Source organism: Melanerpes formicivorus, unplaced genomic scaffold, assembly GCF_026170545.1.
Source record: "Melanerpes formicivorus ecotype bairdi unplaced genomic scaffold, bMelFor1.0.p_v2 SCAF_42, whole genome shotgun sequence".
Lineage (NCBI taxonomy): Eukaryota > Metazoa > Chordata > Aves > Piciformes > Picidae > Melanerpes > Melanerpes formicivorus.
In genome coordinates, this window is record NW_027142394.1 from 3,241,381 (window position 1) to 3,529,738 (window position 288,358).

At 45.9% G+C, this 288,358-nt stretch overlaps 4 protein-coding genes and 1 long non-coding RNA gene across 10 annotated transcripts in view; 1 reads left to right on the forward strand and 4 right to left on the reverse strand.

Annotated features, from left to right (window-relative positions):
• The window catches only part of MEP1B (meprin A subunit beta), a 27,103-nt gene extending 9,709 nt beyond the window's left edge, over positions 1-17,394 (forward strand). Inside the window, exons 7-15 of the mRNA XM_068158758.1 lie at positions 1,840-2,018; positions 4,128-4,346; positions 6,337-6,489; positions 7,242-7,457; positions 9,005-9,469; positions 11,596-11,778; positions 12,262-12,574; positions 14,549-14,750; positions 16,730-17,394. Coding sequence (XP_068014859.1) covers positions 1,840-2,018; positions 4,128-4,346; positions 6,337-6,489; positions 7,242-7,457; positions 9,005-9,469; positions 11,596-11,778; positions 12,262-12,574; positions 14,549-14,750; positions 16,730-16,750 — 1,951 coding nt within the window. The 3' untranslated portion in view covers positions 16,751-17,394. The remainder of the gene's footprint in view (positions 1-1,839; positions 2,019-4,127; positions 4,347-6,336; positions 6,490-7,241; positions 7,458-9,004; positions 9,470-11,595; positions 11,779-12,261; positions 12,575-14,548; positions 14,751-16,729) is intronic.
• Positions 3,543-11,101, reverse strand: LOC137451344 (uncharacterized). Its single transcript, XR_010989790.1, has 3 exons — positions 10,562-11,101; positions 7,547-7,632; positions 3,543-3,632 (listed from the first exon to the last, which is right to left on the reverse strand). It is a non-coding gene; the product is annotated as an uncharacterized lncRNA (long non-coding RNA).
• Positions 17,395-36,845: 19,451 nt separating the features above from the next.
• Positions 36,846-148,696, reverse strand: GAREM1 (GRB2 associated regulator of MAPK1 subtype 1). Of its 3 annotated transcripts, none has more exons than XM_068158760.1 (6): positions 148,269-148,696; positions 121,712-121,852; positions 61,632-61,762; positions 51,417-52,595; positions 45,191-45,357; positions 36,846-40,992 (listed from the first exon to the last, which is right to left on the reverse strand). In XM_068158760.1, exons 1-6 carry the CDS (start codon positions 148,387-148,389, stop codon positions 40,083-40,085), a joined length of 2,649 nt encoding a protein of 882 aa, XP_068014861.1. In that variant the 5' UTR covers positions 148,390-148,696; the 3' UTR covers positions 36,846-40,082. The 3 variants fall into 3 exon arrangements, with proteins under 3 accessions (XP_068014861.1, XP_068014860.1, XP_068014862.1); XM_068158759.1 differs by having other exon boundaries at positions 36,846-40,995; XM_068158761.1 differs by lacking the exons at positions 61,632-61,762; positions 148,269-148,696 and having other exon boundaries at positions 36,846-40,995; positions 121,712-121,799.
• A 5,123-nt stretch (positions 148,697-153,819) lies between these two features.
• Positions 153,820-194,521, reverse strand: LOC137451346 (ras-related protein Rab-10-like). The gene is made up of 6 exons (XM_068158762.1): positions 194,319-194,521; positions 183,948-184,008; positions 182,690-182,828; positions 172,498-172,587; positions 166,625-166,726; positions 153,820-154,203 (listed from the first exon to the last, which is right to left on the reverse strand). The coding sequence occupies exons 1-6, from the start codon at positions 194,482-194,484 to the stop codon at positions 154,129-154,131; spliced, it is 633 nt and encodes a 210-aa protein (XP_068014863.1). The 5' UTR covers positions 194,485-194,521; the 3' UTR covers positions 153,820-154,128.
• Positions 194,522-218,020: 23,499 nt separating this feature from the next.
• The window catches only part of KLHL14 (kelch like family member 14), a 107,440-nt gene continuing 37,102 nt past the window's right edge, over positions 218,021-288,358 (reverse strand). Inside the window, exons 1-11 of one of the 4 annotated variants that reach the window (XR_010989791.1) lie at positions 281,937-281,967; positions 280,826-280,916; positions 278,178-279,160; positions 261,931-262,052; positions 237,264-237,353; positions 232,833-232,911; positions 225,417-225,607; positions 224,643-224,801; positions 221,403-221,560; positions 220,530-220,723; positions 218,021-220,087 (exon numbers count right to left, since the gene is read on the reverse strand). Coding sequence is in view for 3 of the 4 variants with exons in the window: in XM_068158763.1 (XP_068014864.1) it covers positions 220,583-220,723; positions 221,403-221,560; positions 224,643-224,801; positions 225,417-225,607; positions 232,833-232,911; positions 237,264-237,353; positions 261,931-262,052; positions 278,178-279,160; positions 280,826-280,916; positions 281,937-281,965 (2,043 nt within the window). In the remaining variant the exon portion in view is untranslated. Of the gene's footprint in view, positions 220,724-221,402; positions 221,561-224,642; positions 224,802-225,416; positions 225,608-232,832; positions 232,912-237,263; positions 237,354-261,930; positions 262,053-278,177; positions 279,161-280,202; positions 280,444-280,825; positions 280,917-281,936; positions 281,968-288,358 lie in introns of those variants that run through there. The other 3 variants (XM_068158763.1, XM_068158764.1, XM_068158765.1) reach the window with 3 other exon arrangements.

Consider the following 288,358-nt stretch of genomic DNA (forward strand, 5'->3'; position numbering starts at 1 on the left):
CAGCCCTAAAAGATGTCTAAATGGAGACTAAGGGAGCACAGTATTTTCCTGTGCTGAAGACTCATCTTTTGGAGCCAAATGGAAAACTCATGTAGCTTAGTTTTTTTTAGTCCTTCATCACATAAACTATGCAATGAATTTGCTAATAATTGTGCCTGGAAAAGAACCACAGTCTTTAGCCTATGGCAAGTAAGAGGCCTCTGCACCATGTTTCATTTCTATGTCCATTAAAAAGAGATGTCACAGTGATGAAGAAGACAAGTCCCTCTGGCTGGATACTGTGTCTTACCCTCACTGCCTGGTGTGTTGCTGTGCACTATGCAGCAGATGTGGCTCTGAAACTGCTGCTTTGGTATGAGGTGGGTCCAGAACTGTGGTTCTTGGGTGGTTGTAGCCATGTAAGGGTTGGTCTCTTCTCCCAGGCAACCAGCACCAGAACAAGAGGACACAGTCTCAAGCTGCACCAGGGGAGGTTTAGGCTGGATGTTAGGAAGAAGTTCTTCACAGAAAGAGAGATTGACCATTGGAATGTGCTGCCCAGGGAGGTGGAGGAGTCACCATCACTGGATGTGTTTAAGAAGAGGCTGGACAGAGTGCTTGGTGCTATGGTTGATTTAGGTAGTGTTGGGTGATAGGTTGGACTTGATGACCTTGAGGGTCTTTTCCAACCTGGTTACCTGGTTAATTCTGTATGCTGTAAATGTCCTGACTTCTGCAGAACACACAGACCCACAAAAAGGAGCTGCACAATCAATATGGGGACATGATCAGCAGAAGCCTGTGAAATTATGGATGCCACACGTGCATCTTCCTAGGTCTGATGCTGTGATTTGGATGAGTAATCAATAGCCAAGGCCTGTGCTCTTCTGTGGAAAGAGAAATGCTGGGAATAAGTTGCACTAATAAGTTGCAGGGCTCCAAAGTGTGTGGTGTGCTTGTGGTTTTACATTTCTGGGGTGACAGGACTCAAATTCTACAGCATATTTCGTGCCTGATTAATTTTATGGACCTCACTGGGCAAGCGTTGATTTACTTGCTGCATAAAACATCCATTTAAATGAAACTCTCTGTGCTTGCTACTTTTGGGACATGGGGTGCCATTTTATTGGCTTGTGCAGATAGTTCTCTGAAGTTTTTTATCCTGCAGTAAAAACTCCCAGCACAGCTGCAGTTCTGCTCTTTCTCATGAGCATGTGTCAGCAGCAAGTGCTCCAGTGCAGCAGCTCACAGAGGGCTGGGAAGAAAGGAGCTTTTGCAAAGCAGTGTTAGATGCACCACCTTTACAAAGGCAAAAGCAGCTGTGTAGGGCCAAACCCTGCCTGACAGCCACAGCCCCTCACAAAGCAAAAGGCCAAAACAGCAAAGAGAGCAGCAGCTGCAGTGGGAGAGGTGAGAACGTGTATGAACCTGGTCCCTCACCATCAGGACAGGCTCAAGGTGTGCTCACAGTCACGTACTGTGCTCCAGCTAAAAACTGCTAATCTGCAGTAACTTAATTGCACTAAATTATGTGTCCATAGTCTTTGATGTTTCCTGGAGTACCAAGGAATTCCTCATCAGCTTTCTCCTGTCACAGCTAGCTCAGCGTTTTTTCTGTTAAAGAAAACCCATCAAAACCAGCAGAGGCAGAGCTGGGGAGGTGTTTCTTTATCAAAACAGGGCTACGTGTGAGAGGAAAGGATCTGGTAAGGAACAGATCAATGAAGAAGCTCTGTCTGGAGCAACATGTAACCTCAACACTCGAGCCAAAAATGTAGCTACTGAACAGACTGATTTTGGGGCTGGCATGGCATGGGGACGCTGTGTCTCAGAGAGTACTCTCGTGTGTTTCAATGCTAGATGCTGGTCCTACGTGGGAAACCGCCAACAGGGGCTACAGCAGATCTCCATTGGGGACAACTGTGACAGGATTGCAACAATCCAGCACGAGTTCCTGCATGCCCTGGGATTCTGGCATGAGCAGTCACGGTCTGACCGGGATGACTATGTGTCCATCATCTGGGACAGGATTCAGACTGGTCAGTCTCTCCCATGCCTTTCTTTTCAGGCTCTGGTGTTAGTGGGTTTAGCTGTGGAACATCCCTTCCAGCCACCCTTCAATGGTCACACAGTTCTCTTACCTGGACTTATTTTTCAAAGCAAGTGTATAAATAAATTTTAGATATAAAAAAAGATAGATAAATGAGCAAGTAAAGACAAAAAAAATCTGGGGTAGAAAGCCTTGTTTGTCATTGCTGTGGTTTTTCCCCTCATGCCACAGCAGTCCCCACAACCCTAACTAGAGGTCTGAGTCGTGTTGTGCAGCAGAAAAGCAGAAGTGAATAATTGAGTTTGGTTAAATGAATACTCTGCTACCAGCAGCACTACTCTGGGGCCCTTGGCAAAACAAAAGTAATTGGAAAAAACCAAAATGCCACACTGAGAAAAACAGCGTGAGTGAAGCCAGTAGAAAATCTCCAGTGAAAACTCTGGTTGTCCTCTTTGTCCCTGGCCACTACACCTGGTTTGGGCAGCAGAGCTGAGACAGCAGAGTGTACAGAGAGGGTCTGCAGACAAGAGAGACCCCTTTCAGCATCCACATCACACAAGTGGTTACTTCAGTGATGCCCCTTCTGAATGTGAGTGTACCTGGTGTATTTGGCAGATGCCTGAGAGCTGGCACTGGGTGCCTTGGGATCTGCTCAGTCTCTGCCTCTTCAGCTTGCCATCATCCTCTGTGACTTTCATGCAATTCAGATACCAAGTTGTATACACAGAATTGATGCTTTCCTAACAGGTACTCACAGAAGACTGAAAACAATAGATAATGATTAAATATAATGCATTCTTATTTAATCATGATCAATAGTCTGGTGCATATGCAAGTGTATTTTACAGACAATTACTTGGACTGTGTTATTTGATTTCCATTGTGTTTTGCTGACTCTTCAATGTTGCTTGTTTGAAACTGCTGCAGCTTTTTTACCCTGACCAGAATACAGTTACTAATGTTACCTTCCTTGGGTAGTTAGGAGTATTTTTTTTGCTCATACTCCAGAAAATAACTGCAAAGGTAAGTTCTGAAAGATTACCTGATGACAACTTGTTTATTGTGAGCTAAACAGACCGGCAGCTAAACAGCAGAGAAGACAGATTGGAAACAGAGAAGCATTACAGTTGCAAATTGCATTAATCTGAGCACTGAAACAGTATCTCCACTTTTGGGGATACTCCACAAGCCCATTAAAGTTCACAGGTGGTTTCAGGGGGGAAAAGCTCTCTGGTAAGGGAGGAGGGGGGCAGCCTCTTCTTCTTGATGACTGGCAACAGAACTAGAGGAAATGGTTACAGGCTGCACCAGGGGAGGTTCAGAATGGATATTAGGAGATATTTCTTCGCTGAGGGGGTTCCCAGGCATTGGAAATCAATCCACAACAAATGGTCTGCCCAGGGCAGTGGTGGAGTCACCATCCCTAGGGGTGTTCAAGCGCCATGTGGCCCTGGTGCTTAGGGACATGGTTTAGTGCTGACCCTTCAGTGCTGGGCTGAAGTTTGGACTGGATGATCTGCGAGGTGTCTTCCAACCAGACATATTCTGTGGTAGCAGAAATTGTCCTACATCCAGCAGAAATCATCATGCTATGTTCCAGTGGCTAGAAGAGGAAAGTAAATAACTCTAGGCAAGAAATAAAATAGTTTTAGGCTACAAAAAAAATCCTTGAGGATGTGATGGATTCCTTGGCACTCTAAGTGTGAAGATCAGAATTTAGAATAAACTCAAAGAGTCAATGCTTAGAATTTAGAATAAACCAAACCAGGTTGGAAGAGACCTTCAAGATCATCGCGTCCAACCCATCGACCAATCCAACCCACCCAAACAGCTAACCCATGGCACCAAGCACCCCATCAAGTCTCCTCCTGAACACCTCCAATGATGGTGACTCCACCACCTCCCCAGGCAGCCCATTCCAATGGGCAATCACTCTCTCTGTATAGAACTTCTTCCTAATATCCAACCTGAACCTCCCCTGGTGCAGCCTGAGACTGTGTCCTCTTGTTCTGGTACTGGCTGCCTGGGAGAAGAGACCATCAAAACCTGTTCCTCTTGGGCAGCAAGCAATCTCCCTTTTCATTTCTTCCCCATTCAGGTAAAGATCACAATTTTGCAAAATACGATGACTCAACCTCAGACTCCCTGAACGTTCCCTATGACTACACCTCTGTGATGCACTACAGCCAAAGCGCCTTCCAGAACGGGACCGAGCCCACCATTGTCACCAACATACCAGACTTCATGGATGTCATAGGACAGAGGATGGATTTCAGTGATTATGACCTCCAGAAGCTGAACAGGCTGTACAACTGCAGTAAGTGCCTCCATGTCTTTTAATATTTGATTGGTTGTGTTGCTTCTGGCATTTGAAATCAATGAGGGTGATGCATGCACGCTGAGCTCACCCAGGCACCAGTGAAAGAGCTGCTAACGTTATCTGGAGAAGTGAATTGGGTTAAACCCACCCAAAATAATGGTGCAGCTACAAATATCGCAGCCCTCCTGCAGAAACACTGCTGTGCAGCAGTTTTGTGTGCAATTTTATCTGACCTTTAGTTGGAAAACAGCTTCACTCAGCAGCTGAGTTTTGTTCATCCCTTGGGTGGTTGCTTTAAACCTGCACTTCTGTTCCCATTAATTCCATCCTGAAATTTTCTATGTGATGAGATATTCACTGCTCCCAAATGTTGGGGTTTTTTTTCCATTCCAGCTCAGCACTTTGGAAAACAAAGTTTGCTTGTAGCAGTGAAAATAAGCACTCCAGCTGATACACTGCTGAACTTCTACCAGCATCTCTGGCCATGCTTGGGCTGGCCCAGTAAGGCAGAGGAATGAATGGGAAGGCTCAGGACCTTTTGGCTGTGTGAAGATTGGTGGGTTGGGGATGGTAGTAGTGTTCCTATGATAAATTTAAGCTGTATCTAAAGGGTGGAGGTAAAAGAATGAAGCTGGGCTCTTTTCAGCGGTGCCCAGTGATAGGATAAGGGGCAACAGGCACAAATCAGAACCCAGAAGGTCTCACCTGAACATCAGGGGGAAATTTACAATGAGGGTGATGGATCACTGGAGCAGGCTGCCCAGAGAAGTTGTGGAGTCTCCTTTTCTGGAGACTTTCCAAACCAACCTGGACATGTACCTGTGCAACCTGCTCTAGGTGAGTGTGCTTTAGCAGGGTGGTTGGACTAGATGATCTCCAGAGGTCCCTTTCAACTCCAACCATTCTGTGATTCTGTAATAAGAAGCTGACATGCTCCTGTGCTTACTAAGTGCCCAGAGTGGTCCTGAGGACATCTTATTAATGTCAGTGTTAATGGTCAGCTGCTTTGAATTCCTGAGCATTACACTGTGCATGTTAATGCTATCGAAACCACTGATTGCTGGGGTCAGAGTGGCTGGAGAGTGGCCAGGCACAAAGGGACCTGGGGGTCCTGATTGATAGTAGGCTGAACATGAACCAGCAGTGTGCCCAGGGGGCCAAGAAGGCCAGTGGCATCCTGGCCTGGATCAGGAGCAGTGTGGCCAGCAGGAGCAGGGAAGTCATTGAGCCCTGTGCTCAGCAGCGGTTAGGCCACACCTTGAGTCCTGCGTCCAGTTCTGAGCTCAGTTTAGGAAAGATGTTGAGTTGCTGGAAGGTGTCCAGAGAAGGGCAACACAGCTGGGGAGGGGTCTGGAGCACAGCCCTGTGAGGAGAGGCTGAGGGAGCTGGAGTTGTTTAGCCTGGAGAAGAGGAGGCTCAGGGGAGACCTTCTTGCTGTTTACAACTACCTGAAGGGAGGTTGTAGCCAGGTAGGGGTTGGTCTCTTCTCCCAGGCAACCAGCACCAGAACAAGAGGACACAGTCTCAAGCTGTGCCAGGGGAGGTTTAGGCTGGATGTTAGGAAGAAGTTCTTCACAGAAAGAGAGATTGGCCATGGGAATGTGCTGCCCAGGGAGGTGGTGGAGTCATCATCACTGGAGGTGTTTAGGAAGCGACTGGATGGGATGCTTGGTGCCATGGTTTAGTTGATTAGATGGTGTTGGGTGATAGGCTGGACTTGATGATCTCAAAGGTCTTTTCCAACCTGGTTAATTCTATTCTATTCTATTCTATTCTATTCTATTCTATTCTATTCTATTCTATTCTATTCTATTCTATTCTGTTCTGTTCTGTTCTGTTCTGTTCTGTTCTGTTCCATTCCGTTGTTTTGTGCTTGCATTTAGTCTTTCTCTGCTGCTGGCTTTGGAGCCCGGGCAATCAACTGTGTGTTGTATAATGGAGACTCAAAACTTGGTGGATCTTTACTTTTATTTTTCTGCTGTTCCAGCCTCCTCCCTCAGTTTCATGGACACATGCAGTTTTGAACTTGAAAATGTGTGTGGCATGATTCAAAGTCCAGATGATAACAGTGACTGGCAGCGTTTGTCTCGTGTTCCTGCTGGGCCAACTACTGATCACACTAATATGGGGGAATGTGAAGGTATGAGAATAAAACCCTGTCCTTATCTCTCTGGGAGGGATTTTCTGCAGAGGCATGGGAGCTGCCTTGGATCTTGGCCTTGCTCTCTGTTTATTTGTTGACAAGAATTATTTTTTAACCAAGCAACATAAATGTATGTGCTTGGGGACATCATGTGGCCTGCTAGATTTTCTGCTTATCTGAGGAGATTCGGTGTCCTTATCTCTGTGGAGCTGTTTCCTTGTCTAAGTGTCACATCCTGACAGGAGAACTTCATAGAATATTCTAACCTGTGGTTCAGGCACACCAGAAAGGCTGCTAATTTTCTGAATAATTGCTCTGTAAGTCTTTGGAAAGGATTGGGAGTTAGAAATGAATGTATGTTATCAGGAGAATAATTAATTGAGAGTGTAGCCAGTTGTTTCTGAGCCTGTCAGAGAAAACGTCATGGGTTCAGGAGCTTAAATCAGTCCTCCAGAGAGAATCAAGTGTGAATTACCGGCACTGGGTAAAGAGTAAAAGGCAGTGCTTTTGGGTACAAATTGCTAGGGACAGGCAAATGAGGGAAAAAAGTTGCAAGGAGAATGTTTTGGGCTCTGGAGAATGTGAACAGGTCCTTAGTCTGAAGATCTCTAGAGGATCTGCCATACCCTCACCCTGACTCAATCACGTCTTCCTGCTTCATCACATCACAGCGTTAATACAGCTGCACCAGGAAAAGCCTTTCCCCCCCCCCCCCTCTCTGCCATTCATTTCTCATTGACTTTTGACAGATTCTGGCTACTTCATGCATTTCAACACCAGTGCTGGAGCAGAGGGGAGCACAGCTCTCCTGGAGAGCCGTATTCTGTATCCCAAAAGGGGCTTCCAGTGCTTGCAGTTCTATTTCTACCACAGCGGTCAGGAAAGCGACCGGCTGTTCGTTTGGGTCAGGGAGTACACTTCAGCCCATCCAAATGGCACTTTGAGACTCATTGAAGAGATAAAAGGTAAGGAATAAAATTGCATTTTGTTTTTATCTATACTCACTATCCTTTTCAAAGTACTGGGAGAGAAATATTGTGGCCAAGTGACTCACCTCCTAGCGTTAGTCTTTGGCTTCTCTATGTAATTGATTCTCTTCTCATGAAATTGCAGTTGATGGATCCTCAGTCAGCTGCTTTCCTGTAACGTGATCAATTACCACAGATTACAAACTCTTGCATTATCATTACAGTTTCTTCACCAAAATAGCTCAAATTCCATGAGTAGTCACTTCAGATGCTCCTGAATTGCTGGTATCGATAGCAAGCAATGAAGCTGGCAATTACAGTAAATGACAATGAATAAGAAAGGAGTAATAAAAAAATGGGAAGTGTAAATGCTCTAAAATATCTACCATACCAATTTTAAAAAGGTTAAATAACCTGTAAGGCAGTTTTTTTCTAAACCAAGGTTTGGAAAGACTTAACTGAAACACATGGGCCACAGACCATGACTCAAGTTGTAGCTTGAAGAAAATTCAGTTGTGGGGTTTTGGGAGCCTATAGCCAATAGAATGAGCTGGGGATGGACAAGATCTCTTTAAACTAGAACTGTCAAATTCACCTCATGACTAAATTATTTTCTCCAATATTTAACTGTTATTTGATCTTCCACCGAAAAAGTAACACCTGCAGGATAAATGTTCCAACATCTCTGTGCCAGTGGAGCAGAGATGTTCTTACACAGCGCTGGTGTTGGGTCTGTAGACCTGTGCAGTGTTTGGCTGTCCTGCTTATTGAGGAATCCTTGCTGCTGCAAGCACTTTGGCCACTACAACCCCATGCAGCGCTACAGGCTGGGGTCAGAGTGGCTGGAGAGAAGCCAGGCAGAAAGGGACCTGGGGGTAGTGATTGACAGCTGGCTGAACATGAGCCAGAGTGTGCCCAGGTGGTCAAGAAGGCAAATGGCATCCTGGCCTGAATCAAGAATAGTGTGGCCAGCAGGAGCAGGGAGGGCATTGTGCCCTGTGCTCAGCACTGGTTAAGCCACACCTTGAGTCCTGTGTACAGTTCTGGGTCCATCAATTTAAGAAGGACATCGAGACACTTGAATGTGTCCAGAGAAGGACAACAAGGCTGGGGAGAGGCCTCAAGCACAAGCCATGTGAGGAGAGGCTGAGGGAGCTGGGGTTGTTTAGCCTGGAGAAGAGAAGGCTCAGGGGAGATCTTACTGCTGTTTACAACTATATGAAGGGTGGTTGTAGCCAGGAGGGGGTTGATCTGTTCTCCCAGGCAAGCAGCACCAGAACAAGAGGACTAAGTCTCAAGCTGTGCCAGGGGAGGTTTAGGCTGGAGGTGGGGAGAAAGTTCTTCCCAGAGAGAGTTGTTAGCTGTTGGCATGTGCTGCCAACATAGGTGGTGGGGTCACTGTCCTTGGACATGTTCAAGAGGGGATTAGATGTGGCACTGGGTGCCATGGTTTAGTAGTCATGAGGTGTGTGGTGATAGGTTGGACTTGATGATCTTTGAGGTCTTTTCCAACCTTATTGATTCTATGGTGCTCTGTTTTTCAGGTTCACCTGCAGATTACTGGCAGCTCCATCACGTTTCCTTGAACGTCACAAGTAAATTCCGGGTTGTGTTTGAAGGTGTGAAAGGAAGTGGCTTATCAAACGGAGGCCTCTCCATTGATGACATCAACTTGTCTGAAACTGAGTGTCCCCACCACGTCTGGCACATCAGAAATTTCACACATCTCCTCAACACAAGTCCAGCAGGGGAAGAGGGAAGAATATACAGCCCCCCTTTTTATTCTAGTCAAGGATATGCTTTTCAGGTCAACTTGTATGTAAATGGGACTGATGACAGCCCATTTAATTTGGCAATATATTTGCACCTGATTTCTGGAGCAAATGATGATCATCTGCAATGGCCCTGTGTATGGCAGCAAGGTACCATGATCCTGCTTGACCAGCATCCTGATATTCGTCAAAGGATGTCAAACCAAAGGAGTATAACAACAGACCCCCAGCTATTAGGTGAGTTAAAATCAGAGGTGCTACTCAGTACATTTAAACATAGCCAAAAGATAAGGAGTCAGATTTTTCTCCTTGTGCAAATTAGTGCAGTTTGTTTAGCTTCTGGAATGTTTCATTTGATTGCAGCAACGAGAAACTGACCCACAGGCAAGAAAAAAATTGGACATACAAGTAGGTTAAGCTGGGACCTTGGACCTCAGATTTGATTTGCATAACAAACAGGTGGATGATCCACTCCTAAAATGTCTTTCCTATGCTTGGTGAAGATTCATTAATGTCTGCTTTATGAGAACTGAAGTTTTACAGAAGGCTTGACCAGCAAACCACTGAATTAGCAAGGCACACAGTTCAGGGCAGATAAAAGAGCAGCTATTAACCAAATCCCCACCCTCCACATAAAAGGTGTAGTGGTGTCAGCACAAATCACCACATGGACAAAGTACTGATTCATGTTACATAATCTGTACACATTCAAGGTGACAGAAGATAAGGAGCAGTTGTCCACAATACCTTGGAAAGGAGGCAGCTGAGAGGGAGATGTAGCTCTGAGATATGGTAGGAATCTCTATACAAAGAGATATTAAAGAAACACATCCCCAAGCCCCTCCCATCCCCTCCAAATTCATCATTGGATAAAGATTGGACTTAAGGCAAAATAAACTTTCTTCACCAGTGCAAGGGGTTTGCCAAAACGAACCCCCCTCACCACTGCTTTCAAACAATGGAAGTGAAGGAAGAAGGCACCAAAAGAAATCAAATTTTCAGTATTAGTTTAAAGATTTTATTACTTAGACTCATTTTCCTATGGCATTGTCTCTATGTGGACAAAACCAAACCAACAACAACAACAAAACACACCCAAACAAGCAAAACCGAAAGAACCCCAACCCAGGCAGTCTAGACAGACTAGATTTCCTCCCTGTAAATGAGAGCTGCACCATGCCAAGTGCTCCAGAGATGGCTGATGTTCTCCCTGTCCTCTTTGCTGTCATGGTCACAGGGCTCAGCCCTTCTCCTTCCCTGACCCTGTGGACTTGCAGCCTGTTTGCACTCTACTCCTTCTCCTTTGTTTGCTCATATATTGCTACTCACCCCAGATTCCCAGAAGAAGCCTTGGAACTCCTTTCTCTAACCAGCAGAGATGCTGAAGCAGGCATTTTCTTCTCCCTCTATCACTTACTTTCATAGACAATCAGGCTCAGCTTTGAGATGCAGAACACAGTTTGATGGAGGAGTCATCAGTGGCCTGTGACCATTCAGGTTGTCCAAGTACCCCTTGCTCCACATCCACATCAGGAGTTGCTCTTTTTAGAGAAGCACTGTGTTAATTCCTTTCACAGTGAAGTCATGTGCTGTTCCTCTTCATGTGCTGCTGTTCATCTTCATGTGCTGCTCATCTTCATGTGCTGCTCATCTTCTTGCCCACTTCAAGTATAAGCCAACAGGTTTTCAACTCTCTCTCCAGTAATATCCTCTCCAGCAGGTTCTTTCTCAACACCTCAGGCTAAACCAAATGCTTGAAGAGCTCCTTTGTCTTCTGCATCTCATCAGTGTGGACTCAAGAAAACAATCTGCAAATATTGTAGGCAGGTTCAGCATAGTTCCTATTCCCTGAGTTTCAGATGAGTTATTGTTTTCTCCTACAAGAAAGCTGGGGAGAGACTTTCTAGGATGTCAGGTAATGATGGGACTGGGGGGAATGGAGCAAGACTAGAAGTGGGTAGACTCAGATTGGATGTTAGGAAAAAGTTCTTCCCCATGAGGGTGGTGAGACACTGGAACAGGTTGTCCAGGGAGGTGGTGGAAGCCTCATCCCTGGAGGTTTTGAAGGCCAGGCTGGATGTGGCTGTGAGCAACCTGATCTAAGTGTGAGGGGTCCCTGCCCATGGCAGGGGGGTTTGAACTAGATGATCCTTGAGGTCCCTTCCAACCCTGACAATTCTATGATTCTATATTCATGATATCCACAAGCAGCTAAGCAGGAGCAGGCAAAGCGTGTCTTGATTGTTGGGAGGGGCCTCAGAAGTACTTTGCAGCAGAGGTTATCTGAGAAGGAAGGGACACTATTGAGAAGGAAATCCAGAGTGCTCCCATACTCACATTCACTTAATTATTTTTCTTTCCAGATTCCTCATCAAAATATTTTTGGGGTAGGCCAGATGAAGTGGGATCCACAGCAACTTTCCCCAATGGAACTACTTTCATGAGAGGTCCAGGGAGTGGAACAAGTGCATTTTTAACCCATCAGAGACTTAGAAGTCGTGACTTTATTAAAGAAGACAGTATTTACATTCTTCTAACAATGGAAGGTAGGTAACCACAGCTGCTGTGCTTTGCAATACAATACACACAGAATGTCACAATGCTGACTGGATCACTAGAGCTGCAGAATAAATACACATGAAGTACTTTGCACATGAGCAGTGCAGGAGCTACACCTGTATCTAAAGTCAAAACCTATGTTTGAATGAATGTATGGAGAGGTTCCTGCACTGTACAGTTCATTTATGTATGGAAAGGAATATAAGACAATGCTAAGGTGGATAAAATAATGCTGATTCTGTGCAAATTACTTAGAGTACTTTGAATAAATTTGTCTGGTTGTGAAAGAATCTAGAGGACACTTCCAAAATAAACCATGCTCCTTAAAGGTGAAAAACCCCTACCTGTTTATCCATTATACATGGACAGCCTCTTTGCTCTTTACAGTTAGAACTTAGCATTAGAATGAGGGGGGGGAGTGGTGGGGGGAAATGAAGTAAAGCTCCAATGTTTGTGTTTTTGTTGTGCAGATATATCTCATCTACTATCAACTCAGCCAAGTGTTTCACCAACTGTTGTTACAAACACATCCAGTGCCACCACCAAGCCCACCACCACCACTACTGAGCCTAGCACTACTACCATCAAGACTGCCACCACTAAGCCTGTCACCACCACCACCACCACCACTACAACTACCACCACCACCACCACCACTACCACCACCACCACCACCGTCAAGCCAACTGATGAGCCAGAGGTGGAGGGTCCAGATGTCTGTCCAGAAAACCCCTGTGAAAATGATGGTGTCTGCGTTATTGTAGACAGAACACCAGTGTGCAGGTGACTGCCTGTATTCACTCTCTGATGAGAGGATGAGGAATGCAAGCTTCTAGTAGCACACACCTTTGTTCCTAATGAAAGACAAACTATAGCTGATTAGGGCAAATATTTCCATCTGCTCCTGTGAGACTAATCTTGTGATCGGTTTGGGCAACAAAGCTCCTAACCTCAGCATTGGACCAGCATAAAATCATTAAGGTTGGAAAAGACCTCTAAGATCATCAAGCCCAACCATCAGCCCAACACTACCATGTTCCCCAAGCTGTGGTACTCTGCTTGACTTCCCTCTAAGTTGTATTTCAAATGTGTCTATCATTTTCAGTGATCTGTTAGTCCAAAGTTATAAAATGAGCTGTGCATCTTCCTGAAAGTCCCTACAGCAAGCTTTAGAAGACTTAAACATAAATGCAGTTGCAACAGAAGAGCATTTCCATCAGGAGAAAAGATGTCTCATTCTTCCCAGGCAGGAAGCAGCACAGCCATCATTTCAGAATTTGATTCAGAAATGTCATGCAGTACAAATTACAGCCAGGAGTTACCAAAGGGTAGTTGCTTGCACTTGAAAGCAGCCAGGAAGGCTGAGGACTAAGAAGGTTGTTTGCCCTGCAAGAGAAACAAGTTTTCTTTGATTCTCTGTGGGTGCATTTCGCTAAGCCACCTGGCTGATGAGGGCTGTTCCAGCTCTCAGATGAGCTCTAATGCTGAAGATAGGAACTTTGTGTGATGCTTTGCCAGGGCAGGTAGGCTGGGGGAGTGCTGTGAGGCACACAGCTAAAGGCCAAGAGGGACAGGAGTCAGGATGACTCATTAAGTATGTCTCCCCATTTAGAAACCTTTTAAAAACCAATCCATGTGCAACCCATCAGAAGCAGGGCAGGAATGAGTAAATGTCAAGAAGCAATTCCAAGAAGAGAGAAAACAAAGTTTTACTGAATATTATGGCTGATGCCAAATGTATGGAAAGACAACATCTATTTTCTGACACCTCTGGATGGTTTGAAGGTCTAGTGCCTGTCTGACCTACTTTCTGTCCTCGGGAAGTGTGTGACAGCAGTTGGTCTCAGCTCCAATTTTCTGCTGGGAAAGGAGGGGGGATTGTGATATGTAGCTGTTTAAGCTGGATCACATGAAGCCCCCTGACAATCAGCATCCTCCAGTGCACTGCAAACAGACTCATTGGCAGGGCTGAATGTGTAGTTCTGAATAAAGGGCTTAGGCAGGAACGAGAAAAGCAGTAACAGTAGGAACAACCAGGGTTAGCAAGACAGGGGCAGGTGTCCACTCAACAGCACTGCACATCTATTTTTTTCCCAGTCAGGTAACTGGGACCTTCATATGCTCACTGCACAATGTTTCAGAGCTGACAGTGATGCTGGATAAGGTGAAGGAGTCAAAGCTTGGAGCTTGTTGTTAGTCCTAATATCAGATGACAGCCAGGACATGAATTAATTTTTTCTTACCTTCTTTGGAGGAGGGCTGAGATAGTTCATACAAACTCTTTAAAATTGAAACTAAGCCTCTTCGGGCAATGTAAAGGGTGAAGGGAATGTGGTAGGAAACTCTTCAGCAGGATCAGTCTGGAAGTAGGGGATCCCTGCACCTAAGTCTTGGTCCAGCTGCTATCTGGTCAGCAATGCTGTGAGAGTCCAGCCCATGGTCCCCACCTCATGGGTTTATCTCATGGGTTCAAATTATTGCACAAGGTGAGCTGAGAGTTAAAAAAGCAATGACTTTGTGAGGAAACAAGTGGATGAAGTTTTCTGGAGGGTGGTAAATGCAGCTGGATTGGCTAAAAATAGCAGTGTAAAGGTTCTGGACCAGTTGCTGTAGGGAGCTCATTCAACTCCTTCCTGTAAAGGCTGTTTAAAATTGACTGAATGAAGCAGGCAGAAGGGCTTTGTGTAAAAGCTGAGCATGACAAAAGGCAGAACTGCATCAGAACATGAAGGTAACGTTTGTTCTTTTACTTTCTAGATGTCCAGCAGGTGACAGCTGGTGGTACATGGGTGAAAAGTGTGAAAAGAAAGGCTCAACTCAAGAAAACACTGTGATAGCTGTTTCTTCAACCATAGCTGTGTTTGTTGTCATGCTCATTGTCACTATCACAACTGCAGTGTGCCTCAGAAAGAAATACAGGAAAGAAAAAGGACCTGGGGAGACACTAGCTATAGAAGAGGTAAGTATTTTGCTTCTTCCAACAACTATCTCTATACACACAGGTACATGTACATACACACACTATACACACAGGTACCTGTACATAGACACACTACACACACAGGTACATGTACATACACGCACTACACACACAGGTACATGTATATACACACACTGCACACACTATACACACATGTACATGTACATACATACACTACACACACAGCTACATGTACATACACACACTGCACACACTATACACACAGGTACATGTACATACACACACTATACACACAGGTACCTGTACATATACACACTATACACACAGGTACATGTACATACACACACTATACACACTATACACACAGGTACATGTGTATACACACACTGTACACACAGGTACATGTACATACACACACTATACACACTATACACACAGGTACATGTACATACACACACTATACACACTATACACACAGGTACATGTACATACACACGCTATACACACAGGTACATGTACATACGCACACTATACACACTATACACACAGGTACATGTGTATACACACACTGTACACACAGGTACATGTACATACACACACTATACACACTATACACACAGGTACATGTACATACACACACTATACACACAGGTACATGTACATACACACACTATACACACTATACACACAGGTACATGTACATACACACACTATACACACAGGTACCTGTACATACACACACTATACACACAGGTACATGTATATAAACACACTATACACACTATACACACAGGTACATGTACATACACACGCTATACACACAGGTACATGTACATACGCACACTATACACACTATACACACAGGTACACGTATATACACACACTATACACACAGGTACATGTACATACACACACTACACACACTATACACACAGGTCCATGTACATACACACACTATACACACAGATACATGTACATACATACACCATACACACAGGTACCTGTATATATACACACTATACACACAGGTCCATGTACATACACACACTATACACACAGGTCCATGTACATACATACACCATACACACAGGTACCTGTATGTATGCACACTATACACACAGGTCCATGTACATACACACACTATACACACAGGTACATGTACATACATACACCATACACACAGGTACCTGTATATATGCACACTATACACACAGGTACATACACTATACACAGAGGTACATATACATACTCACACTATGCACACATGTACATATATATATACACACTACACACACTATACACACAGGTACATGTACATACATACACTATACACACACTATACTCCTGGGTACGTGCACATACTCTATACACATGGGTACATGTATATACACACACTATACATGTGGGTACATGTATATACACACACTAAAAAGTAAAGTAATCAGTCAGAAGTATATTGGAAGTTGTCACATTTTTGAAGTCTGAAGTCTCCAGCTTAGGAATTAAAGAGGTCATTTATCTGAACACCAAAAAGTCACTTCATTCAAACCTTGCTCTCTTCCACTACTGCTACTCCAGAGAAGGAGATTTCACCACCTCTCTGGGCAGCCTGCTCCAGTGCTTTGTCACACTCACAGTAAAGAAGTTTCTCCTCATGCTGAGGTGGAACCTTCTGTGTTCCAGCTTGTAACCATTGCTCATTGTCCATACATTAATAAGATAGACTAGACGGATAGGATAGGATAGGATAGGATAGGATAGGATAGGATAGGATAGGATAGGATAGGATAGGATAGGATAGGATAGGATAGGATAGGATAGAATTAGCCAGGTTGGAAGAGACCTTTGAGATCATCAAGTCCAACCTATCATCCAACACTATCTAATCAGCTAAACCAAGATGATCCCCCTTCAGCCTTCTCTCCTCGAGACTAAACCTCCCCAGTTCCCTTCCCTACACACTTTTAAAGTGCAGGTTTATTTCTCCCCCCACCCAGGTTAATAAAACATCCTTCTGAAGACAATGCCAGCAAGCATCAAGGGCACAAGATGAACATCACTGGAGAACCACAACTGGGTCATCATTCTTTCTGTTATTTTTATCTCAAGCATCATGATAAAGGTTTGTAAAGCCTGGCAAATAATTCCTCATCTGGATAAAGTACTGTGCTAAAGTCAGTGAAGTGTCTGACAGTGTTGTGTATTGCCATGCAGTGGAGATAAAAGGAAGGCTGTTGTGTGCCGTGCCTGCCCTGCCCTTTAGGTCCACCTGAACATGAAGAATAGATGTTGACCTTCATCTTGACTTCCAATCAGCACAGCAGAGTCTAGGTTTGCTATCTCCTCATGACATGGATGTCTATAATAAAAAGGAGCTGGACCCTGTAATTGCAGGGCACCCAGCAGTTCTGAGTCCTGCAACAGCTGCCAGTGAGTAGTGAGGGTTCATGGAGTGTGGGAGCCTCTGGTTCATAAGGTGATTTGGTTGTAGTTTGCTCACTATAAAAGAAATAACAGGTAATAAAGAAAGTGATAAATTAACCACACAGACACACAAACATTAATGAGGAAGTCACACCAGAGACAATAATGAGGATGCAGAATGCTTCAGCTCCTGATTGATGGTCCATTAAAGGAATTACTCAGGCAGAGCCTTCAAGAATGTCAACCCCAACATCAATTTTTAACTGATAGCAAGGGGGAAACATGATTAACATGAGTATTATGGGAAACATGAGGCTGCTGGGGATATGGGCTGTCAGAAGAGGCTTGTGGACTTGTGTGAAAATGACTATGGAATGAATTGTCCAAAAATCAAAGGATCCAGATAAAATGGGAATGATGGTGCTGGATCAGAGAGGAACAGTGCCAGCAACTGGAGAGAGCACCCTGCAAAAGAGAGCTGGGTGCCATTAACCAGAAGAGACCACAGGTCTTAGGGCTGGTAGGTGTAGGTGCTAGCACACAGAGGGGCTGGAGTGCAAGAGTCTGTGTGACAGTGAATAGAGGGACTGTGGGTCATGGGGCTTGTAGGTCTAAACACCAGCTAAACTGGAGGGACTGGAGTGTGTATTGTATGTGTGTTGAAAGGTCCAAGTGCCAGAAACTGGAGAATAGCCATTCAGGGTGTCAGCAACTGGATGGATTGGGTTGTCTGTGGGAGTGCAAAACATCTAAGTACTGGCAAGGGGAGAGACCTGGGGGTGTTTAGAGATCTTCAGTGACTTGATCCTCTCTGTGTGGATGAAAATTCACTAGCAAACTTCAAGCTGGATTAACTGGTGAGTTGGAGGAAACGTTTCCACATCTGGAGGACTCACTCTGACACAGTGGTTGAGGTAAGGGAGCCTACCCACGGTCCAGGAATAGCTACCAGGAAGACTGAGAGCCCCTGCTGATATTCAAGGGATCTGTGATTGTGGGAGTGCTTGTGTGCTGAGTCTGTGAGGGGTGCAGATGTTTACTAGCAAACATCACATTGCTGTTAAGGAAAAGGTGACTTGCACACCAATTGCACATCCCTATGTTCATGGATATCAAACAGGTTTGGTGGCTGTACCAGCACAGAAGGGGGCTGTGAATGTGGATGTGTGGTCTGTCCAGAGAACCTCTATCTCTATTCTGATTGACTGGAAGAGGGGAAAAGACTGGAACTGTCTGCACTTGTGGGAACTTGGCTAGCATTATAAGTGGTGTCTGTGTGTCTCAGATGATACACACTCAACCTTACTACAGGCCAGATCTGTAAGCAGGAAGAGAAGCAGCTGCATCCTGGACTTGGGATGGAGAGATCACCTGGGACCATTTCTGACTGGGCACATCAGCTGAGGAAGAGGGACCGATGGATTTGACAAGGAGGGCTGCAGTTCAGTGGGATTTGGGGAACAGAGTAGGCATGGAAATAGGAGATGGACCAGAGGAAGTGAAGTGTGCTTCCCTGAGGACACTCTGCAGAGGAAGATGGCAGTCACCATGGGCACAGATCATCACACTTGCAGCGTTTGGCAGGAGGGCTGCAGGAGACAGTAACAGAAATGTCAGGTCACACCAGATGGCTGGTAGACTGTTGCATGAATATGTTCACTTTTAAAGGTCAGCAGCTACTTTAATTCCCTGGAATGGATGCTGATGATCATAACATTTGTTGTGCAATTTACCCTAACGCTGGGCAACGGCGGTTCAAAGGTATGGAGACGTGATGAAGGAAGTAGCCTTCCTCTGACTGCCGCTGCAAGGCACAAAGCAACAACTGTGTGCGCTTCTGTACCACCACTACACATGGAGTCCTCCTCTGATTAATATTCTCTGAAATGCAGTTATATTTAAAGCATTCAGAGCTGGTTTTATTAGCTTTTGTTGGAGCTCAAAGATTCATGAAAACAGCCAGACAAAATTAAGAAAGATTTGTCAGAGCTAACAAACACCCTGGATAGGAAGATACCCCACTATAGCTGGCTTAAAATAACTTTCCTATTTTGACATGTCTTCATCAGCAGCTTTCATGCAAATAATCCCCCAAATGTGCCTTCCTTTAAGATATGCACATAGATTTACATGGAGTTAAGAAGACACAAATGAAGCTGCTCAGAAATTCAGGCCTGGCTGAAATACTTTTAAAAAGAGTGAGCATTTCGGATGTAAACTACCAGATTGGTGACTGCAGAGAGCAGTTCTGTATTTCTATTATGTCTTTTAAAGATATATTCCTTGAAATGGCCATGGTTTACTTGATTAGATGGTGTTGGTTGATAGGTTGGACTTGATGATCTCAAAGGTCTTTTCCAACCTGGTTAATTCTATTCTATTCTAGTCTAGTCCAGTCCAGTCCAGTCCAGTCTGTTCCATTCTAGTCTATTTCATTCTAGGGCCATGAGGATGATTAGAGGGATGGAGCACCTCTCCTATGAGGACAGACTGAAGGAGTTGGGGCTGTTCAGTCTGGAGAAAAGAAGGCTCCAAGGTGACCTTATTGTGGCCTTCCAGTATCTGAAGGGGGCTACAAGAAAGCTGGGGAGGGACTTCTCAGGATCTCAGGTAGTGATAGGACTAGGGGGAATGGAATGAAGCTGGAGGTGGGGAGATTCAGACTGGACATGAGGAAGAAGTTCCTCACCATGAGAGTGGTGAAGCCCTGGAATGGGTTGTCCAGGGAGGTGGTTGAGGCTCCATCCCTGGAGGTGTTTAAGCCCAGGCTGGATGAGGCTCTGGCCAGCCTGATCTAGTGTGGGGTGTCCCTGCCCGTGGCAGGGGGGTTGGAACTAGATGATCCTTGTGGTCCCTTCCAAGCCTGACTGATTCTATTATTCCATTCCATTCCATTCCATTCCATTCCATTCCATTCCATTCCATTCAATTTTATTCCATTCCATTCCATTCAATTTTATTCCATTCCATTCCATTCCATTCCATTCCATTCCATTCCATTCCATTCCATTCCATTCCATTCCATATACTTATCTGTGCTTCCATCAGAAGAGATCTTAATACACAGAGCAATGCATTTTGCCAGATACAAATTCTACAGGGTATATCCTGAAATGCTAAACTTCCAGGGGATAAAACCCCCCTTCAGCTTCTGCTTATTCCTTTCACTCAGTGATCAGTGAAGAGCACAACTGAAAGCTGACTCTCCCAGTCTGCACAACTCACTTTTCAGTGGTGTGCAGATTCTGGAGATCCAAAAGAGGCTGAGGTTTTGTTTATGTCATTAACTGACCTAAAAAATACTCAAGAGGAAAATACTTTGTGGTTGTTGTTTTATAAATAACACAGGAGAGCCACTCAGGAAGTCCCTCAGGGTTCAATATTGCACTCTCTTGGCCACCACAAAAGTCCTACACCTAGCTCAAGCTCCTGAACAAACACATGTTTTTTTCCTCACATGCTGCAGCACAACTGATTTACACTGATGGCATTTTTAATGTGAAGAAAGGAGGTGAGAGATTAAAACTACACCCCTGGTTTAAGAAATGAAACATTTGAGCTGAAGTTCTCTTTATGAGCAGTTGCTTAGCCTGGATTTGGAATCTAACTGGGTAAGGTTGCAATGCCTCTGTAGTGGTCACCTCTTGTACAACCAGCAGTGGAGGTTCACCAGCCCAGGTCCTGCACTTTCCTCTGGAGATGACTTCCCTGCTTTAGAGAGACTTTCCCTACTTGGTTACTACAACTGCACCTATGATTTTTAATGAAACAAATGCACTTCTTCAAAATTGAGCTAACACATTTATAGCTAGTACAGATATTCACCCCAGATCAGGTACTGCCTTGGTCAGACAGAGAGCCATGAATGGGCTTCCAGCCTGGGTGTTTGCTTTACTTTTTCCTAAAGCAGATTTATTCCCTCAAAGCTTTATTAAAACCCTTTAATGTAAACTCTGTGTGAAATCACTGAGATACTGAGAAGAAATAAACCACACCAGCGCTGAAGCTCCACCAAGTTCCACTTCTCTCTCTCATCCTTCTCACACGGTGTGGATTCAGGTTAGAATTCGGAACAAGGATTTCATAGAATCATTTTGGTTGGAAGAGACCTTTAAAATCATCAGGTCAAACCACTCCCTGCCAAGTCTGGTGCTAAACCATGCCCCTGAGCACCACATCTCTGCCTCTTTTTAATCCCTCAAGGGATGGGGATTCAACAGCCTCCTTGGGCAGCCTGTTTGAGAAGCCCTTTCAGCGAGGAAGTTTCTTCTAATACTCAATCTAAACCTCCCTTGGTGCAGCTTCAGGCTCTTTCCTCTCATCCTAGCACTTGTCACTAGGGAGAAGAGACCAACTTGTCACGATCTTGTCACAAGAATGTCACAATCTTCCCAGGTACCCTCACTTTGTGTGTGCCCTGGAGCTGCAAGTACCCACCCTGGCTGCACATTCCACTCTCTGCAGTTCAGGACTGGTGTAGATAGCCCATTGCCCGTTATTGGGTACCCACACTGCCCAGATCAAGGGCTGGAGCCATGGACTTTGACTCCTCAGACTGACTCCTCTGTTCCTCATTCCAATGTAGGTCTCTGCTTGTACTCAGTGGCTGCCCCCTCCGCAAAAACCCAGGCTCCAGTGGATGTTGCCTTCTCTGCGCCTCCTTTTCTGGGCTCCAGACTAGCTGTACAGCTGGACCCAGCAGAGTATGTGCACCTTGTGTGTGGAGCTGTGTGCATGACTCATTCCCCACTGCTGACTCTATCAGGAGTCACAGCGGAGCCTTAACAAGAAAATAAACAAATAAAAGAACGGCAATCTTCAAGTCAGTGCCTCAGGTGTGGGGTTCAAAACCAAACAAATAAACAAGGTAGGCTGGTCTAGCTTCTTATCAGTCTCCAAGAATCTCAGCATTGCAAAAAATCTGTTAGTCATGGCACCTAATATCTATGCTAAGCAGTACACACAGATCCTGCTCCTGACAGGGCAAACTAGACCAATTTCACTGCCATTTGCATCAGACAGCTCAGTTTGCTCACTCCAGCTTCTGCACAAGTAGCAAAATCACTGAATCAGAATGTCTCACAGTCTGGCTGGCACTGCATTGTCTAAAGGCAGACACCAGCTCTCCTGCTGCAGCCAAGCACCTCAGGTGTCTCATCCCACCCACACCAGGCAGGCATGGTTCCAGGGTGCTTGGCAGGAGTCATGAGCTGGCATCTTTAGGGGTAGATCAGGACATAGAATTAGAATATATCTATATCTATATGTATATAAAATACTTCCACACCCCCCCAGCTCTCCTTTTCCAGTGTTATTGGAGCTCAGGGGCTTTTGCTAAGACACAGATGCCATACGTCAAAGTATCACAGAGTCACAGAATGCCAGGTTGGAAGGGACCCCAAGGATCATTTAGTTCAACCTCTCTAGGTAACAGGAGAGTTGAAATGAGCTGGTCCAGCACTCTGTCAAGCTGAGTTTTAAAACTGCCTAATGTAGGGGAATCCATCATGCTTTTGTCACCAGGAAATATTTGTCAGAGCAAGCTGGAGGCAAGGAGGGAAACAGGAAATGAAAGTATCCACCAGCTCAGGTGGTAAAGAAACAGCTCTGCAAGCGCTCAGGACAACTGCAGGTTTGCCCAGGATAAAAGAATAATGATCCTGCTTAATCCTTAGTGTCTGTGACTGGGAGAAATGGAAAGAGAAGTGCTGGCTGCCACAGCTGCAGTGTGCAGAGCCTCTTTAGGCAGCTCTCTCCCTCAGGAAGGTCTGGGAAGCTGGCAGCCAGGGTGATGTGGAGGCTGCAGTGGCACAAATGTCACACAAGACATACTTTACTGGAAGCTGGAAGTCTGAAACTTGGAAGCATAACCTCTTCCATGGCCTCTGCTGGGCACAAGGCCAGTGCTGGTACCCTGTGGTCCTGGCTTTGCTGTCCCTAGGAGAGAGCTCATCCCTGCATGGGCTGCTTCTGGGGGCAATGAATAAGAGTGGTTCTTGCCTTGAGGAACTGGTGGAGACCAACTGTCTGTTTCACAGAGCCACTGAAGAAACAGATATAAATATTTGTTCTCCCTTGGGAGGGAATTCTCCACCCCACACCCCATCCCTTCTGCCAGTGCTGTGCCCCACGCTGGCTCTCCTGGCCAGCTCCCCATGCAGTCACGGGGTGGGAATGAATGTACAGCAAGCTGGCTGCCATCAAACCTCCCCCCTAGCTCCACCTCTGCCCATAACAGACCTGCAGAGCACTGGCAGGCAATCACCTTCCCCCAGGAGTGAATCTATGGAGCAAATCTGAATTTCTGAGAAACACAAGCAGTGACAGACACATTGTGGTTCCAGACACCTCAAGGGGATTTCTCAAATGAGAAGTGGGGAAAGGAGCAATGGAGGTTTATTTCCCCTTTTTTCCTCACAGGATTATTTACCTTTTCCCTCCCCAGGGTTCAAACAAACAAGCCACTCCACCCTTCATGCCAGCAGTCACCAAACTGCTTTCATTTACTCCACAGTCATGCCCAAGTGCCTAGGTTAGATGGTGCCCCTTGCACCACTTGCTGCCACTTGCTGTGATTTATAATCCATCTTGCACAAACCACTTCTCAGGCAGGTCAGCTCACTCTCAGCCTGGCTGTGCCTGGGCTAACCTGCATGTTTGCTTTCTCACTTGTTTCCCACAGCATCTCAATGACCTGGTGGACTAGGACAGGATGGGCTACAAATTATCTTTTGTTTTCCATTCCATAAATGTTCTTCAGCTATAAAACACTTTGCCTTTTTTTTATTAGGTGACATCAAAACCATTTCAAGGCTTCTTTACCAAGGAAATGGCCTCAAGTTGCACCAGGGGAGGTTTAGATTGGGCATCAGGAATGATTTCTTTACTGCAAGGGTGGTCAAGCATTGGAACAGGCTGCCCAGGGAGGTGGTGGAGTCACCATCCCTGGAGGAGTTCAAAGGAAGTGTAGACATGGCACTTCAGGACACGGTTTAATGGCCATGGTGTTGGGTCAGCAGCTGGACCTGATGATGTTAGAGGTCTTTTCCAACCTAAACAATTCTATGGTTCTATGAAAAACCCCCATGGGCTGGGGTGCAGGAGCTCAGGCACGTGGGTGCTTGCAGCTGGGTGCACAGGGCCCACTGCACAACAGGAGGGATTTAGAGCTCAGAAGAGGGAAAGTTTGATATCTTAGGAAATGCAAGGCTGAGCAGCAGTTTCTTAATCAGCAGTTCCAGCTGCTCTCAACTGCCTTCCTGGCAGCCCCCTGCTGATGGTGGAAGTGTCTTAGGGAAAGCACAGCACTTTGCTGCGTTTCAGCTGTAGGGAAAAAGCCTTCTGCATCCTGGTTTTAGAGCACTGCAAGAAAATTAAAGATCCTAATAAACAGAAGAGAGATCCTGACCCTTCTTTACTATCAGTTCACTCAGCATATATGTGGGTGCTTAATTTGTGCTGAATAACTTGTGCAGTGTCTGGGAGTGCTTGGCTTCATAGAACCATAGAGTGGTTTGGGTTGGAAAGGACCTCTCAAGGTCATCTAGTCCAAGCTCCTCTGCAGTGAGCAGGGGCATCCTCCACTAGACCAGGTTGCCCAGAGCCCTGTAAAGCCTGACCTTGAATATCTGGAGGGATGGGGCCTCAACTACCTCCCTGGGGTGCTGAAAGTACTTGAAGTTTAAGTACCTGATGGTGGACTCAGAATAGTTTTTGCACACCCCTCCCAAAAATCACTGTGTAAGGGTTTGGATCGTGTCAGCTGGAGCCACCCAGAAGCAGGATTGCCCCTGTCAAAGGTCTTTTCTCAGCTGCAGCAGAGTTTATTTGTCATCAAACCTCAATCTTCAGTTGTGTTTAACAACAAAGGGTAATTGGCCACTGGAATGTGCTGCCCAGGGAGGTGGTGGAGTCACCATCCCTGGAGGCGTTCAAAAAAGGATTGGATGTGGTACTTGAAGCCATGGTTTAGTTAGTCAGGAGGTGTTGGGTGATAGGTTGGACTTGATGATCTCTGAGGTCTTTTCCAACCTTATTGATACTATGATACTATGATTCTAACAGGACAACCCCATGCAAATGCACAGGTGTGCAGTACCAAACTTTAATGGAAGGGGCAATGTTGTGGGTCCCAGCAGAGCCCAAACTTCTCTCCATGGCTGTGCAAATGAAGTGAAGGGAGAAGCAGCAGCATGGTCACCTTCTTCAGATTAAAGGTCTGCAGGATGCAGGTCCAGACCTCTCTGAGCTTGGCCTCAAGGATAGCCATTAAATATTTGCTGGTGATGTCAGGGGCTAATTGTTCCAGTAAACTGGAACCTTCATTCTTTCAGGTTCTGCCAAAAATCAATTTGAATTATATAGATGCTCCTGTAGTTACAAAGTAGTTTTACAATTAATTGCCCAAATACTGGGAAATGGGAAACCAGTTTCCTCAGTTTATTAGAGAGAGAGAGTTAAATTTGGACTGTTGGGAGGCTTAAGTAAGAGCACAGAGCAAATCACTGTCAAATCAGGCTGAGAAAAGGCAACCCATCAGTACCTGTTTGTGGATCTGATGTTTTGCTGTCCTGATGTTGTTGGTCACTCCAGCAGTCACGAGCAGGGACACATTCCACCACCTCCCTGGGCAGCCTGTTCCAATGCCTGACCACACTTGCAGTAAAGGACTCATTCCTGGTGTCCAATGTGAACCTCCTCTGGTGCAACTTAAGGCCACTTCTTCTTGTCCTATCACTTGTTACTAGGGAGAAGAGAATGAACACCCACCTCACTCCAACCTCCTTTCAGGAAGCTTAGAGAGCAGGTGTGTGAGTTGCCCTCTTGAGGAGAGAGAACAGAAAACAGGGAAGAATTGAAAACTGGAAAGAATTTCAAACAGAAAATAATTTAAAAGAGAGAGAAATGAAACCAGAAAGAATCACCAAAGGATTTTTGGTTTAGGTTCATCTGCTTTTAGAGCAAGTTATGGAATATTGGGTTGAAGCTGTGTAGAGAAGTAAAGGGCTTGATGTCTGCAAGCAAGCTGACACCTCTGCCAGGAGCTGCTGTGCAGCAAGCAAAGCATTGCCAGGCTAATGTAACTTAATTATGGGCACTGAAAACAAAATGTTTAAGCAATGAAGTCACAACTGAACAGCCACCATGCCTACAAGTGACAGCAGCAGCAGAGTTCCATCAAGTTGAGCGATAAACTGAAGCCCATTCCTGAAAGCAGTGGGTGTCTCGCCCCAGCAAGCAGTGCAGGATTAGACTCGATTGCACATCGTGCTGGCACGAGTTAGAAACATAGAACAGATGTCAAGTAAATAGGGAAGTGTGGGACAAAACAGAAATAATTGTAAAAATGTGCCCAAGGATAAAATAAATTGATCATGAGACACTAACAAACATTCTTGTATAAGACAAAATGAGTCTTTGTACTGGCTTGGCTGTTATTTTCTTGCTAATATTGCATAACAGAGCTGCACTGGCAGGATGGGGGGGGGCAGGGGGAGGGTAATAAAATAACTTATCAATGCACTATTAACTCTACATGCTCTTACCTAATAATAAGATATTGATGTCTCCTTTAATGCGTGTCCCATTGTGGAGAGCTTCCTCATTACCCTGCAGTAGCATACACAAAATGGCTTTTTTAATATACTCATGGCCATGAATGTTTGGTGCTAAAGACTTCTTTAAATGGTCAAAGATGTCCTATTTAAGAAACAGCAAACACTTACACTGCACATTACCAACATCAGAATGGAATCTCATTATCCATTAGCCTGTATTAGTGCAATTTGTAACTCGCTTTGGGTTGAGCTTTGCAGAATTTCTTGATCTTTGCCACACCATCAGCTGGGAATGTGGGTGCTAGTTCTTTGCTCATCAGTTTGATATCATCAGCCAGCTTTCTTGTCCTGGGTATTTTCCTCTGGCTTCAGCCCAATGTCATGAGATTAACTATTGAAGAGGTGAACTATGAAATGCACCCTGGACTATTGCTTTCACAACAGAAAAAGAATCAAACACAAACAAATGATTTGATTTATCTATGTTGTTGTGGCTTAACAAGCAAGAAAAATCACAGTAAAAGAAGATTCAGTGAAGCTCCAACATCAGAATTCAGAAGAACTGGAACTGCATCATGCAGGTTTATAGTGCTGGGATTCAATTTCCTTCTAGCCCTACAAAACAAAGGGGTGAGAGAGGTATCTGTGTGGTGTGGAGCAGTATGGTGTGGCATTATGGAACCATGGAATTGTTTTGACTGGAAGAGACCTCTAAGATCATCAAGTCCAACCATTAACCCAGCACTGCCAGATCGCCCCTGAACTACGGCCCTCAGCACCACATCTACATGGCTTTGAAAGCCCTCCTATCAAAGAACATGCTCTGGCATTAGGGTTACCTTTGAGGAAAAGGAGAAGGACAACCAGAACAAGAGGACACGGTCTCAAGCTGCGCCAGGGGAGGTTCAGACTGGATGTTAGGGAGAAATTCTACACAGAGAAAGTGATTGCCCATTGGAATGGGCTGCCCAGGGAAGTGGTGGAGTCACCATCATTGGAGGTGTTTAGGAGGAGAGTTGATAGGGTGCTTGGTTGCATGGTTTAGTTGATTAGGTGGTGTTGGATGATGGGTTGGACACAGTGATCTTGAAGGTCTCTTCCAACCTGGTTTATTCCATTCCATTCCATTCCATTCCATTCCATTCCATTCCATTCCATTCCAGTCTATTCTATAACCTCCTTTGTGCTTTGTTATGAAAAGCCTCCTCAAACAATTGGGCTTCTAGAGGAACACAATCAAAACCTTGCAAACCCCAGAGGTGAGATAAAACAACCATCTCAGAAACCTGAATTTTAAACTAGAAAGCAGGGAAACATCATCTTCCCTTCTGCTCTATGGACCTGCCTGTCTTTGGGAACTTCACAGGCTTTGTAGGACAGAGCTGGTGAGACAGCAGATACTTCAAAAGGGCCATGGCAAAATACCTGGTGGAAGGAAGAGTGGCAGTGGTACAAACTACCCAGAGAAAGAAATGTTTGCAGCACAAAATCGGTGTGCAAGCAAGGCAAGCACCCCAGGACATGGTGGTGTCTCTGAGGCACAGGGACCTGCATTGGAACTAAATAAAAAATGAATCCAGTTCCAGTTGAGACTGCCTCTGGAGGCTCCTAACAAGCCTCTGTGTTTTGCTGAGCCTGTTTTGGTTCTTGAAGTCAGGCAGAGCTCTCCCAGCTGCCCAGCTTACCTCTGCCAAGGCAAGCTGTGGATCCACTGCAGCCACCCACAAAGAGGAGCAGTGAGACAGTTCAGGGAGCTTCAGCTGTCACTAGGATGGGTCCAGGGCCAGATAGCAGGAGGAAATGTAGCAAGGAGAAGATGCAGACAGGTGGAAGCGTTTGTCCTAGGCTCCACGAGCAGTATAGGAGATGGGGAGCATGGGGAGCAGCAGACAGCAGCTACAGGTGAGGCAGTTCTGGTTGAAGAGACCTCCAAGATCATCAAATCCAACCAATCACCCAACCCTAACTAATCAACTGGACCATGGCACTAAGTGCCTCATCCAGTTTGTTCTTAAACACCTTCAGGGACATCAACCCCACCACCTCCCTGGGCAGCCCATTCCCATGGGCAATCTCTCTAAGATCAAGCCTAAACTTCCCCCTGCACAGCTTGAGACTGTGCCCTCTTGTTCTGTTGCCGGTTGCCTGGGAGAAGAGACCAACCTGGTCTACCTTGAGGTAAAACAAGGGCACAGGGCTCTGAAGAGACATCCACCTGGAGATGGCCAGTCTGCCCTGAGGGGCATTGACTCTCCACCACAGCCATGTGCCCAGGACCAGCCCAGGCAGCGTTCCCCAAGCCAGCCCAGCGGCAGCAGCAGCAGGGCAGGGTGAAGCTGCTGCGTTAACACGAAGCGCTTTAGAAAAGCCAACAAGCAGAGCGTATTGCCTCTGTACAGCTGAGAGAGAAAACACAGCCCGAGCTACAACAAAGCTTAAATCCAAAATAATTACATTTTTGTCACAATTCCTTCCACACAGCCCAAGCTACCAAGGCAGTGAGCTGCCAGCACCCGGGGAGAGACATGATTTGCTCCAGAGCTCCCTTCAATCCCAGCGCAAACTGTTCCCAGTGTTTGAAACAGGGAGCGACTAAATCTTTTAATGCTCTCTGAAAAGCAATCAGCTCACCCAACGCATCACTCAGCAGCCTCCAATATAAAATAATTAAACCATGACCCGCTGCTGCAGTAATCTTACTTTAAAATCCTAAATTCCTTTACATTTGGAGGGATCTGATGGCACTGACTCCAGTCAGACACACAGAGGCAGGGCAAAGAGCGCAGGAGCTTCTCCCGGCTCAGCTGAACACTCCTCTTCCACTCCCTGAGCAGAGGCAGCTTAACTGTCTGAAGATTCGTTGTTGCAGCAAAAAACTATCCAGGAGATGCAGCTAAATCCCAAATTCATTTCGTTTCCAGCCAAGTTCTCTTTTGATGCAGGTCACTAGAAGCTGATCTTTCATCTCTGGTTTTCATACAGGAAAATGCAAACAAACAAACAAAAAAAAGGAATGAAAAAAACAGGGGAAAAACTTCAGCTCAAGCAGCATTTATCAGCCTAAAGGGAATGAAATCAAATGGAAAATTGCATAAAGAAACCCAGTTAAAACAATCCCATTAAAAAGCCTTTTACCTGTGTGAAGGTATTCTTTGATTCTCTCGGAGGAGAAGGAAAACCTTAGTGTTCAGCAGACTTAAAAGGGAGCCTGCATCGCCCTTTCCCCATTTCCCTGTGCTGGAGCTGTCAGGCTGTCTCCAGGGACAGATCTTGCTTCCTGTCTGTCAGGCAAGTTCACTTGCTTGTTCTCACTTGCTGGGAAAAGTCGTGTTTTCAGTGTTGTAGGAGCACTTCAGCTGCACAGCAAGCAGCAAAGGAGCAGCAAATGAGTTTTTATTCATGCAGGTTTTGCTAGTTCCATGCATATACACACACAAGTGCATGCACACACCTGCAGCCAGCAACACCACACAGCTTTAGCCAGACCCCAGCTAAGCAGAGGCTGGGCTGCTTTATGTAGGATCACAGAATGTTAGGGTTTGGAAGGGACCTCCAGAGATCACCAAGTCCAATCTCCCTGCCAAAGCAGAATCATCCAGGGCAGGCTACACAGGAATGCATCCAGGTCGATTCTGAAAGTCTCCAGAGAAGGAGACTCCACAACCTCTCTGGGCAGCCTGATCCAGTGCTCTGTCACCCTCAGAGCAAAGAAGTTTTCCCTCGTGTTGAGGGGTAACCGTCTCTGTTCTATCTTGTACCTGCTGTTCTTTGTCCTAGCACTGGGCACCATCAAAAAGAGCCTGGCACCTTCATCTTGACCCCCCACCCCTCAGATATTTATAGACATTGGTAAGATCCCCTCTCAGCCTTCTCTTCTCAAGGTTAACTCTCAATCTTTCTTCACAGGAGAGACATTCAAGAGCCTTAGTCATCCTTGTAGGTCTCCATTGGACTCTCTCCAGCAGATCCCTGTCTCCCTTGAATGGGGGAGCCCCAAACTGGGCACAGTATTGCAGGTTTGGTCTCACCAGGGCAGAGCAGAGTGGGAGGAGAACCTCTCTAGCTCTGCTGCACACACTTTTGTTGATGCACCCCAGGATACCATTGGCCCACATGGCCACAAGGGCACATTGCTGTCCCGTGGATAATTTGCTGTGCAAAGAACTCCAAGGTCTTTCTCGGTGGAGCTGCCTGCCCGGAGGATGTCTCCTAGTCTGTACCAGTGCCTGGTGCTGTTCCTCCCCAGATGCAGGACTCTGCACTCGTCCTCATCAAATTTCATGGGGTCTCCATGTTCTCCAGCCTGTCCAGACATTGTTGGACGGCAGCACATCCTCCCAGCACAGCAACAACCTCCTATTGTGATGCTGTGACTTCTAAAGAGCTCCCATCTGAAATAGCTTATGGGAAGTATTTAAACATGAAGAAACAACAAAGCCTTCTAGAAGGACACATTTAAAATGATTTCACAAATATTTCAGCATAACTGAAGGAATTATAACGTTTTTTTTTTTAACCTCCCCAAAATTCCAACTCCTCCATTAAATCAATTAAAAATGCATTTATGAGCTTGGCTTATGGCAGAATTGAGAGCAATAAGCTGCGGCTGTTATGGAGAAGAGCTCTCTGGGAAGGGTTTTTCTGATGTATAACACAGGCCTAAGGGGCTTAATAATGCCTTGGGTCAATTTCTTTTTTGCTGATGAACATCATCTTAGTCTCTTGGCTGGATTCCCCTCTGACTTCTAAAGATCCTGTTTCATTTCAGGGCAAATTTTATCTGAGAAATAAATGCAGAAACCCACGCAGCACAGCTGGCTTCACACAGAAATGCTGAGGTTTGAGGCCCAAGACATTTGTTTTGTTCCTTGGTATTGGGCATGTTTTCTTTGGATCCCTGTGAAGGAGTGGGTGCAAACTACATCTGGGAGGAGATTTTTCACCCAGTCAGAAACAAGCATCCCCCAAAAGCCAGGTGCTCTGCAGGTTGTTGAGTGGATCCCAAGCTCTGAGAGTACCAACAGAAAGTTGTAAGCCCTCAGAAAAGTGTGCAAGAACAAAAATATAGCAGAGGCAGAGTCATTGCAGCATGCTGATACAGCTTTAGTGGCGCTACTGGGGTCTTTAAATGCATCTGTTCCCAAAAATCTTGATTTTTCTTACTGCTGCTGAATGAAATCCAGCCTAAGCTGCAGGTAGAAATGGACATTTTAGCACGAAGCTTGAAAACTCCATAGTGAAGACAGTGACTTTTAAACACAAAATACCACTTCTCTGTCTGAAAGCCCTTGAGATAGAAATGATTTGAGACAGGGAAAGCAGCCCCAAGACACATCGCTGTGTGCCCTGACCCCATTCCCTTGGCATGATCTTCACTCCAGGCTGCTGCCAGAGGGGTGATGCCCAGCTGCAGCCTGGGCTGGGCTGAGGCTGGCTTCTGCTGTCTGTTGTCCTTTGTGTTAGGAGATGAAAGGCATGGTGTGACAGAGAGGTCTATCCTCCCTCCTTCAGAAACTGCCTTCTCAGCTCTGCTTTTCCACAGTTCAAAAGTGAGACTTTGAAAAAGATTTCAAAGCTGCATCTTGTATATGGAAATGGATGGCTCCAGGCAGGGTCATGATGAGCCCTGAGATTTCAAGCTTAAGACTAAGAACCTGCAGCCTAAATATAACTCCTTTTACTTCAGCTTTCTCTGTGTTTTCTCTTTGAAGCCATCAATAGGAACAAGATTATAGCAGTTCTCATGGATCATCTAGATAGTTTTACTTTAGGTAGGTATTTCAACTGTCTTGTGAAAACACTGGGCTAAGGAAATATGAAGAGAAAGCATTTGGGTAAGCTGCAAAAAGCTAGCAGCTAGAATTTGGTATCACATGTAAGTGATGTTACACATGCTCAGGAAACAGCTCTGTTACAGCTAGACAGTAGCTGAAAATGTCTCAGTAACCCCCAGAGTGGGCTAGTAACCAAACCATTTTCAAGGCATTAGGAGCAGAAATATCATGCCATGCACTGGGCTTGGGGGTGGGTTCATTTCACTCATGAAGAATCAGGGAAGAAGAATGAAAGGTTCTGGGCTCCTCAGTTTGAGAAGGACACTGAGACACTTGAATGTGTCCAGAGAAGGGCAATGAGGCTGGGGAGAGCAGTTGAGCACAAGCCGTACAGAAGAGGCTGAGGGAGCTGGGATTGTTTAGCCTGGAGAAGAGGAGGCTCAGGGGAGAAATTATTGCTGTCTACAACTACCTGAAGGGAGACTGTAGCCAGGAGGAGGTTGGTCTCTTCTCCAAAGCAACCAGCACCAGAACAAGAGGACACAGTCTCAAGCTGCACCAGGGGAAGTTCAGACTGGAGATGAGGAGAAAGTTCTCCTCAGAGAGAGCTGTTAGCCATTGAAATGTGCTGCCCAGGGCGGTGGTGGAGTCACCATCCCTGGAGGTGTCCAAGAGGGGATTGGATATGGCACTTGGTGCCATGTTTTCAGTCATGAGGTCTGTGGTGACAGGTTGGACTTGATGATCTTTGAGGTCTCTTCCAACCTTGGTGATTCTGTGTGATTCTATTAGCTTTGTGGTCCTCAAAAGAGTTCTCACTGCCCAACAGCAGTAGGGTATTTTACAAATGTTAGCTATGTGTTTATACATGTAGATAACAGCCTATCTGATTCCTTCAGTGTTTGTAGGCATGGTGGAAGCCAAGACCAAGTTCATCTGCAATGAAAGGTCAACAGTTAAAGCTCTCAGAGAAAGCAGGGTGCAGACAGCAGGAAAAGGATGAGCCGTCTTGCCTGGACATACCAGTCTGGTACTACCCACCCCCTGAAGCCACCACAGCGCTGCACAGCAAAAGGCACCTGGCTGGTCTCTGGGAGCCAAAAGGTAGCAGAAAAGGGTGGCAAAACTAAAGGATAGGATGGGTTGGGTTTGTAGGTCAAGCTGGAAAACCTAGATTTGCACTGCTGGTGTTTAGGATGGTTTTTAGCTGTCACACACTTCTCCCGGTTGCAGAGCTGCTGTTACAGAAATAAGATTAGCCATGGTATCTGCAGTTCTTCAGGGCTCTGCCAGACCTTCTGCCAGTACTTAGAGTGTTGAACCATTAGTTTCCTCCTGCTTTCTGTTTGCACTAATCTACTGGAAAGCCAGCCCTGGAGACCTGCCTCGTAGACCCCTATATTCATTAAGAGTAATTGTTGATGCTGTCTAATGGAATAGCAACAGCACAATTAAAACAGCTCCTTTCCATGGCAGAGCTTCTACGGGATTGGCAGGGTCCTGATGAGATCCCTGAGCCCATCTATCACCCTCTGCAAGCCCTACAGCTGGTTTCATCTTTCCCGGCTGTGTGCCAGTCTGACACTGTGTGGCATTTGCAAGTACTACAGCAGCCACCGCCAGGCAGAGCAGGACACGTCCCTCCACTGTGCTGCCAGCTCCTTAGACTTGGCACCTTAAACATGTTGTCTCCTTCCTCCCTATTTTCTTTCCTTTTATTCTTCTTCCTACCCCAGATTCCCAGTGAGGAATGGTTTTCATTTAAACCAAGCATGTTTGGCACCAGATTTCTTTTGTCCCGCCCAGGATTCAAGGGCATTTTGAGGTCTCGTTGAGCAATAAATAAAGAGTTGGGTTGTAGTTCTGCACTGACATTGTGGTGGCCTGATTACCCATCTTGAGCTTTCCACCTTTGGAATGTGATGGCAAGAATGAGGAGAAGACTTTGCTTCCCAGAGCCGCTCTTTGGGTCAGCCTTTCATTTTGACAAGTGAAAATGAAAAGCCAATGCTTCAGCCTGGGAAAGGAGAAACACTGGGTCCAGGCAACTGAATAAGAATGCTGTCAACTTCCAACAAAAGAATGATCTTCACTGAGCATGAGGCAAGAGAAGAAGAAATAAATACACAGAATACCAGTAATGATCAGCCCTAATGGCTGCTGTCCAACCCATAGGGGCAGAGGCAGGGGTTAGCAAGAGGTGCCAAGGGAACCCCTAAAAATCATGCTGCCACAGGAGCAAGGCTGCTAGGGAGATGGTCCAGCAGCACCAAAGGCCTGAGTAAAATCACCCAGAGCAACTGCCCAAGCAGCCCAGCTTTTCCATTCGCTCTGCAATGGCAAATCCCATCAGCTTCTCAAGGCATGGGCCAAAGGGAGAACAGGAGAGCTTCACCCAGGTGTGCAGCTCTTGGTCACCCTGTGCACAGCAGCAAGTGGTTGCATGTGACATGTGTATCTGGTGACATAAAGAATGTTTATAGCTGAGCAACAGAGCGTAGTGCAGAGTGCCCCAAGCCAGTGATGACCTGAGCTAGCAGCGTCTACTGCAGCCAAGGACTTCCGCCATTAGTCACCAACAACCGGACAACCAACAGGACACCAGGCACTCTGGGTCCCAAATCCCACAGCAACTTCACACAAGGACAGGAGCCCCAGCAAATGGAGAACAGGCACATACACCCCCACCAGATCCACAGGGGCCAAATTAGTGAATGTATCACACCAAGATGAGCAGAACATCTCTAAGGATTGAGCTTTTACTTCCCAAAGAGAAGAGAGCTGCGTCTTCAGGTCTCTCCCATCTTACTCTTACTTGCAGGTAGCCATGGTGACAAGAGTCAGACAGGACATTGGTCAGGCTCAGTGACTCCTGCAATGCACCTGAACAGAAAATGCCTGCCTTAGAGCAGCACTACCCTGACAGGGAGATGGCCACATTCTCACTTGGGCTATAGCCCAGCCCTTCCCTTCTTAAATACTTACCCACAGACCCTTTCACTCAGCCTGGAAGCAACTGACCAGAGCATCAAAGCACTAACTATTTTCCCTCTCTTTCAGCACAAATGAGCCCTGCAAAGGAGATTTTTCTCAATTGGTGAAAGCAAACCTGCTTCTCTCCATGTCACACCCAACCTCTGATGCACATCCTGACCCCAGACATGCTTTTCCCCTCTCCCATATGTGAGGCTTGGAGGCAAGCAAACATCATCTGTCTCAAATCCAGTGGCAACCACTGTGGCAGATTCTGCCCTGCTCTATGTCTCTCAATGGGTCCCTCCATCCATAAAACCCTCCACAATTTCTGTGCCAACAAAGCTCCAGCTCAAGGGGAATTTGGCTCAACAGCAACTTACCTGCATGGTTGCTTGTAGGCATGGAGGGTTTTAGAGCTGACCCTTCCCTTCATTGCCAGTACTGGAGGGCACACAGAGAGGTGACCTAGAGCACAACATTGCTTTGTCTCCAATCTTCTCCCCACTCAATACACTCTTCAGAGACATTTTGCAGAGCAGAAACACTTGTGCTTGAGAGCACATCCAAATGATGATGGAATAAATTTTGCTAAACCAAAGCTAATAGGGAAAAGGAGGGCTGGGGAAAAAAATCATGTTTTAGGTGAATGTCTGTTGGAGACAGGAGAGCTGTCTGGCAACAGATTCTTTGGGGAACACAGCTCGATTCTCCTGCTGAAGGGGATGAAGTGAAATTACAAGGCAGGGAGAAGTAATGTGTCTTGAGAGGTTGAATGCAAAAGCCTGATTGCTCCTCTCAATTATCCCACTCTCACTTGGTGAATTCACTGTTTGAGAAGTGCTTATTGGTGAATTATACCGAGATGAGGGAGGAGATAAATCCGGGAAATCACCAAAGTGAAACCCGACCACTGCATCCAATACCTGCAACATGCCCTGTGAGGAGAGGCTGAGAGCCCTGGGGCTCTGTAGTCTGGAGAAGACTGAGAGGGGATTTGATACATGTTTATAGATATCTGAGGGCTGGGGGTCAAGAGGGAGGGGACAGGCTCTGCTCAGTTGCTCCCTGCAATAGGACAAGGAGAAATGGACATAAACTACAGCACAGGAGGTTGCACCTCAACACGAGGAGGAACGTCTCCACTGTGAGGGTCACAGAGCACTGGAACAGGCTCTCCAGAGAGGTGGTGGAGTCTCCTTCTCTGGAGACTTTCAAGAGCCATCTGGATGCATTCCTGTGCGACCTGTGCTGGATTCTACGGTCCTGCTCTGGCAGGGCTGGACTCAAAGGTCTCTGGAGGTCCCTTCCAAGCCTTGACAACGTCCCCGTGAGGCCGCGAGCCCAACCGAATCAGCGCAACAAGACCCTGCAGGCCTTTGGAATTATCATGAAAATAGTGTCTTTAATATACAGTTTATATACTTACAATACACTGTTTAAATTTTGTTCATGTACATTACAGGGATATTCATTTGCACCTGGTTTAAATAATCATCATCTGCCTTCAGCCTTTTTACACAAAAGCCCAAACCAGCACAGGGTTCCACACAAACCATGCTTCGTTTTGTAACGGAAATGTACTAAGCCAACGTTTTGGGGCTTTCTTTTCCCCCCCTCCCTTCCCCCCTTTTTTTTCCCCCCTCTTTTATTCCCCTCCCCTACTCCCCCATCCCCACTCCCAATGTTACTTTGTTTTTGACCTACCCGAAGTGAAACTAAAGAGCTAAGAACTAACAGATAGTTTCGATACAATTCAGAAGATTGTCCAAGTCGAAGAGAATCACTCTGCAGATTTCCACGCTGACAGTTGGGTGGCTGTGCACAGAAACGGTAAAGCCTGAAGAACTCCTGGACTATTTGGAGCTTAGGATGTAACAAACAAAGAGTCATTTATTGCTAGGTCTTCACAAGGGGTCTGCATTTCCCTACTGCCCTGTTGCCCTTAATACGGAGAACACAAAGGATGATCTCTCACTTTTAAGATTTCATTCATACCCTCTGCTCGGACATGGGAAAGCTGCAATTCCAGAGCATCAAAAAGAGGAGCCAGGAGGGCCAGGCTATGCCTACAGCTGGTGGTCACCTTTTCAGCAGTCTGGTGCTCCCCTCATTACCTGGCCCACAGGCAGGACTTGCTGACCTGTGTAGCAGGCAAGGCACCTTGCCAGGCAGCATGCTTTATGTAGTGGGGAGACACTGAAGAAGTTGATCCAAGAAGAAAGCACAGGAGAAAACACTTCAAGTATTCACAGACAGGTCTGAAACACAGTGGGGTTTGAGAGAGCATTGCTCCTTCTCTTGAAGCTGCTGTGGAACAAAACCCATTGAAATGGCAAGAAAAATGGTTGCATTGGAAAAAAATATCTCTTCCAAGTGTAGCTTCTAGCTGCAAGGAACACTTCAAAATGCCTTTTCCTTCTAATTTTGGAAAGACCAAACGTTTTGTGTTTCTAAATTTCCAGCTGTAGGGGATTTTTATGACACAGCAAGGAGGCAAACATGCACTCGGAGCTGGTTGCAACACAGCTCTGGTCAGCCAGCCAGGCAGCAATACAAAGAACCTTAATCCTAGGCACGAGTGCTTAAAGGAAACCAGAGCTTCCCCTCAAGTTTCCTCCCCTGGCCAATTCCATGGCCACCTCCAGAAAACCTCTCATGCCAGAATCCAGCTCTCACTGCTGAAGGCAATGACATGAAATTTGCCCAGGCAATAGAAAACTCCATTGTAAATAAATTCTTTTACTGAATCAGTCTGGTTGAGAGCACAGGCATTCCTGACCCTGCTCTGTATTTTCTCTTGATGCTCCCACCATGGGCCCTACAATGGAGAGATTCTTCACCCTTCAAAAGCCAAGGAAGGCAGGTGATGGTGTTACCTTGGCTAGGACTCTGCTCAGCAGCAGGGGATTCTGAAGCTGCCCTGGCATCCCTGGCTCTGGCCACTGGAGGATCCTGGGGTAGCACACTCGCTGATGGACACCACAGGCTCTCCTTGAAGACCTCCACAAATCCTTGCATTCAGTACCACAAAGGCAGAGGGACCTGGGGTTATTTAGACACACTTTGGAAGTCCTCACAATTGACTTTCAAAGGTTAATCCTATTTCTAACTTTCTGAACAGTTAAGTTAGAAAGGTCTCCATGGGCAGCCTAATGCCTCCTTCTCACCTCTTTGCTCCCTTTTGATTGCTCCTTCCTTGTCACATCTACTGCCTGAGTTTTTGCAGCTGGGCAACTGATCTAGCACACTAACTGATGATACTGCAGTCCCTTTCACTGCCACACACCCTCTCCTGGCTCACTCCAAACCAGACAGGTGAGCTTAAACACCACAAGCATTTCCTGTAGCATGGCCCAAAGCCTCACTTGGCCCCTCCTCACCAGTGTGCCATCTGCTGCTTGTGTTCCTTCCCACCTCACTAATGCTTTATTTCAAAGGCATCCTACAGGAGCCCTACCACCTTCCCACACAGATCACAGAATCACCAAGGTTGGAAGAGACCTCAAAAATCATCAAATCCAGCCTGTCACCACAGATCTTATGACTGAACCATGGCACCAAGTGCCAAGTCCAATCCCCAATCTGACAGCAGGAACAGGAGAGCACACAGAGCATGTTTTCAGGTGACTGTAACAGCAGCAGAAGAGACATGAGGGGTTGTCTTTTGCCAATGTGCTGGGTTGACATTTCCCCCCCAACATTAACTTTGCCAGACCAGACACAGAGCAAGGCTACAGCAAGGGCTGTGCTAGCAGGATCTGCTGAGAGAAGAGCCTGTGCACTGAATTGCCTTTCCCATGACAAAGCCGCACAACCAGAAGTCACATTCCTTGCTCCAGCCACCCGACTACAAAAGCAACTTTTGAAACCTACAGGTCATAAACTTTTAATTGGCTAGGGCAGGGTGGCTCAGTAGGAAAACGCCCCTTCTCCCTCCCCTCTAGGCAATGAGCTAGGCAAGACTCTTGTTTTAAAGACATTTAACTCTTTTTGCTCAAAGTAGCGTGGCGAACATCGCCGCGTTACAGGTAGTCAGGAAGATACTGTTAACAAAAATATGCTGCCAGAAGAGTGTGTTAGTGGCACTTCACAGCAATTCTGAACACTCTCAGATGTAGTGTCAAAATGACATGTTTTTGTCTGTCTGAACATGCTTGTGTTAGTAGAAAGAAGGGAGTCACAGCATGTTGCCAACCATTATCTGAACAGAAATAATCCCGTAAGAAATACACGTTGTTGGTTTTTTGCTTTGCAGTTAGCACAAAACTGTAAACTGGGTTGGTGTGTGTCTTTCAGCATCAAATTGCTCAGTAATAAATACAAGTCTCAGTCTTAACAGAGAGTAAAAGTTCCCTTAGTGTCCAGTTTTTAGCAGCTGTTGAACGTTCAGGGATGCGCAAGGCACACCTCTGCGGATTCTCTACCTTTTACTGTCGACATACAAAACCAAAATAACAAGAAGAATATCCATTCACCACTCAAAAATGTTTATCTGCATAGTAAGGATTTTTTCTACTACTATTTACAGGAAGGGCTTTTAGTGCAAAAACCAGGAAGTGATGGATTAGCTGAAGTGCACCGAGCACATCTCGTACAGTTCCACCAATAAGCAGTTGGCATCACATCTTGGGCCGCCAGCCATTAATGAACTGCAGGATTTTCTTCACCTGCAGTTTGCTTAGCTTAAAGTCTTCTGACAGGATTTCTTCTGTAAGCTGAACCAGTAAATTGCCATCAATCTTCTCTGTAACAAAAAATGATATGACATCTTCTGACAGACCAATAAACCTCAGAGACTTAGACACTTCCTCTATCGAGAGTCCTGAAAGGTCCGTGGGTGGCTGCCAGGGAGAGCCATCCCCGCAAGACCTCGGTGCTAACTGGAGGTGGAGGGGAGATGAGAAAGGATAAGACACAGAGAATGCATCCTGCATGCCCTTTTTCATGAGACACTGATCTTCCAGGAGGTCTGGAGAACTAGTCTTTGACTCCTCCTCAGCACCATCTATTTTCAGCGGCAAGGGACTCGTGTCTGTAACTGTCTTCTCTTCGGCTGACTTCGGCGCCCGAGGAGGTAAGGCAGGACACGAATGGCTCTGCTTCGTGCTGCTGACTCCAAGAGTTTTTTCATCAGTGCAGTCTAGAGAGTAACTTGCTGACTTTGGACAGCTGGAGATGGTGTTTGTGAACTCTGCCGGGGTCAGCGGGGAGTACCCTGCCGGCAGCTCACACCCATCGAAGTCAAAAGTCAAAGGTGCTGGACAGTTTCTCTTTGGCGTACCTGGAGTCTTCTGCCTGGGGTAACTGTAGCTCCTGCTTGGATCGAGCAGGAAGTCACTCCTGTTCAGGCCTTCAGCAGTTCCTGACAAGTGGTTTGGCCAAGATAACCTGGAAGGCAGAGCTTCACTTGAGGGGCTTCCCAAAGGCATGGTGCTCTCGGGCTCTTTGGACTCGGGTTTCATCATGTTGCAAGGGTAGCAGGACACAGGTGTGCTGTCAGCTGGGTCGGGGCTGTCGCTCTCCGTGACACTGCTTGAGGAGCAAAGCAGAAAGGATGTTGTTAGTACAAAGAACCCTCCCAAACTCTGGCATTTGAATAAATTAATACATCATCTGACAGAGTCAGAGGGTGGCTGTCACAAGGACAGACTCTTTTTTCCCCCTCTGGCAGTATTTTTCAGATTTGAATTAACAACACATTTGAATATTACATTGACATTTTACTCCTCCTACAAGCTTGACAAGATGCTGATATACCCCAAAGCCTCATGTCTGTTTTTTTCAAGCCTGTAAAAAAAGTGGATGTCTCAATTCAGTTCTGTGTCATCTCCTGAATGCTCAGCCTTTCCTCTGTCAAATTCCTGAGGGACACCGCCGTGGAACAGGAACAGCTTCACACATTCTAGAAGATGTTCTGAGCCTGTATTTTGTATTTATATACCACAGATGTGTCGTGGTGTGAAAAAGCTTACAACAGGGGCAGGCAACCATTGCACCAGACAGGAGCTTGGCTGATGTAAGACACTGCACCAGTGAACACTGAAATAACACAGAATGAGTGAATGCTTACTGCCAAAGGAAGAGTTCCACCGGGAAGGACAAACAGACCTAGGTGTATACACAATCAGAGAATTGTTTCAGTTGGAAAAGACCACTAAGATGGTCCAACCATCAACCCAACACCACCATGCCCACTAAACCACGTCCCAAAGTGCCATGTTTACACACATCTTTTGAACTCCTCCAGAGATGGTGACTCCACCACCTCCCTGGGCAGCCTGTTCCAATGCCTGACCACTCTTGCAGCAAAGAAATTGTTCCTAATATCTAACCTAAACCTCCCATGGTGCAACTTGAGGCCTTCTCCCAGGCAACCAGCACCAGAACAAGAGGACACAGTCTCAAGCTGCGCCAGGGGAGGTTTAGGCTCGAGGTGAGGAGGAAGTTCTTCACCGAGCGAGTCATTCGTCATTGGAACGGGTTGCCCAGGGAGGTGGTTGAGGCATCGACCCTGGAGGCGTTCAAGGGGAGATTGGACGTGGCACTTGGTGCCATGGTCTAGGCATGGGGTCTGTGTTGATAGGTTGGACTCGATGATCCTCGAGGTCCTTTCCAACCTAAGTGATACTGTGATACTATTAGTTGATACTAGGTTGAAATATCTTTAAGCTTAGCCCACAGTGATTTGTTTATGTATCCAGACCCTTACAAAACAATGAGGAGAAACACTTGCTTTTCAAAGGCACCTAGAGAATCACAGAATCATAGAATCAATAAGGTTGGAAAAGACCTCAGAGATCATCAAGTCCAATCTGTCACCCAACACCTCATGACTACTAAACCATGGCACCAAGTGCCATGTCCAATCCCCTCTTGAACACCTCCAGGGATGGTGACTCCACCATCTCCCCGGGCAGCACATTCCAATGGCTAACAACTGCCTCTGTGAAGAACTTTCTCCTCACCTCAAGCCTAAACCTCCCCTGGCGCAATTTGAGAGTTATCCTGACGTACTTCCAGGTGGCAAACCAAGCTCAGCCTCTCCAAGGGAACTGATAGTTTATATCCAGGTGTTCCCCAAGAGACACAGATGCCAAAAACATGCAATCTGTTACCAAAACTAAATGTTTGCCACTTTTATGCCACTTTCTAGAAGAAAGTGTGAAAGACTGGGTTGATCTATAGACTTCTGGCCAATTAAGACAGGACACCAGACAAACAGTTATCAGACTTATAAAGCCCTTAACACAGCAGATAGAAACTAACATAGGGAGGTGGTGGAGTCACCACCACTGGAGGTGTTTAGGAAGAGACTGGATGGGGTGCTTGGTGCCATGGTTTGGTTGATCAGATGGTGTTGGGTGATAGGTTGGACTTGATGATCCCGAAGGTCTTTTCCAACCTGCTTAGTTCTGTTTTAATCACTCACTTCTCTCTCCTGAAGCTATCTCCTCAAGAAGGAACCTCGGTAGTTGGTCTGTGAACTACTCAAGGAGGGCAGCAGCTTCCAACAGAAACAGCACAGTTTGGAGTGGTTTGACACAAAGTTAGCTCCCTATGTGCTTGCAGGGAGTCAGAGAGGAAGCCAGCCTGGACTTGTCCAGCTCAAACACAAAGCACAGATACATAAAGCAGCTCTAATCTATACCACTGGGAAATTAGTTGAATGATTTAAAAGCTGAACAGAATTATTGAAAACTTGATTAACATTTTCAAAGTGCTTCCTTATCCACTCCCCACTAAAGTTAACTCATGGGGATTTGGTGCCAAAGCGTGCAAGAGACACCTCAAATAAAGCTGAAGTCAGGCATTTCTACAGACAGATAAGGAGAAATCATAGTCAGTTGATTTGTGCTGAAAATATTGGCTGCAACCCCTCATGATCCAGAAAATAAGATCATTGATAAAAATGGCAAGGGTTGAAGAGCAAGTTTCACCAGGAATCTGGTTGCTCCACACCTTGCCAACTTTCTAGCAGCTTCCTCTGCAGCTCTAGGGTCAATTCTACCAAAATGGAGCTGCCAGGAGATGAATTTCATGCAAATATTGTGAAGCTCAAGGCAAATAAAACCACCTGCACTCCTGAGAAACTTCACTGCTCATTGATTTCCTGGTTCCTTGGGAGGCAGAATGCATTCTTAGCTACAAAGAGAAAGCAGCAGTTGCTGGGCCCCAAATGCTGGGAGGTCTCATGCTCAGCCTCCTGTGGAGAAGACCTTGACGGATTACCCAACAGGCTTCATAAAAAGCAAACAAGCAGCCTTGATCTAGAGTGATTATTGCCAGATACACAACACTAAGCTGCAGATATGCAGCTTGGCTCGGAAAGACCTTTCCAGCACAAGTTATTATAGCAGTTGCATCCAGGCTGAAGTGATTTCAGTGGTGCTTCAGATCAGTTTGCAATACGTGGGCAGGTTGTACCCCGTCCTTGAAGAGACACCAAAAATAACAGCAAGAAGACACTCAAGGTGAAAAGTAGGTGAGAGTTCAGAAGGTGTGTACACTTTCTACAGCTCAGGGAAGAGCACTGCACTGCTAGGAAAAGGTATGCAGTCACATCATTCATGCTTTACTGACAGCTTTTGACTGGCCTGAATGGGTTTTCCAGCTTGTAGTTTGCACTTGTGCTGAAGTATCACAGAATCATTGAACTGTTGAAGTTGGAAGAGATCTTTGAGATCATCAAGTCTAACCCCTCACCTAGAGCTCACAATCCCACCACTACTGCTAGGCTACCACCACAAACCCATTTCCCTAGCACCCTGTCCACACAGCTTTTAAATACCTCCAGGGATGGTGACTCCCTGGGCAGCCTGTTCCAATGCCTGGTAACCCTTTCTGTGAATAGGTATTTCCCAATATCCAACCTGAACCTCCCTTGGCTCAACTTGAGGCTGTTTCCTCTTGTCCTGAATAGAATCATAGAATCAACAAGGTTGGAAAAGACCTCAAAGATCATCAAGTCCAACCTATCACCCAAGACCTCATGACTACTAAACGATGACACCAAGTGCCACGTCCAATCCCCTCTTGAACACCTCCAGGGATGGTGACTCCACCACCTCCCTGGGCAGCACATTCCAATGGCTAACAGCTCTCTCTGTGAAGAACTTCATCCTCACCTCGAACCTAAACTTTCCCTGGCACAGCTTGAGAGTAAGTTTGATCCTGAAGCTGTTTGGTCCCATTTGCTATACTTCACTTTGCACTCAATGGTGTTCGCTGGCCTCTCTGCTCTCCATCATGCTCCCACCCTGTAGGTTGCCATATAGTTGGCACAACACATTTCTGGATTACCATGTCCCTTTTGTGTCCACACTTGTAGGAGATGGCTGCACTGCATGCCTGTAGCACTGAAATCCTGCCTGAAAAATGGCTTTGAGATGTTATGGTTTGAAGATTCCAGCCTTTCAGGAATTAAACAGAACTGTATGGGATTTGCCATTCAGCCAGCCAGTGACATCTGACAGTGAGATTACCTGCAGCAGTATGTGCACATAGTTTAACAGAAATTGCTCTGTCTCCTACAACTCAATTTCTGCTGGAGCTGTGCTTCCTCTCAAACCTTTAAAAATAACTTGACAGGTTAAGCCCATTTCACAAAGAGTCAGCCAGCTCTGACACAGTACTAGGTCCTCATACACAAGTGCCTTCAAAGAGGACACTGCTAAATTTAACTTTCTCAGAAGGTGCTAGAAGGGGTTCTCCCAGCTCAAACACATACATGTTGTGCAGTCCTGAAGAGTAGTAGGACAGAGTAGGGCTAGGAGAGCGGGTCTGCTGGCGTGCAGGTTTGACTGTGCGAGGAGGGATGGAAGGACTGGTGGAGGACGGCTTGGAACTCCGTGGTGGGACAGGAGGAGCATTCAGGAGCCTGCATTCCTCTTTTACCTGTACAAAAGAAGGACATACAAAGTGAGCAGTGAGAAAATCTGGGCGACAGCACTCTCAGCCAGATGAAACACATCTGGTTCTGCCTTATTCTGTGGAAGGAAATAATTAAAAAGGGAGGAGAAGAGAAACGTGATGCTAAGTATATACATTTGCAACAGTATGTGGCTGTCATAAAGAGATCCAAAAGAAAGCCCTGCTACCAGTAGAGCTACCAGCAACTTTCTTTAGGCTCCTTTTGAGCAGCTTAATATCCACTCCTTTGAAAAGCAGCAGCAATCCCATGATGTACAAGAACCTTCCAGTAACATGCAAAATGTGGCAGGCTGGGCCAGATCACTTTACATTTTGTAAGGGGCAATTCATTAGGGCTTGAGCTTCATTAGTGCTGTTTGTTTAGATGCAATAAACCAAGCTTACGTAATGAGAAGATCTCAGCAGACTTTGATGTTTCCTGACTTACTTCACCAGTGATACTCAGCCATCCAGCTCTAGGATAATTCCCAGCCTTCCTCCCCCGGGAACAGCACATGTTTACCAGATGTGGGGATTCAAACCTGGAGCTTCAGTCCTTCTGGAGCTGCCAAAGCATCCCGGAGAAGGCTGACCACAAAAGGTACAAGTTGAAAGGTAGGAAGAGCCTGTTCAAATAGCACACCTGGCCAAGAGCTCTGGTGTTTGCAAGCAGCCATCTTTGCAGCCTAGAACACATGACTGTAGTAGCACTGCTTATCTGAAATTGACTTTGGTCTGCCCAGGTAGGAGTGAAATACCAGGATCTATCCCCATAGAAACAATGATGGAATTAAGACCTTAATCTCATCAGTACATATTTGAGATAGTAGCTTTATTAAGGAGAGCTGGAGGCAAGCAAGGCCACTGAGAACCAGGCTGCCAGTGAGGATTTTAAAGGACTCACCACCTTTGTTTAGAATAAACTTTATTTAGAATAAACCTTTATTTAGAATAAACCAAACCAGGTTGGAAGAGACCTTCAAGATCATCGTGTCCAACCCATCAACCGATCCAACCCACCCAAACAGCTAACCCATGGCACCAAGCACCCCATCAAGTCTCCTCCTGAACACCTCCAGTGATGGTGACTCCACCACCTCCTTGGGCAGTCCATTCCAATGGGCAATCACTCTCTCTGTGTAAAACTTCCTCCTGACCTCCAGCCTGAACTTCCCCTGGTGCAGCCTGAGACTGTGTCCTCTTGTTCTGGTACTGGCTGCCTGGGAGAAGAGACCATCGTCTGCCTGTCTACAATCTCCCTTCAGGTGGTTATAGAGAGTGATAAGGTCACCCCTGAGTCTCCTCTTCTCCAGGCTGAGCAACCCCAGCTCCCTCAGTCTTTCCTCATAGGGCTTGTGTTCCAAACCCCTCACCAACTTTGTTGCTCTCCCCCTGGGCAAGAGGAGACCTCTCTATGCTCTCCTTGTCTGACACAGTCTTAGCTATAGCAGAAAAGGGAAATTCTCTTTGTGTTTGGAAGTTATATTTAAAATCTAACAACACTGCAGAGCTAAAAGTTATCTTAGCAGCTCTGCAACACATAATTAGCAATTAAAGTGACTTAATTTATTTAAAACCAAAATAAATGTGGAACCTTTTGCAATTCAACTTCAGTGCTTTCAAAACACAAGAAACCATTTAGTACTTTTGTGAAATGGAAAAATGGGGACTAGGACACTGCAGCACATTTCCCCCCCCCCCCCCCCTTAATTCAAAACAAGTCAAAATTACAGGAAATGCCCAACAGCATCAAACACTGAAATAAATCTTGCTCTAAGGGTTCTTATTTGCTCTTTCAAGAAAAAAAATATATAATCAATTTTATTCATGTTTGTTATTGAACTCAGGCATGAAAACCTTCGGCCATTTCAGTGTTGTGCCCCAAGGATGCCTAAGGATTTAATTATTTCCCCCCTCCCCACCCAAGTCAGGCTAGGCAAAGTGAATCCTGTGTGTCATTGAACAGATACCCATTTTGAATAGAATAGAATAAACCAGGTTGGAAGAGACCTTTGAGATCATTGCATCCAACTTATCATCCAACACCACCTAATCAACTAAACCATGCAACCAAGCACCCTATCAAGTCTCCTCCGAAACACCTCCAATGATGGGGACTCCACCACCTCCCTGGGCAGCACATTCCAATGGGCAATCACTCTCTCTGTGTAGAATGTCTTCCTAATCTCCAGCCAAAACCTCCCCTGGGGCAGTTTGAGACTGTGTCCTCTTGCTCTGGTGCTGCTTGCCTGGGAGAAGAGACCAGCCCCCACCTGTCTACAACCTCCCTTCAGGTACTTGTAGACAGCAATAAGGTCTCCCCTGAGCCTCCTCTTCTCCAGGCTAAGCAATCCCAGCTCTCTCAGCCTCTCCTTACAGGGCTGTGCTCCAGACCCCTCCCCAACTTTGTTGCCCTTCTATGGACACCTTCCAGCAAGTCAACCTCCTTCCTAAACTGAGGGGCGCAGAACTGGACACAAGGTGTGGCGTAACCAGTGCCGTGTACAGGGGCAAGTGAGAAAGGCCACTCAGGGCAGCTCGTGGAGCACAGCACATGGTCAAGGGGTTAAAGGGATTCATCCCTGGGCATTCAGAGGTGCTGGTGTAACAAGCTCCACCAAGCTCCCTTGCTGACCTAGATTGCAGATCAGAATGAGGCCACAATACCAGTTTGCAGTCCCAGTTGGTCCCTGTCACAAGACAGCTGCCACACAGAGCCCTTGGGAAACCCAGCAGAGGAAGGAAAAAAAATAGAGATTTTCTAGATTAAACTGACAAGAGCAAGGGGGAACTTCAGGAGAGCCACTCTCACTAGGTCCAAGTGAACAGTAATAAAATAACCATGGGAGAGGATGGGAACAGCCAGCATGCAGCATGATGACCACCTTGGTGGCTGCTGCTGTAAGTAAGCAATACTCCTGTGCCCAGCAGCACTCGAGGCCAGACACACAGACAGGGCATCTGCACTGCACACCACAGGACTTTGATTCATCACTGTCTGAGCCCTCCTGCCTCCAACACTCCTCCCACGACCCAGGAATGGTGACCCCTTCCTGATGGCATGAGGCGGAGTTTAAGACCTCTGCTCCTTTTCCTTGGTACCAGCCCAAGCTCTGCCAGAACCCTCCAGGCCCTGGGGTGGCACTTCTAGATCTGGGCATCACAGGTGCCCTTCACAGTGATCACTTCTGAGGTCACCTGAATAAAACCCACCCCATCAGGAGCATGACCATGAGCATAACTCAAACTGGTCCAGTGCCTCTTGCCAGCAGGAGACTGAACTTCCAGCACACTCCATCAGGGACATGCTTTAAATCAATCAGGAAAGCAGCCTCTCAATTTATGCAAATTAGTGTTTGGGGACTGAAGCAATTTCTAATTTACAGGCCTTAAATCAGAGCTCACTTCTGCCCTCCCTTATGCCTCCATGCTACACTGACTCTGTGAAAGGTGTTTTAGAAAATACACACTACATCAGAATGCTTCATCCTGCCAGAGAGAAGAAAACCAGAAGAGCTTCTGAAATACCCAAGTGTCCTTACGGCTTCTGGAAATAGCTCCTGTACACACATCTTAAATTCAGTGCATGCAAAAATACAATTGCCAGCCAACCTTTATAGAAAAATGCTATGGAATATCATTCTAGAGGGAGTGATGACTAAAGCACATGTTCAGCAGCAGCTCCTGAGATGTATTTATTCTATAAATAGCCTACACAGAAACCGTGCAAACACCTCCTTGGCCCCAGCCCACTGATGAATTCAGTAGGTCACTGATACTCATACCAAAGCTGTTCCAGGAAGCCACAACACCACCCAAGTCTAAATTGTCATCATCTATGGAGATGCAGGGGTTTTGTTTTGTTCTTCTGTGGGGTTAAACTCCCTGCCCACCTCTAAATGCAAGCTAATACCGTTAGCAGAAATGATTTCTCCTACGTGGCTGGAAAGCAACGCTGAAACTGCTGACAGCATTCACACAATACCTCAGTGATGGCATAACAAAGTTGCATGCTTTCCAAAATGGCCTTAGAAGACAACACAAGCATCTACCCCAAACACCACCCTGCTGCCCCAGAAGGGAGTCACTATGCCACACGGTTTCCCCAGGTGTGAGGCTCCACACTGATGCTGCGCAGGTGCTTCACAGCTCTCCTAGCATCGCATCAATCGCACCTCAGGCATGACCTGGAAGACTGGGCAGCCTCCAGCCAGGAGGTCAGCCTTAGTCTGCTGCATGGGCAGCCTTCCTCCCCCACTGTCCCCTCCCCACCACTGGCTCTGGTGCTCACTTGACCCTGTGCTGAAGCAGTTCAGCTTGCAGAAATCAGCAGGAAACTAATCATTCTCCAGATCCAGGACCTGGCTGCCTGCCCAGGCACAGGAGTGCCAGAGCCTGCACAAAAGAGGAGCCAGGACCATGTGGCTGGGAAAGGAGGAGGAGGAGGGTGGGGCCAGCCCCACGCCGGTTTACATCAGCGTAAGCTGCCAGGGAACCTCATCCTGATACGGTGCTGCCGGGCACCCGTCCAAGAGTCTGGACAGCGCGTCGGCGCGCACCTGACCTCGGAAGCGGCGAAGTGCTCTCGGGTTCCCGCACTGAGACAGGACATGTAAACACCGTGCTGCAAGACATAATGCCCTGACTTCCCTTCCCTTGCCTTGCTGAAGCTGCTGTTGCTGGGGTTTGGGAAGTGTTGGCGGCTCGGTCACAGGGCTGCAGTTGTGCCTTTCATGTCTGCGCTGGAGCTCTCCTCCCTGCATCCCCCCAGCAGCTGCACAGCCTGGCCAGGGGAATCTCCACAGCAATCCACTGCAGGCTAATCCAGCACAAAGAAACACAACTCAGCTTTCCAGTGACCTGGCTCATGATGGAAAGGCTGCAGCCCACACTGCTGGACTGTTTGACGGCAAAGGAAGGGGATGGGATCTCCAGGGTTTGCTGCAGTTTGGTTTTAGATTAGTCTCAGTTTACTGTGCAGCCATGCTCTTAAAATTGCCATTAGTCTGCAAATGGAACAGTATTTTCTTTATTAAACTGCAGCAAACCCCTGCAAAAGTAGTTCATTAAATCATAATATCTGTCAAGTTTCCTGTGACCCAAGTACAGATCATTCACATTTTGCTGAAGGTTCCTAGCCACTCTTTCCTGGGGGAAGTCTTTTTTTCCCTTCATGCCTTTTAAAAAGCAAACATCTAGCACTATGTTAAGGGACCATGTAATGGTTGGATTTTCCATGCAGACCACATAAGCTCCTGTTGACCAAACATATTTGCATTTTTGCTTCTGACATCTCCTTGACATTTCAGGTTTGGAGAAGTGAGTTCTCCCAGGAGTTTTCATTAGAAACCCTAAGACAGGAAATGTGCTCTGTTTAAAACTGAGTCCTTCTAAAGGGCTCACTTGTCAGCTCTGCAGAGCTCCTATTAAGCAGGTTTGCTTTCAACAAGCAGCACAGAGCAATTAGTCCAGGACTAGCCTGATAAAGTTTCCTAGAGGTCACTGACACTTCATGTTCTCCCAAATCTGCCATGGACTCATAACAGAGAAGACAATCCCTCATTAAGCAACACTTCAAGCCCATGAAAGTTCTAACTGTCCTCATCATCAGGGCCTGTTAATTGAAGACAGACACACACTAAGGTGATCTGAGGCACTTCAAGTAGGGTCAAGCCCCACAATCTGTGGCCACAGAAAGCATGAGAAAACATGGAGGCCATGTGCAGAGGTGATGTGGAAAGCCAGGGAAGGAAGTGACCTACCAATTCTTAGACCTTGCTTGTGGGAAGAAAACACCCCAATAACTATCACCTGAAGGTACCAGAATAAAGCTACTAGATCAGTTATATAAAGTATATGCTACTTATTTTTAGGACATGACTTACACTTGGTAGGCAACCAGCTGAAGCTGCACATCTCACAGGGTCTCAGTGTTTCCTTGCCCTCCATGTGTCCCCCCTCCCAAGCCTTCCCTGACAAAGTCCCCAAGAGAACTCTGCCCAGCTAAAATCACAAATGAATTGACATAAATAAGCCTGACTTACTGCTTCTGATTTGGGAGGCACTGGAGGTGGAGGTAGGGAAACATCTGAAGACTTCGTGGTTGCTCCAACAGTCGCAGGCACGGGAAGAGACGCGGGACCACACTTTGATCGGAAAGAGCCTCTGTAGTTGTCACATTTGCTCTTCTCACTCAGCGAGCGAGTGAGAGGCTGCTCTCCAGCCTTCCCAGACCCTTGGTCCAACCACAGCTCCTCGTAAGGAAGTTCTGGCTTGGCAGGCAGGAACATCGATTCCTCACTAACTTCGGGGAAAAGGTAATCGCTGCCGCTGTCGCCGGACTCCTGGTACTGCAGAGCGTCGTGAGAGAAGAGGGCCCACTCGTTGCACAGGTCCCTGCAGCCGTGGAGGTTCACCTCACTGTTGCCGTGCAGGTTGTTGCCGTAGACGCAGACGGAGAGGCGGTGGAAGGACTGGGTGAGCTCGTCCCGTGCGTAGCTGAGGGAGCTGGGCACGTGGCTGTGCCCCGGGCACCGACTCTTCTTCGGGCTCTTGCACTCCTCGTTCCAGTCGGCCTTCACGTCTCGCACGGCGCGGGAGTACTCATCTATGTCGAACTGCTCCTGGCAAACGTTAAACCAGTGCTGGATGAGGGTTTCATGCCACAGCTCCCCCTTCACCAGGCTGTCGGGGAGGGTGAATTTTGGGAGCATCAAGTGCAAGGGAAAATGCATGGGGATGATTTTGTTGCCGCGAAGCACGCAGCAAACCACCACAGTCTTGGTTTGGATGTTGACAAACTTGTACCTGTGCCCCTCGCGGATGAAGTGCAGGTCGTAAGGGTTCCGTGGCGTGGGGCTGGGCACGGTCACGTTCACAGGCAGCCTGGTTTTTTCCACGATGTTGCGAATCGTGTGCTCCCCTTCCTGCATCTGCACCTCCAGCGGGCTGCGGGTGCTGAACTTGCCCTTACACTGGAAAGGGAGGCTGATGCTTTCGTTGGTCCTGTGGTTCATGCAGATGAGGCAGGGCATCTTGCCTCTGCCCAGCTTGCTGATCGAATTGAGCTTCCCGATTTTCTTGAAGATGGTGTTGAGGCGTGACTTCTCCTTCGAAGATTTTGCATACAGGATTTCTGCTTGCCCCATCAGCGTGAGCTCATCCCCAGTGCTAAGGGTAATGTTGTAAACCTCAGTGTCTTCGTTGCATTCACCTGAAGCCACCTGCAAAATAATAATAATAATAATAATAATAACAATAATAATAATAGTAGTAGTAGTAATAATAATAGTAATAATAATATCTGCTTTTTCCCCACTGAGGATAATACTTCAAATCACACACAGAATCACAGACTCGCCAGGGTTGGAAGAGACCTCAAAGATCATCAAGTCCAACCTGTCACCACAGACCTCATGACTAAACCATGGCACCAAGTACCATGTTCAATCCCCTCTTGAATACCTCCAGGGATGGTGACTCCACAATGATATCAAAATCTATTGAGACTGAACTGCTGTTCAGCCTGGAGAAGAGAAGGCTCTGGGAAGACCTAACAATGACCTTCCAGTACCTGAAGGAGGTTTGTAAGAAGGATGGAGAGAGACTGCTTACAAAGGCCTGTAGTGATAGGACAAGGGGCAATAGCTTCAAACTAGAAAGAGCAGATTTAGATTGGATGTTAGGAACCATCTCTTTAACATGAGGGTAGTGGAACACTGGAACAGGTTGCCCAGGGAGGTGGTGGAGTCACCATCCCAAGTAACCTTTTTTAATTGTTCTGCACATTCCTGCACCTTACTTGAGGGGAACCAGCCACCTGAAACTGCCAAAGAAGGCATGAGAACAAACACACTGGACTTTTAAAGAAAGGACAAATCCACATATCCCAGCAATTGAAGTAGCCACTTGTGTCACACAGCTGGGACACATCAGGTCTGCATTCCCTTGGGGATCTTTTTCCCACCCTCTTGTTTTCACTGTTTGCTAGAATATATCGGCCAGGCTCTTGAGGGAAGCCAACTTTTTTCACCCTCTTCAGCTCCCCAAGGAGCAGAAAAAGTGATGTCATCATTATGGTGAAGCACATCCCTTTGATATAATCTCTTCCAGGCTAGGAACAATGACAGATGACATTTATTCCCTGAAGGAAAAGTCAAGAGTATTAGTCTGTCCTATATGTCTAGCTCCCCCCTCTGCTTTGCTCTCCTAGCCATAGACTTCCTTCCTCATTTTTTGATCATAATTGCAATTTAAGAGATTAAACAACATATGCACAGCCATGTGCGTGCTTTTCTAGTATGGAAATTGTACTGGAAGGGAAAAAAAAAAGGCAAAACAGATGTCCAAGGCTCATTTGTTCTTGAAGTTATTTCCTTAAGACTGGAATAGCTCTTTGTAGACAAGACTGCTCTGCTTCATATTGGAGTGGTTTAACGTAGAAAGTCCTCTGCAGAGACCTAACAGAACCCACCCAGCTCTTCCTCAGTAGCAGCAGATACCTACTCACACAGGAAGGTACAGCAGATAAACAGTAATTGGCCTGTTACAGACGATTTCATTTGGCAACACTGAACATGCTAAAAAGAACCCTACAAAAGAAAGCATCTGCTAAAATTGTATATCCCTTCCTCACCCCTGCAACCCCTACACAACTTCACAGAGCTGTGCGAACTTCAAATTCCAAGCCTCAGACTGGAGCACCATCACACAACAGCCCCTGCATGAAATCAAGGCTGTAATTCCAACCAGTTAATAACTGGGGAGGCTGTGAACAACGCTTCCTCCTCCTGTACAGGGTGTTCTGCAATTCACCCACGTTTGTCAAGCTGTGATTACCTTCTGCAAGCCTTGCAGAGCAGAGGCAGAGGCAGCCCCGCCGAGGTGTGCCGCCTTAGCACTTCAGCCTGCAGGCTTCCGGAGAGGAAGTCGTTCAAGCCCTCAATTATCTAAACAAACACTAATTGGTCTAATCCAGGAAACTAGCAGGATTTATGGTAGGCAATACTCATTCACAGTTCACACTGCTGGCCAGAAAACATTTTGAAACACCTCGACATGAAAGCAAAATGCTTGTGTTTGCTGCTGATAACAACGGCGGGATGCTCATTGCTGGTTTCTCCTCAAAACCGCTGCTGAGTGCTGCTTTTGAGCTGTGGCCATGGAACCCTGCCTTTGAGGGAGCTGATAAGGGCTGAGGACACACACACGGGGCTCTGTGCAGGTACTGTTCAAGCCCTCTCTTCTCTCTCTGCGGGGATCTGGTCTGTAAGAAAATGAGTTTCTAGCACCAGCAAGTCCCTAGTTCCCTCAATAGCTCCTCATAAGGCTTGTTCTTTAGATCCTTCCCCTTCAGGGAACTGGAGTTGTTTAGTATGGAGGAGGCTCAGGAAAGACCTCATTGCTCTCTGTAACTCCCTGAAAAGAGGTTGTAGTGAAGTGGGAGTTGGTCTCTCCTCCCTAGTATCAAGCAATAGGAAGAAAGGAAATGGCCTCAAGTTGCACCATGGGAGGTTTAGGTGGGATATTAGGAAAAATGTCTTTGCTGCCAGAGTGGTCATTGGAACAGGCTGCCCAGGGAGGTGTTGGAGTTCAAAAAACACATGGACATGGCACCTGGGGACATAGTTTAGCAGGCATGGCGCTGTCAGGTTGGCAGCTGAACTTGATGACCTGAGAGGTCTTTTCCAGCCTTAAGGATCTTGTGATTCTAGGTCCTAACAAAAGGCTTCTGCACTGCCAGGTATTTTAGCTGGAGATGCTGTGGTTACAGCTTTCTGTCACTTCCTGCAGGACACCAGCCGGACCAAGGGAGCTGTCACAGCCTACGGGGCTGTGGGAGCTCTTGCCTGGCCAACTCGCAGCTCCCTGGTGATTCACAACAAACAAGTCACTGCAGAAGGAAATGGTGGGTCAGATGTGAAACCACAGAGGTAACTCACTGGCTGAGCTTCACAAGCAAGGTCTCATAAAGCAGCTGCTTATTTATGGCACCCATTTCAAGCAGTCAAATAGCAAATGGACTTTTTGATGCAAGGGGCATGGTTAAAGACAAAATTATACTCAATTAAAACATCTGGAAAACATTCTTCCTTCTTAAAAAAAATGTAACTAATATAGTTGCCTCAATGTTACTGTGCTGGAACTAAAAAGGAAATCGTGCCACAGCCCCAGTTTGGCACATTCTGCACTCTTTCCTTCTGAACAAAAATCCAAAGTAGCAGCTGCTGTCCGAAATTGTAATTAAAAACTGAAAAAGGGAAATGAAAAGTCTTAATTCTGCACAGCTCTATTCTTCCCCACTAAACTCTGCTGTGGGTTCAATCAAGAGAAGCATAGCCAGCAGGTTGAGGGAGGGGATTCTCCCCCCTCTACTCTGCTCTGGTGAGACCCCACCTGGAGTATTGCATCCAGTTCTGGAGCCCCTATTACAGGAAGGATCTGGAGGTGCTGGAAGGTGTCCAGAGAAGGGCCATGAGGATGAGCAGAGGGCTGGAGATCCTCTCCTGTGTGGACAGACTGAGGAAGCTAGGGCTGTTCAGTCTAGAGAAGAGAAGGTTCTGAGGAGACATAATTGTGGCCTTCCAGTATCTGCAGAGGGCTACAAGAAAGCTGGGGAGGGACTTTTTAGGGTGTCAGGGAGTGATAGGACTGGGGGAAATGGAACAAAAATAGAAATGGGTAGATTCAGATTGGATGTTAGGAAGAAGTTCTTCACTGTGAGGGTGGTGAGACACTGGAAGAGGTTGCCCAGGGAGGTGGTGGAAGTCTCAGGCCTGGAGGTGTTTGCAGCCAGGCAGGATGTGGCTGTGAGCAACCTGCTGTAGTGTGAGGCGTCCCTGCCCGTGGCAGGGGGGTTGGAACTGGCTGATCTTTGAGGTTGCTTCTAATTCTAACAATTCTGTGATTCTATGTGAAAGCTGCTGGTACACTTCAGCAGGCTAAGGTTAAAATTGAAGTTCTTCAAGTCAAGAAGACTAACTCCTCTCTTCTCGTGTTAGGTTAACTCCTTCATGACCGCATGGTATTTAGCATTATAAAGCATATATGGCAGGCAAAACTATTCCAGGACATTAGCAACCATTCTATACCAGATATCTCATTTATATATCTCAATATGTATCATACACATAACAATGCACAGTTTTGGGTTCACAGATTACACAGGTAAATGAGCTTTACTTGGTCCTTGTAGCAGTGAGCTGTGCAAAACAAACTTGCTCTGTCTTGTTCACTTGAATATTTCACTTTACCACTAGCCACAAAACTTACAAAAATGTCAACAAAGCACAGGACATTGGGGGGACTTGCAGAATCCCCCAGGCTGGGCATGATTCTCCTTGTTCCTCAAAGCAGGTGTGGTTACAACAGGCTGCCCAGGGCCATGTCCAGGTCAATTTTCAGTTTCTCCAGAGATGGAGAATCCACATCTTCTCTGGGCAATCTCTTTCCGTGTTCAATCACCTTCATGTTAAAAAAATATGATTTTTTTTCTTATATTGGAGCAAAGTTCTCATGTTCCAGCCTGTGCCTGTTGCTTCTTGTCCTCCCCATGGGCACCACAGAGGAGTCTGCCTTCTTCACACCCTCCCGTTGGATAGAGATAGGTTCTCATAGCAAAGACATCTCCCCTCAGCCCTCTCAAGGCTGAACAAAGCCAGTTCTCCCTTCCTCTCCTAAGACATAATTTGCTGCAGCTCCCTGACCATCTTGGTGTACTGGGCTCACTCCCACATGTCAACATCTTCCCTGTCTTAGTGTGCTGTTGGAAAAAAGCCATTTCCAAAACTGGAAGCAATGCTCCAGCTGTAGCATCACAAGTCCTGAATGATGGGGAATTAATCACCATCCTTGACTTTCTGGCTACACTCCTGCTAATTCAGACCAATATGCTGTTGGCTGCCTTTGCCACATCACCACTGTCATCTACAAACTCCCTCCCTTCAGACTTTCCACAGAGCCACTTTCTAGCCCGTCAGCCTGTGGCAGTGCTCCTGACATCCCAGGTACTGGGCTTTGTGCTTGCTTTTGGAGAACCTCAGAGGGCTCCCATCACCTCAGGAACGAGTCAAGCACAGCAGCTCCTCAGAAGAGATTTGCTTCATGCCAAATAGTAGCACATTAACTACACTGTGATGTTCAAAACAATGTTTAGATGTGGCACTTCAGGACATGGTTCAGTGGCCATGGTGGTGTTGGGTTAATGGTTGGACTTGATGGCCTCAGAAGTCTTTTCCAACCTTAATGATTCTATGATCTGGGAGAAAGTGTGCATCAAAAATTACTTCTAAAAGGAGAGTGGGTAACCCCACACCAGATTTGGTTCCCTTTACCTTTTAAGCTTCCATCAATGACCCAACAGGCTTTGCCCTTGCAAGCCGTGCTGTGCTCTGTCACCCCCCTGTTGAGAGCATGCCCCAGACTCCCTCCACTTCCCACTGCGAACTCAGTGATAGGGTCAGCAGAGCCCTGTGCTATTCCAGACACTTGGAACTGCTGGTGGCACATCCCAGCCCACACACATGACATGGCATTTCACTGGCATATGACAGAGAGAAGACACCAGTACATGATCTCAGTGCCCAAGTTCAGGCAGCCCAGAGCACAGACTGAGGTAGAAACAGTGCTATAATGGTGAACTGTTAGCATCTCCTCATAAATCTGGAAAACAGGGAAGGCAGAAAGCACCTGAGAAGCCTTCATTCAGCTGCATAACAAACCCAGGAGAGCCAACTCTGGTCCCACTCTGCCTGACACTTACTTCCCACTGCTGCTTTGCCCACACTCAAGCAACGTTCTGCTCTCCTCTGGGATTTTTGCTATTTCCAGTTTCCATCCTTCAGGTGTAAAGACCTTACAACTGGTAGGAAGCTGAGATCAGCTGAAGGAATGGGGGGAAGGAAAGTAGAACAATAAATTTTCCTCAGAACATCTCCACAGTGGGACTGTGCTCGATGTTTTAATTGTTTTGCATGTGCCTCCCCTCATATCTAGATTTGGTGCTTAGGGACATGGTTTAGTGGTGGCCTGGCAGTGCTGGGTTAACAGCTGAACTTGAGGATCTTAAAGATTTTATCTAACCAAAATAATCCTGTGGTTTTATTCTATGATTCTATTCAAAGTGGTGCAACAACATGCAGCAGTAACCATCATACCTTCAGCTGCTGTCACCACCTGGTAAACACAAAGTCTCCCCCAGTTACTAAACTCCTAGCTTGGGGAGCATGCTGAAGCAATTCCTTTGCAAACCCTTTTATCTTCATGATTGTTCTCTCTGTTTTACACAGTATTAGAACAATGACTCCTGCAGTTTTACTTCCCTCTCTCTCATCTTGTTGTCCTACAAAGCCAGTTTTCACTTTATTTATAGATGAGAATCATCACTGCTCCCAGCTCTGTGGAAGAGGCGACGCTTGTCACACTATGCTGCAAAGCCACCTAGAAATCACCAGCACACATTCAAACTGAACAACTCCTAATGCAAAGCACCCACAGAACCACAACCTACTCCAGGCTGAACTTAGCCTCCACCTCCCTACTGTCAGAAGCTGATCCACGTTAACCATTCACTACTGATGCCAAGGTGCTGACCAGAAAGGCTGCTGGCTGACTGACATCTTATCAAACACACAGCAAACCAGCAGTGGGTTCAGTCACCACAATGTTTTACATGTTAAGGCTCCTGCAATTCAGTAACAACTCAGAAGCCAATTACGACTGCTGCAGAAGACAGGCATCAGGAAAGTGATGAATGATTATTTAGGAAACATTTACTCTTGGGAAAGCTCAAGTATATTGTTTCTTTTGCTTAAGAAAAGGTTAACTCAGAAAAACAGATTGTGATAACACCTAAGTCAATATCCTGTCTTGGACTCCAACTGTTCTAATTTGTTATAGTCTGAGGTAAAAGTCTTTAATCACTTGGACACATATGAGCTCCTTATAAAAAATGATTTGGGGCTTGATTCCACTTGTTATACCTGCAAGGTCTTGTTAGAGTAATGCAAGCACTGTGTGCACAGTAAAAATATTCACTCAGGATCACTTTTGGTAGAGCTTTTTTAAACTATGAGGTCTCTGATTCATAGCTACCACACATAGTTTTTGCTGGTAAAGCCAAGGGACTGATCAGAGCACTTTAACAACAAATACATTTTGTTGTTAGAGGTCCTCAAAGATGAATCAAAATTATTTGGATATAAAACAGTCTTCAGAAGAGCTGTCTGGTGGCACCTTGTAATGCTACAGGCTTTTTCTTCCAGTATTGTCCATGAAACAGTGGAGTGTTTGGAACAAGGAAGAATTCCCAGACTTGAGGGTTTCTCCTCATCTTAAATGCTTCATCACAGGTTTTAGGTTGGTTTTTGGTTTGGGTGTGGGTTTATGTTGGGTTTTTTCCCCCCCCTTAAGCCTTCTATCAGATTAGCTACTTTCTGATATGCTCTTCTAAATTGAAATGGGAACAGTGAGTTGGACAGAAATCAACTGCAGTTAGTATTCCTCCCTTTGCTCTAATCAGTTTGACAGGATCTCCCCTATATTAAAATTTTAGCTTAAATAATTCCCTTGCATGTAAAGGGTTATTAAACACTTTAATAAATCCTGTTAGGTTCATTTATTTTTTGGAAGATGATAACCTTGGAATAGACTTCTATGAAACTGGAAAAGCTGCCAAGAGAAATCCTGCCAAGATAACTGTGTAATTAGGTTAAACCTGGATTATTATGGCTGTTATTTACATTAAGGAGCATCGCTATATAATACCTCTGGAAAATGGATTTGCCATCCAGTAAGCTCTGTTTATTTCTCAGTTTGCTAAATGTGACCAAGAGTTTGAATAACAACTTCCATGAAACTCAAGATACAGCTCTTTGCATTGAAGCAAGCCTGCAGACAAACACTTTTCTCTCCAAGCTGCACATTTTCCTGTGCCGCTCTCTTGAGTTTGGCCACTGAGCAACTGAGAAATAATGGCACAGCACCAGGTAGGGCCAGCAGTGCCACGGGCAGGCTGATTTTCTTGGGCAGAACTGGAATTTTCTTGTTGCCTTGTTTTGCCCAACTACATCCTAAACATAGGAAAGTGTTGCAACTTTTCCATGCAGCCTTCATTCATGAAAGTCTCTGTTCTACGGGTTCAGGCTAATGGAGAGCACAAATGGAAACAACCTACTGCCTTGGAAGGTAGGAGGCTGTGTTGCTAAATGAATTAAGTGATGAGGTCTTACAGCAGTTTCAGCAATCTTGTTTCACACCTATAAACACCGAGGACTGGCTGGTGTCCCCCAGCTTTGGCAGTGCAAGAAAGAAAAAGTCCTGAGGAGGCTGTTATACAAATCCCACCTTGCTAACACATGGGACCATGAAACTCTGTACTGGGGTTTTGCACAGCAGTAAGCAACCAGATTACCCTGTAGGGTACAAGACATAGGTTAGCACCAGCCTTCTTAAAGTCAGATAATAGTTGGACTCAATCTTAAAGGTCTTTTCCAACCACAATGATTCTGATTCCATGGGGATCTGCAACGTTGCATCCCAGCTCTAGGATGTTCCTCTACCAGCCTTAGGAGGCACATCACCTGAAGCAAGACAGAAGGTCAATCTGCTCTGTGGACCTTGCATAGTGTCTGCATTTTTGGGGACCAGGAAGGACAAGTTCTGTCTTCAGTGGTTCATGTCACTGCACTGCAGTGTGCTTGGTGACAGAAAGTCCTCTTACTCTCAAGGGACTGCTGACCCTTGGATGAGCCCGAGGGCATGCACATGCAAACAAACACACACACAGAGAGAACAAGTGTGTCTTTTGTTTTGTTTTGTTCACAATGCTGGTTAGCTGCAGCAATTTTGAGACCAGCAACTCCATCATGTCACCCTGAGTGCTCTCTGAGAGTAAGGCTTTCTGGACGGGGATTGGAGCAGCTGCTGCTTAGCAGAGGATAAAATTCAGACTGCTGGAGGGGGAGGAGAAAGGGGGCAACAAACAACATTTGTTTAAAATCTGGCAGGACCATCCTAATTAGATGAATTATTGGATGGGTCAACGAGGACTGCTCCCCACAGTGCCACAGGAGTGGAGAGACACATTGATGTGAGACTGCAAAAGTGATCATGAAGAGCTTCATCACTGAACACGGAGCACCAAAGGCTCACTTGTCTCAGAACTCACACTTCCCACACGGCGCCTTTGCTCGCTTGCCATGTATATAAAGGTTGTAACAGTTAATCATTTAGGCAGGGATAAATATTTATTCAGGGACTACCTTAACGTTGAATGTTATTTCCTCCATGACGTAAACTCGTTCAGGAAATGCTTTAGCCACCTCCTCCACACTGTTAAAATACTGCACTGGCTCCTTAATATCTCGGTCTTGTTCCAGCAGCTTAAACTGCCCTGAAAACAGATGATAAACAGAAGAGTTGTAAGATATTTATATTGGACAACTGTCACTGTGGCAACTGCTGGCTCAACTTCTTCACCGTGTCGCTCGCTCAACTTTTCCAATTCTCAGCAGCCAGGCGAGGCGGCGGAAGATGGCAGAGGGCCTCCTGAGCCTGCCCTGAAAGACACCCAGCTCCACCAGGTCAGAGTGAAAGGAATGTGTGGGAGCTGAAGTTCAATTAAAGAAGATCTTTTTATCGCTCCAGAAATAGTAAACAGCTACAGAGGCATCTGTGCTTGTGTACTTCACTGGGTGTAATAGTATCTGCACAGATAGCGGGGTTTGGCCCTTACTATTAAAGGTTTCACAGAAGGAAAACACACCCATCACTATAAACCCCCAAAACAATAAACACAAGGCCTTTGTTTTTGTCTTCAGCATCATCAAACAGCTATTTAAAAATGCTAGGCTAAAAGCCTTCCTCCCCTAGGCTTCCCTAAGACAACAGCATTTGACCTGACTCAACCATCAACTAAGCCCTTGGAGAACTTAAAGGTAAGAAATTAAACCATGCACATTTAAAACCCTTTTGAAGGTGACTGCCTTCATAACAGCACCAGAAAGAAGGGTTTCTGGCTGACTTTACCTCCTCCCAGCATGAAAACCGTGGCTATTTCCTAAGCCTTGTAAAAGGCAAGAACTAACAGGGAGGCAGCCACCCTGGGCAGAGATGCCAGGGACAGGCAGGCACTTCAAGCAGCTCTGTGCACCACCAGCGTGCAGCTTAAAAGCTTTCTTTTACAGAGAGATAATGAAAGCTCAGACAGACACATTTGCTGCTTGTATGACTTAAAAATACATCAGTGGAGTGACCTTCCCAAACTTAGAAATATTAAGCACTCCTAAGTGAAAGGCTGCTCCCAGTGAGAGAAGAGCACAGCAAGACTCAATGGAATAAACTACTCCAAAAAGCAAGGGAAAAAAAAAGGCTGAATAAAAATCAGTGGTCAGTGCATCGCCCCTAAATCATGCTTTAAAATTAACAGTGCATGCAGCCACTGGGTTATTGTTCTCAAGCAGTGCTCAGCTTAATTAAAATACATCCAATACATCAGAATGTCAGCCACCTACAGAAATATTTTCTCACTCCTTCAGCATTTTTGTGCCCAACACCCTGCTGCCCCTGTACATCCCAGCAGGCTTGAGACTTTTGTGCCATGTTCAGAGAATTCACCCACACTAACCTGCTCCAGGCCACCTAGCAGCAGAGGAGGAAACAAAAGCAAGCCCAGCAAGTTCTGATGCCCCATGAGAAAGACCTGACCTGCCACCCTGACACGTAGACACACAGGCACACCAAGAGGCTCAGCTTCTCCACCCAGCCCCCAGCCCCTCGCTGACAGAGGCACACTCTTTCAATCAGCATACTTGAGTACTGTGGTTGTAAACCTAAATATCAGCTTACAAAACAGAAGACTGCCTTTTAGTCCCTTCCACACACTTTCTCTTCCTACAGTGACCACAGTAACTCTGAAGTATCATCAGCAGGACAACTAAAGACGCTGCTACTTCCTATTGCAAGACTGGACTTGGCAGCTGTTTGAAAACCTTCACCACAAAAAATTCACTTGAGTTTACCCAAATTTGTGTCTGCTTCAGGACACACTATTATTTGGAGCTCAGCCAGGACAATCCTGAGGCAGAGGCAGCAGGACTTTGGCCTGACCTGCTGAAGCCATTCCTCTAGTTTAACTGGGTGCTCTGCCTTGTGCATTCTGCCTTAGACAGGAGTAAAGGACAGCTGTGTAGGGAGGACTTCAAGCACAACTAGCAACACTATCCAGAGTCTCTTCCACACCTCTAGGAGGAACCCATGACTCAAAGATGCCCAGAACAGGGAAGAGGTATCTCTGGGCTTAGTAGTTCCAGAGGTTTCCTCCTTGTACATCTGTTTCATTGCCTTCTGAAGATATCCAAAACTTTTATTGCAGACATACCCTCTATCTTAAACAATTCCGGCAACTCCTTGTTCCACAGGCTTTCCAGTACTTTCAGGATTAAAAGCAGAACTCCTCCTACGTGGAGTCAGGACGTGCCAGGACATCATGCAACAGCAGGAACTGTGAGTTGCACCAGGGAACATCAGAGAGCACAGAAAAACTACTGCTCTAGAGCATAGAGCCAACGAGTGTATTTCACAGAGAGTCACGAAGAGCAAGATGATCTTCTGTAAAATTAAAGTATCACACAGTGTTTGGTCACCATGGCTGACCTGAGGCTGTTGCTCTCTCCTCCTTACTTCCCAATTGCTTGTTCTCTTTGACTCCCAACACAGCCACCTGGATGCAACCCTAGCTGATTGCCCAATTTGGGATCCAGGGGTCTGATTTGCAGGATTCCCAGCTGTGGTTGCTATTGGAAGCAGGCTGTGAGCGCAGTTTAGAAAGGCATTCCATGCTCTTAAGTTCCCTGAAGAAAAAAAACCCAAACCCCAAACCACAGCAAGTTTGAGTCACTCCAGACAGCCCTAAATGCAGTGGGGTTACTTCTGATTTAACTCCCCCCCAACCCCCTTTATGCACAGAGGAGAGATAAATATGTTACTGCATGGAAGCTCCAGAGTTGTTTGTGTTTTCTTTAACTGGGAGACATAGCAGTGAAAATTTTGCTGGTTCAGAAAGAAACTGAGAACTCTCACTTCAGAGCAAGAATGGAACTGGGCACAGTAACAAAGCCTGAATTCACATGGACAAGGAAAGAAAACACCATGCTGAATAATAATATATTACATGAACAATACTCATGCAGCACTTTGAATGAGAGAGTGGTCTTTAATTCTAGGTTCTCTGGTTACTCTGTTTGGAAGCACAATACTACTGGTTTACTGAGACTGTTGTGTAGTTAACAATAGATAGGCTGGTGGCAAGAAAAGGCCAATTACCCACTGCAATCCAAACCTCTACAGAATCCCACGTTCCTCAGCGCAGAACAAACGCTGCAGGCTGTGTGCAACAGGGAGCAGAGCCTGCTGCTGTGGAATCACACGTTCTGCTAAAATAAAGAAATAACTCAATCAGCTGGGGCTTTGCTTTGGTACAAAGAGATGCTCAGACCCGTCTGTGTCGCTCGCTGTGCCATCCTCCCCGTCCTTCAGCCGAGCGGCGCAAACACAAAGCCGTCTGTGCCTTCGCTGCTAACAAGCGGCAGTTCACGAGGAGGTTGGCCACAGAGGAGTACACACAGATCCCAAAGCATGGAATATGAAGGGCAGCATTAATTTCCTCCTGTTACGAAACCAAGAGCTATGCTGTGCATGGAAGCTGTCAGGGCTGGCTGTTAAACTGCCTCTCCTTCAGAAAAGATGGGTTTGTAACGCCAGATTTTCTACAGACAGGGGAAAAAGAGGGAGACTTTTTTATTGGAGAAAGAGAAAGAAGGGCTGAAGAGGGGCTTGCAATACATGTTTGAGCCAGATGTCAAGCACAGGAGACAACTTCTTCCTATATTTCTAACCAAGCTGCCATAAAAGAGCCAGCAGGGCTGCAACACAAGCGAAAGAGACAGAAGTCTGCCTTGGCTGCACCTTGAAGTGGAATTTTATTACACCATACAAGGGGCTCAATTTCATTCAGAGACTTTACAAAGCTGGCAGCAAGCTTCAACAAATCACAGGGCAAGTGAACCACCAGAAATGTAACTAAAAAAAATAAAAGAAAGAAAACCTCAAGGTAAAGTGCACCTTTCTAGAAGTTCACCCTCTCTCCCTCACTAGCACAAGAATAATGAAACGCTTCTGTAGTAAATCAGTGCAGGCCCAGGAGGACCAAAGATTTGTGCTACTTGCACGGTCCACTGAGCAGGTGTGGTTACTCCCTCTGCAGCCCAATGCAAGGCAGTAATGAACAAGGCCTGTGAGCTTTATATCTCTATCTTTTAGTCTGACCTGTGGCAGGCACAGTATTGGAACAGTTTCATTCTGGTATATATTATCTCTGCAGATGATGAATTCTTATTTCCCTGTGAAGGTACTTACAGCAAAGACAGTAAATCTACCAGTGCTGGAAATGAGTTCAGTTAAGACAGTAAGGCAGGGAATGACCTAAACCAGGGCTTATCCTCCAGTTCATGGAGGTATTTACTAAAACCCAGTAGGAGCAGGGTGGTCAGGGCCATTGTACTTCTTGCCAGAAGTCAGCCCTACAACAAGAGGATCTTATTAATGTCTATAAATATCTGAGGGGTGGGTGTCAAGATGAAGGTGCCAGGCTGCTCTTGGTGGTGACCAGTAACAGGACAAGGAAAAATGGTTTATAAGTGGAACACAGCAGGTTCCACCTCAACATGAGAAAAACTTCTTTACTGTGAGGGTGACAGAGCACTGGAGCAGGCTGCCCAGAGAGGTTGTGGAGTCTCCTTCTCTGGAGACTTTCAAAACCCACCTGGATGCATTCCTGTGTGACTTGCCCTGGGTGATCCTGCTTTGGTGGGGGCACTGGACTCGATCTGTAGAGGTCCCTTCCAAATCCTAACATTCTATGATCTGCAAGGGCATTAAGCAGCCCTTTCTGTCCCAGCCTTCAAGTTGCTTCTGCTGTGTCCAGCACTTAGCTCCTGCAGGCTGACATATGTTCCCAGCTCTCAACTTCCTATGGCTTATTTCAGCAACACAAGATCCCCTGGTTTTGCAGCAATCTAACCCTCACCACCAAATAGCCCACCTGCTTCCAACAGTCCAGGATGCTTCCAAGACAAACCCATTCATTTTGTACAGTGTCTGTATTATGCTTAGACCAAGAGAGTCCATAAGGACACAGAGCTGCTGGAACGAGTCCAGAGGAGCACCACAAAGATGATCAAAAGGCTGGAACACCTCAGCTGTGAGGCTAGACCAAGGCAACTGAGGTTGTTCAGCCTAGAGAAGACTCCAGGGGGACCTTAGAGCTGCCTTCCAATACCTGAAAGTTCCTACAGGAAGGCTGGAGAGGGACTTTTCATGAGGGTGTCTAGCAACAGAAGAAGAGGGAATGATTTTAAGCTGAAGGAGAGCAGGGTTAGACTAGATCTTAGGAAGAACTTCAGTACAAGGGTGGTGAGACTCTGGAATAGGTTGCCCAAGGAGTTTGTAGATGCCTCCTCCTTGGGGGGGTTTGAAGCCAGGTTGGATGAGGCCTTGAGCAGGGATGTTGGAGTAGATGATCTATCTAAGGTCCCCTCCAACCCAAGCCATTGGATGATTCTATGATGCATCTACGGCAAGGGTTCACAGGTTGCACAAAGAATCATGTTTTCATTGATATAATGGATGGGAGCACATATATGCTCACACACCTAAATCTGAAGGAAAAAATAATACAGTAAAACAGAAAGTTATCTGCATGTCACAAGTAGGAAACATGGAAGGTCACAGAAACATCTGCTCAGTTGTGTTAGCTGTTAAGTGCTTCTCCAAGGAGGCAGGAGCTGTATTGTCTTTCAGCAGCTTTGATTATTTAGTGAGCCTCACATCTCTCCCTGTGAGGCTGCATGCAAAGCCCAGCACTGCTGCAGAACGTGCAGACAGCACAGCAGGGTGGCAAAAGTACTGCAGAGGTTTATGTTTCAGATTATTTGTTGACTGCTGACTGCATTTCAGTAGTTCAAAGAGGAGCAGAGCCAGCTCGAGAAGGAAAGGCCTTCTACCTGCCACCATTCTGGAACAAGACAAATTCTGCATGCATTCTGTCAGCATTCTTGTGTATCAAGCCATTAGGAAATAACTTTATCTCCCCCAAAAGATGATCCTTGATATAAATGGGTTGAGTTCAGGAGCATAAGCCTAAAGTATAAATAGGAGATAGTAAGAGATAGGCACAGAGAGGTGGCTTGCTAGGTATCAAGGAGAATGCAGTGGCATGAACTGGAAAGAGCATTTCAGCACACCCAGCTCTTACACACACCTCTACAGCCTTCAGCTGACAGTGTACAGTACTTCCCTCTGTGCCTGATGCAGAAATACCTTTGTTTCAGTGGGGGACAATGGGAGGACATCTCAGTCTATGGTCACCCCATCAACTAGAGCATATGGTAGAGCTATTTTGCCTCTGCCTAATCCTCAGAACCCACAAATGAACCAGTGCAGACAGACTCACAGCCTTGCTACCCCTGAAGGGGAAAGCAAATCACCTGCTCTGTCACCTCTACTGAAAGGGCTACTGATGTCACCTCAGGCTGGGACCAGGCAGCAAACAAAGCTGGATGCAACCCTATGGTAAGTTCTCCCCTCAAAGAAAGAGCAAGACAACCCAACAGTGCAGATTCATCCTTATCCGCCACACCAACGGCCTCTGAGAGCTAAGCAAAACAAAGATTTGGGGAGGAGCAGAGAGGGAAGCTTTTCTGAGTTATTCACAAGAATTTTTTGCCTTTCATATTGTAGCCTGATGAAAGCATGCAGGAAACTATCAGAGGGTGGAAAATACAGCAGGAAAATACACAACAGGAGTCTCAGGTACAGTGGAGAATACAGCAGGAAAACACACAACAGGAGTCTTAGGTACACAGCTTGCAAAGGCTAATGACTGGGCTACAAAGTAGAAAAGCTATGACTGATTCTTACACTATAATCACCATGAAATAGCTATTAAATAGACTTTGAAATACTGCTGCTGCTGCTTTTGAAGAGCTGCCTGTCAGCACTTACTCTTCAGGGGGAGGGAGAGGGGTGACGAACAGGACCTCCTGTGTCCCCATTTGTACCCAATCTTCTGGAAATTTTGGGAATGTATTAAAAAAACAAATGAAAGGAACCAGAGGCATATCAAAGTAAACATAATACAAGCAGAATTCATCAAGTGTACTGGAGCTAAACTTATGGCACCGCAAAGCAGAGGGCAAAGCACAAAGGCACATTCAGTCCCCGCGATTGCGCAACACGCAACGGGGAAGGAGCCCTTCAGAATGAATCCTTGTGCTTCTCGGAAGCATCAGGAAGAGTTTTTGAAGCCTTTCTTCCTTTCCATGTTATGTCTGTGGTGCAAACAGCCATTTGAGCAGGAGAGAATGAGTCAGCCAAGGAAAGCCTGGTAAGACATGTCAGAGCAGGGCAGGAGCACACTGACACATCACCTGCGCACCGCTCGGGACAGCGAGGAGAGGAACCCAACCGAGTTTCCCACACAGCAACCCAAGGCTTGCTTATCAACATCTCTAACCCTAGGCTGGCAAAGCATAGGAGAGGGTACAGCCCACTGGTCTCTTTTCTCTTATCTTACTTTTATGACTCCTAACTAGCATAACAAAACAACAACACAAAAAGGACCCTGTTGGCAGCATAACAAAGGAAAGTGAGTTCAAATGGTGACTGATGATAGCCTGGAGCGGGTTTAGCTCACAGATATTGCATGAGAGGGAATTTTAGGTTACAGACGATGCAAAAAGACAGACAGGGAAAACAAGCCTAACCTCTAACCTTTGTTTCATAAGTCATTATCATCACAAATACGAGATTACCACAATGAAATGTTCCATTTTACAGGGTCACATGTTTGAGTGTCTGGACTGTAAGTTAACTAGATTTCACTTACTCACTGGGTTATCATCAATCTAACTTGTGATTAACAGCAGGCTATTCCTTTCCCATGTGCTGCCAACAGACACCAAGTATATTCCACAAGCAGAGTGTTAGTTCACATAGCCAAGTGACCATGCAGAGGGCTCTGGTGACCACTGCACTGTCTGGCTTGCCTGATTGCTATTAACAAAAGCTGTTGCTAGTTTCCTGTTAACAGTAAGAATACAAAGGCAAGCACATGATGATGGCATGCTCTCCTGGTGAATATCAGAGCTTATCCACACCACAGCAGGAGTTACAGAAAGCCCAACTAAACCACCCCAAAGCAGCCACAAAACAGAGCTGAGATGACTACAGAATCAGGGAATGGTAGGGGATGGAAAGGAACTTTGGAGATCATCTAGTCCAACCCCTTGCCAGAGCAGGTTCACTTAGAGCAGGCTGCACAGAATGGCATCCAGGTGGGATTTGAATAGACTCCAGAGATGGAGACTCCACCACCCCTCTGGGCAGCCTGTTCCAGGGCCCTAACTTCTTCAAAGTAAAGAAGTTCCTCCTCGTGTTCAGATAGAACTATGTTTAACAGCAGCTACCCAATGACAAAAGCTTTTCCCATGTGACCACTAGCACTTTTCCCTTGGTACCAGAGTGGATATCCACTTCCACCTCAATAATGCAAATGGTGAAGTCACTGAAGCTTAGGTCTTCTGCTACTACAGCAGCCTCCAGGATCTTCATGGGAAAGCCTGCTGGAACTGCCTGACACCAGGGAGGAAGATTTCATACGAAGATAAAGCCAACATATCCCCCAGTTAACACAATCCTCTAGCAAAAGCTCTGTCCTCTATAGAACAGCTGGAAAAGAAAATGATGTAGAACTACAAGTGAGAAAGTACATGGTTGCAGTACTTTGAATCACCTACTGAGCCAACAGATTGCTTTCATTTAGACACTAACACTGATACAGGGCTAAAAATCAGTCCTGCTTAGGCATGCCAACACAAACTGAGCATCCAACCTTGCACTGGATGGCAGACAAGTGCCTTAACAGCATCTAACACTCTTCAGCCCAAGCAGATTCTCTTAGTTCAGTGAGAGACATCACATATATTTAAAATTCAGAAGCAGCAACAGACTTAACCTGCCTTTGGGTCTGTTCTTAACTAGGTGATCTCCTCCCAGATCATCAGTATACATTCATCCCAAGGCATATGCTCAAAGAACAGGGTTGTCTACAACAGATTAACATTTAATTAAAGCACAAAGGAAAAGCTGAGATGAGAGCAACAGAATCAACTCCTGGTTAACATCTGAAATTAATATGGCCAATTTCAAACAGGCTCAAGCAGACCATGTGGGGCCACAAGTTAGCCCAGAGTGCTGGGAATTTTCCACCACGATTACACCCAAAACTTTCTGCCTTTATACCATGGATTCCCTCCTCTCAATAACACTGATTTCAGCAGAAATCAGGAATGTGCAAGGTTTCCTCTTTTGTGCAGAAAAGCCCAAATCCTTGTTTTTTTTTTTATCCAAACCAAAGCTGTGATCATTAGTTTGGTGAAAACACAGTAAAACAGCTTTGTTCTTTTTGGGCTGATAGCCTCCACCAACACTGGTGCAGCTGTGGTTCATAATCTGGGTGACTCCAAGTACCAAATGAGTACAGAAACCCAGCTCCATCCTTCCCCTGCCTCAGCAGCTGCCTCCTCATGGGATATCCATGGAGGAAGTAACTTTCCTTCCCTTTCATTGTTTCATAGTTTCATTCAGGGTTGGAAGGGACCACAAGGATCATCCAGTTCCAACCCTCCTGCCATGGGCAGGGACACCCCACACTAGATCAGGCTGGCCAGAGCCTCATCCAGCCTGCTCTTAAACACCCCCAGGGACGGGGCCTCGATCACCTCCCTGGACAACCCATTCCAGGGTTTCACCACTCTCATGGTGAAGAACCTCCTCCTCACATCTAGCCTGAATCTCCCCACCTCCAGCTTCATTCCATTCCCCCTAGTCCTATCACTACCTGAGATCCTGAGCAGTCCCTCCCCAGCCTTCCTGTAGGCCCCCTTCAGATTCTGGAAGGCCACAATGAGGTCACCTCAGAGCCTTCTCTTCTGCAGACTGAACAGCCCCAACTCCTTCAGTCTGTCCTCATAGGAGAGGTGCTCCAGCCCTCTGATCATCCTTGTGGCCCTTCTCTGGACACCTTCCAGCACCTCCACATCCCTCTTGTAATAGGAGCTCCAGAACTGGACACAGTACTCCAGGTGGGGTCTCACCAGGGCTGAGTAGAGGGGGAGGATCACCTCCCTCGACCTGCTAGCCACACTTCTGATGCAGCCCAGGATCTGATTGGCTTTGCGGGCTTTCCCTCTCCTGATTTTGGTTGCTAAACAGTGAACTTCAGTTTCAGTGCAACTTAAGTGCCAAGGAAAGAAAGTGGAGTATTTTCTTCAGGACCTGAGTTCAGCGCAGCTCTGGTTAACCAGATTCTCCTGCTTCTGGTGTCTAAATTTGTTCAAAAAGGGGAAGAGGTGTTTTGCACTGATAAAAAGTATTTTAAACATAGCTTGAACTACTCTCTCTCAGGACACACTATCTCCTTATTACCTGTGGATGTAAGTAAAAGATGAGATTTCTTGGAAATGAAGATCAAAAAAAAACCACACAGCATTGAAAGAAGAAATCCTGTCCACCAGTGACAACAGAGGAATCTTACACTGACAGATGAAAGAAGCTTCTTTCTTAGCAGAACAGCTGAGCTTGGAAAGAGGGCAAATCATTTTAGGGGACCAAAACTTTACTGAGGAAAGAAAACTTTTGTCACCTAGAAAACCATCAGGTTCCAGTCTCTGTCAGGCCTGCCCTGAGTGATGTTACTTCACTTTGTTGCTTAAAGACTTGGAGACAGCTGCAGCTCAAGATGTGCAGAAGTGTATCTTTGGCCACAACATGAATCACAAAGAGTCTAACTGTGAGTGGCATCTGGATTTACACCAGACACAACTCTTTGGGTTTGGTAGCCACCTCCTCAAAAAGAAATCTGACAGGATGGATCTGGTTTTCCCAAACAATTCTTCTACTTCTTGGCAAGTCAAAGCTTTTGCTACAATAACAGCAGCCAACTGCTGGGCTTAATCTTGAACTTCGCCTTATTAGCAGCTTTGATTTATTTGCTTTGCAAAAGCTTCAAACTCCACACTCCCAGTCAAACCCTTAGTGTTTCTGCAGCAGTGCAGAGACTTTCTTCAGCTGTCAACCCACCACCCTTTATGCCCTCAGCTCTTCTGCTGACAGATCTTTTCCTCCTGCTACTCCCACGTGAGTATCCCTGGTTGTACAGCCTGACCTCAGTGCTTCTGCGCTCACTGAGCAGCCTTTTTGTGCCTTTCAGGTTCTGACCCCATCCCATGCTCAAAGGGCCCTGGCATGAGTGTAGGACGGTGTGTAGGGGACTATTCCACCCAAGGAGGAGAGTCACGCTGGCAGCACTGCCCCTGGCAGGCACTTGCACCGCGAGACACAAAGCTAAAGAAAAAGTGCATTCACAGAAGAGAAATCTTGAAAATGTACACAGATCAATTCCACATAAAAAGTGCTTTTGTTTCCTGCTCAGGAACAAGTTTTTTAATTAACTGAAGGGGAGGAGCTGGAAAAGCCAGGAACAATGACTGAGTCAGCAGCGCAGTCAGCTTTTAGTAGCTTACAGGGCTTTACATGAGACAGAATAAACATATTTCATTCAGAGTTAGACATTTTTATCAATGTGTAGAGAGACTTCAGAGCCTGGGCTTGGTACCCTGAAAGCCTGTCTGTGCATTATAGAGCAGCTTATTGTTTCAAAGCTTGTATCTCATTTGCTTGCTGAATATACATGTGCTTTACAATCTCCAGCAGACTCTCTGCTTTTCCCCCCCCCCCTCCTCTCTCTCCCCCTCAGCTTGAATCTACTGAAGTGCTGCACTCAGATTGCTGGAGAATCTGGTGCTCAAACAGTTCCCAACATTTGTATATCAGCAAGGCCTTGATGTTCTCCTATGGGAATTTCCTTGGGAAAGGTACCTTTTCCTTTGTGTTGTAAATGTCTGGTACAGACTGCGACTCAGCTTGCGTAGTTACAAAGTGTTTAAATTAGGGAGGAATTCAGTTTATCATAGCTCTGACCATCAACAATCATCTGCAAGTTCTGCAAAACAAGTTCCCTTTCCTTCTGGAACAAATTAGATAATGTATTTCAAATGGAAATGAAGCCAGTTTCCAAAGAAGCTCCTTAGTTACACATAAGATCTGCTTTATTCAGCTAAAGTCTCCTGGCCAGGAGAGCATTCAGTCTTAGGTACATTTATGCTACAGCTCAAGCTACACTAAAGAGAATTTCAAGCAAATGCAGAGCTAAAATACTACATGGTCTAGTAGCCACGAGGTCTTGGGTGAAAGGTTGGACTTGATGATCTTTGAGGCCTTTTCCAACCTTATTGATGATTCTATGATCTGAAAATCACCTTAATGAAACACATGCAGTAGCTGATGCTCCAAAGCTTGTCATCCAAAACCCTGGAATATCTATCAGGCATGCAGAGTAAGATGCAGCAAGCAAGCATGTCTCATTCCTTTGGTTTAGCCACATTGGTGTCATCACCTCAGCTGAGAAGCAAAAGGTGTTTTGATGCCCACATACTGCATGAGGTAAGCCTCTGCTTCACTTGCTCTGTACGAATGCAGCAGAGCTCCTGTCAGAATCACGTCTGGTTTCCAGCACAAGAGGACATTTATTCAGTGTTGTGCAATTTATCTAGGAAGCAGACAAAGCTCTTGATAACAGCTCAAGATGAATGAAGGCAGCTTTTAAGAGTGAGCGTTTTGGCATCTGTTCACAGCGTGTGCTAGAGTCTCACCAAGAAAAGGGAAAAAAAGAGGGAAGCAGGAGTTGTGCTGAAAAGGTAGGTGAAGGGAGATGGTGGGTACGAGTGCAGTGCTTCAGCACTGCCACTTCATTTAATTTTCAATGCTACTGAAGAAGGCAACAAAGATAAAAAAGGTAAGATGACAGATGATCAGAGGGCTGGAGCACCTCTCCTATGAGGACAGACTGAGGGAGTTGGGGCTGTTCAGTCTACAGAAGAGAAGGCTCCAAAGTGACCTAATTGTGGCCTTCCAGTATCTGAAGGGGGCCTACAGGAAGGCTGGGGAAGGACTTCTCAGGATCTCAGGTAGTGATAGGACTAGGGGGAATGGAATGAAGCTGGAGGTGGGGAGATTCAGGCTAGATGTGAGGAGGAGGCTCTTCACCATGAGAGTGGTGAAGCCCTGGAATGGGTTGTCCAGGGAGGTGGTCGAGGTCCCATCCCTGGAGGTGTTTAAGCCCAGGCTGGATGAGGATCTGGCCAGGCTGATCTAGTGTGGGGTGTCCCTGCCCATGGCAGGGGGGTTGGAACTAGATGATCCTTGTGGTCCCTTCCAACCCTGAATGATACTATGATACTATAAGATGTAAGTAGGATATGCATGTGTCTCATCTCTCTTGAACGCATTCCATCACACAGACTTTGTTTCATTACCTTAAATAAGCTGGGTACCATCTAAACCCTCTCTGGCAGTTCCAATCATCACAGCTGAATCCCAGGAGGATAAAACAGCAGAAGGCCCAGCCAATTTTCTCCTCTTGTAAGATGTCTGCCAGCTTTCTGAGAGCCAAACATAACCAGCCAGTGGAGGCAGCCTAGCCTACACCAGCTCGACAGAAAACAAAAGCTAGAGCCTAGACATGGGGAGCTTTAACTTCACAAGTGTTTTTAAAAGACCACTTAGGGGATTTTGTTTTCTCCATGTAAATGATAATTCATGAGTTAAAGAGTTGCACAATGGCTTGCTAATGCCTTCTGAAATGCTGTTGAATATTTTATCCTATGTGTGTTTCTAGTGAAACCTCCTTGCTCATATGGGTTTGGGCCATCTCTGGTTGAAAGCCATTTCTGCACCAAAGTGCATGCTGTAGCCTTTCACAGAAAGGGCTGCAAAGTGGTAATGATCAAAGTGGTTGGCCACCTGTTTGTCTGTGAAAGCACAAGGGCTTCCCCAGCTGCTGCATTCTGATGAGCTATGCTATTACCTACAGGTTTCTAAGTAGACAAGCTAACATTAGCAGCTGCAAATGCTCCAGAGAAATCCTGGGCTTCACATCTCTGCAAAACAAGTTTACTTTTAAAACAAGATGATCTTAGATCTGCCTTTGGGATTAAGAGAAGCACTTGAAATATTTTTTGGTTTAAAGGGAAAGTTATTCCTTGAATAATGGAAACTAAAGCAATGTTAGCACACACATTTAAGGTCATCATGACACCATGGATGGGGAAAAAGGGTATCTGGGTTTCAGACACTCACTGTTGGTTACTGTAGATATTAAGAAAGAGAGCTAGATGCTGCTTAGAGACCAGAAACACTAGGACATCCTAAGCTAAGAGCAACTCAACCCCCAAACCCATCAAAAGATCAGTCTTTGCTGGAGTTATCACAAAGTACTGGAAAAGTTTTCCAACAGTTGATGTTCTTTGCAGGAAAAAGCCTATTTCAGCTGCTATCTCTGAACTCAGGGAGCAGTTAAGAAACCTACCTTTGAAATGACACAAATTGCACTCCTTGAAGCAGTAATTTCCTACATAAGTCCTCTCCTTGCTTTTCCAAGCACCTTACTGCATACCCAGCAAGTGCACAACCCAGCAGCATGGGCTCCCACACAGCCAGCCTCCAGGGACAGACAGTGGCACTGGCATTCCCATGCTGCAGAAGATCACTTGGACAAGGGTTACCTGCTTCAAGGAAGCAACCCAGCACTTGTCTCATGCCTTCCAACACCTTGAGAAGACTGAGTGTCTATCCCACCAAAACCCAGCCATTGAAGGTGCTGGTCTTTGCCACCAGGAACCTTGTCCAACAGGATGTGCTGGGTTGACAGAAAGTAGCCACAGGCAGGGTGTACTCCAAGTGGACATATGGCACCACAGCTAACAGGCTTATCTACACACAGCTTCAATGCCTGCTTTACTCAATTAGTATAAAACATGTTTAATTAAATCACTGCAAGGACTGAGACCGGCTAAACCAAGCCAAATACAATCTGGTTTACAATCTGTGTCACTTTATCTGCTGGGGCTGACTCAGAGATGTCAAAGTAGGCAATTCCATAGTCTTCACCTTTCTTCTCTGCAACTGCTCTGCTTCTTTGTGCACAACAGGCAGACCTCCTCAGCCACTTTTTACTCTCAACTGCCCAAATGGCTGGAGTCCAAATACCTGCAACAGCTACTCAAGGTCCTCCCCACAGGTTACACTTCACCATACCCAAGGGGTGCCTGCTACAGGCTCCTTGTGGCTGACCTGAGCCCTTAGCTTATGGCAGGCAGCAGGTCCTTGGGGCCTGAGTACATCTTTGTGCAGAGCTGAAAGTTTAGCATGGCCCTCTGCATTTCACTTAATTCTTCCCTGGCAAACAGTGCCAATTCCTCCCTGCTCCCCTTCTCCTTCCTCAGAATGATTTCCCTCTGAAGAAAAGGAAAAGGAAGCAAACAAGTATGTTAAACACAGGACTGTGGCTCTCCTCTGGGAGTGGCACAGCCAGGATTCAGTATGACCCAAATTTCATAAAAGATGTATTAACTACAGCAAAGAAATCTATGCTACCCAAAATAACTCTCTTTTTTTTTATCTTCTGCCATTAAAAAATATAATCTGAGAGTTTGTACTGAGGAAAATGAAAGTTATAAAGTACTCAGAGTATAATAGGAGAGAATGAGTTTACCTATGACCATGGGTTGGAAGGGACATCTAGAGATCAAATCCAGCAGGATCACCAAGCAGGATCACCTAGGGCAGGTCACACAGGAATGCATCCAGGTGGGTTTTGGAAGTCTCCAGAGAAGGAGACTCCACAACCTCTCTGGGCAGCCTGTTTCAGCGCTCTGTCACCCTCCCCATAAAGAAGCGTCTCCCTGTGTTGAGGCAGAACCTCCTGTGTTCCAGATTGTGCCCATTGTTCCTTCTCCTATCACTGGGCCCCACCAAAAAGAGCCTGGCACCTTCATAACCACCCCTCAGATATTAATAGACATTGGTAAGTTCCCCTCTCAGACTTCTGTTCCCAAGGCTAAACAGCCCCAGGTCTCAGTTAAAAGAGGAAGATTAATTGGTAAATAAATTGAGCCAGATACCAGATACCAAGCCTTCACAACAGAACAGCCACATTATCAGCAGCTTACACATACCAGAAATATCAAGACCTTCATGAAAGATTATAGCATGAAGCATTATGGACTAATCCATGAATGCCAGGCAACTTAATTACATTTTCCACTGAAAAATTAAACCATATGTGCAGCTCATCAGATCAAGCTTTCTCCTATCTATCTGCCTCTCATATCCAACATCTGTCTGAAAATGAGATATTCATTTCCCTTATGAAATTGGATTCTACCTCCATAGTCCAACTGAAGCAGCACTGATATGGAAAGAAGTGATGGAAGAAGAGCAAAAGTTGGGTCATTCTACCCAGCCTTGTGTCAGAATGTGATGACTCTTTCTTCACAGGTGAAGACAAAAGGGCAATGCCCTTTTCTATATTCTTAATACATCTATATTAAGTCTATATCCTTAAATTTCTTCCTTCCCTCTTCCTTCCTTCCCTCTTCCTTCCTTCCCTCTTCCTTCCTTCCTTCCTCCTTCCTTCCTTCCTCCTTCCTTCCTTCTTCCTTCCTTCCTTCTTCCTTCCTTCCTTCTTCCTTCCTTCCTTCTTCCTTTCTTCCTTCCTTCTTCCTTCCTTCCTTCCTTCCTTCTTCCTTCCTTCCTTCCTTCCTTCTTCCTGAACGGAATGGAATGGAATGGAATAGAATGGAATGGACCAGACCAGGTTGGAAGAGACCTTCATGATCATCGCATCCAATCTATCATCCAACCAGCCCACATTCAGTAATTGCTCTAACACCCTTGTGCTAGCTCACTACTTTTGTCTCTCTCCTTTGTGGATCTGAGAAGCCTTTCAATATAAGAACCCAAACCAACACAACAAAGAACCCCCAACCCCCCACCTTCAGCCTGAACTCAGTGTGGTCCTGCAAATAGTTCCAACAGGTCAGCACTGCCAAGGAAAAAAACTGTGTGGCTGAAAATTAGTTCTACCAACTCTTAATTTCCAACTCCTGTGAGGAGATCATTATGAATGTTCACTCACAACATTCACCCACACGTAAGCTAATAGCCTGCATCTCACTATATGCTTCCTGGTGATGGAAACACAGCCCAAAGCAACAGCAAAACGTCTTGCCCACGCTGCTGTCAACTGAGCAGAAAGAAAAGAATTTAACCTGCATCCCTCTGGCTGAAGAAAAGTCTCATCCATACACGTCACACAGCAGGATCTGGAGCTATGTATATGTTCTTTTAATGATTTCCAGAGTGCTTGCTCATTACATTAATTAAAATAACAGCTCCATTCTCTCAGGGTCAACAGCTTTCCCCAAATTAAAGTGCTTTACTTCAGCATCACCAGGGGTAGGAAATCATTCCTGCAGCAGAAGGGGGTTCCTTCTCGCCAGGCAATCCACAGGATGAACCCAGATGCCGCAGTGTTTGGAGAAGCCAGGCAGCACAAGGGGTGCATTGTTAGAAGCCCCTTGCCTTGCAGGGGCACCCTGGCTCCCCTTAGGGCAAGGGTTCAAAGGCTTCATACAAAACAGTGGAAGGGGCAAGCTGCAGTTCATGCTCTGCCCTGCTTTTTCTCTTTGCCTGGGCTGCCAGAGCTGATGCCTTGGAGACAGGTCTCAAGGATCAGGTCTCCACCTAGACATTTTGCACTCCTTCTATTTGACAACACTCTCCTGAGGGCTGGTGGCAGAGGGGCTGCATTTCCTACCCTGTCAGGACTAGTCTTGCAGGAGCAGAGCCACTGTTAAGCCATTACACAGAAGGGAGTTTTGTTTTCATTTGGCATCAAAACTGATACAGAGAATCAAAGGGAGGATCAGCACTGAAGATTTATTTGTATATCAAGGGGAAATCCAGAAGCCATTGAAATTGTTTACAGCAGGTTGAAAGAATAATACAAAGAACAAACTGTGCTGACAGACATCCAGATGGCATTTGCAGGCAGAGCTCAACACCTTTAGCCCAGCTAAGTTTTATTAACATTTACACATCATCTTATTTCTAACATTTTAAAAGCACCAAACTATGAAGGCTGCAGACTCATCACCCTCCTCCCCCTTTGCTTTGTGACTGAACTGAATTTACCTGGCAGAGCAAAGCAGCTCAAGCAGCTGGTGCAGAGGACAAAGAGAGGAATGAAGGAGAAAGTGTGAAGCACTGGGGAACTGGAGAATGCTGCCTGTGTATCCACAGGGCTCTTTTGCGACAGTTTCACAGGGCTCATGCAAAGCTACTCACTGCCAAAACAGGACACACTACTTGTACTCTGGAAAAGGCAAAACATAGACAAACAGCAGGAGAATGCAAGTCCATCACCTTGTATCCAAACACTTCATTCCTCCTACACATATTGACTCTGGAAACTTCTGTTGTCATTTAAAATCCCTGTGTCTAGGAGGACTGCAAACCACAGCAAAGGGATGTTTCCCTACCAGATAAAAGAGCAAGTCATGAGTGATCCATCAAGGACTTGCACTATACCCATGGAGTCCACTCAGTGGGAATCAGGGCACAAGCACTCAGACTTAACAAAGAGCCACAAGAATGGAAAATATCCATCCACAACTTGCATGAATTAAAAGTTTACCAAACAAACCCTTTCTTTCCATGGTCTCATCCTGTGATACCAAAATGTCCCTAATTCTGTAGCAAGTCAGTACTGGCCACACCACTGACAGCACTTTCATGCACTGGATATGGATGGAGTATAAACACCCAATGTTTTTCAGTCTATCCAACCAAACCTTTGCATATTGCTGCTGGAGGTAGGAAAGGGCCAAAAAGTAGCACTGAATCCTTCCCTGCTGTAGAACGGCACTGAAGTTAAAAATAGATCTACCAAATATTTGTAATCCTTAATCTCCTTTCACATTAAAGCAATATCCAGATTCACCAGTGATTAGAGACCCCAAGAGATTTATTTGTAAGTGGCTGTCTCAGACCCTGCTAAATCCTCCTCCTTTTTATTTAGCTGGTTTGCTGACCTAGTAACTATGCAAACCAGAAATTTTAATGAGGAAAAATACTCAACTACCTCCAGCACATTAAACCTCTGTAACAAATACTATAGTGGGGGCAGAAAAAGAAGGTGTTGGCTCACAAACACTGGGGAGGAGGAGGAGGGGAGACCTTTTCAGCAGCAGACGAATTCAACGTTGAGGAGAGGCTTAAATCTTCCGTCTAGGCGATGTGTTTTGTGGTTCCCTGCACAACTAATCTGTTGTTACTTATTCTTTTTCCTTCAGTATAGATGGACCCTGTGTAGCAGGGAACAGGGCTTTGGAGAACAGCCCTCATTTTGTTCAGTACAATACAGCCTTCTCAACTCTTACGCTGCCACTTGAACCCTCAAATCGTACACGGGCGAGAGAAGGACAATTTGGAAACGAATAAAGCAAATAACTGATTTTAATCTCCTCTGGGTGTAATGCCACATCCCAACTTAAGGGCTAGCAAAAGCTTTTAGGTAATATTTTCCATGCCTGGCAGTTTCTACAAGCACCTTCTATGGGTATTTCTTGGCTCTCCAGGAAAAGAGACAGTTGTAATGTAGTGAGCAGCTTTCCAATCAGATGTTCAGTGAAGGTCAGGGAGGAAGGCATGATGTGTCCTCTTGCCCATGACTAATTAGCAGCCACTGCAGACTACTGGATAGCTGCATTTCTCTGAGGAAAAGGTTTTAAGCTTTATCAGTGACATTATAGATCATAGCCAAGCAAGGCTTACTGATCTACCATGACTCACCCAGATTAATATTTCCCATAACAAATATAGTTATACAGAAAGAAGTCTAAAAGTGCCCACACTAAGCCTGAAAAAAAACCCTACCAAAAAGCCATTTTTGGTGACTTTTGATATTTTTATATCCAAGAATATAAATCATATACTACATGTGTTCCACTTAAAGTTTGAACAGAGCTTATCCATCAAGGCTCAGAGAAATGAAGCACAGCTCCCAAGAGATGAGGGAATTCCCATTCTCATAGCTGGAAGTGAAAGGAGTGGGCTGGAGAGGGAAGTGACTGCAGTTAAAAACTATCAAGGAGTCTCAAGGAATTAATATGCCTTGCCTGACCTGAATCTATTCCAGTTTCACATGGTATGAGAAGAGAACGTTTGTTTACAGCTGAAGAACAACAACAACAAAAAATAAGCAGGTTTCCATGGCTTTCCTGGGTAAAGCTCTACTTGAGCTTGTTTGGAGATAGCACTTTTCATAAAATGGTTTGGTTAATAGTCCAGAGCACTTCTGGCTGGTAAAGGACAAAACAGAGAGGTGGTTGGCTCACTAAAATAACAATGATTTCAAACACTGTATAATAAACCCCCGAGGAGAATGTATCATAGAATTGTTAGGGTTGGAAGGGACCTCAAGGATCATCTAGTTCCAACCCCCCTGCCATGGGCAGGGACACCTCACACTATACGACTAACCCACCTTTTAAAGACACCTATGCTATAAAACATGGGCCAGGACTTCAGGATTCACCCTGTGGGAAATCCTGTGGGATCAGATGGTGTTGGTTGATAGGTTGGACTCGATGATCTCAAAGGTCTTTTCCAACCTGGTTTATTCTTTTCTTTCTATCTTTTATAAGTCATTTTGGCAAGTCTCATTACCAGCACTGCAACAAAGAAATGTGGAAGATGGAAAAATGAACAAAATCCACATAAAATTATAAAGTTTAGAAATGATGGTCCTTTAGCTACAAAATGGAAGCTCTGCTCTAGTTGGCACAGTGGGAATGTGCCTCTTGGAGCCCAAGGGATGAGGGGGGGAAAAGAGAGGTGAAAATAAAGAGGAAGTTAGAATAGAATAGAATAGACCAGACCAGACCAGGTTGGAAGAGACCTTCAAGATCATCGTGTCCAACCTATCATCCAACACCACCTAATCAACTAACCCATGGCACCAAGCACCCCATCAAGTCTCCTCCTGAACACCTCCAATGACGGCGACTCCACCACCTCCTCAGGCAGCCCATTCCAATGGGCAATCACTCTCTCTGTGTAAAACTTCCTCCTATCTATCCCAGAGAATCACTAAGCCTTCCATCCCTGCCTGAAATCCCAAACCACTGGATCACAAAGAAGTGCTTCCAAGGAACTAACTTATGCCTTGGTTTAAGAGGAATGTGGAATGGCATGGAAAAGGAAATGCTCAAGCACATCAGGGTCATTACATCTGACAGCAAGGAAGTTTGAGTGCCCAAATAATTTGGGGGTGATGATATGAAAAATAGGTGAAAGGCTGCTGATTCTTAAATCCTAAAATGCAGAGCTTGGGTTCTGCTCCTACCTGATCATCTCTTGAAAAACTGCATGGATGTTTGAGGAAACCTGGAGGGGTAGGGGAAATTTCCTGGAAGGAAGAATGCAAGGAGGTTGAAGAAGGAAGAAAACTGCGTCAGGACAACTGCCCAGATCAGCATGAGTATTCTCAACTTGGATGCACAAGGCCTTAATCCAGCAGGATCCAGTTTTCACAAGTTCACAGCCATGAGCACTGAGATCTTACCTCACAAGCAAAGGGAAGAGAGGGGGAGGAGAACCTGCAAGTTAGCCAAGAAAGGCCATCTGTTAAGTGAACCTCAGCTATGAACTCAAGACCTGCCCTTACTAGGCTCTAACATTTCTATTAATGTCCAGAAAACACCAACAGCCAAGCAGAAAAATTCCCCTAAGCCAAGAAAACTGAAAAAAGGAGAAGCTTTATTTTGCAATAGTGCTGCCATATGCTATAGCCAACCAGACACACATCAGACAAACTAAACCTTACAACAAACTGCAAAATGAGAATATTCTTTGTATTTTGGGAGGCATATTCTCATCAATTAGGAATAAGTGAACAGCTAAACCACATGCACATGCCAAATTTTCTCCTGGCAGTATCTGCAAAGTTTAGAAAGAACTATTTTGGAGGGATACAAGGAAGAACAGGGAGGGGGAAGAGAAAAAAAACAACCCAACAAACCTCCCACACACATCCCCAGCTCCTAGGAGAATGGGAGGAAAAAAAACAGTGAATCTGAACACCAGCTCCAAATCTCACACCATAATTCAGAAGGCAAGGAACCAGAGAAACATGAGGAATTAGATGGCCCTAACAACTACACCTTGTAGTAGCACAGAGAGCTTCCTTTCCAAGGAAAAGTTTCACCAGAGTAGTTGGGCTCAACAAGGCTCTGAGCAACCTGATCTAGTGGAGGATGTCTCTGCTCTGCATGGGGGTTGGACTAGAAGACCTTTGTAGCTCCCTTCCAACCCAAACCATTCTATGAAGACAGATTCATTCCTTTCCTCATCCTGCTGCCCAACTCTTAACAGCATCATCAGAATAAAACTGTCCTTTTTAAACCAAGGTTTCAGTACTACAGATTCAGCTTTTACCTATAAGCAGAAAACAAAGGGTAGGGCTTACTACACATCCCTGTCTCACCAGGGATGGCCTTAATGAATCATACCATTTAATTTGGAAGGGACCTCTGGAGGTCACAAAGTCTAATCTCCTGCTCAAAGTTAGGTTAACCTGAAAGGTGGAATCCAACACCCCATACCATCAATTTCTGATGACATCCAAGGATGGAGACTCCATGGCACCTGCAGCTGATCCTCTCCTGGCTTTGTCCACAATCGAGGTGACAAAGCCTTTCCAAGTGGAATTTCCCTTACTGAACATTGCACACACTGCCCTTTCATGGTGTACCTGAGAGGAGTTACACTGTCTCCTCTACGAACCCCCCTTTGGCCAGGGGAAGACTTCTCACTCACATTTCTCTTTCCCAGTGACACTTCGCTGTTGATCACTAATTTCACTTAAATTTCCAGAGAGCTCTTCATGGCTAAATAAACCCACCAGCAACATCATTCTGAAGTCAGAAATCCTCCTTCTCTGACATCACCTACTTCCTGTTATACCACATGCTGTTGCCATTTGCCTCAACATCAGCTACACAGAGCTTCACAACTCTATGGTGCCCCAGCTTCCTGTCAATCCAGTTCCCTTTGCCAGGGAATGAAGTGTGGCCTTCCAGTATCTGAAGGAGGCTACAAGAAAGCTGGTGAGGGACTTTTTAGGATGTTGGGTAGTGATAGGACTAGGGGGAGTAGAGAAAAATAAAGTGTGTAGATTCATATTGGATATTAGGAGGAAATTCTTCAGCATGAGGGTGGTGAGACATTGGAACAGGTTGCCCAGGGCAGTGGTGGAAGCCTCATCCCTGGAGGTTTTTAAGGCCAGGCTGGATAGGGCTCTGGGCAGCCTGATCTAGTGAGAAATGTCTCTGCCCATGGCAGGGGGGTTGGAACTAGATGATCCTTGAGGTCCTATCCAACCCTGACAATTCTATGATTCTATCTATGAAGGGCTAATAAATACTGGAAATGGAAGCCAAGGCTCCTCTACCCCCAAAATAATTAATGGAATGTTTACATGGAAAAATATCCACACTGCTAACAGCTTGGGTCAGCTTCTCCCTCAGATTTTGCAGCTTTCAGGAGACATTTCTCTAGTAGAATAGAGTAAACCAGGTTGGAAGAGACCTTCAAGATCATCGCGTCCAACCCATCATCCAACACCACCTAATCAACTAAACCATGGCACCAAGCACCCCATCCAGTCTCCTCCTGAACACCTCCAATGACGGCGACTCCACCACCTCCCCAGGCAGCCCATCCCAATGGCCAATCACTCTCTCTATGAAGAATTTCTTCCTAACATCCAGCCTAAACCTCCCCTGGCGCAGCTTGTGACTGTGTCCTCTTGTTCTGGTGCTGATGATAGTTTCTAAGAATGAAAGAGCCATGCATCAGTAACTATGTTGACCCCAGAAACTCCAGTGCTAGATGAAATCCCAAATGAGACAATCACTGAAGTACAAAATAAAATAAATTAAAAAAATAGAGTTGAGAGGAATTTCTTTGGGAGCAACTGAACAGAACTTGATGGAAATGAGGTGAACTCCCGCCTACATGAAGGGAAAAAAAAATGGAAGAGGTTTCTCTGACATCAAAATTGATAGAAATATTAATGACCTAAAAAGAAGAGGCACAGAGGCTGCAAAAGATGCTTTCAGAGAGATTACAAAATGCCAGTCATGGGAAAACCCTCCTTGGGCTCCCAGGAGAGCTGCTAATCTCTCATTTACCCTCCATCGTTTTGCAAAACAAATGATGAAGCCAGAAGGAGCCAATGTAATCAGCTAAGACTTATCTCTCTGATAACACAAGCCAGAGGATCGCAATGAATTATTTCTTGTGGGTTAAGACTTATGGATCTTTGCTTTTTCCGAAGGAGACGGAAAAAAAAACCCTCTTCCATCAATCTTGATTGAAAAGGTTCCAGGGAAAGAAGTTCTACCCTCAAATTCCTATTTTTAACTTGTGCTCCTTGCTACTATTTTGTTTACTTTCACAGAATCACCAAGGTTGGAAGAGACCTCAAAGATCATCAAGTCTAACCTGTCACCACAGACCTCATGACTAAACCATGGCACCAAGTGCCACATCCAATCCCCTCTTGAACACCTCCAGGGATGGGGACTCCACCACCTCCCTGGGCAGCACATTCCAATGGCTAACAACTCTCTCTGTGAAGAACTTTCTCCTCACCTCCAGACTAAACTTCCCCTGGCACAGCTTAAGACTGTGTCCTCTTCTTCTGGTGCTGGTTGCCTGGGAGAAGAGACCAACACCCACCTGGCTACAACCTCCTTTCAGGTAGTTGTAGAGAGCAAGAAAGTCTCCCCTGAGCCTCCTCTTATCCAGACTAAGCAACCCCAGCTCCCTCAGCCTCTCCTCACAGGGCTGTGCTCCAAGCCCCTCACCAACTTTCTTGCCCTGCCCTAGACATGTTCCAGCAAGTCAACATTGTGCCTGAACTGAGGGGCCCAGAACTGGACACAGGACTCAAGGTGTGGCCTAACCAGTACAGTGTACAAGGGCACAATGACCTCCCCACTCCTGCTGGCCACACTGTTCCTGATGCAGGCCAGGATGCCATTGGCCCTCTTGGCCACCTGGACACACTGCTGGCTCATGTTCAGCCCACTATCAACCAGTACCCCCAGGTCCCTCTCTGCCTGGCTGCTCTCCAGCCACTCTGACCCCAGCCTATAGCACTGCATGGGGTTGCTGTGGCCAATGTGCAGCACCCAGCACTTGGATGTGTTAAATCTCATACCGTTGGATTCTGCCCATATATATGGTATATATGGTATATAAGGTCTCTTCCAACCTGGTCTGGTCTGGTCTGGTCTATCCTATTCTATTCTATTTGTGAAGTAATGGGCAGGAGTGAAACTATGCTATTAAAGTTTAAGTCCCAGTAGGGAAGGGAATGGAATGGAATGGAATGGAATGGAATGGAATGGAATGGAATGGAATGGAATGGAATGGAATGGAATGGAATGGAATGGAATGGAATGGAATGGAATGGAATGGAATGGAATGGAATGGAATGGAATGGAATGGAATGGAATGGAATGGAATGGAATGGAATGGAATGGAATGGAATGGAATGGAATGGAATGGAATGGAATGGAATGGAATGGAATGGAATGGAATGGAATGGAATGGAATGGAATGGAATGGAATGGAATGGAATGGAATGGAATGGAATGGAATGGAATGGAATGGAATGGAATGGAAGAGACCTTCAAGATCATTGTGTCCAACCCTTCAACCAATCCAACCCACCTAAACAACTAACCCATGGCACCAAGCACCCCATCAAGTCTCCTCATAGTCCCTAATGAACAGAGAAGAATACACACTATGAGACAACTCTAGATGTCTTAATTTTAATACTTCTCCTTTTCCCCCCCTAACTTCTGTTGGCTACACAGACTGGCAACAAATGAACCAATCTGTTGCTTAAAGCCAGTCAATTTCTGTCTTCACTCATCACTTCCTAAAATATGCTTAAAAGTTCTGACACGGGCTTTGAATTCCTCAAAGCAAATTAGCTCAAGAACCCAAGAAAACAAAGAAGCTTCTGTTGAATATCCTCCTTCTGAAAGGTGTCAGGCAAACAGTTTTTTTTTGTTCCCCTCCCGAGGAAAGAAGTCAGAAGCGGCGTTAAGAATACGTAAGAGTTTACAGAAATAAACAGTGAAGTAATACCATAAAAGGCAGAAATGAGCCATAAAATTAAGAACTACAGAATATGACACCTCGATGATGCCTCCCAAGTAATGATTAATATTTTCCTTGCCTCATATATCTGCACAAGTTCTTGGAAGCTGCTACGCGCCAGGCTCAAGCCTTCGGTTTTTTTTCTGGAGAGAAGTGAAAATTTCTCTTTTGAAAGCCATAAACCAGAGTGGCATGAAGGAGTTCAAGTCAGCCAATTCCTGTGCTTTGTACATTCTGTGCAGAGGACACCCCTAAAGCAGCTGAATCTTGAAAGCTGCTTTCAGGTATTGGCAGTTACACAGTGCCAGTCCCCTGGAGCCTAGAGAGAGGGACATCACATAAGACAAAGGTCTGCCTGGCTCGTTTCTGAGCTGCTGATTCAGGTAGAATTTTATTGAATATCTTTAAATACAGCATTTTATAACAGCCATCAAATCTGATGGGGAAGGGAAGTACTTTTAAAGTGTAGTAAATGCCATTAAAACCATCCTCATTCATAATGAAAAGATGCTACTGTCTTGCTTAAGACCAACAGCCACAAACTGCTTTTTCTGTCAATGAACACAGCTTATCCCTCCCTTCAGATGTATTTTACTGTGTTTCACTACACACAGTTTTGTACCACAAACATCATTTTCCCAGTTTGACTCTTGTGCTCCCATTCCCAGCTGTAGGGTGAAAGTGACCTAATTTTAGCCAAGATTTCAAAGTTTGTTATGGAAGCACTGTTATTGTATTAGGTACACCAATGTTACTTCACTGGCTACACCAAGATAAGCATTAATAAAATGTCAACATTAGTCTTATCTGATAACAGCACATGAAAGGGGAGAGAGTTGTACAAATATTTCTAGATGACCAGGCTATGTTCTTTTAAATCAAATCATTGGCTCCCTCAGACCCTAATATCAAGAATAAGAAGCAGCTTTAAGAACCTCTTGGCTCAGCTGATTTTTCAGGATGCTGCCTAAGATTAAACAGTACTAAACCTGTTACTCCCAACAAAGACTAATGAAAGACATCTGGAAAGGTTTCTAACATAGATATAATGCTGTACTTCTCACTATTTAGACATAATAAGCAACTCTATATGGATGCAAGACATCCTTAAACACTGCTCTTCTAACACAAGAAGGACATCAAACTGTTGGAGTGGGTCCAGAGGAGGCCAGGAAGGTGATCAGAAAGCTGGAGCACCTTCCCTGTGGTGAGAAGAGAAGGCTCTGGGGAGACCTTAGAGCAGCCTTCCAGTACCTGAAGGGGACTATAAGAAAGCCAGGAAGGGATTTTTTACAAGGGCTTGTAGTGATAGGACAAGGGGCAATGGTTTTAAGCTGGAAGAGGGGAGATTTAGACTGGATATTAGGAAAAAATTCTTTACAGTGAGGGCGGTGAGACACTGGAACAGGTTGCCCAGGAAGTTGTGGATGCTTCCTCCCTGGAGGTGTTCAAGGCCAGATTGCATAAAGCCTTGAGCACCCTGATCTAGTGGAAGGTGTCCCTGCCCACAGCAGGGGCTTTGGAACTAGATGATCTCTAAGATCCCTTCCAACCCAAAGCACTCTCTGATTCTGCTTATATGCCTAGCAGATCATATTTACCTTTATTGCCTCCCACTTGATGCCTTGAGTGACTACAGTGTCTAGGATATGAATTATACCAGAAGGAAAGCAGTGCTGGGATATACTTCAGAGAGCCAAAGTTTTCTTACAATAGCTTTGAGTTCAGACCTATTAGAAAACACCAAGAGAGTCTTTTCACATGGTTAAAGTGCCTAAATTAAATCCTTGCATTCTCTTTAATCCAGATTAATCACAGATGGTGAACACATGCAGTACAAGATCATCTACCCAGCACACTCTCTGAACCCTTCTTCTATTGGCAGATAGCAAATGAGTGTTTTGGTAGCTAGTAAATGAATATATATATATTTTTTTAGAAGGATTTACAGATCTAAAGTCCCTTTTAACCCATTCCCAAGCAGGGAGGTGTAAAATGACACAGCAACCAACCATCATCAATCTTCTAACAGAGAACCTGTCGAGGTTAGAGGTTAGGAAGGCACATGCAGCTAGATAGTGAGATATGACAGTGAGGAGATACATGATGGGTTTAGGGTTTGTTTGGTTGGGTTTTTTGGTTGTTTTGTTGTTGTTTTTAAATTCCATTAGAACCCATCACAAAAAAACAATAACATCATAGACTGCATCTCCATGTTAACCATAGAAACCAAATTATAATGCTTGTTCTCAAGAAACCTTTGCTAGATTTTTCTCAACCACTAGATTTCAGATCCTACAACATCCTTGTCATGGTTCACTTCTTAGATTTAGGACTACAGGCAGCATCTGTCTTCCATGCATCAAAACCTAGGCAGTCAGCAGGCTCACCTCAAGATGAGAGGTGCAGCTGTCCAGTCTGCTAGAGCAGGGACTGAAGTGCAGATGACTCATGCTCAGGTGAGCAGTGCCAGCTACTCTGTAAGATCTCTAACATAGCTTTGTCTCCTCCCCATCTAACAAGAAAACCTCCTCTCCTCACTGGCTCCCTCCCACAGAAGACAAGCCTCCCAGGTGTTGAAGTCCCACGAATCAGAAGAGGTCTTGGCTGAACAAACCGCTCCAAAACCCACATGGTGCCCAGAAAGCACTAAACTGGGCACTTCCCACACTGCTATCTGTCAGGTAACACTGCTGCCCAGTCACACAGAAAACAAAGTGTGAAGTCTCACCCTGTCAGGCTGAGATCAGAGGCTGAGATCATTCTCTGCTGTACGTCAAACTGTGCTTTGCCCTCCTACTTCAGTACTCACATCCTCTATTTTTCCCTTCCCGCCTAGGACTCCATGTGCCTCATCCCTCCCGTGCAGTGCAAAAATAGCTGTGCCTCCCTAAGGACCATGTGCCCAAAAGCCTGCCTGCCTTTTCCAACTGTATCTTGTGAAATTCCAGCTGGTCTAACAAAAATATTATGTCTCCCTATATAACTTCTTGTCTCAGAGAAACAACATACCTACAAACACTACAGCTACTGTCCCTCTCTGCCTGCATTTTTGCTTCTTCCTCACATTTTCCATAGCGAAAGAAGAAGAAAAAAAAACCCACCCCTCCCAGGCTATCTGGGTTTTAAATCTTTAGCTAAGTGTTGAAGTCAGGGCTCAGACTGCTACCCAAAAAGCTGTCATTTGCTTCATTTACAGAGAAAGGATCAAAACTGCTCAGAGCCAAAGGCCCTCTGCTTTCCAGTATCTGGCATTTTGGCACCAGCTAGATTGTGGCACCCACGGAAACATGGCACTGGAAAGAGTCACCTGGGCCCTTAGGCTGAGGTTTTTGATGAACCACAGACTGTGGCTCAGGATTACACATGTACATTTTTAAAATGGAGGCTCCCACCTTCTCCCAAGCAATCCTTTCAGTTCCCAGAAAGGAGAGCACCCTCCCTGCAGAGCCAGGCTGGCTTTTCATCCCTCTGTACCACCATTTGGAATAGCTGGTTAGCAGCTCTGGCTCTGAGCTCTCTACCACTGCAAAATTCACTCCAATAAGATTTTCATCCTCATCTCCCTCCCCCAACTACAATTAGGCCAAGTGCTAGTAATCCTTCACCATCTGGAAGCCTCTGCCCTGTGCCTAGGGCTGGAGTTTATGCTATGATCACAGAAGGTCAATTATACCTCACCCCTTCCAAGGAGGTGGTGGTGGCCACCCATCAAAAGCTACTTTTGCTCTTAATACACACGATGAGGAATGCATCACACACAGGCCATGAGCTTCCAGTTTCAATTCAGAGGACAAACAGTGAGCTTAAGCTTTGTTCCTGATACTTCAACAAGTCTACTTACTTTTATCCACCCATTGTCAAATTTGTCGTCCTGCCAAATTGTCAGGCATCTTACTGACTGTAGGACAACCATAGTCATCTTTAAGTCTTAGGTCCTTACACAGATTTCAATTAAATGTGTTTACAAACTGATTTGTAAGATCACAGACAGCATCTGAATCTCCAGGAAAGCCCTTGGGAAGCATTTAATAGATTAAGAGAGTTCACAAACAGAAACACACCTGGAAAAACCTAGATAAAAGAACTGGCAGGCCCCTGACAACTCCTTTTACTGTTAAGCAATGCAGCATCCACCACAGCCTCTGATTTGTCATCTGGTAGTGTTAAAATCACAAGGACAATCCATTAGCCCCAAATATCAGCTTCATTCCAAGCAAATGCCCAGAAAAACTGAGCTGGGAAATGTGCCCTTCCCCATTCTTGTTCTGTAGAAGGCAGCATCCACACTGCAGAAAGTCTGTGCTTCAGAGTAATGACATGGCAAAATCAAGTACTTGGTATTTGCAGCTATTCTTGATTAGTCTGGAAGTAATGTGCTAATTAATGCACTTTAAATTTGGTAGAGCATCATCTCAATCAGCTATGCAGAACTCAGCCAATATGCAATCAAGCATCCTCACAAGCACAAGTTTCATATCTAAGTCAGAGCAGCACAGTCCTTTCACTTCAGCCTGCAGAGCAACTACAGTTTTTGGATGTAAAATTACCCAAAGAAGAGTGAACCCCACATGTCCTACTCATCCCATTAGGGAAGAATCAGATCAGCAGAGATCTGACAGAGATCAACATATTTAGTAACCAAAACCTGGTTCTGTCCTCCTACTCTGCCATGCTTCCTGTTCTCACCAGCACATGAAAGACACCAACATGCAGTATTGCCAGGCTGGCTCTATCTCCTCCACTATTCCAATTCTACTTTCATTCAAGTGAAAATGGACCCAAAGGACACCTCTGAGGAAGATTTTCACCATCATCTACCACCAAGTAGCTCACACCTACAGTAGCAGCACAGGGTGGGAAGAACCACACCTATCTCTTTTAATTGGCTTGAGGATGGGTTGATGATCATCATACTACTGAAAGAGAAAGCATTTGTTTCAATCAGTGAAGTGTGACTCTTAACTTTTGCTTTGCACTACATTTTCTAGCCATGGCCTTGTGCTTTCCTGCATGGGCTCAGAGATGTTAAGGGTATGCACAGTTCAGTGCACAAGAGACTCTTGAGGGGGAAAGGAAGATTTCCAAGTTTGTTCCCTCTGCACTAATGCCTTTGAATGGTCCATCAACTACATCTACTGCAACTGTGAAAAACAAGATCCTTTTCTTATTAGGCTTCCACTGGCCATAGAAGTATCAGGATCTGCACTGAAAAGAATATAATGAGTCAAAGACATAACACTGAAAGAGTCCTGTACAGCTTCAACAGCAGGTCAGCGGTCCAACCACTCCCATGAACTCACAGTGACCATCTCCAGCTTGCCAGGTCTGTCCATCAACATAGCAAGCTGGCTATATAGCAGCCTCTGTGGTAGTCCTCATTTTTAACTTCCAACTTATATCTAAAAGTTGGAAAAAAAGAGCAGCACAGTGTCACCCCCCTGCTAGCTCTCCAAAGGCTAACTAGTAGGTGGTCCCACAGACCATAGCCTAAAGCCTTCTGCTTTGGAACCAAACACCTCTAGGAAGTAGTTAACTTCCCCAGATATGAGAAGAGTAGCAATGAATGAACAAAGTCTAAGACACTCAGTTCCACATAAGCATAATTAATGTATCCCACTATCAAGCATAAGACTGACATTACCTTGGAAAAACTCCAAAGGTCACAGGCATGATATGGGAGAGGAAGCTACAGAAGGAGCTACTGTATTTGCTTAATAAATCTACTGCACAGACTGCTGTCACTGGATTTTGTTCCAAGAAACTATACAAACAAAACAGTCTTTACAGACAGAGAGTGGGAAGGGGTGGAAGGACTTGATCTCATGATCTCTAACAAAAGGGAACAGCTAAAATGTTCATGGACAATGGCTGTGGAACTCATTAGTTTCTTGAATTATTGTGACAAACATCAATTTCACTACTTATAGGAGATGAAGACCTTTAAGATACCAGGAAAGTGCCACAATTATGTTGTTTAAACATGAAGCTGCCATTACAAAGAGAGATTAATTTTTTTGTGGATCCAGTTGCATTCTTTGATCAATTCTCCTTTTTTTTTCCCCAAGATGAGAGTCATTCACACATAAGCTGTAACAGCTTTTCTTGTGGAAGAAATGCATTGAGTTTTACATAGTTGCCTTTCTTGTACCATCCTGGAGAGCCTTAAACACAGACTAAGGTTTGATTTTTCCCATTGCCCTCACAAATCACTGTAGCTCAGCCAGTAGGCTGAAATTATGCTCTCTGCATGGAAACATAAATGTTCAGCATAAAAAGATCATAGTATCATAGCATCAGTCAGGGTTGAAGGGACCACAAGGATCAGCTAGTTCCAACCCCCCTGCCATGGGCAGGGACACCCCACACTAGATCAGCCTGGCCAGAGCCTCGTCCAGCCTGGGCTTAAAACACCTCCAGGGATGGGGCCTCAACCACCTCCCTGGACAACCCATGCCAGGGCTTCACCACTCTCATGGTGAAGAACCTCCTCCTCACCTCCAGCCTGAATCTCCCCACCTCCAGCTTCATTCCATTCCCCCTAGTCCTATCACTACCTGAGATCCTGAGAAGTCCTTCCCCAGTCTTCCTGTAGGTCCCCTTCAGATACTGGAAGGCCACAATTAGGTCACCTGGGAGCCTTCTCTTTATCATAAATTCTCCTAAAAGTAAGACTATAAACACTGCAAAGGTAAGCATGCCTTCAGATGACACAGGAACAATCTTTCTTCACTCAGCTTCCAGAACAGAAAAATGCTTTCTTATATCTTTCACCACCCTGCCTTTCAGTCAAGTTTAATTAATATACACTAAAAAGTGTTATTTTCCTAGCAGGCTGCCTGTAGGTTAACCAGTAAAACAGAGCATTAGTAAAATAATTACATGCAAATAGGGTAAGCACTACTGGCTATCTCAAAGCTGTCCTGAGGAAACATTTTAGGCAGGACTCTCAGGTAACTCAACAGATTACAAAATTCACTGTACTGCCATGTAGCAATTACGGATTAGTTGAGAGAATCAAGCTTGCATAGAAGTGTCTCTTGGAACTCAAACTCCTTGCAACTATGCCTTGGCATGTGATCCTGCTGCCCATTACCTTCTAAACAGGGTTAATTGTTCTGTAGAGAGATTTTTTTCCTCCACTTGTAACTGTTAAGGAAGCTTGGCGGTACTGCCCTGTTATTTTTCTGTTGGCTGTAACAAGAAAGTGGCCTTTAGGAGCAGCAGCATACAGCTCTGAGTTGCTAGCAGTAACTGAAAGAAGTGGCAGTATCTAGTAATCATAGGCTCATATATATGAAGTGTTTGTACATATTTTTGTGTATGCACATGCATATACATACATAATACATACACACAATCATAGAATAATGAAGGCTGGAAAAGACCTCCATGATCATCAAGTCCAGCTATGAACATATAAATTTTTGAGAACATGGACTTTGTTTCTCTGCAGAGGTTGAAAGGTAAGCCAAACCAAAAATCCCACTTTATAAACTCTTAAATAATGTTCCCCTTCAGTTTCCCCCTCTCCACATGTACCACCACACACTTCAAGCATCTGTAGATGTCAGAACAGCATACTCCACCCTCCAACACACAGCCCTGACCCACTTTGCTGCAGAAAGCTGGTGAAACAGGCTCCAAATATTTCATTCTGCAGCTGGTCTGTAAGCCCTAATAACCAAGGGAGGTTGAAGTCACCCTCTAATCTCCTAATGTGTAAGAATCAACAGAGCTCCCCTTTGAGCAGCCAGCCTACGCCAGAGCACAGAACAGATTGTGTCAAGTGACAGCTGCTTTCTGGCAGAACATGCCGGCTCCCGACCAAGAAAGGGAGGCAGGAAGCATCACTCAGTTGCAGAAGAGGTTGCCAGCTTAAAAAGAAAAAAAAACTATATATATAAAAGAAACATAATCATACAGTCATTTAAATAAGATCCATGCAGCTCTAAAAAGTTGTCTGGATATACCCTAAATGTCTATACTCTGTTGCCAGGAGAATGAAAGTTTCCCACTGCTTGGAGTCCCAGTGCACAGCAAGTTATCCATGAGACAGCAATGTGCTCTTGTGGCCAAGTGGGTCAATAGTATCCTGGGGTGCATCAAAGAAAGTGTGTCTAGCAGGTCTAAGGAGGTTCTCCTCCCTCCCCCTACTCTGCCCTGGTAAGACCACACCTGGAATACTGTGTCCGGTTTTGGGCTCCCCAACTCAAGGGAGACAGGGATCTGCTGGAAAGATTCCAATGGAGAGCTACAAGGATGATTAAGGCACTTCAACATTTCTCCTATGAAAAAAGACTGAGAGACCTGGGGCTGTTTAGTCTGGAGAAGACAGGCTGAGAGGGGATCTTACCAGTATCTATAAATATCTGAGGGGTGGGTGTCCAGATGAAGGTGCCAAGCTTTTTGGTGGTGCCCAGTAATGGACAAGGGAAAATAGATACATGCTGGAACACAGAGGATGTTCCACCTCAACACAAGGAGACACATCTTTACTGTGAGAGTGATGGAACACTAGAACAGGCTGCCCAGAGAGGTTGTGGAGTCTCCTTCTCTGAAGACTTTCAGAACCCATCTGGATGCATTCCTATGTATCCTGCCCTAGGTGATCCTGCTTTGAGAGGGAGGGTTGGACTCAATGATCTCTAGAGGTCACTTCCAACCACTAACATTCTATGATTCTATTTGTATGGGGCTTAAGATATTATTTCTGCTCCACAAAGACAAATGATAAAGGATGGTCAAGTGCTCTAACTAGTTAAACCACGTTTGAAATCAAAGAGGTCATACAGATAGTCACTTTCATTCAGACATAAGAGAATGAGCTGCAGTGTGCTGTCTGATCAGAGATACCCCTCTCTCTATGCACACACAAACACATGGAAGCACATCTTTGCAATCATGTCACTCATGCATCAACTAAGCATGCAATAAAAAGTGGCTTCACAGGTCCAGCTTGTGCAAGTATTATTTTAATTTGGAAGTAGCCACTAAATGCAGCTTAAGACCAGTCACAGCTTAATCCAACTAAGAGGTTTCTGAAGTTACATAAGCATTTTTTTTTCCTGAGTGTCTACAGTGTTCTGCACAACAAGGTTAGAGCTTGTTAAAATGCTACATTTTTGAAGGCAAATAGCTGGAATTACTCTTTTTGTACTAGGTTCCAAGATGAGGGGAAAACCAAATCCAGTCCAAGCACTTTCCTCACCTCTCTAAGTGAAACAGAAACAAAAACACTACTCCAGAACATCTCAGCAATAAAATCAGCAACTCATTTTTTTCAAAGGACCATTTAGATATTATGCCTACAAAACCTGACAAATTTGCATTCAAATCCTTCAGCTGTATGGTTTGTGGCCTTATTAGCTAGAATTCAGGCCTGCTCAAATTCTTTGTCAGAATGCTGGACATGAAGCCCTACATGGAGAGGCTGAGGGAGCTGGGGTTGCTTAGCCTGGAGAAGAGGAGGCTCAGGGGAGACCTTATTGCTGTTTACAACTACCTGAAGGGAGGTTGTAGCCAGGTGGGGGCTGGTCTCTTCTCCCAGGCAACCAGCACCAGAACAAGAGGACACAGTCACAAGCTGTGCCAGGGGAGGTTTAGTTTGGAGGTGAGGAGAAAGTTCTTCACAGAGACTTGTTAGCCATTGGAATGTGCTGCCCAGGGAGGTGGTGGAGTCACCATCCCTGGAGGTGTTCAAGAGGGGATTGGATGTGGTACTTGGTGCCATGGTTTAGTTGATTAGATGGTGTTGGATGATAGGTTGGACATGATGATCTCAAAGGTCTTTTCCAACCTGGTTTATTCTATTCTATTCTACTCTACTCGATGAAGCAGGCTGCAACTAGCTGCTTTGTCAAGTCCACATTTACATGCAAGCAGCCAACACACAGACTAAATGAAAAGATTTTTACCAGTTAGTTTCAACAGAGTGAAGAAAAGAGTGGAAAGGGGCATGGAACTCAGCAGTTTTAGAGGAAATGGACTCTCTGGACTGGTGGTGGTGGTCACATAAATCAGCCTCAAATCAGTTCTAATACCATATGGTCAACAGAGGCTTAAACTGCAGACCAGCATCTGTCAGGAACTCAAAAAATGGCAAAATGGGTGCAATGTAAACACACCAGGCACTAACAGTTCAATCTGGGGATGAAAGAGAAGTCCCAACCCTTAAGAATAAACACACCTACAAACAGATCCGGTAATAGGAAGTGTTTTGCAATGCAAGATAATACTAATAAAGCAGGAAAGCTGGTTACAAAATCCCCCCTTGTACGCATCCTGCTTACATCGTGAATTTAAGATTATAAATTATTGTCTCTGCTACTTCCTCTGGTGCTTTACATTCTGTTTAGCAAACAGAAACAGCATGCAAGGAGCTTGTAGCAGGTGTCCCGCTTGGTTCTGCAGCAGCAGCATCGTGCCTGGCTACCCCAAACCACATGCCAGTGGCAGGGAACCCCTGTGGAGCTGATGCTCCAAGCCACAGGAGAAATGCAGAGTTGAGGCACAGCTGGGGCACATGAAGAGAACTCAGTCATACTCCAGTGCTATGTAACCAAAAGCTACTGCCACTACTTTTGAGGTGTTAGTGGTTGGGCAGACATTTTCCATTGCAACAACATGATGCTCTTCAGGCTTTGCATCTGTGTTCATGAACACACTACAGCTCAGTGCCAAATAACAACTGCTCTCACCAAGATTCCTCCTCAGCCAGATTCCAAGTACTTTTAAAGCTGGATTCCATTCAGGATCAGGTTGCTTTAGTTATTGTCCTTAATTCTGTGTCAGGAGGTCGTCTTCATCCTCCACCATCTCAGCCTGCACCCCCTGGTTTACAAAAATAGAGAGACCCTCCCCTTGGAGCAGCAACTTATCTAGAGGTGGTTTATGACCCTCTCTTGCTACATGTCCTGCCTGGGGAACTTCAGTCACATCCCTTGTCCTGCTTCACTTGGTTTGTTCTTCTCATACTGGCTGTGCCTAATAATTCATATGCATCCAGAAGAAGGTTTTCAACAGCACATTCATAGTGAGGAAAGCAATTTGTTTCACAAAGTGCAACTGGGATGGCCCCATTGTTTTGTCTTTGCAAGCAGTCTCTTATTGGAATGCTTTACAGAACTGAACAAGCCTTAGGAAAAAAAATATCTATTGCTAATATTTAGGACCTGAGCAAGATTTATTCCAGTGCAAAAGCAGCCTTTAAGAACATACAGCAGTAACCTTTTAGAAAGGTAATGATTACTTTTGCCAAGTAACACACAGGACTGCTAACAGCACAAGTGAAAGAGGGAAGTGTTGAAAATGGCCTATAAGCTACTCTCCTAGCTAACAGATAATATATATATATATACACAGAATACAGAATTAACCAGGTTGGAAAAGACCTTTCAGATCATCAAGTCCAACCTATCATCCAGCACCATCTAATCAACTAAACCATGGTACTAAGTGCCTCATCCAGTCTCTTTTTAAACACTTCCAGTGATGGTGAGTCCACCACCTGCCTGGGCAGCCCATTCCAATGGCCAATCACTCCAAGCAGCTGTGTGCTCCAGTAAGGACCTGCTGCAGAACCACCCTCCACAAGCACAAATAAACCCAGGAGCAAAACTAAGAACATAGTTTCTCTCCCCATGGTTTCTCTCTCTCTCTCTATGTATATATATATATAAATCATTAAAAATGCCTGCTAGGCAATTACAGGATATTCTTTTAAACTCCCACTTTTGACAGTTTTGAAGATCAGAAAGCTTTTACTCCAAACCTCAACCCTAAGGTATTGAACCTGCAGGATAGTGGTGGATAATAGCTGACAGAAGAACATGCACCCCTGAGCCACTGCAAAACAAGAGGCAGAGGAGTAGTCTAAAAGTGACTTTGCTATATTTAGGAATGGCACAATCAATACAATACAGACATCAACTCCACAAATATAACTCGGGTCAGTCGCCAGTGCCCGAAGCCAATACATCTGCAGGGGTAAAAAAACAAGCAAACAGCTAACTAGATAAATCAGTCTGATAGCATGAGGGGAAAACATTCCAATAAAAAAGGATTTGCCAAGCACAGAAGAAATGCTTGTTATCTTTTGGAGGAATTCACAAAATTCTCTCTTCAAGTTTAGCCATCTTTTAGCCACTCTTCACATGTTTAGTTTAACTCTGTGTCAGTTAATGTGAGATTGGTGAGCACTCAAAAGCATTAAGGTTGATTGACAGCCCCCTGAACATGAGGCAGCAGTGTGCCAAGAAGGCCAATGGCATCCTGGCCTGCATCAAGAATAGTGTGGCCAGCAGGAGCAAAGAAGTCATTGTGCCCCTGTACTCAGCACTGGTTAGGCCACACATTGAGTACTGTGTCCAGTTCTGGGCTCCTCAGTTTAAGAAGGACATTGAGACACTTGAATGTGTCCAGAGAAGAGCAACAAGTCTGGGGAGAGGCCTTGAGCACAGCCCTGTGAGGAGAGGCTGAGGGAGCTGGGGTTGTTTAGCCTGGAGAAGAGGAGGCTCAGGGGAGACCTCATTGCTGTCTACAACTACCTGAAGAATGGTTGTAGCCAGAAGGGGTTGGTCTCTTCTCCCAGGCAATCAGCAGAACAAGAGGACACATTCTCAAGCTGCACCAGGGGAAGCTTAGGCTGGAGGTGAAGAGAAAGTTCTTCACTTGGAGAGTCATCTGCCATTGGAATGTGCTGCCCAGGGAGGTGATGGAGTCACCATCCTTAGAGGTGTTCAAGAGGGGGATTGGATGTGGCACTTGGTGCCATGGTTTAGTCATGAGGTCTGTGGTGACAGGTTGGACTTGATCTCTGAGGTCTCTTCCAACCTTGGTGATTCTGTGATACCACACACAGGCTTACAATGAGAGCAGGAAAACAAAAAGAAAGAAATTAGTGGCAACCCAACAACCTCTAGTGACAAAATAACTCTTGACTCTGCAGCTCAGAGGGAAGTGTTGCATTATAATCTGGATGCAATCAAATCTCTGGTGGGTTTGTAAATCACTGCTAAGAATAATCTGTCTGGTTGTTTACTCTATTAAAAAGAATACTGGTGTCGACACTCAAAATTTGATTTCCATGCTGGTCTGAGCTCTTGCATCTCTAACTGTTTGCAGGCAAGATTTTGTCATCTCTTGGTTGGATGTTCTAGAATAGTCAAACATGGTAGTGATTAGGTCTCCACAAATCATAAGTGATAACTTCCATGCAGAAAGGTTTATAAAAGAAGCTGAAAAGATAAACCCCTGCAACTCCACCAAAACATCTACCACCAGACTGAAAGACATCCATGGAAACACTGCTGTGGGATTTCACATCTCCTGTGATACTGACTTCTGCATTCATAGTATCATAGTATCATTCAGGGTTGGAAGGGACCACAAGGATCAGCTAGTTCCAACCCCCTGCCATGGGCAGGAACACCCCACACTAGATCAGGCTGGCCAGAGCCTCAGCCAGCCTGGGCTTAAACACCTCCAGGGACGGGGCCTTGACCACCTCCCTGGACAACACATTCCAGGGTTTCACCACTCTCATGGGGAAGAACCTTCTCCTCACATCCAGCCTGAATCTCCCCACCTCCAGCTTCATTGCATTCCCCCTAGTCCTATCACTACCTGAGATCCTGAGAAGTCCTTCCCCAGCCTTCCTGTAGCCCCCTTCAGATACTGGAAGGCCACAATTAGGTCACCTCGGAGCCTTCTCTTCTGCAGACTGAACAGCCTCAACTCCTTCAGTCTGTCCTCATAGGAGAGGTGCTCCAGCCCTCTGATCATCCTTGTGGCCCTTCTCTGGACACATTCCAGCACGTCCATATCCCTCTTGTAATAGGGGCTCCAGAACTGGACACAGTGCTCCAGGTGGGGTCTCCCCAGAGCTGAGTAGAGGTACTCCAGGTGGGGTCTCACCAGAGCTGTTACTGACTTCTTCATTGTTACTAACTTCTTCATTGCATCCATGAGGAAAAGCTCTTTAAAGTTACAGGGCCACAAAACCAGGTACAGGAAAGCAACAGTTGGGGTGTGGTTTCTTTTTGTGTGGTGGTGGTTGTAGTTGGGGAGATTTTTAACATATTTCCCTCTCCCCCTCCCAACTAAAACATTATTATACAAGAATTAACCAGTTTTAATATGTGCAATTACATCCATTGGAAGGGAAGTGAGGAGAAACAACAGTTGAGTGCATCTGTTTCCAAATATTTGATTGGATATGGTTCAAACAGTCTGCAGCCCAGCTCTTACAAAAAGAGGTGCTCTTATGAAATAATATAAGTCCTTTGTATGTGGTCTTGCACCTGCTCTTTCCAGTGCAAACCACATTTATACTGTTCTTGACTCCTCCAACATGTCTGAGCCATCGCAGCTAAGAGTAGAGAACCTGTATTTAGTGCTCCAAAACTCAACAGCCAGAGATCTACTGCTTTGGGTGGCTGGAAGCAAGCAATTCAGGGCACTTAAAAGCAGTAACTGTATTTGCATTCTGTAAGAACACATTTTTGTTGTTGCTGCCATTATAACAAACCTCCATTTAATATGGAATCATATTTCTGTTGTTGTTGCTGCCATTACATCTGAACTACATTTAATATGGAATCAGCTAAACAAGCATCCTCATAACTGCATTAGCTCCATCCACCCTTGGGCACTAAACTGATTTACCTATCATTTATTTCTATAGAGATATAGATGAACATTCTTCTGCATCCACTAAGCTTCAAAGTTTAAAGCAACATGCTTTTGAGTCTTAGTTGTTGCTGAATAAGATTTGAATACCTTCCCATCAGTAGCACCTGGCTCCTCTCATAGAAGTGAGCCCCTAGATCAAGGGCATTGTGTTCCAAGAACTACAACTCACCCACACTGCTTCCTTACATTTCTCGCTTTGGGAAACATGGCAGTATCAGCAGAACAGCAGAGAACACAAGTATTTTGAAATACTCAGAAGTAGGCTCTTCTCAAGAGCCCTTGTGACTAATCTAGCTCTGCTCCTGTTGAAATTACTGGGGCTTTTATTACAGTCTTGAAAGAAAAAAAAACCCCACTAAACAAAATCCATGGCTCAGCCCAAGAAACATTATGCACTTCTGCAAAATTACTTAGAGCAAGAGTACAGAGCTTTTCTCTTATGAAAAGCTTCAGCTAATCCCTCCCTGATGAAGGGATTTTTTTCCCCCCCCACTTACTCCAAACATTAACCAAAAGTTCTGACATCACCCACGGGCCATAACCACTGTCCTCCTACAGCAGAGAAAGAATTTTTCCCTCCAGTGAGGAACTACCAATACCAACGACCGAGGAGCTTTGCAAATGAAGACTGTATCACAGTGTCATCAAGGTTGGAAGAGACCTCAAAGATCACAGAGTCCAACCTGTCACCACAGACCTCATGACTAAACCATGGCACCAAGTGCCACGTCCAAACCCCTCCAGGGGTGGGGATTCCACTCCTGCCCTGGGCAGCTGGGGCCAGGCCTTGACAACCCTTTTAGAGAAGAAATTTTTCCTAATATCCAACCTCAACCTCCACTGGGCCAACCTGAGGCTGGTGCTTCTTGTGCTATTCTGTGGTGCAGAGAGCTTGGGTGAGGAGCAAGTAAAGGTGAGGAGCTGAAACCTCCCTTCTTGAACACCTCTTTAGCCACCCAACCATCCTGGCCTGTCTTAAGTCCTTCATTTTATTCCACAGGGAAGAAGAACTAAATGCAGAAATGATTCCTTTGCCCCAAGAAGTGCTGTCTGGATTATTGAATCACAGCAAACTCCCAGAATCATCCATCCCAAGGATGTACTTGAGGAAGAATTAACTAATGAGGGCTGCTAAGCCCTGAAACTACAAACCTGATCACTCAAGGTAAGTTTCTGAGCTACATAATTGTTAACTTTCAGCATCATTGACTTGTGAAACTCATCTGGCCCAAGAAGCCGTGACAGGACATGTTTCCAGCACAAAACAACGTGGAGCTGTGGCTGCATACCACAACCAGCCCCCAAACCTTATGAAATCAACACAAAGTTATTTTTAAGTCCCTTTCAGAGAAACTGTTGGAGGACATAGGTAGGAGGCTGTTTGTATTCGTTTTAATGGCTCCTCACATAAAAGGGTACTTTTTTTTTGAACAGTTGTATTTGTTTAGTACAGAGAATTCCTTGAGGGAAGACTAATATTTATAGCAATGCTAGTCAAAGTGTTCTGTCTCCACTCCCAAGATCATCTCTCCAACTGAGGAAAGCAAAAAAACAAAAAGCCTCATCTGCCAAAACCAGCCCAAGTTGTTTCTATTGTTGATTCCTTTTGAAGTCAACGATACCAAAGCCTAGGGCAAATGCTAACCAACCAGGTCCTGCATTTTAGCTCTCCCATGAGCTATCCACACAAGGTCTTGAGCTTCACAAACAACTCAGCCAGCCTTTAAAAATAGAGTTTTGTTTTGAACTTATCCAACTAAACTATGAAGAGGCTCAAGCACTACTCATGTGCTGCCTTTCACAATTCAACAGTTGAAACTTTCAGTTCAGATTTGGAAGAGCAACGCTTCCTGCTGCCCAAGGTGAGGCCCCAGGCAATAATGCTGGCTCTTCTCCTTCACTTTATGAATGCACCTAGAAGAGCACTGTGACTGCATCAGTAGTTACAAAGTATGAAACAAACCAATCAATCCCCACCATCACCACACACAACAGCAAACAACAGAAATGTGCAGGCTGGGGAGAGGCCTTGAGCACAGCCCTATGAGGAGAGGCTGAGGGAGCTGGGATTGTTTAGCCTGCAGAAGAGGAGGCTCAGGGGAAACCTTATTGCTCTCTACAACTACCTGAAGGGAGGCTGTAGCCAGGAGGGAGTTGGTCTCTTCTCCCAGGCAACCAGCACCAGAACAAGAGGACACAGTCTCAAGCTGCAGCAGGGGAAGTTTAGGGTGGAGGTGAGGTGAGGAGACAGTCCTTCACAGAGAGAGCTGTTAGCCATTGGAATGTGCTGCCCAGGGAGGTGGTGGAGTCACCATCCCTGGAGGTGTTCAAGAGGAGATTGGACGTGGCACTTGGTGCCATGGTTTAGTCATGAGGTCTGTGATGACAGGTTGGACTCGATGATCCTCGAGGTCTCTTCCAACCTTAGTGATACTGTGGTACAGCACACATGGTTCTGCAGGTAAAGGAAGGTCTCTCTTCACACACAGTACAGCTCCCACCCATCAGGACAGCTCATGAACACAACAAGCATTTAAAGCTGAAAAAGCTCAACACCAAAAGAAGTGGTAGTGTACTCTAGGCAGCAGATACATCATGCCATTGATTTGGCCAGAGCAGTCCTGTCAGCAGAATTCACACACTGGGTTTGTGGATAAAACCTGAGGAAATTTGATTGCCTTAGCCCTTCAAGGGTAAAATCTGGTAGACAATTCTGCTGCATTGCTTTTTGAGTTACTTTGCCCAGCAGAGCACAACTTCCTTAAAATGCATCTTTTTTTCTTTTTTGTTTTAATTTTAGGGGAAAAAATGTAAATAAATTCAACTTACAGAGAATGTTTTTACTGCTCAAGCACAAAGAGGTATCTGGAAGTAGTCTGCTTTCTGGCGCACAGCTACCTCGGGAATCGAATCGAAGCGAGATCTGGTATTTGTGTGTATTTATAGAGGCTATAACTCACACCTTGCAATGATAATATGACTTGGCAAATACAGAGAGTCAAATTCCTCCCCCTCCCTCCCCTCCATATTGCTCTGCTAGAATCTCTCACCAGCAGTTTGACACAGAAAAGGTTTGTGCCCATGGGCTCAGCTGGCGAGCGGCCAGGCAAGGTCTGGGGAGGAAGAACTTCGCAGGAGTCGCTGCTAGACGCACACAGTTGGAGGAGCATCTGTGAGGCTGCAGATGAACAGCCTATGAAATCCCACCCAGGCTGTGCTGGCCAGCTGAAAAGCTCATCCCCAGATTTCAAACCAGTCTGTCAGCCATTAGACCTGGTAGTGTCTGAGGCTAGCAGCACAGCTCTGTTTCCAGGCTGCTTAGATAACAACTGTGCAGCTAACGGGATGGACTGGCAGAAGTTATTTTAAGTTGCAATTACTAGCTCCTATCTTATCAGAAGAGCTAGATGTGCACAATTGTTGCTGCTAATAGCTTCCCTTCCTCTTCTGAAAGAGCAACAGGAATTTTATTCATGGCAACTAAAGACAGAGTAAATAGTATCAGGTGAAAGGTGAGGTGCACTCTGCTCTTGCAACCACCCAAGTGAACTTCAGTACTCCCCATTCTTCGTGCAGGCAGTCCCACTGAACAGGTTTGAACCACATGTCCTTTTCTTACAGCAATACTTCACCAGTCTCCTTCTTACAGTGACAAGGATCCAACTAAACCAGCACACAGCAGCAGTTCTCAAAGCCAAAGACTGCTCAAGCAGCCCTCTCTCTTTAGCAGAGGGCTGGGCAACCCTAACTGTGCAGAGGGTGGCCAAGTACTCTGCAGTTTTTCAAAGCAATCACTGAGTGGCTGGGAGAAGAGTTAGAAATCACAACAAGAAAGCAAAGCAGCACTGCTGCACATCATATGAGGCACAGCTTCAGAGGGGCCCACAGCTGGATGATGGAGAGCAAGATTTTCTCCATTTGCTATGCACCAACCAAAACCACCACCGGCAGATCCAGTATCAGAAATCACTGCCATAACACAGAGTATTCTTCAGCAGGCTGGGTTAAGTCTTGAGGACAGCCTGGCCTTGCTACAAGTTCACCTAAAGTCATTAGGCTGCATGAGGAAGTTGGGCATGAATAAGGTCATTTTTACTTGCATGACTCCATCCAGAGCTACACCTTGGCAATAGACTTCTCTTAGATCAGTCACGCAGCTGTTCCTAACAGCACAATCCGGTCATGATAAATTTCATGCTCCCATACTGGTGGCACCTACAGTTTAGGAACAATGGACCCATCAATCCTCCAGACCCACAGCTGGCTAGCAAACACACTATTTTCCATCAAGTATTTAATGAAATTAATTCCAACAGGATTTTACAAACCAGCTGCAACCACTTCCTGCAGCCTTTGAGAGTACTGTGGCTTTCAGAAGTCAGGTATGATGCTATTATTTTACTTAGCATTAGAAAACCCCACATGCTCTAAGGAGGTACATATAGTACCCAGCCACCACTGAGGGATAAAGAACTGGGCACTTTCCAGCTTTCTGAACTAGGTTCTGGAACATTTCCTTATAGCTTTGGTAACAAACTGTTAAGGAAGCTAATGTGAGGCTTTGTCTTTCTCTAATACATTATGATCTGTTCCTCCCTCCCTGAAAGAAAACCCACCAAAAGGTTGCAGGATTCTTTTATTTTTCTGGCAATAAGATGCTGCTCTAAGACTGTGCCACACACAAACTGGATAAGCAGCCAACTGCTGAGTGGGAGGCTCATTAAAAAGGGCCATTTGCTTGCCATATGTCTCTTTCTTCTAGACAGACTAATTCTAGTCATTAGAGTTCTAACCAGAAATGCAGAGCAGCAAAGCAACTTTTCGTTAAAATGGTACCAGAAATTTTCCTAAGCATCAGAGCACTGAGAACCAGTTGGTGCTCAAAGGGAGTACCACTTACAGACCAGAGTCCTGATCCCAAAGCAGGACTGGCAGAGCACCTCATCCTTGCAAGGCTGGCATCTTCCAACCTCCCACAGGGGAGTCCCAGCCCCACCAGCTCTTCCTGCTCCTGCCCTCCACTGCCACCCATGTTGCTCCTGCTATTGTTTCTTGCTTCCCCACTCCACTGCCATCTCTCCCTCCCTGCTACTGCCACAACGTTTCCTCTGCTCATTCCAACACCCAGGAGGATGACTTGTACAGGAGCATCAGCTTACAAGATCAGCCAAGCTTCTCTGCCATTGAGAAGGCTGTACTCTGTGCTCCCACCTTAGGAAGGCAGCACAACCATTTATTAGAGCAGCTCTTGCAGACCTTGGTGTATGTAAAAATCATAGAACACTCTGGGTTGGAAGGGACCTGTAAAGGTCATCTAGTCCAAAGCCTAAACTGGGACATCTTGAACTAGACCAGATTGCTTGGACTCGCATCCAGCCTGACAACTGAGAGAGATCCTTTGTCACCAGTTTCCATCTGGACACTGAGCTGTTGACCACTACCCTGTGGATGTGACCATCCAAGCAATTCCTTATCCACCAAATATTCCATCCATTAAATTCCTGTCTCCCAAATTCAGAGAGCAGCATGTTGTGAAGGACCATGTCCAAGGCCTTACAGGAGTCCAGATAGATGACATCCATAGCATCCCTGTAGTCACTCCACCACAGAAGGCCACTAGGTTGGTCAGGCAGGACTTGCCCTTGGTGAAGCCATGCTGGCTGCCTTGAATCACCTCCCTGTCCTCCAGCATCTTCAGATGTGTGGGTAATACCACACCAGCAGGCAGACACAGGTAATCCACAGGCATCCAAAGGCTTCCTGCAGTGGGGTGGTGGTGACCCAACAAGAATCATATTGATAAAAAGGGGAACACCAAATAACTCAAAACCCCCAACCCCTTTGGATTTCACGTGTGTCTCTCAGTCTCTCTTTTCAAATCAGATATAGCAGTTCTTCAGATAAGAACATATGCATGCTACATCTTAATGTAAATGTCAGGCTCTTTTCTATTTACATGCTGTTTTAAGATGCTACCAGTCTGAAGTCAAAATCAGGTTCCCCATTAATTTTAGTTGGAAAGTTTGCCTAAATTCACATCTTGTGTTTCTATAGCAACTGTCTTTCTGGAGGATCTGAAAACTCTTCACAGGAAAAAGTTGATACCATAAACAGCTCAAGTAATGACCATTTCCTTCATCCAGTATCCCAACAACTTCTAGAGGAGGCTAAAACTGACATGCTATGACACTGCAACTCTCATTCCTACCCAGAAATGTTTTGCATCCCACCCTGCAGGATATGCTGTAACCCTTCCCCTAGGGAAGGACACATGCTTCCCCAGCAGCTGGTTCTAGGTTTCCAAGGCACACTGGTAAGAATCTTTCAACTCAGATCTACAAATCCTAAATACAACATTACTTTGTTCTTTTTTTTCCCCATGTGGTGATGCCATTTGTGTGACAAACATCTTAATTCCCCACACACTTTGAACCCTACTCACTAAATTAGCAGCCACACAGCAGCTAAAGAGTTGGATCGTGCAATTCATCTTGTCCATGCATCTCAGCAAGGTTTCACTTTTCCCTGGGGAAGGACTTCTCAGGATCTCAGGTAGTGATAGGACTAGGGGGAATGGAATGAAGCTGGAGGTGGGGAGATTCAGGCTAGATGTGAGGAGGAAGTTCTTCACCATGAGAGTGGTGAAACCCTGGAATGTGTTGTCCAGGGAGGTGGTCGAGGCCCCGTCCCTGGGGGTATTTAAGCCCAGGCTGGATGAGGCTCTGTCCAGCCTGGTCTGGTGTGGGGTGTCCCTGCCCATGGCAGGGGGGTTGGAACTAGATGATCCTTGTGGTCCCTTCCAACCCTGAATGAAACTATGAAACTATTTCTTGAGTTTGGAAGTCCAGAGGCCATGAAGCATTTCATCACAGACAGCCTTCTTCTGTCAGTGCTGCTGGCTGAACACCCTCCGTAGATCCACATCCCACACTTGCCTGTGTTCAAAAGGTTAAACATCCTGAACCTGTTCTTCTGGCAGAAGACAACAAATGCACTTCATTGCATGCATGTGTTCAGCTACCACGACAAACCCAAGACCTTTCACATGATAAGCTGGTCCACACACACTAAAAGAGGGATCAGGTGAGCACCATGAAAGAAGGCAGCTGGAATAATTCCAGCCACCCAAATGCAGCCAGCCAGCCAGTCTTGGCTGGCTATTCCCAGTCTGCTGCACTACAGAATTCATGTGAGATGAACCAGAAAAGGTTGAAGCAGTGACAAATATTTAAAGAGCATGCTGTGAAGGTGACTCCCCTGAAAAATATATAGCTTTAGCATTCAGATTTAAATGGTTTTTCTCACTCTCCATAGGGTATCAAGCACCCTAGTTGACAGTAACATCTGTCAGTGTTGCAGACTTTGTGACAGGTGGCTCACCAGCCAGGCATTCCCAGTCTGGGGACACACATGGAAGCCCCTGTACAGTATGTGCACACACACCCCCTATTTCCTTCTTTGGCCCTGCTCTCAAACTGCACACTCAGGTTGAAAAGAAGAGATGAGTCTCACCTGTAGTAAAATGAACAGGTGGAAGACACAGAGCTTCATGTCTGCACAGAAAGCTGTGAGGAAGTCAGCAAAGGCTCCAAGTTCTCCTCTAATGCTTAGGTCCTTCAGCATGGGAAGTTAAATGCCCATGTTTCTCCTACACAGTTAATAATGGTCACCTTTGCTATTAGTGCTAATAGCTTCTCTCTCACACACAGAGAAACAAGTTAATCTCTGGCAGCTGAGAACAGAAAACAAATCTCAGCAGCAGAGCTCAGGACAGAATCAAGCCAGTTTTTCCACTCCTCGAAGTTTCAGAGCTCAGAGAAGTGCCTTTCCCTGACACAGCAGAATTACTGCCTTGGATCACAGGCTAAATTAAACACACAAATTACATTCTCCATATAAACAGAGTTATACATGGCTTAAATAGCACGGGTTTGTTTTCCTGTTGGCACCAAGGGGTACAGTAGTTCAGTCAAAGCTCAGGACACTCGTGATGTCAGTTGCTTTAACAGGCAGCGCTGACGTGCCCGGCTCCCGTTCCCAGACATGAAGTGTGCTGGTTTCCATGGGGAGGATGCTGACCCAAGAATTCCTACCACACTTCCTATCAGTTGTTTTGAACAGCAAACACTGGGCTCCAGGGGAAAATAGTCTGTTTGGCCATCCAAAAATTCACAAGATGACATCATCCTGTGTGACAGATTTCTCTGCAGCTCCCTCCCCAAACACACACGGCCTATCAAAACCCCTGCTCTACATTCCTGCCAGCTGGGTTCTGTATTTACAGAAGGCAAAGACATTCCTAAGTTTTGCCTTGCTTGTTTGCCATGTTAGCTCAATTGTAGAAGTTCCCACTCCAGCCCCAGGAAGCAATAAATGGCAGTCAGTTTAAGAGAGATTTCTTAGAGTAATCATAGGAAGCTCAGGGCAATTTTTCTTTCCCTTCAAAAATTCCTTTATAGATTTAACCCATGTAACAAGTCAGAGCATCAGTAAAGGAAAAAGAGTGGATGAACTTGAGACCAAATGAAACTAAAGGCAGAAGGGACAGCCAAATGAAGAAGCCCAGAGGCATGCAGCAAACCACACCCAGATCCCCTAAGCACTAAGGATTATACTTCTCTGCAAAAGTCTGCATTTGCTGCTAGCATCCAGGTAAGAGTCAGAGTCATGGGGGAGTTCCATTGCTGACTGCATCACTCCTTGTTGAGATCTTGCAGCTTTCCTCTGCACTTGCTACTCTGTTCACATGAAAACACAACCCCCCAACTTCACAGCCCAGAGGTAAGCAGGTGATGAACCAAAAGCCATCCTTATCCATATGTACCTGTCAACATTTTATGGTTAGATTCCATCTTCAAGGTCTTTTCCAACCTAACCAACAATTCTGCTTCTGTTCCTCTTTAACTCAAATAGATTGTGTAAAAATTCTTCCTCAAGGTTTGCACAGAAGGTTAGCATGTATTTTGTACTGATTAAACAGTGACCATGGCCTTTACACCCTCCTTCTCTTATTTCTCTTCTCTTCTCTCATCAAGGGTCACCTTTGAGGCCAGATGGGTGGTATTAAATCTGTGCAATTCCTACTTTAGGAGAACTGGTGTGAAGTTCCAGACTTCACAATGTAGAGCACAGGCTAACAGATTCCCTTTGAGCTTCTAACTGCTCAGAGTTTTTTCATCTTCAGATCATCAAGATAATAAAATTAACCAGGTTGGAAGAGACCTTTGAGATCACCAAGTCCAACCTATCACCCAACACCATCCAATCAACTAAAGCATGGCACCAAGCACCCCATCCAGTCTCTTCCTAAACACCTCCAGTGATGGTGACTCCACCACCTCCCTGAGCAGCACATCCCAATGGCAAATCTCTATTTCTGTGAAGAACTTCTTCCTAACATCCAGCCTAAACCTCCCCAGCACAGCTTGAGACTGTGTCCTCTTGTTCTGCTGGTGGTTGCCTGTATGGTTTTCTGTGTGTCTGAACAAGTCCTTTAAGACAAAAAAGGGTGAAGCAGCTTCACACTTAACCCATGCCTTGTTCAGAGCCTAGAAACCAGCAGCTTATCCCTTCCCCAACCTCACGGGCAGGAGCTAACCATCTAGGTAGGCTCTACTGTTCATGCATCTCCTCCCTTGTGGCTGGTACTTAGTGAGATAGGACCGGAACCTTGTGTGCAGCCCTAAATACACCTCAGGTTCCCAGTGGGGATAAACCTTTTCCTCTCAACCTCCTTGTGGTTAAGTTAGGCAGCTTTTAAGACCCTTCTCCCAAGCACTTAAGTCTTTCTAGCATCATGCAGATGAGCCCAGCCCTCCACTGTACCAGCCAAGAGCTAAGGCAAAGTAATTCAAGCAGTGCCAAGCAAATCCTGTGTGATTTAGCTCATTCTCCCAGTCTTCTGGGAACCAGTTTCCTGGCTGCTGTTCTACCCTTCCCTCAACTGCAATCTTTCAAAGAGTCATCCTCCCCAATGACTTTCTTTTGTACAACCCTCGGCAGCTCCTTCCTAATTGATGTGACTCCGATCAGCTTCTTTGCCGCCCACAGATCTGAAACAAGCAAACAGAACACACCTCACCTTATGGTGAATGCTTACAAGGTCATAGCTGAATTTCAGCAACTTTCAAGTTTGCAGACTTGCAGTAACAGCCAAGAACTGTGGAAGCCAGAGGAACATGTGATACTTCAAATCATCAGTTGTAGGAGCTGTGAGTCTTCCCTCTCTCCTCCTACTCCCCTTCCTGTCTCACAAATACAACACAAAGCTCAATGCTGTGGCAAATCATAGACTCATAGAACCAATAAGGTTGGAAAAGACCTCAAAGATCATCAAGTCCAAACTGTCACCCAAGACCTCATGACTAGACCATGGCACCAAGTACCACATCCAATCCCCTCTTGAACACCTCCAGGGATGGTGACTCCACCACCTCCCTGGGCAGCCCATTCCAATGGCTAAAAACTCTCTTTGTGAAGAACTCTTAGTTTTGGTTTGTTTTTTAAACAAGGGTAAGATTTTTACTGATGCTGAAGTCAGAGGAGGGCAAGGCAGCAGTAGCTGAACATACACAACTCTGTCCACCTGGTACCTCACCAAAACAGTACTGAAAAGTATCACTCTCAGCACAAGTTTTTGTTTCCTTTTAAGGCACCAAGCAAATCTCACAAAGCCAAACAAATTTTACAGACCAAACTGGGGTCTAGAATCCACAAACTTTTATTATGGGTTGGAAAGCAAGAGATTAAATGCAAGTATTTTCTGTCCATGAACTTCTGGGACACAATCAGAGTCTCCCTTCGTTGCTTGGAGTAGTACCACTCTGTGAACAAACCCTGCTCGTCTCATTACATCAAAGAGCAGCAGCCTTTGAGAGCTGCAGACTCTACAGCAGTTTCAGACATCTCAGATGGACCAGACAGCAAAACTGGAAGGTGGATGGGAGCTAAAACAAGAGTCAAATGAGGCTTCACCAGAAGGTTGACTACACACTTTGATACATCCAGCTACCCACCTGAACCTCAAACAAGCTCTAGAAACTCTGGAGGTAACTCCAGAAATCTCTCAGCTACTGCTGCGTATAAACAAAGAGGGGAGCAATCTCGGCCTGCTGATTTTCATTTAGGAGGATGATACCTTTAAGGAAGCTAGACACTGCAAAACAGTCTGGCTGACTGCAGAGAGGTGAAGTTGAGTGTGAAAGATTCTCAGCAGTGCAGTTTAGGAAGGATGTTGACTTACTGGAACGAGTCCAGAGAAGAGCAACAAAGTTGGTGAGGGGTTTGGAACACAAGCCCTATGAGGGAAGGCTGAGGGAGCTGGGGTTGCTCAGCCTGGAGAAGAGGAGACTCAGGGGTGACCTTATCACTCTCTACAACTACCTGAAGGGAGGTTGTAGACAGGTGGATGATGGTCTCTTCTCCCAGGCAGCCAGTACCAGAACAAGAGGACACAGTCTCAGGCTGCACCAGGGGAGGTTCAGGTTGGATGTTAGGAAGAAGTTCTATACAGAGAGAGTGATTGCCCATTGGAATGGGCTGCCCAGGATGGTGGTGGAGTTGCCGTCATTGAAGGTGTTCAGGAGGAGACTTGACAGGGTGCTTGGTGCCATGGGTTAGTTGTTTGGGTGGGTTGGATTGGTTGAAGGGTTGGACACGATGATCTTGAAGGTCTCTTCCAACCTGGTTTGGTTTATTCTAAATAAAGGTTATTCTAAACCTGATGAAGAACTGCACACTGCTGCTCACTAGAAGCTAAATTTGAACCTCCTCCCCGCACAGAAAAGGTATTTATGGTGCAGCTGCAAGCAGCCAGTGCACACCATGAGGAAACAAGTACCATATACACTCACAACAAACTCCTTCAGCTCAGGACAAACTGCTCAGTCAAAAAAAAAAGTAAATATAAGTAAACAAGCAAGCAAGCAAGCAAAGAAATAATGGGCAGATAAATGTGCACATGCCTTAGTAGTCATAAGCCAAAATGCAAAGCAGGAGAGAGTCTCCAATACAGGTGGTCAGACAACAGGGGAATATTTCATTAAACTTGGGTAAAAAGCTGCCTCTTCAGCAGCTTGGCTAAAGGGGGTGGTGGTGAAGGAACAGGAAGAACATTGCTCTTACAGGTGCAAAATAAGCAATTTTTGCCAGCAGCTCCGCTGCCTGCATTTTGATCTTCTGATTTGATATTGCACTAAAGATAGACAGAGAGGCTTTGCCAGAATTTAAACAGGCAAAGAAAAGCAGCATGACAAAGAGATAGGCCTGTGGGGAAGTCTGACAGCAACTAAACTGGTTGAAAGTACCAGGCAACTTCATGCAGTCAAGTATTCAGAGCTCCAGACGTCACATTTCTCCTTTAAAACCATGAAGACTATATGCTGGTGGCAATGCTTTTATGAGCAGCACCTGTGAAGACAAGCTTTCAAACCTAAAACTGCCTTTCAGATCATACAACCTTCTTCAAGGGAAACAAAGAAACAAACAACCCCAACAAAACAAAACTTGGGTACCAGAGGGTTAAATATGGGGGTTGGGGTTTTTGTTTTACCTCGGTTTTCTTTTGAGGACATACATCCATTAATGGTTTACCTGCCCATAGACTCATGGCAGCTTGCCTCTCTCAGAAGAGTTGCATTCAGGTCCTGTTCTCCAGAATTTATACTCAGTTATACAGCACAAAAGCCCCAGAAGAACGGTGTGATAGTTGGGTGCCAGGTTTAAGTTCAAAGCAAGACACAAATTAGAATGCAAAATGCATTTCATATCAGGGAGGGGTGTACCTGTTGGCTGGAAAGGACTCACCTAAGTTCCCTACTGCAGAGCGGTGTCCCTCCCTGTCTTAGATCTCCCCCACCTCTTTGAACTTCAAGATTACCCTACCAGGTGTACTGCTCCACTTAGAAGAACACCACCCACTGTTCCCAGGGAGGTAAAGCCCCAGACAAAGCGCTCTTTGTCCAGCACCACCTTCCTTGACCAGCAGACAGCATTAAATTGCACCTGAGGGAGTGAAGAGTCTAAACTGATCATGACAAGGAAGCACTCCCTCTGTCCCCAAAGTAGCAGCAGATACCATAAAGCTGTCAAGCAAATCAAACTCTCATGCTTGCTCTTCTCTCAGGGCCATGAAGAGAGCTGTACAATGTTCCAAACATATTATAAACATCTAAGAGTCCTGGACCTTATTGAAGTAAAAATCCAAACTTACTCAGACCTTACACGCATCAGGTTCAGGGTGGGTACAGAGCAACAGCAGCTGCTGTACCCATCTCAAGACAGCTAGGAGATGCCTAACTCACACCATATTTCAGTGCTCTCCTCCCTCAGTACCCCAGGTGTGACTACCTCTGAGCAGGGGGCCTGCTGGGACTGCACAACTGTGTCTCAGAGGCAGGCACGTCTTTGGGTAGGAGAGAAACTTCTGCAGCTGCACACTGCAGAATCTGAGGGCACTCTCCTGCTCCACCACTGCAAAGGCAAGTTCACTCTTGAGGAGACCTGCAGAGAGCAGGTCCTTCCCCCGTGCTAGCAGGACACAAGGAGGAACAGGACCCATGAGGCACTACTCCATGATGAACAAACCAAACCAGTAGAAACAGGTTTGGGTAGGAGGTTCATTGTGAACCACTTCCAACGCCAGAGAAGGGCCTTCTGACTCACTCCCATCTGGCACCCCACCTGGGGAAGGTTCACGTGACAGGGCTTTATATTCCCTCATGTAAAAGACATTAAGAAAGCTATCACACACTTGGGTAAGCAACCAGCCAGGGCACCAGTGATTACCCTGCCTTAGCAGCTGCACACCTTCACTGCAAGGTGGGGAGGTGAGTTCACAGGAAGAGTATTTCCAACACCCCGGATATGTTAGGGTGGCACACCCTGGAACAGGGTGTTACTTTCTAATGTATTCATCAATGTATTTTCTTTATTAGTTGCCTCCCATCAGCACATGGATGGCAGCAGTGACACATGAGGCATTCCCTCCAAGCCCTGGGGCAAAGCTGAGTAGAAGCTTCAAGAAAAGCAACTCTGCTATGGGGCCAGGCTGAGGGAGCTGGGGCTGTTCAGCCTGGAGAAGAGAAGGTTCCAGGGGGACCTTAGAGCTGCCTTCCAATACATGGAGGGATCCTAGAGGAAGGCTGAAGGGGGGTTTTTCCTAAGAGTGTCTAGTGACAAGACAAGAGGGAATGGTTCTAGGGTGAGGAAGAGTAGGTCTAAACTGGATCACAGGATGTACTTCAGTACAAGGGCGGTGAGACTCTGGAACAGGTTGCAGATGCCCTTCCCTGGAGGTGTTTAAGACCAGACTGGATGAGATCTTGGGCAACCATGTCTAGTTGAGAGGTGTCCCTGCCCATGGCAGAGGGGTTAGAGTAGAAAATCTCTGATGTCCCTCCCAACCCAAGCCATTCTATGATTCTGGTTAGGTTATCTTTTTTAAAGTGTCATCTCAAAGGCCCTCTGAGCCACTTTTCCCATACAGCAAGTTTAAGTGACCACTTCCAGCTCCATCAGCTTTCAAATCAGTAACATGCATAAGGAATTGTGGCTTCCTACCACAGGCATCTGAACAGCCTGGGTTCACCTGTTGTAGAGTCAGAGCAGAAGACTTCAGTGGCTTGAGCTGATGAAACCTCAGAACTACTTATGACAGTTTTGAGCTATATAGCCCTGGAAGGTAACACAAGAAGGGTCAGACAATGCCTGAGGGACACAGTGATCAGTCCCCTAGACAGTGCCTTCAATGGCTTTCAGTTATCAGAGGATACATTTGAAATGTGGTCATCTGCATCCCTGTGACAGAGATTCCCACACAGGTGTTCCTCTTGGCAAGAAGCACAGTGAGTCTAATTCTGCAAGACACCAACATGCCCTGGACCTTCCCAACTCAGCTCATAAAACACTGTTTTCCAGAGGCTACTAAGGGAGATATTTATCAAGGTAAAAATTGCAGTGCTGCTCAAATCAAAGCTAGCAGCAATATTTTGACATCAGCTGGAGGGTATGGATGATGCTCACTCCCTTTTAGAGCAGAAATTTGGTATGGAGGGTATCACAGTACCAGGAACAACACAGAAGTAGCTCAGACAGAAAGCTGGTAAGAGCTTCCTGTAAGTATTGAGTGCAAACTGTGTCCCTGAGGAAAGCAAAGGACACAAAAGAATGTTCACCTGTTCTGCCAGTTTACCTTGGAGTCTTGTGAAGTCCTTTCTCTCGTGCCAGGACAGGGCACTATCAGCACAGGGATTTTGATATGCTTCCTATTCTACATGCACATGAAGACCTTAGTTTTTTGTTTTAGGAGCCAGAAATGCATTAGCCATTTGGTTTCAATTTATGAAAACTCAACCAGATGCTACATTAACTTCAACTTTTACTCTAAAGAGAAGCAGACTGGGAAGAGAATTCAAGAGGGAATGGTTTGACTAACAGCTGTCATGTATGACTGTTCTTTGACAGCAACAGCAAAAATAAACCATCTCAGCCATCCTCAACAGAAACAACCAGGGTAGCAGTTTCCCAGTAGGGAAATGACTGCAGAACTGAGGTTCTTTTAAGGTAAAATAATGCACTTGCCTTCTTTAATAAGGCTTTATTGTATTTAGGTTTCATAAGTGTATTAAAACCTGATCTAGCAAGTAACAAAATAAGCTTTACTTTATACTCATGTATGAGTGATGACTTTGTGGTACTTAAACCCAAGAGAATAACCTAATTATCAACTTCCTTTCCTGCTCAACTGTTGCAACCAAAGTCTTGCTGCAACTTGCTACCTTAAAACACTGCTAGGGGTGGGGGGGAAAAGTTATTCTATTAAAGCCCCAAACAACCTAGAAAGTAATTTTAGTGACCTCTTATGCTCCATCTGTAAGGGTCATCCTGGTAGGCACTACATCTTGACACATGTATGAAGCTAAAACACACCTAAGCATAAAGTTACACAGCAATACAGTTTACAAACACTTGCCTAAGAGGACATAAGCCCCACCTTTAAACCCAAAAGCTAATGGCTGGGTCCCACATAAACATTCTGCTGACTATTCTAGTGGTGCTTTCTGCGAAGATAGAATGCTCTGGGATGCACAGGGAAGGCTGTGCCAGCCAGCTCACCATGCCAGCTGATAGCACTACCTTTCAGCAGCAGCAACAACATCCTCCTCACAAAGGTTCTAGAGCAGTCCCACCTCCCAGCCTTCCCAGAGCTCACTGCAGAGCAGATGCCCCAGCTAGCTCCAGAGCTGGCAGCAAAACTGTGTCAGGTCAGCAGTGAGCCCAGCAAGTCTGCTTAGGCAGCTGCACTAAACTTTGCCTCTTCAGCATGGGGTGCTGGATCCCAAAAGCAGTTATCATGAGGCACTGCACCATGTAACATGGGAAGCACAGTCAGTGTTAGCTCATACATCTCTGTATGAGCAGCATGCATTAATCTTTAGGGTATGGAAGTCATCTCTAAGTGCACTTAGATGTTAGGACTCAAGCACCAGATTGCAGTGCTTTGCCAACTAAATCTCCATGTGTTTAGACTTGCCTCTCCTTTCTTGTAGGCAAGCCCTGATGGGACATGTTGTGACCATTTTTGTGACGTTCCTGGGCAGCATCTGAGCCCACCACACGCTCAGCGAGTGCCCTCGCTACACGGCAGTGCCTGAACTTCCCTCCATTTTCATCTCATTAATGAAGAGTTTATGGCAGGGAACTTTCTGGAGACTGTCTGACAGCAAAACATTCTGTCAGCTAGACACACAGGTTTTTCCTGCATTAACACAAGCCAGGAATAAAAGCACATTTCCCCCCCCCAGTATCTTAGGGGACAGATTTTGCTTCTGCTGGCATCTGTATAAATTTAAGCTATGAATGACTGGAGTATGAGGAGTCAGAAAAGCCCTGGTAGGCCTTTGTTAATTTCTTTAAAGATTAAGAACCAAGCTTTATTAAAACCCTTCAGATCCAGCCTTCTTTCATGCCAACAAGCATTTTATTTTCTGTTCTCCTCCTTCCAGGAATTACAGCGAGGGTTTTAAAATGCAACATTCAGTTTGAAGGAAGTGAAGTGTTTATCTGGCCACAGCACTGAAGATTTCACAGCCAGGAGGTGTGAAAAAAAAAAATCAATCTCTGTTACTAAGGACAAGCACTAGAAAGTGTTTATACTAAGGAAAAAAAGCAGAGAGGTTTTAAAGCCATTATCAATACAAGCTGGGGGATGAGGTGACAGAAAGCAGCCCTGCAGAAAAGGACTTGGGAGCTCTGGTGGATGAGAAGCTGGACATGAGCCAACAGTGTGTGCTTGCAGCTCAGAAAACCAACGGTAGCAGTGTGGCCAGCAGATCCAGAGAGGTGATTCTGCCACTTCACTCTGCTCTGGTGAGACCTCACCTGGAGTACTGCGTCCAGCTCTGGAGCCCCAAGCACAGGAAGGATCTGGACCTGCTGGAGTGGGTCCAAAGGAGGGCCATGAAAATCATCAGGGAGCTGGAGCACCTCTGCTATCAGGACAGGCTGAGGGAGCTGGGGTTGTTCAGCCTGGAGGAGAGAAGACTCCAGGGAGACCTAATAGCAGCTTTCCAGTACCTGAAGGGGGCTACAAGAAAACTGTGGAGGGACTGTCTACAAAGGCCTGGAGTGATAGGACAAGGGGCAATAGTTTGAAATCAGAGAAAAGGAGATTTAGATTGGATGCTGGGCACAAGCTCTTTACCATGAGGGTGATGGAACACTGGAACAGGTTGCACAAGGGAGGCTGTTGAGACCCCTTCATAGCTTCATAGTTTCATTCAGGGTTGGAAGGGACCACAAGGATCATCTACTTCCAACCCCCCTGCCATGGGCAGGGACACCCTACACTAGATCAGGCTGGACAGAGCCTCATCCAGCCTGCTCTTAAACACCCCCAGGGACGGGGCCTCGACCACCTCCCTGGACAACACATTCCAGGGTTTCACCACTCTCATGGTGAAGAACCTCCTCCTCACATCTAGCCTGAATCTCCCCACCTCCAGCTTCATTTCATTCCCCCTAGTCCTTTCACTACCTGAGATCCTGAGAAGTCCTTCCCTGGAGATATTCAAGGTCAGACTTGACAGGGCTCTGGACAACCACAGCTAGTGCATGAACCCCAAGGAGAACCATCAAGAAACCAACTAGTGGAAGTTTCATCACTGAAGTAGGGTGCATCACCCAAGTTGCAACACTAATGAGACTGAAATAAAACATTTCAGTCAGCTCTTATACAACTCAGCACACCCTCACCGCACCAGCATTTTAGAGATGACCATAAGAAAACTGAGTAGATTACTCATTTGAGAATCTGCTACACAGATGACCAAGTAAAACATGAGCTGAGTAGATTACTCAACTGAGAATTTGCTATAAAGAAGACCAAGTAAAACACCAAGCCCAGGTTTCTGCTTCAGTTCACATTTTCCAGCTTTCATTTTTTTCCTACAGCAGTAAGGTAAGTGCTGCCTCCTCATATAGCATTGTTCTACTCAGCTTGTGAGTGACATTAAACAGGAGGAAACAGTATTAAAAATCCATTTCCTAGGAAAGCAAAAATCATTTGAAATCTTCAAAACAAACATGGATTGGTTGCATCAGATCTACTTGAAAGAACATTACTGCATCAGCTCAAAATAATCCAAAAAGGCAGACTGACAAGAAAGCTGGGGAGGGACTTAGGGTGTCAGGCAACAAGAGGACTGGGGGGAATGGAACAAAAATAGAAATGGGTAGATTCAGATTGGATGTTAGGAAGAAGTTCTTCACTGTGAGGGTGGTGAGACACTGGCACAGGTTGCCCAGGGAGGTGGTGGAAGCCTCATGCCTGGAGGTTTTTGCAGCCAGGCTGGATGTGGCTGTGAGCAACCTGATCCAGTGTGAGGTGTCCCTGCCCATGGCAGGGGGGTTGGAACTGGCTGATCCTTGAGGTCCCTTCCAACCCTAACAATTCTATGATTCTATACCAGCAGTATTATTACAAAGGGTCCATGGCTTTTAACATGGGAATAATTAAACAGAAATCCCCTCCAGCCTGAATATGCAATGAAGTGTAAAACCCATTCCATCTTTAACTGAACACTGCAAGGTATTTTCAAACTTTTGCACTTTTGTCACCACATGCAGAGATGAGAAGCATTAACTGTACTCAGATTGAAGCAATTCTATGCAGCTATGTGTTCTGAGAATGTGCTGCCCAGTGAAATACATCTATGGGTAGCCCTGGGAGCAGGTCAGTATCGCTTGTACTCTGCAACATGATTAAAGAGTTAAGTCACAGCCACTGCCATCAGAGGCTTAGCTTCACTCTGTCAAAGCAAGCCATCAGTGCAAGTGGAAGGCAATTCATTCTCTGGGAATTGGCACTTCAGGTCAACAATAGCTTTACCTGCATAATGCACAGGGATCTCTATCTTTGGCCCTATGACGTAGTGACCCTCCTCCAGACTGTGAGCTGTGATTGTCGTCCACTGCCGACAGGAGTGAATCAGAAGGTAGTCGCTCTCTCGAAGGCCTTCCACCGTCTCACCTGCAAAACAGATGGAGAGGTTTTCTTTAAAGAAAAGCCAAACAAGCCAACAACAAACCACACTTACTGCATGAACAATTAAGAATAAAATGCTTGCTGTGAAGTTTTCCTATTGCTCTTTATTTCTAAATGTCAAAACAGCTGAACAAGAGCAATCCAATTCATTGAAATGCTGCACACTGCTCATTGTCACAAGTAAGGACTTCACCTTACACAAACCAAACACAGAAGAATAGGTTCATAGAATGGCTTGGGTTGGAAGGGACCATTAAAGATCATCTAATTCCAACCCCCTGCCACAGGCAGAGCCACCTCCTACCAGACAGGTTGCTCAAAGGCTCATCCAACCTAGCTTTGAACAGTGCAAGGTTGGAGCCTCCACAATTCCTCTGGGCAGCCTGTTCCAGGGCCTTGCCACCCTCATGGGGAAGAATTTCTTCCTAACCTTTCATCTAAATTGAGCTTCTTCCAGTTTGAAGTCATTGCCCCTCATCTTGTCATTCCATGCCTTTGTAAAAAGTCCCTCTCCAGCTTTCCTGGAGCCCCCTTCAAATACTGGAAGGCTGCTCTAAAGTCTCCCAGAAGCCTTCTCTTCTCTGGGCTGAAATATAAAGCAAACAAATTCAGTGTATGAATACAATACCATAGAGGTAATCCAGATTACTCAGCAGTGACTCTGGGGCTCCTTCTTCAGCTTTCTGCACAAACAGACTTTTCATATCTCTACTTATATCTGCCTATTTCACTGAGTATGAATACTCAAAAGGTCTTTTGCTTTCTAAATAAAGGGGTGGGGGGGAAGCAACATAGGCTGGATGCAATGATATTGAAGGTCTCTTCCAACCTGGTTTATTCTATTCTATTTTCCAGATGTTGAGAGGTCAGCAGCCACCTGAGGCCCAACCTTGCTCACCTCTAAGAAGTAGGTAGGTATCACACTTGCAGATACAGAGATCACAGCTTTGTCACTCTGTCCCTCTACAAGTCACTGTTTCATTAGCCATTCCTATGTCTGAAATTAAGCCTGCTACTTAGTGAGGAGGAAAAAACCTCCAACAAAACAAAAAACCACACCACCACCAGAGTCCCCTCTCAGAGATAAATTCAAGCAGAACCTCTGCCAGATCATGTCCAGCTCGTCATTGTAATGCCCTCTCTCATACTCTTGCACTTTGGCATCCATCAAATCCATCCCAAACACATCCAGAGCTCCAGCTCTCCATCATTCCCCTCTCCCTACCAAATCCCCTGCGTTTCTGCCAAGCAGCCTCCCCTCCTCCACTGCCTGCAGTGCTCAGTTAGGGCGAGAGTGCTTTGCTTGGCTTTCCAGCAATTGTGAGAGCCAGACTACTCCATGTGCCAGCTATACATCTCAGGCATGATACATGAACAACATGTCAGGGGGCTGGGTGTACCGTGGCAGCCTGCTCTCACATCCCTGCAGTGCTGCTCAGTGTGCTCCTACATGAAACACACAGAAAACAGCCTCTTAAGGTGTCTTTAGAGGAGGCATGTGAACTTCCAGGAACTTCCACTCTGCAGACACTAAACACGGGCCAAGAATAACGAAGCTTTAAATTTCATTTTCTTTCTCTCCCACCAGCCCTCTACAGTCATAGCCAAAAATTAAGTAGTTTAGCCCTGGAATCAAGTTTGGACAAAACCCCATCCCCTTTAGCTACTAAAACTGCACTCTCTCTTCACTGTCCTCTGATATTCCCAACAGAACGAGACTTTCCTCAGCCCGGGGCAGCAGACATTTCCCCTGCTCGCTCTGCAGAGGAGAGAGACTTCCCATTGAGCTTTTTTTTGCCCACACCAGGCAATCTTTTCCACCGTAGGCAACAGCTACTACACACCCCATTCCTGCCTGATTTCATGCTCCCATTCTATCAGAAAGCACCCTCCTACACGATTCAGAAGGCAGCAACTGCTGTCTGTGAGAATTGCGAGGTTTTAAATTGGAAGAGACCATTACAACCATCTGCTCCGACACTCTGGCCACAGGATCCGGCTTATTTCCTCCAGAACCTTGGATTTGGCTAAACAAGGGGCAGAGCCACCCCAACCCATGGAGTTCAAGAGATGGTCCCCCCCAGGTCTGTTGTCCCATGGTCTGTTAGACGTCAAAAAGTGATCCTGTTGTGGACATTTGGGCCTTTCACTTATACCTGTGGATAGAGAGCTGTTATGGGGAGTGTGGGGTATGTGGGTGGCAAGAAGGTACACACTGCTGCTTAGTACCAGTCACTCTTGCTGCTATGAAGGTACCATTTCCCAGGTTCCTTCTTTTTCATGGCACAGAAAGCTTCCAGGTAAGTAGAAGACTTCAAGAGCTGTTTTCCAAGTGCTCCTTAGACCACGTCCCTTGGCAGCCCATCCAGGTAGACAGGCTGCTCAACACCAGTCCCTGCTTCTTGGGAAGCATCACTGCTCTCACACACAGTGTGCTGGGAGAAGGGACCTCCTAAAGTCTAGGGTAGAGAAGCAAAACTGTCATGCAGCACCAGAGACCTCTTTGGTCACACTTAAAGGCAGTTCAGATATATTTGCTACAGAAGTCATGCACCTGCTAAATTTCACCAAACCATCTGACCTTGGCCATCTCCTGCACTCTGCTCACAGGTCAAACGTGTAAAAATGATCTTCAGCTTGCTACAGAGGTTTGCAGTTTTGGAGGGAAACACTAACAGCAACAACAATGTATGGTGTTCCTCGAAGCTCGTGTTTCGGTTCAGAAAGTTACGCTCATGCTCTCTATAACCCATGGCAATAAGCCAATGGATTATAGAGATAAATAACACCAATGACATCTGAGGGAAGAACTTGTATTCTACTGGTTTCACTGACAGTGGTGAAATGACTTTGAAGAACCTGGTTTGCTTTTTTCTCTGCCTTTTACTCTAGAGGATTCTGCCTCCAGGATTGCAGCAGGGACATAGAATCAATAAAGTTGGAAAAGACCTCAAAGATCATCAAGTCCAACCTGTCACCCAACACCTCATGACTACCAAACCATGGCACCAAGTGCCACCTCCAATCCCCTCTTGAACACCTCCAGGGACAGTGACTCCACCACCTCCCTGGGCAGCCCAATCCAATGGCTAACAACTCTCTGTGAAGAACTTTCTCCTCACCTCCAGACTAAACCTCCCCTGGCACAGCTTGTGACTGTGTCCTCTTGTTCTGGTGCTGCTTGCCTGGGAGAAGAGACCAACCCCCACCTGGCTACAACCTCCCTTCAGGTAGTTGTAGAGAGCAAGAAGGTCTCCCCTGAGCCTCCTCTTCTCCAGGCTACACAACCCCAGCTCCCTCAGCCTCTCCTCACAGGGCTGTGCTCCAAACCCCTCACCAGCTTTGTTGCCCTTCTCTGGACACATTCAAGTGTCTCAATGTCCTTCTTAAATTGAGGGGCCCAGAACTGGACACAGTACTCAAGGTGTGGCCTAACCAGTGCTGAGTACAGGGCAGAATGACCTCCCTGCTCCTGCTGGCCACACTATTCCTGATGCCAGGATGTCATTGGCCTTCTTGGCCACCTGGGCACACTGCTGGCTTATGTTCAGATGGCTGTTAATCAGTACCCCCCAGGTCCCTTTCTGTCTGGATGCTCTCCAGCCACTCTTGACCCCAGCCTGTAGCACTGCATGGGGTTCCTGTGACCAAAGCGCAGCACCCGGCATTTGGACTTGCTGAATGCCATCATGATGGACTCTGCCCATCTGCCCAGGTCCCTCAGTCACCCTCCAAGTGTTTGAGAAAGATATTCTCAAGAAAATAAAGGCAGCCATTATGAAAAGGTGCTTCCAGTCATGGCTCACATGCCATGATCCGCTGAAGTGGTTACTCCACTAACAACTGGGTGGGACAGGTGAGTGTAAGAAGAGATTAACTAAGGCAGGCCCAAGAGTGACTACGTAATTAAGTTTGCAGCTGCAAGGAGCTGTATTTCTTAAACAGATCCTTGGAAACCACAGTTCTTGCTACACCAATTATTTGCTCCAACTGATTACATCGGAAGCGAATTTCATGCTTTGCCACGGGAGACTGAGCCCAGGAGAGAAGGTGGAGCAGATGCAATGGGGAGTTCACAGTCCCCCTGGCTCCCTCACAACAAGCAGGTCTGTCCTGCCCAAGCCCTGATCTTTCCCAACTCCAGGCAGGCTGGATTTCAGTGGTTGCTTTATAAAGAAGAGGCTCCTTGTCAAGGAGATTAATGGACTCGTAAAACCTCCTGGCTAACGATGGCCTCCATGCTATGGGAGGAAACACCAGGAAGAGTCCCACATGACAGTGACAACAGAACTCAGCAACACATACTGTCTTCTTTCTTCCATTTTCTTCTAGTCTGTCTCTCCCTGTAAGACTTGTTCACTGCCATTAAAGCAGTTTCCTCCTGGAGAGGAGGACTTTTCAAAGCAGAGGACACCTGACCCTAGCTACACAACTCAGCGCCCACCCCAAGCACAACCCAGACGTAGCCTTGCAGCCACTGCACCTTGCAAAACAGCCGCACAAATCCAATCTGTTTTTTTTTTCCCCCTGCCTCAGAACACACAAGTTATGCAAGCCTTTCATTAATCACATTTTAAATATGTGGGAGAGAACTCAGCAGTCCTCACATCCACCAACTATGCAACTCTGTTCTCACCTATTCAACATACTCCTACACTGCTGCTTACACAAAACCCAGACGCTATGAGAAAACAGAGAACACAGGGCCACTCATCTTTAGTAACAGTTTTGTCTCTTAGGATCAAATATGGATTAGCTCTATCTTCTCAGTCTCTCCTCCCCACCCCACATGCCTGCAGTATAATTAAACCACTACAAAGAATCAACAGGCAACTACTTGTGTTGGTTTTTCCCCCAAATGAAAGTCAGAGAAGCAATGAACTATCACATGCAATTCCCCACCCTTCTCCGAGCTGCCTACCTCCTTCCAAAATATGAGTCAAGTTTATTCATAATAACGCCCAAGACTAAGAAACCCTTGGTTTGCTAACAGCACCTAACCCCTAAATACAGTGTCAACACCCATCCTGCCTGACAATAAAAGCCTCACACCTCTGAGCTGAGAAGTCAGCTGGCGTGTTCCTATGGAAGCTGCCCTCCATGAGCACTCTGACCACGATTAGTTACTTGGGCTGCATCGGGCGGCACTGAAGCGGCACTGCAACAGCTACTCGCTGCCAACAGGATGTATTACCAGGTTTTAATTACAAGATCCATTTCCATACAATTCCTAAAAACCACTACTACTGCAAAGCCCACCTTAGGCGAAGGGCAGCTGCAGAGCAAAGGCTGACTGTGAAAGGAAAAGTCTTCACATGTCTATACGGTTATAAACCAGGCAATTGCTTAACCAGGAGCCCCATGCTTATTAAACACCACCTACACCAAATGCCAATACTTCTTAAATAATTCTTTCCAGTTCCAAAACTGGATCATCCACATTTGGCAAACCTTGGCTCTGGCAACTGTAAACACTCCAGCCTGAAATTAATAGTTAACAACTGGAGCGAGACTGGGAGCAGCATATCTCCAAGTATGGAGATGAACTTCTGTTTTCACTTGCAGTTTTTAAGAACCAGGTGAGAAAAGAGAGGCTGGCTTGGTGCAGGGACTGAGTTTATTTATGGCAATGATGCAGCATAGGAAGGAGCTCACTTCTTTCGAGGCAAGCACTGACCTCCCAAATAAGCTGAGGAAGGACTTTTTACAAGGGCTTGTAGTGACAGGACATGGGGATGGATTGAAGCTAGAAGAGGAGAGATTTGAATGGATATTAGGAAGAAATTCTTTACAGTGAGGGTGGTGAGACACTGGAACAGGTTGTCCAAGGAGATTGTGGATACCTCCTCTCTCAAAGTGTCCAAGCCAGGCTGAATGAAAAGAATAGAATAGAATTAACCAGGTTGGAAGAGACCTTCAAGATCACTGCATCCAACCCACCATCCAACACCATCTAATCAACTAAACTGTGGCACCAAGCACCCTATCAAGTCTCCTCCTAAACACCTCCAATGATGGTGACTCTACCACCTCCCCAGGCAGACCATCCCAATGGGCAATCACTCTCTCTATGAAGAATTTCTTCCTAACATCCAGTCTAAACCTCCCCTGGCACAGCTTGAGACTGTGTCCTCTTGTTCTGGTGCATTGAGCAATCTGGTCTGGTGGGAGGTGTCCCTGCCCATGGCAGGAGTGTTGGAAGGAGATGATCTTGAAGGTCTCTTCTAACTCAAACCACTCTGTTGGAAAGTTGGAATGTGCTGTGAGTTACAGCAATATTCTGTGAAAAAAATGTTCTGCTCTATTAAAAATTCCTTTTTGAAAGGCATGCTCTGCTTTGTACTTCAGCAGCTGTGGAAGTTTGCTACCAGTTGTAGCCATTGTGAGTTAAGAGCTTACTGAGGAAAACTAAAGTGACGTTTAAGTTGGAGCTCATGTAGTTCAGATTTGGAGCATGAGCCCTATGAGGAGAGGCTGAAGTTGCTTAGCCTGGTGAAGAGGTGGCTCAGAGGAGACCTTATTACTGTCTACAACTACCTTAAGGAAGGTTGTAGCCAGATGGGGGTTGGTCACTTCTCCCAGGCAACCAGCACCAGAACAAGAGGACACAGTCTCAAGCTGTGCTGGGGGCAGTTTAGGCTGGATGTTAGGAAGAAGTTCTTCACAGAAAGAGTTGTTAGCCATTGGAATGTGCTGCCCAGGGAGGTGGTGGAGTCACCATCCCTGGAGGTGTTCAGGAAGAGACTGGATGGGGTGCTTGGTGCCATGGTTTAGTTGATTAGATGGTGTTGGATGATAGGTTGGACTTGATGATTTCAAAGGTCTCTTCCAACCTGGTTAATTCTAATCTCTTCTAATCTTAATCTTTGAATTGATTGTGTGTATTCAGAGGATGAGCAACAGCAACACTTTCGTTTAGTACTTTCAAATTTCCATATTTTTCCAGAGCAAAGCCTCAGGAGTAGAGCTGAAGACCACTCCAGTTTTGAATGAACTGAGTGCTCCCACTTAGACCCATTACCACACATAAAAGAGACATAGGCTCCACAAAATCTGGTTTGCCAAAGACAGCAATGACTTTTCAACACCAACCACTAAAGAAAAATCATGAAACAAATGAGGACAAAAAAACAACCACCAAGAAACAACATCCCAACAAAACACAAACCACCTTTTAAGGTTCTCTTCCAAATGCTGAGAAGCTAGCACTCCAGTCACTACAAAATGTGCAGCCCAACATGACTCATTCACTCAGAAACGACACTGCTAAAAATAAGCAGTGAGCTGCAGGAATATAAACCCTTTGTAATGCCACACGCTTTGGCTAAGGCTTTGCAGGGCTGCCTTAAAGCATGAGCTTTGCATCTGAAGACATTAACACAACAGGTTAACAAGCAATCCAGAGGAAGAGAAGTCACATGCAAGCTACCATTTACCAGATGAACCAGATACCACCTCCTCCTGCCAGGAAGGTGGTGACAGAGACAATCCTCTCTCATCTCATTCGCCACACAGGACTGGAAAGTGAGCTGAATGCTGTCCCTTACATATCAGTTGAAGCAAGCAGAAAGTGTTCTTCCTGCAACACAAAGCCTTACAGAAAAGAACTAGGAGCTCACAGGAAACCTAAGATGGCTTCTGTGAAATAGCTGGTGAAGATGATGCCTGTGAAACCCCAGGGGAAACTCATCAAGACTTTAGGCCATGTGTTTTCATTAAGCCTGAACACCATCTGCATGCAAGGTAACAGATGCCATACAACCCAGTGCATCACCCAGCCTGCCTTGGTCAGTTAAGTAGGTGGCAAGTTTAATTATTCCACATAATGTTCCACAACTGCACACCATCATTGGACTTGATGGTCTCTGAGGTCTCTTCCAACCTTGGTGATTCTATGATTCTGTGATCGTTACACAGGAAAATCTCAGCAGCGTTGAAAAACATTTCAGTGGGTGCTTGGCCAGGTGCCTACAAAAGCACACCAGTTAACAACTTCAACTTGATCCCACTTGTGCCTGCACCAACATTTGCTAGGAATGAAGGGTTAACTTCTCAAACGGCAAAAAGAAGTGGCTGTCTGGTCAGGTGAGCACATCTGCTGTGAAACAAGGACAAGGAGCTGTCAGCACATGGCCACTGTCACAAGGGAAGACAGCAAGCAAGGTTGATCTTGCAACAACTGGAAGCTAAGAGAATTCAGAATGAGTAGAAGCTGGGGGGGGGAGGAAAAAAGAAAGAGTGAGGTTTTAATTTATTTATCATGCTATCACAGCACTGAGGAGCCTTACTTACACAGTATCTGCTTCACTGGGCATAAAGCTTCACTGGACTTTCCCTGGCTGAGGGCCAAACAAGCCATGCATTAAGGTACACCTTAACATTATCCTACTGCATCATGAAAAACAAAGCACAGCCCCAGCCAGAAATGAAGTTATAATCTATTGCTTAAAAAAAAAAAAGAAAAAGAAGATAGATTATGGACTTCATGGCTCTATGCAGAAATATGTCAGGTCAGAGGGAGGTCACACTGCTAGCACAAGTATAAATGCCAGTGCTGCTTTTCCACTCCAAAAGAAGGAATTTACAACATTGTGCACCAGTCAACTAATAAAAACTGGTTTATTTTGGGAAAGACAAACTAGAGTTTCTGCAAAGATCTGCTGGTCATAAGATCTCACACTGCTAACACCTTAAAATGAATTCTTTTAATATGCTGGAGGATTCACATCAGGTAAAAGCCAAAGCCAAGGCCTCCTCTCAGCATAAAAGCTCAGGGGTGATCCATCTAAACATAGGGAGCCCAGACAGCACACCTGAAGAGACCACACACTGGTCAGAAAGGTCCAGGTGTGCACAGTGAGCACCTACTAACTGCAGGCAATGCACACACTAACTTCAGGCTTCTTGGCAATGAGGATCGGTGAGCATCACAGGTACCTGCAGCCTTTCCAAGGGAGGCTTTTTGGTATTGCCAGGTGTTCAAACCAGGCTGAGTACCACAGCATCCTTTTGCCTTCACAAAAAATAAAACCCAATCAGTCCTAACTCAGCCATTCTCATCCTGGAATCTGTGACCCTGTGGGGTCATCCTTTGCAGTGTCTTCAAACAGGTCCCAACACTTTGTTTCTGGTTCAGCCAGTTGGTTGTTTGGCCTCCTGATCTCATGAAATACAAGACAACAAAAGCCAAGGTGTAACCATCCACACACACACAAAAAAAATCAAAGCAGACAGAAACTCTTTGTTCCAAACAAAGCAAGTAAGCAAAAAAAGAGATCCAGGTGTGTACATCAGGCTGCATCACAAAGATTTGTCACTGTTAACTTCAACTCGATCTCAGCTGGCCCAGAGACACATGGAAGCACCACCAGCACTCAAGAAACACTGCACTGTTTGTTGTTTTTATGTTAGCAAGAATACAAGGTCTTTGAAAAACATATTGCCAAAGCCCTCCACATGGGCAACAGGCTTCTGGAAGAGAACTCCAAGTAGTCCCTTTTCCAGTACCTTTGAGGCTTAGCATCTATTTTTATTGGATTATGAATTCTTTCACTCAGGGGACAAGACTCTGCTCCTACAGAACCCTCTCCATATGCAATGGAGAAGAAAAAGAAGTATATGATAACTCAGGAGAACACAAACCTGCTCTGTTTATCAAATACCTGCAGGTCTGCCATACATAACCACCCAACAGCAGTTGTCATCAAGGGAAGGGAATAAACAAGTGAGCAAATGAGCGTGAACCTCATCTAAAGTCATTGAGTGGTTTTGCTGTTTCAGGCAGACTGAAACTGCAGCAGTGCACAGGTCAGCTTCTATCTGACTCAGGCTCAGTGTGTGAGCCCTCAGCTCCAGCACTCAGCTATATTACTGCAGCAACAGGTCACTGGCAGAATAGGTGCCTCTTCTCCTACAGATCATAGAATGGCTTGGTTTGGAAGGGACCTTAAAGACAGTGAAGGTCCAACACCCCCTGTGACAGGCAGGGACACCTCCTACTAGACCAGGCTGCTCAAGGCCCCATTCAACCTGGCTTTGAACACTTTTAGGGTTGGATCCTCCACGACTTCTCTGAGTAACTTGTTCCAGAGCCTCACTACCCTTATGAGGAAGAACTTCTTCCAGAGTTCCAATTTAAATCCACCTTCCTTCCAGTTTGAAGCCATTACCCCTTGCCCCATCCCTCCATGCCCTTGTCAAAAGACCCTCTCCAGCTGTCCTGTAGCCCCCTTCAAACACTGGAAGGCTGCTCTAAGGACTGCCTGGATCCCTTCACTAATACTCAAAACTTTCTTCTTTCATAAAGTTGAGTTTGGAATTTACATTTTGGGGGCAGAAACACAAAGTTCTTGTTAAGTCTCAAGAATCAAAGAAGGACAAACAATCTCCTTTTATTATCTCATTACCTATCAGGCCATGCAACCTCTCCTTACGACAAACAACTTCTACCTCTGAGGGAAGCTGGAGGGAGGAACTCAAACCTTTTGTTTCCTGCATGCTGCATCACACTCCAGGTCATCTGTTGGGTATTTATCTATAGAGACATACCTCAAGGAATGTCAAAGACCAATAAATATTAAAGCAGGGTGGTTTGCTTGCTCAAGCTTTAGCACTGTACTTGGTTACTGGGTCAAATCTCAAAGAGCTGTTCAGCCTGCCAGTGCTAATTCCTCCACAGAGAAAGAAAATGATGATGTAGGTCAAAGTTCATTAGGAGGACATCATCATCTAAATTTTCCAGCTGGGAGTAGCAACAGGAATTTAGATGGAAAAATTTCACACCCTTGTAATGCTTCTTAACAAAGGAGTGGGGGGAAAAAACCCAATTTTGTTACACGAAGAGCTTCACTTGTAGCAACATCAATGAAGGCTGGATCTACAGGGTTTGAAAATTTCATGAGGTTTTTTGTCACTATGATTGAACAGATACTTGGAAGAGCTACTCTTGCATAAAATGCCTAATGGGAGAGAAGTGAAAAGAGCATGTCACTGTAGCAAACATGACTACTAGCAAAGAAAAAACTGCTTTCAAAGCCTCCCCGTGTTATCAGTCTCACTCTGGCAGTCCATACAGACACACACACACACAAAAAGAAGTTAATACTAACAAAAATTGAAAAATTATGCAGCTGATCAGACAAAACTTCCTTGTTTTAAAAAAAGCAAAGCAACTTGCACGTGGGTGTATCATGCAAAGCCTAAATACAGACTGCCAGCGAGTTAAAAGGGTAAATATTGCAATTTCAAGGAGCAAATATTGTAGTTTCTAGGAGGAAGATGGGGAAAAAAAACCCACCACCACACACCCACCAGCCCCCAACCAAAACAAGCTCAATCCACGTTAAAATTTAAACATCTCAGAGCTATACATTAAAAATGCAGAGCAGTACATTTTCAAGTGGGCAGGTTCATTAGGAAAGCCCTGACAGTGCTCTCCTTCAGACTCTGGCTGAATGCGGTGGAACAGCAGCAGAGGACTCTGTCCCCAGCTACACAACCTTTTAAGCTTGCAAGACAAAGGTCAGGAATAGAAATTGCACTTGTATCTAGGGCTGCTGATAATCAAACTCCAGCTTCCCTTCTTCCTTCTCAAGCAATTTGCTGAGTAGATTTCCATACCTACTTCTGGTTAATTGTTCCCTTGGTCTGTGCTGGTTCCCATCATCTCCATCGAGCAGGATTTCTGTCACAATGCAAACTGCAATCACACCCCCCCCCCCCCAAAGAAATCCAAAGTACTATTGACTTGACCCTCCATCAACTGCATAGACCCCCACAACTCTCTGGATAAAAGCCTTCTCCCTGGCAGCGTAAGGATTCTTACTCATTTTGATCTTAAGATGATTTATATTCCTCCTCCTTTTGCCAAAAGCAAGAAAGTGGAAAAAACTCATGAGCAAAGCAGGGAAGATCAGGCCAAATTAGTTGAAATTCTTGTGTCCTGTCTCTTAAACCACTTGGTCTTCAGAACTGCTTTTTACATTACAATAATATTTTTAAAGGCTCTGTTGTAAAAAAATAACTAATAAGTTACTTGAGACAGAGATGAGTCCAGGCATCAAAGCCAGCTCAGGCAGTGCCTCACAAACTCACCATGAGTTTCAGACTGCCTCTTTGGTACTTGGCTGCAGAGACCATGAAGGAAACACCCAGGAGAATCCAACCCTGCCCATCCCAGACTGAGACACTCAGCCTCCTGAAACTGATAGTCTGAAGTAAGGTCCATTACCAGCTATTGCACTTCTCGCAGCCCTGGACAGAGGGGAGACACCGAATCTTCTCACAGCTTCAGGAAGAGATGGGCAAGATGCACCTACCCAGGAGGTAGTTTGTTCAAGATTAACCCTCCACTGTACACCTTTTTCTTTGGATGAAACACAAGCATTGCTGCAATAGCCTTCTATAGTGTCTGAACAACAGGGCACCCAGTTGGCTTCACCAACCCTGCCTGCTTAGAGATGAAGGGGCAAGGACAGCATCATCCCCGGACGGCCTAACATCTTGCGGCACCTTGCGCATTGATGTAACCCTTCAGCCTCACGGCACTGCCATCAAACTTTGCTCGGGGTGACCATTAAATATTTCACAATCAAGAGCAAGGAGATAAGGCTTTACTTCTGCAACTTCCAATCCCTCTGCAAAAGCCTGATACGATCAAATTGCTTCAGTCCAACTGATGCTGAACGCAAGCTATCACTCACTAATCCCTAACGAGGGAGCCAGAGACTCCCATCCCCCCCCATCCTTCTGATGCCTGCCAGCAAGAAGACAGATTTATTTCTTTAGGATTAGCATTTTGCTATTGGAATGACTGGATATACCAGTACTGTTGCAACAAATCAGCATAAACCATAATCTTGTTAGAAGGCTACGGGACAGATTAATCCACTGAAAAATCCAGTTTGTTCCAGGGCAAGCTTTTCTCTAGCTGCAAATACACAGAGGCAGCATCTCAGAGAGCCTTCAGAAAAAACCTGTTTGACCTACTGCAGGGAAGGGGAGCACAAATATTTTAAACAAACACCAAGTGGAATTCTGGTGCCACTGTCATTGATGGTAAATGCTCTGCTGACTTTAGCAACCTCACAGTTTGAACCCTGCCGTCTGGCTTGCTTGGTGTTCATAAGAAAACCAGTGGGAGGAAAAGAAAAAAGAGTAACAACACAGATTTCATCAAGATCTGTTTGTGTTTGTTTCAAGCCTTCAGAACAAACAGCCCCAAATGAGAAACCTTACTTTTCATGAACTCAAGCCAAACAAGCCAAAACACATCTCTCAACACAGACTGCTCTCCACCCCCACACAGGGGGGGAAAAAAAAACCCACCCAAAACAGTCAGTACAACATCATCTTTAACATTTGCATTCCAAAACACAGTAACTTTCTGCTGCTGTCATAATCACTCCTCTTATTAATGTTGAGCATCATCAGATGTAAGTGCAGATTTGCTGTCTCCTCACAACAGATTTAGTTGCAAGACTGAACCAACAGATCAGTTATTCACCATGGGTGCTTACAAACCATCCTAGCAGTCACAGTATCACTAAGGTTGAAAGAGACCTCGAGGATCATCAAGTCCAACCTATCAACACAGACCCCACGACTAGACCATGGCACCAAGTGCCATGTCCAATTCCCTCTTGAACACCTCCAGGGACGGTGACTCCACCACCTCCCCGGGCAGCACATTCAATGGCAGATGACTCGCTCGGTGAAGAACTTCCTCCTCACCTCGAGTCTAAACCTCCCCTGGCACAGCTTGAGACTGTGTCCTCTTGTTCTGGTGCTGGTTGCCTGGGAGAAGAGACCAACCCCTTGCTGGCTACAAACTCCCTTCAGGTAGTTGTAGAGGGCAATGAGGTCACCCCTGAGCCTCCTCTTCTTCAGGCTACACAATCCCAGCTCCCTCAGCCTCTCCTCACAGGGCTGTGCTCAAGACCTCTCCCCAGCCTTGTTGCCCTTCTCTGGACACCTTCAAGTGTTCCGATGTCGTCCTCAAACTGAGGAGCCCAGAACTGGACACAGGACTCAAGGTGTGGCCTAACCAGTGCTGAGTACAGGGCAGAATGACTTCCCTGCTCCTGCTGGCCACACTATTCCTGATGCCAGGATGCCACTGGCCTTCTTGGCCACCTGGGCACACTGCTGGCTCATGTTTAGGCAGCTGTTGATCAGTACCCCCAGGTCCCTCTCTGTTTAGGAGCTCTCCAGCCACTCCGACCCCAGCCTGTAGCTCTGCATGGGATTGCCGTGGCCAAAGTGCAGCACTCGGCACTTGGACTTGTTGAATGCCATCCCATTGGACTCTGCCCATCTGTCCAGTTGGTTGAGGTCCCTCTGCAGAGCCTTTCTACCCTCTAACTGACTAACATCTGCTCCTAACTTGGTGTCATCTGCAAGCTTGCTGATGACTGACTCAACCCCCTCATCCAGATCATCAATGAAGATATTGAACAGGATGGGGCCCAGCACTGATCCCTGGGGGACACCACTGGTGCCTTACCGCCAGCTGGCTGTGGCGCCATTCACCACCACTCTCTGGGCTCAGCCCTCCAGCCAGTTCCTAACCCAGCTCAGAGTGTAGCGGTCCAAGCCACCAGCTGAGAGCTTAGCCAGCAGTTTACTACTCCATACCTCTGCACCACGTTGAATAGTGGCCACTATGTGCCATGAGAACTTCTATGTTAAGGGAAAAATAAATAAATCAACCTTAGAAACACTCAGTTGAAAACAGAGATTCTCATGGAAAAGTCTTCTGGTTTTGAAGTCGCCCAAGTTCACAAATCTGAAGTGTTATGAGTAAAAGCAAAGAAAGCCAACTTCTACCGCACTTAAAGTGATCACAGGTTAGAAATACAGAGGAAGAGAAAGCTCAGTAAGTTTTCAGTGCATGCAAGAGAGGTTCCAGCCTAGTTTAGTGTTACCATAGAGAGGGAGAGAAAGGAATTTTTATGTCTGTCTCATGTTTAGTCTGTTTTCCATTTTGAATTCTCATGGCCAAAGTCTGGGGGGGAAGAAATAGATCTAAAATATTTATCTGCCCTTCACACCAGGTTTGGAAATGAGGAATCCAGAGAGCAGCTTTCATAAGCAGTCTGATAGGTATGGATAAAGAGAATGACAGCACTACCTGCACAAAAGAAAAACACAGCAGTAATGAGACTTCTGGGCAGCCTGCTGCCATCCAAATCAGGCCCTTTAAATGCTTCATTAAGAGAGCTGAGGTTTTGCTTCATTAGAGGCAAGCTTTCCTCATGCTAGAAAGCTCCTGCTCAGACCTATAAATATCAGGAGGTCCACTGCAGGATACATTTCCAAGTGCCTGTTTAGCATCAGGTGCCTAGCTGGAGAAGCTTAGTGCTTCGAGGTGGGAGGTCAGCATTTAGCATTGTACTACATGCTTTCCTGGCTTCCTACTTCCTTCCCAGCATAGATACAGAGTGGTTGCCCTAATTAACAAACCTGAAGGTGGCTGTGCACCTCAGCTGCTGCAGAAGTCACCTATCTCCCCCTGCATGCAGTGGTCGGGAGCCTGATCAGGGAAGCCTGGGTAAAGCTCTCTAGATTCAGGATGCCAATGAAGAAAAAAAATTTAACCCTACCAACTTCATCAATTTAAGACCTAGAATTTGATTCTAGATTGCCCTGGCAGAGAGAAAAGCAGCCTATTCATTCAGACATTTTCTGGGCACAGCATGAGATCCGGGGAGCTCTCATCGACAGTTAGTTATAATTAGATGAGATTTTTAAATAGTATCCAAGTAGACATGCTCAGTCCTCTCATTATATACCCCAAGTCCTAAAGAGACACTATGCTGCTTTGTGTTGCACTGCAGTGATCCCTGTTTGAACTTGGGGCATCTTGGACATGCTCCCAATTAAAGTAGTCCAAGCGCAGGAGCTGCTCGGGCACAGTTTTCTTTGGCTCCGACAGAACTCATCATTACAATTTAATCTGCCTCTGAATTTTTCTGCAGCCTGGGTTAAGGATGGAATAAAAACAGCTAGAAGAGAGCAGGAGTTCAGCTCTGCTCTGAAGTTGGGTTGCCACCTGGCTGCTTGCCCAGTGGCCTGGCCCATCTCCCCATGCCCTCAGAGACCACGCAGGCACTAAGCGATTGTGCACGCTTGGCACTTGCTTCACGGGGCTGCCACAGCCTTTGCCATTTAGCTATCCCCTTGCTACCCCTCCTGCCCAACCTGGAAAAACTCCAGTGTCACCAGCAAGAGGGCAATGCCTCTTCAAACACAGGCTGATCACACACAACCACAACAATTTTGGATGATCAAGGGGAATTAGGCACCTGTTTGGTTTGGGTACATCCTAGGACAGCATCTGAGCAATATGGGCATGCTGACAAGAGGGATGCAGGCAAAGCTGCACCTCATTCTGTTCTGATCAAGAACAGTCCCAATCCTGCAGGCAATATATTTCCATTGTTTTAGAGAAATGTGCACTGAAACTGTAAGGTATAACAAGGTTGGCTTTATTTTTAATAAACCAGAAGTGGTAAGTGAACAGCAGCCCTTCCATGTGATTCCTATTATCTTATTATGGCACAAGAGCAAAATAAACCCCTTCCTGGGAAGGTGAAAGCTGCTCTTGGTGAGAGCACACAGAGCAGAGTGAAGACAAGCCCATCATGCCTCCCTTTCCCCTTGAGGGCACATTTATCTTTGCCCACAGGCCATGTGGTCTTCAGATATTCTGTTATATACATTGACAGGAACCCAAATGTCATTTGACAATGCAAGCCATAAAACATGCAAGAGAAGTGATCTCCTCCAGCTTGCCCTACATTCAGCTGCAGTGGTGTTGCAGCTTTGCTGCAGCCACATCCTGGGTTCAGTGACCACAATAACACACACGTGTAGGTACTCACAGTCTGTATTTGTAAATGGAGCCCTAGCATCTCTGAGTCACATCTGCACCAAGGCTTTCTCTGTCTTTTTGCTCTCAGGATAATCTAGCTTCACATTTGGAGACTGAGAAAGACAAGAAGTCTGACTATAATGAAATTGCATAAATGCAACTCAGGCAAGATCACAGATACCCCCAACATGTGTGGTCACGGCCCTCTTCAAAGAGGAAAAGGTATTTTCATCTCAAATGGACAGCAGCCGGAAGAAAACTCTTAGGAGAGAAGCAGGAATAGCTTCATGGTTTGGAAGCAGGGATTTACATGCAAGAGTCTCCTTCCAGATAGTCAAATCACATAACAAATGGACATGGATTACTCCTTTCTTACAAATACACCATCTCCACTCACTTTCTCTATGTCAAGCAGTCAGTGCTGGTCAACAAAAGGACACACTCCATGCAAAGCCTACCAATACACAGCAGAACTCCCTTTACTGACGCTGAAGCACACAGCACATCAACAGCCAAGTGCAGGACTCCACAGAGGGAGACCCCGTGTTACCTGCACTGATATAAAACCACCTCTCTGCAGCAAAGCCCAGAACAACAGCAGCAACAAGCTGCAGTTCCAGTTTCTGTGTCTGTGAAGAGAAATTTTCAAGTCTCTAGTATGTCTGAAATAACTTTCCCTGCTTGCTTTCTCACCTCTGGTAACACGAGAGCAGCTGCCACTCCTGGTACACGCACAACCAAACATCATCTTGCTGCCTGAACCAAGAAGCATCTTGACTTCTTCCAAGTTGAGGGAAAAGAAGAGGACAAGGAGGAAAAAGACAAGAGCATGGAGCAATGGAGAAGCAGAGTTTGCACAGGAGCCATGAGAATCTGGAGGACAGGACAAGCAGGCAATGTCACAGTAATGCTGGAAGAAGTGAAAGGATGGGATAACAGAAATGAAAGCAACTCATTGCACTCTCAGGCAGTATTGAGTATTTACCTTACTGACCTTGGAAACAACTGCAGATAACTTGCAACACCTACTAGAAGCCTACAAGTGCAGGACACCATCTTGGGGCACAGACTGAATGACACAAACTGGGCCCAAGGGCTCACTGAATCCAACTATGGCCCAAAGGGACCCAGTGAAAGATGCAACAAGAAAGCTGGACAAGAAGAAAAGATCTGGGCTTGTGTGCCTTTTTAACTTTCCCCACCCCTTAAGTAGAAAGTTTCCTTCATCTTCCCACCCCAGTATTGCCTCTTTTATCTCCCAAATGGTCAGGTGCCAGGAAGCATCAACAGCCAGTGCTTGCTTTTAGAAGGGCAAATCAGTAAAACTGTCAGTGGGAACAACAACAAGCTGCAAACAGAAAAACAAACACAGGGGAGGGTGTATCTGAGCATTTGTGGGTTACTTTGAAACAGTTCCTGGAAGTAACTTAGCCCTTGAGTTTTTAGCGTTGACTCTTACAAGCCCAGCTGCAAGGTGAGTGTGCTCTGTCGCAGTCCAGCTTGTGCCAGCATGAGGAGGGGACATGCTTGGGTAAGACCAGAGGACACAATTCTGGGATGACTATGTAGGGTACAGACAGGGCCCTTTCTCCTCTCATACCCCTGGCTCAGGCTTTGGCACAGTCTCTCCCTTCAGGACACAGTGAATAAGCAGTTCAGTGTGGTCCATCCCTAGACTCCCTCCAACCAGCCCACATCCTTCCTGCAATGGGAAACACATCCCCACGCAGCCTGCCTCACACCTTACCTTCAGAGGACACACAGCTCTGTGCAGCAGCCCAGGCCAGGGCTGGTAATCCCCAGCCTGCAGCTACAGCCCCTCAGCTTTCCCTGGAAACCTGCTGCCCTCTGAGCTAGGTCCTCACCTACACCAGGCACAGGTTTTGTCATGAAGGCACAAAGACCACAAGGAGAGCAGCAGGTGGTATGCTGAAGGGGGCTTTTAGTTCATACTCAGCTTTACTGCCCACTCCCCCAACTCTGATTGTAAGCAGAACCCCCCCAACTTCCCCACTGCCACCACTCTGCAGAATGGTTTCTCCTGCTTGCTTCACAAATATGGTTGCAGCACGTTTTGGTTTACATCATATTTACATTTGAGTCACTAAGGTTCAGCCCTGGCACGAGGCAAGTCCAGCACTAACTTCATCAGCTTGAGCACTCAGGCATCTCCCAGCCTCTGAGACTATCTATCTATACACACACACACACACACACATATGATCTTTATTCTTGGTTATTTATAGAAGCCCAGAGACATTAACACCCAGTAGTGTTAATGCCCTGTATAAGCCAAATGTAGTTGCCTCCTTCCCTGTCCACTCTCCTCAATAGATACTCCACCGACATCTTTCTGAAGGCCAAGTTTCTGACCACTCCTTTGCACAAACTGAAAGCCAAAGCAAACTGCAGGACAAGCAGGCTGGACTCCAAGCCCTGCCTGCCCCCAAGAAGGTGTTTCTAATGCCCCAGCACACAGCCAGAAGCCTGATGCACCATGCTGCAGCAGCACAGGAGGTACCAAGACAGAGCAGCTGTTCCTGCTGGTGCAGCACCCCAGCCCAGCGTGCAGGTGCCCTGGCAGAGCAGTGATAGCTGCAGTTCTACACTGATGTGCACACTGCCACACAGGCTGCAAAGCAGAGGTGGCCCCAATCCTCTGCAGGCACACTCTTCACTCTGCTTATACACCTCAGCTTCACATCTCTGTGCCAGCCCTCTTGAGTACAGCTGTGGCTCCAGGTGGAGCTGCAGAGGAGGCAGCTCCACAAGCTTTTCATCCTGTACATGGTATGAAAATCACTGACCACAAATGCTATGCAAAGCTCATTCCAAGGGGAAGCACCATTAAAAGCAACATTTTCAGCCTTGAAATATTGGCTCACTGGGTTTTATGAAGGTTGGTTTTGAGTCATATGCAATCCACATTAAGATGATGAATATTTTCCTATAGGGCAGAGACTTAAGCTTCCCTAATTCAACCAACTTGTTACTCCTAATGCCAAAAGGAAATACAGCAACACCCATGCCCTTCACTGCTGACAAACCACCACTGGAACGACTGGAACACGCTGTAGCTCTTCCCACAACTTCCATCGAATCCTGGGGCACCAGACCACGCTATCCAAATCCTCCAGCACTTCATCCTGGCATACTCCCTGGAGTTGCCTTCGCTGGGCTGCTACAGGGAGTGCCAATCCACGCAATCACCCAAGCCAGGAACACCTAGTTCCAGAACAGCACTTACAAAGTGTAGAACAACAAAACCTTTCTTTTCCTACCAGACTTGTCCCATTCCTTACTACTACATCTTGCAACAGCGGCGTATGATTCATCACACCCCATTTGTTTAAAGATTAGGGGTTCTACCAACTGTTCAAGACACATTCATTCCTTTGATTTGATGTCTATCTTGTGCTTTGTCTGAGAGCAACAGGTAATTTAAATGGGGGGATGGGGGTGGGGAGAATTTAAAGGAATAAATGCCAAGGCATTAAGCTTCCTCTAGGAATATATCCACTGATTTAAAGTTGGATTTAAACCTGAATTCCAATTAGGAAAAGACTAATGGTGTTTCCCCTTCCAATACCTGGAACTAGCTGAATTATCCCAGAAAAGTTTGGCCAGGTATTTACACAAGGGCTTCACCTAAGAGTCAAAACTTTAGCAACTGAAACAGAGAGCTGTGTTTCACACCCTGCATAGGGCAGAAAAGAATAAGAACATTTATTAAGTGTGTTAAGGAATAAGAACAAGGCAAATATCCAGCATCCTAGCAGCCCTACACAATACCAAGGGTCCAGCGTAGTCCCCATGGCATACTGGTTAAAGAACATGTTATTCTGTGTTACATCATTGCCAAGCAGCTCAAAGGAACAATGGATTTTTAGGTATAAACCAGGTACACTGCTGAACTCTTCATCTGCCTCACTGGAAGCCGGTGGTACACCTGGGAATAGGTGTTGCCAAGTTACAGGCCTCCATCTCCAGCAGGGCACAATAATCTTCACAGACACCACTCAGGAGCTGCAGATTTTAAATGAATTAAAAGTGTTTTCACTAAAATGTTTCTGGAACACATCTCTGTCAGAAGGGGAAAAACACCCCAAACCAAACCACCACCACCAAAACAATCTAAACAAAAACCCAGGAGCAGTGGGTAGTGGCAACCTGGCAATTATTTTTTCATTCAGTTGTCTTGATGGAAAGAGCAGACCACAAGATAAAGGAGGAAAGAAGAGGAAGCAAAGAGGAGATGCTTCAGAGATGACACTTCAATGGCAAAGTCCACTGTACAAACAGGTGGAGTTTGAAAGGTGCTCAGCATGTAAGGAAGAAATTAAGTCATAAGGACACAGCACATCTTGAGGATTTTTGCCTTTACATCGGGGCCACTTCTCTGTCTGCCCAGGAGATGAGAACGGTCACCTACCACACCACAGTACAAACCAGATAGCCATACCCAGAGTGGGAAATCAACCAGAGCCATTGCCCAGGTCTGAACATATCTGAAACCCTGTTCTTGGTCCACTCAAAAAGCTCTGTCCTACCCCCACATGATCCCTTTTAAAGATTTATTCTATAGCAGACTACTGAGACAGCCTGCACTAGCTTCTCAAAAGAAGGAGGTCATTGGAGACAACTAAAGCAGGGATAGCAGCATTCAGACCTTGAAAGAATAAAGCTCTTTGTAGTTTCACAGCATTGTTCAGCTGCACACATAAGTCACATTTGTAGAGTGACGCAATCCAAACCGTTCATTATCTCCGCAGCCATGCTGTTCTATTGACTGCCATGGGTTTGATAAGCTGCAAGGCTGCTCAGTTTCCAGGTATTTGGAACCAGAATAAACCCTACAGTAAGGTGTGTTGCAAGGAACAATACTCCTCTGAATGTGACTAGGGTTGATGGGCATCAATGTCAATAGTTTTGAACTGGGAGAGAAAAAGGGAATCTGAAATAAAGCAAGTGGAATCTCTTCATCCTCAGGAGCCAGAGCAGCACAAGCATCACTGGTCACCCACTGCTGACATTCACAGGAGTTCACTGGGGGTAAAGAAGATGAAATCACCCTGTAAATTTGTTACCCATTCAATAGACTTTTCCTTTCTTTATAACCACTAATTCTGCCATTTCACCTTACAGCAACCACACATTTCATGTTCAAAGCCAGGCTGGATGGGGCCTTAAGCAAACTGGTGTATTACAGGAGCTACCCCTGCCCATGGCAGGGGGTTGGAACTAGATGACCTTCAAGGTCTCTTCCAACCCAAATCATCCTGTGATTCTAAATGCATAAAGAAGAATTTCCTTTGGACCCTCAGTGGCTCATCAAGATCCATGGTCTCCCAGAAACATTCAGCACAGTTTCCACACCATGCACAGCAGGGAATCACTTTACTCTGAGCTGAGGACAAGTGCCACTCTGATCCCAGGGGCATAACACAACATCTTTGATAACACCTTCCTTTTTTTAAGAGCATGTATAATTATGCTTATCCCTTGAGAGAAAAAAACAACAGATAAAATCAGAGGACCACCTGCCCTCTTGATCACAGACACTTTCAGTCTTTGTACGCAAACTATCAATTTCTGTGAACTCTTCCAGTTCATACCCAGTCTGTGGGTGAAAACTACCTGCTAGCAAAGGCTGCTCTTGTGGAAACACAGTGACAGCAGCTAGGGAAAAGGGAGCTCTGCTAAGAAAAAGAATGACAAGACTCCTGGAGTCCAAAGGGAGCAGTAAGCTTATGAAAGGAAGCCCAGCCTGAAGCTCAGCTCTATGTAAAGCAGTATGTTCCAGATCTTAACCTTAAAACAATACTCAGAAAAATAATGATGCCACTTAAAGCCCTGAGACAGTCATGCAGGACATCATTTCAGCATTAGCAACAAGTCACAGGCACAACTTCCTTCTGAGCCTTTTCTAGCAATGATCTGAAGAGAACCAATGCAGCCCAGGCTCACCCGCGCGCTCTCAGACCAGCGCCGCTCACCTCCTGCCCTCTTACAACAACCACACTCTGATAAGATCTCCCCACTGTGGGCTCCCAGAGAGAAATCTTTTCCCCACTGCACCCACCCACAAGCCTCTTGGTGTCACTGGGCTGGGAATCAGCTGTGACAAAGCAGATCAGGATGGCAGGGGGGCGAGGACAGGAAAAACACAGCACAAAGCTCACTCCTCTCTCCTTGCTCTTTGAGCCTTGCTTCTTTTCATCCGAGGCAGCCCACTCAGAGAATTCCACAGCGTGAGATGAAGCCCATTCATTTTCTTTGGTATGGTGATAAGCACTCTTTCAGCAGCTTTGTATTCGAGTTATCCCTTAGAAATATTTTAGCTGTTCTATATGTTGGGGGGGGGGGGGGGGGAACCCAACACCAAACAACAGAAAAACCTCCTTGCTTCCTCTCAAGAGTGACTGATATTTTGTTACTATATTTTTGAGTCTATTTGTTCAATTTATGTAACAATATTCACCAGCAAAATACTAAAGCACGTAAACAGATCAAAACAAACACATTTTGACTTGTGTCTTGACAGCATCCAAAAGCAGAACCTGGTTCAAAATTTCACCTGAATAGAAAACCAACAAAACCCAGAAGTTGGCCTATTTAACACTTCTAGATGGCTAAAGCAGGCACTGATGGCCAAGCACTTCCAACTGCATCTTGATGTAATGACAGATTACTTCCTCCTTCATCCCACACCATCAGGAAAAGCCCTCCCTTCTTAGCAGAGGACCAAATTTAGCACACATAAATATTTCATAGCTTCATTCTGTCAAGAAATCAAACTGAGCTACTTAAGGGCATGTTTCCAGGAGGTGCACATCCAAACTCAAAGAATAAAACTGTATTCACCATACCCATGTACTTCCTCCAAACTGAAAGGCCTGGAGGTGAAGCAACAGTGAAAGACTGGGTGTGGGTATCATCCAAGAACATAATCCACCAAGTGCTAACTCCATTGAGAAATGCAGAAACAATGTAATGAGGCTGGCATCTTCTGAAGACAACACACCTCCAGCTTCTCAGCCCTCCCTGACATCCTGGCCCCTCCAGAAGATATGAATTCTGACTTTCAAAAAACCCTCACGATGACTGAAACAACCAGCCCAGAAAGAACTCACTGCAACAGACAGAAGACAACCACAAAATCAAAAGGTGACTGAAGACAGACATCTACAGGTGGTTTGATTTCCAACAGCATGAAAGACATGCAGCTTCCACTCGTCCAGAGAGGAATTCAGTACGTAAAGGAGAGATGAGGCCATTTCTGTGCACCTGAGCCCTGGCCCATCAATGAGCAGCTGCAGGCTGGACCTGCAGCAGTGCTGAGGAGAAAAAAGAAAAGCTGCATCCTGATAAAACTGTCACAAGATGCTATTTAGTTAAGAGAGGCAGCCTTAAATTGCTAGGGCAGTGGATGACACACTTTTGGACTGGAGTCAGTGCAATCATCATGACATTTCTCTGACAGAGATTCACTTGTTAGCTTTGCAGGACAAGGACAGGGATGCAGAGCAATCACCCAGGGACAGCAGGTGCTTCAGTCACCTCTACAGACATGGCATATTCTCAGCTTTCTTCCTTTGGAAGGCTACACACTGATGCACTGTTTCCTTTGGAAACAGAGAAAATGTTCTCTGCATACCAGCAAGACCATGGCATCTGTGTTCTTTATAAAATATTGATTTGTCTGCCATCTGTGGTCCCAGAACTTAAATGGTACATCACATGAGTAGGTAAAAGCAGACCCAAGGGCCTCTGCCTGCATGCTGAACTGGCCAGACCTCAATCAGCTCCAACCCAAAGCCTGTACCACAGCGCTACGCCTGAGTCTGCCTCCCAGCAGGGCTCAGTGTGTGATTGAACCATGACTTGCAGGACACCTACACCAACAGCTGCATCGTGTCTGGCCATCTCAGGACATGGGCAAAAGAGCTCAGGACTGTTTACCTCTACTTGCCTGTGCATGTGCTTCAAGTGTGGCACGTGGGACAAAAGCCTTTGCATGAAATCCTCATCGTCTTCCTAGTTATGGGATATTCCCATCACCATGTCTGACACAAGAACCCCCCCAAAAATAAACTACCTGCTTGAAAACCCAGAAGCACTCTCTACCCACAAAGCTCCTTCAGGTCCCCTCCAACAAAGCAAGACAAGAGGAGCAGGAAGACTGGGAAGTATAACATGCAGAGAGGGAAATTAGTAACTCATCAATACATACATCCTGTTAAAGCCTGAATCGCTGCCAGGAAGCTCAAGTAAATTGACAGCCTTAAGTGCAGTGACTGGAGGCCATCTTAACTGTTCCCAGTGACAGAAGGTATTACCATGAGGAACTCCTGAGCACACCAGCTTGGCCATTCTCACAGGACAACACACACTTGGCAGTACAAAAACCAGCCAACTGCAGTTAAAAAGGCCACCTTCCTGAACCTGCTTGGAGGAAGCACTAGAAGGGATATGCAAAGCACTGCATAACCAAGGGACGAGGTGAAAACCCCCATCTTGGATTATGGGGACTGCAGTTAAGTAATAAACTACTCTTGCCCTGGACCTGCACACCTGGGAGTAACATTTTAAACTCGCCAAATCAATACAAAACTTTACATGAGAATTCTTCTGTACCACATAAGTACAAGGTGACTTCAAAAGCTAACACACATTAAAAAGCCTGGAGATTTCTCTTGGCGTGTGAGGCATCTGCTGCATTCCCACAGGGAGAGAAGCGCTGGGCAGTTTTCAGGGAGCTGCCACGCAGTGCACACACAGGGTGTTAGAAAGCAGCCACCTGAGCCTCCACAACAGCCCCAGAGCTCCCCAGTTCCCCATGCCGACACAACACCTAAAGGCACACATGCAGTTAAGGTGCAAGGCTGCTGGCAGAGCCCTCCTGTCAGACCCGCTTCTTATTTCCTGCTGTAAACAAAACGCTGTTGACTTGGAAACGGCAGGTGAGCACCCATGGGAAGCACAATAAAAACTTATCTGGGGACCATAAAGGCTTCTTACGTTACTCCTGGGTTTTTGTTTTTTTTTTTTTTTTCCCCCAGTGAAGTGTAACATTTGGGATTTAGCCCACTTGGCTATTGAATATCCCTTCTGATTTGGCCTTGGTAGAGCATCACTTCATCACAGCACTCCAGCACCGAAAATGCCCTTCAACGCCTCAGTCTGAGACTGCGAGGACATTTCCCAGGGGCAGGCAGCTGAGAGCAAACAGGCTGCGCCGAGCTCCCCCGGACATGCACAGTTAGGAGCGGAGAGGGTCATTACCCAGATATTTTGATGCAAAGCAACGCACGGGCTCCGACGGAGCCGGAGCCTCGCACCGACGCCCGGTAACGGCAGATGTCGGTGCGCACGGAAAGTGCTGCGGGAACCGCGAGGCTCTCCCCGCTCCTTCCATCCCCGGGAGGGGTCGGGCAGCCCGCCCCGGCAGCGGCCCCGGCCCCCACCGCCCTCCGCCCGCTCCCCGCCGCGCTCCCCGGTACCGGCCGCGCTCCCCGCCCCACGCACCGCTGTCCAGCCGGGCGATCTGGGGCAGCCGGTAGGTGCTGACGAGCAGGTTCAGGGGCACGGCCACTGCGCTCCACTTCACGTCCTTCAGGCTGCAGCCCAACGGAGGGCCGGGGTCCATCTTCCCGGCCCGGGGAGGGCAAGAAGAGAGGGAAGAATGGGAGGGGAGCCAGACGGGGCAGCGCCGGCGGGGTGCTCCCACCCGGCGGGGCTGCAGCCAGCGGGGAGGGACGGAGGGAAGGACGGGGCGACCCCGCCTCGCTCAGCGCCGGCCGCCCCGGGACATGCCGGGCTAGGCAGAACGGGAAACCCGCAGGGTGGCTGCTGCTGTGGTTGCTGCTGCTCCCGCCGCCCCCCGGGACCGGCTGGGGCCGCCCGCCACCGTCGCCGCCGCCTCGCCTGGCCCAGGAAGCGCCATCCCAGCACTGACTAATCAACAGGGTGCGAGCAACGCCTGCGCAGCTGCCGCTCCTCCCCGCGCCGAAAAGGAAAGTGCCGGGCGGGCTGCCCGCTCGCCGGGGAGTGCCGCGCCGAGCCTGTCCCTCTCACTCCACCCTCCGACCGCTCGCCCGACCTGCAGCCGGGGAGCCGCCGCGGGTGTCCGCGCTCTCTCCCACCAGGAGCCACCGGGAATGGAGGGCGCGGGGGGTGCCTGGCAGGGTGCGCGGTTTGGTGGCAACTTGGAGAGTCTGGTGTGCCCTAGAGCACTGCGACTGGCGTGCTGCCACTTCCCTGCCAGGGGGGACGGAGATCCACTACCACCAGGTGCAGCTGGTGGGTAAAATGCCTTGCCTCGCTCGGCCAAGCGGGTTTGAGCAGGCGGCTTGCGTTGCAACTTCGTGCGCTTTAATTTAGCGTAGAAACTTTGCCTGTGAAAATTCACCCTACATAAAAAAGAAACCCAAATATAGGCAACTTTATGTGTAGAGAATGCTTGGACTTACAGAATGGTTTGGATTGGAAGGGCCTTTTAAAAGTCATCTAGTCCAACACTCCCTCCACCCCCTCATGCAATGCTCTTAAAGGTCTTTTCCAACCAGAATGAGTCTATGGTTCTATTTAGCTTCCACCTGTGAGCCATGCATGGGTGTTTAAATATAAAACACATATAAGAGGAAAAATCTTCACCCTACTTATTGCTGCCCATGCAAGTGTTACCTGGTGTGTATTTGAAGGTCTTCAGGCCCCAGGACAATTTAAAATGTATTACCAGTTCTCTTTACAAGGCAGCTTATGTGATGAAGTTTTAGATGATCTTCCTAAGATACTCCACACTTAAATGCAGAGACTCTGGGAAATTCAAACAGTAAAACTAACTCCTGGGTGGTTCCCTTGTAATGTGCTCGAGTTTATCTTGTTCACTTTTGTGTCAAAACTGTTTCTTTCCTTGCAGTAAACTTGGCTACGTTTAAAGCTGGGCTGTTGTCTGGAAACATGCAAGTGCTTCTCAGCGATTTGTAATGGGACAGAAAACTTCCCCCAGCCAACATCCCTGTCCTTGAGGCTGCCGGGGATGGCAGAGCCAGGGTCAGGGCTGTGGCACCAAGAGCCGTCCTGCAGCTCGCCCCGCCTGGTGGCTGCCGAAGGGCCAAGCTGCTGCGTGCCTCTGTAACTGCTGGTGCCAGCAGCAGCGCCAGCCCGAGGAGTGGCAGGACAGACGCGCTCTTGTTCTGCGCGACTGCAGACAGAGACTGGGACTTTATCCATGCTCTGCAAGATGAAACAAAGACCCTGGAAGCCAGTCAGCACAGAAGGCTACAGAAAACCCAAGTCATCTTGCTTTAAATGGATCGGGGTTGCCTTGAACCTCATCCTGATGTGGGTCTGTGCTTAGCTACACAGTTTGGCACTGGGGTGTCCTAGTGCTGTGAAAAACTTTTGTTCTCCACACTCAGCCATACTGCTGTTAGAGCCTACCTACCAGCATAGTTAGCTTTAAAAACACAACAGGGGATTTGTTTTCAAAGTAGCTCCTCTTTCACAAGTTCACCCAATGCTTTGAACAGCTTCAATGAGTTAAGCTATTGAAGTGCAAAGTAATATAATAGCTGAGAGAGTTATTGTTGAAATATAAGAAGCAAAACTATGCTTTTAAATCCTTCAGGTTTAACAAGGTTATTGGGTGCAGTGTAGGAGGCAAAGCAGATCACCTGAACTCGAAGCAGCAGTCTGTCTAGAATAGTTTCTAACCACTGTCCTGGGTACCATGAATTCTGAGACAGATACTGCCTCGCAGCAGCCGATTCTCTCAGACATCATGCACTTCCACTGACTGGGATGAAATGCATCTTTCACACACTGCACTTAGTCCTTTAGAGGCATCTCTTACCAGGCTTTCCTCCTGGTGCAAAATGTTACCAAAGCCATCAGACCTCGAGAGCAATCCCTGCGAGCAGATCCACCTCAGGATCAGGGCCTCAGCTACAACGCATCTGAGCTTTTGTGTATGTGCCCTTCAGGCAGCATTCAGAGACTGCCTTTATGTACCAATGGCAAATTGTCACCATAAAAACACAAGCAGTGGCAGGGGGGGCTCAGGATAATCCCTGAAATTATTCTTAAATGCTTTTTTAATTGACTGACTTTCGTGTTGACTTCACAACACATTTATGCAGTAGGCTGTAAAATCTCCAGCATATATTTGTTCCAGTGCCAATAAAATGATTTTTAAAGCATTGCAGATCATCATCTGTTCAAATCTATGCTAACATTTGAAATGAAGCCGTTCACAACAAACTGATTTTGGTTTGACACTGGTAATGTGCTTTCCTCTGCAGTGTGCACACACCCCATAAAACTCTGGGCCTTCTACAGTACGTTTCATGTCAAGCCACCATAGTCTGTGTTTCCTTAAACCCCACCATGAATTTGCATTTCTTCTTCCTCCATGTGCTTTGCCTTTATAGCAAAGGCCTGATTTTCATGATAAATATTTACAAGTCCAACGGGAAACAAGTGATGAGAAATAGCAGCATGGGTTTGTCGTAACAAACAGCTCCAGATCAATCTAGTCTACTTCTGTCAGATGGTAGCAGGCTTTATGGATAGAATAGAAAGAGTCACCATCACAGGCTATCACATAATGTGCTCTTAACCCCCCCCCCCCCCCCAAAATACAGTCTAGACAAGTATATAAAAATTATTTGGAAATAATTAGTACTCCCAAGCTGAAAGGATACCTTGAATGGGATTTCACCAAGATCTGCCTTGGATCCAGAGCTACTGAGTACTTCCATCAGCATCTTTGATGACTGAACATTCCTTACACTAAGGGTGGTGAGACTCTGGAATAGGTTGCCCAGGGTTGTTGTAGATGCCTCCTCCCTGGAGGTGTTCAAGGCCAGGTTGGATGAAGCCTCGAGCAACCTGGTCTAGTAGGAGGTGTTCCTGTCAATACCAGTGGGGTTTGAACCGGATGATTCTTCATGATCATTTCCAACCTAAACCATTCTATGAATCTCCCAACATAGTTAACTTGCATTTCCAGACTGTATCTACAAGAGGCTCCACTTAAGCTGAAGCACAGCATTAAGATTCAGAAGGATCTTGGCAGATCAGAGGAACTTGAAATGCCACCAAGTAAGGAGAAACAGAAGGTTCTGACACACAGAGGAACAGTCGACTGCCTAAGTACATATGAGGATATAAAAGCATTTCTCCAGATGATGGATCACGAGCAGTGCTGGGCTACCTTGCATTATGCTGATGCTGGAATGCATAGCCAGGAGTATCACAAATAAGATAAAAAAACCAAAATTAATTGTAATCTATCCAGCCATTATTATTTGAAGTGGAATAGTTTGATCAGTTTTCAGATCTACGCTCCAGGATATTTGAGAGCCCACTCGAAAATATTGAGAGGAGAAGAACAAAAAGGGCAAAGGATTCTGAAAACCCAAGCTAGAAGGGAAGGTAGAAAGGACAGGAATGTTCTGGCTTACAGAGAAAAGAGAGGACAGACAATGGTGGTGTTCTGCATCAAGAGGAAAGGGAGAGCCTGCTTTCCATGTCTACCAGGTAGGTTAGGTATTAGGAAACTTCCTGCTTGCCAAACCAGTTAAGTAAGGACTTGTATGCCACCAGAGAGAGCAGGAAACCTTCATCACTGCAGGCCTCCAAACATCTTCCTGCAGGGACAGCTGATCTGAAGCTGAGGTAAGCTGAGGAGCTAGACAGCATCTCAAAATCCCTTCCAGCATCGTTTTCTTCCTCTGCTATGGTTGTAACTAAGACAGAGATGATTCTCTGTCCCTTGCTTCAGATTTTGCTCTAAAGACCAGCTTAAGTGACTGGCCACAATGAGTAGTCAGCAGTGGCTGTAAATACATGGCCCTTCCCCGCCAGCCCTTGCACCCCTTCTGCATGCATACTCAGTGGCCTGGTGGCAGGGTAACCTGTCAGCATGCTGAGGGACATGAGGTCCCACGTGCTTCAGGAAGTATTTTCAGATGAGCTCACTGCCTCAATACCAAATTTAATCATATGTTGATTCCATGACAATCTGCAAACAGCCTTCAAAAAAGAAGTCAGCCTGTTTCAGGAGGGGTAGAGACATTCCAGAACAAGAAGCCAGTGGAGTTAGTTAGCTGGGATGTGCTCAGATACCTCACAACAGTTTTGCATGGTGGTATGATTCATTCACAAACGGTGCTAAAGCCACTAAATTTAATAATCAGCAAGAGCCACTTCTCTGAGGGAAATAAATAAACAAATAGCCACAATTCTGCAGATTTCCCAACCTGTGCTTGCTCTGTGTGTGTCCTGCAGGCCTGATTCGATTAAAGAAACTGGCATCCTCATCCTGCCCTCATTTAAATGTAAATAAAATGTGATATTCTCCACTGGAATTCAAGACATTAGATACCAGTATAAAACAGATCTAAATGAGCAGAACCAGATACCTGCTGCATTTATACTTTAAGAAAGTAACATAAATAGATCACAGTATCACAGGCACAGCACAGCCCTTCAATGCTGTGATCACTCACTACAAAAGGAACATTTCAGAACACAGGGATGCTGCTGACACCCCTCTGAATTATTTTACAGGCTGATAAAAGTTTCTGTTAGCAAGATAATTACTGCTGTTGTTCCATGGTTTCTGCCTTCCAAGGGAGGTTCAGCAACATCCTGATGTTGTGTATCATAGAAAGGCTTAGGTTGAAAGTGACCTCAGAGATCAACAGCTCCCAGCACCTTCTGCGATGGGCAGGGCCGCCTCTCCACTTGACTTGGTTGCACAAGGCCTTATCCGATTTGGCCTTAACCGCCTCCAGGGAGAGGGCATCCACAACCACCCTGGGCACTCTTTTCTCACAGCCTTCACCTTTGCAGCCTCCCACTTCAAGGGTATTCAGGTGACACAGGTTTCTGAAACTGATATCAAAGACACAGCCAGAAATCCCCACAAAATTATCTTAGAGGACTGCAGTAAATATTAGGTACTTAATGAGAAGCGATTTCAGCTATCAGAAGGTTGCCTGTGTCATGATGTCCACGTTCAATACATTACAAACCTGCCATAAAATAACACAGAGGGGAGAAAAAAAAGTCAAGGCAAATGTCTTTTTTTTTAATAAGAAAGAACTGAGTACACCTGGGTTTCATTTCTGCAAACATTTGTATGCAAATGCAGTCATCCTGAGATGCATCTAATAGTCCCAAACTCAGACAGCAATTTTAACTTTATATATTAAAAGTATGAAAATATAATATAAACATATCAAAACATTTGGCAACAGAGTCTGTGTGACACCAAGGATGCCTGAGTACTGTGTTTGGGGTTGTAGGCTCACGTTTAGAATCCTGCATGTTCCTTGGCAATCTTTTCTGAGGAGAAAATGGAGTAAGAAACAGTATCTCAGAGTGCACAGCAGCTTCTCTTCTTGCTTTCATTTAGAGCCACAACATCTAAGTCATAAATTACACAGGATTTCTGTAAAACAAACAAGAGCAAACAATTAAGGGAACTGGAACACAACAGCTGAAAAGCTTGCATTTGCACACGTTTTCAGATGTAAAAGATTCGGTGGGAGTCACTGGATATATTTTTCTTTGACTATTGAACAGAAAGAACTGATCCTGTAAATCTTTACTCACATGAATCGTTCCAGATGCACAGATTCTTCTGTTGACTACCCCAGTTTTCACTAACTTGCAGTTAAGTACATTAATCATTGAAGTACTGAGCATGAGGTGAAAAATTCCAGCTGGAAGGAATAGGGAAATCTAGAACATCATTACCCATTTAAGAGTGATTGGCCATTGGAATGGGCTGCCCAGGGAGGTGGTGGAGTCACCATCCCTGGAGGTGTTTAAGAAGAGGCTGGATGGGGTGTTTGGTGCCATAGGTTAGTTGATTAGATGGTGTTGGGTGATAGGTTGGACTTGATGATCTCAAAGGTCTTTTCCAACCTGGTTAATTCTATCCTATCCTATCCTATCCTATCCTATCCTATCCTATCCTATCCTATCCTATCCTATCCTATCCTATCCTATCCTATCCTATCCTATCCTATCCTATCCTATCCTATCCAAGCAGAGGCCATTGATTCTTATAAAGGATGTTAACTTGCTCTGTGAAATTCACTAAAATTCCCTATTTCCTTGCCTCTATCTCATACCAAGAAATACCTCAAATGGATCAAGGCAACTGATCAGAATAGCAGCCTGCCCCCATAAATCATTTATGTACTGATTGCAAATGTAGACTTAAACTAAAGACATCAGCAAACCCAGGACTCTTCATTTCAGCAATAAACTCAACTAGATAATTAGTGCTGACCAGAGAAACAATCAGACCCAGTTGTGCAATGCAGTAGGAGCTTGTGTTGCAATCATGTGCTCCGAAACTATGAACACTGAACCCTGAACTCAGGCACAAAGACACAGAGAATATTGTCACACGCAGGAAAAAAATATGTCCTAACTTCTCTACCTGCCCTTCTCCTGCCTGCTTCTTGGCAGGATTACCATGTATGTAATGAGACACAGAGAAGTGCAGCCCCTGGAATCACCACATTCCTCTCTCAACCCAAACCCAGCTGCCATAAACAACCATTCCTGACAACACAGAGAAGCTTCCAGAGAAGACAGCTTTCCAAGCTGGAATTCATGAAATTCAGAGCACAGGGGAAGCAAAAAAAGGCATCACACAAAGCAGTGCTAATCCTGATTCAGAATTAAGAACTTTCACATACAGTGTCATAAGGTAGTTGAACATTGACTACATCCACAAAGCTCCACCTAAAATCACTCAGCTGCACAAAAAGGAGAGGAAAATCAAAGGTTCTCCCATGTTACAATAAGCCTTTTGCCTCTTTGGCTGACAATATTTAATGCTACCCCCAAATTCTGCAGAGGACAGAAGAAATTTGTTTCCTTTTTCTTTCTGTAGCCATAGTTTTGGCTGTCCCAGCACACTGGCTGCCCTGTGCCAGGGCCATGCCCATGAAGACTGGCTGAGTCCATTCCTTCCTAGGCCTGCACGGACCCAATAGGCTTCCACAGCGCACACTGCTGGGGGAGAAGATGCAGCACCTGGGAAGGGATCAGAAATGATGGACAGAGGCAGGAGCAGAGGGCAGGAAAGATATCATAGGGTCTAAACCTCAGGAGGGATGCTAAAACTGTCATCAATAACACTATTAACAGTTACTGGCCTTAAATCTAGGGTACAGGAAGACTATGACTTAGTGATTTTAGGAATGACTTGTCACTAGTTACGTATCAATCATGCATGAAGAAATACAGCATCTGCACTTGTGATTTGGTTGGAGTGCCAGCAATGTCTTTACTATCCTTCAGAGTTCACACAAATTCCAACATGCAGCTTTGTAACTTCTGATTTGCTTTAATTTTGTACACACTTGTCCAAGGTCCTTGAATACAGGCATCAGCCACTATGATTTGTGCTAAACATTCAGTATTCCTAAGGTTGGAAGGGACCTCAAAGATCATCAAGTCCAACCTGTCACCCCAGTCCTCATGACTAGAGTAGGGAGGACACTATTGCCCACTGCAAGCTTTGAACTCACAACCTTCCCATTAAGGGTCTGATGCACTACCAACTGAGCCACTTGAAGGCTAGATGCAGAGTGTAGCTGTAAAGTAGGAAGACCTGTTTAAAAGAGGGAGCAAGGCAGAATCAGAAGTACACAACCATAACCCTGTCATCTCAAGGAACAAGACATCACCCTGGTTTACAGATAAAATTCTGGGGGAAAGAGGAAAAAAAAAAAAGCCTTGGGAGATAATGGTACAATAAGAAGTTCAAATTCAGAGAACAATAAATAACAGTGAGCAAGGGGTGATGGGTACAAGTTACTCCTGGGGAGGTTCCAATTGGATTCCAGAAGAACATTTTTCACCATGAGAATGCTTAGACACTGGAATCATCTCCCAAGGGAAGAAGGGGATTCCCTACATTGGTCAGCTTTAAGATTCAGCTTGACAGGGTGCTGGGCCAGCTCATTTCAACTAAGCTGTTACCTGGGAAAGTTGGACCAGATGATCCTTGAGGTTCCTGCCAACCTGGCATTCTGTGATTGTTTATTGTGGACATAAACTGAGCAGGCTTTATTTCACTTCTGCTTCTTCTTCAGAATAATAAAATAAAAATCATCAGTCTAAGTAGTGAAAGAGTTCAAAAAATTCCCTGTTTGTACAATTCCAGCATTCAGCTTTCCCTTAAGCTCAGAGGAAACAGGGAATTTGGAAGAGCTGCAGCTTATATCCAACCTGATGCTTTCGGTTAAACAGGAAAAACTTGGATGTTCCTTCAACACTGAAGATGCTTCTTTGCAAATATTTTATCATTTATCATAGTATCATAGTATCAGTCAGGGTTGGAAGGGACCACAAGGATCAGCTAGTTCCAACCCCCTGCCATGGGCAGGAACACCCCACACTAGATCAGGCTGGCCACAGCCTCAGCCAGCCTGGGCTTAAACACCTCCAGGGACGGGGCCTCAACCACCTCCCTGGACAACCCATTCCAGGGCTTCACCACTCTCATGGAGAAGAACCTCCTCCTCACATCCAGCCTGAATCTCCCCACCTCCAGCTTCATTCCATTCCCCCTAGTCCTATCACTACCTGACATCCTGAGAAGTCCTTCCCCAGCCTTCCTGTAGGCCCCCTTCAGATACTGGAAGGCCACAATGAGGTCACCTCGGAGCCTTCTCTTCTGCAGACTGAACAGCCCCAACTCCTTCAGTCTGTCCTCATAGGAGAGGTGCTCCAGCCCTCTGATCATCCTTGTGGCCCTTCTCTGGACACGTTCCAGCACCTCCATATCCCTTTTGTAATAGGGGCTCCAGAACTGGACGCAGTACTCCAGGTGGGGTCTCACCCCACCTAAGTAATAAGTAATAGTACTTTTGGGTGGTAAATAAGCTGTTCATCTATCCTTAGCAAGGACCCTCAGTACTAGAAGTGATTAAGAGTGGTGAAACCAATTTGGCAATGAGATGGTTCATATCATCTGTAAAATCGTTAGCTGATAGTAGTTGATCAGCAAATAAGCCAGGACAGAAAGACATGAGCCACCTCTCCACAAATAAAGCAGAGGTAATAGTTTGTTTTAATAGCCACTTAAAAGTTGAGGACTGTGAGAATCACTTCAGTTTGATATGACCATTCCACACAGGATCTTCATCAAACAAATAAGGCCCTGGGATTCACTTAAACAAATGTGCTCTACACACTTGAAAAACAGTGCACATTCCTAAGCTGAGGAGATACTACAAGTCCTGCATAAAGTGCTGAGGGAACAATCAAGCAATCCCACATAGTTCCCAACCTCAGCCAAGCCTTGGAAGAGGTGGGGCACCCTCCTCTCCTGAAATTACAGCAGGGAGGTATGCAAATCTCTCCCACCTTTGAGAACAAGGCAGGCAGCATTCCTTCTTCAGGGCTCCCTGAATACTAACACTTCCAAGCTCACATTTCAGCTCAGCCTGTTGGAACTCACTCCTCCACAAACCAACCAACAAACAGCAGAGAAGTGTGGAAAAGGTGAGTGGAACCAAAATGGTAGCAAGAGGCTCAAGTTTCTCCTGCAGCATCTTGGGCAAAGTGGGGTTTTGAAAATACCACCAGAGACTGGTACCACTCCACCATGCAGTGACTTTAGTAAGATGTTGAAACTTCCTGCTATCAAATACTAGTTTTTCCTGTTAAATAGCCCAGCAGACATCTCACCTAACAGACAAGCATTTGTCTAAGCCAGTTTTAAGCTTCCTGCAGAATCAGTGGAGAAAGTCAGACAGGATGAGCAGCCAGGTCTCCACAGCCAGCTGTCTCTCCTCCTCAGCTCTAAGCAGAGTTTGTATCACTGGTGTGCAGGAGACACTGAACTCACAGACACAGGAACTGTGAGGACACAGCTGAGATCCCAGATAGTTTTTGTCCACATTTCCCCCTTCCCCACCTCTTCTGAACAGGGAGAGAGAGCTAAGCAGGTACCCAAGAGGAAATACTGTAAACAAAATAAATAAGGGAAGCTCTTTGAATAGCTTCTAATGGACTAAATGTATCAGTCATAGTTAAGACCAGCTGCCCTTCCTTGCTGGAATCTGCTCAGATTAGCAGTGCCATAACAAGCTGGATTCACCTCCTCTAGGATTCTGATAGTGTTTCAGTTATTTTGGAGGTGGGGCTCACTATGAGTTTAGAAGAATTTTACTCTGTATATTTCAATGCCCCCACCAAAGGCAGACCTGGAGTGCCTGTAGGAAATCTATGGGCTTTAGAGAAACAAGCAGAAGGGACTGTAACCAAAGTTCCCATTATTTACAGCTTCTTGAAATTCCAGGGGTTTTTATTCCCTCTAATGACAAAATAATCACAGTTAATGACTGCAATACTTTTTGTTTTATTTAACAGTGGTAGTCCACACAGACCAGCAAAGCATGGCAGAGAATCTTGTGCAACCAACCTCATCTGCCTTCCACACCTAAACTACCAGCAGAGAGGGCTGACTTACCAAGCTCAGTCCTGCCATCTTCTTGAACTGTATTTTCCCTGTATTCTTAATTCCAGGGTTGCAATTACTTGTTCAAAATGCAAGCCAGGACTCTTGTAACAGGAACATGCAGGACAAGGCCCAAACAGTACCAAGCAAGAGGCAGGGATATGAGGAAGAAAAAGAATGGGGGAGCAGGGAAAGGCATAGGAGAAGGTATGTGACAAGGCACAGCAGCATCTAACGGCTGCAGAACACTCTACTCAGGAAACAGGGATGATGTCTTTGCTCCCAAGTTTGGCTGTTCAGTGATGTCTAAACCACATCTAACCCACTGGCAAAGTGTGGGTCTCTATCTCCCTCTTCTGTTAACACCACACAGACCAGAATGATGCTGCACTACAGCTGGTTATTTCACAAACTTGAAAAGATAGCTGTGCTGGTATTCTAAGGCACCTTGACCCTACAGATCACCAGGGATTAATATAGTTCCACCTCAAAACCTCTGTTTAAGAGAACAATCAGGCTTCAAAGTTAAGATCTTGCAGAGGCAGCAAGTGCCAGAAAGTAAGTCAAGTATGCAACATCCCTTTGGTCTCCTGGAGTGTTATTTATTTAACTTCAATCATATGAAAGCATATAGACTGATACATAGTATAGTGTATATATATATAGTATATATAGTGTGTAAGAACAGTGTGGCCAGCAGGAGCAGGGAGGTCATTCTGCCCCTGTACACTGCACTGGTTAGGCCACACCTCGAGTACTGTGTCCAGTTCTGGGCCCCTCAGTTTAGGAACGAGGTTGACTTGCTGGAACAAGTCCAGAGAAGGGCAACGAAGTTGGTGAGGAGTCTGGAACACAAGACCTATGAGGAGAGGCTGAGGGAGCTGGGGTTGCTTAGCCTGGAGAGGAGGAGACTCAGGGGTGACCTTATTGCTCTCTACAACTACATGAAGGGAAGTTGTAGAGTTGGTCTCTTCTCCCAGGCAGCCAGTACCAGAACAAGAGGACACAGTCTCAGGCTGCGCCAGGGGAGGTTTAGGTTGGATGTTAGGAAGAAGTTCTATACAGAGAGAGTGATTGCCCATTGGAATGGGCTGCCTGGGGAGGTGGTGGAGTCACCATCATTGGAGGTGCTCAGGAGGAGACTTGATGGGGTGCTTGGTGCCATGGGTTAGTTGTTTAGGTGGGTTGGATTGGTTGATGGGTTGGACGCAATGATCTTGAAGGTCTCTTCCAACCTGGTTTGGTTTATTATTATTATTATTAATAGTATATATATAGTCTATAGTCCTTAATCAATGGAAAGAGAAAGGCATCTCCAGAACACAATTTTACCTTACAAAGATGCACCTCCTTCCATTGAATAGAGATGGTTCCAGACAACCAGACCAGCCATGGAAATTTTAGCTGGCTACAGCTGCACACTAAACCGATTCTCATCCCCTATACTCACACTTCATGATTAAGTTTTGATTTACATGACCTAATTACATGCTACAGTTTCCAGAAGACTATCTGGCTCATTCAATGTCCAGAACAGATTTCTTTATTAATCAAGATAGTGTAGTAAAATTATGTCCTACATTGCATGAACCCTAAGTGAGTTGGTAGCCTTTATCCTCTTTGCTTTAATCTCTGGCCCTTGGTTTCCATGTGTGCAACGCTGAGTATTCTACCCAGTGTTACTAAGCAGGTTATGAAGATAAAAATCTAAAGCAGATCTAAAATGCAGCATTATGAAAAACCTCACAAAGAAGTTAATATTCTGTGGTCAGTACAAGATAAATAAAGGACAAATAAAGCCTGGGGCTCCATGCATGACTGAGGATAATAAAGGAACACTGAATGTGCACTGCTGGAGACACAAGGATCTTTTGCACAAACTAACAATTCTGTGAACCTTGGCAATAATGAAATCAGATTTGCTATGGATTTGGGTCTTGCAGTGAATTAAATCTGATATCCATGATGCAAGCTCCAGCTGGAGTGGCTGGTTGAAGCGTTTTTCAGTCTCTCTGTGTAGTCATCTCTGGCTCACACTGAACGAACTAATGCTGGAGACTTTCCTTCTAGATAACACCCTGCCTCTCCTCCACCCAGCACCTTCCTTTCAAGGAACTACTTGGGAACTTAATTATCTTTCTGTTTAAACAGTCAAATTTGTTTAAAATCAGTGAGCAAATTCCAAAGGCATTTTAGGAGCAATGGAATGAGGGACATGGTGTAACCTCCAAAATCTTTCTGACATCAGAAAGGAAGGCAGAAAGATCAAGGGAGGACAGAACTGAGGCTACTTCTGAATATGACACCCAGCTGTTAAACATTAAATGTTATTCTCAACAGCACAGGAAACGTTCTTAACTGGCTTCTGCCTGTTCTTTGCTCAACTGAGATGTTTATTTAATATTCTATTAAAGTAATCTTAGTAGAAAATGATGCTTGGGAGGTAGGCAGGACATAAGTTTGGGTCAGTTTTACAGCAGGCTTCAGCAAAGGGTAAAAACTCTGCTTTTGGGGGGTTTTTCCTCCTTTCTAGTTTAGAAAACATACCACTCACCACACCCACAGAGACAGAAATACAAAGGCTTGTCATAGTTTTCTGAAAAGCTCGTTGAGAAGAGTGCTGCTCCTCAGCCATGAGACCAACCAACACCAGAGTGCAAAAGCTAACTGCATTCCGGGTGGTGTTTTTTGGGGTTGGTTGGGTTGTTTTGAGGACTGACTCACAAGTACAAATAGCTCACTGGCAACCAGAAGTATTGTTAAGGAACAGCTGCCATCTATTAACCAACAGGTTTAGGCATATCTGAGACTCATAAGAATAGTGAATAAACACTGTTATTTGTTAACATGTCTAAGCAAACCTCTGGAATAAGCTGTGTCAGTAACACTCGTTTCCACTGCAGCCTTTCAAATACAATCAGCTCTGTTACTAACTGATGGGTTTGAAAATCCTGAGTTCTCAAAAATCCAGCCTAACTCCTTAGCTGTTCCCAACACACACTGTCAAATAACATTTGATTGGGTTAACCAGACTGCCAATGTAAATTAGAGCTTTAGGATTGAGCCCCAGCATGGAATGGCTGAGATGATAAACCTCCAAAAGGTCAAGCAGCACTTTGGCTATCTGAATGCTGGGATACAGCCATCTTCTCTTTCCCTTAAGCCCAGTGCAAGTAAAACCACAAAAGAAGAGATGGGCAAATGCAGCACAAAATAATGACAAAACAAACTTGGTTTTCTTTAGTTTTGGTTTTTCTTTAACATCTGGCACATTTTCCTCCACTGAACCACAACTTGTTCTAAATTTCAAGAGAATCCAGAAGCTCATTAGAATCATAGAATCAATAAGGTTGGCAGAGATCTCAAGGATCATCAAGCCTAACCTGTCACCCAAGACCTCATGACTATTAAACCATGGCACTAAGTGCCACATCCAATCCCCTCTTGAACACCTCCAGGGACAATGACTCCACCACCTCCCTGGGCAGCACATTCCAATGGCCAACAACTCTCTCTGTGAAGGACTTTTCCCTCACCTCAAGCCTACACTTCCCCTGGCACAGCTTGAGACTGCTGTATGAGCTCTGTAACTCCAGACACTGATCTTCCCCATCTACAGGAGTGTTTTCTGTTCATAAAGAAATGCCTGTAGTAGATGGTGAACATGACTGTGTATAAAAAAATAGCCCTAGATGTCATAAGATTAATATGGTCCACTGCCATGCATCTGAGAATGGACTGCTGCCTGCCAGCCTCCCCTGCCTAGATCTATCTTATTTCTGAATGACTTGCACATACCTCCCCCAAACATGGCCATAATAGACTTTTCTAGGGAGTCCCTTAAAATTAGCTTCCTCTGTGGGCCTGCTAAAGTAATGACATGCTTCCACTGAAGCATCTCATCAGTCTGGGACAGGGGGTCCTATTACAGAAATAAGGGAGGCCTGATACCTTGCTATCTCAGACACAAGTGTCTTGGGCCAAACACTGTGCAAAGCTCTATCTCCTTTTTGCAATCAGCAAGTACATATTTTACCATTGCAGAAGGGATGTATGACTGAAGTGATCTCAGACTGGCATCTATCATGTCACTTTTCACAGCTACTAGTCACACTTCCTACTGCGTTTTCCCCTCTCCAGAATTTCATCAGTTAGAGGAAGTTAAAATTCAAGCACTACATTCAGATTTCACAGTTTTGTGAACAAGCAAATTATTTTGTCGAACCTGAAAACCATGAGGAAACTGTGGGGGAGATTTAGTTTTTGTACTGTGAACTCTTTCTTACCAGGCCAGTGGCAAAACCAATTGAGCTAAAGGAGCCCTTGTTTAAATCAACAAAAGCCTTTCAAGAACAATGGCAAATTATAGACCAAAGGACTGGTGTGTGATGCCCTATCCCACTTCTAGGTAAGGTGAAAAGTTACCACAGCCAAACCTGGCAAACTCTCAGGGAGTCGTTTTCCTAACACACAGAAGGGCATGGAAAGCAGTCTAGCAGAAAGGGACCTGGGGGTTCTAATTGACAAGAGGCCAAATATGAGCCAGCAGTGTGCCCAGGTGGTCAAGCGAGCCAATGGCATCCTGGCTGGGATTAGAAATGCTGTGTCCAGCAGGAGCAGGGAGGTGATTGTCCCCTGGTACTCAGCTCTGCTGAGGTCACTCCTTAAGTGTTGTGTCCAGTTTTGGGCACCTCAATGCAAGAGAGATGTGGAGGTGCTGGAGCCAGTGCAGAGGAAGGTAATGAAGCTGGGGAAGGGTCTAGAGAATAAATCTGATGAGGAGTGACGGAAGGAGCTGGGGATGGTTAGTTTGGGAAAAAGAAGGCTCAGGGGAGACCTCATTGCTCTCTACAATTGCCTGAAGGCACTTTGTGGAAAGGCTCGTGCTGGTCTCTTCCCCCAGGTAATTAGTGATAGAATAAGAGAGAACAGCCTCAAGCTGTGACTGGGTAGGTTTAGACTGGACATTAGGAAACATTCTTTCATGGAAGAAGTGGTCAGGCATTGGAATGGGCTGGGCAGGGAGCTGGTTGAGTCCCCAACCCTGGATGTGTTTAAAGGTGGTTTGAATGTGGTGCTTGGGGATATGGCTTAGGGGTGAACCTTGTAGAGTAGGGCTCTCAGTTGGATTTGGTGTTCCTGAGGGTCTTTTCCAACCTGAGTGTTTCTGTGATTCTGTGAGTGCACAGCTAGATGCTCAAGCACTTCTAACTAAAGCCATGCAGCAGCAGAACATTTTCTACACGGCCTGAATTTGTTTGCATGTCCATACTGGAAACCCCATGAATTTTGAGGAAGGTGGGTAGGAATACTAAAGTTCCACTGGAAGTAAAACAAGTGCAGGCAATCTTCACATGAGAAACACCAGCCCAGCCTGCCTGCACGCTGCAGAGAATTCTCTTGGTTCTTACCCAAACGCACTCTGCAGAAACGCTCGCTTCACAATTTGCCTTTGCAGCAGTGATGATCACAGCTATTGTTTTGTAGTTTCCATGCTTCACACTAACAAATACATTCCCTATTTACAGTCAACAATGTCTTTTTCATGTGTGAGAAAATCAGAGTTATCTTCTTTTGAGACTTTTTGCCAACTGTTCAAGGACCTGTCTCATGGAACATTTCTTACAAGGAAAGGCTGAGAGACCTGGGGCTGTTTAGCCTGGAAAAGGGAAGACTGAGAGGGGATCTTATCAGTGTTTATATGAAGGGTGGGTGTCAAGAAGAAGGTTCCAGGTTCCACCTTTCAGTGGTGTCCTGTGATAGGGCAAGGGCCAACTGCTATGAACTGGAACACAGGAAGTTCCACCTCAACATGAGGAAAAACTTTACTGTGAGGGTAACAGAGCACTGGAGCAGGCTGCCCAGAGAGCTTGTGGACTCTCCTTCTCTCAAGACTTCTCTAGGCTCATCTGGACACGTTCCTGTGTGACCTGGCCTAGGTGATCCTGCTTTGGCAAGGTATTGGACTAGATGATCTCCAGAGGCCCCTTCCAACCCTCACCATTCTATGATTCCTGTTCTATGTCCTATATTCAAGGTGAGGCTCAACAGGGCTCGGGGCAACCTGATCTAGTTGAGGATGTCCCTGCTTACTGAATTGTGGGGTTGGACTAGATGACCCTTAGAGGTCCCTTCCAACCCAACCCATTCTACAATTCTATGATCCTATATTTGACTGCTGAGAGAGTTTCATTTTCATCCTAGAGGAATCAAAAGCGCTTTTTCTTTTGCCCTTTCTTTTTTCTCCCTTTCTCCCCCAAAATAATCAACCACAGCTTGTATTACTGTATAACACAACAGAACCTTGATTTAGCAGCAGTCCAACCCTGAGCTATTATTCTGGCCATCCCCTATGGCTACTTAATCAAAACACTGCAACTTGTGACTTTGTCAGTAATTTTGCTCATTTATCTTTATTATGATTTCAAGAGTACCCGGAATGGAAGGTTAGTTTTGTATAACTAATATTGGTGATGAATGGCAATGATAATGCCTTGCATGAAGAACATCCATTAATGTCTAAAATAATATTATACTGTCTAAAAATAAATTGCAATGCAAAACATTTTCAGAGCTAATTAACAATAATTCAGTCCTACAGAAGTATTGCAGCTCTGAGGGCTAAGGACCTCTAAGCCAACACACTCCATGTAGTTAGAGATGCTGACTCTGACAGCAACAATATTGATTCTAGCACTAATTAACTCAAATCTTTAGGTCCTAGCAACTTCAAACCCACCAGTGAAAATCATCTAAACAAACAGACAGGAACTTTGGATAAAACATTGGACTGCTGCACATGGAAGTTTTGCTCATTCCATCAGCACGCAGCACCTGCACAGTGCAGATATTCTGCTGAAACCTACAGGAAAAAGGAATTTTCCTGGTGCAGAAGTGGAAGTACTCAGAGCTATTCATAGAATTGCTTCATTTGGAAAAGCCCTTTAAGATTATCCAGTCCAACTATTCTCTGATTCTGCCAAAACTGCTGCTAAACCACGTCCCTCAGCACCATAACCCTGCAGCTTTTAAACACCTCCAGGGATGGGGCTTCAATCACCTCCTGGGCAGCCTGTTCCAGTGTTTGAGAACCCTTTCACAGTAAAGAATTTTCTTCTAATGCCCAACCAAAACCTCCCCTGGTGCAACTTGAGGCCATTTGCTCCTTTTCTCCAAACCTCTCCCTTGGAGAAAAGTATGGGAAGGAAAGCCACAAATGCAGTGTTCTCTTCTCCCACAGTTCTTCTCCCTCACCTTCTTCCACTGTATGTCCACAGCTACAGGATCCACAATGTTAAACCTCTTCTGTATTTAAAACCTTGCTCACCCAATCTGTCAGCAAAAATCTCCCATTTTCTTTCTACTCAGAAAACGAGCCTACCTTTTCCAGTATCTCCTCAGTCAAGACTGAGAATGCATCCTCAATGTTCACATTATCTGTAGCACTGGTTTCAAAAAAGGGTATTCCGTGTTCCCAAGCAAGCTGAAAAAACAAATGTAGGCAATGGGATGAGCAGACTTCAGGATAAAACCAAACCAAACCAAACCACCTCCTAATAGTAATAGCAAGTAGTATGGAGCTGTTCTGACAGCTTCTAACATGCCAGATAAACACTGATTAAGTAAATGGCAGCTCAGTAAAGTACTATTCATCCTCAGTCAAATTCCAGGTAACTTAAAGCATTCTTCTTCAATTTTTCTGTATTTTCAAGACAGATTGTTTTGACTTATCTTTACTTGTAAATGAGAGAAGTCGCCAGCAGGTGCATTCACAATGTTTTGATTTATTTAGAAAATGAACTGTCTCCCAGGCAGTTATTTAGAGGAAACTAATGGGAGTGCCTGCAGAAAAGCATAGATAAAAATGTGACAAGAACGGTAGAAAAAGAGGCTTGGTGAAATCAAAAAGGAGATGCTCCTTTTTATCATAAGGAGAGAAACACAGATGTAACAGGCAAGCAAAGAACAGATATGTATGTGAAAATATGCGATGGGAATAGGAGAAGAGAATGAAAACAAATCTGTGAAGACCAAAGCGAAATCAAACCAAACAGAGAACCAACAATACCCTCCTCCCAAACACACCCTTACCCAAAACACCCAAAACCCCCCAGACCTTGAGTACTTCAGCTTACTCTGTATCATGTCACTACATTCTCTACTACATCTATCAGTGCATCCTCATTTTCTCTGTGTACGATACTGATCAAAGAAGATTAATGTACATATTTTTCCAGTTCACCTTGCATACTGCTAACTATTGTAACAAGCAAATCCTCTACCTAGAAGAAAACAAAATCCCAAAAGTCCAGTGTCAAAGCAGCTGGAAATATGAGCACAGCTTGTGTCCAGTTCTGAGCCCCTCAGTTTAAGAAGGACATTGAGACACTCGAAGGTGTCCAGAGAAGGGCAACAAAGTTGGTGAGGGGCTTCAAGCACAGCCCTGTGAGGAGAGGCTGAGGGAGCTGGGGTTGTTTAGCCTGGAGAAGAGGAGGCTCAGGGGAGACCTTATTGCTGTCTACAACTAGCTGAAAGGCAGTTGTAGCCAGGAGGGAGTTGGTCTCTTCTCCCAGGCAACCAGCACCAGAACAAGAGGACACAGTCTCCAGCTGTGCCAGGGGAAGTTTAGGCTGGATGTTAGGAAAAAGTTCTTCCCAGAGAGAGTTGTTAGCCATTGGAATGTGCTGCCCAGGGAGGTGGTGGAGTCACCATCCCTGGAGGTGTTCAAGAGGGGATTGGACGTGGCACTTGGTGCCATGGTTTACTCATGGGGTCTGTGGTGACAGGTTGGACTTGATGATCTTTCAGGTCTCTTCCAACCTTGGTGATTCTGTGCTCCCTGTCATAATGAATCTGGAAAGGCACATTCAGATAATTGCCTTTTTCCCTTTTTTTTTTCTTTTTGCCTTTGGGAGCACCTTGAATTGATCCATAAATAAAATACCTAAATACATTTACAAACCTGTGGGAATTATGCTACTGGGAAATGTTTTATTCTCTCTGAGAACTGTTCGGAGAGGGAGCGCAATAAGCTCAGATCTTACTTACAATAACAACATAAATGTCAGTATCTCTTGCAAGGTGAAATTAATTTCCAGTGGTTCATCTCTTTAAACTCAAAGTATACTTCTTCCTAGCAAAGTGCTGCTGTGATTTCTTAGTACTGAATCAGAGAGATGTGTCTGAAATATTCCTAGAGCTGTGCAGAATGTGCTGGGTTTGGTTTTTTTTCCTCATTTGTATTGTGCTTGTAAAATCAGCTTTGAAGTCAGACACATGAAGTTAGCAAAAGCATTGCATTGCCTCCTTCTGCTATAAAGATTTGATGGGTGAGAACCAGCCACATTCTACCAAGCCACACCATCTTCAACACTTTTCTTTGTCTTTCAGAGAAAAAGATATTGTTACTGGGGAGGGGGAATGAAGGAGCCCAAGAAGGTCGAGTTCCAACATTTGTCAAAGTGAATTAAATGCTATTAACACAGGAAAACACAGTGTTAAAATTAAATGTTGCTTTCTGACTTATCACAATTACATCATTACAGAAAGCAATTTAGAATAAACAAGATCTTTTTTATTTTTCTAAGAGAGCCTTAATATCTCCTGCCAGAAAAGTAGAAGGGCCTACAGAAGTCAACAGCTTAACTTGCCTTGTGATGTGTGGGCCGTAACCCACAAATAGCCCCCAGCTGTCAATGATTTAGAATAAACCAAACCAGGTTGGAAGAGACCTTCAAGATCATCGTGTCCAACCCATCAACCAATCCACCCCACCTAAACAGCTAACCCATGGCACCAAGCAGCCCATCAAGTCTCCTCCTGAACACTTCCAATGATGGTGACTCCACCACCTCCCCAGGCAGTCCATTCCAATGGGCAATCACTCTCTCTGTATAGAACTTCTTCCTAACATCCAACCTGAACCTCCCCTGGTGCAGCCTGAGACTGTGTCCTCTTGTTCTGGTACTGGGTGCCTGGGAGAAGAGACCAACATCTGCCTGTCTACAACCTCCCTTCAGGTAGTTGTAGAGAGTGATAAGGTCACCCCTGAGTCTCCTCTTTTCCAGGCTGAGCAATCCTAGCTCCCTCAGTTTTTCCTCATAGGGCTTGTGTTCCAAACCCCTCACCAACTTCATTGCCCTTCTCTGGCCACCTTCCAGCAAGTCAACATCCTTCCTAAACTGAGGGGCCCAGAACTGGACACAGGACTCGAGGTGTGGCCTAAGCAGTGCAGTGTACAGGGGCAGAATGACCTCCCTGCTCCTGCTGGCCACACTGTTCCTGATGCAGGCCAGGATGCCATTGGCATTTCTCAATATTAAGACTCCACAGTGGCAGATAATGGCCACTCAGTTATGACAGACTGCTCTAGAAATGCCATTCCCTATGAGCCTAGAGGTCTTCTCTGCAAGACTCTGAACAGAACTTACAGAACACTTTTAACTCACAGGGTAATGTGGAATGTATAAGGATGAATTATCATGTGGCAGGCTTAGTATCAAACTCTTCCCCTCTTCATAAGGATATTTTCTTCTTTGGAATGAGAGGAGAAGTGTGATCTCTCTCTCTCTCTGTGCCAATGGGATCTTTCTATTTCTGGTTCAGTCAAGATTGTTTAGCATTTGTAAATCACACTAAAAGAAGCAAAAGTCTAACTGAAAAGCTGCCCTGCCTCAAAACCCAGGAGAAATCTAGAAAACCTGGTGAGGAGGTAGGGATTTACTCCTGAAAAAAAATCCTACCTTGCACGGTAAAGTGTCAGCAAATGTCATGGTTAACACCACATGCCTGCTGCTGCCCTCTTGTGCACATGCACCCAATGCACATGCATTTCTGACTGCACACTGAGTGAGAGCATGCCTGTGCTTCTCACTCCTTACTCCTTGCACACAGACACAGCACATTAACATGGAAAGTGTCTTGCACACAAACAAGAAACCTTCAAGAGTTTCCCTCTAAAAAACAACTTCACCTTTTCACCAGCATTACAAAGTTCCCTGCTCTGGGATCATACTATTGGCAGGAAACGATCAGTGTTCTCTTCTTTAAACTCAAGACATGCTGCCTGACCCCCCATGCCTGAAAGCACATCAGAAGGCTCATTCCAGGTTCCAGACAGTCTGCAGTTACAAAATGTACTGGTACCTAAGACACACTCCCCTGCAACATTTAGTTGTTACCACAATTCTTCTGCCATAGCACAGCTCCTGGCTTTCCTCACCGGTTCTCAGGGAGAGTATTTTACCACTGCCTTTAAAACAGCACTGCCCACCAGTTCCTCCCCTACACATGGCCTGCAAGCATGAACTGTACTGCAGTCTCATCTGTACAACACACAGAGTTAGATCTAGGGGAGCTGGGTGTTCCCTGCATGCATCTGCCTGACCAGTCTTACTTAGGGCTATTCACAGACAACGCAGAGCACCACGCAGAGGCTGCCAGAAGAGTTCTTTACCATCAAGCTGTAGCAAAAAGAATTAAATAATAAAAAATTGATGGGTGGTACCAGAAAAAGGATGCAGAATGTATTATGCATCTCTCCTATGAGGACAGACTGAAGGAGTTGGGGCTGTTCAGCCTGCAGAAGAGAAGGCTCCGAGGTGACCTCATTGTGGCCTTCCAGTATCTGAAGGGGGCCTAAAGGAAGGCTGGGGAGGGACTGCTCAGGATCTCAGGTAGTGATAGGACTAGGGGGAATGGAATGAAGCTGGAGGTGGGGAGATTCAGGCTGGATGGGAGGAGGAGGTTCTTCACCATGAGAGTGGTGAAACCCTGGAATGGGTTGTCCAGGGAGGTGGTTGAGGCCCCATCCCTGGAGGTGTTTAAGCCCAGGCTGGACGAGGCTCTGGCCAGCCTGATCTAGTGTGGGGTGTCCCTGCCCATGGCCGTGGGGTTGGAAGTGGATGATCCTCGTGGTCCCTTCCAACCCTGACTGATACTATGATACTATGATTATGCATGAAATGTTAGCAACTCCCATTAGAAGAGCACTCTGAAAATGCAGGCACTACAATCTTTTTAGCTTTACCTGAAAAATGTAAGAATTCTATCCTCACAGCTGCAACTTTAAAAGTACATTTTAACCTTTAAAATCAAAATCAGTCTACTAAAAAGAGATCAGCTAAGGGCTGCTTAATGTATTTCTGCTCATATGTTGTAAAAACCTCAACACCCAGAACCCCATAACTGCCTTCTGGAGCAATTCCTACCAGAATTTTTCAAAGTGAGAAGCTTTCTGTCATATTCAGTGGAACATATTAAGATACTCAGGAGAACCCAAAGAAAATAAAGAAATCAACAGAATCACAGAATCACCAAGGTTAGAAGAGACCTCAAAGATCATCAAGTCCAACCTGTCACCACAGACCCCATGAGTAAACCATGGCACCAAGTGCCACGTCCAATCCCCTCTTGAACACCTCCAGGGATGGTGACTCCACCACCTCCCGGGGCAGCACATTCCAATGGCTTTAAGTAAAATTCCTTTAAACAGATTTGACAAAGCCATCTTGGCACACAAAGTCAAAAGAAATTTTGCTCCTGACTTCAGCCAACACCTGAATTAGTTAAATCTCAAAGAAAAGGGTGGCAGGAAGGGAAGGGGATACTTCTGTTATATTTGCTGTGTCAATAAACAAAATGATAGGTAATTATTATTGTTCTAGTCAAGTTATCTTCACAATCAGGCCCCAAATTACACCAGAAGGTGGAACCCAAGAGGACTGGAAGAATTTATTGCAGGAGGAGTCAGTCAGTAAAACTTACTTCCTTTTATTTATTAATAATGCCTAGTTATTTATTTGTTTACTGCACCCAAATGCTATGTCCATGTACTCCACTTTGGAGACCACTGTGGCAGTTTTAGGCTATGACTTTAAAAGTTAGCTGCAGAATTCAAGTAGGAAAGTGGAGAAATATAAACAATTCACAGCTGGGTGTAAAAAGGAAAACAAAAGATTATTCTAAATGAATTTCATTGGCCAGATGTGGGAGATGTACCCTAGCAGTCTCTCACATTCCACTTCATTCCTTTCCTTCTGGTCTGGCCACCTGGCTGCTTTTGCTGGTCTGGAAAGAATCTTATCATTATTGACCTTGCAGATAAGGAGGTTAATGATGCTTTGAACTAACAGTTCTCCTAAGATCTTTCTCTTTTCTTCTAATTAGAATAGAATAGAATAGAATAGAATAGAATAGAATAGAATAGAATAGAATAGAGCAGGTTGGAAGAGAAATACCAATGATCAGTGATACCTTTTCTCCTTTCTGTTTTGGAACTACACGTTCTGACTCCTTATCACACTTGTTGCCCAGCAGTATTACGTCCACTTCATCACCTGCTTTCTAAAAGAGAACCAGCATTAATAAGCGTCAGGTAAGAAGAAAGCAATCCACCAACCCCGTCACCTTCAGCTCACACTATCCTTCAACACTTTATTTCCTTGAAAGTAAAGGCTAAATTCTCTCCTGACCTTTTCATCTGTGGAAATATTTTCCATCATTTACTGGGATTTGGAGGAAAACAGCAAGATTGCAAAGAGCAGGGAGAAAAAAAAAGCCACTTACAAGTGCAGGGCATAATTTGTAACCTCTTTCATAGGATATAAAGTATATGGTGCATGGGCACCATCTTCTGATGAACGCTCCATCCTGAGGCTTTAAAAGTGACTGGAAATGCCCCAAATTCACAGACACTGCCCTTCCTAAAGTAATGGGTTCATGGATTAGCAATTTAGTCTGGTCTACATCCAGTGCTCAAGTCAAAAGGAAGGAATTTGCTGCACCTGAAAGAGCACCTCTCTGCGCTTCACTTTTGCACACAGACGGTAAAATCACATTCAAAGTGTTCAAGCTCAACATAAAAGTTTGATCATTCCAAGACACTTAGAAGGCAGCAATAATGAAGTAAAATTTTAAAACCTCATTGATTTCCAAAGGAAGAAAAATCTAGCTTTTGACCTTGCCTCCATCCTCCGTTCCACTAATCCAGTTACGTACACGATGACTCCAAAATGCACTGGGTGCTTTACATCAGTGTTATTTTAAGATAAGCCATTGTAACTATACATGACTGGAATAATGACAGGGAAAGAGAACACTTTCTTCTGCAACAGCATGTGGAGTTGGAAAGCTGACATTTGTTGTGAAAATCATGGCATTTATAACCGCTTCCGATGCTTAAGTGGAGGAACCTGGAGGGTCTCAATCCAGAAACAGTTAAAGCTAATGTGGGCTGATCCCATGGCTTGTATTCTGAATGCACATCCTCACACAGCTTCTCTGATGACTCAAAAAGCCTGGGGTCATGCTGCAGATCTCTCTACAAGGTCACTGGTGGAATCTCTGACCAAAGTCTCAATTTTTCTAGCTTTGCCATAAGACAAAACCAGGCACAGACAATCATCTTCCCCAGAGCTCACACACATGCACACAGACGCAGACTGGACCTTCAAAGGCCATCTTGTCCAACCCCCCTGCACTCAGCAGGGACACCTCCAACCAGATCAGGCAGCCCAGGGCCACATCAAGTCTGGTCTTGAATGTCTGCAGGGATGGGCCCTCAACCACATGTCCCTCCCTTCAAAAGCACCACAAAGGAAAACCTTTATTTATTAAAGGCTGAGAGAATCATTCTTTTCAGTCTATTTGGACTCTTACCACTAAGTTCCCTCTTTTGAGGAGCACAGCAGTAGGCACAATTTATTATTAAGGAACAGGATTTCATTTATTATTTTTTTTTAATCCACTCTCATTTTTAGAGTCAGCTAATCTCATTTTATACCCACAGCTGATGTTCAAGATAATGCAGTATTAAAATGAAGTAAGTTCATCATAAGAGTACAAAGTACAGGCCTAAAATAATGAATCAATCTAACCTGGATTAATAGACCAAAATGTTGGCTGTTTCAGAATGCACTGAAGCTTTACTCATTAAGGTCAATGGTTCTCCTACATAAAATTACATACATCAGTCCCTAAAATAGGGTAAACAGACAATTTAATCTCATCACATAGCCAACTTTTTCAGCCTATGTGTAGCTGATGGTTCTAAAAGTGGTATTTGACTTTCCTCTGAAATAAAAGGTCAAGGGGAAAAGCTAGCACACTTTCTGTGGGAAACCTTGAAACTCAGCCTGTCAGTGGACTGCTGTGCAAACAGCCTCAGTTTTTGCAGTAGGAGTGTTCCTCCTAAACAGCTTCAAACAGTGACAACACTTAAAGGAGGTTAGGATTACCAGACCACTAGGTATTTATTTCAGCAAATAACTATTATTTTCACATTAATATAGTGTGATAACATATTCTCACTTTGACTGCATCCTTAGAATCACAGAATGGCTTAGCTTGGAAAAGATCACTAAGATCGAGTCCAGCCATCGACCTAACACCACCATGGCCCCAGCTGCCACATGCACACGTTTCTTGAACAGCTCTGGGGATGGTGACTCCACCACCTCCCTCCACAGCCTGTTCCAATGGCTGACCATGCTTGCAGTAAAGACAACCTAAATCTCCCCTGGCACAATTTGAGGCCATTTCCCCTCATCCTATCACCTGGTACTAGGGAGAAGAGACCAACCCACACCTCACTGCCATCTCCTTTCAGGGAGTTGCAGAGAGCAATGAGGTCTCCCCTCAGCCTCTTCTTCCCCAGGCTAAAGCACCCCATCACCAAAGCACTGCAAGCTTTATTTAAAGATCACAGAATCACCAAGGTTGGAAGAGATCTCAAAGATCATCAAGTCCAACCTGTCACCACAGACCTCATGATTAAACCATGGCACCAAGTGCCACATCCAATCCCCTCTTGAACACCTCCAGGGATAGTGACTCCACCACCTCCCTGGGCAGCACATTTCAATGGCCAGTTTCTCTCTCTGTGAAGAACTTTCTCCTCACCTCAAGCCTAAACTTGCCCTGGAGCAGCTTGAGACTGTGTCCTCTTGTTCTGGTGCTGGTTGCCTGGGAGAAGCAATAAGGTCTCCCCTGAACCTCCTCTTCTCCAGGCTAAACAACCCCAGCTCCCTCAGCCTCTCCTCAGAGGGCTGTGCTTGAGGCCTCTCCCCAGCCTCGCTCCCCTTCTCTGGACACATCCAAGAGTCTCAATGTCCTTGCAGCTTCCTGCTTTTAGAAAATTAAAGACTCCACACCAAATGACATCCATTTTAAATTCTGAAACCTGATTATGTAAAAGAAGTCTTAAAAAGAAGTCAATCTGAGCAAGCAAGAAGCCTGCCCATGTGCTCAGCTGGCACAAAAACTGCAGAGGTACACTGATTTGGATTGACCAAAAAAATGTAGCTCTTCAAGTGCTTCCCAAAACTCACTGTGTATTTTCATCCTCTTTTATTTATAGCTCAGGAATAAGCTTTCCAAATGCAAAAATCTATGGCTAAAAAGAGGATTCTTATTTTACAGTTGTTAAAATGCTATTACACAAGTTGGCACTGACTAAGCCAATAAGAGTCAGGAAACATTTTTAGCCTATCTGATGGAAAAATACTATTACAAATGTCACCAATTTCATCAAGGCAGAAAGACATTATGCTTTTAAGAAAGAAAATTTAAAGCTGCTTTGGTATCTCCAAAACCCATCCAGAGTTTTGGTTCACTCTCCTCTGGCTTTAACATTTCAAAGCTCACATTTCACTGAAAGAGGAAATAAAACTAACCTGAAATAAGAGAAAGTCTAGCCTGCTTGTAAACCATGCCTAAAGAGGAAATATCAGCACTAGGTTTGTCTCAAAAATTGGAGCCAAGAGATTCATTGAGACTGACTTAGTTTTCTGAAGCATTTAGCAGAGCTTGGAGTCATCAGATTTTTGGCAAAAAGACTTTTATTTGCCTTGGGTTCTCCAGCAGCTGGAGTTAGTGGTGGCAGAAGCCAGGCTGCTGTGACCAGTGGTGGAAGAAGGGAACACCTTCATACATACAAACATAGCAGCAACCAGTCTCTGGACTCTTGCACCAGGCTTTAGCAGCCTGCTCTGACAGAAGCCATCCATTCACACCCTTCACTCAGCTTTCACCCAGCCTGTGCTTCACCAACCAGGTAAGCACTCAACTCACTGCTTGACTATGTGGCTGTTAACAGAAACCAAAAATGCTAAAGGGAAGTCTCTGGCTCATCCCTTTTGTATGCAGGTCCCCCCTCATCCCCCCACTCCCAGTGTTAGGGGTCTTCTCCTGCACTTGTTCCCATTTTACTGGGAAAGCTATTTCACAGAAGAGCTGTGTCAGAAGTAGCACAGACACCTTTAATGAAAGACAACTACATTCCATCTGCATTTACAGGTTATTGGAAGAAAGTATCTCTTCACTTTTAAATGGTGAGCACAGACCCTAAGAGGGCCTCCACCTGTCCTGCAGCAAACTGGCTGTGATGAGCCAGAGCTCATCCGGACTCCCTGCAGCTGCCCAGCCATGGACATGAACTCACCACCTTGCACCTCCACCACATTCCCAGGGCATGGCTGTGCAGGGTTGCACAACTGTTTACAGTTTGAATCCTAGAATGGCTCGGGTTGGAAGAGACCTTAAAGATCATCTAGTCCCAACAGCCTGTCATGGGCAGGGAGACCTCCTACTAGATCAGGTTGCTCAAGGCTCCTTCCAAGCTGGCTTTGAACACTTCCAGGGTTGAAAAGGAAAGAGAAGTTTGCTTGCAGGTTGAAACAGTAAAAGAACCCGGATCTGATAAATGTACTAAGGGCAATGCTTAACTGTTTGTGTTTGAGGAAGAAATGTAGCATTAATGTAATTTTTGAGGTCTGAAAAGGAGACAGAAGTATGCATGGTCACGCAGCAGTGCTGAGCAAGGACATGAAGGTAGGAAGTTTCTTCCTCCTACTCCCCAGACAATGACACCAGAAGCTGATTCTTTGCATTAACAATGAATAATTTGGTAGGAAGACACTCTCACCACGTCCACATGGGCAGTGTGCACGTTATAATTCCCACACACACATCTCTCTGTGTCTATTCTCCTGACACAGGATAACCTCAGTTACAAATGCCTCGTTGCCAGCACTTCAGCAGAATTGCCCAAATGACAGAACTTGCCTATTAGCACACTTAGACTTGGCTAGATATAAACCAATTCATCCTCAAACTCATCTAGGACTAAAGATAAACCAATTTAGCAGAGTGACAAGAACAAGACTTTTCAGTTCTAATCAGAGTCATAACAACAAACCCATCAGGAAGCAGAACAGTTTGATGCCTCTGGCACCAAGCTTTAGCACTCAGATAAAGACAAATCAGACCAGTCTGAAACAAAGGTAACTTTGATAACCATTTTGCTGTGATGCTTTTAGTTAAATATGATGCAGAAACACTGATCACCAGCCCATGTTCCCAACTCTCAGATGCATCTAAGGCACGTACCCAGAAGAGGGCACTATAAAAAAACAGCAGTAACCCAACACAGCCACAGCCTGGTTGAGGACTCACTTCTTTCACACAGCATAAAGAGAAAGCTGATATAGTCCAAGAACACTAAATTATGTCCCCAAGGCTTGCTACTACTGCATGAGAAAATTAATCTGTCTTCCCCATGCAGAAAATTCTGTGCTAGCAGAGAATTTCTAGCAGATAATCATTAGGGAATGATCTTTATGCCACTCCAGCACAATGAAAACCAGTCTGCTGTAGTTAAAAAGAAATCTAGGGTCTACAATCGATGTCAAGAGTTCTTGGAGACCCAGATGCCATGTGTGAGTCACAGAATTGTTTAAGCTGGCAAGGATCTCTGCAAGTCATCTGATCTAATGCTCTGCTCACAGAAGGACCAACTTTAAAGTCAGGTCAGGTAGCTCAAGACCCTGTTGAACTGGGGTTTAAGCATCTCCAGAGCCTCTCTGGGCAGCTGTTTGAGCACCTGAGCACGCTACTGTGAGGAAATTTTTGCCCATGTGTTAGCTGCAATCCTGTTCAAAACATCCTGAAAAGCACTGGATTCTGCAGATGGATTTGGCACACCATTACCTGTGTTCAATTTTTAAAGGCCAAACAGACTCAGCCTTTCAGAACAGCCACACACAACAGCTAAAAACCACACCAGCAGATAAGAGCAACACCTTAAGCTGGACAATCCTGTGAATAAAGAATGGCTTCAGGCTCTAAGGTAATTTCCCTGCAATTATCATGCTCCTAATGAGTGCATTACCAATCCAATATACCTGTACAGGATTTGCCAATAATGTCCTAAGATATTAATTAATCTGTGAGTATATTTTTCTAGCAGGCTTTTTAAAGTGCAGTCACGTTACTTAGTGTCCTCCAGTAACAAAAGCTAATTTCACAACAATACAGACAGGGCAGCAGATTTATGTCTTGAACTTCCTTGAACAATAATTCATTTTTAATAGGAAAGTTGCTGTATACTTAAAATAATTGAAATACAATGAGCACATTATTGGTAATCTGCTTGTAATAGCCCTGACTGGCTTGCTTTTGTAAAATCAATGGAGTTTTTAGGAGTGCTAAATTGCTTAGATTGTCATTTTCAACTGTGGTAAAAATGGCTTAGCACACTCACAAAGGTGTTTGAAAACTTTGTTTAAAACCTTATGTACAGAGAATTGAAAAAAAATGCAAGTGCAAGAACTGACTTGAGTCCATCATCAATAAATTTGCAGATGGCACCAAGTTGGGAGCAGGTGTTGATCAGTTAGAGGGTAGAAGGGCTCTCCAGAGGGACCTTGACAGGCTGGACACATGGGCAGAGTCCAACAGGATGACATTCAACAAGTCCAAGTGCCGAGTGCTGCACTTTGGTCACAACAACCCCATGCAGAGCTACAGGCTGGGGTCAGAGTGGCTGAGAGCAGCCAGGAGGAAAGGGAGCTGTGGGTACTGGTTGACAGCAGCTGAACAGGAGCCAGCAGTGTGCCCAGGTGGCCAAGAAGGCCAATGGCATCCTGGCCTGAATCAGGAATAGTGTGGCCAGCAGGAGCAGGGAAGTCATTGTGCCCTGTACTCAGCACTGGTTAGGCCACACCTTGAGTCCTGTGTCCAGTTCTGGGCCCCTCAGTTTAAGAAGGACATTTGAGCCTCTTGAACATGTCCAGAGAAGAGCAACAAGGCTAGGGAGAGGCCTCAAGCACAAGCCCTAGGAGAGGCTGAGGGAGCTGGGATTGTTTAGCCTGGAGAAGAGGAGGCTCAGGGGAGACCTTATTGCTGTCTACAACTACCTGAAGGGAGGCTGTAGCCAGGAAAGGGCTGGTCTCTTCTCCCAGGCAACCAGCACCAGAACAAGAGGACACAGTCTCAAGCTGCACCAGGGGAAGTTTAGGCTTGAGGTGGGGAGAAAGTTCTTCACAGTGAGAGAAATTGGCCATTGGAATGTGCTGCCCGGGGAGGTGGTGGAATCACCATCCCTGGAGGTGTTCAAGAGGGGATTGGACGTGGCACTTGGTGCCATGGTTTAGCGGTCATGAGGTCTTGGGTGATAGGTTGGACTCGATGATCTCTGAAGTCTTTTCCAACCTTATTGATTCTATGATTCTATGGTATAGTCCTTTGTCTGGTCCAGGTGGAAGCTTTGCATTGCCTGTTAGCCTGGTGTTTAATGGAACCTCTCTCTGCTTCCCTTTTCAAACTGTATTTCATCAGGATCTCAGGTAGTGATAGGACTAGGGAGAATGGAATGAAGCTGGAGGTGGGGAGATTCAGGCTAGATGTGAGGAGGAGGTTCTTCACCATGAGAGTGGTGAAACCCTGGAATGGGTTGTCCAGGGAGGTGGTCGAGGCCCCATCCCTGGAGGTGTTTAAGCCCAGGCTGGATGAGGCTCTGGCCAGGCTGATCTAGTGTGGGGTGTCCCTGCCCATGGCAGGGGGCTTGGAACTAGATGATCCTTGTGGTCCCTTCCAACCCTGAATGATACTATGATCTTTCTACACTTACATATTCAAAGGCTGTTGTAGGAACAGCCACTTTGATACTGGGCATGTGTGGGGAATTAAATACTGGTTTGCATTCACAGACCACAGTAAATGCAGGGAATGTCCTCAACCTCCACCAAGTAATTAATTTTCATGAAATGCCCTGTGTTTTAACAGTTACTGCTTAAAAACATTTCTTCTGCAATGAATGGCCCCATATATTTTCAGCAAGACACTTCAGAAATTGATATCCCACTAGGACTAAATTAAATTTTTTACTATTATCTAGCTCTATTGCAACACTCACTAATTGCTAATCCTCAGACTGGTACAATCAATCATGCCATTTACATTCCCAGAAATTGTTTTAAATTGAGGGGGGTCTCCATTTTTTAGATTTTGAATTACAAAATCCCTTCAGGGGTTAAGACTAAACAATCTAAATATTAATAATTTGAGTATGCTCAAGCGTTGAAGTGTCATGAGCAGGAAGCAGGCTGGTGCAGGTGTCAGTTGCTGATTGACTGGAAGAGATCTGAGCCTGTACAGGTCCTTCAAGAGCTACTCCCATCCTTCCCTGCAGCCTCCCTCCACCATACAGTCCTGATCATTTCTTTGTGTCCATGGTTGTGCATTACAGCCCACTGAATCAACCATCCTGCTGACCTGATTCAGGATGACAGGAAAAATGGTCCCTTTGGAGGCAGTGGGATGACACTGGGGCATTGGGGTCAGAGTGGCTGGAGAGCTCCCAAACAGAGAGGGACCTGGGGGTACTGATCGACAGCCGCCTGAATATGAGCCAGCAGTGTGCCCAGGTGGCCAGGAGGGCCAATGGCATCCTGGCCTGCATTAGGAATAGTGTGGCCAGCAGGAGCAGGGAGGTCATTGTGCCCCTGGACTCTGCACTAGTTAGGCCACACCTTGAGTACTGTGTCCAGTTCTGGGCCCCTCAATTTAAGAAGGACATTGAGAGACTTGAACGTGTCCAGAGAAGGGCAACAAGGCTGGGGAGAGGCCTTGAGCACAGCCCTATGAGGAGAGGCTGAGGGAGCTGGGGTTGTTTAGCCTGGAGAAGAGGAGGCTCAGGGGTGACCTCATTGCCCTCTACAACTACCTGAAAGGTGGTTGTAGCCAGAAGGGGGTTGGTCTCTTCTCCCAGGCAAGCAGCACCAGAACAAGGGGACACAGTCTCAAGCTGTACCAGGGGAGGTTTAGACTCAAGGTGAGGAGAAAGTTCTTCACCGAGCAAGTCATTTGTCATTGGAATGTGCTGCCCAGGGAGGTGGTGAAGTCACCATCCCTGGAGGTGTTCAAGAGGAGATTGGATGTGGCACTTGGTGCCATGGTCTAGTCATGGGGTCTGTGTTGATAGGTTGGACTCGATGATCCTCAAGGTCCTTTCCAACCTAAGTTATACTGTGATACTGTGAAGACAGATCAGCATTTTATGTATGAATTCACACAAACAGACAGATGTATGAGTACACACATATCTATAAAGGGATATCTATGGATCATCCACATCAGCAGTTTCAGATAACAATAAACCTACTGCCATACTGTTCTACTCTAAAACTTCCACTGCTTAAGAGGGAACACATCAAGAGAGACCTTAGCAATTGAGAATCAGGTGCAGGGTTACAGGCAGCTGTATGACCAGATGTCTAAGGGCCTGTCCCTTCCTCCCTCCATGGCTCCTCCCTCCAGTACTCACAGTTCTTCTGGCCTTCCTACTCCTGGGTGTTTTACTCTGTGTCTGCTTCACTGTCAGAGTCTTCTATGAACCTCTTGAACTCACTGATGGAGCAGAAAACATCCAACTGGATTTGCTGGGTTAGTTTTCTCCCATGTTAGAAAGAAGAGTGCACCTCAGAGAGCTCTGAAAAGTTCTAGAAGCAGCAGCAGAGTAGGAACCAACATTCAGGAGCAGGAAGGGAGGTGGGAACACACTCCCTGCCTGGCAGCCACAGGTTGCTGAATCACTTCCTATGTCACATGAAAGCACATGTTTCTGGCTGCACCATCACAAGCCGCTGAGCTGACCGACAGCTCACTGCCACCACAAAGGGATTCTCCTTCTCCTCCCCCCATCCCTCCCTCTTGAAACCCTCCCTCAAAGGGAATATCCAGCCTTTAATTGAGTTGTTTCTTTTGCTTCTTGGGATGAGGTAACTACACTAAAAGTAAAGAAATGAGGAAAGGGCAATCACTGGCTGTGATATGGAATTTTGATGTGGAAGCCAGTTAAAATCCTGGTGTGAGCTCACAGGGATTCACCTGTGGTAGGCACCCCAGGGACCCCCTGTGTTCTAGAACTACTTCTGAAAAAACTCCTGCAGCACCATGGGCTTGTCCTGGGTAATCTACACTGTTTTCCAGTTTCAGCTAACAGCAATCCCACTAACATACAGCATGCTGAGTTATAGGCAGGAAATTCTGGTTAAAAGCATACAGCTCGTGGAACAAGAATAAATCTCATGCAGTCACCTGACATATTAACAGCAATAACTTGTTAACTACCTTCAGTAAGAGACCAACCACTTTTAGAGAGATTTACCTCATAGATGTCTTTCATCCAGGTGGTTATACTTTGAAAACTGGCCAGATTTGTGATGTCATACACAAGGACAAAGCCTTGTGCACCACGAAAATAGCTGGTGCTCAGCGTATGGAATCGTTCCTGACCAGCAGTGTCCCTGAAAGAAAGGGGAAGAAATCACAGACAGGCAAAGAAAAGAAAACACCCTTTTATTTTAAGGAGTATTGTCCAGATTTAGAATGGTGTAGCATTCAAAAGAAAAGAAAATACACAGGGAGTAGAAAGAGGAGAGGAAATCTGGGTGACAGATACAGCAGTGAAAGAAACACACTGGAACTGTTCCGAACTTGGAGTGCAACTTCAAGCCCACCACTGCTTCTTTAGAAACAGAGCTGCTGGAGGGAATCCAGAGGAGGGCCACATAGATAATCCAAGGGCTAGAACACCTCTGCTCTGAGGACTGACTGAGGGACCTAGGGTTGTTCAAGCTAGAGAAGAGAAGACTCTGGGGAGGCTTATTTGTAGCTGCCTTTCAATACCTGAAGGCATCCTACAGGAAGGCTGAAGAGGGACTTTTCATAACAGTGTCTGGCAGTAGGACAAGGGGGAATGGTTTTAAGCTGAGGAACAGTAGGGTTAGACTGGATTTTAGGAAGAAGTTCTTCAGTACATGGGTGGTGAGACTCTGGAATAGGCTGCCCAGGGTAGTTGTGGATGCTTCCTTCCTGGGGATGTTCAAGCCCAGGTTGGATGAGGCTGTGAGCAGCTGAATCTAGCTTAGAGGCTAGCTGAGAGGTTGAAGTAGATGATCTCTAGGGTCCCTTCCAACCTAAGCCATTCTGTGATTAAAAGCAGTACAATTCAGGTGAGTTCAAGCACTGCAGCAGTCAGATGACATCCCTGTGCAAAGTGTGACACAAAGAGCAAACCAGTTTAGATGGAAGGTAGGTTTGGGGAGAAAGCCAGAAAGCACAGGGATGCTTTGTCACTTTCCTCGGTGTTCCTGCACAATTAAATCTACTTAGCACGGATCACAGATCTGTGCTGTTTGTACTCTGCAAGTTCTACTGATACAACAACCTAGCAGCAACCTTCTTTTTAACTTACATCAGTTGCTGCAAAAAAATATGCTCCCCTAGGCCAAAACTCAAATTTCTAAAATGACCTAGTAGGAAAATCTGCACTTTAGGAAGACAGACAATTAAAAGCAGATGAGATTCTTCATGCTCTGATGTACTTTAGTTGGCTCTCATTTGTGATATAAATTAAAACTTACCATATTTGAAGTTTCACTCTTGTACCATTAAATGTTATTGCCTTCACTTTAAAATCGATGCCTAGAAGAAAGGAGAGAATCTGTTAGCCTTTCTCGTGATAACGTGGATTCCCTGTGAAGATTGTTTCTTATCTCTTGTTACCATGCAATTCTGAGCAGAAAGTGAGAAGGAACTCTATCAAACAAAGGATAACAAGCCAACCACAGACGTTCAGATGGAAGTCGTGCAAGGATAACGCTCCACGGTGCCAAGACATTACAGCAGTATGACACAAAGCAATGGTGGGGAGCAGGTCAACACTGAGGTGCAGATACCCTGAAACTACATGTAGGTGTTTCCACAAACAGGCAAGTGGCATGGCAGCAGTTTCATGCCCTGTGCACAATAATACTTGGAAAATACATTGGTGATTCCTGTTGTTTCCAGTTCTATCTCAACAGTGTGACAGCTATGAATGGACAGGCAGGAATGCTTACAGAGCTGTTGCATGTGCAACACCACTTTTCAGTCCTTCCAAATCCCTAGGGAAAAAAATATCTGGGATTACATGAACAGGAACAAAAATTAGCTGTACTAATTGAATGCAAAGGGGAAACACACATTGGATTTCATTGAAAATGAAGAGGACTCTCTCTCCACAGCCTTAACCACTGTGCATCCCAGATCCAGAGTGACAAAAACAATCAAACATTAGCTCTTGAAACCATTGCAGGATGTCACCTCTACATACACAACAGATCCTTCCTCAAAGATACCTTCCTCCATAGTGTTCTTCTAATATATTGTCAAATTAGTACTCCAAATGTGGATTTATGGGTTGTTGAAGCTCCAATGTTAGTATTAGCAGCTACTCACTGGCAGATTCTATGGGAAGAGGAAGAGGAGAGGGAAGAGGAGAGGGAAGAGGAGAGGGAAGAGGAGAGGGAAGAGGAGAGGGAAGAGGAGAGGGAAGAGGAGAGGGAAGAGGAGAGGGAAGAGGAGAGGGAAGAGGAGAGGGAAGAGGAGAGGGAAGAGGAGAGGGAAGAGGAGAGGGAAGAGGAGAGGGAAGAGGAGAGGGAAGAGGAGAGGGAAGAGGAGAGGGAAGAGGAGAGGGAAGAGGAGAGGGAAGAGGAGAGGGAAGAGGAGAGGGAAGAGGAGAGGGAAGAGGAGAGGGAAGAGGAGAGGGAAGAGGAGAGGGAAGAGGAGAGGGAAGAGGAGAGGGAAGAGGAGAGGGAAGAGGAGAGGGAAGAGGAGAGGGAAGAGGAGAGGGAAGAGGAGAGGGAAGAGGAGAGGGAAGAGGAGAGGGAAGAGGAGAGGGAAGAGGAGAGGGAAGAGGAGAGGGAAGAGGAGAGGGAAGAGGAGAGGGAAGAGGAGAGGGAAGAGGAGAGGGAAGAGGAGAGGGAAGAGGAGAGGGAAGAGGAGAGGGAAGAGGAGAGGGAAGAGGAGAGGGAAGAGGAGAGGGAAGAGGAGAGGGAAGAGGAGAGGGAAGAGGAGAGGGAAGAGGAGAGGGAAGAGGAGAGGGAAGAGGAGAGGGAAGAGGAGAGGGAAGAGGAGAGGGAAGAGGAGAGGGAAGAGGAGAGGGAAGAGGAGAGGGAAGAGGAGAGGGAAGAGGAGAGGGAAGAGGAGAGGGAAGAGGAGAGGGAAGAGGAGAGGGAAGAGGAGAGGGAAGAGGAGAGGGAAGAGGAGAGGGAAGAGGAGAGGGAAGAGGAGAGGGAAGAGGAGAGGGAAGAGGAGAGGGAAGAGGAGAGGGAAGAGGAGAGGGAAGAGGAGAGGGAAGAGGAGAGGGAAGAGGAGAGGGAAGAGGAGAGGGAAGAGGAGAGGGAAGAGGAGAGGGAAGAGGAGAGGGAAGAGGAGAGGGAAGAGGAGAGGGAAGAGGAGAGGGAAGAGGAGAGGGAAGAGGGAATTAACCAGGTTGGAAAAGACCTTTGAGATCATCAAGTCCAACCTATCACCCAACACCATCTAATCAACTAAACCATGGCACCAAGTGCCTCCTCAGTTAACCATTTTCCCCCCAGTTACTTGATTGCTGAAATTTGAAATACTGTTTGACAATTTCTCTGCTTGTTTCCTTTCCCCCACCACTGATAAACCATTGAAGAGTGTTTCTGTCAGTTACATGAAGTGAACTGCAGGTGCCATTGCAATAGCTGGCTCTTCTCTTCTCTTCTCTTCTCTTCTCTTCTCTTCCCTTCCCTTCCCTTCCCTTCCCTTCCCTTCCCTTCCCTTCCCTTCCCTTCCCCCCTCCCCTCCCCTCACCTCTCCTCTCTCTCAGTCTAAGATAGAATCTGTCAGTGAGTAGCTGCTAATACTAACGTTGGAGCTCCAGCAACCCATAAATCCACATTTACAATTCCTTAAGGTCAAAAGATGCCTACCTAACATGACTTCAGGGTGATTTCTTCACTAGTATCAATGTCACCTGAAAGAACTAAACATTGAAAATGCACACAAATCTTACACTGATACCACTGCACTGAAATAAGAACTTGTCTGCCACATTACTTCATCCAAGGAAAACATCCATGGCAGTAAACCTAAAATGTAGAGGAACTGTTCCCCTCCTTTTGCTGTGCACCAAACTTGGACAAGTACACAATCAACACTCCCAATGCCACTAACATTTTTGGTTTGCATGTGGCAAAAGAGTTGAGGTGGACTTGAAAAATTATTATGACAATCATGTCTTTCTCTTGATGAGTTTTTGTTGAAGCTCCAATGGCAAGATGAAATAATATAATTGGGCTCGGTAATTAATATCACCCAAAGCTTCCTCGATGGAATTAATAACGTCAGGTGGAAATGTAATTTAAGCCAAATTTGCTCATGTAAGGTGAAATTCCAACGTGATGGAAAACACTTGCTCCTGAAATTCACATGGCTCTGTTTAATTATCTGTATCACTTTCTACAATTGATGTGGGAGCTGTTGAGAGGGACGGAGGGAGGCTGGAATGTCACTTTCAAACGCCGGGCTGGGAACGGAGCAGGAAGAATTACAGTCCAGGCAGCAGGGATTCCCAGACCTAGAGGAAGCAGTTCTGAGCTGGCATCAATTTTAATAATAAATTGCTATGAGCTTTTTTGGAATATATATTCTTATTTATAAAAAGGGAAGCAGAGTGCTGAATCAGACCAAAACTTCATCTAAATTAAAATAAGGCTTATTGACTTCTTAAGTCAACTTCAAAATTTATTGACCTAAAAGGTCAATGAATGTTAGTGAAAACCAGAAGTCAATATGTTCTGCATGCATGAATTGTTCATGTCTTTATATGAAATTTCCAGCAAACTTAGCAAGTTGGAAAGACAGGAAAGAAAAATGAGAAATGCAATGCCAAAGACAGCTCACAGATTTCAGATGATTTTAGGCCCATGTATTATACAACATGATCAACATCACAAAGCCAGCATTGATTACTGCTCTTGAGATAAATGTTATTTGAATGCAACAGCTTGTACCTGGCTTCTTTTGAGCTGTCAAATACAACCCAAGAAGGGGTAGGCTGGGTTCAAGTTCAAATCCTAGTTGGTATTTCCAAGTTTTATAACCTTGAGATTAATTTTTTTTCAACTTTATGGTCCAAATGATAAATATGCCCACACTAGGACTGAGGCACCTGAAATGTAATTAGGTCTAAAAAGCACTGAAGTAGTCAACCATGGGGAAATTCAGCTGTGAATTCCCTCAGTGTGTTTTGAACAGTCTTTGGCCATCTGCAAAAGTCCTCTTCAATGAGGTCTTTCGCAGCTGGCTTAGAAAGTTACAACACAGTTTTCACTAGAATAGAGTAGAATATAGAGTAGAGTAGAATACAGAGTAGAGTAGAATACAGAGTAGAAGAGTAGAGGAGAAGAGAGTAGAGGAGAAGAGAGTAGAGGAGAAGAGAGTAGAGGAGAAGAGAGTAGAGGAGAAGAGAGTAGAGGAGAAGAGAGTAGAGGAGAAGAGAGGAGAGGAGAAGAGAGGAGAGGAGAGTAGAGGAGAGGAGAGTAGAGGAGAGGAGAGTAGAGGAGAGGAGAGTAGAGGAGAGGAGAGTAGAGGAGAGGAGAGTAGAGGAGAGTAGAATTAACCAGGTTGGAAGTGACCTTTGAGATCATCCAGTCCAACCTATCATCCAACACTGTCTAATCAACTAAACCATGGCACCGAGCACCCCATCTGGTCTCTTCCTAAACACCTCCAGTGACAACGACTCCACCACCTCCCTCAAGTTGGAGTGGCAAATTCACCCCAATCCTGGTATGAAAGGCTCAGAAAAGTAAGTTTATCCAAAGAAAAATGCATGTTTGAGGATGCAACAGTGATAGCATGGATGGAGGGTGGTGCTGAGTCTCTTTCCCTCTCCGGACCGAGACACCAAGTACAGATTCTACCTAGACCACTCACAGTCATACAGCATCCTCACCTCTGGAAACAGGGAAGCAGCTGGTATCAACTCCTGTGCTCAAGCTGAGCAAGTGCCCAGTGAGATGCTGTGGGTCAGGCTGTGCCAGGGGAGGTTCAGGTTGGATGTTAGGAAGAAGTTCTATACAGAAAGAGTGATTGCCCATTGGAATGGGCTGCCCAAGGAGGTGGTGGAGTCACCGTCATTGAAGGTGTTCAGAAGGAGACTTGATGGGGTGCTTGGTGCCATGGGTTAGCTGTTTGGGTGGGTTGGATTGGTTGATGGGTTGGACACGATGATCTTGAAGGTCTCTTCCAACCTGGTTTGGTTTATTCTAAAGGGTTGAGTTTCCACCTTGTTACTCCTACCCATACTTAACCCTTATTAGATGTTGGTGCATTACTCGAATCAGACTCTTCCTGTACGTGCCAAGGACTATCTGAAGCAGAGTGGTATCTGAGGAGTCAGTGATCACTGCAGCTTTGGTAAGAAAACCAAGTCATGGGATGAGCTGGTTTGTTAGGAAAATCAGGGTGACCAAAAAAACATCCAGCCTTGCAAAAACTGAAATGAAATACAAAACTAAGATGTGGATTACTAGTAGTCTTGTTAACACAGGCCAGGTTTACCTTCACTGTGGTTGATTTTTATTGATTAACTCTATTTCCTTCTAAAATGAGTATCAGGGAATCTACACAGACTCCACAGCTGGTTCTCTTATTCATTGCACATTAGAAACAAATGCATAAATCACTTGAGTTTGCAACTTCACTCTTAATAAATCTTTTTCCTTTTTTTCCCCCCTTAAATGTAGGCTTTCAAAACAAAAAATTTCTTTTTGAGGGGAAAAAAGGACAAAATAAAAGTATCAGTTGTCTCTTAATCCTAAAGAGGGAGTTGCACCAGTCTGAACTATGGCAGGATGGCACAGATGGGCACAAGCCAACCTCATCAAGTTCAACATGACCAAGTGCAGGGTCCTGCAGCTAGGTCGAGGCAATCCCAGGCACAAATCCAGACTGGGCAGTGACTGGCTGGAAAGCAGCCCTGAGGAGAGGGACTTGGGTTGCTGGTGGATGAAAAGCTCAACAGGAGCTCTCAGTGTGCACTTGCAGCCCGCAAAGCCAATGAGATCCTGGGCTGCATCAAGTGTGACCAGCAGGTCAAGGGAGGTGATTCTCTCCCTCTACTCAGCTCTGGTGAGACCCCACCTGGAGTACTGCCTCCAGTTCTGGAGCCCCTATTACAAGAGGGATGTGGAGGTGCTGGTACGTGTCCAGAGAAGGGCCGCAAGGATGAGTAGAGGGCTGGAGCACCTCTGCTATGAGGACAGACTGAAGGAGTTGGGGCTGTTCAGTCTGCAGAAGAGAAGGCTCCAAGGTGACCTCATTGTGGTCTTCCAGTATCTGAAGGGGGTCTACAAGAAGGCTGGGGAGGGACTTCTTAGGATCTCAGGTAGTGATAGGACTAGGGGCAATGGAATGAAGCTGGAGGTGGGGAGACAGGCTGGACGACAGGAAGAAGTTCTTCGCCATGAGAGTGGTGAAGCCCTAGAATGGGTTGTCCAGGGAGGTGGTTGAAGCCCTGTCCCTGGAGGTGTTTAAGCCCAGGCTGGACGAGGCTCTGGCCAGCCTGATCTAGTGTGGGGTGTCCCTGCCCATGGCAGGGGGCTTGGAACTAGATGATCCTTGTGGTCCCTTCCAACCCTGCCTGATACTATGATAGATTTGGCTGGCCTCACACCTCTGCAGAAATGTTTCTCACAGAGAATGTGTGCTGCAGGACCACAGCCACCTCATATACAGCAAAATAACAGCCTCATAGCCTGCAAGATCACAACCCTGATCTCTTGTACACAGAAGGGTCTTTTGTTCATAAACTTCCTCTGTGGCTTTATATGCAATGCCATTGTTTAAACAAAAACATTTATTCTTTATAGTCTGTTCATAATACAATGCAACTGCCTTATGATGCATAGAAGTTTAATTAGAAAACTAGAACTGCTTATAATTTACCCAAACTGTGTAATTGCAGAGGAGGAAGGGCACCCAGCCTTGAGGGTTTAAGTGCTGCATAAAAAGCTTTCAAGGAAAATGTACTGCATCTCAGAAAAGTTCACTGCTACCAGAGCCTCTAACAAAGTGTTTGGGATTTCCCCCGTTGCAGTGAGACTGGGTTTTCTCCTAGCAACACAAACCTGTGACTCATGATGACACAGCAATGAGATGCTGAGCCATCTTTTAAATCCCATGCCTACTACCCTTTACCACTAAGGAAGATGGTGGCACATGATTTTGTCAGGGCATGTGGACAACTGAGATACTCTACAGCCTGGGTAATCTTCTCTCTATTCAAATCACTATTCCAGCTGCATAGGTAGGGTGAAAAAAATCAACTGACATCAGAGAAGCATTCAACAGGCTGAAGGACAGAGAAGGAACTTTTGACTGAGCTTGCATGGAACAGGCATCTGGATGAAAACAGTTATTTGTTCTGGTGGTGCCAAAGAGGGAGAAGACATCATGAACAAAAAAAGCACTGCACTGTGTCTTCCTCCTTTACACCACCATGGGCCATGACCTATATGCCATGCTTTGAGTTGTAGCTGTCCAAGGAAAATGAATTTCCACTTCCAGCATGACTCTTCCAGAAGCCATCACTCACAATCTTATTCATTCTAAAAGTGTAAGCTCCAGCAGACCTCCTAAGATGGAACTGAGTGGAGCACAGCATTTGAGAACTGACTTTAAAATCACCTTCAGGTTAAAAAAAAACCAACAACACATGTGGATGACTCCTTTACATTTGAGATAAACAACTGTAAGAAGTTATTAAGTCTCTCAAAAATAGGTTTCAGTAACACTAATAAAACTAACAAGATTAATCTCAGCCCATGACTTCACAGTATCACAGTATAACTTAGGACTCTGCCCATCTGTCCAGCCAGTCGAGGTCCCTCTGCAGAGCCTTTCTACCCTCTAACTGACCAACATCTGCCCCTAACTTGGTGTCATCTGCAAACTGACTCGACCCCCTCATCCAGATCATCAATGAAGATGTTGAAGAGGACAGGGCCCAGCACTGATCCCTGGGGGACACCACTGGTGACTGGTCACCAGCTGGATGTGGCACCGTTCACTACCACTCTCTGGGCTCAGCCCTCCAGCCAGTTTCTAACCCAGCACATAGTGTAGTGGTCCAAGCCACGAGCTGACAGCTTAGCCAGCAGTTTGCTGTGGGGGACGGTGTCAAAGGCCTTGCTGAAGTCCAGGTAGACCACATCCACAGGCCTCCCCACATCCACCAGACAGTCACCTGATCATAGAAGGAGATCAGGTTGGAGAGGCATGACCTGCCTTTCCTAAATCCATGCTGGCTGGACCTGAGCCCTTGGCCATCCTTCAGGTGCGCAGTTATTGCCTCCAGGATAATCTGCTCCACAAAACCTTTTCATCTTAAGTATTCCTTCAACTATTTCAACCCACAAGTTGGAAAAGATGTATTTAACATCACCACTACCCAAGAATTTTTGACTCTGCCATGGACTGAATTAAAAGAAAGTGTTCCACAGAGGAGTAAGCCCACAGCCAGGAATCTAGGCTCCAATGTAAAACACATCAACAAGTCCTGATGCTTATTGTTGCAGGTGGAAGCATTGAGCAGACAATCAATAGGATTGGTAATTAGGCTTCAACTTTATTGTTCAAAAGCACAGCTTATAAAGCATCTTCAGCAGCTAAATATGCACAGGTGTCATTATTCTATTAGCTATTAGTCCAGGGTTGCATCATAATATCCAGCCTACTTGTGGTTAGGCCTACAACCTCCTTTCTCAGTAGTTCTTTGTTTCACACATATACTTTGTTTCACATACTACTATCTTGTAAGTAACTATTTCACATGGTGCTATCTTATGAGAAACTGCAAGCACAGTCACAGGGCTGTGGTGACCTTGCTACATCAGCATACCAGCTAAGCTGTGAGCAGTAAACAGCAAGATGGAGTCTGATACACTCTGATCAAGATACACTCTGATCAAACAGCTGTTCCATAGAACCATGTCCCTGCAATTCAAGCCATTCCTCAACAGTTTATCTTCATGGCCATTCTTTGGCAGTCCTTGCTAAGCCTGGTCACAAGTTCCCTGGTACAAGGATCCATTTCAGGACTGTATTGCTAGCTGGGTTGCCCCCTTCTTGGGTCATATCACAGTATCACAGTGTAACTTAGGTTGGAAAGGACCTCGAGGATCATCGAGTCCAACCTATCAACACAGACCCCATGACTAGACCATGGCACCAAGTGCCACATCCAATCCCCTCTTGAACACCTCCAGGGATGGTGACTCCACCACCTCCCTGGGCAGCACATTCCAATGACGAATGACTCGCTCGGTGAAGAACTTCCTCCTCACCTCGAGTCTAAACCTCCCCTGGCGCAGCTTGAGACTGTGTCCCCTTGTTCTTGTGCTGGTTGCCTGGGAGAAGAGACCAACCCCTTCCCGGCCACAACCACCCCTCAGGTAGTTGTAGAGGTCAATGAGGTCACCCCTGAGCCTCCTCTTCTCCAGGCTAAACAATCCCAGCTCCCTCAGCCTCTCCTCATAGGGCTTGTGTTCAAGGCCTCTCCCCAGCCTTGTTGCCCTTCTCTGGACACGTTCAAGTGTTTCGATGTCCTTCTTAAACTGAGGGGCCCAGAACTGGACACAGGACTCAAGGTGTGGCCTAACCAGTTTCAGAAGTTGCTTTCCAAGAGTGGCTGAATTTAAGCTACTTTTATTTTCTTGCCCATTCTCATGTATGCAGGTCAAGTAGTCTCACATACATTGTGTCCCCTGGGCCAGCTGCTGCCACAGTTAATACTTGTTATTCATTCACTTAAGGCAACTTAAATGTTTAAAAGACCCATGCATATCTCAAATGCAGGAACACACCATTTCTTGTGCATACTTTCTCTCCAAGAGCATGGAAAAACATACAAATAGATAGGTAGATAAGTAAGAGAAATCTAAATGGACAAATACATTCTCACACTCATGCAAACTTTCAAAAGTGAAAGATTCCCAACTAGAAATTGGAAAAAACTCCATAGCAAACCAAACCACATTACACATTTTCACACTGACGACCTGGTTGTCAGCACATGGACAGTCAACTTGCTGTTCCCCACAGCAGTATGGGGCTGGTGTACCACAGCAGCTGGAGCTCCCCATGACCCCCAGCCTGCAGAGGGGCTGGGGAAAGCAGCTGGTGGTGCAGCCCTAAACTGCCTTGGTCTGGCAGGGCTGATTGCCTCCACCATAGCAATGGCTCCGTTGTGCACAAGATACAAGGTATCTTGACTTTATACCATTAAAATCATCACAAAGGCAAATCCCTTTCTAGCATGGAAGCTGGAGGAATGGAGCATCTTATTGATCCCTGACAGCTCTGAGGCAGATACCATCTTCCCTGCACACATACAGCTGTACAGCAACAGAGCCTCCACCTGCAGCCGTGGGCAATATGGAACAGTAAGAAAGAAGCTGTCTGCATAAGTTTAAAGAAAGATTAGGCTCCAAATGTCCCAGACTAACAAGAAAAAGAGCGAGAGCCAGCACAGCGGTTCTGGGGGCCAGGTGACGTTTTCTGACACCCTGGCAAACCTCTGCAATGGTTTAAGCTGCTGGACGTGGCTGGGCACAGAGGGAGCTTTGCCATCTGCGAGGCAGGCAGTGCCGACCCGCCGGTGCCGGGAGGGCTGTGCTGGGAGCGAGCAGCCGCGGCCTGTGGGCGGGAGGCGCAGCCGGGCAGGAAGGGACGAGGAGCGGACGCCGGCCCCCTGGGACCCAGGCCAGGCCCGCGGGGCGTGCAGGCAGACACCGGCGTGCAGGCAGCGGGGACACGGGGCGCGGGCGCTGAAGGACGGCAGGGCGGCCATGCGCCTGGGGCACACGGGCGGGTGCCAGCCCGGGGGTGCGGGACGGCGCCGGCAGGGAGCTGCCGGGGGGCCGCCCGCGGTCACTCACCGATCGTGGCCAAGTAGGAGGTGGGAGCCCCGGCGGGCGGCCAGCCGGGCTCCGTGTACCTCCGCACGATGGAGGTCTTCCCCACGCAGGACTCCCCAGCCATCACGATTTTCACCAGCAGCGGCGGCTTCCCCACGCCCCCGTCGCCCAGCCTCAGCCCCGCCATGGCGGGCGCCGAGTGCCGGCCGGGCCGGGCCGGGCCGGGCCGGGCCAGGCCGGGGTGGGGCGGAGCGGGGGCCGCGGGCCGCCCCGCTGCGGGAAGCACTCTGCGGCCCCGCCCGCGGTGGGGAGAGGCCCGGCGGCGGGGCTAGGACCGCGACGGGGGCCGGACGCCATCGCCTGCCCCCCGCCTCGCACAGGTGGGGCGGGTTGCACCGAGCCCCGGGTGCCGCTGCGGAGCGTTGGGCTGCGGGGGCGAGGGGCTGCGCGGAGCATCCGCCCGCTTCTGACAGCGGCTTTGAAGAATAAAGCATCCATCGGCTTGCGTCTGCCCTCTGACCGACTGCTACCGCCCTTACAGCAGCCACACCTGCACACGTGCTGCAGGAAACTCAAACTGGTCAAGCTCTAAATTGTTTAATTCCTAAAACGATAGAAAACCGGCAGCAAAATGGTTGCCATGAGGTAATGCTGTGCCGTACGCCGGTGCTGCGCCCGGTAGTGCCCCCAGGGCTGTCACCGCCGCCGGCTCTGCTGTGCTAACGCAATGCAACCAGGGCTGTGCTGGCCCAGCCTGTCCTGGCTGCGCCTCCGTGCGCCCTGAGCGGTCAGGGGCTGCGTTCAGCTGTCTGACCGCTGCTTCAGCGCGCTGACCACTGATGACTGACAGCTGCTTCTGATGACTGACAGCCGCATCAGCTGGCAGCTGCTTGTGCACAGGGTCCATCGCCACGCTGAGCTGTGCAGCGGGGCCACAGCAGACCCCTCAGAGGTCCTGTGCTGGCTTACACATGCTGCACTTCAGCCACTGCCCTGAACTAGGGTTATGAAATTATGTAAAAATATGCCTTTTTTTTCCTCCTTTTTTTTTTTCCATGAAGTTGCATCACTGAGGAGGAAAGAGGGAAATTTCACAACCCCATAACGCTTCCTCCGTGAAATACAGAAATAAACAGTCTGGTTTCTCATCACCTCCTAGCCTCAAAGACACAGACAGAGAAAAATAGGTTTTAAGAATTTCCTCTTTTTCACTTTTGTTTTCATCTCACAGGCAGCATCAGCTGCAATGTGCAAGACAATGTTCATCTGCAGTGTAGGCTTGCTGCATTTGTGTCTGGATGGTTTTGTCCCAATGATAAGGTTCTTGCCCCATTGCCAGTGTGCATACTGAACTCATCCAGTGCCATAAACTTAGGCATGCAATATATTTGAATTTAAAGTGGTAAGAGACATTTCCAAATGTTTGCATCTAGCTAGACCTGAAATGATTCCCTACAGGCTTTGACATTTTCATCTTCAACCCTTCAAGCAACTCCTCAGTCAGTTCACCCATCACAGTGCAGTGGATGTGACATACTTTTTGTCAAGGACAATTTATGACTCCCACCTAGCACTGTTTGGGACATCTGAACATCAAAGACCAAGGATTATTTGAGGCTTATTTCTCCATCACACCACTGAACCACACACCATCGTGCATCTAGTTCCAATGCCCCTGCCATGGGGCAGAGACACATCCAGCTTGGCCTTAAAAACCTGCCTGGGCAACCTGATCCAGTTTCTCACCACCCTCATGGGGAAAAGCTTTTTCCTAACATCCAATCTGAATCTACCCATTTCTACTTCTGTTCCATGCCCCCAGTCCTATCATTACCTGACACCCTAAAGAGTCCCTCACCAGCCTTCTTGAAGGTCTTTTCCAACTTAAGTGATGATATCAAATAATTAGTGGGAAATGAGTGATAAACTACTGAGATATCTGGTCTTTGCAGGAGTGAACTGAGATGCGACTGTAAAAAGCCCATGCCACCAAAGAAGGCATCAAAGTGCTTCCATTAGGCACAGGGAAAGGCTGTGTCTTGATGAGACTGAATACACTTGTGCATTCCTGTTGGTGGAATGAGCTGACCCTACAGCACACTCAGAGTGAACACTCTTACCATGAATATGATGAGCTAAAAATGGTGAGGTTTCTGATGATATTTCAGAAAAATCTTGCAATTGGGGGAAAAAAATCTTAAGGCAGAACAAGGTAAATTTGTTAGGGAAGCTGTAATCACCTTCAGTAAGGAAGGACTTGACTTTATGAACCCAGAACACTTCCTATGAGAACCATCCCCTGCTATCTCAGCAACCCTGGGAGAAGTTCTGCTTCCTCATTCAGAAATTTGAAGCTATTGTTCATCATCCCAGATCTGATGGGGATCTACCATAGAAGCACAGAAGAACAGTCTGGGTTCAAACTGACCTCCAAAGGTCATCTAGTCCAATCCCCCTGTAGTGAGCAGGGACATCCTCCACTAGATCAGGCTGCTCAGAGCCTTGTGAAGCCTGAACTTGAGTATCTCCAGGGATGGGGCCTCCACTGCCTCCCTGGGCAACCTGTTCCAGTGTTCCACCATCATCACTTTAAAGAAACATGTGATGATATGCATGGAGAATCTGTGACACTTCTGAATAATCTGCAGCAGTGGACATGCGTCTCCAGCCAGCTGTGCATCTGTCTTGCTTTGGTCCCTCCACCAGTGCAGCTGCAGGAGTGAGGCCAACGCTGGTGCTCTGCCCTTAAGATGGATGGGCTAGCACAGGTTTAGCAGATGCATGCATGTACCAGCACGTTGTTTTACAGATGCACCAAAAGCCTTAGACTTTATTGTGTGGAGCCTTCTGAAGCTGTTCCACCATATAGCTTTCTTCAAATGAGTGCAACACTGCAGCTGCCAACAGCAGTTAGAGGCAGGCTGGCCTGATGGTGCTATCAATAATGCTGCATTGCTCAGTCTTTGCCCTCTGTTGTCTGTCAGGCCAACCAGTTTCAATTAAGAGGCTCTCCATAGTGTTTCGTACAAGGAGCAAGGCAGGATTCTCGTAGCAACTTTCTTAAGGAGCTTCCAAGTGCCCAGGGCTGCCGCTGCTGCCGGTGGGTTACAGCCTGGCTGTCCTCATGTTCCTCTCCACAAGGGGGCAGTCTTTCCATCCCTTACCAGCGGCCCAAGCCTTTTCGGGGTTAGCTCCTGGAGCAGCTTCCACTCCATGGATCAAAGTCTTCCCCCCGCCCTTTTCTTTAAAATACATGTTTCATGCTTTACAGGAAAGCTCCAGCTCTTTGTAAACTATATGATCTTAGTGTATTTCATAAGTAAAGTTAGTTTAATGAAGCTAATGACTTCCAAATAGTTACTGTGTGGCTACAGGACAATCAGCGCAACGGGAAGCCCTTGGAATCAAACAGTTAGGGCAGAATTCCCTTTTTTCTGGTGGAGTTTGTGCTAATGTGTGTATTACAAGAGATCATTTAGTCTGCACGGGCTGCAGGTGGATATCTGTTCCATTGTGTGCTTCAGTGAGCTTACAAGGGCCAGCCTCCCTCACATGGTCTTCACCATGGGCTGCAGGTGAACCTCTGCTCCAGGCACCTTCTTCCCCTTCCTTCTTTACTGACCTTGGTGTCTGCAAAGTTGTTTCTCTCAGGTGTTCTCACTCCTCTCTCCAGCTGCAATTTTGCAGGGAGTTTTTATCCCCTTTTTCAATATGTTGTCACAGAGGTGCTACCACCACTGCTGATGGGCACAGGTCCTTCTTGGAGCTGCCTGGCATTGGCTCTATTGGACATAGGGGAACCTTGTAGCAGCTTCTCACAGAAGCCACTCCTTTAGTTCCCCCACTACCAAAATCTGGTCATGCAAACCCAGTACAGAAAGTCTCCTGGGAGGCACCATCCCTGCCTATCTTCCTGTTTTCTCCTCACTTTTTTTAGCCACCTGACTGACTCCCAGGTAATGCTGTCCATGAGAGCTGAAAATCTGAAAGTGCCCTTAGTTATGCATCTGGAAGCAGCAGCCATCTAATCACCTAGCCTGTTCTTGTCTTGTGGAAAACAGGTCTGCAGGGGACTTTGCTGCAGGAATCTATATTATTTGAAAACCAGAGAAAAATGGGAAGCACCTGAAGATCACAACAAGAAGCCCAGAATAGGAAGAGAAGATGGAAAGTTATATCATCATCAAGATATAAGGACTAAGAGGAGGACACTAAGTGTGTGTGCTCATTCTGATTTTCATAGCACCTGTAGTATTAGGAGCAGTGTAGATGGAGGGGGCTGATTGATCTCCAAATCAGTGGGATGGGGAGTAGAAAATTAGAGCAGATGTAGAAGATTGAATTCATCCTCACAGGGGCCTGTAGGCACAGTTTATGTGAATAATTTCTTGCAGCCCTTTTAGAAGATCAAAATGGAGTTTGTGGCTCAGAGGTGTCACATGCCAAAGGCCAAGTGGCCATGAGACAGCTTTGATGGGAAGCTCTTCATGCTACTGGTAATGGGAACAAAGAGGAAGCCATGCAAGCAGTCTGCTTGTAGATAAGCCTGAGGACACACAGACTGCATCTGTATCACCTTTAGTAGCAATGCCCATATTTCAGTTCAAGTTCACCAAGCAAAGCTGCTGGAGGACTTGAGCAGTGAAGATGCTCCATCTACTCTCAGGCTTTAGCTCACCTCTGGCTTTCACTCAGTGGTGTGCTCCTGTCTCCATGTGTTCTGCTGTGGCCAGTTGTGCTAGCCCCCATGCTGAATGTTTCCCTTCCACACCTGGATTGCCACTTCAGCCTCAAGACTAATCTGGGGTTAGGCTGGGTGCACTGAGATCTGAGGGCTTGGTGAACCCCATTTTAAAAGGCTCTTCCCAAACAGCCTTCATGGTCGTGGTTAGTGTAGGTTATCTGAGTGACTGTCCAGAGCAGGGATTAGGCTTTCATTTATTGTTCAGTGTCTGTTTGCTGATGTAGTGGAACTTGTTGGGTTTACACTTGTTTTCACCATTCTATATTTTCCTATGTATCACAAGCCTGCAGAGCTGTGGCCAGACCTTTTTTTTATGGATTATAGGAATCTATTTCAGTGGAAAAATAAACAAACACTAGTGCCATGGACTAAGAGTGAAATATTGCACTGATGCTGTTAGGAATAGAAATATTTTGGAAGCACCACTATCAAATCATCAGTGAAAATAGCACAGAGGGACCTGCACACACAGAACCCACAGACACTATGTTTCCCTTCAGTTAAGTGTCAAAAATCATAGAATCATAGAATCAATAAGGTTGGAAAAGACCTCAAAGATCATCAAGTCCAACCGTTCCCCCAAGACCTCATGACTACTAAACCATGGCACCAAGTGTCATGTCCAGTCCCCTCTTGAACACCTCCAGGGATGGTGACTCCACCACCTCCCTGGGCAGCACATTCCAATGGCTAACCACTCTCTCAGGGAAGAACTTTCTCCTCACCTCCAGCCTAAACTTCCCCTGGCACAGCTTGAGACTGTGTCCTCTTGTTCTGGTGCTGATTGCCTGGGATAAGAGACCAAACCCCTCCTGGCTACAACCACCCTTCAGGTACTTGTAGACAGCAATAATGTCTCCCCTGAGCCTCCTCTTCTCCAGGCTAAACAACCCCAGCTCCCTCAGCCTCTCCTCACAGGGCTGTGCTCAAGGCCTCTCACCAGCCTTGTTGCCCTTCTCTGGACACGTTCAAGTGTCTCAATGTCCTTCTTAAACTGAGGGGCCCAGAACTGGGCACAGTACTCAAGGTGTGGCCTAACCAGTGCTGAGTACAGGGGCACAATGACTTCCCTGCTCCTGCTGGCCACGCTATTCCTGATGCAGGCCAGGATGCCATTGGCCTTCTTGGCCACCTGGGCACGCTGCTGGCATCTGTTTCCATCCAAGTACCTGACACATCCTTCAACCCCACAGTGTGCTTGGCAGATACCAGAGCATCTTCCATGAATCCTTGAAAGAGTCCAATAGCATTTGCTTTATATTTCCCATTCTGAAAGCACAAAAGTGCATACTAAGAGTATTTGATGCCAAGATCTTATAGGCTTCCTCCTGGAAAATACTGCTACAAGAACCAGGCTAAATCAGTAGTAGTTTAATCTGCTGTAGCTAATATAATTTATGTTGCTGTGCACCATGTTAACGACTCTAAAACAATGTGCACATTAGATATTTTTTTTTTGGGGGGGGGGGGAGGGGCTGCTTTTCATTTGCAATTTGGGATTCTCAGAAGAAGAGATGCAGGGACAAGGCTAAGCCATGTTTTCCATGGGAGATTCATGGGCACTGAAAATTAAGGTCTTTTAATAGTTGATGATAACTGTTTTTCTTGGCTTAAGTGTAGGTTTTAAAAAATGATGCTCATTGTTTTGCTTGTAGTTCTTTCATGCATGGACAATCATGCTGATGATGCATTTGCTTCAAGTGAATTTTCCAATTGAAAAAGTGCTCTCGAGTAGTTTAAGTGCCATGAATCACCAAAACCTCATCTCAGCCCCATAAAAGCACTGGCTGCGGAAAGCAGCCCTGCAAAGAAGACGTATTGGGGTTGTACTGCATGATTCAGCTAAAAGGAAATGTGTTTTGACAACACAGAAGAAGCTGAAGAACCTTAGAGTTCACCCAAAATGGAATTATAATTGGCTAGAAGGACAGAAATTAACTTTTCCATCTTGCCCAGGAGAAAGGAAATATTGTTGCCTGCGTGCGTCCGAGGAAAGCATTTCCACTTTGATTGGTTTTCCAGGCTAATTTGGATACAGGTTAAGATGTTTAACACGAGCTAGGGGAGCTTGCACGAGTGGTCTGGATGCTGGAGAGAGGGAGGCACAGCTGATCCCTGGCCATCAGTGCTGGAAGGCTGCTGGAGCCCTTCCTCAGCTGATCTGAAAGTGTTCAAAGCCAGGTTGGAGAGGGCTTTGAGCAACCTGGTCTAGCAGGAGGTGCCCATGGCAGGGGGATTGGAACTAGATGATATTTAAGGTCTTTTCCAACACAAACCATTCCATGATTCTATAATTCTGACTGTCTCTGGGACAAACTTGCTGTTTTCAAGAAACTAAAGATGTATTTAACAAAACCTGAAGGTTTGTCCCTTCTATCTCATCACTTCTGCCACCAAGCTCTATGAGGAGAGGCTGAGGGAGCTGGGAGTGTTTAGCCTGAAGAAGAGGAGGCTCAGGGGTGACCTCATTGCCCTCTACAACTACCTGAAAGGTGGTTGTAGCCGGGAAGGGGTTGGTCTCTTCTCCCAGGCAACCAGCACCAGAACAAGGGGACACAGTCTCAAGCTGCACCAGGGGAAGTTTAGGCTTGAGGTGAGGAGAAAGTTCTTCACAGAGAGAGTCATTAGTCATTGGAATGGGCTGCCCGGAGAGGTGGTGGAGTCACCATCCCTCGAGGTGTTCAAGAGGAGATTGGATGTGGCACTTGGTGCCATGGTCTAGTCATGGGGTCTGTGGTGACAGGTTGGACTCGATGATCTTCGAGGTCTCTTCCAACCTTGGTGATACTGTGACACCACTGACATGAAGCATCTCTTAGTTGTATCCACAAATATGAGGATCAATGTTTTCTTTGCAATAAGGATGGTTTGCCCTAGGAGTCTGCTCTTCTGGAGCCATTGATCAGGTGCATTACAGGAGTGTGTCACCTTCAGAAGAAGCTAGAGATGAAAACAAGTAATGAAATGTGTGGCAGGTAAGTTACATGGCACAAGCCTGGAAAGTGATAAAGCTAACACTTATCTTTAGAAAGCAGGGAAAGGAAGAGCCTCATGGAACAAATAATCAAACTAACTGCAAGGACAAATTGGATTTGTCAAGAACAAATTGTATTAAAGCAGCCTAATTTCCTTCTATGACAGGATAAGAGCCCTTGTGGATTAGGGAAGGAGGAATAAGAGTCGGTAAATCATGACTTCGGGGAGACTTTTGTCACGCTCACATGTGGAATCCCCAGGAGCAAGTAAGGGAAATACAGTCAGAATACATCAGTCCAAAACCACTTCAAAAAGAAAAGGCAGTAATTAGTAGATTGCTGACACACTGGAGCATATTCCAGAGGGAATGTCCCAGAGATCTGTCATGGACCTGGTAATACTGAGTGCTGGATACTCTTTCAGTGGAAATTTCAGTAACAACATTGCTGATGAAACAAAGAGCTCATCTGCTAACTTTGCAGTAGACACCAAGCTGAAGGAGCTGAGCTTCTACCATTTCAAACTATTAGGCATTGGAATAAGCTCCCAAGGGAGGTGGTGGATTCCCCTACAGTTTCAAGGCCCAGCTTGGCAGGGTGTTGTGCCACCTCATTTAAACTATATTCTTACCCTGAAAGGTTGGACCAGATGATCCTTGAGGTCCCTTCCAACCTGGTATTCTATGAATCCTCTGGAAGAAGAGGGAGTATCAACACCCACCCAGGACTCCCCTTTTGTTTTGCTTTTCCCAAGGCAGCAGTAGAAATACTCTTGCATGTTGCTCACCCTGTTGAGAAGCCTGTGCCAGGTTTGCAGAAGAGGGAAATGCCATTCCCAGTAAGTTTTCACTCTGACTTTCTTAACAGCCAAAATTCTAGCAATTATTTTGCTAAAGTCACCTTTGCCTGGGGAATATAAGCAGCTCAGAAGAGAATTTGAGGGTATATGAAGTCTTTCCCTGTGATCATGCATTATAAGCCAACTGGATTGTGAATTGAAGGTAATTGGATGCACTGATATAATGAGCTACAGACCCATGTGACAATTAATAATTCTATCTAAATAAAGTCCTAATTCACTATTTTTGGTAATGTGACACTAAGTGTAACAGAAGAGAAGAATATCTTCTCTCTCAGCTTTTCACAGAGGAGCTAGACTAGCCCTGCCATCTCCTGCCTGCACCCACAGCCTTCAGCAGGGCTGTCAGCAAGTGTGGGAATTTAGGCAGATGGACAGGCATGGATTTACAAGGGGTGCTAAGTGGTATCAGTAAAGCAAACCCAACACATTCTTGTGCCATGGGATGTGCCAACAGCCACATAATCATAGAATCATTTCAGTTAGAAGATATCTTTAAGATCACCAAGCCCAACCATTACATAACTGCAGGTCACCAACTATCTCCTCTTGGATTATGAGGACCTCATCCTGCTCCCCGTCCCTGTCTTTCAGCTCAGGGTATCTGCCTTCCCCTCATTCTCACCCATAAATACTCAAACTTACTGTCACCATCATTAAGCTCAAGATAATTAAAACACTCCCTAACATACAGGTTCATGCCACTGCCTCTCCTCATTCCTACCTGACTGTTCTCAGGTGCTCCTGTGGTTGCCAGTTCCTCAGTGATCCTTCTGTCTCTGTTGCCATATGGGTCTCCATCCTCTACTTCCACTGATAGGGCAGACCAGCAGCCTTCACTGACACCCCATCCTTCAAACACTGGGGTGCTACCCTGCAGCTCTTTTCTAGCAAGCCCCATTTTCTACCCTTCCCCTTTCCAACCCAGTTTAAAGCTTTTTCAGTGAGCCCTGCTAGCAGCTGGGCTAGGATTCTCTCCCTGCTGTGAGACAGGTGTATCCCATCCCTTGCCAGCAGACCTGGTGATTAAAGACAAAGACCTGCCAGAGACACCAGGGTTAGAGCCAGGCATTGATCTCCTGGCTCTTCCTGTTCATTTCTTCATCACACTCACAAATGGGGGGGGGGGGGGGGGGAGGGGTAGAGGAGAGTGCTGCTTGTGCTCCTGATCCCTCTACCAGCACTCCTAAGGCCCTGAAGTCTCTCTTCATTGCCCTTGGACTTCTTGTCATTTACATCATTACTGCCTACCTGGAAAATCAGCAGTGCACAGTAGCCTGAGGGCTGGCACTAGGGAAGGGAGCTTTCTCCTCACATCACTAACCCAGGCCCCTGGAAGGCAGCAGACTTCCCCAAGACATGGGTCCAGCCTGCACATCAGGCTTCCCCACCCTCTTTGACTCTGGTGCTAGAGTGGGGCACACCCTGGCACCTGGGTGGCAGCAAGTTCTCACCACAGCTGTGTCTGAGAAGCAACATCAGACCTGGTGGGTGCAGGGCTCAGGGATGCCATGGCCTTCTGCTGAGTGGACACCATTGCTCCCTAGCCAAGCATCAGCATGCTCCTTGCACTCCCCTCTGTGTGAGTTGCTGTGCCACATGCTGGTTTACAGAAAGAGCCTAAAGAATGATTGAAAAAACACAACAAAAAGAGCAAAGGTTCTAAGCCACCTGCTACTTCTGCAGGCTTGGTGACTTCACCTTCTGAACCCAAGTCCAGAATTACTTCAGGTCCTGCATTAGCCAGGTTGTGTTTCCACAAAGGATGTCCTAAGTACCCCTTTTCTGACTTCCTTTACACATTTGCTTAGAACCAGTCTTGTGCTAAAGGAGGAACTGGGGAATTTTTTAATGCTGAGTCAAGCTCAGAATGAAGAAAATAACAGAAGTCATAAGAGGAGTGGTACAAACCAAGAATGTGTTCTTCCACCTCTGTCTTGGGGCCATGATACCTGTATAAAAGCATCAATTCCTACAGCAAGCTAGTGTCCAGGAACTGAAGTGTTTCACAGGGCAGCCTTGGTGCTCCAGTGGCTGTACACCCTGGGGACTGCTTTTTGTGGAGCACTAAGAGCCATCCTGTGGCAAAACCCAGGGCTTTGCTTTGTGCACACCAGCTCAGTGCCCTAGCTGGTGCCAAGGTCCCTTTAAGTCTGGGAAGCCAAAGCAATATTGCCCTCCACTGGTCCTGAAACTAGTTTAGCTGCTAATGCGAGTTGGACAAAGTCGTGTCGGTACCACCAGGGGCACATTGAAACCAAGACTCCAATTCCTGAGACTTGTTGGTGTTGTTCCATCTGTGCCAGGAGCTCCCTCTTCCCAGCCTCAGCTGTGGCAGGGACAGTCATTAGGAGTGGCAGTGGCGTGACTGCACAGTGCTGCACGAGCAGCATCACCTCCTGCTGGGACCAGAGCTCTGTCAGCCATTTTTGGTCAGGGGATCTGTTGCTCAGATTTTACACAAAGCAGATGGAAACTTCACTCAGCATGAGCTCTGGCACTGTCCAACGTGAGCCTCCCTAGTGAATGGATTTGCTGTCATCAAAGAGTGACAACCCGATCAGGTAAAGCTTCAGAGCCAGCAGACATTTCAGCTTTCTAAGGACTGTGATCTTGTCTTGAAAAGTCATGTTTGCTGATTCTCACTGCTGGCTGAGGAGGTGGCAAGGAGCACCTCTCCTGGGAGATCTTGCAGGCACTGACTGTGAGGCACCCGACATCACTCAAAGAGCCCAGCCCAACAGCAGCACCCAACAGCTCCCAAGCACTGATATAGGCTGGGCAGTGACTGGCTTGAGAGCAGCCCTTAAGAAGAGGATTTGGGCTGCTGGTGGATGAGAAGCTCAACAGGAGCCACCAGTGTGCACTTGCAGCCCAGAAAGCAAATCACATCCTGGGCTGCATCAAGAGAAGCATAGCCAGCAGGTCAAGGGAGGTGATTCTCCCCTTCTGCTCCACTCTGGTGAGACCACACCTGGAGTACTGCATCCAGTTCTGGAGCCACTATTACAGGAAGGATCTGGAGGTGCTGGAGCGCATCCAGAGAAAGGCCATGAGGATGAGCAGAGGGCTGAAGCTGCTATCCTATGAGGACAGACTGAGGGAGTTGGGGCTGTTCAGTTTGGAGAAGAGGTGACTCTGAGTAGACCTTATTGTGGCCTTCCAGTATCTTAAGGGGGCTACAAGAAAGCTGGGGAAAGACTTTTTAGGGTGTCAGGTAACAACAGGACTAGGGGGAATGGAAAAAAACTAGAAATGGGTAGACTCAGACTGGATGTTAGGAAGAAGTTCTTCACTGTGAGGGTGGTGAGACACTGGAACAGGTTGCCCAGGGAGGTGGTGGAAATCTCATCCCTGGAGGTTTTTAAGGCCAGGCTGGATGTGGCCGTGAGCAGCCTGATGTAGTATGAGGTGTCCCTGCCCATGGCAGGGGGTTGGAAATGGATGATCCTTGAGGTCCCTTCCAACCCTAACTATTCTATGATTCTATGAAATCCTTCCCATTGCACTTTGAGGACTCTCCAAGGGCTGTGCAAGCAGCCCTGGCCTCTGCAGACTGCAGGTTTATTCCTCAGGAGTGTGGTGTGGAGGTGTGTGGCGCTGGAGGGTTTCACCTGCACAGTGGTGCCACGGAGGAAGCCTGTTAGATGGGAGGTGTTTCTGGTAGGGTGAGCAGTGGTGAAATGATTAACTGTCCTGGCATTTAAGTGACCATAATTAGGCTTCCTGTGAACAGCCCCTTGAGATTAAACATTAGAAATTCACACCTCTCTGGGTCCTGCAGCTTTTCAGCCTGTTTGGGGCAGGCTGAAATGAGGGATGTAAATCTCCTTGAGCACCTCGGGCACTCTGCAGATGTCTTAAGGAGCTCTGGCAGTCGCTGGCTTGGCCTCCCTAGTTCAGTCTTTTAACCTGCTGTTCCCAGCCTCACCTCCATGAATAAAACTGTTCCTGGTCTGCAAGGCATGCTTCCTGGAAAATTACTCTTCTAAGGAGCCACAAATCTTACTTCCCTCTGAGCATGGCTTGATACACCCGGAATAGCTGTGGGAAATCAGTCCAAGACCTCCATGGCTGGTTGAGGAATGGAAGATTTAATATCAATACACTTAGAGTGACTCACCACACCTAAGAAAATCTTCTTTAATTTCACTTTCTCTCAGTGAGGTTGGAAGAGGTGCATGGGAGCAGCTCAGATGCCAGAGAGGAGCCATGGGGAGCTAAGGATGCAATTTTAGCATCAGTTCCAGTAAGTCACCAGGAGAGGTGACGGGCCGAGGGCTTTCACAGGATATTGAGAGTTATAGCGTCCCTTCCAGAGCTATCATAGTATCATAGTATCAGTCAGGGGTGGAAGGGACCACAAGGATCATCTAGTTCCAACCCCCCTGCCATGGGCAGGGACACCCCACACTAGATCAGGCTGGCCAGAGCCTCATCCAGCCTGGGCTTAAACACCTCCAGGGACGGGGCCTCGACCACCTCCCTGGACAACCCATTCCAGGGCTATCGGCAACCCCTGTGCTGCTGTGATAAACAACCCCAGGGTCACCCAAAGACAGGGAGCACCCCGTGTCCTTGCAGACTAGAAGAGGTCTGTTTTCCAGACAGGGAGGCAGGGAGAGCTACAGTTGTTGTTCTAATGCTGTTAATGGGCGACAGTATGCTAATTAGCCAGATTAACTAAGCGGGTGAGTCATGCACTAACCCTTCTTGAAAGAAAGTGCCCATTTTGAGATGCTAAATGAGAACATAAATGCAATCAGGCATAGAATTCTTGAAAGATAAGATGAGAGCAGACCTGCTTGTTAATGGAGCCAGTGAAATGAATTCTGCTTTGGAGAGGGGTGCACTTCTTCATAGGCAGGGTTTGTTTTAATGGGGAAGGGTTCAAAAACCCTCAGATCCAGACAGTGGATTTCCCTCAGGTCTAAGTAGCTTTAGTGACCTAACATAACAAAGATATTTCTGATACTCTCTGCTATGTTTGCACCTTTGAAAAGATGAGTTTTTTTTCTTTCCTCTATTTTTGTTTTAATTAGAGGCATTCAGATGTTTCAAATGAAGACAAAACTATAATATTCTGAGGAAAAAACCACACCACGAAGCCCTCTCATCTATAATTGATGGCAAAGTATTAAAAATGGTTATTGTGGGTGCTCAAGTTCTTATGTACTGAAAAGCTGCAGCCTCCTCACAGTTGAGAAGTCAACAACGATGCTCACAAAGGGCCACAGGTGTGGTCCTGCTGCAGGGTTAGGAAAGGAAGGCTGGGTGCCCTTCTGTGGAGAGCTGAAAGGAGATTGGAGCCAGGTGAGGCTTGGTCTCTTCTCCCTAGTCACAAGTGATAGGACAAGAGGAAATGGCCTCAAGTTGCACCAGATTGGACATTAGAAGGAAGTCCTTCACTGAAGCACTAGAGCAGGTTCCCTGGGGAGGTGGTTGAATCCCCATCCCTGGAGGGGTTTAAAAGAGGCAGAGCTGTGGTGCTGAGGGACATGGTCTAGCACCAGTCTTGGGAGAGTTAGATGATGGTTGGACTTGATCTTGGAGGTCTTTTCCAACCAAAGCAATTCTATGACTCTTATTTTGGTGTGTGCAGTCCCTCCCTTGCTTGGTGGCCACCTGCTCTATGTCTGTTAGCCTATTTTAACCTTTTTCTCTTCATCACTCACAACGGTGTAGGCATCAAGGAAAGGCAGAAGTGGTGCTAGCAGCCGCTGCACACTGTCTGGGTCCTGTCTCTGGGTCCTGAGCTAAGCACAACTCAGCCAGCCAGCCCCTGTCTCTGAAACTCCTGTCAGCTTTCCAGCTGCCTGACATGGCCGGAGGAGGAAGCACCAGCCCTGGCTCTTCGTAGCTGTTTACTGATCACAGCTATATGTGGTGTTTGCTTGTGCCAGCACCTCCAGCAGCACTTGGGGCACCGTGGGGCTTGCAGGTGCCTGCTGCTGGGGCCAAAAGCCACTTCTCCATGCATGTGTGAACCAACACGGTCAGGCAGTACTGTGAGGGGGGCTAGTGCTAGGCAGAAGCTCTCAGGAACCATGCCTGGGGAGAGGTTGTGGTCATCAGGACCTCCCACAAAAATACAGGTTTACCACAGCTACCCTTAGGCACTGAATTAGCCAGGGAAAAATTGTGCCTCGTGCTTGGTCTTGAGCATACTCTGTCAGCTCATCTCTTGCCACTTACTTTTCTAACAGATTTTTGACCCTTCCAGTCTGGTTTCACGGCAGCTGCTTGGCAGCAGGGCTGCTGAAGCGCTGGCTCTGCTACTCTGCCTTCTTTTCTAAACTAAAGTCTTTCCAGTGGCACCGGTGTCCACCCCAGAGGTGGCTGCACCGAGATGATTGGTGAAGTGATCCCTATATATATTTGCAATTCTCTGAAGTGCCCTCAGGCTTGCAAAAGGCACTATATAAATCAATTAATAACAATATCAGAGGTCAGTCAGCCAATAAGAATACAATTTAGTTTAATGAGAGATAAATAAGACAGACAGAGTGAGGGGGAAGGCAGCTAGAAGGCTCCCTGCGCGGTGCCAGGCTGTAAATACACCAGCTCCTGGCTTTATCGCGGCGCTCATCAGAAACACAGGAGATAATTGTGTCACTGCCATTTCTTAGTCCAGTGTAATATCTATTACTGCTTTTGATGTCTTACTCAGCTCTGCACCAGTCTGATTTTTAGGAAGAGTGTACATTATTTTCATGAAAACAAATATGAGCATGAGGAAGCATTTTTCCCTTGCGTGCAATTCCTGCTAAAGAATTTACATTCTTCTAATTTACTGGTTTACTGCACCACTTAGTGCACTCCTGAGATGTGCAGAATGTCCTCGCAGTTAAGAATGTGCAGATGAAATTCACCCTTTTTGCACTGAATCACTCACTCTTCCCAGGGAAGTCACCATGCTCTTGCCTCCAAATCCCCTTTAGCCGCCCTAATAAAAGGAGAGATTTTTCCTGCACGGTTACAAAATGGATCCAAACCGGCTGGCTGGCGGTTTGTTTGGAGTTCAGGGGAGTTGCCTGTGTTTGTGATTAGTCTGGTGCCAAACTGGTACATGGAAATACATCATTCTACATCCACTTCTTCCTCTTGTCTGGGGAGGTGGGTGTAGGGGTGGAAATTCTCCGCTGCACCCCAGACAAAAAGCTAGGCTGCATCACCCTCATCAAAGCACCATCCTCAGAGTAGTCTATAAACTGAATACAGGACACAGAATTAACCAGGTTGGACCTGGTCGACCTTCGAGATCATCAAATCCAACCTATCACCCAGCACCATCTAATCAACTAAACCATGGCACCAAGCACCCCATCCAGTCTCTTCCTAAACACCTCCAGTGATGGTGACTCCACCACCTCCCTGGGCAGCACATTCCATAGTTTCATAGTTTCATTCAGGGTTGGAAGGGACCACAAGGATCATCTAGTTCCAACCCCCCTGCCACGGGCAGGGACACCCCACACTAGATCAGCCTGGCCAGAGCCTCATCCAGCCTGCTCTTAAACAACTCCAGGGACGGGGCCTCGACCACCTCCCTGGACAACCCATTCCAGAGTTTCACCACTCTCATGGTGAATGAATTCCAATGGTCAATCTCTCTTTATGTGAAGAACTTCTTTCTAACATCCAGCCTAAACCTGCCCTGGTGCAGCTTGAGACTGTGTCCTCTTGTTCTGTCACAGGTGGCCTGGGAGAAGAGACCAACCCCCACCTGGCTACACCCTCCCTTCAGGTAGTTGTAGACAGCAATAAGGTCTCCCCTGAGGAGCCGCTGCCTCTCCAGGCTAAGCAACCCCAGCTCCCTCAGCCACTCCTCATAGGGCTTGTGCTCCAGACCCCTCACCAGCTTTGTTGCCCTTCTCTGTACATGGGGGGATAACCCCGAGTGGGGCAGGTCTGCATGACAAAACAAGGAGGTATCTTGTGTTTGTGCCATTACCCAAGCTGCAGAGCCTATCAAGGTCTCTGTGTCCACACAAACTGCTGGGATGTGCTGAATGATGCCTCAGGCCCTGCTGTCCTGTTTATGCAGCCTAAGATGCTGTTAGGCTCCTGTCCATCCTCTGCACATGTCCTTGCCGGGAGTCCAGAGGGAGCTGGCACATTGATATGGGTGCTGAGACTGTTCCAAGGCTCAGTATTACAGAAACAGCCATTACCAGCAGACCGTGAACTGTGCATCTAAAGCAGCATAAAGCAGTATGAAGCACTCTCGGGGAGCAAGCCCACAGCTGCAGGGCAAGGCTGACTTGGGCTAAAATTCGACACAGTTTAGTGTAGCATCATTACATGCAGACTTGACTCACCTGGTTATTCCCAGAAACTTCCATTTTTCAGCTGAATCTGCACACACACTGCATGTCTCTTTGGCAGCTGCTTACACTGTGCTCTGTCAGGGTAGTTCTCCAGCCCTTGAGCCCTGTGGCTGTGGCAAAAGGAGGCAAAGGAGGCAGAACAGACCTTCCCAAAGCCCTCTGAGTGGAGCAGCCTTCCCACACAACAGCACTTTGGAGGTAGCATCGCCCCCCAAATTCCACTCACAGTTTTCAGTCCTTTCACATGCCTCAGAACAGCAGCCTGTGCAAACCTGGGGCTGTCTGCTTCACACTTAGATAATCCACTTGCAGCAGCTCAGATCTGGACATGAAAACATCGGTTCTGCAAGGGGGGCTGCTCTTTGTTCTCCTTCCCTCGTGCCAAAATAAGCCAGCCCTGAACACCATGACAAAGGATTAGCTGAAGCTGAGGCCAGGCTGCAATGTAAACAGCCAGCCAGAGAACAGAATGGCTTCTTTTATCAAACTTAACATCCCAAAGCTCTACTGATTTCATTGTCATTATGGTGGTGATTAATTTGACCCAGAGCACTGCCACCCACTGCTAAAGCCTTCACTGCATCCCTGTTGATAGCTCTCATGACAGAGATTACAGCCTGCCACTGCCTTGTCCATAATTAGTACTTGTCAAAGTGAGATTTGCCGAGGGTAGCCCATCGGCCATGAGAAACCTATTCAAAACCAAACACACTCAGGAAGAGAGAGGACAGTGCAGCCTTTCTTTGGGACCAGACTACAGACTGGAGACTCTCTTTCTCATCTGTTGTTGTTCCAGGTCTACAAAATGATTCTCCACAGCTATCAATAAGTGTCCTCTGGTGAAATGTGAGGGCACTGATTCTGTTCTGCAACTGGGTCCTTAAATGTGTGTGTGGTGAATTCACTGGAAGTGTGGTTTAGTCACTTCATCTGAAATGGGGATGGGTGGAGTGGACTAGATGATCTTCAGAGGTCCCTTCCAACCCTATCATTCTGGGATTCTGTGTGTTAGGGCACAGTGACAGCCCCTGCTGCATGGCCAGTGCCACCACTGCTGCCGGGCCCTAAGTGATGGGCCCTTGGGAAGGCCAGGGCTGGACACAGTCTGGGGAATACCTTGTGCCAGGGATGGGGCACCCAGGGGAGTGTTTGGATGAGTTGTCACGTTTCCAGGGAATGGAGGAGAGGAGAGGGAGCGAAGCCACAGAGCCCATGGCCTGCCAGAAGGGTTGGCATTGAAATGTAAGGTTCATAGTGCCTGGGGTGTAGGCTAGTCTGGGGCCTCACACAGTGACGTTCTGGGCTGGACTAGACACGGAGTCTAATGGACAATCCACCCAGCAGGCCAAGGCTACAACCCTCTATTTATTTTCCTCCTGTAAGAGGAATGGCCAAGTGTTACTGCAACCCTGCATGCAAGGACTCCAAACCACATCCAGCATCTCTAAGGACTGCCACAAAATTAAACTCTGAACTATAGGGCCAGGGATGGACACAGTGATGGTGAATGTGCTCAGAATAAGTAACCATGCTGGAGTCAACTGACATTGATGTCCAATGACATTTTCACAGGCTGAACAGGAGAGCTGGTGTTTTTGTGATCAAAAGCATGACTACACAGAGCTATGAAAATTGTTCTGTCTGGAGCCACCATCTGAAATCAAGAGGAGAGAATGCAAAGCATGACACTCTTGTGCTAGTCAAAACAGACCACTGCTGGGGAAAAGTATCTTTTCATTTCAGGTACTGGCAGTGCTCAGCAGCTCTTGAAAACCATGGAATATATCATGGCAAAGGTGGGGAATACAAAGACAGACTGAGAAAGTTGAAGTTGTTCAGCTTGGAGAATAGAAGGCTCCAGGGTGACCTTATTGTGGCCTTTCAGTATTTGAAGGGGGCTACAAGAGAGATAGGGGAGAACACTTGTGTATGTAGTGACAGGACAAGAGGTAATGGCTTCAAACTGGAAGAAGCTGCATTTAGATTAGTCATTAGGAAGAAATTCTTCACCACAAGCATGGCAAGACACTGGAACAGGTTGTGCAGAGAAATTGTGGAGGCTACAACCCTGGAAGCGTTCAAAGCCAGGCTGGATGGGGCCTTGAGCAACCACTAAAAGAAGGAAAGGAACTTGGGAAACAATCATGTTGTTTTCTTTTCTCTGAGTGCCCAGCCACTGAGGAAAGTGCCACTTTCCTACAGCAGGTTAATTAACCTTTATGCAGTCCTGTATGTAAATTCCATTCACTAAAGCTCATTGGACTGGCCTCCGTTACCTGAATCCTGCACAGCCAGATGATGGCTTTTGACCTCATCTTCAGCTGCAGTGCTGTTAAGAAGAGGCTGTTTCATCTTGAATAATGCCAAAGTATCAGTCTGATCAGCTCTGACCTGGGCAAGTTACAGTGGGGCTTACTAGGGCTGGAAAGAGCCCATTGCAAAGCTTCAAGCTGTTGCAACCCTGGGTTGTATTACTGCAAGCTGGACAGAAGCCTTCTGGTCTCCTCTGAACCAGTCAATGCACAACTGAAGACGTGGGCTAGCTGGAGATCAGCTCGAAAGGGAAACATCAGACTGTGGGTAGATGTAAAATCCACAGACAGGGAGGAGAGACTGAGTCACAGTCCTGGAGAGCAGTGAAGACTGACAGTCTTCGGGCACGCTAAAAAAGGAGCTGCAAGCTGAGTGGGAATAAACACTTCTCCTTATCCACCGAGGGCAGGAGCAGGAAAAGCTGCTCTGAGGGGCTGTCATCTGTGAAAGTTTTAGATGATTTAATTGTGGATTTAAATTTTTGGAAAACATTTGTTTTCTGCTGTAGGTTCTTGCTGGAATAATGTCTTTGAACTAATGAGACATTGCAGCTAGGCATTAGGAAGCATTCTCTGGTGCCGAGGAGCACATCCTGTCACACATCACTAGGAAGGTCAGTGGGGGTGCGCTGGGCACTGCCTGCCCTGCCGTGGCGTGGGGGAGGCAGGGGCTGACCTCGGCCTGCCCCAGTCAGCCCTGCTTCCTATCACTCCTGCAAGCCTGGAGATTTACTTTCACCCTGAAGGTGATCAGTCAGTCGTGAGTTTGACCTACAGTTTAATGTGCTCTCTTGCTATAGTTACAGACATCCTCCTTCTGGTGATGCTCCCTGCTGTGACTAATGGCATCTCTGCAGTTAAAGAGGTGGGTTTTAAAGGAAAACATCCAAGTTTCAGGGCTGTTACTGAGTCGAGTGTTTTAGCAAAAGCAATGGCACAGCAGCCCTGGCTATGGCCCATGCACTTGACATTTTGCAGGTGCAGACGGGGGGGTGTGTATTCACACACCTTTCTCAGAACCCCTAAACACTCAGGAAACTTCCATTTTCCTTTCACTGTTTATGCCATGGGTCATCAGTCTGGGTATTCCCTCCTCACACTGAAGTGTGTTTAAAGTTCACTCACTCCATTTGTTCAAAATGCTCTGCATCAGCCAAGGCCTTTTTGAAAAGTGAGTTGTTCTGCACAAAGGCAAACACAACTGGAGATGAGCTTGCAAAGCACCAGGAACTGAGTACCACACAAGATACTGATACTGAGCAAGCTTTACAAATAGCACCATCCCTGTGTGGGCTTCTGGCAGATGACACAAGGAATCATTTCTTAAAGCCTTAAGGATTTAAAAGGTATTTTGCAAAATACTCCAACCATTCATAAACACTCCTGTTGAAAACACTGCAAGGACTGAAGGTACTTCCCAAACAGAAGAACAGCTTTTTTAGATGAAGTGATGAGACCACTTTCAATAAATTCAAATTGATTTGTGAGGGTGAATGAATGCTGAGGGAAAGAATTGGGGAAATGCTCCTTTTGTTTAAATCTCCTTCCCTTGTTTTTGCTAGTTCTAAATAGGTTCCCTGTATCCATTCACCTCTAAGCCCAATTCCATTCAAGGGCAACAGCTTAGCCTGGAGAAGAGGAGACTCAGGGGTGACCTTATCACTCTCTACAACTACCTGAAGTGAGGTTGTAGGCAGGCGGAGGTTGGCCTCTTCTTCCAGGCAGCCAGCACCAGAACAAGAGGACACAGTCTCAGGCTGCGCCAGGGGAAGTTCAGGCTGGAGGTCAGGAGGAAGTTTTACACAGAGAGAGTGATTGCCCATTGGAATGGGCTGCCCGGGGAGGTGGTGGAGTCACCATTATTGGAGGTGTTCAGGAGGAGACTTGATGGGGTGCTTGGTGCCATGGGTTAGTTGATTAGGTGGGTTGGATTGGTTGATAGGTTGGACGCAATGATCTTGAAGGTCTCTTCCAACCTGGTCTGGTCTATTCTATTCTATTCTATTCTATTCTATTCTATTCTATTCTATTCTATTCTATTCTATCACACAAGCTAATGCCACTGGACCAAAATGTCTAATCTCTGTGGGAAGCAAATCAGCAGAGAGTAGAATAGAATAGAATAGAATAGAATAGAATAGAATAGAATAGAATAGAATAGAATAGAATAGAATAGAATAGAATAGACCAGGTTGGAAGAGACCTTCAAGATCATCGCATCCAACCCATCATCCAACACCACCTAACCAACTAACCCATGGCACCAAGCACCCTGTCAAGTCTCCTCCTGAACACCTCCAGTGACGGCGACTCCACCACCTCCCCAGGCAGCCCATTCCAATGGGCAATCACTCTCTCTGTGTAAAACTTCCTCCTGACCACCAGCCTGAACTTCCCCTGGCGCAGCCTGAGACTGTGTCCTCTTGTTCTGGTGCTGGCTGCCTGGGAGAAGAGACCAACCTCTGCCTGTTTACAACCCCCCTTCAGGTAGTTGTAGAGAGCAATAAGGTCACCCCTGAGTCTCCTCCTCTCCAGGCTAAGCAGCCCCAGCTCCCTCAGTCTCTCCTCATAGCTCAAGGTTTGCTTTTTGTTGCTAGATAGATGTCATCTGGATGCTAATTGGAGTCCCTGTACAACCGTGTCAGATGCCCTGCTCTCATTCAGTATTGTGGCAGGTAACACAGTCCCTGTGTTCTCCAAGCAGGGATCAATGACACAAAGGTGGTTTTCTGCTGCAGGGATAAAACAGACAATTAAGAAAAAAAATCAAAATCACCATTTGTATTCAATCTCTGTTTACACTGGTTGACCACATCCCTTGCAAGTGCACATTTCCCTCTAGCTTCAGAAACACACAAACAGAGCAGCAGCAGCAGAAGTCTCCTCTCATTTTACTTTGCAATGCGGGATTGCTTTATTAATCAACGCAGGATGCATTCATTGAGCTGGATTAATCCTGCATAAGTAATTCTGAAATTTCCTGCTGAAGTTATTTTTCATTTCTGGGAACAAATCATTTATTTGGATTTTCATATATCAGGATCACAGAGATTTGCCACAGTCAGATTTTAATTTTAGTTACATCTGAGCTGGCTTATATATTAGGGCACATAGTTTTGCATGAGAGCATCTTCTACAATCTGTAATTGGTGTGGAACACTGACATGCACAGAATACATCTGACAAGGTCCAGGGAGTTAGGTTCAGTTTCACTGATCAACATCTATGCTGCAGATTAACTGAATCTTTTATGGCATTACAAGCCCCCCAGAATTCATTAGTGTACTTTGCCTTCCCACTACCCACCCCGACCTCCAGCACTGCTGTTGCTGCTTCCTTGGTGTGGACCTGAGAGGCTGAAACACTTTTCCACTGCCACACTAACAACAGAGAGAAGTGTGTCTTAAACTGCTCAGGAGTGTGCATGCTGGCAATTACCACCTTGGCCTCTTTAGCACTGTTCAGGATTTCTGTCTCCTTTATGTGTATCTGGAAAGCTCCATTTAAACTGACGCACAGCCTGGCCCCTGGAAGCAAGAGAACTAGAGGTCTGTATTGGTGAGTGATCCTAACACAACACAAACCAGTGCATGTATCATAGTATCAGTATCATAGTATCAGTCAGGGTTGGAAGGGACCACAAGGATCAGCTAGTTCCAACCCCCCTGCCATGGGCAGGGACACCCCACACTAGATCAGGCTGGCCAGAGGCTCATGCAGCCTGGCCTTAAACACCTCCAGGGATGGGGCCTCAACCACCTCCCTGGACAACCCATTCCAGGGCTTCACCACTCTCATGGGGAAGAACCTCCTCCTCACATCCAGCCTGAATCTCCCCACCTCCAGCTTCATTCCATTCCCCCTAGTCCTATCACTACCTGAGATCCTGAGAAGTCCTTCCCCAGCCTTCCTGTAGGGCCCCTTCAGATACTGGAAGGCCACAATAAGGTCACCTCGGAGCCTTCTCTTCTCCAGACTGAACAGCCCCAGTGTAATGAGCTTTGGCATGGGTTTTTCTCAGAAACTGGCTCACAGATGCAGCTAGCAGAGTAAATTATTGTATTAAAAGTAGGAAGAAGGAATTGCCACAACTAGCATTAAATTCCCCCAAACAAGACCACATTTAACAGTGTCTCTCAACTTACCATGGGACAGAGGAACGGGACAGAGGAACAGGGCAGAGCAGCCAGGGCAGAGGCATTTTGCATCCATAGGCTTCTGAGGTCAGCCCCTGCCCCTGGGTGTGCAGATGGGGCCTTCCCTGCTGGAAGCACAGCCCAGGTACCTGTGCTCAGGAAAGGACTCTGACTCAGGACATTTTACTGTGCTGCTGAGCTTACAAGCACTGAGCAATGACACCTGGAGAACAACAAGGGTGTGATGTACAGCCACAAAACAAAAGAAGATTACACATCTACATGATAAAAAAAGACTTCCAAAGAATTTAATGTAGGTATTATTTATACATACACTTTGTAAGTAGGAATATGGCAGACAGTTGAATTAGTACATAAAGTTTTATTTAAAGTTTCCCCCCTACAAGCAAGCTTCATTTACACAGTCTAGTACTGTACAAAATTTACATTCTTTGTGTGACTTGTTCAGTTAGCACTTTCCTTGGTCATGCCTTCCTGAAGGATAGAAAGATTTACATACAGTCCTCAGAAATCTTGAAATTATCATGGTTAAAAAAAAAAAGAGAAAAAGAAAGAAGGACGAACCACTTAAAAGGACAACAAATATCCTTTACAAATGGTACAGTTTAGTAGAGGCAGGTGACAGTCAGTGTTTAATGGCAGACCTCATCTTGATCTTAAATGTCCTTCAAAGTTTCTTCATTTAGTACCTTAACAGTTTCCTTTTTATATATATTTATATTTATATACTTTCAACAGGAAAGGGGGGGGGGGAAAGAAAGTCATGATTGCACCAAATATATTTTACAAGGGATCCCTTGGATCTGAACAATATAAATAAATACAAAACCAACTAAGATTGCACTATATAGTAGAAATGGATTGAGATTTCAGGATATACACTCCACCTTTATGAGTTCCTTAGCGATGCTCACTGGAAAACTCCCCAATAGCACATTCAAATGTTAGCATCTTCAGAGAATTCTTCTGTTTAAACATTTTATTCCTTTCCTTCCAGGCATGCAGCCACCTCATCAGTTGGGTTATTGCATTTGTATGGTATCAGTCCTCATTGCACTACTCCAACTTTACCACTGCGCAATTCTGCTGCGAGCAAGGGAGTTGCACTGCAATAAACCTGGACTGATGATGCCAGAGAGAAACAGTCCCGTGGTATTTGCTCTCTGTTATTTGTATCTCTCTCAAGCATCAGTATACAGTGTCATTTCTGTGTACATCTGCCCTCTTTCTATTTTGCAAAGCAAACAATTCTTCCTCCCAGCTATTGCTTCTGCAGCACAAACCAATCTCTAGTAGTTTCCTGCCCTTGCTTAATGCACAAGAATTAAGTCCTGTCGTGAAAGAGATGTGCAGACTTAAAAATGCAGGATCTGAGTTTCCTTTACCTTTTCCCTGGTGCAGTTACAACTAGGCAAGTTAAAGGCCAGGTTTTTAGCTGACATAAACCAAAGGACATCCACTGGCTTCAATGGAGCAGTGTCAATTTATACCAGCGAAGAAGACGGTCCTGAGGGTAGTGGATGCAGCACCAGTACACCAGAATGGCAGAACCACACAGATACTTTACTGAGGTGTAGATGATTATGTTAACTGCAAGGTGGTGAAGGATCAGGCTTAGATTTTGTCACAGCTTTTGCAAAGCCAGGACAGAAAGACATGAGCTTAAAACAGAGGCAGCCTGATTTGTGCAAGCAACTAGTGAGTTCATGAAGCGAGTCCTACGTGCTACTGGTGCCATGTGGGAGCATTCTGAACTCGCTTTGCAATGTGTAAATAATTACACAGGCTATAAGGCAGTGGAAATTCTGGCCTCATATTACTTTGGATCCATAGCTCAAATGTTTTAGAGTACACATGAAGATCAACCACACAGGAGGATTTCAACTACTTACCAGTGTCTCTCCAAAATGGTGCATGATCACTGAAGAGTCCAAAGTAATACATTTACAGTTAAATGCAGCCTTCTTGTCTTTGGAAGCAACTAGCATGGATTCTATCTAACAGGTCGGTGAAAGGGAAGTAAGGGTTTTGGTGCTTTGAGTGGGCATAGAAATAACTTACTTTACAAACCCAGACTTCAAGGTGTAGGGTCAAATTTCTGGTATGCTAATGCAAAAACAGTCATTCCATGGATTTCAGGGAAATGACTCTGGCTTCACACGAGTGTGATTAGAAGAATTTGATCCTAATCCCTAAGCTGGTATTGCAAGAAGTGCTCTGTAAAGCATGGCTTTCATTGTAGTCTGCTCTCCGCTGCACTTACACACGGGGACTCTGAAGGCAGAGTGTATTAGTTGCCAAGCTGTGCAAAAACTGAGTGATATTTCTTTACCTTTCATAATCTTCTGATGCTGTGTTGCTTGCAGAGCATGTGAAGTAGCCGTAGCTTGGGATTACAGAGGAGGAGACAATTCTGCAATGCAGTGTGAGCGTTTCACTATCTGAATTCTGAAGCATTCATGAAAACAACATCCTCATGACTTCAACACAGATCACATGCAGGTAGATACAATGCACAATACTGAGCTTGTCTCTTCAGGCTGCATTTTGAACAGTTAGCCTTCATTTTTATTTTACCTTATCTTCAAAAACAAACCACCCTTAAATTCAACGTGAGGAGTATCTCTGCAGCAGGGAAAAGTTAAAATCAGTCTGAGATGGCAGTCTGTCAGCATGTAATGTTCGGTGTGTTTTAGCTACTTGCTTCAAAAGACACCGGCATCTATCTGAGATGGGACAACACTTGGGTTTTGCTTTCTTTTAGTTTGCTCCTAAAGCATAAATATGGGACAAAGGGTCAATTATGGTAGCTTTCGTGTCACAGGAATCCTGTTCTAACAAAATACTTAGGTCACCTGTCAGGATTTTCCCAGAAGCAGTCACTGTCTGAGTCTCTGCTCCTCAGCTATCATTTGTTGTACGGTACACAGGCTGGCAATATGACAGTTGAACAAGCAGGGCCTGCAAGTGGCTCAGCAACGTCTCCTTCTAGTTCTGTCCAAGTCCCTTTCTCTGGACTATAGCAAATAGTAGAAGATTTGTAGGCTCCCTGTAGTAGAAGAAAAAGATGTATTAAGTGTGGCTTTGGCAAATTCCAAGTCATGCATAAGCTTTAAAGATGTCTGAAAGTGACTCATGATCTTGAGCACTACTTTGGAGCTGTTTGAGAGCTTTGGTTTTCATGTGGGCTGAGCACTCGGCCTCTGCAAACCAGGCTCCTTTACAAGCCCCTTATAAGCAGAGCTCTAAGCATTGAGTCCTGCAAACCAGGTTCCTTTACAAGCCCCTTATAAGCAGAGCTCTAAGCATTGAGTCCTGCAAATCAGGCTCTTTACAAGCCCCTTATAAGCAGAGCTCTAAGCATTGAGTCCTGCAAACCAGGTTCCTTTACAAGCCCCTTATAAGCAGAGCTCTAAGCCTTGAGTCCTGCAAATCAGGCTCTTTACAAGCACCTTATAAGCAGAGCTCTAAGGACCGAGTCCTGCAAATCACTTTTGCCACATTTCATCTGATTTTCATATTAATCCAAATACAGTCTGATAGGAACTCATCTAAATAGCCATGCACAGAGGTGAAAACATACTCCATGGCCTCCACAAGTTGAAGACCAACCCAAAACTTGCCGCTGCAGCTACTTCATCCCTCATCTCCTCCCTGTCCCATATCAGTAAAAAGCAGAGTGGCCCCAAGAACTCAGAAGGAGTGGAGGGGTGATTGCAGGCACACACCATACTCCAGCTGTAGCCTCCCACAAGGTAAATGCTGTCATCAAGGACCGCACAGCCGGGGCCGCTGCGACCCTCTAGAATGGGGGTCTGGAGGATGTTCCACTGGTCAGCTTTGGGATCGTAGCATTCCACTAGCATCACGTCAAGGTGGGAGAAACCTGCATGAGGGCATGGAGAGCAGAGAAGATGTGTTATGGTGCCCTGGTCTATCATTTGTTTTACTGCTAGGGATATTAAATTGCAATAATGCTTTCACAATTGTAACATCAGTGTCAAACTTTCTTCTAGTAAACGCTGCCACACACACATAAGCCATCTTCTGTAGCATTGATGTCTCGTTCCTTCAGGCCAACTAAGCCTGTTGAAAGCCTCTGCCATCAGTTTTACAGTCTTCTACAAATCACAAAGACAAATAAAACCTGAACAGATCAGAAAGTAACACTCAATAATCACAGAATCATAATCACTAAGGCTGGAAAAGACCTCTGAGGTCATCAGGTCTGACCTTCTACTCAACACCTCCATGACCACTAGACCTATCGATGATGCAAGCAGAGTCAAGCAATATTCCTCCTCATCTATCAGTGCTAATGAAAATTTGAACATGTAGGAAAAGACTTTCCTGGCAATCTTTCTCAAAGGTCAGCAGATCTGATCTACTCAAAAGTCAACAGATAACATCTCACTTAGAACTCAATGTCTGGCGAGTCAAGGTACAGCTTAGACAACTGATGCCACTTGGCTCCAGAGGGACAAAGTGCTTAACATGACAGACCTGATGGTCAGGGCCAGTTTCAGTTTTTAAGCTCGTTTAAGTTGCACCCTAAGCACACAGCTGTGATGACACAAAGTCTTTAAGGTCACAGGAAATGTATCCAAAAAAATCAGTGCTCTCGCCCTTCCCTGACTGACTGAAAAAGGCTTCATGTGACTGCTGCTTTGTAATCATTACCCAAGGGCAGATGGGGCTCAGCTCAAGACTCTCAAGCTGTATCAATGGCTACCAATTAAGTGAGCTTAACACAGATATACAGCCCCCCTGGAGTCCTGGTTCCTGCTCCAGTATATAGGTATCTCCCTATCTCAAACTACCTCCTTTAACAGAGCACTGTAGTAAAATTCATGATAGAATGGCTTAGGTTGGGAGGGACCTTAGAGATTATCTACTCCAACCTTCCCACCATGGGCAGGGATACTTCTCAACTAGACTCAGCTGCTCAAGGCCTCATAGAGCCTGGCCTTAAAACACCCCAGGGTGGAGGCATCCACAACCTCCCTGGGCAGCCTGTTTCAGAGTCTCGCCACCCTTGTACTGAAGAACTTCTTCCTAAGATCCAGTCTAACCCTACACTCCCTCAGCTTAAAACCATTCCCCTTGTCCTATTGTTAGACACTCTTATGAAGGTCTCTCTCCAGCATCCCTGCAGGCACTCTTTAGGTAAACGATAGCTTTCCTAATGAGTATGCTGGGATGCTGGACACCACTGTCTTCTCCACCGAGGTACAACAGTGAAGAGCAGGCTGATTTTCTGGAAAAGGGCCTGTGGTGATGCTGGTAACTTCCCAACAAAGCTGCTTGCAAGAGTGCTATTTCTGTCAGGAAGGACTAGCTGTGATCAAATCATTCTGTGTGGCTGTAAGGTTTACCAGGGGCCATGGAAAGGCCACCGCCGTGAGCCCAGGCTCTGCCCAGAGCTCCGGAACAAAGCGCAGCACACACATGACCGGCGCTGATGCGGTAAATGCACAGCCAACACCGCCGTGCACATCCAGCCTCACAAAGGAGGGCTTTGCCACGGAGCCCTGCTGTTTCCCACCACTGGAGAATTTGTAGCATTTCAGTCCCCTCCCTCCCTCCTCCTTTCCTGGCAGCTCCTCCTTTTGTTCTGCTGTACACATTTCCCAAAGCCCCTCTGCCAGACAGCGTGGCTGACCAGAAGCCTGGGTGCTAAACACCTCTCACAACAGGAGCACCTCATACATAACAAAGGCACCTGGGGCAACAGCTGGAGAGGCAAAATTGCAATGTTTATCAGAAGTTCCTGCCCTCCCAGAGGATGGGAGGTGGAACTGAGTGAAAAAAGTAGAAGGCAGGATGGAAGCAATTGAGGCCCATGGAAGCCAAAGGATGTGCTTTACCTCTAGGAAAGCTGTGACCTGTTTAATTCGTAGGAGCTAAATCTGCAGGTGGAAGCCTGCAAGCAACTTTCACCCCCTTCACCCTGCAAGGTCCAGCTCAGGAACACCCATCACAACCAGAAATGGGGAACAGAGGCACAGCAGCCCTGCACCTGGCTGCAGGTGTTTATGCACCAGTGCTAGTTTGTCCTCTACATGCCCCACAGCCACTCAGATCTTCAAAAGCAGAACATGACTACAGAGTCTCACAGGGACCCAGAGCTGGAGGCATCCAGGCACACACCCTGGTGGTACTGGCAGTTAACATCACTGCTGCTTCTGCATTACAATTTTCTCCCCTTTTAGAAATGTTATTTAAAGCACAAAAGAAGAAGGGGGGAAAAAAAAGTGCCTGTAAACTGTCAGATATTGTCAAGGGACAAAGAAGCAGGAGCTGTGCTTTTTGTCTAAGTGGCTGGATTAAGCAGAATCTCTTCAGCAGTAACAGGAATGGCATGTAGGTATTAAGACAAAACCAGCAGATGCCTAAGCAGTTGTTACTCTAATATGAGACCTTTTCAAAAGATGAAAACCAGAGACCTCTCACAAGAGCTCTAATTAACAAGCTATATTTAATACTAAAAAGGGATCTGAAGAGCCTAGTCCTAATATTTAATGGCTGTAGGTTGCTTTGGGTGGTGGTTTTTTTTTCCCCCCTCTCTTCATTAAATCAGGAGCTTGGGTTTGTGTTTTTCTCTCCCTAAGTGCACATTTTAGAAGATGATTTACAGAGGAAAATATTGCTGGTACTTTCGGGTCAAAGAATAATCTGTTTGTTTCATTGAATTCTTGGTAATGACAAATTGTCCATGCCTTTGAGTAATGGAAGCTCCCATTTTTATTATCTAAAGCATTCATTACTCATACATTTAATGTACTGTTATAATTTTAAGATAATTTGCATAAAATGTTGTTCAAATTGCTGGCTCAAGTGTCCTGTTAAATCGTGTTGCCTGGCTTTTCATGTATTTAACACTGACTGTCTCACTGAAATATTCTGGATCAGGAGCTGGTGGGCACTGAAATGCCTTTTTCTTTTCCTTTGGCTAATAAAAATGTGACCTTTCAAATGGTTTCCTCCAATGGCATACAGTCGATCATTCATTACAGCCAATGTGTGGATGGCTCGCTTCGTGTTCATGTCCTGCTTCCGGGCCCAGACGTCCATCACGGGGTCATAGCAGTACAGCCAAGGGACGTACTCTCCGTTGTGAACACCTCCTGCAAGGCACAGACACTTCTGTTAACTCATGGGCAAGAGGCACTGTGCTGCAGCAAGAATTCAGCTCTATGGGTTTGGGCTCCGAGCTTTTTTTTCCCTTCCGTAGGTGTGGGTGGTGATTTGGGGTTGGTTTTGTGTTAAAGTAGCAGGGATTATAGAATCATGTCATCTGGAAAAGAAGTCTAAGGTTGAGTCCAACCAGTAGCTAACTCTTCCAAGGTTGGTGCTAAACCATGTCCCCTCAGCACCACACCTCTGCCTTTGAAACACCTCAAGAGATAAGGATCTGACTGCCACCCTGGGCAGCCTGTTCCAGTGCTTGAGAACCCTTTCAGTGAAGAATTTTCTTCTAATATCCAACCTAAACCTCCACTGGTGCAAGATGAGGCCATTTCCTGTTGTCCTATCATTTGCCACTAGGGAGAAGAGACTGGTTCCAACCTCCTTTCAGAGAGCTGTAGACAGCAATGAGGTCTCCCCTCAGCCTCCAGACTAAACACCCCCAGTTCCTTCAGCTGCTCCTCACCAGATGCTTCAGGAGCTTGGTTGCCCTTCTCTGGACCCACCCACTCCAGGACCTCGATGTCTTTCCTGTAGCTAACAAAGCCACTGGCCTGATATATAAATCTTGCCGTTGTGAACGGCTCCGGCGTGGGCCGCCAGCGGCTGGGGTAAGGAGGAGACGTAGCGCCACTCGTTGGTCTCCAGGTTGTAGCACTCCACGCTGGACAAGTAGCCAGTTTCGTTCCTCCCACCAATCACGTACAAGTTCTTGTCAAGGCGACAGGCGTAGAAACTGGCTCTCCTGGAGGACAGGGCAGAACAGAACAAAACAAGCCAACGACAAACCCATTAGCCATTATCAGCTGGGTTTTTCCCCCCTCTCCAGCTGAGTGCCTGAACTGAGATAGCTGCTCCTTCAAACACTACTCCAGAGGAAAGTATCCAGAACCTCCACATTTTCACAGCTGTCCCCCAAAACTGTGACTGCTTTGCTAATCAAATACATGTTCCGTATCAAAGACTTCATTTTTGGTGTCAAAACCATTCAGCACACACAAGCCTGGCAGAAAAAGCACCTTCCTGAAGCTGTTTGTTGCTTTTGCCCAGCCATGGAAGATAAAAAGGTGCTCATTAATGTTTGGGGCATTACCTTGTAAGGGATATAACAACTCAGTAAGACAACGTGAAAAATGAGGTAGATAATGTAACAATAATGAATTATCTTGACATTCACTTTCTTTATGGTCCTTCAAGGGTCATTGTTCCCAATTTACTAAGAGAACCACATCATCAAAATTTTTCTTCAATTATCATTTTTTTCCCCCTCCCTTCTTTCTGCAGTACTGCAAATAGAACAACTTTCCTCAGGCCAGGCACAATATTGCATTTCCACCCTGTAACTCGAGGGAGGCATGTCCCAGCTAACTCTGGGGAAAGTTTTAGCCACTTCCCTGCTTTCACTCAGCTATGCAGGAAAAGAATGAAGTGTTCTGGCGAGGTATATATTAGTTCATCTTCCTCCTGTCTCCAAAATTAACGGTGAGTGTCTGTTGCTGAAGCAAAAATAGAGCAGTAAATGATTTTGGGAGACCCTGTTTGGTGTAATCCACCTTCAGGGAAAGCTCCCTGGATTATTCAGCAGCGGGAAGGTTTGCCAGGGTAGAGGCCTTTAAATTTAAGATGCAGTGATATGAGAAAGAAAACTGCAGAAGTGCACAGCAAGGCTAGGATGAAGACCTGCACAAAACACCAAATGACAAGAACTGTCAGTCCCAAACCTAGCATGTTCTCATGGGTAAAACCAGAGTGGTGTGGGAGCTCAGAGACAAGCAGGCAAGTCAGGCATGGCAAGGTCTAGCTCTGACAGCTCCTGCAAAGCAGGCACACTGGAGTGTGGCTGCAGCTTGCCAAGCCCTGCTCCATGGCTCACACAATGTGCTCTGGTTCCTGTCCAGGCACTCAGATTTGAATCTGGGAGCAGCTGCATATCACACAGGAAATCCTGGGGGCTTGATGGCCACCTATACCATCTAGGACTTGATTCCAGTGAACTCTGCAAAGCATTTGGGGTGAGAAGTGGTCCACATACAGAGCATAACACCCTACAATGAACAGCTCTGGTATGTCCCAACTCCTTCTCAGGCTCCCCTAAAGTCATCCCACATCCCAGCTCCTCTCCAGGCTTCCCTGTAGTCATTCCATGTCCATGGGAGCCAGCAAAGCCTGGTGTGCAGCATCTTTTACCTGCCAGCCAGCCAGGCATGACTTCAGGAGCATTTCCATCAGTGAAGGCAGGAATGAGATCTCTCTCCTCTGCCAGCTGCCTATGTTCACAGCGTGGAGTATCACAGAATCACAATGGTTGGAGAAGACATTTAAGATCATCAAGTCCAACCATTATCTAACTCTACCAGGGCCACTACCACAACACTTGAACATTCTGGAGAAATTTCCTAGACATTTCTCTTTGTTCAATGTGGTTGAAACTGGCTGGTGGTTTGTGAGTTGGAGGAGAGGTCAGGCAGATGTGATTACACATCTGGGCTGGCTGGTTGGCCATTCAGGGAGCAGATCTGATACAACACTGCTTGTTTCTGGCCTTACTCTTTGGATTTGCTGCACACCTGACAGCTCCCCACCAGCCAGGGTCACTGAGCATCTCCTGTCTGCTTCTTTGCTTTCACCTTGCCTGCAAGTGGGCAACTTGGACAGTGCAGGACAGCAGCTCTGGTTGAGTGGGAACACCACAGGGATAAGGCCACTGGAAAAAAAAAAGATGCAAACAGGAGGACAGGAAAACTGTTGAGGGCCTCCAGCTTGACTGTCAAATTAAATAAGACCATTTAATTTATCTGTCAATGGGCAGATAGAAGCTGATGGCATACATTGCTCTGCATGGTCGGGCAGCAAATTGTGCATCTATGTTTTTAGCCTGATTTTCTATGGAAACAAAGCTTCTTTGATGACACTGTATGTGTACTCTTGTCTGCCTGAGAGTTGTCTCCTCAACAAGAACCTGCTGGCTGATTTCATTCGAATTTGACAGAGGGTAGAGGTGGTACAGGCAATCAAGTGCCTGTATGCTTTCTGAGAGGCAGAGGCAAGACAGCTTGTAGCAGCCCCAAAAGTTAGAGAAGGTGCAGAGGTCACCTCCTGTTAGACATGAGAGCCTGCAGTTCCCCCACCCTCCTGTGCCTCTTCTTGATGCTTGGGGTGCTTGGGCACTTGCTCCTCTGTCCACACACACCTCCTCTGACAAACCAGCACCAAACTGCTCTCAGCATGGGGGTTCTCTGTCGAGGTCTAATAAAGGTAGAGCTGGCAGGTCTTGTTCTCTTAACTAGGATGTCAGCGATGCTATTCTCTACGTGTACTCCTGGTTTCATCCACACAGTGTCACTCTAAGGAGCACAAATGAAAGCATCAGCAGGCTTCACTCTTCTGCTTGCAGGTGGATGTTCACTCAGTGGCTCCTGTCACAAATATTTTAAGCTTCTTTGGGCTTTTATTTTACTTTTCAGTGAGGCAGTGCTTAAGGGGCATGCTGTTAAGTGATGGCTTTTCAAGGCCATTGAGACTCTTGAACATGTCCAGAGAAGGACAACGAGGCTGGGGAGAGGCCTCGAGCACAGCCCTAGGAGGAGAGGCTGAGGGAGCTGGGGTTGTTTAGCCTGCAGAAGAGGAGGCTCAGGGGAGACCTTACTGCTATCTACAACTACCTTAAGGGAGGCTGTAGCCAGGTGGGGGTTGGTCTCTTCTCCCAGACAGCCACCAACAGAACAAGAGGACACAGTCTCAAACTGTGCCAGGGGAAGTTTAGGCTGGAGGTGAGGAGAAAGTTCTTCACAGAGAGAGTTGTTAGCCATTGGAATGTGCTGCCCAGGGAGGTGGTGGAGTCCCTGTTCCTGGAGGTGTTCAAAAAGGAATTGGACGTGGCACTTGAAGCCACAGTTTAGTAGGCATGAGGTGTTGGGTGACAGGTTGGACTTGATAATCCTTGAGGTCTTTTCCAACCTTATTGATTCTATGATTCTATTCTATATGATCCAGGTTAAAGTATAATACAGCACTCTTTGCATGACAACTTTCCCCACGAAGCTGGGAAGCCACTATCCATTCTAATCAGATCACTGGAGTACACCTCATGGTCTGAGTAGGGACAATCAGACTTATTCTGTGGTTTTCTTCAGGACTTCCAAGCACTCAATGTTCACTGATCTCTGGAATGCTTTTCTTTCACACCCCTTCCCTCAATAATCAACTGAACTAGCTGCTTCTGGTAAGTACACACACATCAAAGGGAAGAATTGCTTTCTGATTGCCACAGACGATACTTTTATGCCCTGGAACAAGAAATGCAACTACCAGTCTGAGGTTTGAAGCTACCAATGCTACTACTGATCATCACAGTGATCAAGACCACAGTGATCACAGTATCAAGACCTGATTTCAAAGTCACTCTTAGAGTGCATGCTTAGCTTTTTTAAACTAATCTTAATAGGGATTAACATTACTATTATCATAGTATCATAGTATCAGTCAGGGTTGGAAGGGACCACAAGGATCAGCTAGTTCCAAGCCCCCTGCCATGGGCAGGGACACCCCACACTAGATCAGGCTGGCCACAGCCTCATCCAGCCTGGGCTTAAACACCCCCAGGGACGGGACCTCGACCACCTCCCTGGACAACCCATTCCAGGGCTTCTCCACTCTCATGGTGAAGAACCTCCTCCTCACATCTAGCCTGAATCTCCCCACCTCCAGCTTCATTCCATTCCCCCTAGTCCTATCACTACCTGACATCCTGAGAAGTCCCTCCCCAGCCTTCCTGTAGGCCCCCTTCAGATATTGGAAGGCCACAATTATTAGTAATTGTAATGTCAACAGTAGAAGTCTAAACCAAAATGTGAATTACTTTATCTCTTTTTTTTCTGCAGTTTCTTTCCTCAGTTCACTCACCCAGCAAGGACACCAACCTTGTGCTTCTTCAGGCCCTGGTACAATGCCTTGCTTTTTACTGGTTTTTAAACAAAAAACTTTTTACTTGGAATTTAAGGGAATAAAAAGCCCCAACAAACTATTTTACATGTTATTATGTTCCACACACCTTGTCCAGCTCTGGGCTGAGTCAGCAAGATGCAGCAGTACTGACTGAGGGGTGTCCAGCCTTGAGGCTCATGTCCCCCATTCAGGTATCTGCTACAAAGACTCCTTCAGCAGGCATGCTGCTCCAACTGAACTGCTCTCCAAAAAGCACACCCTTGCTTATTGCATCCTCAGGCAAATGTGTATTTCAAAAGCTTATGAGTCATTTGCTGCTTTCTCTAAACAATGCATGCCTAAAAATAGTCCCTGCTCTTCAAATGCAGTCATTTTGGAGATGTTCTTCAAGGGAAAAGGAAACCAAACTCGGCTCTAAAGCAAATACACTGACAGCTCTGAATCCATAATGGGATTAGACTTTTCTTTATAGCTCATACAGTAAAATCAATCAGATATGGATTTTATCATATGAGATAAAAGTTTACTCATCAAATATTTCATACACATTCTCAACTTGAGAATATACTGCCTGTGAATGAGACCCACATTTACCTGGCAGTCATTTCAAAGGAGCTATTACAGTCTATCCAGCCAATTATTCTCAGGCTAAAATTCCTAAGTAGGTTTTGACTTGATGGACCATAATGACTCAGAAAAAAGCCATTAAACAGTCTGTCTTGTCAATGGTGCCTGCATTATGCCAGCAGAGACAGGGCATGACCCTGTACTCCTAGGGGGGTGGAAAAAAAGCCTGTTGACTTTAATGGGAACTTCTCCTGAGTAAAGGAGCTGGGAAAGGAAAATGCATAAAAGCTCCCTCTTGTTTGTATCACCTTCTACAAACTGGACCAGACCTGACCTCTAAAGGCTGCAACAGCTCTGAGGAAGTCATCAGGGATGAGCAACTAAACCATTAACAACGTTTTGGAGAGTGATTTGAAAATCCCTTTTCCAACAATAGCCCAAATGCTTAGGAGCCTTCAGAGAAAAATAATGGGCAAGCCTGTGGGTTAGGGATCCTGAAGAGGTGACCATTGGTGCTGTCACAGAAGGAGCTAGGTATGAGTGGACTATTACACTGAAATGACACTGTAAGGAGCTGAGATGCTAAGACATTACAGTGTGTTACTGGGCAGCTGCTAAGCAGTCACCATGGACAGCTGTTTCTGACTCCTGGCTGAAGGCAGCAGCTTCCACCAGAGCACAAATGTGGGATAGAAACTGATTTTCTAGTGAAACACAGCTGGCCACTGTAGAGGTGGAAAACCCCTATTGCCTGCTTTGTCCAACCCTCAGCTACCTACCTGCCTTCTGAGCTTTCTCAGCCAAAATAAACCCACCCCTTCAGCCAGCCACAGACACCCAGAGTGCCTCATCAGAGCTCCAGAGAAGTTTCAGGCTCCATACAAACACTGGTCAGCCTCCCAGTTCACTGAGAACAACCTGCACAGCCATGGCAAATCTCCCATGCTCCCCCTGTGCCAACACCTGAGATGACCATGACTCAGTCTGGGGAGCTGAACCAGAGGAGAAAGAGTCTCTCTGGTTTAGGGTAGATAGCCCAGTTGTGGGGTTATCCCCTTGTGCTGGCAGGGAGAAGGCTTGGGGCTGCCATAGCAAGGTCACTTCTTTAGAGAAAGCCTGCTGTTGGACTAGCTCTATTAACAACTGAGAAAGAGCACAGAATCTTTGTAAAGGATTTTTGAAGTACAGGATGATGTTATCAAGAAAGCCAGAGACTATAATCATTGTGGTCTCTATTTACATGGCTGATTTTATGAGTTCACTCAGCTCCAACAGAAAACCTGCTCAGATCTGTTCCACTTGCACTTGCTCATGCACTGGCACAATGCAGTATTTTTTGGTGACAAGCATCACACATGGGTCTGCAGTATGGACTCTGGACTATCAAACTGAATCCTGAATAAAAACCCTTCACAAACTCACTGACTGACATGTAACCTCTAGAAACTTGACAGGACAGCCATATTTGCATGCACCTCCTATTACACACCTTGAATTGCAAGGCTGAGCCAAGTTCAACACATTTATGACTGCCAGACACCTCAACACTGTGGACAGCCAGCAGAAAAAGAGACGCAATACTGACAGCACATGGAGCAAGGAAAGTGTTTCAGGAAGACCCTGTGAGTTCTCTTGCATGTTTGAGCCATGAGAACGTGGGTGTTGAACCGAGGGATGGGCATTGAGTGCTTTTTCATAGACCACTGTAACTTCAGGTCTTCTGCCTTTGAGACTCTTTATAGAACGGTAGGTGTTGGAAGGGACTTCTGGAGATAATCTAATTCAACCCCCCTGCCAAAGCAGGTTACAAAACAGTCATCATTCAGTTTGAGTCTGGGGGACTTTTTTCCTGCCAGGGTAGGATTTGGTATCCAGAGTTAGGTTTACACCATCTTAACAGGTCATTGCTCAAGCCCACATGCACCTCTGCTCTTTGGTACCAGGAATATTACTCTAATATGCATTAGCTGACAGCAACTTCACTCAAAGACCACCTAAGATTAAGAGTTCTCTGACAAGGGGAGACGTGCTCAGGAGAGCTTTTCATGGCTGGCATGGTGAAACAGGATGGAGTCAACACAGGAAGGTTTCAGCTCCCTGTAAGATATCTGACTATAATTACTGCTTGTTTACTGCAAGCTCATCATGACACTTCAGTCAGGGAACATGACAGGACACTATGGAGACTTCAGAAAAATCCTTCAGTCTGTACTCAGGCAACCAGTAATTGCACAAGGTCCATGGGTATTTAGCATGAGTTAGCACTGCAGGATTTGGCATCTGGAGTTTTGAACTTGGAAAGGTAAAAAAATCAGGAGCCAAATGGGACTGCGTGCTGCAGCTTTATCTCGGTGCTCTCAAAGCTTCTGTAGGCCTCCTCACTCCCAGAACTAAGCCAAACCTCAGCTGCTCCTAGGCTGATAAAACACACATTGAAAAACACGTAGCAGGTTTTTTACCTCTCTTGCATGGGTGGAAGTTGTATCCAGCTGTTAAACCTGGGATCGTATCGGCTAACAAAGTTTGTACTGTGTTTCCCTGTAAAGATAGATTATGGTGACACTCAGCTGTTGGTTTCATGTATTTAACATCATGATTGTAATATATATTACATATACTTCACAAGTTGACAGCTTTTATGAAGGGTTCCCCCTTTTACAACAATGTATGATTACGCTGTGTGTACAGTAATAATTCAACAAATGGGGCACTGCGAGGTTGGAATTAGCAATTGCTAGTAGTAAAAGCAGATAAGAGATTAGTCTTGTTCTCTGTAATAAGATCTTGAAAATGTGTATTCAAATTTACTTATAGATGCTGTGCTACTCTCACAGCCACAATAAATCACAGCACTCAGCAAAATTACTTGCCCAAAAGAGGGCATTCCCCTGGTATCTTTATGACTAGAGTATTTTTTTTGGTCAGGTAAAAGATAAAAGAACAAATCCAAGGGAGGACATGTGCTTTTCTTTCTCCTCACATCATCCCTGTGTGGAACATGGTAAAAAAAAAAAACCTTCTGCAAATAACCAGGAGCTGCATAAGCCATCAGCATGGGGTACACAGTGTTTGCACTAGATGGTTTATTCTACCATGTACTTTCGGTGTAAGTTAGAAGGAATTACACATGTGCATCGAAGGGGGAACAGACTCTTCAGAGTTTTATTCCAAGTGTGTTAGCTAAAATATGAAACATGAGCAACAGACACCAGCTAACTAGCTTATCCCTGCTGTCAAGCCCAAGAACTGCAGTCATGTCTTCACAATATTAAGATTTCACCTTATTTTACATGCAGATTGACATCGAAGCAAGAAAACTGAAGCAGGAGAGTGGATGGCAATTTCCTGTAACACCTGAGACTTCAACAGATGAGGATCTCGGAACCAGAAACCTTTGTTTATGTATGTCTGACTAAAAAATTGAATTAGAGGCTTCACAGGCCAGCAGAATAACCCAACTGCATATGTCACAGATCTCTAAATGGTCACTGGGTATTCTACAAGGTGAATATTTTTGCATTGGACAAGCCTCTCGCTTTGCTCATTTCATTCCACACTTCCCTCAGCATGTCTAAACAGACCACCAAGGCTGCAGAGAAGAATAACCACACAGATGAAATTTATATTCATAATAATTTAAGCTCATGTTCTACAAGAAAACAGAGAAAGAAACCATGCTGACCACACCGTCTGGAAGCAAACTCATTCCCTCGCTATGTTATAAGCATGTTCCATGTGAGCAGAAGACTGATGAATGATGCAACACTTCCCTTGGACTCCAGCGTGGTGCCTCGTGAGGACCCAAGCCCTTTATGCTCAACACCACTCAAACACATCTCAAGACACAGGGGCACTAAGGTACACTGGATTTAGTGAAGTGGGGCTTTGCTTTTGATCCCTGCCTGAATTTAGACTAGAAGGCACTGAGAGTCACAGATTCAATAACCAGCAAAACAGTGACAGCAGGCACTCAACTGCCCCCAGGTCTCACTGTTTAGGACATTCATGTTTGTTTCAAAAAGCAGGATTTCAAAACAATGTAAGCATTGATCTTAAGTCTGGACATCCAGTAGGAGGTTTTCATGCTGCTGTATCCACCACACCTTCAGTGGCCACTGGTTACATAGCAGCTTTGTAACTTGTCACACAAAGCTATGATATGGGGCCCATGCCCTCCTAACAATGTGTCATACACACAGTCACTACACACACCACATATGCAGGGGTCTGTATAGCACAGGGTAGAAAGAGAAGGGTTTAGTCAGCCTGGAATGGGAATACAGGACACAAATTTGGTCATTCACAAGAAGAGAGATGAAATCAAACCAGAACAGGCACAAAGAAGAGCTGCTATGGCTACATGAGGAACAGAAAGTTCACCTTATGGCAGGAGACAAAGAACTTGGCTTGTTGCACCTAGGAAAACAAAAGCTGAAAGGGGATAGGAGTGCTCTCTGTAATACACCAGAGGAACAAATCTCTGGGAGGGGAAAAACTACTAAGCTGAAGGCCAACTTTGGCATGAGAACAAGGTGATTTAAACAGTCAAAGAACACATCTCACTGGAAATTAGAATAAGGCTCCCAGTCATTTAGAGCAATTGGATTCTGTAACAGCTTTCCAACAGCAGTAGTGGGGGCTAAAAATCCAACTGCTTTTGGCATGTAGCTTGGAAAATTTACACAATGGGACTATATGATGCTTGTAATGGCAGGAAAAGGACTTGATGACCTAGTTAAGAGGCGTAGTGTAACTGGTTTGACTCCAGTTTAATTCTGGACTTCAGTTTGAAAGAGAACTGCTTTGCCTTGCTCATCAGTCATGACGTTACATGTTTGGAAGTACCTGTCAGAGCACAGAACCTGTGACAAGTGGTCAGAAATCAGGATTAGCAAATCAGCGCAATGGACCAAAAAGAGGCAGATGCTGCTCTCTGCAGAAAGGTCTCTGCAGCCATACCAAAAGGTGAAGGGCTCTGAAGGTTGGTCTTAAATCCATGCCTGTGTTCTGCAACCTGCACTCAGGGACCCCTTTACCATGGAAGGATGTAAAAAAGTGAGGAAAAGTGTCTCATATGCTCTCTGGGGTGTCAAGAAGTCACAGGAGCAGCTTTTTGGGGCCACAAGTGCTCCTTGGGTTCTGCTCAGTTTCTCAAGAACCTAGTGGTCTGATGCTAAAGAAATGTATGGTGCTCCTTCCACTGCCCCCACCTCAGGGCTCATTTCTACTGGAAAAACACCTGGCACATTCTCCTTCAAATCAAAAGCTTTGTAATGCTCTTGCAAGACAGTTCCAGCTAGGACCACCTGAAACCCCTTCTGTGCTATGACAACAGCAAACAAGGGCCTTTACATCAGTTGCAGCAGGTAAGTGTGAGCAGTTCCCATTTAGCTGCACATTTAGAACAAATCAGTTCCAAGGAAGACCTTGCCCAGCAACTGCACAGGACATCGTCTGTGATTTCAGGTCCACTTTTTGTGACAAAATCTATTTCTCTCAAGGTAAATTTGTAAAGAGATCAGGGCCAGCAGTGCTTCTACTTCTTTCATTCCTATTGTCTCTACAGGAAAACCACATCATTGGTACTCACAGAACAAGGAAGCTCTTGGGCATCTTCAGCAACATCTTCACCTCGAGAGTTGATCTAGGTGACCTTAGAGCTAAGGTGCTACCCATCTCACAAACAGCTGTGCTCAACTCCTACCTCAGATGCAGGCCATGTACCCCTTTTAACATCCCTCCAGCAACCTGAAACTCAGTTTCCACATCTTAAATTGTGGGTAGTTACACTTCTTTTCTTCTACCCTCTCTGTGAAATGGTTATTTAATTACAAACTGTCTGGAACAAGGTCTGCCTCTTACTATCCACATGCCTACCACCAAGCACAACATGGGGCCTCAGTTGTTGGATGTGGCTGACAGTCCTAATAATAATCATCATTAATGCTACCATGCTATCTCCTGATTAATATAAAGGAAAACCAGCAGCAGAACTAAAGGCCTCTTCTCCTAAGACATTTACTGATAGGGTGGACTGGATTGTTTGTCTCAGGTTTTAGGAACGAACAGATGTAACAATTTTCTATAATTTGCTTTAGTGCAGATGCTGAAATGGGGCATTCACAATAAAATATATGCAGTATATGTAATTTCAGCTGGACCCTCTGGTGTTTTAAAGTAAAAATGTGTACCTGCAAGCTGTTTTATGGTTTCTCAGTCATAATTATCTCTGTTACACAGACTGCTACAACTACAACTCTTTCTTCATGTGCAAGCTTTTGAACAATGTCTTGCCAATTCTGTGCATTTTGCAAGGCATGGTATTCTCCTTTTGCTTTGCTCAGAAGCCTGTTAAATTGTTTAATTTCTCTTTGCAGTAAATTTATGAAGTAATCAAATCAAAGAAGGTAGCAGCAGATAATCTATACGAGAAGCTCTTGCACAAGACTTAAAAAAAATCAGAAAGAAAGGCCCAGTTTAAGAATCTCAGAGTCTAGATAATTAACACATTAACAACTTTAGCTGCGAGTATCTTGTTTGACAATAGAAGAGAAGCATTCATCTACTGCAATTGCATTATTATATTATGACTGGAAGGAGAGTGGAAATGAAGGTTAAAATTCTTAACAGCTGCTGCCTGGTGCATGCATTTGAAAGAGTCTGTTCTGCTGCCTGTGGCAGCTCTCGAGGGATGTGGGAGCTGATGAATGACCGAGATGCTAACGCTAAAGTATCAGATATTTATTACACCAGTGTCTGAAAGTAGCCTTCACCAGGTTCAACAATTAGGCTGAATGTCCTCAAAATCCCTTGTTCATGACTCTGATCTGATGGACAAACTGACACAGGAAGGCAGATGCTGCCTGTGCCTTTCCATATTCTATACATACCGTTAGGGTTCCATTGGTCTTCTCCTCCCAGAACAAACAAGAAGTTTTCCACCTCCACGACACAGTGATGGGCACTGTTGTATGGCATAACTGCAAGTAAAGCAAGAACTTTTGGTCAGCTCAGGGCACTGATTCCTTCAAGTATTTCCAGAAGTACAAAACACAACACTGCAATTACACCTGTGTGAAAGAGTAGGGGAATGCATCACCCCAAGCACATATGTCCACAGCCCTAGAAGCTGACAATGCTGCTTACTTGCAATCTTGTGCTATCTAATCTTGCAAATAATTGGGAGAAAAGCTGGGATTCTGGTCCCTGAGCATCCCTCATGCCTGCCCAAGTGCTGTATATGCTGCTCTAAAACTACCTGTAAAAAAGGGGTGTGTGTGAAGTTGCCTGCTATTTGCCTGAAAATCAGCAGACATTATGGATCCTTGTATGGCAGGAAACGTTAAAGAAGCCTCAGCCCAGCTTTGTTCTGCTGGCAGCGTTTCCACAAGAAGAGTCAGTGTGTTGGGTAGCTTTCCATTCCACAGCAATGAACAAGCTGCATTTCCATACAGTTTGAAGTTTTTAAATTAAGGTCCTGCTGATTTAATGCCTTTTCCAAATGTATATGCTTAATTTCCTGTACAATGCCATTAGCAGCACAACCACACATTTTCTATCCATCTAACCAGGGAGCTCTTTGTTAACAAAGATCAAAACTGTGGCACTGAGGTTTGCAATACCCCCTTTAATTTTTTTTGGGGGGGGAGGTGCTGCAATTGCACCAACTACAGTTGCAATCATCTGTTTTTATATTTGCCACTACAAATGGTAAGAGACAAACCCAAGGACTTCTTATATAGAGAGAGGCAGATATTATTGTACAGAACTATCGTGATACTATGTGGTAGAAATGCAAACTTACCACAGCATTGCTTATCATACCACATAGAGTACTTTTTGGCCCAGTGACACCAGTAGGAAAAATGATGTCCTTGTTCAGCTCATCATATGGGCACCTTAAATCTAGGTGAGGACAAATGGGGAGGTGATGTGCATGTACAGGCAGGGAACTTATTGCTTGACACGGATCAACAGAGCACTTAGGAAACCAGTGCAGTGGGAAATCAATATGACTCAGGGCCAGCTCTTACTTTGTGCTCTTTTGCCAATGCCAAGAGGGAAAAAAAAATAATAAAACAAAACAACAAAAAAAAAATAGAGGCAGCCTATCTCACACTTGGATTATTTTGGGTGATATATCTCTCATTTCATTTGTTTTATTATCTTTTATTTTTCTCAGGATGCAGTTGTGCAGTATAGCATATGCAAATAATAATAAGAAGGAACAGGCACAGCTTTGTTATTTAGGACACATTTTCTTACAGATCAAGTGGGCTCATTTAAGCTTCTTGCTGAAGTTCTTTTGCCAAGGCAATGATGAATAAGGAAGGTATGTTTTCAGATTCTACTAAAGGTCGAATAGCATTTTCATAGTCTGTGCTCTTGCACGAGTCATGGAAGTGAAGCAGTTCTTAAATTGGGGTAGCCAGGTGCAGCAGAAGTTCACTAATTAAGGTTATTTGTTACTACTACACTTTACATAACTCAGAAGTAATCCTGCACTAGGCACTGCACAAGGTTTTGTACTACCTAGAGATCCCTGCAGTGGAATGAAGAATGAAACATATTTTGGTTATCCTCCCAGCCCCCATATCCTATTTTTCTCATTTTTTAATCTCAGATGTCTTCCTATCTTAAAATCCTCTTTCTCAAAACCCCAGCACTTTCCCTGATTTTGTGGATGAATTTGGGTCTCCCCTGGAGCATTTGCTGCCTTCCTTAGGTGCATTTTGGGATGACTCCTCTCAAGAAGAGACTCCCCAGGATCAGTCTGCAGGGACTTTAACTCTTAGCTAACGCAAAGCTCTATTATGGTTTTCAATTAAGTCCAAGCTAGTGGTTGCAGCCTCAACCAGGCTCTTCCCTTGGCCAGTCTGGAGATATCCAGCATTTCTCAAGAGAACCCTCTGAAGGCAGCACACATACCTATTTTTCAGGCTTACATTTCTGCAAACACTTTATTTATCCTCCATACCGACACAAACAGGGCCAGGAGAGAAAGAAATTATATTTTAAGCTTTTCTGCTGTTCCCATGCACAGAAACCATGAAACAAGACTCCCACATTTATGATGATAATTAAACCTTGAAAACTAAGGGCTTAATCCTGGCTCCTACTTAACTTCATGGCAGCATTCCCACTGACAAGGAATTTGGCCTAAATGACCCAAACTACCACCAGTAACTCACAGGAAAGCTGAAGGGAAGCTTGCCTTAGAAAGGAGGGTAGTATTTGGGCTTCAGAAGGAAAGGTGACTGCAATAAAACACTGCAGACCTTTACTGTGACCTTTGTTTCTCACAGAGCTTTGGGGAAATCTCTGTTGTTGGTCTCATGAATCTGCACGTGGGGCTGGAGGAAGCTGGACAAAAGGGGGAGGATGGAGCAATACTATGGACATCTAAGAAAGAGGGAGTTTTGACACTGGAATTGTGACATTTCCAACATCACAGTCTTTATGAGCATTTTCAGAGCCCCTCAGAACCATGAGCTATGCACAAGAAATTAAAACTATGGGAATGAACAATTCTTTTTTCCACAGTAAAATGCTGCTTGAAAGCACTGGAAAGCTTATGCCAGAAACCATGACTCCTGATGAACACACACACCCACACAGGACCTGAATTTTCATAGTTACAGGCCAAATTTGGTGGCAATGAGCATGCCAAATTCAGCCCCTAGCAAGAACAATCTTCTCACTGGGCTTGCCGGGGTGTAACAGGAAGAGTTTGGTCCATCACACAGTCTGGCCAGGATGCTGCTTCCATTAATTTCCTACAAGCTTTTGTCTGCTGTTTTCCTTTAATAATGTGAAAATCCCATCTTCTCCTTTTTCCCTTTCAACCCAGTGGAACACCTGCCTGCCCCACAAGAAGGGTATTTGAAGAGAAGTTTGTACGCCACGCTCAAGCACAGCCTGGTGTGAGTTTTTAGCGTGTCAGTCAGTGAGTTAGAGGGAAAGGGTAAGGAGAAGCTAATCAGGATGAAATGAGATTAAAGGCTGTCTAATTTTACAGCAACTGTGATCCATCAGCCACTGTGAAAGTGACAGTGGAAATGAATGATGGAGACAGACAGGTGGGGCTGTACATTTCACTGATTTATCCTCAAATGCACTGGGCCTTATTTTATTGAGTGAACATGACCGCATTTATCATGACTGTCATCTAAACCCACTTCCCTCCATTTAAAAAGGTCACTTTACTAGGAGGGAGTAGGATAGAGGCACTTTCAAAACAGATTTCAAATTTAATAACACATGTTTATAAAACCCTGTGCAAGAATTCTCAACTTTATTAAAGGCCAATTTTAAAAGGAAGGAGAAAAGCCTATTAAGAAGAAGGAGAAGATGACAAAAAGCCATGGTCATCAAAGGAACGTGCTTAGCTACCAAGGTGAGAGATGCCAGAGCCTTACGTGACATGGACGGATACAAGCATTAGCTGGAGCAAACAGACACCACCTCTTCTAAGCCCTTGCCCCTCACATACTCTTCCCAAACCTCAGGAGGCCCATGGTTAACAAACATGTCCTTTCCTGGCCCTAGAGCTCAAATGAGTTCAAGCAGCCCTCTAGAAGACAACCACCTCAGCAGCCCCCTTCCCATGCAGTTTGTGCATGATTGGTAGCAGACCCTCGGTAAAGCTGGGAGGTAATTCCCAGGTACAGGTATGTGACAGGCAGAGCTTTCTCAGGTCAAAACCAAAGGGGTGATTTATACTTGAGAACGATCTGGAAGGCAGTGGAGTCCAAGCCTGCAGTGGTGTTTGCTGAGAAATATTGTACTACACAAATACCAGTGACATTGTGCAGGAGGTGACACTCCTGAACGTTCTTCAGATGCAGAAGCAGGTGGAAGACACAGCAGCACTCTGCACATCAGTATAGCTGTCCCAGGCAAAAACTCCTCACACAGCCAAACCTTAGTTAATGAAGGGTGCCAGATAATGTTCTGGGACCTGCTTTCTAAAACAGAGTCTACAACTTAAAGCTGAATGTGCATGAAACCAAACACGACCAGCCGTGATGCCTATGAGGTCAGTCAGATGCAAAATGATGTTCCAAAGGCACCTCCAGCTCTTGTGGAGAGGTGACAGTGACACACCTCACTCACCAAACAAGCAATAATGGGTGCAGCTGAACTTACCCAGTTTTGCTTAGCTTCTGCCAGTTAGGAAACTGCATCTGGTTGCTCTTCACACATTCAGTCAAGGAGTCATCAATTCCTCCTCCCCACACTTTCCACTGTCTATTTGTATTTCAACACTAACTAGCACGGAAGGGGACTGGGAATGGCATTTTTCAAGACAGGAGGAGGGTTGAGCTTTGGTCCCAAGAGATCTGAGAGCTGTGACACAGCCCACAGCCACTCCTCTGCTCTGCTCCAACTTCCTGTCAGAAACTGCACTTGATTTTCCACTCAAAGTTTAAAAGAAAACCAACTACTTCAAAAAATCCATAGATTTTTACTGACCTCAACTGTTCAGCTGCTTGGAATACAAGAGGTACCATGAGGAAAGGCAAAGAAATCTCTCCCTCAGCTACTGCACAGCTTGAGCATAGCCTGTTCAAGACTCCGTGCCCACCAAGAAGTCCTGCTTACCATGGCTAATGACCTGTGCAGATGACGCAAGAGTTTCCAGACACACCATGTCATTACCAGAGGACATATGGAGTCAATAATGACCTTCTGCAATATTAACTGCCTAACCTGTTGGACACATGATATTCAGCTACTGCTACCTGAAAAGTGGATATTTCCACAGCTCTCCAGAGGGCAGAGTAACGTGAGCTGCTGTCTCTTTCCAGTACAGACGACACCTACGAACTCATTTCAGGAGTTCTGCTCTTGGCAGAGACACAATATTCATTTCATTCCCAACCCTCTCCCCAAAACGCTGGCCAGACCACAGCTGGTCCAATTATGTCTTGAGAACAGGGTATCAGATGCTGTTCACCTTTCTTTGGCTCATACATCATTTGCAGAAGACTATGCCTTTGTTAGTGAATGTTACTTGTTATTTCTCACCAAGGTGGTTATACAAACAAACACCAGGATTCCTCAGTGAACTGTTCACTTCCACTGTTTGTTATTTAATAACTGTGGGGAAAGGCTGCCCACAATAAGCATGAAATTCTACCCTTGGTGAACACGGTGGGAGTTCTGCCACTGACTTTAAAGGCATCCAGTTTTCACCCACTGCTATTTTCTGCTCAAAAGATAATGAAGCAAAGTTGAAAGAAGAGAATAATCGACAGTAGATGGCAGATACCTCTGTTAACATTCCTATGGTTAAGCTGCACCTTGTCACCTCAATTCCAAGCAAATCCATGTGAAGTTTTGTTTGCTAGTAACCCACTAATGTCAGTTTTGAGCCTGAGCCTTCCCCATGGAAATGACTGTGCAGCTGCACTGCTGGTACAGCATCTGAGGAGCACGTCAGTGAATACACCAAACATCTTGGCATGATGTAGAGAAGGGGATGTAATGTACAGTCCTGTGGGAAGGTTCAAAGTGGCAATTCCTCTCTTGCTTTGTTATACCCTACTTACCTCCCAACCTACTAAAGGCTGTCCCTGGTCACCCAGATGCTCCACCAAATCCTGCAGATCATTTATAAGGAGACAGTTGCTGTCCACCACTGTGACTTATGCAATGTCAGCTCAGTGATGGTTGATGCCTTACAGAATATGCTGTGTATCCACTTAGACCTGGATTTATGGTCTCTAAAGAAGAGCCCAAGATGTGCTCCTGGGGAATAACACAGTCTCATGATAAAACATTCATATGTGGTATTCTGCACAACAAATTGATTCTGCAAGACTATTGTTCAAGGAAGTATCCTTTGCAGTAAATCAGGTGAAGTGAGGACTGAGACACAGAGTCTGCATCAATCAAACTGGGACTTGACCTAGTAACTGTGGCTTGGACCAGGTTCTGGTGAAGGCTGAATTCAAGAAAGGCAGCTATGTCCTGAGCTAGATGGGATCTGGTCCTTGCCTTTCCCACATGATTTTACAAGGTGCTAGACAAGTGCTTTAAGCTGATGTTTTCCACTGCTACCCAGCTCCCCTGTCCTGAGAGCACTAATTATGCATGCTTCAGTTTTGGAGAGCCTGATCTGACCCCCACGAGCACTCCGTGCTCACTGCTCTTAAGGTGAAGTAGATGGGAGAGGCAGGCTGGAAAACATTGAGCCTTGAAATGGGGACCCCAAAATAAAGGATACCTTTGACTTTAGCCTCATTGCACCTCTGTCCCTCATCTGCAAAACAGGAACAACAACAGACTTAAGCTCCTCACAAAGAGGATGGTGCAAAAACACCACAGTGAATGTCAGCAAAGCAGTTGGCCCCTGCTGCTGTGCAGGAAGCCTTGTGAAAAATCCTGTCTCCAGAAGATTTCGGCGTGACAGGCAGGATCTACTCGCTGAACAACAAAGCATAAATACCGTGAGCAGAAATTCAGCACGGTCCCTTCTGTGCGCTGACATGTGACAAAGAATGGTGTGTGATATCACTGGAGATTGTATCTTAATGCTTATGCAAACAGAGGCCGATTTAAGGCTGCTCAGTTCTCACATTTCCTGACTCCGGAGGGCTTGGCACTGTCGTGTCTGCCGCTCTTGTCACGCAGGGTGCCAGGCCCTCGAGTGGGATCTTCCCTGGCTCTGACAGGCAGCTATTGCCGTACTCATCCCCCGGCTGCTTCAGCATCTCTGAATCACCTACAGAGTGCAAAGTATACCGAGCCCAAGGCCGGAGTTGCAGAAGCCTTCCTCCTGCTGCCGCAATCCCTCTCACCGGCAGTCTGAGACTAAACCACTAGATGGGGTGAGGTGTGCTGGGCTCCCCCCTCCCCGGGAGAGGCATTTCCATCATCTTTTGGCTTCAGGTTTTGCAGTCAACCAAAAAACAAAGGAGGTGAAAAGCAGCACACACACAAAAAAAGCCATAGGCAGCTTCCTCCCAAGCGGTGCACTTCTGCTTGTTCCTGGTGTTGGGCATGAAAGGGAAGGCATCAAAGGGAGCACAGCAGCCCCAGCGAACGCTCAGCACATCGATGCTGCCAGGTGCTGAGCCCCGCTGCCTGCGCCGGGCACGGCAGGTGCTCAGATCTGGCACAGCTCTCAGTCATACCTGCTTTGCCTCCTCTTGTCTCAGCTACCCGAAGCAGCCCGCCCAGGCTCACTCAGTGATTTCCCTGGCAGCCCACACTCATCTGCTTTCCTATTCCACACGCCAGTCCCAGCCCAACATCGCAGGCACAGCTCCCTGCCCCACCAACACACTGCCAAAGCTCTCTCCTTCCCTCTCTTAACAATGATCTGGAAGCTGGGGAAACAACATGCTGGCTTTTGACAAAGAGCATGTTTCTCGTTACAGGGCTAAGGAAGGGGAAAGAGGGCACGAGGAAATGGATGCAAAAAAAATCACCTAAAAAATTCAAGGGGCAACCTCCCAAAACAAGGATTCCTTTCACAACAGGCAGTGCTTGCCAATGGAGAGAGTGCTTTACTGAAGGTTAATCCCAAAGTGAACTGCACTAAGGTGGTCAGACTACAGCTCTCTCCTCATCTCTCTAAAGAGCAATTTTTTGGGGAGCAAGCAGAAGCTGAAGTGTGCCTGTTCCATCAGGAATGTGCAAAGGGGATGGGTATTACCTGCAACACACTGCTGCCAAATTGCACCAACTCACACGTTCCCAGCTGCTTACCAGAACCTGAGCATCACCCATCCCAGGAACACTACTTCTTATTAAACCTGCATACACACCACAACCAGGCACTCCCTCCCAGCAGTCAGCTTCCTCCAGCTTCCCACAAACACACAGATATCCTAGGTTCCCTGTACAGCACCTTCTCATGACCCAGCCCAGCCCTGCAAACTCCTGCAGACTCCTTCATGGCCAAAAGAAGGAGAGCCAAAACCAGGATCATTTTGAAATCAGTCTTCTCTTTCGCTTGGCTGGTATGGGTAGAGAAAGTCCTCCCACTCAGCACAGGAAGACTGTCTACCTGAGGGCAGCTTCTGGGGATGCTTCTAACACAGGGCAGCACTACTGACAAGGGTCAGCACACCCTCAGTTCTCCCCCAGCAAGGGGGTAACTTGCATTTTGATGCAAGCAGGATTACATCTTAGCTGTGAACTGGCTAAGATGCATGAGGATGCATGGGCAGACAGATTTGTGCTGTCCAACAGCAGTTCACTTGCTAGTGAAAACTCAACCTGCATTTCTGATGAATTTGCACCACTATAAGATCCAGTGGTGCAAAGAATTGTGGTAGGAAATACTACATAATTTCCTGTGTCCACCCCTCTGGGCTGGACTTCTGGACACAGGAAGTAAACATTGCAGGGGGCACCCAGCTCAAACTGCAACAACAGAGATGGAAAAAATGTGGCAGGAAAAGCAAGACAAAGGAAATAAAGAAGTGCACTTGAGTTCTTTGAGTTGCATGGTAAAAACACTGACAAAATGGGCAGTGCATCACTACCAGACATTAACACAGCCCAATCCTGTCCCTGGAGTTTGCAGCTTCCCTCTAAGTTAGGACAGAATACAATCCCAAATGCAGTGCATGTGATCACATATATTCATATGGACACTGCTGATCCACATCTGGCTAAAATAGATGTGGGTTTGCACTAACCAGGTTACCAGTGATACAAAGAGTTTTGATTCACACTACAGAGCACCAAGAGATGACCAACACAACCACTCTGGTTTAGCACTGTGCTTGTGAAAGCCACTACTGATCAGCTGGGCTGCAGTAATTGCTTCTCACCTCTTACAACTCAAAATGCCACTATTTCAACCACCTTAAAGCACTGGTGAGATTGCTTAACAGAGCACCATTCTACCCTACATTTGTAACCACCTAGCAGCCACTGTGGTTCAGCTAGTGGGTGTTCCCTTGAAGGAAAGCAGCTGAGCTGGAACTCTTGTAGTCCTTTGACTATAACCAAATTACAAAAGATTGAGATTCAAATTACTCCACAGATGACAAACACACACGAACAGCAACTACCTGCAAAATGAGCTGGTGAAACCAGCCTATGCCATATGCCAATGGACCTTACTTACCCTGCACAAATCCACTGGAATGTGGCACTGACTGTACACATCCCAAGAAGCAGTGTGGCATTTTTATTAGAGAAATGCCTTCATTAAAATTCTGTACAGCCTTTAAAGTCAAACTTTAGACACAAAGCCTGCAAAGACAAGCTCCATATGGTCAGCTGTATGCAGGCTTTCAAATGATAAGTCTTCTGATTTGTTTTGTTTTCTGACACCACGAAGCACTTTTTGGTGTTCTGCAATGTGCAGACCCTTTAAGCAGTTACAAAAAGCTGTTTGGGACACTTGCTGAGATCTGTGTCACTGGAGGCTCACAATTCCAGTATCACAGTATCACTAAGGTTGGAAGAGACCTAGAGGATCATCCGAGTCCAACCTGTCACCACAGACCTCATGACTAGACCATGGCACCAAGTGCCACATCCAATCCCCTCTTGAACACCTCCAGGGATGGTGACTCCACCACCTCCCTGGGCAGCACATTCCAATGACAAATGACTCGGTGAAGAACTTTCTCCTCACCTCAAGCCTAAACTTCCCCTGGCACAGCTTGAGACTGAGTCCTCTTGTTCTGGTTCTGGTTGCCTGGGAGAAGAGGCCAACCCCTTCCTGGCTATAACCACCTTTCAGGTAGTTGTAGAGGGCAATGAGGTCACCCCTGAGCCTCCTCTTCTCCAGGCTAAACAATCCCAGCTCCCTCAGCCTCTCCTCATAGGGCTTGTGTTCAAGGCCTCTCCCCAGCCTTGTTGCCCTTCTCTGGACACATTCAGATGTCTCAATGTCCTTCTTAAACTGAGGGGCCCAGAACTGGACACAGTACTCAAGGTGCAGCCTAACCAGTGCAGAGTACAGGGGCACAATGACTTCCCTGCTCCTGCTGGCCACACTATTCCTGATGCAGGCCAGGATGCCACTGGCCCTCTTGGCCACCTGGGCACACTGCTGGCTCATATTTAGGCAGCTGTCAATCAGCACCCCCAGGTCCCTCTGTGTTTGGGAGCTCTCAGCCACTCCGACCCCAGCCTGTAGCTCTGCATGGGATTGCCATAGCCAAAGTGCAGCACCTGGAACTTGGACTTGTTGAATGCCATCCCATTGGACTCCACCCATCTGCCCAGCCTGGCAAGGTCCCTCTGCAGTACCAAGATGCATAACCATGATTGAGATAAAGATGAACACTAAGCATTTCTGCAAAAGAAAACTTTTGTCTTCCAATCACATTACAGAACTCGTGGCCTTAATTATTTGTTCCTTGCTCTACAGTACAAGTGCTGATAACCCAAAACATTCTCAAAAATTACAATCCAGATCACTAAATCCAAGACACTCCATAGGCCTGGTGCCCCTTCAATTTACTTTCTTCAATTTACTTTCAATTTGCTTTTAATTTTCAACCAGAAGATCAAAACCTCCCATTTAAAACATAATCAGTTGAATCACAAAGCTCTGTCTTAATACACTAAATGTGCAAGATCAGAGATAAAATTGTTGGCAACACTGCTAATGTAACTCTGCAGCAACTTCCCTGAAAGAATCAGAATTAGGCACTCAGGCTTTGTTTAGACCCATGACAAAGGGTAGTGTTACGGCTGTGCTCTGAGGGGACAGTCCCAGGGTAGGACTGTGAGTACTGGCAATTGTTATGGCATGGTATAGCAATACCTGAACTAATTTCATGGTACTGACAGCCTCAACTGCTGTACTCTCAGGTACTCTTTTGTTTCAAAGGTTCCAGTAGGTCCAGGGCCTTACTTCAGCAGATGCTGTATCCACTGGTAGCAGGAAATGACACATTAAAAAGGCATCACCAAGGGAGTAAATCAAATATTTCTTTCCAAATTCTTACAATCTGCCAGGGGGTTGCTCCAGTGGATAACCATCAAATCATTTTTAAGAACAAACATTAAAATCCTAACAGATGTCACCCACAGATTTCACAGAGTGGTATGAATTTGGTCCACACAGTTCACTTTTCTTACTTCTAATAGCCTAGACTCTCCTCTGTCTGTGTTTTAGTTAGGGGTTGGTTTGGTTTGGTTTGGTTTGATTTGTTTTGGTTGGTTTGTTTTTTCCCTATGACACCTGCATGACATTTGGCATCAGATGGAACTCACCCAGGACAAATTTCAGCTTTGGAGCCAGTGGTCTGCCCTCTGGTGTCTGCCCTCCCTACCCAACCACGCAAGCTCCAGCAAAGCCAACTAACCCAAGCCAGTCGCTCCTCCACTCTGCCCGCATCCTCCTCAGGGTTCCTTCCACCCAAAACTGGGGCACAATCCCTCAGTCTTCCAATACTTCAGTGCTACCTCTACAGCCTTGCTTCTGCAAAGAGAAGTTTTCTATACAAAAACACCTTCTCCTGGAACAGAAAGCTCAGCATTATTCAGACTCTTCTATCATTTCAAGACGCATCTTCACTCCTGCTGAACACTACTGGTCTGTGCCATGAAAAGCCAGAGGACTTTTCCTCCAAGGCATCAAGCATTCTCTCTGAGGACAATGAATTATTTTCCTCTGTTGAAAGTTTCAAATAAAAGCCCTCAAGTGACAGCAACTTCTTCAGGTGGGCACCAGCACTGAGCAGAAATGTCTTTGCCTGGCAGCTCTGCCTCTCTGAGAGGAAGCCAGGCTGTTAAACCCAAGCAGCTGGAGTGAAGCCAAATCATGGCTTCAGGAAAAGGGACGCTGTGTCAGGGCTTTATTGCTGTTGTAAATCTTTGCAGTTAAGAAAAATCAAACTTCTGAGCACTGAAATGATCATTTCCTGGAGCCATGCTGGAGACAGCCCAAGAGCTGACAGGAGGACAGTGGCTCCAACCTCGCTGGGTGAAATGCGCCCAGTATAGAAAGGCCCTGAAACACCCTGCACATTAACAAGATTTAAGTTGGAGTCTTGAGCGCTGCGTAAACCCTGACATGAGACACCTCTGCCCTGGATGTATCTGTCTTTCCTGGAGCTGAAGTGAATGGGATCCAGGAAATGCCCAGCTGACTCCAGCAGTTGTCACTCTGTTGAACAGAGCAAGTTTAAATGAGCTCAGGCAGACATCAGTGGTAATGCAGATGGGAGACAAGGACTGCAAGCAGACTAGCCAGAAGGCAGGGATCTGGACACCACAGACCATCCAGCTCTGTGCTACTGGCTGCTGGAGTACTTAAAGTAATTGTAGTTCTCTGGAGAGAGTATATAGATAAACTGTGTCCTATGTTAATGCACCATCATATAGAGCTGTTTGCAGGCAGCAGTTAGTAAAGTATTTAAGCATGTATTTAAACACACTGCTGAACATCAGTGTGATTAACACTCTGCTGAATTAGAGATATGATAAGAATACATTTTTCTGCTGGTGTAATTTTTTTATCACACACACTTCTAAGCTGGTCAGAAGGATTTTCTTTCAGTTTTGCATCCAGAAAATGAGTTCCTTTGGGAGTCAAATTCTGCCTTAGCTATGCCTGCACAATGCCTTCCACATGCATGAGGGAAGAAGACTGCTCCATGACCTTTAATTGCACTTTTTTCCTAGTCCTTAATGATTTGTCAAGGAAAACACCCAAGTGGTTCTTTCTTTCTGATCTGGCAGTTCTTATAACATTCCCTTCATGTCATTTGAATCAGCAAAAATAGCTTTTATATATGGTATACATGTTTGCTAAGGTTGTGCACACACCGCTGCTGGTGAGTACAGACATGAGCCACACACTCCTCTTTGGCACACAGAACTGGGGGGAGGGAGGGGAAGAGAAGCAGCATGGCTCTTACACCACTTACCATAGTAATTCTATTTCAAACTATTTTAGTGATTTCTAATAACAAGCCTCCCCACCCAAAAGTGATGCAAGGGCATCTCTCAGTTTTCCTTTCCTGCTTAACCCAGGGAAGAGCATTTCCCACCTCCTAGTTTCCAGTTCTTGAGTCAATCTTTCCTTTCCTTCCCTCCTCCCTTTCTCCCTCCCTCCCTTCCTTCTCTGTCCTTCCTTTCTTTCCTTCCCTTCCATTCTAAAAATGATCAGAACTCAAAGCCTTGGCCTACCCTTGTACATTAAGGTGCTGGTTATTTTTATGACTGCAGAACTGTTTCTTCACTTGCATTTATCTAGTTTTCACTCACAAGGAATCAAGCATGACTTAATAGTTGTAGCTGCAGCCAACCCAGATTTGAAGGCTTTTTTCCCCTTAAATTAAAGCTAAATCACACATATTAGATACATTATCTACTTGTAACAAAATGGGAAATTTTAAAGTGATACAGTCACAGATAATTTGTTACTGCAAAGGACAGGCTCACATCAGCCACTGGAAGCCCTGGGCGCTTGCTGAGCTCAGTGCCTGTGTGTAGGCCTACCCAGGTTCAGAGGTAACAAATACTCACACCATGGAAAGGATCTCAGTGCCCTTTCACTGTCCCTCACACCTCTCAGCAGCTCCCCAGGAGCCTGAGTGGGGTTTTCTTTTGCCAAACAAGTGGGGTGCTGGGCTTGCTCCCACACCTCAGCCCTCAAACACAGATCACAAGGGTGCAGATTAGCGCAGGGCACTGCAGCTGGAAACCAACCAGCCTCTCCATGCCAAAAGTGCAGCTCAGCTTACCTCACACACTGATTCCTGCAGGCACTACAGACAAGAACACCCCATGGCAGGCTTTTCTCACTTGCCCCACTCCACCTGCTCAGGCCTTGCACCCTCAAGCACTGCTGTGAAGTGACTTACTGTGTTTGACACTGTGCTTGGTGTCCTGTTTTAAAGAGACTGCTCTGGGACAGCACAGAAGGAGGCCCTGGGGGAGGATCAGAGGCATCCTGCACTATGGCTGTGAGTCCCCCAGCATCAGAGCTGCAAGCTGAGTTGGGAGCTCCAGGTCTCAAGCCAAGGCCCCCAGGGAACCAGCACAGCAATTCTCCAGGGCAGCTCTTGGAGGGCTCAAAGTCACCCCTTTTTTTAACCCTTGTGGGGTGATATCTTCACAAGCAGAGTGGCTTGGGGTCATGGGGCTTCCTCATGCTACAGCTGCCTTTGTTGCTCCTGCTTGGCAAATACTATAGGACAGCACTTGTCTAGACTGATGGGAAGGCATATGTTAAAGTAATCAATTCATTTGCCCTAAAAGACTGAGGCCAGGATTAGTACCTTTGCTAGTGCTCAGTCTGATCTTAGGCAATGGGATTTCCACTATCTCCCATGGGAGATTATTCCACAACCTAATAGATCTCAATGTCAGGAAGTTTTTTCCTGATATTCAGCCATAATTCATATCTATGAATTATGAGCTACTGTCGACATCACACCCATTGAGGCATTCCTAGAGCCTGCTTCATTTAAAATTATATGCTCTAGTTGTGCAGGGTTTCTGTGTACTAGGGCAAAATGCTTTTTCTGCAGGTTAATTCATTACTATTCAATTTGCTAACACCTTTTTTTTTTCCCCCTTGGTGTGAACAGTGGTTCTGCAGTTGCATACCCTATAGTAGCACAATCCCCATTTGGGAGTGGAATCACAATATATAAACATGACAAAACAACACACCAAAGGCCGTCCCTGTAAAGACATATTAGTCTGCTCCTGCAGATACTCCTGCACTCAGTGAAATGAAAGCAGTAGCTCATACAACACCTGGTATGAGACTGAAAGCTTAGGAAAAATCCCTCTCAGGTCCATAATAAATTTTGCTCCTGTCTTAAAGAGAGGGAAGGAACAGGAGTAGGTGGGGGCTGAGCAGGGAAGGGGGAAGGGATAGGGAAGGAAAAGGAGAAAGGAACTTAATCAAGCTGTGAGAAAACAGAGGAAAATTGAACAGAGAATGACTTCTTACAAACAATGAGCTGCTGCAACACAGCAAGGACATACAACAGCAAATCAAGTTGAGGATGCAAAATGTGCACCTCTTGTGAGTAACAGCACTTAACAAAACAGAGAAAGCCAAGGCAGGCTCCTGAAAGCTGTACTGCAAATAACTGTGTACAAAACACTTCTTGGGAGGAAACTGCCCTTTGGTTTAGGAACATTTGAAAGGAGAAGAATCTGTAAACTGGGTATCAATTTCTGAAAGAAGTCTGAGGACTTCCATGAGAGTTTTTTCTGATTATGTCTTGCACAGCTAGAGGTGTTCTGCCATCTTGTTTGCAGCCCATCTGTACATAAACTGTCAGCTCAGATGCTGAAAGAAGGGAATGCTTTCTAAGGCAAGCAACTAGAACCACACCAGAGCTCACTTCCATCTCCATGCATGCCTAGCTCTCATTAATGCTACACAAATCTCAGAGTAGGTAAGGTGTAAAAAAATTACTCTTCATGGCATTTCTCTTTCTCACTCCTAAATTCTCACTTCTCTGAAGTGTTGTGGCTTATTGGCTATGTCTGACCACACAACTCCTAAATCCAGGCTTAAAGTTGGACAGTTGCACTGATCAGTCACCTTCTCTGTGTCTGAATCTCTCTTCTGCTATGACTTGAATTTTCCTGGGTTGGAACCTTCCAAAAGGGACCAAATATAAGAAGTGAATCTAAAAGCAGCTTCTAATGCAATAGGAGTATTTACATCTGAGCACATGCACGTGAGTACAGGCACTTGCACAACTTCTACATACATTCACCACATTTACTATCTCTCTCTAGGGGGTAATGTCAAGACTTCTGCCTTAGCAATATGCTAATGCTGGCTCAAGCTTTCCAGTGCAGTGCTGAAACCATCCTCCACACAGCACTGAAGCAGAAGCTGCAGCATCCCCAACTGCTGGATAAATGGAGTAAGGGAGATGAAATGTATCAGGGCTGCCAAGAAGTGTTCATCCACATGTATTTTTGACTAACATAAGGTGTGTACTATTCTCACAAATGACAAAAGAAGGGGAAAGAAATTACAATTGGCATATGTCAAGACACTTAACTTGCCCATCCCACCTGACTTACTTTGTGTGAACATCTTTTACTCAGTCACCAACTGACTGGGGGTAAACTGAAGGAGGAAATCTTTGCTTCTAGCACACTATCATTCTTCTAAGAAAGCAGAAGTTGTACAGTGGGTGAATTTCTTTATTTGAAAGATGTAACATTTCCAAAGGCACAGTGTGTGCTAGGCACCCAGTGGTACCTAAACTGGCATTTATGCCTTTCAAGATGTCTCTCAAGACTCCCCAGTGCGAGTTCATAAACACTGTCTGTTCTGTAAGTAACCAGCTTGGATGAGAGAAAACTGGATAAAACACCCCCACACATGAAGGACTGAGAAACCCTTACTGACTCCAAAGCCTTTTCAGAAGAGCAGAGGAAGGACTTGGCATTATTTGCCCAGGAAGTACAAAGTGTCATCCTGCACAGGAAAGGCTGACACAACTGAGTGTCACAAAATTGCCAAAGAAAACAAGAGAGAAAGAAACGGAACTTATTGCAGCAGAAATCAAGTGAGCTGGGGAGTGGAGTGACCCAGGTCCTCTGTTGCTGACTAGAATATGAAGCAAACCATTCTACCTTCCTTCTACTTGACTCCCCTGGGGGTAAAATGCATAAATAAAGATAGTGAAAGAGTTTCTAGAACCAGCTGTGTCCCCAGGTACTGGCTGGCAGTCATAAAGTGTTGCTACTGAAGATGGAAGTCTGCTGTGCATGAGGCCAAACAGTTACAGAACATATTCAAGGGAAATCTAAAGTCAAAATAATAGCAATAGGAAGATGTACTCAGACCAGACCTCCTGCAGTGGAGAGTGCCTGGTGGAAATGAAAGCACAGCCAAGCTGGGGAAGGAAGGAGAAGGCAGGCTGCCTTTCTCAGAGCACTGAGGATGACAAGGTTACCTACTGCTTGTTATGATCAGCAAGACAGAGGAAGACAAATAAATAACAGCTCCTTGATATTGTGTGATTGCTGCTGGCATGAAGGAGTGAGATGGAGAAGGAAATCGAAGTGCCTGATTCATTGTTCGTCCTTACACATGGACAAACACAGCAGATATAAATATCCCAAGCTAAGGGCAGGAAGGCCAAGATAACTAAAATAAGACTAAGGTATAAATAGGAAAAGAAGCAACCAGAAATCCTGACTAACCTCTCCAGTTTAGTGACCTCTGGGACGTTTCTCTGTCTTTCCCATCCAAACATATCTCCTATATTATACTTTATACTGGACAATGGCTTTCACACTGGATTAGAACCCAAACTTCATGCAGTACCTAAGCCTAAATGTATTATTTCCCACACACGCATTTGCCACTGTTCAGATAGAATAGAATAGACCAGACCAGACCAGGTTGGAAGAGACCTTCATAATCATCGTGTCCAACCCATCATCCAACACCATCTAATCAACTAAACCATGCAACCAAGCACCCCATCAAGTCTCCTCCTGAACACTCCAATGGTGGTGACTCCAGCACCTCCCTGGACAGCCCATTCCAATGGGCAATCACTCTCTCTGTGTAAAACTTCTTCCTAACCTCCAACCTAAACCTCCCTTGGTGCAGCCTGAGACTGTGTCCTCTTGTTCTGGTGCTGGTTGCCTGGGAGAAGAGACCAACCTCTGCCTGTCTACAACCTCCCTTCAGGTAGTTGTAGAGAGCAATAAGGTCACCCCTGAGTCTCCTCCTCTCCAGGCTAAACAACCTCAGCTCCCTCAGTCTCCCCTCACAGGGCTGTGCTCCAAACCCCTCCCCAGCTTTGTTGCCCTTCTCTGGACACCTTCCAGCAACTCAACATCTTTCATAAACTGAGGGGCCCAGAACTGGACACAGGACTCAAGGTGTGGCCTAACCAGTGCAGTGTACAGGGGCAGAATGACCTCCCTGCTCCTGCTGGCCACACTGTTCCTGATGCAGGCCAGGATGCTCACTGAATCCCCTCCCTGGTTTACAAGCTGATGTGGTCTAAGGTGTGATGTGGTTCCTTAAACTAAGAAGTTTAAGGAATGCTACAGTTAGCCTTGTACTAAAAAAGTACAGCTATGAAGAGAGATCTGCTGCAGCTTCACATGGTTGGGAGGTGCCATGTAAGAGTTCAGTAATATTCCCAATATTTTATCATTTTTGTGCTTTAGATGAAAAGGAATTTTGCAGGAAGGAGGATCTGCTGTACACCCAGCAATCTGCATGACACCATTTCTCTCCTGCTCACCACTTCTAATCAGACAGATGGATACACTGCTAAGGGAAAAAAAATAAAATCAAAAAAAGCCCCCAACCTAAAACAATGACTGCATCATTTTTATTTATTTCTTGCATTCTCTGTTCATGTAGCAAGAAATTTAATTCCAGTTGGATCAGTCTCTTGTGGTAGGGTTTTTTTTTCCCCTTTCATTTAATATATGTTTTAAATGCTCAGAAGCATCATGACAGAAAAGCATGCATTTTTTTTTGTTGTTGTTGCCCTGGTTTATACCCATCATCCTTACTATTACAACAAGACAAAAGCATTAAAGTAAAATTAATCATGTCAAAAGATTTTTGAGCAAAAAACAAGGGAGACCATGCATAAAGCATCGCTTTGTCTAGTGTGAAGTCACGCTCTGATTAAAAACATATAATGAAAGTGAAAGTAATACATCATTGCCTTAGCAGTAGGGTTTTGGGGAGAGCTATGCAATTCTGAACAGACAAAAAGGAATCTTTATAGGCCCTGGATTTTGAAACTTGCCAAGGATTATAGAATAATTCTACCAAACAAAACATTGCTTCATGTCCTTAAAGTTTAATTAATCTTACACACTGCAGTTAAAAGGAACAACCACATGAGTTCCAGGACGCCGGCAGGACAATAGCTGACAATCAAACCAGAGCAGCAGTGGCTGGTTCTGAGCAGCGAGGCATGAGGTGGTGACACAGAGATTCCCCCACTGCCCCACAGTTATGAAGACTGTGAGATATCATGGAATAATGAAACTCCATTACCAGAGCAGAACTTTTGGTGCTACCGAGGACCCTAGAAAACACAACAGCTGCTCAATCGGTGTCACTGGGCAGTGGCAGCCTGTTGCTGCTATGTTTCATAGTTTCATAGTTTCATTCAGGGTTGGAAGGGTCCACAAGGATCATCTAGTTCCAACCCCACTGCCATGGGCAGGGACACCCCACACTAGATCAGGCTGGACAGAGCCTCATCCAGCCTGGCCTTAAACACCCCCAGGGACGGGGCCTCGACCACCTCCCTGGACAACCCATTCCAGGGTTTCACCACTCTCATGGTGAAGAACCTCCTCCTCACATCTAGCCTGAATCTCCCCACCTCCAGCTTCATTCCATTCCCCCTAGTCCTATCACTCCCTGAGATCCTGAGAAGTCCTTCCCCAGCCTTCCTGTAGGCCCCCTTCAGATACTGGAAGGCCAGAATTAGGTCACCTCAGAGCCTTCTCTTCTGCAGACTGAACAGCCCCAACTCCTTCACTCTGTCCTCATAGGAGAGGTGCTCCAGCCCTCTGCTTATCCTCCTGGCCCTTCTCTGGACACGTTCCAGCACCTCCACATCCCTCTTGTAATAGGGGCTCCAGAACTGGACACAGTACTCCAGGTGGGGTCTCACCAGGGCTGAGTAGAGGGGGAGGATCACCTCCCTCGACCTGCTAGCCACACTTCTCCTGATGCAGCCCAGGATCTGATTGGCTTTGCGGGCTGCAAGTGCGTAGGTAGTCCCAGTAAAAAATGTCCTGGTGTTTGTGCACCAGGCAAGCCTAAAAAGAAATCACAAAGGGATGATCTGCTCACTGTCCTTTGCCATACCGTCCATAAAAGCCTCTACACTTTGCTCAGACACAACTGTGCAATCACTAGTGTTTCAATTAGACAGCAATGTGCACATTATCAATCTCAGATGAGGACTGTGCCCACATTAAGTAAACTCAGGTGGCAGATAATGTTTGTAAAATCCTGCTTGCTTTTGCTTGTCATACCCTACCCCCCACCCCCCACCTTTACTCTATTCTTTGTTGCCAACACAGGAAAAATAGCTCTCTGAGAAATACCAGACAGGGGAAATGTACAGTTATACTAGACTGTGAAAAATCTACTGATCCTTTGAGCCATAGCATTCTTGCCTATAGATGATGACACTAAAAATTGGAAATGGGTGCATGCTTCCCCTTCTCTTCTGGATCTATGAACAAGGCAAGTTGTTTTCCTGATACCTTTAGAATTACTCCCATTAGTACTGATGCATTTGGTGCTTTGGGTAGCCAGGCAGAGAGAGGTGGGCAGTATCCCCTGCCAATAGATCTAGTCTTGTCACAGGAGCAAAATGAGATTGCTCCTCTGCTGAGCTGTCATACTCGATAGCTTGTGCTGTTCCACCTGCCAGTGTCTTCATAGCTCCAGCTGCAGCACCACGGCTTACATGGAGTCAGTGGTTTCTGACGCTTCATCTTCTGTTCTTTATGCATCACACAAGGCAGGACACAGAGCCCTAAGTAACTGAGTGGCTGCAGCATCCATTCTCCACACTGAGAAGGAAAAAGACAACAGGCAAGCTGCTCACTCTCAAATGACTTTGTAGGCCCTGCTCAGTAACTTGTGGGGCTCCTCTCAGAGGATGCTTTGTATCCTCTCATCCATCTCCTCAACAGACTCAAAACTAACTGTTTGCGAGCTTCTTTCTCACCTTTGTTATCCCCAAATGCCACTAGCACAGAGATCAGAATACAAGTAATGTAAATGGGCATTAGAAGAGCAAGAGGAATTTCTTTGCACACTTTGGCTTGATTACTATGGATCACTTCGGCTTCTTGTTGGGGCATGCGGGAGTCTGCTGGAGGGCAAGGTTAAAGAAAAGGCTCTGTAAACACTTGTAAGTACAGGAGAAAAACAAATCCACCTGAAGAGATCATAAAATAGAACACACTCAAATATCAGACTACAAAGACCAAGACTCTTCTCATCACAACTTCCTGAGCAGGACACAGCATTTGCTGTGTCTCTATTCACTAGGGAGCTAAGTCCTCATCTGCCCTGATGAGTTGGGGGCAAACTGCAACCTCAGGACTGACAGCACTACCTAAACAAGTGAAACAACCTCCTTCCCTGCTGATCACACATCTTTGATAAGAATAAACAGACCAATTATTTTCCAGAACTGTGGACTGGGAGAAGGGTAAAAGGATCAAGAGTAAAGGAAAGAAATAAATGTGCTTCCTTCTAACTGCAAAACACACATGAAAAAAAGAGATAGAACAATGTCTTTGAATTCCCACACACCATAGATGTCATGATACATTATAGTATCATAGTATCATAGTCTCAGGTTTTATAGTATCATAGTTATCAGTCAGGGTTGGAAGGGACCACAAGGATCATCTAGTTCCAAGACCCCTGCCATGGGCAGGGACACCCCACACTACATCAGGCTGGCCAGAGCCTCAGCCAGCCTGGTCTTAAACACCTCCAGGGACGGCACCCCAACCACCTCCCTGGACAACCCATTCCAGGGTTTCACCACTCTCATGGTGAAGAACTTCCTCCTCACCTCCAGCCTGAATCTCCCCACCTCCAGCTTCATTCCATTCCCCCTAGTCCTATCACTACCTGAGATCCTGAGAAGTCCTTCCCCAGCCTTCCTGTAGGCCCCCTTCAGATACTGGAAGGCCACAATAAAGTCACCTTGGAGCCTTCTCTTCTCCAGACTGAACAGCCCCAGCTCCTTCAGTCTGTCCTCATAGGAGACGTGCTCCAGCCCTCTGATCATCCTTGTGGCCCTTAATACAACACCTTGACTGCACTATCACTGTGTTATCAGCTGATCAGTTTGTGGTCTTCCCTACAACTGCTCAGCCACAGTTCTTCAAGTCCCTGCACTCCTGTGCTGCAAAGCCCTTCAATGTTTTGTGGAAAGGACAGGGCAAAAGTTCTACTTCAACTTATTTCCATTTGCCATCCTCTCACACACTAAATTAGAAAATAAAGCAGGGGATACTTGAAACTCTTATTTCAACTTAAATATATATATATATATATACACACAAAAATAAAAATATTAGTGATATCATTTGGTGAGTAGCAATAATATTTGCTAAGTATTCATCCCTGTTAACATTTAGCCTTCTTCAGTGTGAAAAAATAAGCATCGTTCTCTGTGTTCATCAAACAATAGTCCAGGCCAAGAGGTAGGTTTTGTAAGAAGAGGATTACTCATGTCATGAGAGGGCTGTCTATTTGACAGCCATTGCCTTAGACAACACCAAGACACATCCTGGGACCTCCATGATTTCCAGTGGTAAGCTCCAAGTGCTTGAAGATGAGCTAGCCAGGATGGCAACAGATGCATGATCATCTTTGAACCACAGAACAGAAGGCTATATTAATAAGCAACATGGAAAGAGAAGTTTTGTTTACCAAGTGTTAGAGGTAACACAGAAAAGATAGTATTCTTTTGATAAAATTACATAAAATCAGTCAGAAACCTCTCTCAACAGCACTGCAGATGGTTATTCAAATACCAGTGACAGACTTAACTACAGCATGTAAGTACTGGGCCTCTGGATCCAGTTTCCCACAGCCTTCAAGCCAGCATCACAAGGTAAATAACCAAAAGTCTTACAAAATCTGACATACTACAGAGGTAAGATTCAGAATATAGGTTTTAACTTTAATTCAGTGGCCTGTGCAGATCTTGAAGCAAGAGATCCACTTCTCCATCCTCTCCTGGTGAGCCCTTGGGTTAGCCACAACAAATTCCAAACCCCTGACCACTTCTGCCTTAGGCAGTGTAGTTGATCTTTCACTGACTTACCATCTTCAGAATTTTCTCAGAGGTAGTACAAAGAGGTAGCATCCCTCTTTATTCCAAAAAATGTGAAGCATGGCTCCTTGTACAGATGCTGTAGACTTTTCTAAGGTACAGCTCACACAGCCTTTTGTAATGGCCATTCTTCTACAACACCTCCACTCTTAGTCCAGGGCATCTAGGCCAAGCAACCTTTATGCTGCAGCACTTTGAAAAAGGCTCCTCAGTTTTCCATGGGAGAAAGTAATTTGCAAAGGCATCACTTCAACTCCTGCATCATAGCAGGCTTTTTAATTCTTTTTATCCTAATCTGTGCACATATTAATGTGGATGGATCCCATTAAAGGGATGAAGAACAGAATTCTGTAAAGTGTATTTTACTGGGGGGAGGGGGCAAAAAGCAGGCCTATTAGGAAACCCAGGGTTTACCAGTTGTCCAGTTTTAGAAGTATGGCTTTGATTTATGGATCAAAAATGCTCATTTATTATTTTATCTATACTGCTTTGGGCAATTTTGACAGTTAAAATTTAGTTTTATTGACCAATGCAGCCAGTTTAGCCACAAGGGGACTAACGCACACACAGCCTGCTGCACTCAAGAAGCTATGATTTGATTCCACAGCCAAGTCAGACTGGGAATCACAGCCAACATAAGTTCCCAATCTTGGGGCTGGAGGAAAAATACTTCCTCTAAAACACAATCAACCTTTAAAAGAAGGTGGGACAGAATTTTGTGATAGGAGCCTCCGTGCACTATTGTACCTGGAGCACTGTGTCCAGTTCTGGAGCCCCTATTACAAGAGGGATGTGGAGGTGCTGGAACGTGTCCAGAGACGGGCCACAAGGATGAGCAGAGGGCTGGAGCACCTCTCCTATGAGGACAGACTGAAGGAGTTGGGGCTGTTCAGTCTGCAGAAGAGAAGGCTCTGAGGTGACCTAATTCTGGCCTTCCAGTATCTGAAGGGGGCCTACAGGAAGGCTGGGGAAGGACTTTTCAGGTAGTGATAGGACTAGGGGGAATGGAATGAAGCTGGAGGTGGGGAGATTCAGGCTAGATGTGAGGAGGAGGTTCTTCCCCATGAGAGTGGTGAAGCCCTGGAATGGGTTGTCCAGGGAGGTGGTCGAGGCCCCGTCCCTGGAGGCGTTTAAGAGCAGGCTGGATGAGGCTCTGGCCAGGCTGATCTAGTGTGGGGTGTCCCTGCCCATGGCAGGGGGGTTGGAACTAGATGATCCTTGTGGTCCCTTCCAACCCTGAATGATACTATGATACTGCAGCTGATCTATTCCACCAATACTCCTGTCAGCAATGGACGCAGAGCAGTGCAGTAGGAAACCTTGCTTTCATGATTGTGGACAACAGATAAAGCTGGAAGACGGAAATGAAAATGCAAAAGAGAATCAAAAGGTGTGCTCCAGCACTGTGGCTTACCAGGGATTTGAGGCTGAGCAAACCATCTCAAACACTGCCTTTTTTGTTTTCCCTCCACCAGATTTCACGCACATGTACATAAATATGCATGTATCCGTGTTGCAGTATGAAAGACTTACAAGTTCACTTAAAAAAAACTTACTGGAATGATTTTAAGCCAATGTTAATTTAGGCCTATCCTATTATAAAATTAGCATCTTCTGCAATCTCAATTTATTGCTCCATTGTGAAGCCCCTTGTGACACATAAACAAACCTCTGAAGAGAAACAAATCAATAAAGTGTCTAATTTGATTAACCACGTTTTTAAATTCATCAAGACAAACTGTACAAAAAAAAACAATAAGCCACTTACTTGTCAGGATTTTCCACGTCTTCTTTTCATCATCATAATACTGAACCAAATTGCTAGGTAGCCGGTCGGGGCCGGGAGGCAATCCTCCAACAAGTAACAGCATTTTCTTATTGGAACGAATTCTTCACCCAAAACAAGAAGAAAGATGAACAACCACATTACCAAGGAGTATTTTCAGTGGCAACAAAATCATAACCATCAAAAGAATGTTCACTGCTTGCAGTTTTCTATTTCATTTTTTTGTGTTCCTATCCCCAATCATGTCTCAACAGTTTTTTGAGCCAAGCAGAAAAATGATCAGAAAAGCTGCATATCTCTCTGCTCATGGAATAATAAGCTTCCTTTATGCAATTTGTTAGAGGTTCATTCTAGAACGACCTTTTTCTTATATTATCCCTTTAAATCATCACTCTTTACAGCTGAATACACATGAAATGCTCTGGAGTTGTACTAAGGTTAAGCATTAAAGTTGCATGTCAAAAATCGTATTAGTCAAAATCATTATTATAAGCCATTCTACACTCAAAGAACCTTGAAAAAATTAAGGTTATGCAGAGAGTTTGTGAGCCAACTCTTTAATCACACACTGAACTTCAGATATGTAGTTTAGTACAATTAGCAGCACCAGGCTAATGGTTATGGGTTAAATGGTACTTACAAGCACTTTTGTTTGTTTAATTTAGTCCAGACTCTTGCTTTCACTCTCCCCCCCGGCTCCCCCCTTCCCTTTGCTCTCCCCCTGTGCACCACTGGCTATAGCAACACCAATTGGTAAAAATGAGACTGTGATGTTGTTGTGAGCCTCCCCAGAGTGGAGCCCTGCCAATGCTTGCCACTGATCCAGCGGCATGAACCTGCTCAACTGTGCAAAGTCACTCTAATTCCCTCCCTCTGTTTTTCTACCTTCTCCCCCAGGGGGTAACCACTGAAAGGAGTGACTACCCACCCATCAAGAGCTGGCAATTCGCTGCTATTAACCGTGACCGTGATTCCCAATCTGCCTGGCAGTTCTTAAGAACAGGACTGCAATGTCTCATATGCAGTAAAAGCGGTTAGCTGCACCCTGGCCTCCGACGCTCCACCTGATGAATGTACGATTTCTTTGCAACATTAAGGGATTTAGCACAATTGGAAGTGAAAAGGGGAGGGGAGGCCCAGACCCCCAGATGAGCCCTGATGCTTTAATAGTCACTTGGCACATAATTGAACTTTCATCAGTGATACCAAGCTTGGGTGTGGTAACACTGGAACAAAGGTGTGTGCTCAGAGCGTTCCTGTTAACAGGAGGAAGGTGACACAGCCCAGAAACCCTGCATTGCTGCAAATGGATGTGCAGGGGGACCACGCACTTGATGGAAAGCACCCTTGCCCAACACCAACGCTTTTCCAAGCACAACGGCATCACTGTAGCAATCTGCATGTCAGTCTGCAGCAAACACTCCCACCCAAGAAAGGAACACAATGCCATGAACCAAAGCTCATTACCATGACCGCATGCAGCGAGGTCCAGCCACCACCCAGGACCTCAGCAGTGCACTCTGGCAGCAGGTGCTGCACCACACCGGTGACTTAGCTCCAAGTACTACCTAAAATGTGGGCTGAGGACCCACCCATTTAAATCTGTATGAGGACTGCATCATTTTTTGAGGAGACTGGGCAAAATGAGCTGGGTTGTGCTGTAGACACACATTGCCCAAAAAGAACTTCCTTCAGGAAGGGAGCAGGCAGCTAATCCACATGATGCTGAGGACTCAAATATTTCACATGGCTATCCAGAAGACAACTACAATCTGTAGATATAATCTATCATAACAATGGCCAGGGAATTATCTGGCAGACGGTCTGGTTTGTTCTAAAATGGATTTCGGGCTCAGGGAAGGTCCTGAATTGACAGTGGAGGAAATGAAACCCTCACTGCAGGGGCTGAGCTACACCGCAGGGGCAGTGATACTGTCCAACGCTGTTCTACCCCCTTGCTCTACTCCTGATTTGGGAGAAGCTCTTGCAGTTCTTCAGTCTTTCTGACAACACAGCCCTTGCCCTCTGCACTGAACCTGCTGTGTGCTGTCAAATGATGACTGTTACCTGCCAACCAGCCTGTGTCTGTGCAGGGTACGAGGAGCAGTCTCGTGATGACTGCCGGCACAGACTCCACTCAGTAAGACCATGCCCCGGGGAAAGCTTCAGTAGGCATTACCAGCATCTTGAAACATTCAATCTCCACAGAAAAGTTTTTAATGAGAGAACATTTGGTAAAAACTATGCAACACAGGAGTATGATAAACTACTTTTGGCATGAGTTAGGGATGACTGCACACGTAACAAGTGGCAGAGCAAAGCAGAGCCATAAGTCAGTTATGCATGGCCATCCCTAACGATACAGAATAAATTGTTTATTCCATCCCTCCTGTGTTCTATGGTATATCACAATCAACTCCCTGTGTACTGTGGAATTCAGAATGCCCTTGCAAGGTTTACTTGATAAAGGAGTTTATTTTGATTTCCATCTTTCATCTGTAAAACTCCCTTCTAACTCCGAATCCCTCTGAAAAACCAATGAATGGGCAAGACTCAGTAGCTAAGGTGAAGAATGAAATGTCAGATGTAACTCTGAGTTTCCAGACTTTGGCAGCTGCAACTATCCTTAACATTACTTTTTCAGCCAAACAAGCAGAGAAGCTACTGCTTGAGAAGCAGCAGCACTGCTCTGTGGGAATGTTTAAGAAATATTTAGTATTTTCACATTTAAAATGGGAAGTAGCATGAAGAGAAGTCCTTGATGGAAGTCTGAAAAGGTAACAGCCAGCAGAGTCTCTACTAAAAGCACAAGGAACTCCCACATGGCAAGGAAGAGATGGGTTCTTATGGTCAAAGTATCTATTTCATCTATACTGAGAGCTCTTCCAGTGAAACAAATAACTATAATACAGTGACTAAAGATACAGATGTCTTAAACTGATGTGCTTTCCTGGACTCAATTCAGCTTTTTCAGTTTTGGTCTGAATTGCCACATTTTAGGTTTCATGAAAACATCATCTTTATCACATTATATTTGTACTTCACATTGTATTGAGTAGTGCTGTTAAAATGCATTCTAAAACATGAAAGAGAAGGGAATGATCACCACCTACATGAAGAATAATTTTCCAAACACAGCAAAAACAGGATTAAAAAAAATACATCTAGTAGCAAGATAAAGTTTCTCCCTTTCTTGCATTATGTTGGCTATTTGGCTAACTCAAGGGTACCATGTGAGGCCCCTCAATTTAAGAAGGACATTGAGACTCTTGAATGTGTCCAGAGAAGGGCAATGAGGCTGGGGAGAGGCCTTAAGCACAAGCTCTATGAGGAGAAGCTGAGGGAGCTGGGGTTGTTTAGCCTGGAGAAGAGGAGGCTCAGGGGAGACCTTCTTGCTGTCTACAACTCCCTGAAGAGAGGTTGTAGCCAGGTGGGGGGTGGTCTCTTCTCCCAGGCAACCAGCACCACAACAAGAGGACACAGGGGAAGTTTAGGCTGGAGGTGAGGAGAAAGTTCTTCACAGAGAGAGTTGTTAGCCATTGGAATGTGCTGCCCAGGGAGGTGGTGGAGTCACCATCCCTGGAGGCGTTCAGGCGGGGATTGGATGTGGCACTTGGTGCCATGGTTTAGTCATGAGGTCTGTGGTGACAGGTTGGACTTGATGATCTTTGAGGTCTCTTCCAGCCTTGGTGATTCTGTGATTTCACAATGCAGCTATGGAGTTCATAGTGGCCCTAAGCAAGGCTGTTATGATCATCTTGTATTCAATTAACAGTAGCAGGTCCTGGTCAACAATAACATTAACCATGACCAGGCAGTCTGATGACATGAAAGAAGCTGAGCTATATTTATCCATACCTTATCCTAAAAGCATTCCTTATGCCCAAAATCCCAAACTCTGGTTCTTCTTGATGAACACCCACGTGTTGTTATTATTCTGCACACACTCGGCAATTTCTGTTCTGCAAAGATTTTAAAACACTTAATTCACTTTAATTAAGTTCCTGGGTACCCCATGTGGTGTGAAATTTATTTTGTCTCCTCACAAGACTGGAAAGTAAAGTATATTTTGAAGACAGTATTTTCAACCTTTGATCATTTCCTTCAGGAATTGGAGAGCTCATGTAAGTGGCTTCATTCTCAGAGATGCTGAGTACCTAAACCCTACTCACTCCTCAAGCAGCAGCATGCTCACCAGCTCTAAAACTCAGGTCACCAGCTCATAGTCTTAACTACCCGTGAATACGCAAGGCAAAACACTAAGCCCAAAAGGGTTTAATCAACTCACAAGGAATCAGCAAAAAAGACAGTAACAGAGCTCAGTCCTCCTGACAACCACTCCCACTCAAAGCTCTTTTGCAACCTTGACAGCCTCATGTTAATGTAAAACGCATGAATGAGAAATACTCTTCTTGTACATTGTTTTCTTTATTAGCATATCCATCAATCTCCTGTGATGGCTTTGCCTTATCTGGGCCAGTAGCAGAAGTTCATTCTACCAAAGCTGGCAAGAAACCAGCCCCAACGACAACAGGTTTGCTCCAGGCTCTTCCAGTTTTTAAACAATGCAGTAAAGCAAATAAAGGGAAAGATAACAATGATGGAGTGGCAATCCTGTGGTTCTTAAAGCATTTGGTGTAGTGTTACACACACAGGAAAGAAAATGGCATCTTAGACAATATTGGTGATGGTGACAATCAATGAGAAAAACCCCCCAAACTAACAGAAAGACCTTACAACTAGGCTTACCTCTTAACTCAGGGCTATAAAATAAGCAAAAACCTGGATCACTAATTCTCTTTTAATAGAGGCTATCACTATGGCTTTCAGTACTGAGCGAGGCAGGTGGTTCTTTAGACCAGAGACCTCACAGACACGCAATGGTTGCTCCTGCTCAAGCACTGACCTTAAACACAGCAGAGCCAAATCCAGCTTCAGTTATTTGCTCACTGAACTCAGGGGCAAATAATGTCAGCCACAAAACCAGCTCAGATCCAGCAAGAGCAGGTGAATGGAGAGGGAATTTTACTTACATCCACAAATCTTATTATATTAAAGAAGCTGAGTAACTGGAAGCTAACATATAGTGACACTGTCAACAGAACAAGTTATAACCTCCGAGCTGCAGTTTGCAGTGGGAGCAAAATGCTGCAGTGAGGTTTAGATACTAACCTCAAGGTAAAGAAATAAATGCACTGCCCCAGTCAGCATTTCAGCTACAGACCTTTTGCTTGATAACTAAAAGTACATCTGATCTTCAGCACACCTGGATGGTCCTTCGCAACCTTTTTCTCCTCAAAGATATCTGAAGGAGTGTTGTGTCCCACAAAAATGTAGAAGAGAGACTAGCTGCAGTCTGCAAATCTGAACTGATGCTGCAGGCATCCATCTGCCTGTGATTGAAAGAATTGTCTTCACAGAATTACAGAATGTTAGGGGTTGGAAAAGACCTCAAAAGGTCATTGAGTCCAACCCCCCTTGCCAGAGCAGGATCACCTAGGGTAGGTCACACAGGAACACATCCAGGTGGGTTTTGAATGTCTCCAGAGAAAGAGACTCCACAATTTCTCTGGACAGCCTGCCCCAGGGCTCTGTCACCTTCACAGAGAAAAAGTTTTTCCTTATGTTCATGTGGAACCTCCTCTGCTCCAGCTTGCTCCCATTGCCCCTTGTTCTATCACTGGACATCACTGAGCAGAGCCTGGCTCCATCCTCCCACCATTGCCCTTCACATCTTTATAAACATGAATGAGGTCACCCCTCAGTCTCCTCCAAAGAGATTCAGCTCCCTCAACCTTTCCTCATAAGGGAGATGTTCCACTGCCTCCAGCATCTTTGTGGCTCTGCACCAAACTCTCTTTCTGCCACCACAGAACATGTGATGCAATCTTTGACAATTATCTTCCCTGTTCCTAGATAGGCATTTCAGTGCAGCAGAAGTGTCATATGAAAACTGCTTATTTCAGTGGATTTTGGCTTCCACAGTTGACTGCAAAGATAGCCATGATTAGCAACATGTGTCTAATGGAGAGAAAATATCATTATCCAGCAGTTTAACTATGAACTTGATGAAAGCTGCAAGATAAAAACGTAGAATTTATTTTGGACACAGAAATTTCACAAGGTTTTGTTATCAAATGAAATTAATTCATGAACATCACAACCCATAGGTGAAGGGGCAGCCAGGATCTCTTCCTAACCCTACAACACTGCCAGGGGAAGGAACTGAGCTCTCACAGACACCAGACCTAATCTTGCATATCAGAATTCTGCTGGACCTCTGGCCCACCAGGAATTATCTTTCTCCTTATTTGCAAAGTACAAGCCTGAAAGAGTATTTAGATTTTGTCAAAACCCAAAGCATGCTGAGGTCTCTTGTAGGTTATGACCAAGAAACTATTTAGTTCTTGGGTTCAAATTACGCTGAACACATAACTACTTCTTTCTGAACAGATTATTTCTGATTCTCCCAAGGCACACCTATGGCCCAAGACACACTTGAGAGTATGTGAAAAACTTTCTATTAATATTGTATCTGAAAACCAGACTTATTCACTTCAGTGTCATGAAGATTCCAGTTTTCACCTTTTCATTCTCAATGTGGGCATGCTTAGCAGGAGGCCCCGAGTACAAGTTTTAATCGCAGCAGAGCTCATCGTCGCGTTCAGTGAAGAGGTTCAGTGATGCCCAAGAGACAGCTGCTCTCCTGCTCACTTAATTCATGCTGCTGACCACTGACAAGACTGAATTTTAGGAACAGAAATACTAAGTTGGGAATTATGTGCTGCAGACATTGATTGTTGGTGTTGTCCTCTGAATCTAGGAGGTGGTGTTCGCTCCTTGTGTTTTGTTTGTTTGGGCTTTGTCAGATGGCTATTTGTGTTTGGTTGGTTGTTAAATAAATGCACAGAAAAAAACAGAAGAGTCACTGTTTGCTTCAACAGCAATGTTCCCTTTTTGTATCTATCTAAGGGTAAACAAGTGTTTTCTCTGACAGGCCACACTGAGCTGCTGCAAAGTTACCTGATAAAGCTTCCTTTATTTCCACAGCCGCAAGACGGTTTTTCATCTCCTGTATTAAAGTAACTTACATCTGTTTGGAGCTCCAAATATTCTGTTTTTCTTTATGGGTCAAATGCCACTGCCATTACCAGTTGAGAATAGTCTCTAAATAAATCTTGAAGAATTAGGGAATACTTTTAGCTAGAAGGTATTTAAAGTAAATATCCCTTCCTTCTGGGATAAGAGCCTCTGAACTAAGAGGCAGCTTCAGGGTGGGTAACTATTCTGGATGAGTGACATCTACCATCAGCATCCCTTTGGGAAGAACACATAGGGATGTCCTTCTCATCTTTGTCTCTTTGTACTAGCAGATTATTCTTCATGTTGACAGGACACTAGTACAGTTCCCCAGGAAGATGCTTAGTAGCTTTCCCATATGGAGTACTGCCAAAGTTGCTGTACTCACACACAACACCACTGCTCCTTGTAGTTTGATAGGCTGTCAGAATTGTGCTGCCTTTGTGAGACCATCAATAGCACCTCTATAGAGGCAACACCTACACAAATGTATCATTTCCACACAACTCTAAATTCACCAAAATCTGAAGGCTAAAGATACTTACTAGCCACAAAGGGAGTATCTGAAGCACTGGGGGGGATTTGAATCAAAAGAATGCTACTACCAAAGCTTATATTGGTAAATAAGTAACAAACCTCCTGTGTCAAGAATCTCACTAGCAAAACCCTGCAGAGAAAAATGACCTTCCATATTGCTATAGTTCTGAAAAACCTTAAAGAATCTCCCTTGATCCTGCAGAGTTTAAAAAATAAAATGAAAGACAATATCACAGCTGGATTTTGGGCCAGACAGAGCAGGTAAAATGGTAGCGTTTATAGAATGCTTCAGGGAGATCAAATCTACAGTTTTGCCCTAACAAATTTCCATCAACCCTTTTTCTTTTTGACCTGAGCAAAGTCAAGAAGGTCCTCTTTTGCTGTGAGTCTATACTGGATGTCCATGATGACAGGAGGTCTCTGTATCAGAGGCTGTGCTCTCCGCAGGTGAAGCCCCGTTTCCTTAGGAAGCCAAAGAGAAGACACACAACCTGCTGCTGTCTCATCCAGGCTATGCCTGGTTACCTTTCCACTGCCTTGATTTTCCCCCCCTCCCCGTCTGAAAGGAGGCAGCAGTCAGGGAAGGCAGGAAGAACCAAGTGTGGCACCAACTTCTATTTACTTCCAGCTTCACTGCAAACCGTCTGCTTCCACTGAACTTGGCAGCTGATGATATTTGCTCAAAGTTTATTGTGTGCTTTCCAAGAATACAGCAAGAAGTGTTGAGTACTAAGTACCAGGCATGACAGTCTCTAAAGAAAATTTCAGGGAGGCAGCAGACACAAAAAATTATGCCAGGAAGTATCAACTAATACACTGCAACTTCCCCCACTCTTTAATTCCTTTAGACAGCCCTTTGGTAAACCCGTACCACCAGACTGGATCTGTTTCAACACAATAAACAACAGAGATGTTTACAGAGCTGTGGAGTCCAGCTGAAAACTTCCATTCAGGATTCCTATTAACTTCCCTGCTCGATCTTTTCAGGCCACACTGTGCAAAGGATAATAACAGATTTGACTCTGCTGGAGAAAACTGCTCTGCTTTTTAAAAGGCAAGTTGCTTGAAAAGATGGAATGGTGGGTTTACAGATTATGAGGATTGTTTCCGTAAGGTGAGTTTAACAGAATCAAAGCCCTTTTCCTGGCAAACTATTTTCTGTTGATTTTTGTGTTCTGCATTTGCTCTCCTCACTCTCCTTGCCCCCAAGGCTCGCTGTACTTTCTCTTCAAGTACAAATCCAAACAGTTGCACTGTCGCAGCTCGGTTCCATTTAATGCTCAGCAGTTACAGACTCTGAACCTCCATATTCTTCTGCTGCAAGGAAAAAAACCTACAGTGACTCCAGGGCATAATGTGCCTTCAAAGGCCCTCTCCTTTCTACCTTCTCTTCACATGAAAGGGTTGCACAACAGGCAAAGAGTAAACAGAAAAGCCTCAGACAGGCAACAAAGGCAGCCAAGTGTGATGCTCACCACAATCCTACAGAACTCCATTTGTAAAAGGTACACCTTAAATATAAATCATGCCAAGAAGACTTTGTATGAGAGGGAATTTCCTTATCTAGGAGGCTCTGCACAACTGGTGATCTACAAGTTCCCTGACAGGACAATCCTAGATTGTGTTGCCAGAGCATGGGCAAGAACAGCACGAGACCTCATGGCAGAAAACTCTACTTTAAGGAGCCTCCAAGACTTGTAAAGGAGCTGCACAGGCTGTTGCAGGGGGTGGAAAGGGGCACTCTTGCTTGTATACAGCATCTGAGGAGGAAGTTCTCATTTTCCCAAGCACTCTGCCCTCAGTTTCTGTGTCTATTTTTTGTTTGTTTTTGTTTTACATAACTAGTTTTCCCTCCAGAACAAGTCACTTTGAAATCCAGTGAAAGATTTCACCTCCCAGAAAAGTTTGGAGGTGCAAATACCTGAAACTGCTTCAAGTGCTGAAAGGAGCACAGTGAAGGAAAGCTGAGAAACAGCACAGGTCCATCCAGCTGCAGCAGCCTCTGGAGATCCAAGCTGAGAGGTCTGGGGCAGTTGGCAATGGTGTGTGTGTGGCAGGGAGCTTTGGAATGGGTCCCAAGAGGCCAGAGACCATGGCAGCAGAGGATTTCAGACAACAGACAGGCAAAAGAAAGCACTGGTAGTTTGGACCTGGGGAAGACCCTACCTAGCAGAGTGGCCTGGGAGCAAGGAAGAACCCATGAGGCAGTCTGGTAAGGGAAACCTCATAGTTTGGATGTTCAAAAAGCTGTGAATAAGGGGAGTTTGAGAAGCTGAACTTCTGAAGCAAGAGAGGGCAGGAGGTGGGGAAAATGCTGGAGGAGCTAGGACTGTGTGCTGTCTAAGGACATACATCAGGAGGGGCTGGCAGCTCCCAACTAACATCCCTGATCAGGTCACTGGCTGGCAGGGGAAGGGGAGTACCTGCACATGGTATTTGGCACTCCTTTGCCTACAGCTGTTGTACAGATGGTTGCCTGTAAGAAAGCCCATTAAATGCTCTTCATAAATTACATTTCTCCTAACAAATACTACTGCTGGGCCAAGAAACTGGCTGTCACCTATGCTGCTGCAGCTCTCAAGGCTTTCACCAGCCAGGACATACATGTCTTTAAAAAGGCTCCCAAGAACTGAACCACAGCAGTCCTTTTAGGACAAAGGTGCTGTCTGTGACTGTACCCTAAGCTCCAGGCCTCCCTCCCACCTGGATACTCATCTCCCCACTAACACTCCAGTACTAGCCTGTCTCCAAAGGCAAATGAAAGCACAGAAGGCGAGTAAGAGCAGTAGGTGAGACTAACTAGGATTAAACTGACTACAGGTCTGTGGTTCACTTCCCCATAGCCTCTAATGTGTCAGTCTCCCTTCTGCAGCTCAGCTGAGAGAGTCCTGGCACAGGTACAACTTCCTGATATTAATTCAGGCACACAAGATGTGATCCAAAGCCCACTAAAATAAACTGAAGCCTCACATTCACTTCATCCATGCTGCAACACAAATCTTAGCAATTCATGGACATTTTAAGTTACTTTCTCTGGATGTTAATTTGGGGTCTGGAATATTTCTCACTTGCAATTAACCATGAGTACAGATATTAGTAAACAAATCCCAGTACTGATGGTGGGATCACAAAGGGACTGGAACACACAACAAGGTATGTCAGTGAAAAACAAGCACGTTTTTGCACCCACCAAACATGCCCTAGTGAGATCCTACAGCCAAAGAAGTCAAACTGAACTACAGTCACACAGAATATTCAAAAGGGAAATTGTTTCATTGCCAAAGATGTAACCAATGTCTTCAGATGTTTAATCTCCACTGTAGACAGGAAAATAGACAGGATACATACACACATCTTCCACACAAATGCTATTGTCTCATGCTGTTCAGCACTTTACATTTACCTTCCTCATCAACTGTTACCACCTTCCTACTGAGTGAAAACTGGTCATATCATCTTCAGCACTTGTCACTGTGTAATTTGCTGTCACCTGCAGTAATATTACCCAGCACCAAAGTCTGGATGACACCCTCTCTCTTCTGAAATTGAAGAAAAATAAAACCCTCTACAATTAGCTTCTGCAGGACCAAAACTTGCAATTCTAATCTCCCCAAGGTCGAGGAGTCCAGGGATAAAAGTATAGAAAAACAGCTGGTCTGTATATGATGGGACTTTGCTGAACACAGAAAACAGCACAGCCAGGCTTAGCCTCCTTGTCTCCTTTTATTTTCCTCCTTTCTCTGCTACACTTTCATTCTGTATTTCTTATCTATGACTTTTCCCCATCTCAGGTGAGTTGGTTGATCTTCATCAGTTTTGCCTCTCCCACAGCTGAAACAGTTTTTCCAGAAACTGAAATACTGAGCTGTTATTGACAACAGATGCTGCCTCTACTAAGAATCCGCTTTCTTCCTTTTGTTTCATTCTCCCTCTTCTTTTCATCTTCCAGGGTCTCTTTTGTTTTGTTTTGCTTTGCTTGTCTCCTTTCCTGCCTGGTATCCTACTCATTCTCCCTTCAAAACTATTCTTCTCTTCCCTTTTCCTTTATTTGTACTTCCTGGTTCCCACTACCTATATTCCATTTCTCCCCTGGGGTATCTCAGTTCCTCTCTTTTCCTGCATTTTGCCCTCTCTCCTGGCTTCTTTTCCCTCTGCCATCAGGTGCCTGATGCCGCTGTACAGTCATCTAACTGCTGCTCTGCCTGCAAATCCCGAAAGGGCCTGACCAACCCCAACACACATTGATGTCAAGAGAAGCTAGCTGCCTGTACCCTGCAGCAAACAAACTACTTCCCAGCCAGCCTACCGTCTCGTGTCTGACTTCTGGAGCACAAGTCATTGTAAATAGTTGCAGGAGAGCAAAACCATAAAATTATGGCAATGCTCTATAAAAAAGGCAACAATATTTAGGTAAAACATTTAATAATAGGCCTGTAATTTAAACATATTTTCTACAATGCTCCATTCACCATCTACAGCTATACTGTACATCAGCACAAGGACAATTAAAGATAGGTGTTCCACAGCAGCAAAGTGGTTTTAAGTATTTTCATTGTTGCAAGTAAACATGGAAGCAGTAATAACTCTCACTAGCTCACTCATCTCTAAAAGTGAAATTCTTTCCAGCAACATGGTAATGCTCTAACCCAGAACTTTGTACAAATTGAAAACATATCCCTTGTATTATAGAAAATATATGATATTACACAAAAGCACAGAGACAATTTAATCAATTCAATACTCTAGTGAAGTCTCAGGAGTCAAATAAATCACAGGAAAATGAACATTCCCCTATCCGAATGCTTTTTCTTCCCTCAGCTACAGAAAACATGACACAGCATAGAGTTACCTGCATCTCTCAGGGACAAACATCACTTAAGCCTAATGTTCATGATAACTAAAATGGGCCCAACCCACTCCAAGTGGAAACCAACTGGGATTTTTCCTACTGATGTCAAAACCAACTGTGCCTCAGGAGCAGCTTGCATGCTGAGGCCCTACTGTAGGTAAGGATCAGAGGGGCCAGAAAGCTCCATCACTAACCCGAAAAAGGGAGATGGCAGGCAACAGAATTACTAACTTTGCTTAGAGTTAAGCACTGATGAAATGCCAGCTCAGAGCCAAAACATCCACCCACTGTGGAAAAGCCCTAAGCCTGAGAGTGTGACCAGGTTCACAAGTCAGGGAGGTCATTCCTCAACTTCTCAAATGATGATAGCTGATGTACTATGAAGAAGAACTGGACATAAATACATAAGGGCATTTAAGTGTTACCTTCCCTCAGGAAATTTCAGGGGAAAAGAAAACAAAACAACAACAACAAAAAATACAGATATATTAGCTCTCCCTGCAGGCAAACAGCATTTTCCACTGCAGCACCAAAGACAACCTGGATACCTGCTAGCCCCAGCATCACCTGCGCTGCAGGATGTGCATTTGTAGCACAAACTTTATCAACAGCTCTGCTCACAATGCACAGTTGGACTCAATGACCTCAAAGGTCTTTTCCAACCTGGTTAATTCTATTCTATTCTTCTTTATGATCCGAAAAATGCCTCCCTCCAGCCTTGACAACAGCAAAACACTTGTATTTATCAGGATAGCGAGCACATGTGATACACCACATAAAGAAGTAAGCTAAAATGAACAACCAGTGCTATTTTTAGTTACATTTCACTGGAAAAAAAATCACAGCACCTGGAGCTTTTCATTATACTGGTTTTGTTTAAGAAATGTAAGCAGCTCCAATTCCAAAGTACTCCAAAGTGGCAATGCAAATATAGGTAATTATATAAGGTAATTGCTCCTGGTTTTTAAAGTAGCATGCCACCAAAAAAATGATGTTCTTTTCAAAAACAACAATAATTTCAAAAGTTACTGGCAAGTTTTAATTCTGGCTGCAATTCTCATTTATTCAATATGCAGCAAGCAGGTAGTTATGGCACTGTGCTGCTTATATTCCTCACCAACCCCTACCACACTGTGCAGCGCGTATTACACTGCAGCGCAGTCAATCTCGTCCTAAAGACATGTGAATCTTTGGTCAATGACCTTCCATTACACTTTAAATTCCAAATTACCCAGGTCACCATCACTCACAGAAAAGGTAATCAGAGTTTTACAGTCCCTTTCTGTGTAGTAACTTTTCTCCACTTGCACACACACTTCATCAAGATTTCCTCCTGCAAACTGGTAACTTAAGGAACACTCTGCAGGTTTTCTTTCCTCAAATTTTATTTGGTGAGTGTCAGCTTTAGCAACCTGTAAGTCAGAGGAAGGACAAGCCTAGAAATCTCTGCTCTCAGGTGTGTTTCTTTTCTTTCCTCCTTCCTGTTTAAGAAGGTGTTTGTACACATAGGCAGCCTGATGAAACTTCAGAGTATGATTCAAAGATGGGCCTTTGTGGCTCTCACGAATTATTATGTCAGGAATATCATCCAAGACCAAAAATTAAAATACATCCAATTGCATTCTCTATCCCAGAGCATTTCAACACCTCCAACATTTTATTTAATATTTTGAGTCAAGTTCTAATGCCTTCTCTTATTTATAAAACAAAAGAAGCATAAATGGTGGTTATTTTTTGGCTCTCATTTCACCAGCACCAAAGAACCCAGTGAAGAGGAGCTAGTTGTGATGCTGTCACTGAACACACGATAAGGTTGAGAAGGCAAAGGTATGTTAAGGGTCTCCAAAATCCCACTGTCTGCAAAGATGTGAAGACCTACCACAAATGGAAAAAAAAATAATGTAGTATTTGTGGTATTTGGAGTCCCCCATAAGTCATTAAATGCAACTTAGAATGTAATCTAAGTTTACTTAAAGCGTGATCCTTTTGTGTGCGCTCCCGCTTACAGGGAAAGCCAGCTCCCAGCACCTGGGGTATCAGATTCCTGCAGCATCCATGACACTTGTAAACATTCAGTGGTCAGAACACCACTACATATCCTTCAAATGACATGGACCAGTGAAGCTGGAAGGTATCTGCACTGAACCAAACCGGCTGGTATCTCAGCAATCCTCCAGGACTTGAGCCCCGGCATGCCCCCGGCAACGTGCAGAATCCCAGCTGGGAAGGAGGTTGTGGGGTTTGTGTTTTTGTAAGTCAACAGTTCTGAATATTGAAATGCAAAGGGTACACACCAGCTACAACAGTGGCATCTCAACAATCCCTGACACTGCAAAATGCTAGTATTTGGTTGGGGTTTTTTGGGGTGGGTTTGTTTGTTTCTTTACCGTAGGATTTCAGAGCGAGAAGCAGCAGGACAGCAAAGTGCCAAGCACCACAAACCACTAACACGGAGTGAACTAACCAGAGATAATAAAAGAAGGCACAGCATTTCCAAAGTTAAATCATCGGGGTACCTATTACATGAAGACATGAAGCCTCCTCTGCATTAATGCTGAGAGCATTATCTACAATATTTAATAATCTACTAGTTTCTCTTGCTGCTGTGAACTCAATATCAACATATTAGTTAAAAAGCTGAACAGAAAGTGTGCTTTGATTTCTGTGCTACCAGGCCACTGGATAGTAACACCATTGGAAGATGGCATTTTCATTCCATTTTTGAATGAAATGAAGTATAAACACTTTAAAAGGAGAAAAAATAAGCACCCCCTTCATTCTGGACCTATTTCCTGCTTGTTAAGCTACATGCTGCGCTTTCAGTTCCTAACACCAACCTCATATTGTCAATCTTTGACATCATGATTCATTACCTTATTGAATAAAAATGACTGGCATGTCACAGCAAAACTATGTACTCCCCAAGTTTTCCACACACACAAGATGGACATCACCCAAACATCAGCAACACTGGGGTGTGCATTGATGACAATAAAGAGTTATTGATGACAATAAACAATTAGATTTGGGACTTTGCTATTACAGCTTCGAACACCCTTAAGATTCAACTCCTTGTTAAGAAGCAATATTGTAAGGGGAAAAAAGAATTAAATAAATACGGGCTGTAATCAATAATTACAACAGGTTCCCAAGGCGCGGGCTCCCGCACGCACGGTGAAAGCTCATGCTAGCTCCAGGGACCGGGCACGACAGCCGAGGGGGCTGCGACTGCCGCCCAGCACTGTGGGCAGCGAGGGACCCCGGGCGGACCAGGGACACGAGCCGTGGGCAGCCACCCAAGGCCGCCCGTCCCGCCGGCCGCCTCCCAGGAGGCCTCCCGCCGACAAACGCGGCCTCCGCCCCCGCCGCGGGTCCTGCCCCCCACGCCCAGCGCCGCGGCGCCGCCTCCGCGCCCCTCTTCGGGCCGGCTGTCCACGGCACGGACTGCCCCCGGGGCCGAAGGGAGCGAGAGCGGCCGCAGGGGTACCGACCGCCGCAACGGAGCGAGGGGAGGGGACGAAAAGTTTGGCGGGGCTGGGGGCGGGCAGCTCGGCCCCGCCGCCGCCCTTCAGCCAGCGCCGCGGGCAGGCTTCTGCCGCCCTGCCCCGCCGGAGGGCGCCCGGCCCGGCCTCACGAGGTCTCTGCCGCCGCCTCGGCCCCGCACCCTGCGAGGACTCCCCGGTGCCCCCAACCTCCTGCGGCCAGGAACTGCCGTGGGAATGCCCGTGAGGGAAGCCTCCCCCCGCCACGCCGCCCCCCTCACCTGCTGGCCAGGCTTTGCCGGCAGTGCTGCCTGAAGGGCATCAGGTGGTAGTTCATGGCGTCCAGCAACAGCTTCTGGCAGACGGGGTCGGTGCGCATGAAATCCACCGACTGGACCCGCTCCACCAGCTCCGGCGCGGGGATGAGGGCGAAGCGGAGGCGCTTCATGAGGTCCGGGGCGTACTGCATGCGGGTTTCCCGATCGTGCTCCAGCCAGAGCACGGACATCTGGAAAAGTGCCAGTTCCGACTCGACTGGGGGGGGCAGCGAGTCGAGCAGGGCGCGCATCTCCTCGAAGTTGAGCAGCAGCACGTCCTCCACCAGGTACTTGTTGGCCAGCTTCTTGGTCTCCTCCAGGCCGTGCAGGGCGGCGATCTTGCACACCTGCTTGTAGTTCTGAACCGAGATCTGGTCGTTGAGGAACTGCACGCAGAGCTTGGTGACCTGCGGGATGTGCAGAATCTTGCTGACCGACAGCACCTCCTCCACCGTGTCCAGCGAGAGGGTCACGTTGGCCGTGTACAGGTACTCCAGCACCAGCCGCAGCCCGATGGACGAGCAGCCCTGCAACACCAGGTTGTTGATGGCCCGCGGGCTGGCCAACAGCTTGTCCTCTGGGGAGGAGGAGGGGGTGCCGGGCTCCTCCTGCGGCTGCGGTGGCGGAGGCTCCTTCGGCGGGCCCCCCAACCCGTCCTGAGCGCCGGCCCCCAGCCCCAAGGCGTGGGGGTGTCCTCCGCTCCCGCCGCCGCTGGAGAAGAGGGATCGGAAGTACTGGGAGCAGGAGGCCAGCACGGCCTTGTGGCAGTGGAACTGCTGGCCCTGGGCCGTCAGGGTCACGTCGCAGAAGAGCTGCTTCCTCCACAGCAGGTTGAGGCCGTGCAGCAGGTTGTCGCTGTGGCTGGGGTCGAAGGTGGAGGTCCTGTCCCCGGATCTGGACATGGCGAGCGGCCTCCGACACACCTGCCTTTTAAACCCTCCTCCAACCTGGGCAGAGGGGTGGGGAGGAGAGCGGGGTGGGGGGGACACACGGGACGACACAACAATAAACAAGAGCTTTAGAGGCCCGGAGGGCGCATCCCGGCCGTGTGCGCACCGGTGGCGGGGGGAGCAGCCAGGAAAGGGGCTCTCCTCTGCCCGCCCAAGCCGCCCCTTCCCCCCCACCCCAGGCATGGACAGGCTCGCTCCGAGGGGCAGCAACTTAAGAGAGCCTTTTCACCCCACACCCCCCACAAAATACACACGCTACCCCTTTCTCCTCAGTGCAAACCAGGCTGCTCTCCAGGGCAGAGGCGGAAAAGCCGGGGCCGTTTTCACAGCTGAGCCCCCCACACTCCACGCAAAAAAAACCAACCCAAAACAACAAACCAAACACCACCAAAACCCCAAGCAACCAAACACATACACACAAAACGCGCTCCCCCCGAACTCCGCGCTGCCCAGAGAAACTACCAAGTGCCTAAAACTGCCGAGGCGGCGAGCAGCCCTGCCCGCCGCCAGCCCCCGACCCCCGCCGCCAGCCCCCGACCCCCTCCGCCCGCTTTGGCAACTCGGCGGCGCCGGGACCCGTTCCCTGCCCGGAGCCGGGTGAGTGGCGTGGCAGGGGCGGGGGCCTCGGCGCTGGCCGGCACCGAAGTTAAGCCTCCCCGCTTTTCCGTCCCGCAGGGGTGGGGGTGTTGCAGCACTTCGCACCCCAGAGAAGGAGAGGGTAGAAGCGGCAGCCCCGCGCCCGGTGAGGGGCTGCCCGCCGCTGTCCTGCCCGGCTCGCCTCTCCTCGCAGCAGACGGCGCCGCTGCCGTAACTCCGATAACTACGTGAAGTTCAAGTTGGGGGAAGGACGGGGTAGGCGGGCGGGGGCGGCGGGGAGTAGGGCCCTGCCCGGCGGCCCCTCGGTCCAGGCGGGCACTGCCGCTATACCTCTCGCCCCCCCCCGCCTCGACCCTGTGGCCGGCTCAGAGATTGGGGGGGGGGGGGGGGGAGAGGGGGAGGTGGGGGGTGTCAGCGGGGCAGTCCCGAGCTGCGGCCGAACCTGCGGGGGCTGCGCAGCCACCGACCCGCGCCGGCCGCATCCCGCCCCGCCGAGAGCTGCTGCCGCTGCTGCTGCTCTTCCTCCTCCTCCTCCTTCCCAGCGGGATCCCGCCGAGACCTGCTCCTGCCATTGCAGCGCGCTCAGTCACTCCTCGCCAGCAGTGGGTTTCCTCTGATTCCCTTCACACACACACACACCCCCGCCCCATTTATCGGCACAGCGAGGGGCTCCCTCCAGCCGCTTCCCCTGCCCCGCTCAGCCCCGCTCCGCGCCCTGCCGCCGGCTACAGAAACCTCCCGGAGCCTCTCCCTTTAAGTGGACCCGGTCAATCCCCCCCTCCCCACTGCACACACACACATACATACATGCACACACATATCTATACACACACACTCCTCCTCTTTCTCCCTCCCCCTCTTTCTTCCTCGTTTTGCCCATTTCTCGCAATCGGAGTTTATTCTGCAAACGCGTTCGTTACACAACCGCCCCCCCCAACCCCCCCCCGCACACTTCCAGCACACACCCGCACACACAGACACCCCTTTCCTCTCCCCCGACAACAAACAAATCAGGAGACACAAGAAAATGCACAGAGACGGTTAGACACAAGGCCAGAAACTTACCTGCTCCACAACCAGCTGCCAAAGTAAAGGTTCACTTAAGCTCCCCCCCAAAAAAATCAATTGTCCTTCCTTTTTAAAGGTTTGCTCGCTCCTTCAAAAAAAAAAAAAAATTTAAAAAAAAAGAAAAAGAAAAAAAAAAAAGAAAATAAAAGAAAGAAAAAAAAAAACCAAAACCAAAAAAACAAACCACAACCTTCTGGTTCCCAACTCGGAGCAGTCACTCTTTACAATTTATTTTGTCGTACATCATTTGATCACCATGAATTAGCAACAGCAAGAAAATGTACGAGAGAGTGAGAAGGAGAGAGAGAGAAAGAGAGAGAGAGAGCGCAGAGCTTTCTGCAAGAGAAGAAGAAGAAAAAATGTACGTGTGACAAATTATGCTACCAAGAAACAACACATCATTATCCTTGGGCCTGGGGCTCAGTGAGTCGTAACGAGAGTAATAGGAAATCCACGGTTGGGGAGAGAAACGGTCGTGCATGGCCAGTGGAGAGAGACCATACAGGGGGATGGATGCTGGAGAGACTCGCAAAATTATGGCTCAAGGCTATTGTAAAAATTGTCGAGCGTAAATGACTGCGATTTCAAACATCTTTGGAAGAAAGAAGGGGAAAAAGCGAGCCCCCCCACCCCCTCCTCTCTGCCTCCCTCCCTCTCGCTCTCCCTCTCTTCTCTCTCTCTATAAAGAACCGTCAAGTTTTAGTGCGCATTGCTAATTAGTCAATTTCTCTCTGCCTTCACAGGCTGGCGACTTTGCTGCTGAGCTGAAACTGCTAATTTCTGTGACCAGCTTTTTTCTTAGCTGTGATCTGGATGAATGAGTAGCTGTCTCACAGAGATGACAAAAATAAACTCTAATCCCCCCAAAAATTTCCACTACATCTTTCTCATGCATAGATTTATGATCTTCAAGCGCCCTGTGCAATATGCAAACTTTTTATGTGCAAGTGTGTGTGTGTGTGTGTTGCTGGGGGGGGGGGGGGGAGGAATAAGTCTGTTGTATTCAGGTTGCAGAGTATTTGTTTTGTGTCTCTGCTCTCCCCCTGCACCCCAGATATGATGGAAATAATGTCTGGTTTCAACACCCAATGTACTGGGTGCCCCCCACCCTTGTGTTTCTGCTTTGGTAGGATACATCTTCCTTCCTTGCAAGTATGATGGGGCTGGAAGAGAGAGAAAGAAAGTGAGGCTACTAAATGGTGTTAGTGGTAAAATGTTCCCTTTACATTTGTTCCCCTGCACTGTTCAAGATTTATGATCTTGTTTGAAGGCATATTTTCTCTATCGTTTTGTCTGGTTAGACAACCGTCTCTGAACTTCACTGTCAGCTCTTCAGCAGATAAAGGTTCAGAAGTCACTTCCCCCCCCCCCCCCCCTTCCTATTGGAAGATTAGCATATTGTCAGATTTGTCTTTTGGTTTCAAGACTTTGCAATGCAGAAGCCTGAAATCAAATGGCAGAAAGCAGCTGCTGTTTCACAAATGTAACCTTTCAACTTTCTGCCAGAGCTGAGAACCCTAGAAACACGCACGGCACAGCCCATGGGTTGGGGCTTTGTTTGGGGTTTTTATGCTCCTTTATAGTTGCAAGAACCAGAGGGTATTCTCACTGTAGGCATTTTGGGCTTGTTCTTTCTGCCAAGGGGCATTTTGGTAGAGGACACGTTCTCCACACTTTATCCCATGATATATTGCACCCTCACATTTATAGCTCTGTTCTTCTGTTGTCAAACCTCCAATTGTCAAAAGAAAAGAAAAAGGTGGGATGTGTGCCCTTGACTTAAACGCATGTGAAAGGAAACTGAGTGAGTGCTTACAGAAAGTTTGACCTGGTGTGAAAGCCACAAGCCCTATCCCCTTTCCAGATGTTTTAATTCAAATACACACCAGAAGCAGGATTTTTGGTTTCAGGTCTCATGGTCTTTGTCTTTGACATGGCCAAGGATGCCAGTGCATTTACAGAGCTGGAGTCAGATTGCTCAGGGATGCAAAGACTGGAACTGAAAGGCATCAAGGCAGTTTTAGCTTTTGTTTTCTGGTGACCTTAATAAAGGAAGTTCTGCCATAGCTTTCTGGTTTTCCTCACCAGATAGCTCCCTTCCTCCTCCCTCTTTGGATGTCTATTATTTCTGCACGAAATTTCTAAGATAAATCAGGCAGGTGGTAGTTTAGGGCATGGGATTCTTCCCACAGGAACAACTCCATCACATGGTGCTTCCAAAACCATTTTCTTTGGTATTCCACCTGTGACCCTGTTCAGGTGGAAAGAGACATGACTTCCAGGACTCCTCCATTTTGGTAGAAGCTGGTGTCTTCAGTGATGTGAATTGTCTTCTACCTGTAGTAGATGAGAAGACCAATTTTTATTTCATGCTTATGCTGCTGAACCTTCTTGCTGCCATGGCTGTAATCAATCCCTATGGGGGGGTTGTATCAGTTTCCACTGACTGATGTGTCACACACTCTTACACCATTGCAAGCTGCCAAAATGCGTCTGTGCCAACGTGTAGCGAGTTTCTGGGACTAGCATACTGGTAGGTGTTGCTCATTAGTGAAAAGACCTGGTTAATTTTTGATGAACTTTGCTACACTAACTCAAGTTGAAATAAAGTTCAGCCTTACTTGCGTATGTAACCCGTGGTCACTTATGAATTACATTGGACAAATATTTCCAAAAGTCCTGGATGTGGTATTTTCTAAATGGACTTGGACACTTCTGAAGGGAAGCTTCCAAATTTCTAACTCACTTGGGTGCTTTTCAAAATTTTTTTTACACATTGTATCTGCAGAGTAGAGAATTAAAGTTCATCTCCTCAAGACAGCAGCTATCAGCAGAAAAGACTGCATTTGCTTTTCCCTGCAGCTGGTCTTAGACCTGCACCATGTCAAATTGTCCCTTATTTTGCCTGGAGCAAAACTAGTACTTGCCACTTGGTACAAGCAGGATTGCACATCTCTGTAAGCCTGAGACCATCACAGACTCCAGGAGAACCACCGAGAGTGAAGAGTATCTCTCCCAAGGCACTGAACACTAACTCCTGAGCCTTCCCTGTCATAGCTATAGGCCTCAACCCCCAAGCAGAGTTTCTAAGGAACAGTGGGTAGTGCCCTGTGCTTTCATCTCCTCAAAACCAGAGGTTTGTAGATGTCATGCTTTTATTTGTCTTCTTTCAAGTAATTTCCTTCCACTCACACAGACTTCTCAACTTAGAGAAGTCTTATTTCAGAGGCTTGTAGTAGGGAGGTCAATACTACACAAGGAAACAAATCACATCTTGCAAGTGAAGGAAGAAGTCCCCATGCAGAAGAGGCCTCCCTCAAGACAGTATAGGTCCTTGTCATTAATCCCAGGGAGCAAACTCGGTAAATAAGCAAGGTAAGTGCTCCTCGGAGTAATTATAGGAAAAAGAAATGGAGAACTTTATTATCTGTGCTTGTAATATGAAACCCACCTCTGCACAACTGTTTTGGGGAGGACTTTTTTTTGCAGATTTTGTGGTTGCCATATACACTGATATCCTGGACAGCTCAGAAATCAAGTTGCATGCACAATGTCTTAATTATTAAGGACAAAAGTTAATTCTGAACACCTGCCCCTTTGTCATTGAGATTGCTGTCAGCTTCAGCTGGCTCCCCTTTAGAGCACAGAAATTGCCTTTGTGCATCTTGTCTGCCTGTTGAAATCTCACCAGTCTGCATTTCTGCCACTGTTGAATTCCAAATGGTAGAACACCAGAACCACCTGTATGTGAGTGAGATCTCTCACCACAGGAAAAAGAAAAGGTTCTCTTGGGGGCCTTCCAGAGAGGTAAAGTCTTTGGGTGAGCTGGATCATTGTTGTTGTGCAGCATGCCATAGTAATTGGAGAGATGAACACACAGGTCCCTTTTGTAGTACAAGTACTGTAAGAACAGATGAGCAACAGCAGTGTTGGCTGTTACCAATGACATTGTTACTCATGCCAGCTGCTGCTGTTAATCCACCCTGAAGCTTCTGATGTGGCAGTTTGTGAGCCCACACTTCTGAAGCTAGACCTGGCATCATAGGCACATTGTTCTTGGGGTAGAGATGAACTACTCATTTCATCCATTGCCAGACAGGGTCAGTCTAGGAGTAGGGCAAGAGTGGACTATGTCAGGAGGTTGAGGTGGTCGTTGTTAGAGCCAGGGCCCACACCCCTGGATGTCTGGATTTCCACCACTGGCACACAGTGATTGTACCTACACTGGCTTGCACACTTTGGTGTTAGGACCTGGGAACCATCCAAAGCTTCCAGGTGGCTTGTTTTTCCCTGAAGAGGCCTTTTCCCTGGAAACTGAGATGTTTTGTTGGCTCTGCTGGGTTGGACTCCATGACCATGGAGGTCTTTTCCAACCTAAATGATTCTAGGCTTGCAAGGAGCTGGAAGAGAAAGATCTGAGAGCAAAAGTTATCTTGGATCTAAGAACATAGATGTAACAACCTTGACCCAGGTACATCCTTTAACGTTTCTGTGCTTCAGTTAACAGATTCTAAAAAGGGTTTTCATTAGCGCAGTCCAAGGCTCTCCCAGCTTGTGGTCCATCAGCCCTGCTGAGCACATCTGCCCAGCTCCACCCCCAGCTGGGTATTTTTGCATGTTTACTTGCTATGCCAGTGGCTGTCACAACTTTCTGGCTCTAGAGACTGGCACAACTGGCCCCAGAGGTGTCACAGGCATCCTGATCACCTGCATTGTGTCCTGGTTAATCCATGCTTGCCTAGTGTTTTGAGATGCCTCCAAGAATACTGCCTGGTTTTATTTAGACACACAGACATAACCTGAGGTATTGTTTCTATGCCTGTATACAGAACAGAAAATTCTCTGTAACAAAGTTACAATACAATTAAGTATTCAGACTTTTGCCCTGCTTAGGCAAAGCTTTTGTGGGGAGGACTAGGAGATGATAAACAGGACCCTAAAGGAGTGATCCTAAAAGCACCCAAAGACAAACTGTTCTTCCTCCTAAAAAGGCAAGAGGGTAAACTGCATAAAAAATAACAATGTCATTCTCTGCAATGCTGTGCAATGGAGATAACATGAATAAAGTTTTTAGAAAACCAGTAGCTTCTGAAAAGTCAACATATAAGGTATTGCCTCTGAAAGAGTTATTAAAATAACTTGCAGGGGGCAGAACTCAGAACTGTTAAAAGAAGCAGCTAAGCTTGGGGAAAATGCAATCTAAAAGCAAGGTGGATTAAGCAAATCCTTCTGTACAGAACCACGCTACAACTAGGAACCCTCTAACCATCACTCGGAAAAGCTTACGCTCTGGGACTCGATTTTCAGGCACATAATACAAGCTTTAGTGATTGTGTCTGCACTGTACTCCCAATTAAGGGATACTCTCTTGTGCTTAAGTCCATTTCTGTTCAGGAAAGCATTTAAGCATTTCTCAAAGCATATTCTTAAGTGCTCTCTCGAAAGGGGATGCTTTTCTGACATGGGACATGTGTCTGCATCACCATTCACTTCGGCTGAATTTTCCCAGCCTGCTGTACGCAGGACTCACTGTGCAACTACAAGGAGGATACACTGGTGGTAACACTGTAATTGCTCCAAAGCCATGGTCAAGCTTTTTAGAATAGAATAGAATAAACCAGGTTGGAAGAGACCTTCAAGATCATCGTGTCCAACCTATCATCCAACACCACCTAATCAACTAACCCATGCAACCAAGCACCCTATCAAGTCTCCTCCTGAACACCTCCAGTGACGGCGACTCCACCACCTCCCCGGGCAGTCCATTCCAATGGGCAATCACTCTCTCTGTGTAAAACTTCCTCCTGACCTCCAGCCTGAACTTCCCCTGGCACAGCCTGAGACTGTGTCCTCTTGTTCTGGTGCTGGCTGCCTGGGAGAAGAGACCAACCTCTGCCTGTTTACAACTCCCCTTCAGGTAGTTGTAGAGAGCAATAAGGTCACCCCTGAGTCTCCTCCTCTCCAGGCTAAGCAGCCCCAGCTCCCTCAGTCTCTCCTCATAGGGCTGTGTTCCAAGCCCCTCACCAACTTCGTTGCCCTTCTCTGGACTCGTTCCAGCAAGTCAACATCCTTCCTAAACTGAGGGGCCCAGAACTGGACACAGTACTCGAGGTGTGGCCTAACCAGTGCAGAGTACAGGGGCAGAATGACCTCCCTGCTCCTGCTGGCCACACTGTTCTTAATGCAGGCCAGGATGCCATTGGCCCTCCTGGCCACCTGGGCACACTGCAGGCTCATGTTCATCCTACCATCAACCAGCACCCCCAGGTCCCTCTCTGCCTGGCTGCTCTCCAGCCACTCTGACCCCAAGGAGCCATCCCTAAGCAGAAGAGTACCCCATCCCAGGTAGTTTCTTTTTTATTTGGTTTTGGTTTGGTTTTTTTTTAAGCAGCATTTTGGGACACATGAGGGAAAGGACAAGCTTCAGAGCAACAGGAACTAGCTGGATTGCAGTGGCTGGATTTAGAGTACATTGTTGTACTGAAGCAATACATAATCCATAGGTTTAACGTGGCTCTCAAGCCCCAAGGGAGCAATAACAGTTTTTGAGGGAGAGAAGAGTTCTGAAAAAAAATAATTAATTCCCTTTCAGGCAAAGTCTGCTGACAAAGACTTTTGTTCTCCATCACATCTAAGTGCTCTGGGCATGGAAACCTTTCCTGTTGTGCTCCATTTCAACTGTCCAAAGATTGCCTTCTGCCTTTGGATGTAGCAGAGAGGACTCGTTGGATGTCAACTCTTTCATGAGGAAATAATGATTTAAAATAAAATGTGATGTTAACTTTGACTACCAAGGTACTTAGTCACCAACATCATCTTGGAGGCATAAGTTAAACATAGGTATAAAAAAAAGGCAAAAGAAATGTGAGTTAAGGTTTACAAGCCTCCCCTTGCTTTAGTCCACCTTTCTAAGATGACACAGAGCACTTTCTGACCTGGCTGCTTAAATACTAGGGCTGTGCTTAAATAGTGCAGTCGTGTTCTACTGCAGAGGGGAAAAAGGTGATCTCTGTGGGGATCACGTGTCATTGCTTTCTCAGGAACCAGACCTCTCCACCACTGTGAAATAGTCAACGCGGCTTCCCCATATTTCAAACTGTATTTTTGAAGTTAGAACCTGCCAACTCGTTAGGCAGGTTGTTGAGAGGACAAAAACCAAACCACACAACCAACCAAACACACCACAAAACATGGAAACAAGGCTTCCCAAGATTAAAACCTGGTAATCTTTAACTTGTGTAGCACTGAAGGCTACATAACTGGTGTTGACCCTCACTAGCTGGTGCAAGTGATTTTGGTGAGCTCTGGTAGTGGCTTTGACTTAACCTAGCTAACTACCCACACAAACAAGGACCTCCCTTTTGTCTCCACAACTGCAAAACAGCAACCTGGAGTTCTGGTAGCAAAAAATGAATATCCAAATATACTTTTAAGGTTTTTGTCAGGGAAGATATGACTATGATACCAAATACGCTGAATGGGGAGAAACAGAAGTGCACACAATCCCTTTACATTGCTGAAGGGTTTCTC

Excerpts from the sequence above, each read along its gene's own strand:
- GAREM1 (XM_068158759.1), bottom strand. The coding sequence starts at position 148,389 with ATGGACCCCGGCCCTCCGTTGGGCTGCAGCCTGAAGGACGTGAAGTGG. Across the intron at positions 52,596-61,631 it reads AAATAACATTCAACGTTAAG|GTGGCTTCAGGTGAATGCAA; the intron begins GTAGTCCCTGAA and ends ATTATTTTGCAG. Across the intron at positions 45,358-51,416 it reads TGCCTCCCAAATCAGAAGCA|GTAAAAGAGGAATGCAGGCT; the intron begins GTAAGTCAGGCT and ends TCTTTTGTACAG.
- LOC137451346 (XM_068158762.1), bottom strand. The coding sequence starts at position 194,484 with ATGGCGGGGCTGAGGCTGGGCGACGGGGGCGTGGGGAAGCCGCCGCTG. Across the intron at positions 182,829-183,947 it reads AGAGTGAAACTTCAAATATG|GGACACTGCTGGTCAGGAAC; the intron begins GTAAGTTTTAAT and ends CCTTTCTTTCAG. Across the intron at positions 154,204-166,624 it reads CTGAGGAGATACTGGAAAAG|AAATCCTGTGTAATTTATGA; the intron begins GTAGGCTCGTTT and ends TTTGTTTTACAG.